The 288,358-nt window shown below is 43.8% G+C and overlaps 4 protein-coding genes and 2 long non-coding RNA genes across 9 annotated transcripts; 3 read left to right on the forward strand and 3 right to left on the reverse strand.

Moving 5' to 3' along the window:
- Window positions 1-1,785: 1,785 nt before the first annotated feature.
- Window positions 1,786-10,251, reverse strand: COMMD2 (COMM domain containing 2). Of its 2 annotated transcripts, none has more exons than XM_084847270.1 (5): window positions 10,094-10,251; window positions 6,585-6,662; window positions 4,302-4,384; window positions 3,516-3,689; window positions 1,786-2,313 (listed from the first exon to the last, which is right to left on the reverse strand). In XM_084847270.1, the coding sequence occupies exons 1-5, from the start codon at window positions 10,158-10,160 to the stop codon at window positions 2,116-2,118; spliced, it is 600 nt and encodes a 199-aa protein (XP_084703396.1). In that variant the 5' UTR covers window positions 10,161-10,251; the 3' UTR covers window positions 1,786-2,115. The 2 variants fall into 2 exon arrangements, with proteins under 2 accessions (XP_084703396.1, XP_084703395.1); XM_084847269.1 differs by having other exon boundaries at window positions 9,880-10,251.
- Window positions 10,252-18,659: 8,408 nt separating this feature from the next.
- Window positions 18,660-50,031, reverse strand: ANKUB1 (ankyrin repeat and ubiquitin domain containing 1). Of its 2 annotated transcripts, XM_084847271.1 has the most exons (7): window positions 49,830-50,031; window positions 41,704-41,872; window positions 37,003-37,146; window positions 36,220-36,436; window positions 31,008-31,122; window positions 27,469-28,398; window positions 18,664-19,639 (listed from the first exon to the last, which is right to left on the reverse strand). In XM_084847271.1, exons 2-7 carry the CDS (start codon window positions 41,791-41,793, stop codon window positions 19,555-19,557), a joined length of 1,581 nt encoding a protein of 526 aa, XP_084703397.1. In that variant the 5' UTR covers window positions 41,794-41,872; window positions 49,830-50,031; the 3' UTR covers window positions 18,664-19,554. The 2 variants fall into 2 exon arrangements, with proteins under 2 accessions (XP_084703398.1, XP_084703397.1); XM_084847272.1 differs by lacking the exon at window positions 41,704-41,872 and having other exon boundaries at window positions 18,660-19,639; window positions 49,830-50,012.
- Window positions 50,032-50,164: 133 nt separating this feature from the next.
- Window positions 50,165-127,920, forward strand: RNF13 (ring finger protein 13). Of its 2 annotated transcripts, XM_084847274.1 has the most exons (11): window positions 50,165-50,272; window positions 61,229-61,356; window positions 66,116-66,242; window positions 73,544-73,624; window positions 90,767-90,892; window positions 97,879-97,966; window positions 101,711-101,801; window positions 104,047-104,152; window positions 108,458-108,551; window positions 123,977-124,057; window positions 126,489-127,920. In XM_084847274.1, coding segments are annotated over exons 2-11 (1,167 nt in total). In that variant the 5' UTR covers window positions 50,165-50,272; window positions 61,229-61,354; the 3' UTR covers window positions 126,860-127,920. The 2 variants fall into 2 exon arrangements, with proteins under 2 accessions (XP_084703400.1, XP_084703401.1); XM_084847275.1 differs by lacking the exon at window positions 61,229-61,356.
- An 8,067-nt stretch (window positions 127,921-135,987) lies between these two features.
- On the reverse strand, window positions 135,988-142,956 carry PFN2 (profilin 2). Its single transcript, XM_084847276.1, has 3 exons — window positions 142,356-142,956; window positions 139,328-139,520; window positions 135,988-138,017 (listed from the first exon to the last, which is right to left on the reverse strand). Exons 1-3 carry the CDS (start codon window positions 142,485-142,487, stop codon window positions 137,920-137,922), a joined length of 423 nt encoding a protein of 140 aa, XP_084703402.1. The 5' UTR covers window positions 142,488-142,956; the 3' UTR covers window positions 135,988-137,919.
- Window positions 142,957-143,123: 167 nt separating this feature from the next.
- LOC146351423 (uncharacterized) lies at window positions 143,124-168,191 on the forward strand. The gene is made up of 2 exons (XR_014789603.1): window positions 143,124-143,254; window positions 168,032-168,191. It is a non-coding gene; the product is annotated as an uncharacterized LOC146351423 (long non-coding RNA).
- Window positions 168,192-220,849: 52,658 nt separating this feature from the next.
- LOC146351424 (uncharacterized) lies at window positions 220,850-236,923 on the forward strand. The gene is made up of 3 exons (XR_014789604.1): window positions 220,850-220,910; window positions 235,616-235,685; window positions 236,281-236,923. It is a non-coding gene; the product is annotated as an uncharacterized LOC146351424 (long non-coding RNA).
- The last annotated feature ends 51,435 nt before the right edge of the window (window positions 236,924-288,358 follow it).

Here is a 288,358-nt window from a genome sequence, read left to right on the forward strand (position 1 = left end):
GAAGACATTTCCTAAGGAATAAGCCCCATTGAACACAGTGGAACTTGCTTCCAAGTAAACATACATAGGATTGTGCTGTTGATCTACTTTAACCAATTTGGGTTGTATCCGATGGTGACATTCTGCTAGTTTCTACAGCTTGCGGAAATCCCATTTTCATCCTTGCACAAGGGTCAAATCCAATATTTTGATTCTGCCTACATGTCATTGCACAAGCCATTGCATAACTCATTATGACTTCATTAGACTAGGTGTTGCTTGTGCTAGTTGTTCTGCAAGCAGTTGTGCAACTACTAGCGGAACATCACCAACTCTTGCACTTTTTCCGGTACTGTAATGTTGGATACAACTCTTTATATTAAAATCAAACTCTTGAAAAGAGTTTCACATAAGGCCTAGAGTGGCCTCCCTAGGCTACAGTCCTCAACCTAACCAAAGAGAAAATTGAGGGAGGTGTTGAACATATTTGAATTCTAGAGGAACAAACCTTTGTTTCTTTAAAAGCAATGGAGGGAGGAGCTGGAGTAAGGTCATGACAATGTAGCAGGTTTTTTTTAACCCTTTCCTTGACTTAACTCCCACCCCAAAAGCTGCTATTAATGGAGGAAGAAATAGATATTATACAGGTTTCCCACATCATGTCCAGTTGTCCCCAAGTCAAATAATTAATTCCGTTTAACTCAGTACTGTCTCTACTGAATTGACTTGCACAGTTCTCAAGCAAAGTCCCTTTATCAGCTATGCTACTAGGTGGAGGTGTTCGAGATAGAACCTGAGAACTTCTGTGTGTAAAGCATGTGATTTAAACTTGCTAGTTAAGTCTAAACTAACTGCAGGATAAACTATTAAGAGCAGTCCTGTGATCCCTGGGTAAGTGTCCCAGGGACCATAAGATGGCTCTGATTCTCCCTTCCAAGGTCAGAGACAGCACTCTGGAGAGAACCGTGCCAGCTGCCTCCATGAGGTTGGAAAATCAACTTCAGCAAAGAGAAAAGGGGGTGTTCTCCCCTCCCTGCCCACCAGGAGACTGGAGAGGCCAGGATACGATTTATCCTGAGCCTTGTCCAGCATCCTCCCCTCCCCTCCCCTCCCCTCTGAAGCGCCCTTGCTAGACAGGCTGAAAAGCCTGTCTAGTAAAAAAAAAGCAAACATTGGAAGATGGGGAGACAAAGATTGCCTCCTCCACTCCTCCTGCCCTGACAGCTTCAGTGCAGCAGGGCATAGGAATCTTGGAAGCCTCCTATTCTGGCTAGGGCTGATGGGAGTTCAGCGACATTTGGAGAGCCACATGTTTCCCACCCCTAACACAGATACTAACAAACATGTACCATTCATGCAACCATCTGTTTTACACCAAAATATTATATAGAGATTAAACACAAATATGGTTTTCTGTAATTTTGTTTAACCTGCTTTGATTCATACATTTTCTTCTATTTGTAAGCAGTCTGAACTGCCTTGCCCATGCACTTGTTTGAATAATGTGGTGTTGGTATAAAACTAGCAGTTCCCACCATTGGAATACAATATTAAAATAGGAAACTTGTAAAAAGTATGTTATCCAAGGGCATTCATTCAAGACAGCTCATGTGTAGAAACATCTTGTGTGAATCAAAAATTGTTACTTATTTTAACACAACAATTTTTGCCATATGTTGCTGTTGTTCCTTTTACACAATAACATCAAAAAGTAGTTACGGCATGAATAAGGTCTTCTCTATATCACTGAGTAGCAGCTTCCCCAACAATAATAGAGTAATTGCAAGAAAACAGACAAATAAAATATTACTGTATGTGTTTCTTTATCCTTACAGATCAGAAAAAGATTAAGAAAAATGTTTGGTCACCACACAATAAACAGGGCTTTATGACAGGCAAAAGGCAGCTACGTATAAGACCAGAAAAGCTCACATAATCAACTAATTTATTTATGCTGGGTTAAAGTTTGACAATTATTCTACCTTGCATCTGGCAGTATTTTAGCACCAACCAAATTCAGTCTGTAAACTTTGTGTCATGATCCTGGCCCATGAAAGTGTTTTGACTGCTCCAAATGCACTGCTGTTCTGCGATGCTGTTTTCCATAATTCCGTAAGTTTACTGAGAGGACAAGAGCTATTTGATGTTGCGCACTATTCGTCTACAGTGATTAGTTTTCATTTCTCCCAAAGCTTGTTCCAGCTGCTGAATAAGGTGGAGCAATGTAGCAGGATCAGTTTGTAATACTTTGGTAGTTTGATTTCCATCCTGGTTAAGGTGTAGCTTCAGAGTCACAGCTGGCTTAATTTGTTGTCTCAGACTTCTGCTGGCAAGCTATTTAAAAGGTGAGGCGGGAAAAAGTTAATAACGTAGAGCTAAGAATACCAACGGAATCCTATTTCTAATTCACAGCATTCATAATATAACAGCATATACACAAAGATATGTACCTATTGCACAGGTACATATTTTAATTTCCTGGTACCTAGTGTTGCTCTTTGGGCCTGACTAATTCACCATAAATCCTCCTTGGCAGGCATCTTCTGGTATGGGAGAAGCAGGATGAATTTTCAAAAGCACCTAAAATATATCAGTGCTGTTCATTGGCAATTGCTGGCCTACAACTAAAGTCAGCTTAGGTAAGGCTGCAAGCTGGCCCACTGATTAAAAAAAAAAAAAAAAAGCTCTCCCCTCACCTGTCCTCACCAGTCATAGTAGCCGCAGCTTCATAATTGGCTGCATGTTGTTATGTGGCCTGTTACAGGAAGTAGACAGGAAGAAGAACTTGGGGCCAGGAGGAGGGGGAGACAATCTGAGGGAAATTACACCCTGTTTCTTGAAAAAAAAAAAAAACCTGTGTAGGCATGGAACTGCCTGGGGCTTTGAAGGCTGTGACTCTTGGGGAATTTTTTCCCATACCTGAGCATGCAGCTTTATGGTGTCTGTTGGTGTGCACATATGCACACATGTATGTGATGTATCCTGCCAAACAATTTAGTTGCTGATTTTTATTATGAGACTAGCCTGCATATTTCACCTTTTATTGATCTTGTTAAAGCCAGCCTTATTTCTTAGATACTGTGTTTACATTTTTAATTCAGCTATATTTTCAATAGCTTACTATTGAATTTTTTTAACAGATTTTTTTAACTCTTAGCAACGATTTGCTGTTTCAAAATAAATGTTGTAATTTGAATAAAATGTCAATACATTTGTCTGTAACAAAGTATTGTTGTACTGGCTGAGCTAGTACTGATACAGAGGTGGAAAATTTACAAGAGGATCCCTTTAATATGAAGCCACAGCTATGAAGTACATAGAAGCTTAAGTAGGCTGCACTGTACTGGCAAATAATTGCATAACTACACAGAGCACTTTCTTGTGCCCTATTTTGAATAATCGTATGCAAAGCAATGTCTGAATAATATTACTACTGCCTCTATCAATTAAAGCATTATAACTTGTTTGACAATTTGTGTGTGCTGTGACAAACTAAAACAAGTATGTGAGTATCTATTAAGGATCTGTGCCTTTACCTGCACATCTAGTCTCCATTCAAGACTGTGATAACTGGGAAGTTTTGGGGCTAGTTCACTCAGAATACTTCTGATCTCCTTCCTGTTGTCAAGATATAGCTGAAGTAATAAGGTATTCAGATCTTCAGAGAATCCTAATATAAGTACAGAGTCTTGGAAATCCATCTCAGATATCTAAAAAGTAACAGTAAGAATAATGTGTGAGTTAACTGCATCTATTGTTTTACTTGCTCTCAGTCTCTGTGTTAACAGCCGTAAAGATCACATTTCCTACAGTGAAATAAGCTTGATCTGTAGAAATCAGCAGGTGACATTTTTGACAGCATGGAGGTTAACATTCACACCTGACATTAAAGCCACGGGAGAAGGAGCTGGTAAAAAAAAGGCAACTCTTCATGGTAGATGCACCAAAACAGAGGATTTTCTGCTAATTTTTCTGGATGAAATACAGTGTCATGTGAGTTAAAATCTGCTCATGCAACAGGACTTTATCTTCTCTCTTCCCCACTACAGCCTCCCACGCCACCCGAAAATCTACTCCAGGCGGCCCCCTGATCCTCTGCAGCAGATTTTGAGGGTATGCAGGGGGGAGGGGGAATCAACCCTCCCTGTTCTACTGAAAGAAGCAGTTCCGTCAGCATGAGAGCTTAATGGGATTCCAAAGAGCTTTCATCTGAAACACCACATCTTTGTGGATTTTATCTGAAACACCATATCTTTTTAATTAAAAAAAAAAGTCTCAAAGATTTGCCTTTCACTACATAGAATGTTCTGAATTATGCTTACCAGGAGTTTTGAGCTCTCAGTGAGAAGATATGTTAATCCCTCTACTCCATGCTGAATTGTCTCACTACTAACATTAAGCTTTCCTGGAAAGAAAAACATCAAAAAGATACAGCACATGGATATGTTACCTGGGGACCGATCCATTATGATATACAAGCTAATAATCTCTAATGAAAAAAGCTCAGTTTGCAAACCTCAGTACACTTATTCAGGAGTAAATCCGGTTGAACTCTGCATATGCTTGCACTGTTTGTATATATTTAACAATATGTATATGGTTAACAGTAATGAAGCCTAGAAGCCTAGGCTAAACCCTTGCCAACTTTTCAGAATCTATCAGAAAATGGCCCCGTTCACACGTAATGCCAGCAAATGGTGGGTTAATTAACCACTAATTGTAGATTAACTTTGGGTTGTTTAATCCATGACTAACCCATAATGTCTGGGTTCACACATCATGAAACAATCTCTGATCAAGTGACTCAGAAGTTACATATTTAGAATGGCAGTGGCATGCAACCCATGGGTTAACACCTGATTTGCTGCCATTACGTGTGAACTGGGTCAAAAATGTAAATAAGCGGCTTTTTTTTTTTAATTAATTCAGGGTCATTCAGAAAAGTAAACGCAGATTGGGGATAGCATGATGAATTGAGAGAGACAGGAGCAGGTAAAGGAAACATCAAGGCCTGCTTGAGTTGGATCCCCCACCCCGCATCCTGATGGCTAACTGACATCAACTGCCCTGTGGGAAAGAAGAAGGAGCGAGGGAGACGAGCAGGCAAAGGGAACATCAGGGCCTGCTCTAGCTGGACTGCCCTGGCCCGCAGGAGATGAGAGACATTCTACTTAATTTGCCCATTTCCTTCCCATTTTTCCTTGTTTGTCTTGTCTTTTTAGATTGTAAGCCTGCAGGGAGGGACTGTCTTTTTGGCTACTGATTGTAAGCCATCCTTTTTTGGTTGTGGAAGAGGATAAAAATAATTTAAATGAATAAATAATGCTTCCCCATACCAAATGTTCCATGCCTGTGGAAAACTAGTAGGTCAGGCAGAAGGGCTCTAACTTATCCTAGTTTTCTTCATGCAGAGAGCTGTTTTACACAGGAAGCAATCAAATATACCACTGTTCCCCATCTAGATTCTCATGGGGTCAGTGCCAGGTCTGTGCCATGTGCTTTTTCTGAATACATAGATTGCCTACATAGAGCCAATCCTGAAACTGCTGAACAATGAAACCTTGATTCATTTCAACTGAGCTTATGCAAGTGAAGAAGCTTGACAACAGTACAAGAAGTTATTTCAACCATGTTGCTACTTTGTAATAATTAGAAGAGACTAAGATCTTGACAATACGTATACATGCTCACACCCCTTACTATTTATAAATATTTCAGGATCAGAACCCAAACCCAGTTTTGTTCTGCCTCTGCAAAGCTTCCTTTGCTCCTTCAGTTCTTGCCCACACAATAACTACATGAGTAAAAATAGAAGTTTTTTTTTAAGACTAGGAGATAAGCGAAGCAGGAATGCATTAAAACGATTAACTTTCCAAACTGCATCTGTCCTTTCAGCACATTACAAGATTGCACTTGCTCCAAAGGAATTTAAAGAATTTGTTTTGATGTTCCATAACACACAGAACATGTTAGGTTAACGTTGTATTTAAGCACTAGCCTGGCAGCCATAGATGACCAGGAACTGCATGCAGTCGTTAGAAGGCTGACAGAGGAGGGATGAAGTGTCCTGTCCCTCCTCTGCACCCTGCTGGAGGAAGGAAGCCCCCTCCGCACACACAGTGTAAAAATGCAGGTCTCTGTCCCTCCTCCGCCAACCCTTAGCAGGCTAGTAAAAAAACCTGCAGGCTGGTAACGTTTGGGGGCTTATTTATAAGGCTGAATTAGGCCTGGTTCAGTCTGATAAACCATGTTTTTTTCAGGCTGAGAATGAGCTTTGTTTCCATGCTCTCCCTCCACAGCTTCCCTTTCCTCTTTTCCACCCATGCTCAGTTTTGGCGCTGAAATTGTAGCTTTTAAAACTAGTTTTGGCGCTGATATTCTAGTTTTCCTGTGCCATCCAAACCAGGAAGCTGTGGTTTAAGCCTTGCTTACAAACTAAGATATGAAACTACCTTCAGCCTGGGCACAAATCTTATTCCTAGTTTATTGGACTACTATCATTACATCTGAACAAGGCCTATGCCTACAGCAAGGCATCAATTCAGCCAGTATTATCAAGCTCCTATAAAAGTTCTGCCCTTCAGCCACACTCCTCTTATTCTTACTTGCTGCTCCTTCATAGATTTTTGGGTTTGTGCCTTTTCTTAAGAACTCCATAGCGATACGACCAAATTCACTGACAACTGAAAAAAGAAAGAAGAATAATTTTCAGACCCAAGTGACTACATTATGGCTTGGTCATAGAAAGTTTTTCATAGAAAACAGACTCTCTTGGACGTAGCCCAATATAATAAAGCATATCTCAGTCCACTGTAGATTGTAAACCAATGGCAGGTTAGCATGTAACAACAACCCAGAGTATGGGTTGTCACTGAATTATAGGTTGTTGCTGAATCATGAGTTGTCATGTGTGAACACTGTACTATGGTTTAACTATGTGTTGTTAACCATGAACAACCCAGGAAGAGAACCCATGGTTTGTTGTTGGGTTGTGAACTCTGGGTTGCAATGCTAACCCATGGTTTGTTGCCCTACCAGAGTTTGTCTGGCAGAAGATTGAACAAACCATGGTTTGTTTTCTCAGTCCCTGGGTTGTTTGTTTCCCTTCTCCTTCGCCTGCTCCCCCTCTGTATCCCAACTGTCTTTGCAGCTCTGTAATACTGGCATGTAAAGAGGCTGTGTTTTTTTTACTGCTCTTGCCCACTGCATCTGTAGCCTGGCAAAACAACCCATGAACAACCGATTCTGCATTTGCATGTAATGACAACCCATGGTTTAAACACCCTACATTTTACAACCCAACAACAAACCATGGGTTCTCTTCATGGGTTGTTCATGGTTAACACCCCACAGTTCCGAGCTTGCACGTAACGACAACCCGTAATTCAACAAACCATGGTTAAACGATTTGTCATTACGTGCAAACCAGGTCATACTGGTGAAAGTGGGCAGGACCAGCAAAATAGTATGGAGTGCCAGAACAACATTTAATCTACATGTGCCATGGAGTTCAGTATCTCATAATAATTTCAAGAGTTTCAGCAACACATTAGATATGAACATCAGAAGAGCCATGCTGGATCAGACCAAGGGTCCATCTACTCCAGCATTCCATTCACACAGCAGCCAACCAGCTGTCGACCAGGAACCCACAAGCAGGACATGAGCGCAACAGCACCCTCCCACCCATGTTCCCCAGCAACTGGTGTACATAGGCTCACTGCCTCTGGTACTGGAGGTAGCACATAGCCATCAGGACTAGTAGCCATTGATAGCCTTTTCCTCCAGGAATGTGTCCAATCCCCTTCTAAAGCCATCCACATTGGTGGCCTGCTACATCTTGAGGTAGCAAATTCCACAGTTTAACTATGCACTGTGTGAAGAAATACTTCCTTTTATCTGTCCTGAATCTCCCACGAATCCACTTCATGGGATGTGACCCCATTGGGTTCTAGTATTTTGAGAGAGGGAGAGAGATGTCTCCCTATCCACATTCTCCACACCATGCATAATTTTGTAGACCTCTATCGTGTCTCCCTTTACCCTCCATTTATCCAAGCTAAACAATCCCATCTGTTGTAACCTTCTCTCATTGGGGAGATGCTCCAGCCCCTTGTTCATCTTAGTTGCACTTTTCTGCACTTTCTCCAGCTTTACAATATCTTTTTAAAAACACTGTTTTATACACTTTCATCGCTCGATTTATGGTCGGAGAATTCTGGCAACTGAATATCAGAAAGAAACAATACTGCTAAGATCCCTGAAATATTATGACAATCCCTGAAAATGCAGAGGCTTTAAAAAAACAGAAGAGGCAGCAAAATGTGTTGAAGAAAACTGTGTTAGTTATTTACAAATGCACTACACTTATTATTTGTTATTATTATGCCTCAGCAAACATGGTCTTCAGCACCTTTTTAAGGTTTGCCTCCTTGGTTTTTTGGAAGGGACTGTGTGTGTCTAAAATTGCTGCTGTTTTCCTTTTTTCCTGCTGGTTTTAAAAATAAAAAAAAATTACAAGAAAAATCAAAGCAGCAAGAAAATCCTTTTACCACCTTGATTGCAAGTACAGTTAATTATTGCCAGAGTGGTAAGCAGAAATTAATGCACGTTAAATCAGAGCATACATTCTAAGTTTCTGGTCTTGTAATCGTAAAGAAAGGTTTTCTTTGTTTTGTTACTACACCAATGAAACTACTGTAATGTAGTGGCTAAAGACCTAACAAGCTAGTACAGGGGACATGTGGCTGCTAATGACCCACATCTCTACATGTTTCCCCAATAGCCCGTTCACACTCAGCATTACCACACACACGCAGGTGGACACTAATGAACTGGATCTACATCACAGAAATACTGAGGGGGTGGGGGAAGAGCAGGAGCAATGGCACAGCAGTCTAGCTTTAGGTAGGCCCCAATCCTAAACACACTGAAAACTTCATTGAGAAACCAATAATGATTTCTATTAAATATATAATGTGGTACTGTGAGAAAATAATGCACAAATGTATCAATGTGGCATAAACACTTTTGCCTGCAGTAGTGACTAATGGAGCAATCCTGTGAACCATAGACAGTGTCTGGGGGGCCATAGGATTGATCAGTTTCCTGGCTCTGAGCTTGTACACAGGGCACGGAGCTGGGGGCCAGGAAACTGCACTCCCTGCCCTTTTGTAGCCAGTGTGGAGAGAACTGCGCCGGCTACCACTCCACTCACAAAATGGAGCACAGAGATGAGGAATCCCCAGCCATCCCCAGCCTCCTTCTGTGTGGGTCCCCAAAAGCCTCCGCTAAACGGGTCTTGCTAAAATGCAGAGCAGGAGGCACAAAGCACCTCCTGCTCTGCATTGGATACCCGTAGGATTGCACCCTAAACCTGCTGGCCATGAAGGGTTGACTCTTTTAAGTTACAATCCCAGGTAAGTTACATGCTTACCTGGGAGCAAGTCCCACTAAATTCAATGGGACTTGGAGATTTCATTATATTAAGCCATATATAAATATATTAATAAACACATGGGACTTAGTTCTGAATAGTCACTGACTCTCAGCCTAACCTAAACTCACAGGATTATTATGAGGATAAAATGGTGAGGAGGACCCTTGAAAGCTGCCTTGGGTTCCTTGCAAGAGTGAAAAGGGCGGGATATAAATGTAGTAGTAGTAGTAGTAGTAATAATAATAATATAGACATACGTAGGATTGCACTGCTAGACTGCAATCCTAAGCACACTGGGTTGGGTACAGACTTCGTCATGCTTTGAGTAGACCCACTGAACTCAATGGGCCAAGTTAGTCATGACTAACTCAGATCCCATTAGTTTCAGTGGGTCGACTCTGGCCAAGTCTGGATCCAACCCCGACCGGGGAGGAAGCCCCACTGAACGCGGCGAGACTTACTTCCGAGTAAGCACGCGTTCGGGCTGTGTTGTGGCAGGGGCCTGGCAAGAGCCCGAGGACAGAGAGGGCAGCATCGCCTGGCCTTCTGGGCACCCCCATGAACCCATCGCGGAGGAAGATACGCAGACGCGGGCATCTACGCGAAGGGGACGCTCCCCTGGGGCTTCCTCCGCAGGCCCGGGGCGGGCGAGGCAAGCGGCCCGCTCGCTCGTACCTGCGCTCTCCACCCGGGGAAGGAAGCCCAGGTGCTCCTTGTGCTCCTCCGACAGCACCAGCAGCATCTTCCTCGCTCAGCGGCCCCCGCCGACCGAAGCCGACGCCTCCCGGCTTCGCGGCGCGGCAGGCGGAAGCTCCCTTCCGCCACGCGGCGTCACGGCGACAGCTGCCCGCCGGAGGAGCCGCTCCCGCGCCCAACGTTCCCGCGCCGATTCTTTCCGCGTCGGAAGGCGAGGCGCTCAGCGTGGGGCTGCCGGGCCTGGTCCCCTCGCTCTTCCGCCGCAGGGTCGCGACGCCGCTGCCGTAGTAGCTTGCGGTGAAGCCGCAGGATGGGGTAGCGCGCTCTGACAACGGCAGAGACATTCTTGGGCCCCTAAGGCAGGCGTGGGCAGAAGGTGGGTCGGGATCTGCTGGCACATCTCTAGGTGGTTGGCAGTAGATCACCAAGGCGTTCTGATTCCCAGCTGCTTAGCACTAGCACTAACAGAATCACTCCTCTCCCACGCAAAAGCACGCTGCCGAAATAAGCGTAGGGTAACCAGGGGTGGATTTTCAGTTCCATTCGGTTCTCGAAACGAATTCCTGGGCTCAGAATTCCTTGATTTTAAGTGAGTGTCTTTTGCACCAGGCTTCGGTTGGCGAATCTCAGGGTTCTAGTAAGGCACAAAGGTGATCCGGCGGGCTTGAAGTCTGTCCACGCCTTCCCTAAGGTGACCCTTCCGTTGCACTCCTCAGCTAGTTTTTAGAATCGGGAGTGAGCGCAGCAAAAGATATCAACTTGTAATAATAAGGAACAGGCTGTCTCAGTGCATGTGCAGAGTGCAGGATCCTGAAGCAACATGTCTGAGCGTGCAATCCTATGCAGGTTTAGACAGAAAAAAGTCCTACAACTCCCAGCATGCTGGTTGGGGCATGCTGGGAACTGGAGGACTTTTTCTGTCTAAACCTGCATAGGATTGCACTCTCAGGAGTTTTCTCAGGTAAACATCTGTGCTGTCTAAGGCTTAATTTACGGTAAAATCCTAACTAGATAGGCGGCCGCCTCTGCCCTCGGGGGCGACCGCCTATCCAAAGCAAGGCAGGAGAGGCACAGGGGGATCGTTTCCTCTGTGCCTCTCCTGCCTTGCTCTTTTTTGCTAGACAGCCGTTTTTGGCTGTCCAGTGGAGTGGGGGGCCAACCGGGAGAGGAAGATGCCGTACAACACATAGGATGTGTTGTACGCACAGCCCCGGTCTCCTTGCCCTGGAACGCCCCCCAGCCCTGCCCCTTTTCAGTCTGCGCTTGTCTTCCGAGTGCGGAGGATGGGGCTTAGCAGGGCGGACAAGGATGGAGGTCAGATTTCCGGGAACCGACCTCGGAGCGCGGGCTCCGAGGTCGGTTCCCGGAATAGCGCGTACCCTATGGCCGTCTGTAACCATAGGATTGCTGTCGAAGGAGATGAGGGGAGAGGAGCATCCAGTGCTCTGCCTTGGACAGCAAAATGTCTTGGGCTGGCCCTGGCAATAACTACATCTTGTTAAGTTTCTTGTAAAAAATGAAATAAACATTAAAAATTAATGTTTAATCGCAGCAAGTGTTGGACCTGTAACTTCCCCCCTCAGTTTAGCCACTGATTCATTGGGGGAGTATCCACACTTGGGGCAGTTCTATCACAGCACTAATAGCGTGGGTGCGAACGGGTGCATTTATATTGCTTGGACTGGCTGAAAAGACAGAACAAAAAACCAAACAAAAACTTTAAAAAAACAGCTATTTATTATTTATTTGTTTGTTTAAAACATTTCTTGGCCTTCTTTCAAGGCAGAAGCCCTCCCAAGGCGGCTTACAGCAGTAAAACACATAAAAAACAGTTATTAAAAGTGGTAAAAACAACAATAAAAGCCAACAATAAAATCAGCAATAATGATAACGGCAGTACCAGCAACAACAGCAGTCTTATCAAGAGAAGGCCACAGTAAAATAATATGTTTTTAAGGCCTTCTTAAAAGCCTGCAATGAAGGAGTATGGCAGACCTCCAACGGCAACTTGTTCCAAAGGTGTGGGGCCACTGCAGAGAAGGCCCTCTCACTTGTGATCACCCACCTGACTGCCCTCATGGGTGGGCAAATGAGAAGGGCCTCTCGTTTTGATCTTAAAGTATGGGCAGGCTGATATACTACGCAGCAATCCTCAGTCTTGTTCTTTGCCATATCATAGAGTCATAGAATAGTAGGGTTGGAAGGGGCCTACAAGGCCATCGAGTCCAACCCCCTGCTCAATGCAGGAATCCAAGTCAGAGCATCCCTGACAGATGGCTGTCCAGCCTCGTCTTGAACGCCTCCAATGTGGGAGAGCCCACCACCTCCCTAGGGAATTGGTTCCATTGTCGTATTGTTCTAAGAGTCAGGAAGTTTTTCCTGATGTTCAGCCGGAATCTGGCTTCCTGTAACTTGAGCCCATTCTTCCGTGTCCTGCACTCTGGGACGATCGAGAAGAGATCCTGGCCTTCCTCTCTGTGACAACCTTCCAAGTACTTGAAGAGCGCTATCCTATCTCCCCTCAGTCTTCTCTTCTGAAGGCTAAACATGCCCAGTTCTTTCAGTCTCTCTTCATAGGGCTTTGTTTCCAGTCCCCTGATCATCTTTGTTGCCCTCCTCTGAACCCTCTCCATTTTGTCTGCATGCTTCTTAAAGTGTGGTGCCCAGGACTGGACACAGTACTCCAGTTGAGGCCTAACCAGATGTCAGGGTGGACACTGAGCCCATAGAATCCCAGAGTAGTTCTGATTCTGAGGAAGAGCAGTCGCTCCTGGGAGAGGAGCGCGCTCCTCTTTCCCAGGACCAACAGCTGACGGAGATTCCTCCCACCAGCTTTCCTAGTTTAGTTAGAAGTCCAGGGAGTGACCAAGCACAGATAGCAGACTTGGTGGAGGCGCGACGCAGACGCAGAGAGCGGCGCCAGATGGAGGGCGCGGAAAGGAAGCGTAGTGCCAGGTTGGTGCGCAAACAACGGCTGCGCCCAGAGGCTCCAAGGGAAAAGGGGTGGGACTCTCCCTAGTCCTTAAGTTCAGGGGTCTGCCAGTAATTCCCTTTCAAACGGGGACCAACTGTTCCAACTTAGGGCATAGGTACTGTGCTGCTCAGATCTAGTTGCAATCGGTATAGTTGTTAAGTTGTAAAAGAAGAATAAAGCTTTGAAAGGAATTCCTTTGTCTGTGTCTGGACCTGGCTACTGGTTTAGACAGAGAGAGACCTCCAAGGAGCCCTTGACACCAGTGCTGAGTAGAGGGGAACTAGTACTTCCCGGGATTTGGAAGCTATGCTTCTGTTAATGCAGCCCAAAAGAGCATTTGCCTTCTTTGCAGCCACATCACATTGTTGGCTCATATTCAGCTTGAGATCAACAACAATTCCCAGATCCTTCTCACTTGTCATGTTGTTGAGCCATGTATCCCCCATCTTATGCCTTAAGAATATAGAGGGCTAGCTATGTGTATCAAAAATAAATACAATGTGGAGCAATTCTGAAAAATGTCTGCTCCCCCACTCCCTTCAAAACAAAATAATGATGTTTATTTACTTACCTTTTATATTTTCCAACCATGTTTATAGGAGGCAACAGCCATCAAACCATCCAACAATTATTTTAAGCAGCCACTAAAATTACCTCTGCTTATTATACATGCTGTAATAAAAGACAAAAGACTGAGGGCCTAACAACCCTTTCAACATTTGAACAGGTGGTATATAGATGCCACATGAATGGGTACTTACATGGATGTTCAGTGTGTCTTTGTTGAAGTTTATGTATATTTCTTAAAAAGCTGTATTCATACGCACGCACGAACACACACATGCACTTCATGTGCATGGATTGAAATTGATATATCCAAATCTACGTAGCTATATTTTTTCCTTGTTATGGTTTTGTTTTGTTTAAATTTCACAATTAAAAAATTAATTAAAAAAAACCAGTAGTAGGCAACAACATGGAGAGGTGGCACACACTGCAGTGTGGTGTCATTGTGTGTGCTGTGGTGCAGGGAGGTGTCCTAGGAGCATGTCCTCCTCATCAAGAGTTCATTGGTTTCTGCTGTGTCTCTGTGGCATGTTGGTATCGCCATCAGCACAGCCTCTGATTCGTGGGCATCAGCTGCATTTCCATGGATGTGGGGGGTATGACTGCTCTTTTCTGATATTCTGAGTGGTATATTTTCTCTTCCACTCCAGCTCCGAGAGGTTATAGGATACAGCACCCATTGTGCCAATGTGGCACCAGGATATCTTCCCCCTCCCAAAGTCATTGCTTTATCAAATTGCTCTGACAAGAAGGTATTTGAAGTAATTGGAAAAAAAAAACCTTTATCCACACCTTCAGAGTTATTATAGCAGGTCCATAAATTAGCACAAAAGATAATGATAAGAACTTAAGAAGAGCCATGCTGGATCAGACCAAGGGTCCATCTAGTTCAGCATTCTGTTCACACAGTGGCCAACCAGCTTTCAACCAGGAACCCACAAGCAGGACATGAGCACAACAGCACCTTCCTACCCATGTTCCCCAGCAACTGGTGTACATAGGCTCGTTGCTACCTACAGTACCAGACACACATAGCCATCAAGACTAGTAGCCATTGATAGCCTTTTCCTCCAGGAATTTGTCCAACACCCTTTTAAAGCCATCCAAATTGGTGGCCATCACAACATCCTGTGGCAGCAAATTCCATAGGTTAAATATGTGCTGTGTGAAGAAATACTCCGCTTCATGGGATGTGACCCCATTGGGTTCTAGTATTTTGAGAGGAGAGAAATGTCTCCCTATCCACATTCTCCACACCATGCATAATTTTGTAGACCTCTATCATGTCTCACCTTACCCTCCTTCTTTTCACTGTTGTAACCTTCACTGATAAGGGAGTTGCTCCAACCCCTTGATCATTTTAGTTGCCCTTTTCTGCACTTTTTCCAGCTCTACAATATCTTTTAGGTGTGGTGACCAGAACCGTACACAGTATTCCAAGTGTGGTCGCACCATAGATTTGTATAAGGGCAGTATGATATTGGCAGTTTTATTCTCAATTTTTTCTAATTATGCCTAACATGGAATTTGCCTTTTTTTACAGTGGCCACACACAGTGGCTGTGTTTCCACCAGCGATTTATTCCAACTGGCTGCAATGTGAGGTCTGTTTCCATGACGTCATGGCCATTCAGCACCAGCTCCACATTTTATCGTGGAAAAACCGCTTCTGAAACTGGTTATAGTCCAAGTTTTCCAGCCTACTTCGGCTCCATTACTGACCTGTTTCCATAACCACATGGGGTTTGGTATCAAAGTCCTGCCCATGGGGTGTGTAGCCCGGCCTTTGTGGGTGTGTCGCTCGTGACCTCAGTGACCCTACCCTTTCCTTCCCTGTTTTCCAGAAGTTTCATCACCATTTTGGAGCAGGATGCCGAGGGACCAACTTTTAAAATATCATTGAAAATAAGCACTGGAACACTAGTGCGTATAAGCCTGCTATCGCAGGCAAGCAAGTACTCCGATTACAGCCTGAAAACAAGGTTTACCTCAGGTTGCTTCCCCAGAACTACACGTGGGGGGAATCCATGGCCAATATTCCTTTGTGTCATTTGGACCAGGGAAACGATGCCACAAGCATCATAGTCTAGTTTTCATATTACAGGCTAAGTCACTATCTCATTACCACACTTTTGTGCAGGACTTCAATCAATACGCATAACCTCCATGTCAGTATGTTGCTAGGACTCTATCACGAAATAGCACTAACATGCATTTTCCAGAACAAGCCTCCACAGGAGTCAGCAGGGCACCCCTGGAGTAATGAGCTATCACGCAATAGCACAAGTGCGTGTTACTGCTATTTCGTGATTGAGTGATAGAGTCCCAGCAGCATACTGACATGGAGGGTATGTGTATTGATGGAAGACTTGGGCAATAGTGTGATGAGACAGCAACTTAGCATGTGCCTGCTAATGCGATAGCCTTAAGGGTACCTCCTAATGTGGTAGCCTGCTATCTAGAGGAAAAGGGAAAAAATGGGCGGAATCAGGGAAGTCTACTCAGAAGTTACTCCCCTTTGTGGTCAATGAGGCGTGTTCCTAAGATTGCCATCAAGGGGAGTAGAGCCTCTCTGATTGGTTCAGCAGCCAGTCTGATGACATTCACTTCCAATCCCCCCACCCCACCTGGAAGCATTGATTGATGTTTCTGTCAATCAATGGGGAGAGGGGACTCAGCAAGAGCAGGAGGCAGAACACAGATGAGGTAATCAGACCCAACCCAGACTCCACCCAGCCATCAAGAAAATAATTTGGTTAGAGCTCAGTGGAAACAGCACAGAGCCCCAGGCTACAGCAGTGATAAGCACTGTGAAAACTGGAAAAGGAGTAGATGCAATTGGGGAAACATCCCAACAAAATTGCAAGCCAGGTGAAGCTGATAGCATGGAAACACACCCCTGGGTTGACATCTTCATCGACTGTCCACCACAACCCCAAGGTTTATTTATTAATTAAATTTATTAATCGCTCACCCAGCCACTCTGGGCGATGTACAACAATAAAAACAGTTTACACAATAAAATTCAACATTAAAAACATGTTTCTAAAATTACCCTAGCCCACCCCAAATGCCTGCCTGAACAACCATGTTTTTAATGCATGGCGGAAGCTCATTAAAGAGGGGGCATGGCGGAGTTCTCTAGGGAGGGAGTTCCACAGAGTGGGGGCCACCACAGAGAAGGCCCTCTCCCTCGTCCTCACCAGCCTAGCTGTCCTGGCTGATGGGACAGAGAGAAGGCCATCCGAGGCTGATCTTGTTAAGCGGCCTGTCTGGTGTTGCTGGAGGTGCTCCTTGAGATAGGCTGGGCTGAAGCCATATAGGGTTTTAAAGGTCAAAACCAACACCTTGAATTTGGCCCGGAAAACAACTGGTAGCCAGTGCAGCTCTTTCAGCACTGGAGTGATGTGATCTTGCTGGCGGCTGCCTTCAATCAGGCGAGCTGCTGCGTTCTGTACCAGCTGCAGCTTCTGAACGGTCTTCAAGGGTAACCCCATGTAGAGCGCATTACAGTAGTCTAAATGAGTCTATATGATGGGAGCAGATTGTCGGGAAGGTAGGGGCGCAGCCGCCATATCAGATGGAGTTGGTACAATGCTGTCCGGCTCACAGCTGACACCTGAGCTTCCATGGACAGCTGGGAGTCTAAGATGACCCCCAAGCTGCGGACCTGGTCTTTCAAGGGTAACCATATCCCATTCAACAGCAGGTCAGCATCCCCCAACCTCCTCTTGTCTCTCACCAAAAGTACCTTGGTCTTGTCAGGGTTCAGCTTCAGCTTATTCCTCCTCATCCAGCCACTCTCCGTCTCCAGACATTTGGACAGGGATTCTGTGGCCAACCTTGGTGAAGATTTGAACAAGAGGTAGAGCTGCGTATTGTCCACATACTGATGACACCGCACCCCAAACCTCCTGATGATAGCCCCCAGCGGCTTCACATAGATGTTAAATAGCATCGGGGAGAGTCTGGAACCCTGTGGAACCCCACAAGTGAGCGGCCATGGGTCCGAAACCTCCTCTCCCAGTGCTACCCTTTGGCACCTGCTGGAGAGGAAGGACCGGAACCACTGTAATACAGTGTCTCCAATGCCCAAGCCCTCCAGGTGGTCCAGGAGGATACCGTGGTCAACGATATCAAAAGCCGCTGAGAGGTCGAGAACAAGGAAGGAGTATTCATCCCTATCCAGAGCCCTCCTCATATCATCCACCAAGGCGACCAAGGCCATTTCTGTCCCATGCCCAAGCCTGAAGCCCAACTGAAATGGGTCTAGATAACCAGCTTCTTCCAAGTGTGCCTTCAACTGCATCGCCACCACCCGCTCAATTACCTTGCCCCAAAAAGGCAGATTCAAGACTGGGCGAAAGTTGTTCAGAAACTTGGGGATCCAAGGAGGGCTTTTTTAAAAGCGGTCTTATCACTGCCTCCTTGAGGACTGATGGCATCACTCCCTCCTCAAGGGAGGCCTTGATCCCCTCACCCAGCCTCTCTCTGCAGCTCATAATGAGCCAAGATGGGCAAGGATCAAGTAAGCATGAAAGTACCTTGTCCATCAGAAGGAAGAAGCTGGAACCGATCCCACAAAACTGGTGTGCCACAGACCGCCTCCTGCTCACTAACTGTATCCACAGCGCACGGAATAACACTCCTAATCCGATCAATTTTATCTGCAAAGTGCCTTGCCAAGGCCTCACAGGAGGCCTTAGAATCCTCCAGCGGTTCCGGAGCAACTGGACCAACCAGGCTCCGGACCACTTGGAACAGCCTCCTGGGACAGCACTCTGCAGACAGAGATAGAAGCAGCATAATATTCCTTTTTTGCTGCCTTCACTGCCACGTGATAGGCTGAAGATACAGCTCTCTTTCCTGGTTGGTCACCGCTAGCTCAGATCCCATCAGGTTATACTTGAATTTGGGATTTTTTTGCCCCAACATGGATCACTTTACACTTGCTGTAAATCCAAATAAGTTATCTTGATAAATATACAATGAAGAGGAAGGAAATAAATCCAGACAAAAGCAGAAGTGTTTATTATTATATTTATATCCAACATTTTTTCCTCTTGCAAGTAACACAGGCATCATTAAACACATTTTGAAAGTCTATAGATAACTATGTCTGAGCCTGAGTTAGAAACGACATTATAGTGGAATGCAGGCAGCTGCAATTTACAATCCAAACAGCTTCAAGGTTTCCCAGGGGTCTCCAGCTTTCATCTTGGGTTTCAGTGGGCTAAATCCAACATTACAGAAGCAGACTTCTGCTCATTTAATGGTAATTTCCTTACACCTCTGCCCCCCTGGAGCCCCTGCATCCCAAATCTACTCCAGACTGTCCCCCAATTCCCCAGAGCAGATTTGGGGGGGGGGGGTAACTGCAGGAGGAGTGGAATCTGATCCACCAGCGGTGTTCATTCTGCTGGTGGAAGGACAGCATTGGATACAATCAAATAGATGTATAGATAGTCTAGTTCTCCAAAGATGACACCTGTTGTACTTATTCACACACAAAATATCTCTCTCCACACTGGATAAGCTGGGAATATCCCTCAGTATCCAAAAAGCCTCAGGAAGAAGTTGAATTGCCAACTCTAACTATCACGTCCATTTGGAAACCCTTCCCTCTCTCAGCCCCCTCTTCTCAGACACAGCTTTATGTAAATGCTTGACTGCTTACTGGATCTGGCAGCTTACAGCGACATACTGCAGGAGCCCCAAAATATCCAGTCACAGATCATATATTACCATTTGAAACTGTCTGACATCAAGATAGCTTAATATACCTTTCTTAACCCACTCAGTGGCAAGGGCGAAAAAGAGCTGAGGATTGTAAGTGAATGTGTCTCTGTGTAGCACAAATACATCTTTTCTTTTCAAGATGGATTGTGTCCTGGGTCTGATCAGTACACAGGTCTGCATATGCTTTTTTTAGCCAGGGTTCTTGCAATGCCCAGTTGTTGGAGCCATGGTTTCTCTTTAAACGCACTGCAATAAAAGATTTAGATACGATGTTTGTTACTTTTGCTGTCATAGATCAAACAGAGATTAAGGGCGCAATCCTATGCATGTTTAGACAGAGAAAAGGCCTACAATTCCCAGCATGCCCCAGCCAGCATGGCATGCTGGGACGGGTAGGCCTTTTCTCTGTCTAAACATGCATAGGATTGCACCATAAGTATATTATATAGTTTTAAATATATAAAAATGCAAAAACAACAACAACAACCCCACACTCCCAAACCCTGCTATAATAAAGGAAACTTCAATGTGTAATATTTATTATTTTATTATTAAATTTATTAATCGCCCATCTGGCTGGTCACCCAGCCACTCTGGGCGATGTACAACATACAATAAAACAGTTTAAAACAATAAAATTCTACAATAAAAACATTTTCTAAAATACCCTAACCCACCCCAAATGCCTGCCTGAACAACCACGTTTTTAATGCACGACGGAAGCTCATTAAAGAGGGGGCATGACGGAGTTCCCTAGGGAGGGAGTTCCACAGAGTGGGGGCCACCACAGAAAAGGCCCTCTCCCTCATCCCCACCAGTCTAGCTGTCCTGGCTGATGGGACAGAGAGAAGGCCATATGAGGCTGATCTTGTTAAGCAGCCTGTCTGGTGCTGCTGGAGGCGCTCCTTAAGATAGGCTGGGCCGAAACCATATAGGGTTTTAAAGGTCAAAACCAACTCCTTGAATTTTGGCCTGGAAAACAACTGGTAACCAGTGCAACTCCTTCAGCACTGAAGTGATGTGATCTCGCCGGTGGCTGCCTTTAATCAGGCGAGCCGCCGCGTTCTGTACCAGCTGCAGTTTCCGAACTGTCTTCAAGGGTAACCCGACGTAGAGTGCATTACAGTAGTCTAAACGAGAGGAGACCAGGGCATGTACTACTGATGGGAGCAGATGGTTGGGAAGGAAGGGGCGCAGCCGCCGTATCAGATGGAGTTGATACAGCGCTGTCCGGCTCACAGCTGACACCTGAGCCTCCATGGACAGCTGGGAGTCCAAAATGACCCCCAGGCTACGGACCTGGTCTTTCAGGGGTAGCCGTACCCCATTCAACACTAGGTCAACATCCCCTAGCCTCCTCTTGTCTCCCACCAAAAGTACCTCGGTCTTGTCAGGGTTCAGCTTCAGCTTATTCCTCCCCATCCAGCCACTCACCGTCTCCAGACATTTGGACAGGGATTCTGTGGCCAACCTTGGTGAAGATTTGAATGAGAGGTAGAGCTGCATGTCACCCGCATATTGATGACACTGCACCCCAAACCTCCTGATGATAGCCCCCAGCAGCTTCACATAGATGTTAAATAGCATCGGGGAGAGGATGGAACCCTATGGCACCCCACAAGTAATAATACTGTAGCTGGATTATGTTTTCTGAGGACATTACAGAGGGTGGAATCAGTCGAAGATTTTCCACTGATGGGGCTGCTTCCATCAGCAGGACTGGATGGTGGGCAATTACCCTCTTCCCCTGCAGCCCCACACATGCCCTCAAAATTTGCTATGGACAGTTGGGGGAAATTTGCTATGGAGGGTTGGGTGCCCTTGTGCTGGAGCAAAGGAAAGAAGGGCATTGGATTCCATCCAGGTTATCAGTATTATTACTAGCATTTATATAGCACCATCAGTGTACGTAGAGCTTTACAGAGTAACACAAGGAAAAGACAGGTCTCTGCCTTGAGGAGCTTACAATCTGAATTTATACCAGGGGAAGAAAGAGACAGCAGAGAGAAAGGAGGAAGAAAGAGAAAGAGTAACAAGGGATGAATGTGAGCAAATGTAGTTACTAGTATTTAGGCTCCTTTTTAGCAGGAGATAAGCACTGAGAGGCTAAGAGTGCAATCCTATGCATGTTTCGACAGAAAGGCCTATAAAACATGCTGGGAGTTGTAGGCCTTTTTTCTTTCTAAATATGCATACGACTGCACCTTACCAGCCTTCCCCGATGAGAAGCCCTCCAGAGGTATTGGACTACAACTCCCATCATCTCCACCCAGCACTGTAGTCCAACACATCTGGAGGGAACCAAGATAGCGAAGGCTGGGTTAAACTAAAGGTTTAACTGTTGAGTTTTTTAAAAAAGCAACAACTGGGGCTTGTATGTTGCACAGCATAGATGTTCTGGGGGGAAGTTCCAGACAGAAGTGGCAGCGAAGGGAAATGATCAGAACCTTTTACGAGGACAAGAAATCTTGAAGCAGCACAGAATGGACAGAGTTAGGAATGAGAGTCATGGGCGGAAGTATGAGGGCAGAAAGACAAGGGAGGCAGAACTGTTGAAAGACATTTAAGAACCAGGGGGTCAGATCTGGAGCACCACAAGCAGTGTTCCACCCAGGTTCCCAGACCATAGAAACGGCAGTTCTCAGAGCGCATATATTAAAACTAGGGATGTACAGATTGTGTCAAAGCCATTCCGGTTGTGTTTTGTGGACTGTCAGATGCCTTTCATTCAGTTGTCTGTCCATCGATAGAATTGGATTTTTATTTGTTCCCGAATTTGCGAAAATGCGCACATTCCCCGAAATGCACATCTCCCCCCCCCCCCATGGGGGGAATGTACATTTTTGACTGGGTTTATAAAATTTTGCATATTTTTCTATCACAAAATTTGTGCAAAATTCAAGAAAGTTAGAAAAATGGTCCTCAAATTGGCGGAATTCCCCGACAGGGGAAGAGCAGGTTCACTGCAGAATCTGCAAGTCAGATTCATGAAAATCCAAACTCATTTGCTTCCATTGCAGATTTCTCCAACATCCCTAATTAAAATGCCTACTTGCTTTGCTTATGTTCTTATAGTGCAGATGCATTGGAAAGTCTTGCCCATTTCTCCTTCAGTTGTAGTCTTAGCGAGTTCCTCAGGGAATGCCGATTGGTACTTTATACGGCTGGGAACATTTTTAGTTCGGTTGCCAAAATATGCATTATTACTGACCTTCAAACCTCCAGTTGTAGTTAAGGTCATTAGCCATGTTTGCCATTTGACAGCTCATCAAAATTTATGGTAGCTGTCCAGTGACTCCTTCAAATGAGTAAAAGCTTTCAGAACGATTGCCATGCAACCATTGTTTTCAATATAGTGTGTATTATTATTACTACTTCATTATATGTATCATTCTATTATTGCTATGATGGAGGGCTCTAGCCATCAGGCTGCTTACATCCAAGTTCCACAATTTAAGCAGCTAGGCATAGAGGCCTCCAATACAATAAGGGCAAGTCACACGGTGAGTACCGAGAAAATACCAGTTCATCACATAGTAAAACTACTTCTTGACGGTACAATTTCAGACTGCAAGTACACAAGAACAAATGTTTGATCTTCCATATAATCATGTCCAGAACACAGAAAGTGTTTGGGTGCAGCCTTCTCCATGATATGCTGGTTTCCCATGTGTAGGATTCTCCCCATAGGAAAGTGTCCGAACATGCAATCCCTCACTTTCAAACTGAGATGGCACAGTCCAGGAACAGTTTTGCCATATGATGAGCTGTATGTCTAGACCAGGGGTGGATACTGTGTTGCCCTCTAGACGTTGTTGGCCTGTAAATCCCATCAGTCCTAGACAGCATAGACAATGGTGAGGGATAATGGAAGCTGCAGTCCAACAACATCCCTAAGGCCACAAATTGCCCACCCCTGGTCTAGACCAAGTGAAACATTATGGCCAGGTAGAGATTGATCATCATGGGGAAACTGTTTTTTAATATTTCAATGACAACCATGTCTGCTCCAGTTCTGTATGTCATTGAAATATTAAAAAACAGTCTCCCCATGATGATCAATCTCTACCTGGCCATAATGTTACAAAAATAAAATAACTACTCCAGGGCAGGGCATAATATTGACTTTTTGCTTCAAGGCCAAAAATGCCTGACATTACGCTGTAGAAATCTCTAACTATTTATGCTAAGACAAAACTATTTGAGAGCCTAGGAATACCACAAAGCATCTCCCTCTATCCCCTGACAATGGGGATCCCTGGGTTGGTGTGGAAAATCCAGCAGTGAAGAAAGTAGCTCTTAGAAGGACCAGCGTGGAGGTTTGGGTAAATTAGTTAACAAACCAGGATCTGAAATCAGTTTGATTCTGACTTGATTTAACTAACTTTGGTTGGAACAAACCACAGTTCCAAGAGTTCAGTCGCAAAAAGGAAATGTAGTTTGTTCTAAAGTGACAGCAGAAGCCGAGGCTTGTTGTGGCTTGTTCCCAATAACCATAAACTGCTTCACGTCTCCTCTCTATATGTTGCCTATGCATATTACTCAATTCTTTACTTATTTTATTTCATTATTCTACAGTGTAGCAGTTGTCGGCTTGCCCAGCAGTTTCCTGCTGTTTCCCACAGTCCCACAAGTTTCAAGGGATGATCATTTGTGTTAAGATACTTTTCTTCAGCTGCTTACCAAGTTTAAGCACTGAGGCTGATGTTGTGTTGTACTGAAATCCCTACCACCACATGGTGGCAGTGTCTACTCATCAGTGATGGTCTTTTCAATCAGGCTTTCCCAACCTGGCCCCTTCCAGGTGTTTCGGACTTCAACTCCCATCAGCCCCACCCATGACCAATGATGAGGAAAGCTGGGAATTGTAGTTCAAAACATCTGGAGGATACCAGTTTGTGGAAGGCTGTTTTACATATTTCCAGCATCTGTTATAGGAGTTGTAAGATCAATGAATCAAGGTAAGCTGGAGGTGGTCAAACATGAGATGGCAAGATTGAACATCGACATCTTGGGAATCAGCAAACTAAAATGGACAAGCATGGGCGAATTTAATTCAGGTGACCATCATATCTACTACTGAGGGCAAGAATCCCTTAGAAGAAATGGAGTAGCACTCATAGTCAACAAAAGGGTGGGAAAAGCAGTACTGGGGTACAATCTCAAAAACGAAAGAATGATCTCAGTACGAATCCAAGGCAAACCATTCAACATCACAGTAATTCAAGTCTATGCCCCAACCACTGAGGCCGAAGAAACTGAGGTTGATTGGTTCTATGAAGACCTACAACACCTTCTAGAACTAACACCAAAAAAAGATGTCCTCTTCATCATAGGGGATTGGAATGCTAAAGTAGGAAGTCAAGAAATCACCGGGATAACGGGCAAGCATGGCCTTGGTGTACAAAATGAAGCAGGACAAAGGCTAATAGAGTTTTGCCAAGAGAACACGCTGATCATAGCAAACACTCTTTTCCAACAGCACAAGAGGCGACTCTACACATGGACATCACCACATGGTCAATATCGAAATCTGATTGATTATGTCCTTTGCAGCCAAAGATGGAGAAGCTCTATACAGTCAGTAAAAACAAGACCTGGTGCTGACTGTGGCTCAGATCATGAGCTTCTTATTGCAACATTTCGGCTTAAATTGAAGAATGTAGGGAAAACCACTAAACCATTCAGGTATGACCTAAATCATATCCTTTATGAATATACAGTGGAGGTGAGGAATAGATTTAAGGGATTAGACCTGATAGACACAGTGTCTGAGGAACTATGGACGGAGGTCCGTAACATTGTTCAGGAGGCAGCAACTAAATCCATCCCAAAGAAAAAGAAATGCAAGAAAGCAAAGTGGCTGTCTGAAGAGGCTTTACAAGTAGCTGAGGAAAGAAGGGAAGCGAAAAGCAAGGGAGAAAGGGGAAGATATATCCAAAAGCCTCACAAGGCTTTTGTAAGGGTAAAGATTGCAGAGAATAGCAAGGAGAGACAAGAAGGCCTTCTTAAATGAACAATGCAAAGAAATCGAGGAAAACAACAGAATGGGAAAGACTAGAGATCTTTTCACGAAAATGGGAGATCTCAAGGGAACGTTTTGTGCAAAGACGGGCATGATAAAGGACAAAGAAGGCAGGGACCTAACAGAAGCAGATGAGATTAAGAAGAGGTGGAAAGAATACACAGAAGAACGATACAGGAAAGATCTGAATGTCCCTGATAGCCATGATAGTGCGGTCACTGAACTTGAGCCGGACATCCTAGAGAGTGAAGTCAAGTGGGCCTTAGGAAGCAATACTAACAACAAAGCTAGCAGAGATGACAGTATTCCAGCTGAGCTATTTAAGATCCTAAAAGATGATGCTGTTAAAGTGCTGCACTCAATATGCCAACAACTTTGGAACACTCAGCAGTGGCCACAAGACTGGAAAAGGTCAGTTTACATTCCAATTCCAAAGAAGGGCAACGCCAAAGAGTGTTCAAACTACCGTATAATTGCGCTCATTTCACATGCCAGCAAGGTGATGCTCAAAATCCTACAAGCTAGGCTTCAGCAGTATGTGAACCGAGAACTACCGGAAGTACAAGCTGGGTTTCGAAGAGGCAGAGGAACTAGAGATCTAATCGCCAACTTTCGCTGGATCATGTAGAAAGCAAGAGAATTCCAGAAAAACATCTATTTCTGCTTCATTGACTACGCTAAAGCCTTTGATTGTGTGGATCACAACAAACTGTGGCAAATTCTGAAAGAGATGGGAGTACCAGACCACCTTACCTGTCTCCTGAGAAACCTGTACGAGGGTCAAGAAGCAGCAGTAAGAACCAGACATGGAACAACCGATTGGTTCAAAATTGGGAAAGGAGTACAACAAGGCTGCATATTGTCGCCCTGCTTATTTAACTTATATGCAGAGTACATCATGAGAAACGCCGGGTTGGATGAATCACAGGTTGGAATTAAGTTTGCCGGGAGAATTATCAACAACCTCAGATACACAGATGATACCACCCTAATGGCAGAAAGCGAAGAGGATCTAAAGAGCCTCTTGTTGAGGGTGAAAGAGGAGTGAAAAAGTTGGTTTGAAACTCAACATTAAAAAAACGAAGTTCATGGCATCTGGCCCCATCACTTCCTGGCATATGGAAGGGGAAGAAATGGAAGCAGTGACAGATTTTATTTTCTTGGGCTCCAAGATCACCGCAGACGGTGACTGTAGCCATGAAATTAAAAGATGCTTGCTCCTTGGGAGGAAAGCTATGGCAAACCTAGACAGCATAGTCAGAAGCAGAGACATCACCTTGCCGACAAAGGTCCGTCTAATCAAAGCTATGGCTTTCCCAGTAGTAACGCATGGCTGTGAGAGCTGGACTATAAGGAAGGCTGAGCGCCGAAGAATTGATGCTTTTGAACTGTGGTGCTGGAGAAGACTCTTACGAGTCCCCTGGACTGCAAAGAGGTCAAATCAGTCCATCCTAAAGGAAATCAACCCTGAGTGCTCATTGGAAGGACAGATACTGAAGCTGAAGCTCCAATATTTTGGCCACCTAATGCGAAGAGAAAACTCTTTGGAAAAGACCCTGATGCTGGGAAAGACTGAAGGCAAAAGGAGAAGGGGACGGCAGAGGATGAGATGGCTAGATAGCGTCACCGATGCAATGAATATGGACTTGAGCACACTCCAGGAGAGAGCGCAGGACAGGAAGGCCTGGAGTGCTATGGTCCATGGGGTCACGAAGAGTCGGACACGACTGAACGACTGAACAACAACAACAAATTATAGGAGTTCCTCCAAATGAGAGTTACAGCTGGCAAACCCATATAACAAAGAGGATTCTGTGTTAATTCACAAACAATTAAAAGCAAAATTGTTAAGGAAGTACAGAGGTATTTTATTATGATTTTTTCCTCACAAAGTAGCAGCATCACTGAGAGGAGAGATGGCCCCACTTTTGAAGGCAACAGTTTAAAATGAAGGATACAGTTCCAATAAATAGTTAGTTGCTGCCTTCCGGCTTGGCATGTGTTGCTGAATGAGCTGACAACCTTTGTTAAAAAACAAAGAGAAACATACCTTGCTATGGCTAAGCAGTAGATTGCATTCTCCCTTGGAGTTCTACCACTGTGTTCAGAAAAAGACTCCAGAGAAGGATTTAGCAGAAACTTTGCATTGGGCATGGAATAATAAGCTGGCTTGAGGACAGAATTAGGTGGTAGAGGAACTCTCGCTAAACACATATTTTGGTCCATATATTCTTCATTGCTACGGTGTACTTTCTTCCTTCTCATGTTCTTTTTTTGTTGACATCTCTCTATGTTAGCTTTCTTGTTAGCATCTACCACAGGAGGTAATTTGACATTTGTCCCTTTGAGATACCTCTTCGAAACTGTCAAACGATATACACTCTGCCCGTGCTGGAACTGATTATTTAAGTTCGGCAGTTTGCAGCCTCTGTTGTCTGCATCTTGGACTGTGGTGGAATAAAAACTTTTGGAAGTCATTTTTGGTTTTGTGAAACCATCTACAAGGACAATATCCCCGACTCGTGTTCTGAAGACTGCTGTCTGGTTGCGTCGTTTCATCACGTGGATGTTATTTTGAGCCTTCAGAAGCCACAGCTTTAATTTAATGTAGATTTTCATGGAAAGGGAGAAATTAGGGTAGGAAACCACTGACCATATCTTGGTGACTAAATACAGCACACAGTCCTTATGTCTGTGTTGGATACACAACTGCAGTGGAGTTTGTCCTGTAGAGTTTGGGCACTGAAGGCATAAGACATTGTAATTAATTAAGGATTTCAGCATCATGAGCTGGCCTGCTTCCGCAGCTGCATGGATGGGACATTTCTTGACATCTGGATGGTCATTTTCATGACACCACTCGCGATAGGGATGTATGCCAACTGCTTCAGTAGGCTTTGCACCCTGCTTCAGAAGCCATGCCGAAAGCTGAAGGTGCCCCCAAAAGGCTGCCATATAAAGGGCTACCCTCTTTTGATATCTGAAAGAAAGCATGTACAAAATAAATTAGCTATGAAAAGAAAACAAAGTCATATGCAAAATCAAGGTTACGTATACAATAGAGCTCTGCTTATTCAGTTCGCACTGGAAACAGCCAAACCCTCTGGATAATCAGAAGCTCAGATAAACAAAAGCTGTATTTCAAAGGAATATGGTGGTGACATAGATACATGGGAGATGGAGAATGATCTGGATAACTGATTACGTCAGTGTTCTTCACTGCAAAGCTTGAGGGCAATTGGCGGCTCCCAATCACCTCTCCAAGATCACAAGGTGGTTAACAAGCCACAGCGGCTTGTTAAACATCCAAGCATGCCAGTTGCATACTGGCTGATTTATATAATTACCCACACCAGGTGTGGCTTCCTGTGTCATCTGAACCTGGCGAGGGAGGTTTGTTGGGGTGGTTAAGAAACCACCACAAAGCCATGGCCTGCTGTATGGTGGTTTGTTAACCACCCCAACAAGCCACCCTCACCCAGTTCAGACAACACGAGAAACTGTGACGGTGGCTTGAATCAGCAACCTGCCACCCGTGGGTACCACATGACTAATAAGCCATGGTGGACTGCAGTGATCATGCAAACCCAGGTTTCTATTTCTCTTTTTTTTTCAGTAGCTGCTCACTCTCAGCAGGGGCTGTCTAGCTCTGGTTTTAATTTTTGCGATTGGTTTTAATTTTCGTAAACTGCCCAGAGAGATTCTGCTATTAGGTGGTATAGGTATGTATGTAAGTAAGTAAGTAAGTAAATAAATAAATAAATTTGCCTTGTCGTCTGCTTTAGCAGTGGACCGGCTGCTGTGATCTGGGCTACTGTAAGAGGCTTTGGAGGTGGGGAGTCAGGAGACTTGCCACTCATCAGCTGTAAGGTGGCTGTGGTGCTGGCTGTGGTGGGGAGAATGCAGAAGCAATCAGCCAATGTGGTGGGGGAGGAGCCCAAGAGGTAAAGAGCAATGGGATCGGCTAGCTAAAGTGGTGCACCGTGCAGGCGCTGGAAGGGAAACTGAATGTGAATGCTGAGAGCGAGCAAAGTGGACCTGCATTGGGAGTTTTTGCAGCACTGAGCAGAGCAGAGCACCCTCAGTGACAAGAAAAAGATCCATCCCAATCCAAGGACCAAAAATAAGCATGTTGGAATTTGCCTGCCTGGTGACTATTTGATAAGGCCTAATTGGACAGTGTGGAGGGGGACGGGAGGCAAGGCCCCAAAAGGCCTCCAGCTGCCACCTGCCTGGGGGAGGGGGTACAGGAGAGGCCCGGAAACGCCCCCCAAGCAGCCTCAGGCAACAGTGCCTAGAGGCAAAGTGGATCCTGCTTGAAAATAGTGAGGATCCTTCAGTTTAGATAATGAATTAGATAACAGGACACCAGCGTGGTGTAGTGTTGGACTAGGACTGATGGGACCCAGGTTCACATCCCCACTTAGTCATGAAGCTCACTGGCGGAAGCCGTGGTGGCTTATTTTCCCTCCCCGCATGTGGTGGTCACGAGCTGCCTAATTAGCATAATTACCCTCACTGGGTGCAGGTTGTTGTGATGTCCAAACTTGGTGAGGGTGGGTGGCTGGGGTGGTTTACAAACCATCCTGAAACCCATAGCTTGTTCTAGGGTTGCTGGGTGGTTTGTAAACCACCCCAGTCACCCACCCTTGCGGAGTTTGGACGTCACAACAACCCGCACCCGGTGAGGGTAATTATGCTAATTAGACGACGCACAACCTGCAAGCACAGGGAGGAAAAATAAGCCACCCCAGCGATCCCGCCCACTCTCTTTCAGCCTCACTTGTCTCACAAGGCTTTTGTAAGGGTAAAGGTGTGGGGGTGGGTGGGGGTGAGGAGGAGAACTATGTATGCCACCTCAAGCTCTTTAGAGGAAAGGTGGAATATAAATGTAATAAATGGATGAAATGGCATGCTTAGAACATTCTGTGCTAGGCATCATCATGATCCAGGAGTTTTGTCTGCCAACTTGCTCTTCAGTCCCCAAAATAAAAGGAGCTACAGTTCATAGATTTTGCATATCTTGCATCTTGGGTTAATCTCGAGTTTGGCAACAGAACCGCAGTGGCTTGCTGCCACCAAAAATGTTGTTACACATGGAAGCAGGGTAGTGTAGTAAAACAAAACCTTTTACCAAAGCACTTTCTTTGTGGGGCATGGTAGAAGGAAAAATGGTCGAATCTCCGCACACATTTTTTCTAGGCAAATGCCAACAGGTAAAATGGCACTGAATTCTACATGGTGAAACGGTAGCAATGGAGTAGGAGTGTCACATTGACTCACTGTAAATATGACTTCTGAAAGCACCATCAAACATCTGCTTTAGCCAAACATAATAGAGGGATGCTATATAATTACTGTGCAGTGGACATATTTGGTTCTGTAAGAGAGCAAATGAGCAGATTGCTTCTGACTGTAAATGGAGCAGCACCACCTTTCATGAAGATGTCAAAGCCAGTTATACTTTAGGTATATTTTTTTAAAGATTTTTTTGGAGCAGATTTTTTTAAAGGGGGATTTTTGGAACAGACATTCTCAGCCTAAAAAAAGCCACCTAATTTTAAAAGTTAAGATTTTGAGTTACTGTACTTGAGTACTGGACCTTCCTTTGACAGATAGTGTTGGGCCTTGGGTTTGTTTCCTAAGAGACATCCAGTCAGGAATTCTTTCCATCCATCCCAAACATCCAAATGAAGAGTTGTGCCTGCCAACAGAGAATTCCGATAATTTGTCTCCATTCCTAGCACTGTTTCGTATTCCATTCATGCACTTCTAAACCACTCAATTTTCACATGCAGGCTAGCAAAGAAGCTAAAAAGTGTATCTATCACAGCAATTTACGGAAGGTAATTTTGAATGTGCAGCCTTAGGACTCTTCCAGACAGAGGTTTCCTGGCACCACCAATCATTGGACTTCTGATGTAAAGTACAAGCAGAATTTCCGTATACTGCCCGCATTGTTGGGGAAAATTGCCACTACAAGCCTTCTGTCCACACTAGCAAGCAGAGACATAGCCAGAGCTCTTTCCCCGCTTTGCTGCTCCCTCCCACCACGTTCGTTGTGCCAAGGTGGATTTTGTTTTATTTGTTTTTTCTCCAGAACTGCACAATTTTGGAAGCCTGAAGGTTCACTGCTGTGCTTTTAATCCCATGTAAGTGCATGTTGCCTTGATTTGGATCAGGACCACGGTGTTCTGGGTGTGCAGGGTTAAACCTTTCCCCCACACCACCAGTTTTTTCCCTGATATTCCCCCCTCTGAGGGATTTCTAAAAAATAAAAAAGTATCCATTCTAGTCATTTTCTTTTTTTTTAAACCCTCCCAGGTGGTGGTAATACAATTTCAAGGGAAAAACTGGTGGTGGGGGGAAAGGTTTAACCCTGCAATGCCATAGTCCCACTCCAAATCAGGGCCATGTGTGCTTGTTGTTGTTGTTGTTCAGTCGTTCAGTCGTGTCCGACTCTTCGTGACCCCATGGACCATAGCACGCCAGGCCTTCCTGTCCTGCGCACTCTCCCGGAGTGTGCTCAGGTTCATATTCATTGCATCGGTGATGCTATCTAGCCATCTCATCCTCTGCCGTCCCCTTCTCCTTTTGCCTTCAGTCTTTCCCAGCATCAGGGTCTTTTCCAGAGAGTTTTCTCTTCGCATTAGGTGGCCAAAATATTGGAGCTTCAGCTTCAGTATCTGTCCTTCCAATGAGCACTCAGGGTTGATTTCCTTTAGGATGGACTGATTTGACCTCCTTGCAGTCGAGGGGACTCGTAAGAGTCTTCTCCAGCACCACAGTTCGAAAGCATCAATTCTTCGGCGCTCAGCCTTCCTTATAGTCCAGCTCTCACAGCCATACATTACTACTGGGAAAACCATAGCTTTGATTAGACGGACCTTTGTCGGCAAGGTGATGTCTCTGCTTCTGACTATGCTGTCTAGGTTGGCCATAGCTTTCCTCCCAAGGAGCAAGCGTCTTTTAATTTCATGGCTACAGTCACTGTCTGCGGTGATCTTGGAGCCCAAGAAAGTAAAATCTGTCACTGCTTCCATTTCTTCCCCTTCTATATGCCAGGAAGTGATAGGGCCAGATGCCATGATCTTCGTTTTTTTAATGTTGAGTTTCAAACCAGCTTTTGCACTCTCCTCTTTCCCCCTCAACAAGAGGCTCTTTAGATCCTCTTCACTTTCTGCCATTAGGGTGGTATCGTCTGCATATCGGAGGTTGTTGATAATTCTCCCAGCAATCTTAATTCCGACCTGTGATTCATCCAACCCGGCATTTCTCAGGATGTACTCTGCGTATCAGTTAAATAAGCAGGGTGACAATATGCAGCCTTGCCGTACTCCTTTCCCAATTTTGAACCACTTGGTTGTTCCATGTCCGGTTCTTACTGTTGCTTCTTGACCCTCATACAGGTTTCTCAGGAGACAGGTAAGGTGGTCTGGTACTCCCATCACTTTCAGAATTTGCCACAGTTTGTTGTGATCCACACAATCAAAGGCTTTAGCGTAGTCAATGAAGCAGAAATAGATGTTTTTCTGCAATTCTCTTGCTTTCTCCATGATGCAGCGAATGTTGGCGATTTGATCTCTAGTTCCTCTGCCTCTTCGAAACCCAGCTTGTACTTTCGGTAGTTCTCGGTTCGCATACTGCTGAAGCCTAGCTTGTAGGATTTTGAGCATCACCTTGCTGGCATGTGAAATGAGCGCAATTGTGCGGTAGTTTGAACACTCTTTGGCGTTGCCCTTCTTTGGAATTGGAATGTAAACTGACCTTTTCCAGTCTTGCGGCCATTGCTGAGTGTTCCAAATTTGTTGGCATATTGAGTGCAGCACTTTAACAGCATCATCTTTTAGGATTTTAAATAGCTCAGCTGGAATACTGTCATCTCCGCTAGCTTTGTTGTTAGTAATGCTTCCTAAGGCCCACTTGACTTCACTCTCGAGGATGTCCGGCTCAAGTTCAGTGACCGCACTATCATGGCTATCAAGGACATTACTATCATGGCTATCAAGGACATTAAGATCTTTCCTGTATCGTTCTTCTGTGTATTCTTTCCACCTCTTCTTAATCTCATCTGCTTCTGTTAGGTCCCTGCCTTCTTTGTCCTTTATCATGCCCGTCTTTGCACAAAACGTTCCCTTGAGATCTCCAATTTTCTTGAAGAGATCTCTAGTCTTTCCCATTCTGTTGTTTTCCTCGATTTCCTTGCATTGTTCATTTAAGAAGGCCTTCTTGTCTCTCCTTGCTATTCTCTGGAACTCTGCATTCAGTTGGATATATCTTCCCCTTTCTCCCTTGCTTTTTGCTTCCCTTCTTTCCTCAGCTACTTGTAAAGCCTCATCAGACAGCCACTTTGCTTTCTTGCATTTCTTTTTCTTTGGGATGGATTTCGTTGCTGCCTCCTGAACAATGTTACGGACCTCCATCCATAGTTCCTCAGGCACTCTGTCTATCAGGTCTGATCCCTGAAATCTATTCCTCACCTCCACTGTGTATTCATAAGGGATATGATTTAGGTCATACCTGAATGGTTTAGTGGTTTTCCCTATGTTCTTCAATTTCAGCCGAAATTTTGCTAGAAGCAGCTCATGATCTGAGCCACAGTCAGCTCCAGGTCTTGTTTTTACTGACTGTATAGAGCTTCTCCATCTTTGGCTGCAAAGGACATAATCAATCTGATTTCGATATTGACCATGTGGTGATGTCCATGTGTAGAGTTGCCTCTTGTGCTGTTGGAAAAGAGTGTTTGCTATGATCAGCGTGTTCTCTTGGCAAAACTCTATTAGCTTTTGTCCTGCTTCATTTTGTACACCAAGGCCATGCCTGCCTGTTATCCCGGTGATTTCTTGACTTCCTACTTTAGCATTCCAGTCCCCTATGATGAAGAGGACATCTTTTTTTGGTGTTAGTTCTAGAAGGTGTTGGAGGTCTTCATAGAACCGATGAACCTCAGCTTCTTCGGCATCAGTGGTTGGGGCATAGACTTGAATTACTGTGATGTTGAATGGTTTGCCTTGGATTCATACTGAGATCATTCTATCATTTTTAAGATTGTACCCCAGTACTGCTTTTCCCACCCTTTTGTTGACTATGAGTGAGACTACATTTCTTCTAAGGGATTCTTGCCCACAATAGTAGATATGATGGTCACCTGAATTAAATTCGCCCATGCCTGTCCATTTTAGTTCGCTGATTCCCAAGATGTCGATGTTCAATCTTGCCATCCCATGTTTGACCACCTCCAGCTTACCTTGATTCATTGATCTGACATTCCAGGTTCCTAAACAATATTGTTCTTTACAGCATCGGATTTTCTTTTCACCACCAGACACATCCACAGCTGAGTGTCCTTTCGGCTTTGGCCCAGCTGCTTCACTCTTTCTGGCGCTCCTTGGAAATACCCTCTGCTCTTCCCCAGTAGTATATTGGACACCTTCCGACCTGAGGGGCTCATCTTCTGGCATCATATCTTTTAGCCTTGTCATACATTCCATGGGGTTTTCTTGGCAAGAATACTGGAGTGGGTTGCCATTTCCTTCTCCAGTGGACCACATTTTGTCAGAACTCTCTGCCATGACCTGTCCGTCTTGGGTGGCCCTGCACGGCATAGCTTATGGCTTCACTGAGTTACGCAAGCCCCTTCGCCACAACAAGGCAGTGATCCATGAAGGGGTCATGTGTGCTTACACAGGAGTAAAAGCACAGCCATGAACTTTTGGACTTTCAGAATTGCTCAGTTGTGCAATTATGGAGAAGCTGAAACAACAGCAACAACAACCCCACAACCAAGTACAAATATTACTAATTGCCTCACTCACACTCCACCCTTTATTTTGTTGCTAAAAACAGGGGCACGTGTGTTTGGGGAAGGGACAAAAGAAAGAGCAGCAGTAGGGAGGCTGTGATTGGCTTCCTGGGTGAAGGAGAAATGTGGATGTCTGGCCAGCCTGAAACCATGAAAATACGTCCCCAACAACATCACCTTACGTAATACAGCCACACCACAAGCTCCAGAAAACAGGCAGCCACACCAATGGGTTTTGGGAGATCATGCCACACTAGAAAACAATTAACAAATTTTCCCTGGTATGAGAAAATCCAGGAAAAGATGGGGGAAAACACAGCCTGTCACTGGACAACTGCAGGAGACTAACTGCATCATGGGGGCAGTCCAAAAAATCCTGCTAACAAGGCAAGCCAATAGCACATTAAAAACTCTGTCTAGAAGAGCCCTTAATCTGTGACTTGATTTATTCTGCATTTCTCCAACACAGGCATGACAACAGAAGTGTATGTCAAAGATGTTTACATTTAAATCCTTTTGTGGGCGGGAGGTGTCTCAGTAATTCCCCAAGCTATTCTTAGGTTGCCTTCTACACGTGGTGGGGTGCATTTTTCTTTGCAATGCAAATTGCATCAGCGGTATCTCTGAACAATAGCTGAATTATCTGACTAAATACATCTTTCAGAAAGTTAAACTTTACTCGCTTTTTATCAGCTGAATTTGTCTTAATGTTCTGAAATATTCAGAAGTTAGAACTGAACTGTGGTAAAGGTCTAATAATATAGCAAAATATGGTGCTGACTAACACAAAAGCCATTTCGTATTTTGGAGTGCTACCTTGAGTAAAAGTCATAACCATTTCCTATACACGTCTACTTAGAGGTAAGTTCCACTGCATTCATTGGGGCTTTTCCCATAGGTGGGTATAGGATTGGAGCCTTAAATGCAAATGGTTCTAGAAAGGATTGGAGGTCTATGTTATCACCTAAGAGTAGATAAAATATGCAAACAGTCTTATACCTATATCTAACTGATAATCGCTCAAGGTATTGCAGTCGTACATCTCCCTGCCCTCTGGAGTCCTGAGACAATAAATACTGTTTGGGAAGCCACACTTCAGGGTTACCAGGGTTTTTAGCTGGGAAACCTTTGATGCAAGAAGATAAATTCTTCCCATTATGGGCACTTTTTCATGAGTGACGGCATTGTATACATAGAAAATTGGTTTGTCTTCTTCCTGGAAAGAAAACGCAAAAATGACATTGATACTCCAGTGGTAATATCCGCATAAAATTGTACCTATATAATCTATGTGGAATTCTGGCCTTACATATTGGGGGGGGGGGGGCATCTGTAGAATAACAAGTTATATGGAATATTACAAAATAAAGAATATTGGAACTTATCCTTTAAAACAGATTCTTAAAATCATTAAAAGCTCCTTACAAATCAATGCAAGGCTAAGGATTTAATTCTCATTGTCTTAACACAGCCTTCCTAGACCTGGCCAGACAACAACCCCCCATCCTCCTCACCCAGCCTAGTCATGGCCTGCTGGGTCGGAGTGATAGGAGTTGTAGTCCAACACATCTGGAGAATGCCAGGTTGGAGAAAGCTGCCTTAATACCCTTTTGCTGTAATTATCTGAAGGTTACCTGACATCCCATTCGAAGGTAAGATGCTTTTGATGACTGTGAAGTGATACTAGGACAAGACCTATAATTAAGACAGGAAAACAGCACACACAGAGAATGTCTGTGCTAATTAGGCAGCCTTGCTTTTTAAAAATAAATTGTACTTTACCTTAACAACACATTTAATTGTGGAAGAAACCGATATGCCCACATCGGCAAGTATCCAGCTGTCCTTTAACACTGCTCCTGCATACATCAGCTCCAAATATCTCCTGCCTTGCTTGTCTTCAGAGAGAGGAACATGAAAATAATCCTTAAGGGGAAAAATTATTTTAGAAATAGCAGTGAAAACACTGAGTTGCCCTTCAATGTCTATTTTTTAAAAGCTATGGCTATTCTTCACCGGAATACTTGGCATCTCTAGCCCACTTGGAATATCCAAGGGGGACAGAAATCTCTTTCCTCAGACTTCAAGATCCACAAAATAGGAACCCTGTTAATGTATCAAGTCTGTCAGAGACAGCCAAAACCATCTCTCTGCTGCTCTATGCCTCCTCAGGAACCTGTATGTTTTGCCCAAGGCAAGGGGCAGACCAGCGCTACAGCTGACCTTTGTGTTTAACCCACAATGAGTCATGGTGCCTACAGGCACCATGTTGCATATCTTAATACCCATCGGGGTTGTCTGGTGAACCTGGCGAATGTAGGCTAAGTGAGGGTTAAACAACCCTCACATAACCCTAAAACAGACCATGGGTTGTTCAACCCTTGCATAACATATGTTCACCAGGTTCACATAACACGACAACCCCTGAGCAGGGTTTGCATATTCAAAATGGTGGCTGTATGCACTGCAGTCTCACTATGGGTTAAATAACCCGTGGTGTGCTGTCTTGTCACGTGAATAGCCCCAATGTGTGTGTGTTGCAACTCTGCAGGTTACACCTGCATTTTGAGTATTTTACTTCCAAGAATTTAGCGTAGATTAGTAAGCTTTTAATGTTTGTTCTTGGTATAGTACTGATTCGCTTTCCCTTTTTATCTCATATAGTCCTTTAATAGACATCTTTCATCTGGACTGGAGGTTTGAGTATGAATTTCTGACAATCCCAAGACAGGCTCCTCTTCCCACCTACATAGCCACGTGGATTCACCTACATATTTATACCTAAGGGGAGATAAGAGGAAAGCAGTGATGGGGTGAGGGGGTTCTACCTGGTCACTACTTCTACTAGGCTGATAATTTGGAGCTCCAGACTATCCTTCCTGACCAGAGTTCAAGAGAAAGAGGAGGTGGTGGCAGAACCCTATCAACCAGATAGATTGATACAAGTGCCCTGCCTCAAAAAGCAGTTGTGGTATGGTGATCATTGCAGCAGGAAGTACTAACATCCAGGATAAATATCCAGTTAGCATTCAGATCAATAACCACTATCGAGAGAACCACGGTGAAGGGACATAGCTTAGTGGAAGAGTATATGCCTTGCATGTAGAAGCTTCCAACTTCAATCCCTGAGATCTCCAGGTAGGTCTGGAGAAGACTCCTGTCTGAATCCCTAAAAAGCTGTTGCCAGTCAGTGATGTGGTTTGCACGTAACTGTCAGGGTGGACACTGAGCCCATAGAATCCCAGAGTAGTTCTGATTCTGAGGAAGAGCAGTCGCTCCTGGGAGAGGAACGCACTCCTCTTTCCCAGGACCAACAGCTGACGGAGATTCCTACCACCAGCATTCCTAGTTTACTTAGCAGTCCAGGGAGTGACCAAGCACAGATAGCAGACTTGGTGGACGCGCGACACAGACGCAGAGAACGGCGCCAGATGGAGGGCGCGGAAAGGAGGCGTAGTGCCAGGTTGGCGCGCAAACAACGGCTGCGCCCAGAGGATCCAAGGGAAAAGGGGAGGGACTCTCCCTAGTTCTTAAGTTCAGGGGTCTGCCAGTAATTCCCTTTCAAACGGGGACCAACTGTTCCAACTTAGGGCATAGGTACTGTGCTGCTCAGATCTAGTTGCAATCGGTATAGTTGTTAAGTTGTAAAGGAAGAATAAAGCTTTGAAAGGAATTCCTTTGTCTGTGTCTGGACTTGGCTACTGGATTAGACTGAGAGAGGCCTCCAAGGAGCCCTTGACAGTAACGGCAACAAATTGTGGGTTATTTAAGACATGTTTTGTCATGGTGCATGCCAGGCATGTTGCATATTTTGCATATGCAACCTCCAACCAGTTCAATCGGAGGTTGCTATATGATAGCTGAACTTGGACACTATAGGTTAATCATGGGTTAAACACCCCATAGTTAACCTACAGTTAGTTGAGTTGACTTCATTGTAGGTTGTATATGCAAAATGGTGGCGGAATGCAGCATGGCAAATCGTGGGTTAATTAATGGGGCCAGTGTAGGCAATATTGAGCTAGATGGACCAGTGGTCTGTCTGGTATAAATCAGCATCCTATGATCCTAACCATCATCGTCACAATCCAGCACAGAATTAGGCACAATTTAAGCTAAATATGCTGGATAGTGGCTTTGGCCTAGTAAGGTTAAGGCCCACCTTAACCTTACTGGTAAATGTTACAACAGAGGTCTCTAACATTTTTCAGGTCTGCCTAGTCAGAAAGGGCAAATAAGTTGAGTATGAGGCAGGGGTTGGGCCCCAAGTAACACCCCACATAACACATCAAACAACTCATTTTACACAATGGAAACTAAGAAGTCAAACTGATGAAGCACAAAGACAAGTCCTTTCTCCAAGAAACGAAGTACAAGGCAGAAGGTGGTTTAAGCCCCTGACACAACAAACCACATATTTGCCCCCACAAAGAACAACACAATGACACAATCCCAATTTCACAGAAGGAAAACTGGGGAAGCCGAGGGACCCCCCCCCCCCAAGATACACACAGAGAAACAAAACCACTCCACGCCCCACTCAAAACAAACGTACAGAGAGAAGCAAAACTGCTTCCCCAAAACACACGCAACCCCAGGCAAACACCCCCTGTTGCTGGTTCTCCCCCAGGATGCTTCCTGCTTCCCCCACCCCCGGCCAAGTTTATTATAGCAGCAGCAGAGTCCCAATTCTTTCTTTGTTTTTAAAACAGTTTTGCCTGCCTGGTCATGCCAAAAACCAGACCTCCAGGGGAAGGGAAGAGGGTGGGGTGGCTGCAACAAAGCTGGAGCTCGCCTTTCCAGCCAAGGTTAAAAAGAAAACAAAGATGTTTTAAGTGTTAAAAAATGTTGACAATTTCAAAGACAAAATTGGGAGGGGCAGGGGACTTGGTGGGTGCCCATGGGGTTTGCAGGGAGCACTATGTTGCTGTTCCAGAATTATACAAAGGTTTTAGACAGTCGGGTCTATATGGCTAGGAGTTGGCTAAACCTAATGGAACAGGTTATGGTTTACAAACCTTGCGAGAGACAGGACATGTAGATCCACACCCAAGTCCATTGCTCTACCTATTAGGTCACCAATTCCTCCCCCACACCCCTACCTTGTTTAGATGTGATGGTGCAAGCAGCATCCTGTGAGAGATAGCTGAGCATCCTGTGAGACATAAAATGGGCAGCTGAGCCCCATTTGCTTCCATATAGGAAAGCTGATTATAATTGAACTCAATGGCTTCTGTGGATCCTGAACTCTCCATCCCCCAAGTTCCATGGACAATGCTCCTGGGTCACTTAGACATTTGGCAACAACGCTGCTGCAGCAATACCAATGCCTTGCTGCTTTGGTGCAGGAGGCAGGGCCAGCTCCCACTACTACAGAAAGGGAGTGAGATGTCCCATTGCACTGGCACTGGAAGAACATGTAGGACCAGACCTTGGGCTCCATTGCCTCTGTACAGTGTAGCTCAGGACCAGGCTCTGTCATGGTGTTGTTAATGACTTGATTTCTTGTTTAAAATCTCACTTTATTTCCTTGGTGGGCAATAAGCCCCTTTGAATTCAGTGGAGCATACCGTGGAGTAAATATGCATAGGACTGAGCGGTTGGAAATTTAAATAACCGTAAATATATTGGATTTTTTGTACTTGGGTTTTTGCTGTTTCATATTGTTTTATAATGCCCTCCAGCATTTATTCTACACCCCCTCAATATTATTGGCTATAGGGGTGCTTCTAGAGAGGGAGCTCCTAGCGCTTACAATTAAAAGGCACTGTGCAGCTATTCCATCTTTCCTTCTTTAACAGATTTTCTGCAGTAAGAAAAGAGATAGAAGAAGCAGTGGGAAAACCCAGGAGGGTTACCAGGGCATGACAATGTCATCTGGACCCCTGGTAAAATTCCACAAATGCGTAATGAATGATTGCACATTAAAAGCCTTGTTTGGAAGCACCCTGAGTTTGGTGGTAGTGTATCAAAAATTGTAATGCAGTGTATGAAAAATAAACAAATCATTGTACTCAAATTTAAACTTTCTCTTTGGCATACTGTAAGTAAAAGAAGGCAGTTGAACCTCAAACACAACTGAGTTCTTAAGTTATTTAGGTTTTTTTCTCAACTTCTCTCACCCAAACAAAACAAACTCATTGTCTCTTGTTAAAGCAGATTTGAAATTGCTTATTGAGGCTGATTTTCCAGATAGGAAAAAGAAGCCTAATCAGATGAATTAAAAAGAAACCCAGGGCAACTGTAGTCTGATATAAGCTGATAATATAAAATTAAACAAGAAGCTTAAAATGAAATACAGTAACGGAGTTTCAATTAAAACTGAGCTCCTTATTTTATAAAAAGCCCCAGCATAGGTGAAAGATTCTCCTTCATGACTTCCCTTAATTTTGACAATGAATATTATCTTATTCAGATTTTCACATGGACTGAAAACCAAGATGATAGAGAATGAAGACATTTCACTAAGGGCCAAGATCATACCTTTATCATCAGCTTTATATCTTTCACTGTATTTTCCGATGAAATGTCAAATGATTCACAAAGTCCTTCAAAGGCGACAAAAATTCTCATTTTGAAAAATGCTGTTCAAAACTCCTCAAACGTCTTTTTGCTTTATCAGGCCACATGGTATGCAAATCTTATATCCACACTGGAGGTCAAAGAAAAGCAATTCTGAGGATACTGTAAATATCCAACCTCAGTGCAGACATTTTTCCTCCAAAGCAAGAGGCTGCCTGGAAAATCTTGGCTGAAGCAGGAAGCGCAGAGAGCCCAAGAAACAATGAGCAGATTTTGTTTCCCAGGCTGAGTTGAATAGGAAAAATGTCCCCTTCTCTAACTAACAAACTTAATTAAACCAGCAAACCACGTATCGATCGAGGCAAGTGTGAACAAGCTCTCAGCATGTGCATGCATGTTCCAAGGCAATCACACCAGTTGTGTTTGCTCAACAGGCACTTATCAAACCACAGAGAGCCATGACAGAAATGAATGATGTTTATTTTATTGCTTATGGCAGTCTTTAAACTTCCTGTAAATAAATCTAATCTCAGCACTCATGTTACCATAACAACTTTATAAGCCTGTTAACACGGTCAGCCTCGCCAGTTTAGATCAGAAGCCAAACTGTGCTTTTTGCAAAACTCAGACAGGCCAATAGCTTGAGAGCATCGATATCCAATAAGATAACTGGGTATAAAAGATACCGAATAAGCATTTAATATACACGGTTTCATATGGCTCCTTCACACTGAACTTTTATCCTGAGATTGAGATTGCTCCTTCATGGATGTTTGCGGGCTGTTTATATGACACCATGATCATTCAAGGTGTCTCCTGCACTAAATGCCCTTTGTTCCATTTTTCAATAGATCGCAGATAATGAGCTATCAAATTACCCCATTGTGTTCCATTTCAGTTTCCTCTGCGAAAAGAGTAAAAGCGAAAAGAGTAAAAGCGGCAAGAAGAGGTGAGAGATCAAAGAAAGATAATGGAAGACTCAGATACAGGGAGAAGGGGGGGGAAGGAAGCACATGAAGAAGGGAGTTGTTGTGATCCTGCATTTAAAACGGAAGCAGAAAGCCCCGTAGGATTTTAGGCTAGTGTAGAGATGTTCACAGACACTTTCGCCTTGGGAGAGGTATGGTTTTCCTGTGTCTTGAACCAGCAAGAATCTAGTGGCACCTCAAAGACCACTGTGGCATAAGCTTCTATGGACTAAAGACCACAATCAGATGTGTGAAGTGTTATAATCTTCTTTTTCTTTTAATATATTTTATTGAATTTTACATTTATAAGAAAAGGATGTAACATCCAGTGACATCAAACGTAACACAGTGATCAAACACGGGATATACCTGATACACACAATCAAGTAAGTGGGTGGGAGAGATTGAGAGAGAGAGAGAGAAAGAAAGAAAGACAAGGTAACTGGTGCGCCCAAATTATCATGAAATGCAAGAGGTTTAGGTACAGCCTATGCCAATTGTGTGAAAATCTTAAATGCAGACAATATAAGTACAATGACTGTTTACAATATTTGAAATTCTTAATATATCATTTATGCCACAATAATCTGATACCCTTAAAGGTGCCACTAGATACTGTTTTTGATGCAACAACCTAACACAGCAAAACTTCTTGCCTGTATCTTAAAATATTCTTGCTGCTAAAAATTACTGCAATAGTAAGCTAGCTAGAACCTCTAAAGTGAACGCCTGGACACTGTTGTCTTGTCAGCAATTTGCTTAATCCCAGGTTTGGAGTTGCGGTCATCATAATGAACATAGCGGTGTTGAGTCAGCTCTCATTCAGTATGACATAAAATAAAAAAGTAAAACAGAAAGACACAGGGAATGCACAAGAGAATGAAAGTGCAGTCAGAACAAATTGGAAGCAGATTGAGGCTGCAATTTTAAACACCTAGGATTAAACTGCACTGAACGCAAATGTGTACAGGATTGTGCTGTAAGGCTGCAATTGTAGATACACTCTCCTGGTACTGATTACACAAGATATCATCAGAAAGGTGAAAGGTGTATTGGAATCAATAATACTCATTAATTAAAGTAAAATAGCAATTTAATTGTTGATTAAAACAGCAACCCTAATTGTGAATGTATTTGTTGTAATTCTACAAATGTCTGCTGGAGTAAGGAGCAGTATTATCTTGGGAATACTACACTAGAAATATTAGTAAAACTGACTTTTTTAATTAAAAAAACCATGATTCAACATATACAAGAACTTGATGTGCAACCAAGTAAAGAAATTGATTGCTATTTTTACTGATGGGAAACTGAGGACAAGGGAATATTGCTTCCCCCTCAACAACTGCACTGTTTTGCTGTTTCTGGGATTGAATGGAGATCTTACATATTCAAGCATAATATTCTGTTTGTTGGGTCAAAATCGATTCTGTCCAATATAGATAACTTTTTCTTCCAGGAATTTGTCTAACCCCCTTTTAAAGCCATCCAAACTGGTGGCCATCACTACTTCCTGTGGTAGCCAATTCCATAGTTTAACTATGCGCTGTGTGAAGAAGTATGTCCTTTTATCTGTCCTGAATCTCCCACCAATCAGCTTCATAGGATGACCATGGGTTCTAGTATTTTGAGAGAGGGAGAGAAATGTCCCCCTATCCACATTCTCCACACCATGCATAATTTTGTAGACCTCTATCATGTCTTCCCTTACTTGCCTTTTTTCCAAGCTAAATGATCCCAGCTGTTGTAACCTTCTCTCATAGTGAAGATGCTCCAGCCCCTTGATCATTTTAGTTGCCCTTTTCTGCACCTTTCCAGCTCTACAATATCTTTTTTTAGGTGTGGTGACCCGAACTGTACACAGTATTCCAAGTGTGGTCACACCATACATTTGTATAGGGGCAGTATGATGTTGGCAGTTTTATTCTCAACAGTCAGCATCCCCCAGCCAGTCCAACACACCCGGAGGGCACCAGGTTGGGGAAGGCTGATCTAGGAATGGTAAAGTAAAATATGTAAGAGCCATGCCTTTGTCACCTGCTCCCAGCTTTAAAGTAAAAAGGTAAAGGTGTCCCCAACCAGTCGTGTCCGACTCTAGGGTGTGGTGCTCATCCCCGTTTCTAAGCCGAAGAGCCAGCGCTGTCCGAAGATGCTTCTGTGGTCATGTGGCCGGCATGACTGAACACCGAGGTGCACGGAGCGCTGTTACCTTTCCTGCCGAGGCGGTACCTATTTATCTACTTGCAATTTCTTGCTTTCGAACTGCTAGGTTGGCAGAAGCTGGGACTGAAGATGGGAGCTCACTCCGTCACGCAGTACTTGGGTCTCGAACTGCTGACCTGCCGACCTTCCAGTCTGCAGTTCAGCGTCTTAACCACTTAGCCACTGTAAACCTCGCTCCCAGCTTTAGAGCCATAATATCCTCCCAGTATTATGCTTGTGGTGGATGCCTTACTTCAGAACCTTGGAGTTCTGCAAAACAGAGCCAGAGGTCCATAATGTCCTTTATTTTTTCAATAATTTTACTAGCAACAAAAAGATTAGTTGGAATAGTGGATTCCATCAGGGAACCATCTTGTGATTCTTCCATTCCAAAACAGGAGTGTAACAACACTGGCAAGCGACTAGCCAGCTATTTACTCAGGATATGTTTGAATGACTCATATGGAGTTAATATATTTTTGAAGAAGTTATGACAGGGCCTGGTTGTTTTTGTGCTAGGAAATTCAAAAGCTTGCTCACTGTTTATGACATTTTAGTTGGTGTTAATAAAAATACTTTAGTTGGTGCTAATAAAAATTATTATTATTGCTTTTTACTAATATTTGTGATTTTTGTCATTTGAAGATACACACCAATCTGAGGGATTAGGCTGCGTGTGCTCAAAGTGTTTGGTTTTCCCTGCAAATAAACTTCTTAGCATTTTTATCAGTATTACATAAGTTATAAAAATCTGAATTGCATTTCAGTTGGGCAAATAGTTATCATGTTCTGTCATCTGATGATGTGTAAACCAACTCTATTAAAAGGAGTAAAAGCTAATAAAATATCTGGATTAATTCTAATCTTTGAACAATTCTGATTATTTAAAGAGAGACTAGTCACATTCGTTCTGCTTCCTTAGTAACGTCTATTAGACGGAATGTCTTTGGAAAGTCCTTGGCATGGCAACAAAGGTATTTCTATGATCTTACAATAATCTTTTGTAATAACTGATGTTATATTTAACACTACCATTGGATTAGCCATCTGCCTGGATCCTACTTCATATCTGCCTTTATTATATATGTATTTGTTGTAGAAGCAGAAGCTTCTGAAAAAGAGAACATATTATGTTGGATCCAGCCATTTGTCTAGCCGCAAATGCAGGGCAGGAGAAGCACAGAGGGAATGATCCCCTCCAAGCTTCTCCTGCCCTGCATTGGATAGGTGGCCGCCTATCCCCATAGGATTACGCCCTGAAGGTGCAATCCTATATACATTTAGAGGAAAAAAACAGTGCTGGGGAACGCTGGAAGTTGCAGGACTCTTTTCTTTCTAAACATGCATAGCATTGCGCCCTAAATGGCAGTGGCTCTCGAGGGTTTCAGTCAATGGACTTTCCCAGCCCTACCTGGAGATGCCAGGGATTGAGACTGGAAACTTGTGCATGGAAGGCACATGCGTTACCACTGAGCGATGGTTCTTTCCCACAGCACAGAAGAGGAGGTGATTCTTACCAATTCCTGCAGCTCCTACCAAACATAGAATCATAGAATAGTAGGGTTGGAAGGGGCCTATAAGACCATCGAGTCCAACCCCCTGCTCAATGCAGGAATCCAAGTCAGAGCATCCTGTCCCTTGCCAACAGTCCATCTTCCAGGAAGTATAGCCCGTGGTCCCAGAATCCAAATCTCTCTCGTCAGCACCACCTTCATAGCCAGTCATTCACCCAGAGTATTTTTCTTTCCCTTTCTATCCCTCTTCTGCCATGGAGGGTTGGGGGACCCTCCGGAAACAGTGGGGGAGGTGCTGCTGGGGGCTGCAAGGGACAGGGGGATCAGAGAAAATCACCTCCCCTACTTTCCTCCTGTGGTACCATTCTGAGTGGAATAAAACCTCTAGTTCCAATCCAAAAGAAGGAGCAAGGGAGCAGGCAAAGGGACCATCAAGGCCTGCTCCAGTTGGACTCCCCCCCCCCCGGTTGATATCCATGGTCCTGTGGGGAAGAAGAAAGAGCGAGGGAGCTGGGAAAGGGAACATCAGGGCCTGCTCCAATTGGACTGCCCCTCCCTTGGGAGATGAGAGGGGGGAACAGGGCCATCCCACCAGCCTTGCTGACAGTCTACCTAATTCTTTTTTCTCCCCTCCCCATTGCCTTTTCCTTGTGTGTTCTGTCTTTTCTAGATTGTAAGCCTGCGGGTGGGACTGTCTTCTTTGTTCGTTGATTGTAAGCTGCTCTGGGAGCCTTTTTTGGCTGAGGAGCGGGATAAAAATATAATAAATACATAAAAACATCAGTCTAACATTTCCTGTGTATAATACAGGAACTTTACAGCAGGGGTGTGGCACCTCAGGCTCTCCTGGGGTCCCAGCCCAGCCCTCTGGGGTTCCTCAGGTGGCCACGTCTCCCTCCCTACTTGATCAGATGGTCCCCACTTTCACCTTCTCTGATCGTTTGGTGATGTCCCAGCTTTTGTGTGTTTTCCCCCATTCAAAAAGGCTGAAATGTTTCTTTTAAGGCTTTGTTACTGGTAATAAGGACTTTAAGCTAAAATATGCTGGTACGTTTGATATTTTGGCCCACCCCCTTTTGCCTTTGTTCCCACCCACCACTGGAATGCGCCCCCTCCCCGAGATTCTCCAAAATTGAATTTGTTCCTCCGACTAAAAGAAGTCTTAGATCCCTGCATGAAACTATTAGGATATTATACATTCTCCAAAATTTCCCCACATCAGTTAATACAGTTAGTTTTCATTTATTGCCCCCCCCCCGTTTTCATTTATTCCCCCCCCCATTTTCATTTATTGTAATAGCCCATTGGGTATTACAGCCTTCAAATAATGAGATGATGGGATAAAATGGGAACCCAATGCTGCAGGGAAAGAGGTTGTGTGATGGTTCATGCCTGTGCATCGTTTTTTCCTGGAGAAGCAGGCTCCTGCCAGCTGGCCAAACTGTTGTTCGGTGGGCTGGTGGGAGCCCAGTGCTGAAAAATGGCAAGCCAGGAGTGTGCCCCTTTCCCTGGGATGGGAGCAAGGTTAAAGCCTCCTCCCCATCACAGCAATCTTCAACAGCAGCACTGCAATGAGGAGGAGGGTTTAACTGTGTCCCCATCCCAGCAAAACTACTCAATATTGATTGGATGGGGGAGGTTAAAGCCTCCCAGGTGCACCCCTGCAAACTGCAGTAGGATTTCGGGGGGAGGGGTAAACTGTGCGTGTGCAACTCCCAGCCACTTACCCATGCGACCCTCAACCTGAAGAAAGTTGCCCACCCCTGCTCCGAAGTACCTACTCCCTTGCTCTACCCCAAGCTTCCCCAACCTGGTGCCCTCCAGATGTGTTAGGCTACAATTCCCATCACCTGCTAACTGGAGGTTATGAGAACTGTAGTCCATCACATCTGAAAGGCACCCAATTGGGAAAGGCTGCTCAACAGTTTCAGTAGCATCTGTTTCCTCTCCTGTCCTCGTTTTTTGGATTCTAATCTTCAGCTTCATATCTTGCTGCTGCATCCACCAGCATTTCCATCCCCATTTCACCACTTCTTCCAGCATCTATTTCTCATGTCTCTCTCCCTTCCTTCTGCTCCCTCTTACCTCCATCTCTGCTCCTATATCAGTACTCTCCCCACCACTACCATTTGACCTTCTCAATCTTCTCAAACTGGGGAGAGGTAACGAGTGGGGTACCGCAGAGCTCAGTCCTGGGCCCAGTGCTCTTCAACATTTGTATTAATGACTTGGATGAGGAGGTGCATGGAATGCTGATCAAATTTGCAGATGACACAACATTGGGTGGGATAGCTAATACTTTGGAAGACACAAACAAAACTCAAAGTGATCTGGATAGACTGGAGCGCTGGACAGAAAACAACAGAATGACATTTAATTGGGATAAATGCCAAGTTCTGCACCTAGGGGGGGAAAAACCAAATGCACAGTTACAGGATGGGGGATACGTGGCTCAATAACACGACAAGCGAGAAGGATGTTGGAATTGTTGTAGATCACAAGCTGAATGTGAGCCAACAATGTGATGTGGCTGCAAAAAAGGCCAATGCTCTTTTGGGCTGCATTAATAGAAGCATAGCTTCCAAATCCTGGGAAGTACTCGTTCTCCTCTACTCAGCGCTGGTTAGGCCTCATCTGGAGTACTGTGTCCAGTTCTGGGCACCACATTTTAAGAAGGATGCAGACAGACTGGAGAGGGTTCAGAGGAGGGCAACAAAAATGATCAGGGGATTGGAAACAAAGCCCTATGAGGAGACACTGAAAGAACTGGGCATGTTTAGCCTTGAGAAGACTGAGGGGAAATATGATAGTGCTCTTTAAGTACTCAAAAGATTGTCACAGAGAGGAAGGCCAGGATCTCTTCTTGATCATCCCAGAGTGCAGGACACGGAAGAATGGGCTCAAGTTACAGGAAGCCAGATTCCGGCTGAACATCAGGAAAAACTTCCTGACTGTTAGAGCAATACGACAATGGAACCAATTCCCTAGGGAGGTGGTGGGCTCTCCCACACTGGAGGCCTTCAAGACGAGGCTGGGCAGCCATCTGTCAGGGATGCTCTGACTTGGATGCCTGCATTGAGCAGGGGGTTGGACTCGATGCCCTTGTAGGCCCCTTCCAACCCTACTATTCTATGATTCTATGACCGGGCTTAATTTCTAGAAGTTGCTTATGGCTAAAGCCACCGTTTCTCTCCTGGAGGTAGGGCTCACTAATCCCAGATACCATGAGACAGGCAGGATGGTGATTTCCTTAATACTCAGCACATGCTCAAAAAGCCATTGTTGTTGCTGCTATTATTATTATAGGTTTACACAAAAATAAAATATTGTATATAATAAATAACTATGTTGCATCGGGTAATATAATTCTTGGGATTGAATAATATAATTTTAAACTCTATACCACTGTGTTCCAGGATTACACGTCTAACATCGAAAAAGAGGCTTCGGGGTCAGCTTTCGTCCGCTCGCGCTCGGGCGGCTGCCCCCCGGGCGCCGCCTTCCCCCAGCGCTTGTCCCTCTCGGGCAGCCGCGCCTTCCCTCTAACTCCGCCCCTCTCCCTCTCGGGCAGCCGCGCCTTCCCTCTAACTCCGCCCCTCCCCAGCAGCCGTCACGTGCGGGCTGCCGTGCGCAAACAGCGTCCACCCTGCGAGTGGCAGCGGAGCAGGCCAATCCGCGCCGCCCGCTCCGACATCTCAGCCTATGCGAACTCGGCGGGCGGGATTTCCGCAGCTCCTGGGCTGGCTGGCTGACGGGCCGGGAGAGGTCTCGATTATGGGCTCCGCCTGAGCGGGTCTGTGGTCCTTCTCGCGTCTGGCTCTGGCTCTGGCTCTGGCTCTCTTTCGGGTAAGAAGCGGCGAGGCTTCCCGGCCTGGCGCTTTGTGGCTGTGGACAGGCGGCCGCGGCCGGCCTCAGGGGCTCCTCTCACGGGCTGGGCTCTGCACGGGGGTCCTTTGAGCCCGTCGTTGAGGCAGCCAACGGATCGGTTGCCTCTAACGGCGTGACCTTGTCGCCTCTTTCCCTCCCCCACCGGCGTCAGTCTCCTCCTCGCTCTCCTCGTTGAGTCATCTGAAAGGGCGGGGGGGAGTTTCACTGCAAAACTCGGGCTGTGCGCACGTCTGAATAGGGAGAGGGGATGGGTCAGCGTGGCCACCCCGGGAATCCAGAGGAGTTTGAGTTGGCCACTTTTGCTTCACCTTTTCTCTTGCCTTCGCCGCCTCCTTCGCCTCACTTCCCCCTCTTCTTGCGGCTTATGTCGAAACCCACGAGGAACAATCACGAGCCCGACCCGAGTTTCAAGGCGCTGCTCAACACAGCGGCGTTTCCAAAGAGCCTTTGATGCGCAACCTTTGAATCACTTCCTCGGGATTGCCGAGCTTTCGCGGAGTGTGGGTGGACTCTTCGTCGTCGTCTTTTGATGGCGTGAAGGTGCCCGCGCACCGTTGCTACTGTGGTGCCGGCCGGGTTTGTGATGTGCTGAATGCTTGCGATGACATGACTTTGTTTCCAGGCCCTCTATTGGGCTTACGAGGCGCAAGGTATTAGGTGTACACGCTCTTCATATGTCGTGCTGAACAGTAGCAAATGAGGTTTGCAGCTGCTTGCAAGATGCTTAGTTGTGCAGGCCTGTTGGCTGCCCAGTTCTGTGCTTGGGCTTTCGTCATGCCAAACCAAGAGCGAGTTAGGTTGGATTTTACCCTAAATTTCTAAGTCCTACTTCATCATGGCTAACTTAGATCCCATTAACGTCAATGAACCTACTGTAAGTAGGACTTAGGTAGGATTTTACCTTTAATATAGTTATGTGTGGCTCCTCCTGTCTGACCACCCTACGTGGCTATAAAGTACATTTCTTTTCAGCATCTTGGGCAGGTACCCAAGAAATTCACGCATATGGCCTGATCTCTGGTGCCTGTGGCCGCAATTGGCTGTGTGTGTATGTGCGTACGCATAGAGGATTAGGGTGTGGGAAGTGTGGCTCCAGAGGCGCAAGGTGGCTTATATGAGGCTGCAGTTGGTGCCTTTGGAAAATGTCAGCTTGTGTAAATGGTATCCTAATAGGCTGGCATCCTAATAGGAGGTGGAATTGTACTGTAGTGCAGCCTTCCCCAGTCTGGTCCTCTCCAGATGTATTGGACTGCAGCTGCCATAATTCCCAGCCAACATAACCAATGGCATAATGTTTGCACTGCCATCCTGTTGTATGTCAGATATGGATGAAACTACCTATACATTTCTAAATAGCTTGGGAGCAGCTGTTAGGGACTGCTCTCTTGCATGTGCTTTTTCAAGAGTAACTGAGAATGCCCTCTTAACAAGGACATTAAGGGCTTTGCTACTGCTTTTTCGCTTTGCTACTGCTTCTGCTTTCCCCCCTCATCTCCCTCCAACTATTGCTAATTGCCCTCCTACTGCTAAGTGCCTGGCCTAGCTTCAGACTGGTAGTAGGGGGAAGGAGGTATAGACCCAAGAGCCATAGGACTGCACTGTGCTGCTCTCAGTGATCTGGTTCAGATGATCAAATTTTGGCTTAAGTTGGGATATGTATATGCTTTGTACACCTGCATCAGCCCCTTTGCTGCCACGTCACGAGCAGGAAAACAAGCCAGCAAGCGACAGTTAACCATAGCTTCCTGTTATGTCTGGACTGGGAAACTATGTTTAATGTCTTCCAAACAAGCAAGGATATGAAGCCATGGTTTAAAGTTGGCTTGTTTGGAGATCATTGACCATAATTCCCTGGGTTCAGATGCAACAGGAAGTTGTTAACTGTAGCTTCCTGGCTTGTTTGCTAATTTGTGTGAAGGGAAGAATGAAGTTGGAGTGAAGCAGTATGGATACAAATCTAAATAAATCAGATTTTAAAATGTAAATTGGACACATATACCCTCTATCTTTCTATCTATGCAATCTCTTTTCCATTAAAAAAATAACATATTGGGATTAGCGATGCTCTGCTGTCCAGGAGCCCCATTTGCAGCAGCAAGCAGTCTGGCATTATTCTATACATATTTACTTAAAAGTAAATTCTACTGTATTGAATGGGACTTTCTCCCTATAAGTGTGCTTAGGATTGCAACTAAAGATGTTTTAAGCATACATTTGAAAAATATATTCTGCAAATGGCTGCATTATACAGATTGACCTGGCAGGTTATTGTGGGTTAATGAACCCAAGATTAGCCACAGCACGTGCAGAGTGTGTGTGGCCACCGCTTTGAATATGCAACCTCCAGTCAAGATCAGGGGTTGCAGCATGTCTTGTGAACCTGGCCATCTTTATTTAATTAGGGTTAAACAACCCACACTTAACCTAACTACTAACTAAGGGTTAAATATGAGTTGCTTAATCCTGGATTAACCCAGGATGGCCTGTCCACATGACACGGCACAATACCTAATCACCCTGATGGGTGGTTTCATATTAAAAATGGCAGCCGCATGCACTGGGGCTAAGTAATTAACCCACGATAAGCTGCTGTGTCATGTGAACCAGCCCATTCATTTGTTAAGGAGCCAGGCTGCTGTGGCTTCCAGTCATTGTACTTTTCAAAGGTGAACTTGGGTTTGCCATTGTGTAATATGTGGAAAAGCTCTTAAATCTGCTCAGGGAATGACAATAAGATGTGAGTGGTGGTCTTTACTTTCCCAGTGAGAGCTGAAGTGAATTCAACTGCACTGCATTAGAGATCTCTGCACATTGCCTTTTTACCAGGTGCTCAGCAAACTTGAGACCAAAGTCATTCAACTGGTTAAAGTAAGCTGCAGCCTGATCTTCCAGTTGCTTTGAGCATAACATAACCTAATTTGTAGTCTATATGCTTGCTCTGCTCTAGTTTCAGGAGAGTCCTGCCTGATGAGTGGGTATCATGGAGCTTCCTGGCCTCCTATGGGGTGTAGGTGCTATAGTTGTGTTCTTTGCTGTGCCTTAGGGAAAGGTGTGTTAAGACACAACAAGCTGTTACACCCCTATATTAGGAGGATGGCAGACACAATACCGGGAGTTTTACAAGCATTGCACAACTTCCTTCCTGTGGGACACTTAAGAACTTCCTTTCTATGGGAAGAATAGGGCTCAACCACTGGCCGATATCTCCTTTCAGATGGAATGTGTCTGTCTGGCCCAGAGGACAAAGATTTATTGGGATACCTGGATCCAAACAGTATCTCTGGTGTGAGCACACTAAGTCACATTCAGTCACTGGAGCAGGACTAGTGTGTTACAGGGAACTGCCCATGCAGATGGAGTGGGACTAGAACTATGTAGACAGGGGTTGGCTCTGTTTTTATTCCATGGCACAAAGTAAATGGGCTTCAGTCTGAGATGCAATTGAGAGGGAGGCAAATAATGCTTCTCAGACTCTACACCCAAGGTCCCCAAGACAGTGCGTGAGGGCACCTTTTTGGCGTCCACCACGCTCCCTACCCTTTCTGACTTAAACTTTACTTTAGATTTTTAATGAAAATAAAACAAAACTGGGAGGCTAGTATGCTGCAAAGTGAAGTGCCTGCTTACTGCACCATCTTTGGTGCACCATCAACTATTGCTATTGCTATTGAGAACTTCTCTGAAACGGTTGGTAAGTTTTATGTTTTATAGACTGCTGAGATGCTTCCATTTTTTTCTAATGTAATTCTTGCATTTGATTATTAACCACTTCAGAGTTTTAGAAAGGCAGGCATACATTTTTAAGATGAACAATAAAGCCAAATGAAGTTGTAGAGTCATTCCCACTGGGTCTGTAAGTTTTGATCAGTTCTCTTGGTAGGTTGATGTATGAAAGTTTTAATTACAAATTAATATTTGCACACACAACCCATCCACCAGATAATTTGTTTGGACTGCGAAAGAAGGGTACAAATATGCCAAATTACATATATGTGTGTATTATGTAAAAATGGCTTCCTCTTTTAGTTTGAGCCCAAAGCTACCAGACCTTTTTTTTTTTTTTTAAGCTGAAACTGCTGTAGCTTTGGTTCTTGCTTCTAGGTAGAAAGGCAACCAAACAGTGTTCAGTTGAAATATTACATATATTTTTAAGTCATATCTTCCACACTTAAATTGAGATTTGAACTCTTCCTTGGTGGTGTGTTAGTTCAAGGTTATATTTGAAAATATTCTGTATTTTAGGTTCTCACATTAATGGACAAATACTTTTAAACCACTTCCTTTCTAGAATGAGTGGCAGCTTTTTAAAAATTGAAAGTCGGTCTTCCCCAACCTGGTGCCATCTAGATGTGCTGGACTGAAAGTCCCATCATCCCCATGTCAGGTGGGAATTATAGGCATTTCAGTCCAACACATCTGGGGGGCACCAGGTTGGGGAAGGCTGCTAATGATTACCTCATTGCAAGGTAGTTGCCCTAGATAAAAAAAGGTGCAATACTGACACCTGTCTCATTCACGAAGGTGTTACTGTCTTGCATTTTCATTTTGGCAGCCATTCTTTTTCTTTACCAGAGAAGGAATGCTGTCCCCAGAACATAAGAGCTATGCTGGATCAGACCAAGGATTCATCTAGCCCAGGATTCTGTTCACACAGTGGCCAATCAGCTGCCCATGGGAAACCAACAAGCAGGACATGAGAGCAACAGCACCTTCCCACCCATGTTCCCAGGGCTGTTCCAAGACATTTTGCTGCCTGAGGCAAAAGAGGAGATGGTGCCCCCTTCCATTTCATGTACAAAAGCGGACTGGACTGGTGTTTGAATCTTGAGCACTGGCAATGGGACCGCATCCTTCACCACACCCTAAGGCAGCAAGCTTGCTTAGGAGCTACAGGGCAGGCCATGTGACCCACAGCTTTCTTCTCCAACACCTTGCTACCACCTTCCAGCATCTGCCACCTAAGGTGACTGCTTCATTCTGCCTAATGGTAGGGCCAGGCCTGCATCTTCCCCAGAAATTGGTGTACATAGGCATACTGCCTCTGATAGTGGAGGTAGCATATAGCCATCAGGACTAGTAGCTATTGATAGCCTTCTCCTCCATGAATTTGTCCAATCCCCTTTTAAAGCCATCGAAATTGGTGGCCATCACAACATCTTACGTAAGTGAATTCCATATTTTAACTGCGTGCTGTGTGAAGAGGTACTTCCTTTTATCTGGCCTCAATCTCCCACCAATCAGCTTCATTATTTATTTATTAATTAAATTTATTAATCGCTCATCTGGCTGGTCACCCAGCCACTCTGGGCAATGTACAACAACAACAACACAGTTAAAACAATAAAATTCAACATTAAAAACATCATAAAAATACCCCAACCCACCCCGAATGCCTGCCTGAACAACCACATTTTTAATGCACGGCGGAAGCCCTTTAAAGAGGGGGCATGGCGGAATTCCCTAGGGAGGGAGTTCCACAGAGTGGGGGCCACCACAGAGAAGGCCCTGTCCCTCGTCCTCACCAGCCTAGCTGTCCTGGCTGATGGGACAGAGAGAAGGCCATCCAAGGTTGATCTTGTTGAGCGGCCTATCTGGTGTTGCTGGAGGTGCTCCTTGAGATAGGTTGGGCTGGAACCATATAGGGTTTTAAAGGTCAAAACCAACACCTTGAATTTGGCCCGGAAAACATTTGGTAACCAGTGCAGCTCTTTCAGCACTGGAGTGATGTGATCTTGCTGGCGGCTGCCTTTAATCAGGCAAGGTGCCGTGTTCTGTACCAGCTGCAGCTTCCAAACTGTCTTCAAGGGTAACCCGACGTAGAGCGCATTACAGTAGTCTAAATGAGAGGAAACCAGGGCATGTACTACTGATAGGGGCGCAGCTGCCGTATCAGATGGAGTTGGTACAGCGCTGTCCAGCTCACAGCTGACACCTGAGCCTCCATGGACAGCTGGGAGGCTAAGATGACCCCCAGGCTACAAACCTGGTCTTTCAAGGGTAGCCGTACCCCATTCAACACTAGGTCAACATCCCCTGGCCTCCTCTTGTCTCCCACCAAAAGTGCCTTGGTCTTGTCATGGTTCAGCTTCAGCTTATTCCTCCCCATCCAGCCACTCACCATCTCCAGACATTTGGACAGGGATTCTACGGCCATCCTTGGTGAAGATTTGAATGAGAGGTAGAGCTGCGTGTCATCCACATATTGATGACACCGCACCCCAAACCTTCTGATGGTAGCCCTCAGCAGCTTCACATAGATGTTAAATAGCATCGGGGAGAGTCTGGAACCCTGTGGAACCCCACAAGTGAGTGGCCACGGGTCCGAAACCTCCCAGTGCTACCCTCCGGTACCTGCCGGAGAGGAAGGATCGGAACCACCACAATACGGTGTCTCCAATGCCCAACCCCTCCAGGCGGTCCAGGAGGATACCATGGTCAATGGTATCAAAAGCCGCTGAGAGGTTAAGGAGAACAAGGAAGGAGCATTCGCCCCTATCCAGAGCCCTCTTCATATCGTCCACCAAGGTGACCAAGGCTGTTTCTGTCCCATGCTCAGGCCCGAAGCCTGACTGAAATGGGTCTAGATAATCGGTTTCTTCCAAGTGTGCCTTCAACTGCATCGCCACCACCCGCTCAATTACCTTGCCCAAAAAAGGCAGATTCAAGACTGGGCGAAAGTTGTTCAGAAACTTGGGGATCCAAGGAGGGCTTTTTTAAAAGCGGTCTTATCACTGCCTCCTTGAGGACTGATGGCATCACTCCCTCCTCAAGGGAGGCCTTGATCCCCTCACCCAGCCTCTCTCTGCAGCTCATAATGAGCCAAGATGGGCAAGGATCAAGTAAGCAGGTGGTCGGCCTTACAGATGAAAGTACCTTGTCCATCAGAAGGAAGAAGCTGGAACCGATCCCACAAAACTGGTGTGCCACAGACCGCCTCCTGCTCATTAACTGTATCCACAGCGCACGGAATAACACTCCTAATCCGATCAATTTTATCTGCAAAGTGCCTTGCCAAGGCCTCACAGGAGGCCTTAGAATGCTCCAGCGGTTCCGGAGCAACTGGACCGACCAGGCTCCGGACCACTTGGAACAGCCTCCTGGGACAGCACTCTGCAGACGCAATAGAGGCAGCATAATATTCCTTTTTTGCTGCCTTCACTGCCACGTGATAGGCTGAAGATACAGCTCTGGCCTGTGTCTGATCATCTTTGGAGTGAGACTTCCGCCACCGGCCCCCTAGCCGCCTCACCTCCTGTTTCAGAGCTCATAACTGCGGATTGAACCATGGTGCAGTCCGAGCCCTCTTGGGGGAGAGGGCATTTCAGGGCCACCCGATCTAATGCCCTAGTGATTGCGGCATTCCACCCACCCACCAGGGTCTCGACTGAGTGGCCATTGGTGCGCTCCAGAGAATTCCCAAGTGTGTTCAGGAATCCATTCGGATCCATAAGACGCCTGGGGTGGACCATTTTAATGGGTCCTCCACGCCTGCGGAGGGGTTGTGGAACCGATAAGTCTAATGTCACCAGATAGTGATCTGACCATGACAAGAGGGTGGTGGGTATACCCCCGACTTCCAGTTCACTCCCCGCTTCTCCAGAAACAAACACAAGGTCTAGCGCATGATCGGCTACATGGGTGGGCCCAGTTAGAATAGGGTGCAGCTCCCAGGATGCCATGGTCTCCATGAAGTCCCGAGGTGCTCCTGTGAGGATGGCCTCTGAATGTACGTTGAAGTCCCCCAACACCAATAAGTTAGGGGACTGCACACACACACACATCAGAGACCACCTCAAGCACCTCGGCCGGGGAGTCAGTCGTGCAGCGGGGTGAACGGTACACAAGCAGAATCTCCAGACTGCCCCTCTGGCCCAATCTCCAGTACATGTACGCAGCAAACCTGGTCTCACAGAGAGGGGATCTGGTGAAGACCAAGGACTCTCGGTAGATAACAGCCACTCCCCCATCCCGATCCCTAGCCCTCGGCTGCTGTGCGTACAAAAATCCAGCTGGACACATGGCTGCAAGAGTTGGAGCAGCGGCCTCAGCCAGCCAGGTCTCCGTAATACATGCCAGGTCTGCACCTTCATCCAGGATCATGTCATGGATGAGGGAGGTTTTCTGGGTAACAGACCTGGCATTGCAGAGCAGCAAACGAAGGCCAGAAGATGGAGTCACACCTCCCCCAGCCATCCTTTGGCTCTGGACACGCTCGGAGCAGGGGACAGATACTACACATCTCCCCCTTGTTCCCCTTACTTGGCATGGCCTGCACTTCACGCCCTGCCAGGACCTGCCGCCCAGCCTCGGTATAGTCTGGCCCCCAGCACTCCCCCCACTGCCTCTGTCAGGTGGACACATGCCCCCTCACTCCCGCCTATCAGGCAGGCTACCCACCCCTAAAACACAACAGAACCCCCCCAAAATTGAAAAAAAAACCCAATTAAAAATTGCCCTTTAAAATACTGCCAGGCACGAGTCCACGGTAGTGATAGTGGCGGTGGCGGCGGCACAGCAGCAGCAGCAGGCACACCTCTCCCCAAGTGGTGGCAGCTTCTCCTGCAGACTCTGGCTCTCCCAGGCCACCTCAGCCAGCCAGTTTATGTAGCCCCTCCAGGAAGGGACAGGTGGAAGCAGCACAGCTGGCTCAGTACCTGGGGGCCTGGTCCTGCAGGGACTGGCGGTGTGCCAGGCAGAGGTCCGTAGGGAAGGCCTGGTGTTGGTGGTGGCGGCGGCCACACAGGCCCAGCAGCTGCAGGCCCAGCAGCAGCAAGCACGCCTCTCCCCTGGTGGTGGCAGCTTCTCCTGCAGGCCCTGGCTCTTCATGTCATGACCCCATTGGGTTCTAGTATTAGGAGAGAGGGAGAAAAATGTCTCCCTATCCACTTTCTCCACATCGTGCATAATTTTGTACACTTCTATCATGTCTTCCTTTACTTGCCTTTTTTCTAAGCTAAACAATCCCAGATGTTGTAACCTTTTCTCATAGGGGAGTTTCTCCAGCCCTGTGATAATTGTAGTTGCTCTTTTCTTCACTTTTTCTAACTCTACAGTAGTCTTTTTTAGGGGCAGTGACCTGAACTGTACATAGTATTCTATGTACTAAGTGTGGTTGCACCATAGATTTGTATAAGGGGCGTATGGTCTTGGCAGTTTTATTTTCAATTCCTTATTATGCCTGACATGGAATTTGCCTTTTTCACAGCAGCCGCACACTGGGTTGACATTTTCATTGAACTGTTCACCACAACCCCAACATCTCTTACTTGGTCAGTCACTACTAGCTCAGATTTCATCAGTGTATATGTGAAGTTGGGTTTTTTTTTGCCGCAACATGTATCATTTTACACTTGCTTACATTGAACCACATTTGCCGTTTTGATACCCATTCTCCCCGTTTGGTGATCCCTTTGGAGCTCTTCACAATCCCTTTTTGTTTTAACCACCCTAAATGATTTGGTGTCATGAACAAACTTGGCCACTTCACTGCAGATTCATAATTCCAAGTAATTTATGAATAAGTTGAAAAGCATTGTTCCTAATACAGATCCCTATGGGACCTCATGATTTGCATCCCACCATTAGGAGAATTTACCATTTATTCCTACTCTATGCTTTCTAACCAGTTACTGATCCATAAGAGGACCTGTCTTCTTATTCCATGGCTGATCAGTTTGCTCAGGAGTCTTTGAGGGACTTAGATTGCCCAGGTCCAAAGACTGCCCAGACCATCCTTCCCCTGCCTGTGCCCTTCAGATGTATTGGGTTACAACCACTATCCTCCCCAGCCAAAATGGCTTCTGAGTGGGGATGACAGGAGTTGTAGTTTAACACATCAGTAGGGTGCTAGGTTAGAGAAGCGTGGTCCAGACACTTGCGATAGATTCTGTATGTCAACTGTCTTTCATATAGAAACAAATTGTTCTGCAATTCAAGTTCATCTGACTTTGGTTTTCCCTTCTCACATACCTCCTCAAGTTTCTGAGGCTTAGCAGTTTAATGGGACTTCATATATAAAGTGGAGTGCTTCAATTAACAACTTTGCTTGTGTTTAGTGTTATATGGTGCTGCCTAGCAACAGCCTCCCTTACATTAGTGTCACTTCAGTAGGGAGACAACTCAGAGGTTCAGAAAACTAACCTATAGAAGTATGTGAAAAGAAGGGCAGGAAAAGGGTTGTGTTTTTGGACTCCTTTCAGAACATTTTTTAAGCTTGATCTGTTCCGGGGCAACTAGGGTTTAAAAGTAGGTTGCATTTGATAGTTGTCCCTCAAAGTGAAGAAGCTACTTCTACTTTTAACTGTGAAATTTGCTACAAGATAAGAATAAATAAGGTGATTGGATGACTGAGCATTTGTTTTGTGGGTAACTGATGGTTATCATGGGATGAGAAAATCCATTAAGGACACTATCCTATGCATGTTTAGACAGAAATCCTACCACACCTAGCAACCGCCAGCCAGCCACACTATCTGGGGGATGCTGGGAGTTGTAGGATTTATTTTTGTCTAAACATGCATAGGATTTTGCCCTAAGCTGCTGCTAGATAGTAAGCTTAAAGGGGATGAACTTTGGAAAAATAAGCTAAGTTTAGATGAACCAATCAGACTTAACCCCCATTCATTCATTCCAATCCAGGCAGGCTCCAGTGCTCATGATGACCACTGGGATTGGGGCCTCAATAGCCTTGGGCAATAATATCCTCAGGAGTGTGAATGAGGGAGTGAGGATGTCCACCCAACAATTGGATTAACTGTAGCTTAAATTGCTGTAGTTTACAAGCAACCCGTGCTTGTCTGTATAGCCGCTGTTCTGTCTGTTCTGGGGCTGTCTTTCCAGTGCTCTGCTCTGTCTGTGTGATTAAAAACCCTCCAAGGGCGAGTTCAGCCTTCTGAGATGGAGCTTTTTCTACAGGTAGGATAGCTGAACTGTTGGTGTGTGACCAGAGTAAGAAGCCTCAACAAATGGGAAAGACTGATTCTCTGCTTTCAAAATCCAGGGGGCAGGAGAGTGGAAAAGAATCAAATACTGAATGCTCAAATGTATGTATAATGGGTCCCTTGTCCACCCACAGGGCTATAGTGTCCAACACCACAGTAGATGTCTGGCCTGCAACTTGCTTTTGAAACCTCTTAAAAAAAGTTAATGAATGACAGCCAAAAAAAAAAGGAGTATGTATTGCTATTCTGTGAATGATTCAACAGTTTCAGAGTATGCCTGCTTTTGGTTAAACTGAATCTGCCTTTCAATATTCATAAGAAATTATAGCTATCAATTCTTCATTAAAATCCACTCAAACTCCCCAACTGGCATCTCTTATCTTGTGGGTAGCTGGGCAGTATTGCAGTGTTCCAGAATCCTCTTGAAAATCAAGAGAAGGACATGGTTTCACCATGTTTTTTTCTACATGATTAGATGGAAGTATATTTCAGTTCAGATGGGGCTCCTCCTAAAACACCAAATGCACACTTGTGGCTCTTCACCAGGAGAAGAGCAGTAGTGGTGTGCTAGCTTTTGTTTTGTGAAGCTGTCAAAAGGCAGAGGAGCCAATATCTCCCCTTTCTGAACTTGCTGGAGACTGGGGGAATGGGAGAGAGGAGGACACTCACCAGTGTTAGTTCAACATTTAAAAGCGAGACGATTCCATCACCAAGTGGGAGATATTGACACCTCCTCCCTTTTGATGTACTTACTCCATCCCCCCCCCCCAATTTTTTCGGTGCTTCTGAATTACGCTATTGGGTTCCTCCTTTCTCTTTTTTTTCTCTCTCCTGGTGTGTGCAAATTGTGTGCAACTGTGTGCAAATTAGTTTATATGCAGCCTGGTCTTGTACATTAGCCACTCCACTTCGGGCTTCTGTTGACAGCTGCAACATACAAGGACATCGACAAGGCAAGGCTATGCATACTGGACAGGCAAAAGTGTGCATGTGAAAGAATGGGGAAAAATAATAATTAAAAATTGAGAACACTTTTATGTACTTGAACCACCGAAAAAAGGTGGCAAACGATTGGAGCGGGGAGGGGGCCAGGACAAAGAGACAAGGCGGGTTCTACTGCAAAAGGGTCTGGGATATGTGCTGGAGCTGGCTGGTGGACTGAGGGGGAAGGAGGGGGAGAAGAAGCCACAGCAACCCCCATTATCTGTTGGGCATACCGTGGGTTGTCTAGTGAGCAACAACCCCACTGTGGCTTATTTGCAAGGTGGCTTAGCATGACATGTAAACTCACCCTCTGTGTCAGCCACACTCCAATTAAGCAAAAGTATTTGAATTTAGTCCCTGGGTGATGTGCTAAAAGTCAGGGTACTCTGTGGCCTGTGCATGGCGCCAGCAGCTGGAAATTAATGCAAGCCACAGTTGCCACACTATGTATAGGCATGAGAATTGGTATGGAGTTCACTCATTCTTTCTACCTCAAAATGTTTTGTATATTAACATTTAGGAGGAACCATCTACCCCTTTGCAGTTTGAATCACCATGCACAATTATATTGGCTCTCAGATGATTTCAGCTTTGAAGATTGCTGCAGGCCAACCAGCTTCAGTTCAGTGGTGGCTTGTGGTAACATGGAAAGGAAAGGAAAGGTTCCTCCTGTGCAAGCACCGAGTCGTTGCTGACTCCTAGAGGGACACCGCTTGCGCTGGTGTTTTCATGGCAGACTGTAGCGGGGTGGTTTGCCATTGCTTTCCCCCGTCGTGACTGCTTTTCCCCCAGCAAGCTGGGTACACATTTTACCGACTTCGGAAGGATGGAAGGCTGAGTTGACCTGAGTTGGCTACCTGAGACCTGGCTTCTGCTGGGATTGAACTCAGGTCGTGGGGAGAGTTTCGGTTGCAATACTGCTGCCTATGTGGTAACATGGACAGCGCACAAATCTTAGGTTGTGAAGCAGACTGTACCAGAGCACTGCAATTTCAAGATGTTTCAGTGATGCCCTCTAATTCTATTACCGCAAGTAGATTTCTTTTAATAAATCAGTGTTCAGAAGATTGAAGCCATTAGTCTAAATGAAAGCAGAACAGTGGAGTATATATCACTTGATTGTTAGAGTTTGTAAGTGTCTTGATGAATTTGGCTTACAAGCCAGCTTGCTTAGAGAGCGGTTGGCTCACCTACCTGCAAAAGCTGGTTTGATATAACTCTCTTAGGAATCCTAAGCAAAAAACCCTACAAGAGTTGAAATTCTAAATTAGTGATTCTTGCATCTTAATAAAAAGAAATGTTTATTTAAACATATTTGTTGGCTGACTCTGCTTATGGCCTTATTTTTACTGTCATGGATCTGCAACGTGCTCAAAATGATTACTGTAGAAAATATCCCCCCCCCCCCCACAAAAAACTAAAAGCTGTTTGGTCTTGGAGCTGCAAGCCCCAGGCAATTAAGCATGTTGCATAAAAGATAATTAGTAATCCAGACAATGAAATAAAAAGGTAACTGGTACCAGTAGGGAAGATACAAAGTGAGTTCACAATGAACTTTAGGTAATTTTTATCAAAATGTAATTGGCAAAGCAGTTTGGATGATATCCAAAGAGAGTGCTGAATTATAACTCATCACCAGAGACTAAAAGGATTCTGTGAAAAATGAAGAGACCTCAAACGATATTATTCAGGGTCAGAGTGAACTTAGATTTCGCATATCAATTAATGAGCAAAAAATATTTTGTGAGGTATAAATATTAAATCACATATATAGATGTCTAGAAAAATTTATGCACTTAGGTTTAATTAGGAAATTTTGAGTAAGAAGTCACTTTGCCAAAGACATATATCAAAATTAATTGTATAACTTGAAAAACATATGTTTAAGTTTTTGTGTGTGTGTTTTGATCATCAGAGATTATTTTAGAAGTCAAGAATGTGAACTTAGGTTTATGGAACAGCAGTTAGTACTGACAGTGAAGTAGTATTTTAGAAACTGTATAAATAAGGTTAGATGGCTTCTTTGATATGGAAGCTCCTTGCCTATGATACTGCCAGACAACTCTGTAGAGAAGTCTTGGTAAGCAAAATGGACTCTGCAATGCTCTCTTTGGTAACAGCAAGAAATGCTTAGGAAATAATAGCTTTAATTGCTTTTAAGTACTACACTACTTGTATTTTAACCGGGAACTTATATTTCTATCAATAAAAGAAAGAAATAGATTCAGTGATTCTTGTACTATAATTACTGTTTAGTAGTATATCTGGATTGCAACCCACTAAACAATTTTATGTGTCCACTTTGTTTAGAGGTGTTTTAATCTGCTATAGGGGGTAAACAGGCAGCTGAATGCTCCCAGAGTACTGAACTATAGACAGATAGCTCAAACAAAATCAAACTGTAACACTACGGGCCACTGGGCTGTCAGAACAGCACTCACTGTGAAGCGCAGTCTTATCACAACACTCAGCTTAGTATCTGTGTTGTCAGTCACCTTGGTATTTGCACTAATTGAGAAGGACAGGATGGTGCTACTCTGCCTCCAGTTTATTTAATTATTTGTTACATTTGTATACTTCCCAACTGGAAAATGCCTGTAAAACAAAACAACAATAACAAGTAACAAAAATAACAATACACTATTAAACATCAAAACATCGAGGAGCTAGCAGTAAAATTAATAAGCAGGCAACATATTTAAGTTTAAATGTCTGCTTAAAGAGGAAGGTCTTAACCTGTTTAAATGTACACAATGAAGACACAAGATGGATCTCCCTCGGAAGGGTGTTCCACGGACGGGGTGGTGGTGGTGGCACTACAGAGAAGGCTCTTTCCCTGTAACACCATTGTCTTTACACCCACCCCAATGTGATGTAGCAATACTGTGTGGAGCCACAGGTCAGATAGTGTGTGGAATGGGGGCGAGGAGGATGCGAAAGGTAGCAGGACTAAGTACAACTCACGCTCTCTGAGCATTTCATCAGCACAAATCTATGTCCTGACATAAATAAGGTGGTAAATAAGTCTTTTACAGCAGGACTTTAAATAATAATTAGCCAGCAGGATAATGTTTGCCCTATTTGCCTTTCATAGGATGCTGCTGCAATTTAATAAATCTGTGATGGAATGCTTGTATAAACTCATTGCTACCATGTGTGAAAAATTCCACCGAGCATTGATTCCGCTGAGCATTCGTTCCACTGCTGTGTTCAGCTGTGAAAGATTGGGGGTTCTTATGGCTCCATTAATAACACTGAAATAAATGCACCTGCTTTCCTTATCCCTGAATTTCTACTGCCACCATCCAATTGTTAAATATCACAATAGCTGGGTTTAGGCATTAGAAAGGTGCAGAACCCCTGCCCTGTGGGCCTAATGTGACCAATGTAGCACCCCAGTCTGGCCTGTGCTGCCTCTTGGGGTTCCTTCAGGGGGCACTGCTTTGGTTTGAAGCCCCACCCCCTGGAGGAAGCTCCTCAGAGGACATCCCGCTGTTATCTGTGATCAAAGATAGTAGAAGGGATGTCCTGTGGGAAGGGTTAGTGGTTGCCTGCTTGCGGGGAAGAGCAGCTGCTCTTCCCTGTGTGTGGGCAAGTCTCACCACCTCTCATCCCTGCTGTTATCTCCAGTCTTAGAGATAGCAGCGGGGATGATTGGTGACAGGGGTTGCGAGCCACTATAGACACAGGACACACAGATGAATAAAATAAATATATATATTTTTTAAGTTGATTGTAATAGATTGAATGTGCCTGATGCTATTGTAACTAGTGAAGCTCAAGCCACTTTATGCACTCTAGTGGCTACATATATCTATTAGATCAGGGTGTGAATACTTGTTGTGTATCCTAACTTCCTATTGTTTTTGTCTTGCAGGAATTTAATTAAAATGCTGCTGTCAATAGGAATGTTAATGCTGTCTGCCACTCAGATTTACACCATTCTCACAGTTCAGCTATTTGCTTTCTTAAACCTATTGCCTGTGGAGGCAGACATCTTGGCAGTAAGTGTTGCAGAAAGCTTATGTCTATGTATGAAGTATTCTTGAAGAAATGGAATTGTCAAAGGGAATTCAACAAAGAGTCCTCATTCGCACAATCACCACAGCCCACCATGGCTTATTTAAGCCACAGTGGGTTGTGGCGCCTGCCAGGTTGCTGATTTATGCTCCCATCACAAGGGTGGCTCTTTGCGGAGGTTAACAAACCACCTCACAATCCTATAACAGGCCATGGCTTCTTGGTGGTTTGTTAACTTCCCCCAAAAGCTGCACTTGCTGGGTTCAGAAGACACAAGAAGCTGCACCCGGCAAGGGTATTTAGAGAAATGAGCCAGCATGTGACTGGCACACGTTGGGATGTTTAAGAAGCCACCATGGCTTATTAACCATCCTTGTGTCATGCAAACCACGCCAGAATCTCGTGGCACCTTAAAGACTTAACAGATATATTAATTCTGGCATAAGCTTTCGTGGACACTGTCCATTTCATCAAATGCATTTTTAAGGGGCCACAAGACTCTTCATTTTTTGCTGCCTCAGACTAAAACAACTACCCTCTGGAAATTGTCAAAGGGAATTGGCACTAAACTTTTTAAGATTAACTGCATATGAATATAATTTCCTAAGGGTTTTTTGAAAAACCTCAGCTGACTTTTAGGCAGTAAACCAGGGTGGGAAGTAATTTTGGGTGTGGTCATAATTGATTTATGGTAGACAAGTAGTGAGTACCAAACCCCACAGATGGGTGTGTGTGTTTTCTTTTCTTTTCCTTCCTTCCTTCCTTTCTTTCTTTCTCTCTCTCTCTCTCTCTCTGTTCGTCCTAGGACCAATCATAATTCCACAAAAGCATGCAAGCTTTCGAGTTCTCCAGAACTCTTCATCAGGCAGGATGGTTAAAATGCAGGGGATGTGGGAAAAAACAGAAGTCCCAAAATTTGGCCAGGTGTTGTAGCCATGTGGTCTGCTGCTTAGACACAGTCTCAAAATAGAGTTTTGCAGTCTGACCGAATTAGTGGAAGGTATTGCAAGTATTTTGCATTCTACGATAGTAGAACCCTTGTTGAAGGACTTTAATCACAGGAGATCCAGCTACTTGACAGAAGCCCCACACAAAGAACTTGAAAACTAGCACTATTTAATTCAGCAGGTTGTAAAATGTCTACAATTGCAAAGGAGTTGGCTTAGAGATTCCTGTATGTTAGATAATAATCAAAAACAATATATCTGCTTAAATTTGGTAAGTTACTTTGTATTAGTGGTCTAGCAACCAAAGGTTTGGCTGATAAGATCACGTAAAGATGTAAAATTCAGTCAACCTCTTTGGGTTCTCTAACCCAGTCTCCAAAACTTTATTTGGAAGTCCATCCCGCCCCATTTATTCCAACACCACAGAATTCCTCTTGTCTTTAGCCTGTGTAGGATATTTATTTAAAGCATTTTTATCCTGCTCCTCCGCCAAAAAGGCTCCTGGAGTGACATACATGTAATCAGTCAGACAAGACAGCTCCTGCCTGCAGGCTTACAATCTAAAAAGACATGACAAAAGGAAAAAGAGATGAGATGTTAAGAGGATGTATTCCTTCACTTCTTCGTGGTCTCTGTGCATCACACATATGGGCTTTGCTCCTGTGTGGAGCCTTGATTCAGGAAACTTCTCTAGATGAGGAATTTTGGCAGGAACCCTCCCCCCACTGTCCCAATGCACATGTCGCTAGCAGGTTCCTGCTTATTCCTTCAGTTCTCTCTCGGCCACCATTGTGGTAGCCTCATCTGGGAACTTCTCCTGCGTTTGGTTCCTCTGAAAGCAATATTTTTCACAAAAAAGCTGATGTTTATTCTTTCTGTCTCTACTGTTATATTTCTGTCTTTATGTTTTGCATTCTTTTGTTTTGGTTTTTGCGATCTAGGCCCCGTTTAGAAAGCATGCCTGTTGCAGGAGCAAGTTACCACTGTCCAACGGACACTCTTTGTGCTTCTTCTATCTTGGTGAAGGCCACGTTGATGAGGCTTGTCCTCATTGCTGGGTGTTCTCTAAAAAAGCCAGGCGAGATCAGGCTGATTGGCTGAAAGCTGCGCCTTAGAAGAAAGTGCTTGAGGAAGTGGCAGACCCACCGATGGCTGAGGTCTCTAACTGCCCCCACCCCGGATGAGGATATTCCCCTCGCCACAGCCTGTACAAGTGTCAGAAGTTGTCTCCACCCAGTGCCCCACACAAACATGTCCAAGTGTGAGTAAGCCCCCTACTCTGGGGAGGGCGCTGACACTTTTGTTGGCTAAAAAGCTCACAAAAAAGGCCAGAACCTTAACAGCCAGTGCAGTCTTCTTCAGACATAAAAAAGAAGGAAAAGTCTGAAACCAGTAGGTTTGCCCCGAGATCAAACCAGACCCCATTCCCCACCTTGGGATTGGTGTAGGTCACTGATGCCTACAGCTGCTGTAGCTGCCCCCATGAGACCCAGAGATTGGGATGAGCGTTGGGAAGAGCCCTACAGCCGACTCCACTAGTATGGCCATGAAGGCCCTTCGGGTTGGGTGCTTCCTCAGTACTGAGGCCAGTGGCCAGCTGTGGTGTTGAGAGCTCCTGAACCACAGGCAGGTAACATTCCTCACTCCACCAGTTTCAAGGGACTTGCACAGCTTGCTTGTTCTTCAGATGCCACTGCCTTGTCCTCTGGCACCAATTCCACCCTTGGCCATGCTATCTCTGCACCCCCAGATGCCACAGCATTCACAACAGGCTACTGAGCAGGTCGCCCCTCCACTGGCTGTGGAAAGATATCTGATGTCGGGCCCAAAAGGCTACAAGTCTAACTTGACTTCAGTTTCATCTCATCACCCATCCCTGTCTCCACTGGATGCAGCGGCTGGGTCTCAGGATACAATTTCACCATCAGACGATCTTGGGCAATTCTCAGATTAGATATTGAGACAAGCCAAGCTGTCCCTGCTGTGCAGGACCCAGTTTTTTACTCTCTCAGCACAGACTCAGCATGACTGGTGGCGATCCCTCTTCTCCCTGCTTTGTGGGACACTATTAAACAGTCATGGAAGGCCCCCTCCACCATGCCTCCCATGTTTAAGAGGCTTGAGGGATGTATCAGCTGCAGGAGGTGGATGCCGAATTCCTGTTTAACCACCCTGCCCCGAATCCAATTGTGGTCGAGGCGGCTCAGGAAAAATCTCGCGAAGTCCATGCTTCACCGGTGGACGAGGAAGGCAGTAGCCTTGATTTCCTCAGAAGGAGGATGTATTCTTCAGCTGCTCTTGGCCTGAAGGTCTCCAACTACCAGGCAGCCATAGCAGGCTATCAGCTGTTCCTTTGGGACAAGGTGGGAAAATTGTAGGAACACCTCCTTGAGGACCAAAAAAACATAGCCCGCATCTTGCAAAATGAGGCAATGACACTTTCCAGACAACAGATAAACACCTCAAGACATCAGGTGGACTGTGATGCCAAACTTCTAGCTCCATTGCCCTTCACTGGCATGCGTGGCTCCACTCAGTGGGAGTTTCACAGGAGGCTCGGTCTCAAATACAGGACTTCCCCTTCGACAGCGAAGGCATATTCATTGCCAAGACGGATGAAGCACTTGAGTAAGTTCAGAAGGCCAGGATAGCAGCCCGTAATATGGGGTTTCAGCAACAGGCCCCAGCCCCACAACACTGATGCTGGTTTAGATCCACTGCAGGTCCGTACCAGACCTCAGCCTCTGGCATTCAGCAACAACAGCCTCGTCAACAACCTGCCCAGCAATGGAATCCCTATTCGGCTTCAAAATACCCCACATTCCACCAAAAAGGTGATGGAGGAAGTAGCCTGCGTCTCTATCTTCCACTTTCTCTTCATTCAGCTGCTCAGCCCCCCATCTTCGGCAATGTTCTGTTCCTTTTTCTCTCCACCTGGCTCAACATCACCTTGGGCTCCTGGGTTCTTTCTATCATATGGAGAGTTTACAGGATCAAATTCGATACCCTCCCCCCACTTGATACCATGAAAGTCACAGTTCCATATCCTGTTCTCCACCAAGAAGTCGCCACCCTCCTCAGAAAGGGAGCTATTGTACCCATGCCTTGCTCGCATCTCCATGATGGGTTTTACTCAAGGTAGTTCACAGTACTGAAGAAGGATGAAGGTCTCTGGTCAATCCTGGATCTCTGAGACCTAAATCTGTACATTTCACCCAGAATGTTCCGCATGGTTTCTCTGGCATCCACGTTCCCTCTCCTCTCCTGAGGAGATTGGTTTACTTCTATCGACCTCAAGGATAGTTACTTGCATATCGCCATAGGGGCAGCATACAGAGTTACCTCCACTTCGTCATCAGTACCAATGCCTACCCTTTGACCTAGCCACTGCCCCGAGAGTGTTCACCAAGTGCATGGTGGTGGTCTGTTCCCATTTTCAGATGCAAGGAATCGAGCCCATACATAGCATCGTGCCCATACATAGACGATTGGTTGCTGGTGGTGTTGACGAGGAATCATCTCCTTTGGTTGATAGAGGTGACCTACAATCTCCTGCATTGCGTGGGACTTTGCCTTATAACGTACCCAAAGTCTTCAGCTTATTGGGGTATTGCTGGATTGCAGGTCGGGTTGGGCCTTTCTCCTGCAAGACCAAATGAAGTGCTGACTTTGCTGGTGACAGAGATTGGTTTTCGCAGGTCCACCTTGGCTTTCAAGATCCAGCATCTATTGGGCCTGATGGCCACAACAACCTCTGTTTTTTATTATGCTCACTTATGTATGAGGCCTCTCTAGAACTGGCTCATACACAATTTTAATACTGAGCGCGACGCTTGCCAGACCAAGCTGCAGCTTCCACAGAACATCAGGGACTCCCTGCAGTGGTGGATGGTACCACCTAACATGTCGGAGGGCAGGTATGCCCTTTCTTCAGTCTTCTCCATCTGGAGTAGTAACTATACATGCGTTGCTGTTTCGATGGGGAGCTCATTGCTCGAGCCTCACAGTCCATGGACAACAGTTGGCTGCGGAGAGCTCAAGGCAGTGGACAAAGCCTTTTGGGCATTCAAGCAGGACCTAGAGGGCAGACTGGTCCATGTCATATTGGACAACACAACGGTGGTCGCGTACTTGAACAAACAAGGGGGTAAGAGATCACTTCTTGCCTTGACGCTCAAGATTTTTGGGTGGTGTTTGCCTCACCTGATCAGCTTGGTCGCTATCCATGTTGCCAGAGCGGACAGTGTTTTGGCTGACCAGCTCAGTTGGACCAAGCTTACCTCCCACGAATGGGAGGTGGGACAGATTGGTTCTGAGGACACTCTTTCAGTGCTGGGGCACGCCAAAGGTTGATTTTTTTTGCTACACAGCACAACACTGTTTGTCATGCTTTTTGCAGCCAGGCAGGCCACAGTGCAGGTTTGTTGGGAGATGCTTTCATTCTCACACGGACAGGAGTGTTGCATTACCTTTTCCCTCTGTTCCCACTAATTACAAAGGTACTTGCAAAGATTGGAACAGACAGTACTGAGTGCATATTCGTGACTCCGTGGTTGCCTCGTCAGGCATGGTTCGCTCTGCTGCTCAAGACAGCGCAGTGTTGATACTATCATCTCCCATCGCATCCATCCCTTCTCACCAGAGAGAACGGTCGAATCCAGCACCCAGACTTAACGACCTTCTGCTTGATCGGCTGACAGAGACTGAGCCAGTCCCGGCATCAATTCAGAGACTCCTTGATGCCGGTCATAAGGCTTCCACTCAGCGCTTTTATGCGAGGAAATGAACTGCTTTTTCTGCATTTGCTCACGCTCAGAGTTTTCACACACACTGGTTCTCCTTGCACCAAATACTCCAGTTTCTCCTCTCACTTTTTGAGAAAGGACTGAAGTTAGCATCACTAAGAATTTATCTGTCTACTGTTTCTGCTTTTCCCCCGCCTGTTGAGAAGTTTTAAGTTTTTTCGCATCTGACAGCAAAGAGATTTCTGAAGGGTATCGGGAATCTGGCACCACCTGTTCACTCCACAGTACCAAGCTGGAGCCTGTCAGTAATATTAAAGGCATTATGATCTAAGGCTCTTGAGCCACTGGCAACCACGGACTTGCGCCTCCTTTCCTGGAAGGTGGTGTTCTTGGTGGCCTTCTGCACACTGTGCCAGTGTACTCTGTTCGCTCAGAGTAGACCAGCCTCACCTAACCTTTCATCAGGATAATGTGGTCCTCAGACCTGACCCCTCTTTCTTGCCTAAAGTTGTGTTGGATTTTCATTTAAACCAGGAAATTATTCTGCCTGCGTTCTTTGCTTCCCTGTCTCGACCTCTGTTGTGTACTGTGCTTTGGCCTTCTACAAGTCGAGGACTGAGCAGTTCCAACTTTCGACTTGCCTCTTCCTTTGCTACAGGGGCAAGTGCAATGGCCATCCTCTCTCGACTCAGCGCTTTGCTTCTTCAGTCGTCAAGACTATGGAGCTATCATATGAGCTGGCTGGTCTTGAACTGTCTGTCCCAGTCTGAGCTCACTCTACTCGTGGGGTAGCGACATCGGTCACATTCGACAGAGGGGTTACCATGCCTGAACTGTGCCGTGCTGCAGCCTGGTTGACACCATCTACCTTTGTTAGACACTACAGTCTGGATGTTTGGGCTAGAGCTGACAGTGCCTTTGGTCATGCTGTCCTTTCTTCTGTACTGTAATAGGACACCGATCCACCACCATATAAGTTAGCTTGCTACTCGCCCATATGTATGATGCACAGAGACCACGAAGAAGAAAGACAGATTGCTACCTGTAACTGTAATTCTTTGAGTGGTCTCAAGTTCAATGTTGGGTATTGAAGGCATTTCTTCTCAGTTCTGAAGCTACAATGTTGGTCTCAAGGAACTGAGGGAATAAGCAGGAACCTGCTAGGGACATACCACTCTGGGACAGTGGGGAAAGGGTTCCTGCCAAAACTCCTCAGCTATAGAAGTTTTCCCAAACCAAGGCTCCGCACAGGCACAGAGCCTGTCTTTAATATTTGGCTGATCACAAGTATGGCTGAAGGGGGAGAATCTTGAGGGTTTAAATATAGCTGAACATTGTAAAGCTGAAATGGAAACCAATTGGTAGGTGCATAAAGGAACACCCAGAGCTGGGCCTCATGTTTGGTCCTTTGGGCACAAGGTGGGGCATAGCACCTTCTTGACCTCAGGAAGAAGAGTCTAAAGTGTAACTTTGAGGAATTGAATGTTGTTGAACTCAGGAGTGTGCTGTTATTTCTCAATTGTATGCTAATGTTTTATGATCACCTCATGAATTAGCACATAATATGTGGTTTCACATTTCTTTTCCATTTAGTTTAATTTTGAAAATGCGACACAGACATTTGATGACCTGCCAGCAAGGTTTGGCTACAGACTGCCAACGGAAGGCTTGAAGGTAAGAAGTAACAGCTTGGAACAGCGAGGAATAGAATAGGAATAAATACCATTTATCTTGGTGCTTCGTGAATACTTAATGTATATCTTTGTCTGTCATGCAGGTGTTAAATCCATAGAGATAGTTCAGACTAAGTCCACTGAAAGAAATTCAGTCATCACTGTGACTGGGACAGCTATAGATACAGAATTTCTGTCTGGCACAGAGCTCTTAAGGTATAAAGCCCCAATCGGGGCAGGGTAGTAGTGGATGTAGTATTTCTAGGTTATAGTTTACCTGTGTTTTGATTCCATACACTTCCTCTTAAAATAGATTTCACATGTTTAGAACTTTCTCATTGGATTAGGAAAGCAATCTAATGCCCCAGCTGGAAATCCGTTTCAGCTCTCCCCTTCACACGTTGTATCTCATATTTGTGCCTTGAATGAGAATCCATTTGCAAAAAGCACTTATGTAAGACTGGAGAAGTGTAGTAAGTCCTCTGACACCCCTCAGATCTGTAATCTACATGGGGGACTAAGGGCTGGTCCACTTGATCCAGACTTTTAGAAAACTCATATGCACTGTGGAGTGCAGACAAATGTGTATGCCACAATGTGCTCTTTGGGCAGTATGTGCAGATGTCAGTATATCCAGTAGCAACAATTATTCCATATCAAAAAATGGCATGGAATTTGGACAGTATTTGGGTACATGTCATGTAGACATTGCCATTTGTGCTTCATACGCATATGCTGTTCTAAATGACTACTGCATGAACCTGCTGATGAGCCTTTGCTTACTCCAAAAGTTCAGATTCAGTTTAATACATGTGGGACTCTTTGTATTTGCTTTCTATTTCCTGAGGCTGGGGACATGTTTACAGTAAGAATTTCAAGATTTGCTCTACAACTTTGAGGTCTAGAAACATGTTCTAATCTGAAGAAGTGTGAATCCTTGCAGACAACACAATGTTTCTCTAGGCTGCATGCAACTTGAAAACCATGTCTTTCTGCTTCATTCAGAAATTCTTACTTACTGCTGCAGAATTGTACTGAGTGTTTTTGTTTTTCCAGTTATTCATTTTTTTAATTGGACATGACTTTCTTAGGTTGAAGCCTGCTTTTCACTGTCTGGGATATGTATTAAAATGTTCTTTACAACAAGGGATTTGATGTGAGAAGCACAACTGTGTCCAGTAACAAGAAAGGAAACAAACCACAAGCAATGAACTATAATGCGAAGGCTTTTCTTCATAGTGTGGAAAGTTTCAAGAAGACTTTTTTATAATCCCTGATGATTAATTTAACAGATGATATGTTGGGAAATAAAGCTTCAGTTAAATCTGAAGAAAAGCACTCCTGACAATCATTGGACTATGTGTAGAGATGTTGTTGGGGAACAGTCAAGCCCATGATTGAACCTACAACATTTAAATTAAGCATGACTTTAGAATAAAAGCTTTCTGTAATCTGGCTATGTGAAATATGCAGAGCATGAAGGTTGCTTGTTGACCTTTTCTCTGTCCTTACTAGGAGGAAAACAAAAGTGTTTTTCCTGATAGTAATTTCAGGTACTGGAGATTGGAAATGGCTTTGTATTCCTTTGTTGGGTGGGTGTGCCAAAGGAATGTGGATGAGAGGATGCCTGGGGTAAAAAGAGCAAGATGGGAAGGAATGTTTCCCACCACTTGTCCAATATACTGAGAGCAGATCTATATGTTCAGAAAAGCAGATGGTACAGCCCTTGTTGAGAACGTCACACTTCAGACTGAAGTTGAGGAATCTTATTTTGAAGGTTTCTCCATGTAGAAAATCAGGAGGGAAGAAGCACATGAAGAAGGCTAGCGAGACTTGGCTCTGGAGATTATGGGGTGTGCACCTTCTTGCTGTTATGAGAACTCTAATTTGGGCTATTCCCAGGTTCGCATTTTTATCCATTAGTCCATAGTCACTGCATTACTTCACAGACGGTTTGGCTGTTAACCCAGATCCATTAATTCAGTCACTGCATTACCTCACAGATATTTAGCCTTCAGCTCACAAGTCAAGAGACTGTCTTATTGCTGAGGGTGCTGTGCTCTTGGGTGAGCCAACCACAAACCTACTTGTTATTCCTCAGGATGTTACAATGGCTATTTCGAGCTGTTATTCAGGATGCTGTAACTGTTGACACAGCAATTGCTGACCTCTGACTGTAAGGGCCTCTTAACCCACTTGTCAGAAGTGCTTATGGCATGATTTCTGAGACCACCAATACTCCCTATCTCATGGCCTTGCAGACCCACCATCATTGCACTATGGGAACCCATTCACCTAAAATCTAATACGAACTCTGGATACCTAAATGCTGGAACATACATAATAACACATAAAATCAAATGTAATGCACGAAATGCCATGCTTAGTCTCACATGAGGCAGTATGCTTGCTCATGATCATGACAATCCATGGATTAAACAATCCATACGTGGTTGTTATGTGCACACTGGGTCAGAGGGAAGAAAGGAAAAGGCAGAAAAAGATGAGACCCTTTTCAGTCCAAACTGTCCCCCCGCCAAGCTTTGCTAAAGAAGCTTTGCTTATGACTATATCATCTTCTTCAACCTCTTCCTTTCCTTCAGTATATTGTTAAAAAAAGTTTGTTTAATTCCCAGTTCCCTTCCTGTATACATCCATGTATTAGCTCTTTGACTTGTATATCCTATTCCTTAAGAACATCAAAATTAAAGCTCCCTCCAGTTGTGTGTTTCCCATTATCCAAGAAAGTGGTTCGTGGTTGATAAAGTAAGCATTTGTCATTCCCTTTATGTCCTTCTTGGTTTCTGTAGCTCATATACTTTGCAATAGTATCCCAGTCAAAGCCACACCATGGATGTGGTTGATCTTGCTAAGTTAGTATAGAACTATCCAACTTCTGGATAATGGACAATGGAACCAATTACCTAGGGAGGTGGTGGGCTCTCCCACACTGGAGACATTCAAGACGAGGCTGGATAGCCATCTGTCAGGGATGCCCTGACTTGGATTCCTGCATTGAGCAGGGGGTTGGACTCGATGGCCTTGTAGGCCCCTTCCAGCCCTACTATTCTATGATTCTATGCATCAGCTGTCTTCAAATTAGAATTATGTCAAGAATTTCCAGCTGCAAGAACATATTGGAAAGATTTGGGGTCATGTGAACAAAGATCACATCATGTATTTATATATTTTATTTGTATCCTGCCCTTCTACTAAGAAAAATGGCACTTAAGGTAACTGCATGGGATGTATCAATGACTCTAATGAAGGAAGCTTTAATAGCTGATATTGAGTCATATTTGACACCTATAAGGAGTTGCCATATTGCGTGGGACCATTGGTCTGTCTGTCCAGTACTATCTACTCTTACTGGCAAGAGCTCTTAAAACCCTCAGTTGGGGATTTCTTTCGGTTGTTGTTGTTTTGTTTTTTTAACTTGGGATGTTTGGAATTAAGGGCATCTCTACACCTCCAGTTTATTGCACATTCATGATTGGCCACTCACTGAATTATGCAGGTCCATTACATGACGTCGTCATTGTCCAGTCATTATCCCACCATTTTCACCCACCTATCCTGTGTTTTCTTCAAATGGAAAAAATGTGGTATTTTTCCAAATATGCGCAGATGGAACTCTATGCCACCCCCGTGTATTTCTCCCGTAGCGCGAATGAACTGTGTGTTGGCGGCTGTTTTGGGTTGTTGTGGATGTGGTCATGATGGTGAAGGCAGTGATGACAGCACCTGTGCCATTTTGAGTCCTCAGCATTTTCGGCCTGCAGTGTTCTGAATAAGGTGGCAGGTCGGCAGAATGGTGTGCCAGCTTTCCGACCTGCCGGGATGTCCCCTGCGGTGCATTCCCAGCAAGTAAATGGCTGAGTAAATGGCAGAGATTGTAAAAAAACACTGAACAGGTAGGTGGGAGGCCCAGGGAGATCAGTGGAGGGCCCTGCCTGTGTGTCAGTCCCCATCCACCAGTAATGTGCAAGCGGAGGGAAAAGGGCAGGAACCAGGGAGGAATTATTACATCCTGAGAGTGTGTAATGCTTCTTTGTAGAAAGGTGGCGATGCCTCTGAGTGGCATCACCATCCCTGAGAAGGAAAGAAATGAAAACTAATGCAATGGGGACAGCCATCTAAAGAGAACAACCCAGTCCTGTAGTGATACCGGATAGGGAAAGAACTGGCATTAATGTGGAATTCTCCACCTGTGTGATGGAGCCCTAAGCCTGGGATGAACCTTTGCTTGGCCACAGAGCTGTGGGACTTCCCCATCTATTTCTCTTCACCACCACCCTTTTTGTGCAACATATACATTTGAGGAGTTGTCCTAACACTATTGATTAATTATGGCAAACAGTAGGTCTCTGAGCAGGGACCTGAGCTTAGCACCACCTGAAATGAATGTGCTTCTTTCCATTGACTTCACAGGCTTTACTGCTTATGTTGCAATCCGATGCACATCAATTTGGGAGTAAGCTCCCCTGAACTTAGTGCAATTGAATCTTGAAGAAACCTGCATGGGATTGGCCTTTTAGTAAATGATTGCACTACTTCTGCTTCTTCTCATAATACATTTGATATGCAATTATTTCCCAATAACTGAAGTTAGGTTAAGTTATCATTTACTGCCGCAGCATGAACTTTAAAGCAACCATGTTTGAAGATTGTCTGAAAATAACCTCAGCAGAAATAACCAGGCTGTACCAGACCATATGTTAATGCATGCTTGCAGTTCTTAACTTTGTTTATAGTTCTGCAGTCATTTCACAAAAGTTGTAAACTTGAAATGGCCCATCATCCCTGATTCTTGGGGCTTGATGGCCTGAGGCGGAAACCCTGCAATGACTGCCATAACCTGGCAGTAACTTTAACTTTTTTTAGTTAACTCTCTTTAATTGAGCACTCTTGGGTAATGCTGCCTTGTCCAGCAAGGGGTGAGTGAGTCATCTCTTGAGTTTTTTGGTTGATCTTTAGCAGCAGTTGAAATAAGTTGAAGGATGATTCTCTTGCCTCAGTGCCTTCATCCTGCCACGTCCTGGATACTTATAAAACACTTTTGTAGAGGGCTTTGGACAGACAGACTCTCTAATATGCTATCAGTTTTTTGTTGGATTATCACAGCTTTTAAACCAATTATTTTACTCATGTTATGTTATATGTTAGCTTTTGGATATGGATAAACAATAATTCTGCATATCACCATTAAATTAAAAGTCCTTAGGCTTGGTTGCTGCTTTGAGTACAAGCTATTGTAAAGAAGTGGGAAGTATTAATAATAAATAGCAGTTATTTATTTTATTTGTGCCCTGCCTTTCCACAAAGAAAATGGTGCTCAAGGTGGCCAAAATGGCACTTGAGGAGGCTACTGCTTAAAATTGATCCCCAGTTTCCTCCAAACCCCAAATTGCTCTAACTTTGTTATAGACCTCATGCATTCATCAAATCTTCCATAGTGGGAGCTGTTGGAAATCTCTGTCACTATCCATTTGCACACATTTCCCAATTCTGCAGCAGGTTAGACTAGGTAGCTGTTGGGCTCCTTCACAGTGGGGGAAAAAGGGCTGTGCTGCTGCGCTCACAGCACAGAGAACATGTACTCATGGTTCTTAAGATCGGGGCAGAGAACAATGGGCAATGATGCAGGCTGTAGTACTGGACCTACTTTGTAAATTCCATGAAAGGCGGTATTCCTTGTTCTGAGAGTAAGTGGTTTGGGAGTATGCCAAGACTACCCACAACATTGATCCTCCTTGGACGTATGCAGCACCTACAGCTGAATTGCCACAAAATTCAATGCAAAAACTTCCAGAATTTGATTATGTGTATGCTGTCCGGTCCTTCACAGGTCCCAGTGTGCAGTAATTGAGGGCACAAGCAAGGTGCGGTATGTGGTACTTGTATTTGTAGTGTAACATATTTTGAGAAAGGCTTGGCTTCTCTGGATATTGGCTCCAATTACATGCCTTCTAATGTAATTGCGCGCAGTCTGGTTTACTTAGCAGCAGAGTACTGTGCGCCAGTGTGGCTTAATAGTCCATACACGAGAAAGATCGATACACAACTGCATGAGTCAATGCGCATCGTTAGTGGGACGATACAACCTACTCCCACATACTGGCTGCCTGTTTTGAGCCACATACCACCTCCGGATGTAAGATGAAAGAGTGCCCTTCTTCAAGAATATCGGAAGATTATTGAAACTCTCCAGCTACCAATATTAAATGACATAACCTGCTTGGAGCGAAACAGGCCAAGATCGAGACATCCAGCCATTTCTACCGCTAAAGCTCTTCTAGAAGATGATTTTAATATCCACAACATGTGGAAACAACATTGGCTAGGAAACTGTCCTCCACAATGCCAAAGCTTGCCTTGCATCTTGGAAAAACCACCTGGATTTGACCAGCCCCGTGCAATATGGACAACCTTGAACCGAATTCGCATGGGTCATGGTAGATGTGCAGATGCCCTTTATAAATGGGGCAAAACAACATCATCAAATTGTGATTGTGGGGCTGAAAAACAAACTGTCCAACACGTAGTGACAGAGTGTCAAAACCGAGCCTACAGTGGAGACTTTGCTGATTTCCTGGCTGTGACAACTGAAGCAAAAAACTATATCTGTAACCTAGACATACATTTGTGATCTTCCTGTCTATATTTTATATTTCATATTTATTATGCTCTATGTTTTTATTGTAACACGATGTGAATGTGCCATATGATAAATAAATAAAATAAATGTAATTGCAACAAGCTGAAGCAGTCAGTATCTCAAGGTTAAATATTTAATACGTGCTAGTTGCAAATACCAATTCATCCTGCTATTATTGCTGTGATGTGAATGATAACCATTAGTCTTGGCAATGTTTTTCAAGCCTCAGCTGCTGAGAATCTTGTACAGTTTTTTCTAATAGTGATTTTTTTAAAGGAACAGTTTCTAAATTTAGGGGCTATGCTGAAGAACTCTAAAATGCAATATATGATGTCTAACGGTCAGGAACGTGGTAGAAAGTAATGTGACTTTAAATAGCAAGTATGGTATGGTAAGGAAGTAATTGGGAGTAGTGTGGGGAGAAGGGAAGTGACACCTTGCTTCTGGGGGGGGGATGTGTGTGTGTAATCCGCTTTTATTTCAAAATGAGATCAACTGACAAACAAATACTATTGATTTAAAGTTCATTTTACATATCTATATAATATCCCACCCCTTCATGGATCACTGCCTTGTTGTGGCGAAGGGGCTTGCGTAACTCAGTGAAGCCATAAGCTATGCCGTGCAGGGCCACCCAAGACGGACAGGTCATGGCGGAGAGTTCTAACAAAATGTGGTCCACTGGAGAAGGAAATGGCAACCCACTCCAGTATTCTTGCCAAGAAAATCCCATGGAACGTATGACAAGGCTAAAAGATATGACGCCAGAAGATGAGCCCCTCAGGTTGGAAGGTGTCCAATATACTACTGGGGAAGAGCAGAGGGAATTTCCAAGTAGCGCCAGAAAGAGTGAAGCGGCTGGGCCAAAGCCGAAAGGACACTCAGCTGTGGATGTGTCTGGTGGTGAAAAGAAAGTCCGATGCTGTAAAGAACAATATTGTTTAGGAACCTGGAATGTCAGATCAATGAATCAAGGTAAGCTGGAGGTGGTCAAACATGAGATGGCAAGATTGAACATCAACATCTTGGGAATCAGCGAACTAATATGGACAGGCATGGGCGAATTTAATTCAGGTGACCATTATATCTACTACTGTGGGCAAGAATCCCTTAGAAGAAATGGAATAGCACTCATAGTCAACAAAAGGGTGGGAAAAGCAGTACTGGGGTACAATCTCAAAAACGATAGAATGATCTCAGTACGAATCCAAGGCAAACCATTCAACATCACAGTAATTCAAGTTTGTGCCCCAACCTCTGAGGCCGAAGAAGCTGAAGTTGATCGGTTCTATGAAGACCTCCAACACCTTCTAGAACTAACACCAAAAAAAGATGTCCTCTTCATCATAGGGGATTGGAACGCTAAAGTAGGAAGTCAAGAAATCACCGGGATAACAGGCAGGCATGGCCTTGGTGTACAAAATGAAGCAGGACAAAGGCTAATAGAGTTTTGCCAAGAGAACACGCTGATCATAGCAAACACTCTTTTCCAACAGCACAAGAAGTGACTCTAAACATGGACATCACCAGATGGTCAATATTGAAATCAGATTGATTATGTCCTTTGCAGCCAAAGATGGAGAAGCTCTATACAGTCAGTCAAAACAAGACCTGGAGCTGACTGTGGTTCAGATCATGAGCTTCTTATTGCAACATTTCGGCTTAAATTGAAGAACGTAGGGAAAACCACTAAACCATTCAGGTATGACCTCAATCATATCCCTTATGAATATACAGTGGAGGTGAGGAATAGATTTCAGAGATTAGACCTGATAGACAGAGTGCCTGAGGAACTATGGACGGAGGTCCGTAACATTGTTCAGGAGGCAGGAACTCAATTCTTCCTAAGGAAAAAGAAATGCAAGAAAGCAAAGCGGCTGTCTGATGAGGCTTTACAAGTAGCTGAGGAAAGAAGGGAAGCGAAAAGCAAGGGAGAAAGGGGAAGATATATCCAACTGAATGCAGAGTTCCAGAGAACAGCAAGGAGAGACAAGAAGGCCTTATTAAATGAACAATGCAAATAAATTGAGGAAAACAACAGAATGGGAAAGACTAGAGATCTTTTCAAGAAAATCGGAGATCTCAAGGGAAAGTTTTGTGCAAAGACGGGCATGATAAAGGACAAAGAAGGCAGGGACCTAACAGAAGCAGATGAGATTAAGAAGAGGTGGAAAGAATACACAGAAGAACTATACAGGAAAGATCTGAATGTCCCTGATAGCCATGATAGTGCGGTCACTGAACTTGAGCCGGACATCCTCGAGAGTGAAGTCAAGTGGGCCTTAGGAAGCATTAGTAACAACAAAGCTAGCGGAGATGACAGTCTTCCAGCTGAGCTATTTAAGATCCTAAAAGATGATGCTGTTTAAAGTGCTGCACTCAATATGCCAACAAATTTGGAACACTCAGCAGTGGCCACAATACTGGAAAAGGTCAGTTTACATTCCAATTCCAAAGAAGACCAATGCCAAAGAGTGTTCAAACTACCGCACAATTGCGCTCATTTCACATGCCAGCAAGGTTATGCTCAAAATCCTACAAGCTAGGCTCCAGCAGTATGAGAACCGAGAACTACAGGAAGTACAAGCGGGATTTCGAAGAGGCAGAGGAACTAGAGATCAAATCACCAACATTCGCTGGATCATGGAGAAAGCAAGAGAATTCCAGAAAAACGTCCATTTCTGCTTCATTGACTACGCTAAAGCCTTTGACTGTGTGGATCACAACAAACTGTGGCAAATTCTTAAAGAGATGGGAGTACCAGACCACCTTACCTGTCTCCTGAGAAACCTGTATGAGGGTCAAGAAGCAACAGTAAGAACTGGACATGGAACAACCGATTGGTTCAAAATTGGGAAAGGAGTACGACAAGGCTGTATATTGTCACCCTGCTTATTTAATTTATATGCAGAGTACATCATGAGAAACGCCGGGTTGGATGAATCACAGGTTGGAATTAAGATTGCTGGGAGAATTATCAACAACCTCAGATCCGCAGATGATACCACCCTAATGGCAGAAAGTGAAGAGGATCTCAAGAGCCTCTTGTTGAGGGTGAAAGTGGAGAGTGCCAAAGCTGGTTTGAAACTCAACATTAACAAAACTAAGATCATGGCATCTGGCCCCATCACTTCCTGGCATATGGAAGGGGAAGAAATGGAAGCAGTGACAGATTTTACTTTCTTGGGCTCCAAGATCACCGCAGACGGTGACTGTAGCCATGAAATTAAAGGACGCTTGCTCCTTGGGAGGAAAGCTATGGCACACCTAGACAGCATAGTAAGAAGCAGAGACATCACCTTGCCGACAAAGGTTTGTATAATCAAAGCTATGGTTTTCCCACTAGTAATGTATGGCTGTGAGAGCTGGACTATAAGGAAGGCTGAGTGCCGAAGAATCGATGCTTTCGAACTGTGGTGCTGAAGAAGACTCTTACGAGTCCCCTGGACTGCAAGGAGGTCAAATCAGTCAATTCAGTCCTGAGAAATCAATCCTGAGTGCTCATTGGAAGGACAGATACTGAAGCTGAAGCTCAAATATTTTGGCCACCCAGTGTAAGAGAATAGTCACTGGAAAAGTCACTGATGCTGGGAAAGATTGAAGGCAAAAGGAGAAGGGGACGGCAGAGGATGAGATGGCTAGATAGCATCACTTGGTTGCATTCCTTCAAAACTACTGGACAACGAAACCTAGGTGAAGAGGATTAGCAAACCATTTGTTCCTAAGACAACACATACTATTCCATATTTACTGATCTGCAGTATCAACCCTCTTTCAAATCACTAATATAGAGATTATTTACTCTGTACATAAACCTGCATGGAGTAGGGGGAAATACCCTTTTATTACTCCAGCTGTATGTACAGAAGGTTGGTTATTTTTATTCTGCTCTTCAGCCAAAAGCCACCCAAAGTGGCTGACATACAATCTAATAGACATAAGAGGAAAAAGTGTCATGGGGAGGGAAGAGAAAAAAGCAAACTCAGGCACCAGTACGTAAAGTTAAGTAGTTCTTAAAGAGACCAGCTGGAAACAGTTGGGAGAGAAAAGCAGTCTCATCTGTGTCAAGCAACCTTGAATATTTTATCTGATCCCTATCAATATTGTAGTTGAGCAAAGAACCCTTAGAGAGACAAAATACTAAGTAATTTGAGGAATTAATGCAGATTTTAAAGGCTAGCTTAGACAAGGTTGTGCACAAAATGCAAGATGACTGAAATGAATGTTACTCAGTACCTGCTATATTTAAAATTATGTTACCAGCAAAAGTACCTGAAATTTGTGATTAGTTGAATTCTGCTTTTAAAACACTGTAAAGGTGGCAGGCTTCACTCCAATAAAGCACTTTATGATACGTTTAACTTGAAGCTTTAATTTTCATTAGACTGTGTCTATGCTTAAAACTAAGTACACACTTAAGTGCTTTGCTGGATTAATGCCCAGGTGAAGTAGAGCTGGAAACATAACTCAGTTATGCTTGAGAAGTTGTCATTACAAGTTACATCGTACTTTGGTATTTGATGAATATTGTAGTCTGGGATGGGGAGTGGGGCTTATTTGAATTATGGTTTCTTCCTTTCCTCATGTCAGAGGCTGATATGATGACGCTATATATGCCACAATAACTTACTGCTTAGATGATCTCAGTAGATTATCCCTGCGTAGATAAAACTTCTGTCATGCTTTTAATCTTAGAGGTAGAACATCAATCTCAAAAGGCCGCTAAGAAGAGCAAAACAGTAAAATAAACAGATATAGTAAGTTTGCATAAGTAAAATTAGACTTGGCTTTTGCAATCCGAATTATACATCATCTGAAAATTATTTCATTATCAAGTGAACAAACAACAAATACTTTTCACCTGTGTGGAATAAATAGGGTAAAATTGGCCAGCTTCCCTGGCTTTCTGCAGCTTGTATATCCTAACTGATAAGCATTCAAGTAGCTGAAGTCTAAAAGTGTGAGGTTGCTTGATTCACAGTGGATGAACTAATCACAGTAGTTCTACAACTAATTGAGGGTGAGGGCATTTTTTGAGTTACCCCTTATGAAAATATCTTTCCAGCTTCCAAGCTGTGCATTAGAAATGTTGTGGCCTACATCCTAAAATCTTGCTTTACCCCATGAAAACAGATGGAATGCTCTTTCTCTTCCATTGTATAGCATGGGCTATTTCTAATTGAAAAGTGATAAGAATCTTGAGGAAGAATCATCCCAGCAACTGATACCAGAGATATTTTAGACTGAGTATCTTCATGAACAGTTCTACAACTGATTGGTGTTGCAAGGGCATTTTCCTGACTTATATGGGAACTTGGACTAGTTTCCTGTCAATGATGGCTCCATGAATACACCTGTCAGTTGAGAATGGGAGTACTAATATCTCTTTCCAGCATAAATGTTCTCCTTCCTTCCCCAGGATATCAAGAGAACCACCGTGAACTTGGCAGATGGCACCCTCCATAGTCATGGTGATATGGTTTCCTATTCCTGCTGCCCTGTTTCCTAGAAGGGTCAGGCAAGCAAGGGGTTACTTCCTCCTCCTAGATGAGCAGATTGAAAATCCGTGATGTACTGAGCCAAAGCCCTTCCTTTTTTCCACCCTGGTACTAAGTACCTAAGTATTGTCCACCAGAGGTCACTATAAGAACTCCTCTAAAAACGAGACCAGTATAGAAATTTTGAGTGAAGCAATGTGTTTGGGTAGCCTCTCTGTACACCCACAGCTTTCTTTAGCAAGGCTGAGAGTCTTAGATTCCAAACATAGCAGAATAACTGTTTAATGAGCTTTTTAGTCTCTCTTAAACTTGGGTTAGGGAGTTGCCATTTGGAGAATGTTTTAAAAATATATTTGTTGGAAAGAATAAATGTGGAATGCAGGTCTTGAAGTGCCCTTATGAGAATAAGCCATTAAATTCAGAGGCAATAGTGTAGTGGCGTATAGATGGCGATGTGCAAAGGAATACTGTAGAGCAAGGAATGCCAGGCAGGACCTGGAGGACTCCAGGCAGATTTCCTGCCTCTTTCACAGCCCCTTAGCTGGGAATGATAAAGCAGCAAGAGCTTCTTCTGATAATACAGCAGCTTAGCAAAAGATTAAAATAAAATTGTGCACTTTTTGTATATATCAAGTTTTGTGTTTTTAACACAGAGTATCCATGAAGCTCAAATTAAAATAGGTGTCTCAAAAATCCCCAAACTTGAAAATGGCAGCCGATCTTTGTGATAGGCTGGTCAACATATTGTGTGTGGGGGAAGCTTTGGAATGGGACTGTAGTAATCTGAAGGGGCTAAAACATTTGAAATGAATGTTCTTTCCTCTCTAGATGAGAACTACTTAGGTCTTTGTCTTGTCTAATGGAGAAGAATTCTGTGTAATTCAAAGGCTTGCATAGTCCTGCAATGCTGGAAGTTAATAAACTGATATTTTGTAGCTTGGGCTGCAGTCAAATTCATTCTGCAGAGGAAGGGAGTTCTATTACTTGGCTTCCTTTAAAAAAAAAATTGCTGTGCAGGAATGCAAATTTATGTTCAGATACTCCTGTCTCAGACTCTAAATCTACTTATCTGTACTTTTTATTGAATACATTTGAAAGTTTTATAAATTTCATAATAATTACTAACATAAATACACCACTAACCAAATAAAAGGGAAAGGTGGGGAGGGGAAAGGGTGCTGGGCAGGGGTGCAATTAAAGGAAATAATAAATACAAAGTTATACATAGGAGATAATTCTACTGTTAGGTGAAGCATTTAAGGCAAGTGAGTCTCCATGTAATATTAGCAAAAATCAGATATCTTGACCAAAGTTTTGGCAAAGTGCTTTACATGCAGAACCGGAATTTGTCCATACGTTGAAGCCTTTGGTAAGAGGCGTGCTTGAGCACAGAGACAGTGATCAGATCTTCCATCTATTGGTATATAGAGGGTGCGCATTGGTCTTTCCAGTGCTGTAATCTAAGTCTTTTAGCCACCAAGAGGTCACGAGGAAGCCACTTCTGGTGGCCATATGAGAAGCTTGACAGTGTGCAAATATAGTTGAATAACACATGTACATCATTAAACCTAAGTTATGTTTCTAAAACAAAATTAAGGCAAACACAAACCTAGGACCTACAAGGATGACTTATGGGAGCCACCCCACATCATATGTACCAGGAAGACCACCACCTTGCACTTCCAATAGAGTGGATTACTAGCGAGGCTTTTCCAGTATAGCCCAAGGAGTGTCCAATAGACCTTAAACACAATTTTTTCTGGGTTAAGTCTAAGCCTCAAATCTAAAGTTGCTGAATGGATATCCTCCCAAGAACAGGTCCACAGGTGTATTTGTTCTTGCTCTGACAGTCCAGCTCTATGTTCCAGTCTGTCCTGACCACCTATATGTCCAGCTTGGCATAGTCCGGGAACCTTTTATTCCAGGGATCCCCAACCTTTTTGTACCCATGGACACATTTGGAAATTTGAGAAACTGCTGTGGACATCACCACAAAATGGCTCCCACGGAGGATGTGGCTAGTCACATAATGGCTGCCATGGGGGCCTGGCTTGTTAAAAGTTAGCTAAAGAGGGGCGGGGGAGATAAATAATGAGGCTAAAAGGAGAGAGAGGGAAGCAGCAAGGTAAAGGGGTATTGAGGAGAGAGAGAAAGAGAGAGAGAGAGAGCGCAAGGCTAGTAGGGATGGCGGAGAATTCTGCTGCGGACTCAAATGAGGCTGGATTCTTTGGAATCCAGCCTCCGGAATCCACGGTGGAACGGCGCCACTCACCTTTGCCTCCTGAAGATTCCCTGCAGACCGGTGCTCTGGCTCCGGATCCTTTGCGATATGGTGATGGTGGCCGCCATTACTGTTTCGCTGGGAGAAATACAGCTGCATATGGCATAGTGGACACCACTTACGGCCATAAAGCACTGTTTTTTATCTAAGTAGCCATGAATGGCTGCATTTAGGTTAAACTCAGGGCTTTATGGCTGCAAGTGGATCCAATATGCCATTTGTGGTTGTGTTTCTCCAAGGAATATGGTAATGGCAGCTGCCATTACTGTATCACCAGCACTGCGGAGCCAAAGTGCGGGTCTGCGAAATCCTTTGGCTGCGGAGCCACTCCGGAGGATTCTGGGGGGGGAGGAACAGATTGCCCTTCCCCAAACGGAAGGCAGGGGTTTCGTACATCCCTAGAGGCTAGGAGGGGGAGAAAAAGTGAGCTAAAGAGGTTGAGTGGAAATAGCGAGGCTAGAAGCTGGGAGGGAGGGGGAGATAAAAGGCAAAGGAGTAGAAAGGAGTGAAGGATAGAGGCTAGAAAGGGAGAGAAAAAAAAGACTGCCCTAACATTTTCCAAGGTTTTTTTTAAAGCATTTTTTTAAGGAGACAGGGAGGGAAGAACTTTGTGGGTGCTGCATTGGGGACCCCTGCTTTATACAAAAAAATGGTAAGACTTGTAAAGCCTGGGTGCTTGTACAAGATCATGTAGCATTTCAGGCAGCTTGGATGCAAAACTCCTGGTCTAAAGTGGGTGCTCCATACATGTTTTAATGGCACACATTGTCATTTGGCTGATTTGAGTAGTTTGAATTTAGGTTGTAAATTGTTAAAGAAAAGAAAGCCATCTTGTCCAGTAAGTTGGTTCAAAGTAAATATGCCACAGTTTGTCCATGTTTGCTACAAAAATGGTCTGCCTGAAATTTGAAGGTGTGGGTTGTACCAAAGAGTAAGTCTTGCATGAGCGGAGGGGCCCAGCTTAATTCCGTTAGGCAGTGCCAGGATTCTCTGTCTGCCTGGACTGGACGGGGAGATTTCCCAGGCCCTCTTACATGTGTTGAACCAAGCGCTATCCAACCACTTAGTGGGGCAATGAAATGCAATTCCAGGTGAGCCCATGAATGAAGGAGGAGCATGGCTTTTGCCAACATTGAGTATGAGATAACAAATAGGCGTTATGGTACTGCTGGTCTGGAAAATTGAACCCTCCTCCCTTCTATGGGTAGCTGCACATTACTGTTTGAAAAACAGGATGGAGGGGTGCACCATAGGAAATACCTGAGCAGTTTGTTTATGTGGGTCCAGTAAGAAGCTGGGATGATTATATGCAAGCCATTCCAAAGGGCCCATGTTTCCCAGTCTGTTTTTTTCTGTAGTAACACAGGGTCCAAATTTTCTTTCACTATCGTTGAACTGTCTCTGGACATTTTGACTGGGTTCAGATGATTGCAGTGGGGGAAGCAACCATCATGGCTGCTCCCTCCGCACACCATGCGCATAACTGCCATATGCATTATTCCTTGCAGTGCCGCGCAGGTTGGCATGTCATCTGAACCTAGCAGGGAGTGTGTGTCGTACCCATCCTACAACCCATGATGTGCAGTAGAGGTTGTAGAGTGAGTACGAAGCCTCTCACGCTAAGCGCCAGGTTCCGATGACACACAACCTGTGCTGCAACGTGGGAAATAGTGGAAATGGAAGTTGGGCGTGCAGCCACGAAGGCTGGTTTCCCCCACTGTGATCGTCGGAATGCAGCCTTTAGGTCCTCGGTATGTTCTTATCATTGGGTGCTATCTAAACTGCCATCTTGAATAAAAGGCTTTTGAAGAATTGGTCCCTATAGGCATCAATTCTGATTTTGACCAATTTAAGTTTGACAAATTCTTTGATTAGAACTATCAAAACTGGTAGTGATTGGTCAGGGTTAGCCAAGAATAGGAGTGTATCATCTGCATACAGAACAACTTTATATTCCATATCTCCATGGGTGAATCCATTTATATCTTTAGTTTGCCTTATGGTGCATGCAGAGTGTGACTTTAAGAACAGCCATGTTAATTTCTTCACAACAGGAAGACAAAAATGCTGAGGCACCATGGAAATGAACCAGTTCTCCTGGCCTGAATGCACTAGAAAAAAAATGAGGGAGAATGGTGAACATGATTTTTCAATAATTGCCTAAAAAAGAGGTTCACTAAGGTGACTAAGGCCTAGGTTACACTTGCAGGAGAATTTGGTGGTAGAGTCCTGGAGTGATAAAATGGATTGTACGATCTGACACTTGAAAACAAATTTCCAAATATGGATCCTATGCTATATAAATCCCTCTTCATAAATCAAAGGATATACAAAGCAGCTTACAAAAGTTTCAGAAATATACAGTACAATTTTTAATGCTTCCTCATGTTAAAAATCCCTGCAAGTACAAAACTAGCACACAAAGGGAAGATATTTTAACCCATCCTGTTACCTGCTTGCTAGTTTTCTTTATAAAGGATTTTTCTTTAAGATAGAGAAGCATTCAAAATTGTGAATCCCTCACCAGCAACCTGACATAATTGCTACATATATATGTCTGGCCAAACCCCAATCTGATAAATATGCAAATTACTTTTACTGTCTACTTTTCATAACATGGTTTGGTATTTTAAACTAAGAAGCTTCTACTGATTCTGTCAGTTTGTGCCTAAGAACTGATGATATGCATTTCAATTCCCCCCCCAGGGTTTTCTAATAAATTCAAAACCTGAGAATGCATGTGAGCCCATCACCCCTCCACCTGTGAGGGACAACACCTCCCATGAATTCTTTGTATTAATCAGAAGACTTGGTTGCAACTTTGATATAAAGGTAGGTAATGTTTCATTATATAGTCTCTCAAAATATAGGCCCTGTTTGCATGAACACACAGTGGTTAAGAAGCCACAGTGGCTTGTTAATGACTGTGCGTGTGCCAGTTGCATGCCAGGGGGATTTATAATTGCCCTTAGCATAATTACCCTTAGCAGCAGGGTTTCTCGTGACATGTGAGGGTGGCTTGTTGCCATGGGCAACAAGCCACCCAAAATGCTACAACAGCCAATGGGTTCTGGATGACTTATTACCCATGGCAACGAGCCATCCTGGCTGGGTTCACACAACATGATAAGCTGTGCTGCCAAGGGTAATTATGCTCCCCAGCATGCGCAGCGGGGAAAATAAGCCATTGTGCTGTGATCGTGCGGACCATGTAATAGGGTTTTTGAGGTTTCAGTATCATGTTTAAACTTGTCCTTTTAAAGGAAAGGAACAGTTCCTCCTGTGCAAGCACCGAGTCATTACTGACCCCTAGAGGGATGCCGCTTGCACTGGCGTTTTCATGGCAGACTATAGCGGGGTGGTTTGCTATTGCCTTCCCCGTGACCACCTTTCCCCCAGCAAGCTGGGTACTCATTTTACCAACCTCAGAAGGATGGAAGGCTGAGTCGACCTGAGCTGGCTACCTGAGACCCGGCTTCTGCTGGGATCGAACTCAGGTCGTGGGGAGAGTTTCGGTTGCAATACTGCCGCCTACCACTCTGCACCGCACGAGGCTCTTTGTCCTTTTAAAAGGACCTTGCAAATCTGGTGTATGTATACAAATTTTTTATCCACCAGTTCCACTATTTGTATAGATTTGTTTAGTTGCCCAGATGGAGTATTGACTTTCCTCCTCTTTTAGGCTCTTTTGTAGATCATCTGTCCTCACATAATATGCCATTTAATGTTTGACTGCCTTCAAAGCAGGAACGTTTTTTCTTTTGAAAACTTTTTTCAAAAGACACTTTTTCTTTTGGAGGGCCATTGACCCATGGGAAAAGTCAATCTGGCTGCAGCCAGTGGTGAGTGGAGCCATAGGCAAAGTAGGCAGTGGGGTACATAGCACTCTCTCTGTGCCACCCCACATGAAATTTGGCCAAGGTCTGCAGGTTCTCCACCCCAGCTTTAAAGCATAGTGTAATTGGTTGTAACATTTCTTTGCCATATTTTTTCCTTTACGAAGATCTGCTCTCTTGGAACTTCTGTGTGATAAGGAATTCTCTCCATGGCTTCCAAAGATCATCTGCTAATACTTGCCTTCAGCAGAATTGATGTTATCAATATGACTGTTGTGGACCTCTGTAACTCCGTACAATCAAGGAGAAGTGACAAGAGTGTTGGAGGTGGGGGACTGACTTCCCCCTGTTCTTGGGAGAGAATAGATCATATCGCTGCTTTGGAAGCCCATTTATTAGGGGATGCTTCAGCTGTGGAGGCACAAATAGACGTTGCCATTGCAGCTGCTGAAGAGTTTTAGCATGGCAAATAGAGTAGAACCTACTGATTCTACCACACATGCTATCAGAATGCCTTGAGGTCCATGCATGCAACTTCCATCATTCCAAATCAAGAAAATTTTGCTTTAAAGTTAACACTTCACTATAATAATTCAATTTATCCCTTGCTTTAGTCCATTTGTTTTCATTTGCAAAAGTTAACTGCAGAACAAAAATCTCTTTATGTGAAGCCCAGCACTAAATCCTAAGCTTCTGGGGAGAGGGGAACTTCCATATTGAATAAAGGTTTATCCTTCTGTCATGAGAAAACATGAAAAGTTTTGGAGGTTATGCAAGAGTTTCCTAATTGTAGCATTTACTGCATGGATTTTTACGCTGTTTCACAGCGAGGGCTAGTAGAAATAGCAAAATTGGTGTTCCTGGGCGTACTGATAGGGCAGTGAAACATGGTTACCGGCAAGTAAGGTGGGGGTTTCTGTATACTTGGGGAAACCTCCAGCTATTTAGAAAAAAATATTAGCTTGTAAATTAAATGAGAGAGATCCCAAAAAAGCCTGAGAGAGACTGAGCATGTGAATTGCCTTCCAGGAGCCACAGAACTGTGTGGGTGGGTGTGGAGGGATAGGGGCTTTGAAGTGTGCATCCCTCACCCCTAATTAGCCCCTCTTTTTCTCCTCCCAAACTATCATTTGTGAGAACAACCCAGGACCAGAAGCCAGTTTGATCCTGTTTTTTCTGACCAGCTTCAGTTTAAACATATCACTGTTTCTCATGTTTGGAAGTCATGGCGAACTGTGGTTTGTTTACAATCTGGAGAGGTCCTTGCAGGCATGAAAAGAGAGGAATGGCAGGGAGTGTGAATCCAAGGCTCAGCACGGCTTGTTTATGTAGCAGGAACTCAAGCTTTCTCTTATTTTTTTAACTTCCCCCCTCCCCAGATTATGAACATAATGAACAAAAACCACTATTAATGAATATACCAATTACGAGTGATTATTTTTTCTGTTGTATAGGCAAGCAGTTGTCATATGGAGGGAACAATAATAGGAGCATACAGCATTATGAACGTCTCTTGCAAAAGAAACATTTAAAACTCCAGAAGTGCAGTATTCAGATATATCAGGTCAAACTCTGATCCGTTGGACAAGCTTTCTGTTTGCTTCTCTAGCAGTCCAGCCTAATGGGTTTCTATTGGCATACACTGATTAACATCATGCAGCTTCATGTGGTGTTGTCATTGCAAAGATGTGACAATAATGTGACAATGTAGTATTTAGAATGAAATTAAAATGGAATCCTCCAATTGATAACATTACATTAGTGCATTGTAAAAATATTTGTACATCACTGTTTTCTCTTAAACAAAATGAGAACTGGATGCAGAATAGTGTAATGGTGGTCATACAGTCATACTAGCAGTTGTCTCACGCTGCTATCTCCACCCCTCTAAATTTGGAGCTGAAGTGTAGTATGTATTCCATGGGATAGTTGTGTATCAGCTCGAGAGTCCCAGGAAAAGCATGCCTGCAGTTGGATGGTTCAGAATAGAACTCTAGTGATGATTATGAAAGGATCTAATTTTACTTGAGAAATTTCTAAACTTTCTGCATCTCTGTTCATTGCTAATGTCTTGAAATCAAGGCTGTTTTAGAACCAAGATTAATAGAGGACTATTTGATATGGCCAATTTTGAAACAGTGCTTTACACTTAAAATGACTGCTAGTTTAACTTGTTCATCAAACCATTGCTCCTGTAGCATTTTATAGAGCCTCTAGTCATATGGAGACATTTGCTTTTGGTCCGTTACAGTCGATGTTTTGAAAAAAGTGTTTGGCGCCATATAATTCCATGGCCATTTTATTCTGTTGGCTTTGTCTGCACCCCACAACAGTGAATATCCATTATGAACAGCAGTATTTGGCAGGTCATGGCATTTTCTTGGATATATCCATATAAACTGAGGGTGCAGAACCTCAAGCCCATGCACCTAATTTCATCCACAGAAGCTTTGCATCTGTCTTGCAGCAGCTTGTGTCATCTCTATGGGCTCTTTCCCCTTGGCATTGTAAGCCCTGCCCCCCCCCCCCCCATAAGCCCTGTCCCTACCAGGAGTTGCAGAGGAAACAGGGAGAGAAATCCAATTACAGAAGATCCACCCAGCACTTCAGCCATGGAGCAAATGACATCAGGTGTTCGTAGCGATGCCCCCTGCTGGCATTGTCTGTGGACACACCCATCTGACATCATAAGGTTGTGGAGGGGTGGGTGGGGGATCATCCCCCCCACACACTTTGGTCCTGCACCCCTGATGTAGACATTGTCTCCTCATCTGACCAGCCTTGCAATTACAGATGCAAAATTGAAACGTTGGAGTAATCTAGAAATTTTAGTAATTGAAATAAATGCACTTTATTAGTTGCTGAATGAGTGGTGCAGTTCTTAAGGTCAGAATTGAATCAGAAGAGGACTGGTCCCAATTTATGAAAATTTACTTCAATGAAAGACTGGAAATTTTTAAGCTTTGTGTAGCATTGTCCTCTCTGCCTTCTGGGACTGAATGCCATTAATGTCATGGCATGTTACTCATTACTTAATATGTTTCTACTTCCCATACTCTGTTTTTCAAATGTGAAACACTTTGAAGCTGGAACAGTGTTGGAAGAAATGTATGCTAGTAGCTAAGGAATAAATAGTATACATTTTTTATGGCAAGAGCTTTGCTTTGTTAGATGGAATGAATTATTTCAATAGAGCAGTTTTAAAATCTTCTTTTAGAGTGAGAGTAGAAAAGCAAAACATCATAGTCAAATCAGAGTCTGGAAGACAGGGTCTGGGCTACAGATTATGGGGCATGCCTGCACAATGGGTGACCCACCAAGCTGAACGAAGGCAAGCAGCCTTGTATGTTGGCCCACCACAATGATTTATCCCCCTTCTTAAAGATTGGGACCACAGTACTTTGTTCTCAGCCCCTGGAAAATCTACCAAAATAATTACCATATGTGAAAAGCTTTGCAAGTGTGGGTGCCCACCAATACATATTGTCCAGAAACATCTCTGGAGGGAGCATATCTTTCCCAGCTGTCTTCTGCCTGTGTAGGCTTAGGATAAGTCTCTTCACCTCAGTGATGGACACTGGTGGCCAGGTGTCTGTTTCCTTAATGTCATGTAGTTGAATTGGTGGTGAGGCTCTCATACACAGATCTGGGCCCAGCACTGAAACTGAACACTTGTTTAGAGTGTATTTCTCAAGTCTTGGGCATGATGTATGTACCAAAACTGTATTTAGTTTCCTTGACCATGCAGTTACCAAACTTTTGTTAAGTCAGAACTCACTGCAGCCCATTCTAAATCTAGCCACCTGGCATAGAAGAAGGCTTGGGTTTTGTTTCAGCAAATTTCTATATAGATGGTGCCTCTCGGTCCACACAACTATTGCGGGGTTGGTAGCCCTACCTCTGGCCTGCCTGCTCAAGGAGTAAGGATAATGTCCAGCCCCTCTGCATTCCAAATCAAACCAGTCCAAGAAACAATTACTTCACTTAAAGGGCAGGTTATTTGATCAAAAAGTGCCCAGGTGTTTCACAGTCGCATGGTAAATGACAATGGACCATGAGTCTCTGCCCCCAGAAGTCTAGCTCTAAGATTCATCATCTGTTCACTTAATAGTGCTTCCTCTACTTTAGACTGTATATTAAAGTCCCACCTCAGTCTGCATTTCCCTTGTTGTACTTATGGGAGGTCTTGGCCCATTCCCCTCAAAATAACCTGAAAGCCCACCAGCTTCATGAGCAAAGGCTGGTGGATCTCCAGCTGCAAAATTCTTTATGCAAGAGGCACACTCGTAGTTTATCAAAAAAATAATCTGACATTTCTGCCGTTTAAGGAGGAAAACATGAAATTTCCCTCAGAATTGCCATATCCAGTGCCATTACAAAAAATCAGTGTAAAATTATAAATTAACTTGAATAAGCAAATGCCAGCATGCTTTGTTGACTTATCCATAGATTTCCTGATTGGGAGATGTGTTGTGCCTTCCATTCACAAGCCAAGCATTTCCCTTGCTATTATATCTTCTCCCAGTCTTCTTAAAGTACCCCATTGTCATATTTATTTTTAAATGTTAAAAAACTTAGGGCACAATCCTATTGGGATAGGCGGCTGCCTCCGAACTCAGAGGTGACTGCCTATCCAATGCTGGGCAGGAGAAGCACGGAGGGGATCAGCCCCTCCACGCTTCAGCTGCCCTGCATTTACAGCTAGACAGCCGATTTTGGGGCACCCTGATAAGCCCCCAGGAACGCCCCATTTTTGCCGCTCCGCGCTCCTCTTCTGAGCACGGAGCATGGGGCCATTCCGTGCTGCCTACGAGGCAGTGCAGGAGGGGGTGGAGGTTGGTTCTCAGGGAACTGACCTTGGAGCGCGGGCTCCGAGGTTGGTTCCCAGGAACCGACCTATCCTGTGGCCGTCTAGCTGTTGACTAGCAGCCATAGGATTGCTCCCTTAACTGTTCAAAAATTCAACTACTACCTTTTCAAGGGGTGGATACAATGGTGCTTAATCACAGTGATGTTAAAGTCTTAAGACTTCATTTCTAAGAGGTTTTTATTTTTGAATAGCACTGCCCAGGCCATATCACGAAGTCTGTTAAAAAAAAATTAACATTGGAATCTTATACATACTTACTTGGGCTTTATTCCCATTAAAATCAGGGGTACTCAACTTCCAAGTCAACATGCTTAGGAATGGGCTGCAATTTTTTTTTAAAAGGAGATGAGGGAGTTTAAAAGGGCACACCTATTGGACTTGCAGAAGTAATTATGCTGGTCTTTGTATTATAGCCACATCAATGAGAGCCAGTGTGATTCTGCAGATGGCTGGCTTGACTTAAACCCAGGTCTTTATTCCTGCTTAGCTATGGACTTAATTGGTACGCTTGGGCAAGCCCCTTAGCTTCTCATTTACGAAATGGGAGCAAACTGCACATGTTTTATGTGAGTACACGCATAAAGGCTGTAAAGACTCTGGACTGGATCCAGACTAAGATGAACTTGATACTTATTGAAATCAATAGAACTTAAGTTAAAGCATGACTAACTTGTCCCATTGATTTTAATGGCACCTATATTTGATTAACCAAGTCTGAATCCAGCTGTTTGTATTAGAAGGCTTCTTAAAATCTTATATACAAAAGCCAACTCCCAAGATTTGGTCACACTTGAGTGTGATCAAGAAATGGACCCAGGGTGGGCTGTGTAGACAAAAGCAGGCTTGATTCTCAGGGTCCCATTAAATTCTAGGCTAGGGTATAAAGTAAAAGAGGTATGATGTTCATAATGGCTGACGGAGAGTCCGACTTGCCCTCTGCTCACATATACCTCATCAAAACTGTGGGTATTTTACATAATCAGAACACAAATGAAAGGGGACTTATTTGCCAGTGTTGATAATACATGCATAAAGTGTTCTGGGGGAGGGAAGTTTTATTTTCTCAATTCTGTGCGATTGTTTATTTAACAAGCATTTTGTTTGGCTTGCAGGTTTTGAATGCTCAAAGAGCTGGCTATAAGGCAGCCATAGTTCACAATGTTGATTCTGATGACCTCATTAGCATGGGATCTCAAGACAGTAAGTACAGGTATTACTTCTCTCCTGTTTGAGAACCATCCTATCTCTTTCTGGTTATGGAATAATAATTTCAGAATCTATTCAATTTAAATGAACGTTCTTCTACACGAAATAAGAATTCCAATTCCGGGAGAATCAAATACTAAACGTGTTAAATAGCCAGAATGATACAAATGCAGATATATTATGCCAGATTCATAATAAAGATGCTATGAAACCTTTCAGGCCTGGAAGACCAGCCCTGTTTTGTTTAGTAAATATAATGTAAGGCAGCCACATTAAGATATGTTATTGTAACTAGGATTCGTGTTGTCTTTATTTAAATAAGACATTCTGTCACATACTAGAACTATCCACACCATGCTGCTATAGAGGTTTAATGTTCTTCCACTGTGCATTGATAAAGAAAATGATGCTATACGCAGAATATAACATGAGAAGAGCCCTTTTGGATAGACTGATGGCCTATCCAGTCCAGCATTCTGTTCCACAGAAGCCAACCAGATACCTACGCGAAGCACACAGGCAGGGCACAAGTGAAGTAGCACCCTTCTGCTCATGTTCCTCAGCAACTGGTATGAAACAGGTTGAGTTATCAGATCCCTACTCAGAGCAGGTAATGTAGCTGGTGTAAGTCACAAAACAGTACCACTTGAAGGTATACAGGAATAACATAGCTTGTAATGGGTTTTTATACACTGCAGAATCCTAGGCCCAAATGAGCAGATTTGTGGGCATTACCACTAAGTATAAAAAAGCAATCCCTTGACCCCACATCGACACCAGCAGACTAGCTAACATTCAGATGGTGTCAAATGTCAGGCAGTCAATGCCAGCTTGGCACCATCTTGGAGTCCAGTTCTCTGACCTTCAGTGAGGAGATGTTGAAAGAGGATTGTCAAATCTTAGACCAAGGTGTGCCATCCACCTTGAGACCCATTTTTTTTTTTAACACTAGCTACTATAGGAGGGGTCTTTTAGAGCTCTGAATTTTGTAGTTTATACAGAAGGCATGACACATGGCTCAATACAACCATTTCAAAACTATTAAGATTCCATGTCACTTGACTACAGAGTGCTATAGAGTTTACTAGCTATTGGCCCTAAAGGTCTTGAAACCAGGGGAGAACTAGATGCTCTTACATAAGATAGTAACTCTGCTTTTAAAAGCAGTTTCTTTTGGTGCATCACATCATCAAATCTCATCCTCCTTGCAGTCTTCAAATGCATTTTTGAGAATGGGAACAAGGAAACCAATATAGCATTTGTGCCTTTTGCAAGGAGATGCGGAAATATGTGAGATGTGACAAACGAGATTAGGAAGTGGAAATATAAGAGACGCGTACTTTGGGTCCACCTTCCTGCCTGCATCGCTAACTAATTTGAAGTTAGTTTGACTCAAGTTCTGACATTACTGTTCCTACTTGTTGTTGTTCAGTCGTGTCCAATTCTTCGTGACCCCTTGGGCCATAGCACGTCAGGCCTTCCTGTCCTCCGCTCTTTCCTGGAGCGTGCTCAAGTTCATAGTCACTGCATTGGTGATGCTATCCAGCCATCTCATCCTCTGCTGTCCCCTTCTCCTTTTGCCTTCAGTCTTTCCCAGCATCAGTGACTTTTCCAGGGAGTTTTCCCTTCGCATTAGGTGGCCAAAATATTTGAGCTTCAGCTTCAGTATCTGTCCTTCCAATGAGCAGTCAGGGTTGATTTCCTTTAGGATGGACTGATTTGACCTCCTTGCAGTCCAGGGGACTTGTAAGAGTCTTCTCCAGCACCACAGTTTGAACGCATCAATTCTTTGGCGCTCAGCCTTCCTTATAGTCCAGCTCTCACAGCCATACGTTACTACTGGGAAAACCATAGCTTTGATTATACGAACCTTTGTCGGCAAGGTGATGTCTCTGCTTCTTACTATGGTGTCTAGGTGTGCCATAGCTTTCCTTCCAAGGAGCAAGCGTCTTAATTTCATGGCTATAGTCACCATCTGCAGTGATCTTGGAGCCCAAGAAAATAAAATCTGTCACTGCTTCCATTTCTTCCCCTTCTATATGCCAGGAAGTGATGGGGCCAGATGCCATGATCTTAGTTTTTTTAATGTTGAGTTTCAAACCAGCTTTTGCACTCTCCACTTTCACCCTCAACAAGAGGCACTTTAGATCCTCTTCGCTTTCACACCAGCAAAAAGGCCTTTCTTATGGTGGCTGCGGAAACAGTTGCACTTGAATGCTCATTACCCACTCGGTGCACAATTGTATGCAAGTGAGCTGCAGAACATCCCTGGCAAAAGCACAGTGTTGGCATTCATACTGTGCAAGTGATTGTGTGGGCTGAGGAACATTTCAATTTTACTGTTTCCATGTGAAACATCACTGCAGGGAAGGAGCAGTAATTTCTAAAGACTACTGGAATGCCCTCCCAAGGGATATTTGCCTGGCACCAGCAGTGTATTCTTTTAGATGTATTCTTGTAAAATAAATAAATAAATAAAGAGCCAGGTTAAAAAAAAATGATGTGCCTGGGCATTTTTAATTGATTTTTAAAGTTGTGGCATGTTATAGCTGGTTGACAAGTCATTTTTATCTCTCTCATGTTTGGATTGACATTTTATTGTATTGATATCTTTGTACACAGCTCTGAAACCCACTTTGGTGGGGGAAGGGTAGTATAGAAAATTTTAAAAGAAATCCACTCTCAAAAAAGTTTGGGTCATGGTGCAGATTCAGGAGGAATAGGAAGCACAAGTGTCCTGCACTTCTTGTTCTCCCCCTCCCTGACTTCTGCATTGCTTCCACAATCAAATGTCCAAATGCAAATCAGCCACTATCAAAAGAGGTACCTCAGCAAGCCCTTTGTCAAATGTGGAAATGAAGCAGTGGAGGTCTGAGCTAGGGAGTTAAAGAAAGATGGAGGGGGAATATTGTGGGGAAGAGAAGAGAGCAGTAAATGAACTTACAGAATAGAATTTGGAACTATCTTTAGTTTTTCTTAAAGATGCCCAGTGGGCATAGGCCAAGATGAAGGAACCTATTTTGTATGACAGATATCAAGCAATGTCTCATGTTCATTCTCTCTTTCTCTCTTGGTAGGGGGAATATTCTGAGCATCTGACTGCACATGGAGGCCTTCAGAAACTGTATTAACAGTATAAATATTTTTCAGATGGATAGTTTATCCACTAAAAACACACATCATACCTAGATATATGATGCCATTGAAGTGTACCCCACCTACTATTGGTCAGATCCAGACTTAGGCAGAGTAGACCCATTGAAATCAAGACTAACTTAAGTCCAATTGATAATTGATTCTGCCATGCTTCCTGCTCTGCATTTCAGCTGGACAGGCCTTTTCACCTCTCTAGCTGGGGTGTCTTGGAAGGGGAGGGAAGGAGGCTGGAGAGACCTTGGGATACTGCGTAAACCAGCCTCTCCAGTCCCCTCCCCTCCCACCAGAACACCCCCTTTATCTCCTCTCTGTGGTTGCTTTTGCGACTTCAGAGAAGCAGCCAGTGCAGTTCTCTCCCCACTGGCCACAAGGGGGAGGGGCAGGAAGCGCAGATGCCTGGGTCTCTGGCCTGGGATCCAGGAATCCAAAGTATCTTATCCCCCTCCCCGCAACACTGTCTAGGGGCCATCCTATGGTCATATAAATGGCTCTCCCTTTATATTCAGCAGTTGTAACTAGTAATATACCCATAAATTACTTCTATATATTATTACAAGTCATCTTTTCTCTCTCTTTAAATAGTTGCTATTTTAAAGAAGATTGACATTCCATCTGTCTTTATTGGTGAAACATCTGCTAAGTCCCTTAAAGAAGAATTCACCTATGAGAAGGGGTATGCAAAGGTTTACTTCAGTTTTAGTTATTTGTGTATGTCATTGCCAAGCATTACAGCCTTTGATAGATGGAAATTTTGTCAATAAATTGTCGATAAAATTTGGCACAACACTTTTGGGGAAGAGTGTGGATATAGGAAGTCCGTAAGTGAGTGTGTTTCGTATTCAGCTACTGTGACATGAACACTGGAAGCCTTTAAAATTAATTTGTCAACTCTAAACACCGAAATTCTTTTCTAATATGTATTATGCAGTCCTGGCTTAGTCAAGGTCAGTCAAAAGTATTTATGTTGATTTTTGAGAATTCTGTAGACCAGCACTAGGGATAGGGGAGAAATTCATTCAGTTTGCATTTGAATGCAGAGTTATCTAATTTCACACTTTTAAACCAATATGTGAACTGAAACTCAGTTGTCCATCAAAATTCACACTAATCTGAATTTTACAATGGAGTTGTCAAATCAAAAATGTGTACAGAGATGCATATATTAAAGAAATGTACACAAAAATGCATGGATTAGTGGAAATAATAGCAAACATGAATTATACTAGGAAAATTGCTTGCAAAAATGTGTGTATCTTCCCCCTGCAGGTGAGTCCCAATGCCCAGGCCTCTCATAAATGAGGGATAGCTAGAAACTATGTGGGCAATTATTTTACTAGATTTAGGGTGCAATCCTATGCAGGTTTAGACAGCCAGCTTTGCTGGCTGGGGAATGCTGGGAGTTGCAGGACTTTTTTCTGTCTAAACCTGCATAGGATTGCTGCTTCTCTGCCTGATCCTTTCTCTACGTATTTAGAAGCAAGTCCTACAGAATGCAGTGAGACTTGCTATAGCATACTATAGTAATTCAAAATGAAAATTATTTTTAATTATATAAGTGTATGCAGCATTCAACTATAAGGAAGTTGACTATTGGGGAATGGAAGGGGAACAGTAGGCAAAAAGAAAATAGACAAAGGAGCAGGAGAATCATAGTGCTGCAAATAACTTTTCCAGGGGCTGCTGGCAACACCCATCTCCACCTTCTGCTGCTGTTCCAACAGCCCCTCCAATGCACAGGCTTCGCCTCACTTTTCAGCTTCAGAGCCCAGCAGCACTGAGACTGCAGAGGTCATTGGAATCTGCTCTACTCATTGAGCTTGATGCAGCAGATGAATAATATAACTATTGATTTGTTTATTTAAAATTGTCTGTGAAAACTGCTTCACAGTTTATGGATGTCTTTTGGGGGAATATTCCCAAAGGGCAGCTATTGGATAAATTGCAAGCCATCAGGTAAACATTATGTGCTGAATGTGCATTCAGATCTCTATCTCCAGTGGGTGCATTGCTGTATGTATAGCCCTATTGTTCACTATTACAATTTTCCTTTATGCTACTAAGAGTATATTAATCATCAGAGTTTTTACTTTTTTGGCAGACAAAAACCTGGATTTGACAAATACGTTTCTCAGGAGAAATCTTTTTGTAACTGGTGATATGCGGTGGGGATCTGCTGTCACACATGCAGTCTTGAAATAATAGCATTGTCATGTGCTGTGTGCCAATGGTACCATAGAATGTTGAAATTTGTATGCATTTCTGCTCCAAGTCGCTACAAAACTGAAATGGGTATACATTACTCATTCTGTGGCATTAGTTCAGTAGCTAACATACAGTTATGAGATTACTCATGAACAAGTACATATAGAAAGTTTCTTGAGGTGGCACTTAGTGAGAATTCCTTTGGCCTTGTTGAACTATTATGCAAAGAACAATTCTTAGAATGATCCAAATGATAAACAAGGAAAAACTGGAAATATGTCAACTTGTACTTTTCCATGTATCGATTGATAATACACTAAAGATATTTTGACTGCCTTTTCCCCCTTGAAGTTGTAAAGCAGAAGGGTGGCATCCAACTAATAATAGTCTGGTAAAAGGCAACAGATACAAAAGTAACTCCTTCTCTATACAGCTACCTTTTTACAGGACCCTGTTGTGGATCCTGGACTATATTGTGGTGAGCATAGTATTAACCCTTTTGTCATTATCATACTGTCTGTGAATTAGTGAATTAAATTAATGTTTGAATATTTTAATAGTATAATCAGTTAATTACTGTTTCACTTCATATGGCCAAAGATTCTGACTTTAGGTTTGATGTTGCATCTCTGAAAATTATTTTGTCAAGGTTTAATCCATTTTAGTAGAGTTTAACATTTTAAAATAAATTGTCTTCCTTTTTATTTCTTTCACAGAGGCCATATTTTGTTAATTCCAGTGTTCAGCCTTCCATTGGAGTACTATCTAATCCCATTCCTAATTATTGTGGGAATCTGTCTTATCCTTATAGTTATTTTTATGGTAGGTATAACTTTTTCTCATGTTCTTCCCTCAACAAGGTTTTTTTATATATACACACACACATACAATGCTGTTGCATTGCTGAAATCAAGTTGGCCTAATGGTTTCGTCTTTAAATAATGAAATTTTAAAAATTGTGGCATGATGTTAACTGTAGTTTAAAACTCTTTAAGACATGTACTCAGAAACAAGAATTTTTTTTTTTTTTACTGGTACCCCACTCAAAATCCCTATGTATGCATCTGTTCAAGGAGAGCTTCTGTGTGGATGGGCAATCATATTCAGTTTTGACAGACTTGGAGATGGATGTAGCTGTGGCACTGTCTGGTGCTGCTATGGCTGATTTTCACCTTGTGCAGTCTGTGGATATTGATGAGCTGCTTGGAGGAATGAGGCCTACTACTGGCACTTTAGACATTGTCCCTCTTGGCTAATGAAGTCTGCCACGGCTGGGATTACAATGTAGATATCAGAAGTGGATAATGCTTCACTAATGGATGGCGTACTTCTGGCAGTTCTGCAGTAGTAAAACCACAGTTGAAGAAGCCAGGTCTAGATCCCTTGACTATGGACAATTATCACCAAGTTTCAAATTTACCACTTGTGAGCAAGGTTTTGGAGCAATTGTGTCAATGTCAGCTCCAGGCAGTTTTGGATGACACTGATTATTTAGATCCAGACCGGAGCAGATTCGGGACAGATACTGCTTTGGTTGCCCTGATGGATGACTTATGCTGGGGAATGAATAGGGGGAGTGCAACCTGATTGGTACTCTCAGGCCTGTTAGTGACTTTCACCACCATTGACCTTGGTATCCTTCTGAACCATCTCTATGTGATGGGACTAGGGGACATGGTGTTGTAATGGCTCCAGTCCAGAAAGTTGTGCTGGGGGACTTTTGTTTCACCGCTTGGCCATTGACATTTAGGGTGTCTCAAGGTTCATCATACTCAACATCTACATGAAACCACTGGTTTCGGATGAGGTGTCATCAGCTGAACTGAACCTTAGCAGCATCCCCTAACTGTTGCATAGTTTTTGCTTAACACAAGCCTGTGCTACAGAACAAAGAAAATCAAGATTTAAATCTTTCATCCCATATTTGTTACCACAAGGGGTTTTTTTTAATGTTGCATATCTGATACTGGTTGAGAATTTTCCCAAAATGAGAGTTTTAAGTGGCTAAAAAAAATTTTAGGCAGCTATTGCAGAGTTTCTTCTCCAAAATGTGTCATTCTGCCATTTTTGTGGGAGGCTTTGACGCCTCCCTGTTGGCATCATATTTATTGATTTGTAACATTTGTATCCCTCCTTCCTCTGACAAACCATCGTCAACCAGGAAAGACATGTTCTAGCTCTCCACATATGGTTGCAAGATCAAATCTTAATAGGAACTGTTGTGGAACAAAATTAATAAGATGGCCCCCCTGCATCAGCTACCGTAGTGTCAGGGTTGTTTCTGAGCGCAGGGAGTGGGAAAGCAGTTCAGATTCTGAAGGAGAACCGCCAGACATGAGGGAGGTGTTTTTCCAGGCTAGTCCAGACATGACTGGCCTGGCTTCTCAGGTTACAAACGCCCAGCTGGCCGAGGATGAGGGTTGCTCTTCACACACCCCTGTGAGAGACGGCGAACAGAAACGGGGGGCGGGGGGTTGTAGAATCTGATCTAATAGACACAAGGCGCAGATGCAGAGCAAAGAGAGAGAAGGCTGGGGCGGAACTTAGATGGTCTACCCGATTGGCCTTGTGTGAGAAGCAGCTCTCAGAAGCCTCATGGGAGAGAGGTTCCTCCCCCCCTTAAGTTAGGCTAGTGAGACTGCTTTCCTCTTCAAATGGCGGGCAACTTTCTTAACTACCTTTCGAATCCCCCTGAAGGCATTCCTTTGTAGACTGAGAGTCACTAAGAATTTGCATCTGTATGTCCCTGTGAAGTAATGGAATTAAAAGCTGTAGATTGAAGCCTCTTGTTTGTGTTTGTCTTCGGCGTTGAAATAAGGTGGGGGCTAAAGGCATCCTGACAAGTAGAAAGTTTCAAATATTTGTACGGTCCTATGCAGACATAACACTTGACCACGGTTAAGTATTCTGAATACCTAAACCATTGTTAAGAAGTAGGCCACCCTCTTGCAGCTCCAGTGCTCTTATTGGCTGCACACCCCAAAAGATAGTATCTGATTGGCTCAGCTCCTTGCCACTATCGCTCTGAGAGAAATCCTTCAAGTTAAAATAACACGTGCCTGTAACCTAGTGCTAGCTGGCATAGCACTTCACTGTGCAACGTGTGCTGGCAGGCAGCAGCCTTTTCAATCAACAAGAATGAGAAGAGCACCACTGCTCAAAGGCAAAAAAGAAGAAGCCACTAGTGCAATGATGGAGCAGGCAGGCAGGGATAGAAGAAAGGTGGGAGAAGGGTGGCAGAGGCAGGGAGCAAGTAGGCTGAGCAGCCCTTTTGCCCCCAAAAAGTTTTTTAAAAATCGAGGTGAGTGATCAGCCAAGGGAGTGGGAGCCCCTGGAAGGCACATTGCCTGGGGACCCTTCAAATCTGGCAGCACCTCTGAAGCTACAGGACTGTTCTTCCAAAAGACAAATTGTCAAACCTAGCAGAATTTAAAGTCCCATGCTGGTCTTTAGAGAGTATGATTTCTCTGTCACCATTGCATCCTTGCAGTGCTGTCCAGTTGAACTTTTCTGAATGGTTTTGGGCCTTCACCATCTTGACCTAGCAGGAGATGTGAAGGAACCATCAAAGGCTTGCTATGACATGTTTGCAAAGCACTTCAAGATAGGATTGCTCACATTAGCTGCAACCTGGGTGCCACTATGTAGAGACTTCATTTTGTTTATTACGCTTCTATACCACCTGGTAACCGAAGCGCTCTGAGCGGTTTACAAAGATTAAAAACCTTAAAAATATAATATACATAGCATAAAAACCATTTACATATAAATGGACAGCACACACACATATATATCTAAGCGAGCTAAGCAAAAGTTCAGTCTGTTGATGTATCCAGAGCTCTGTCGAGTCTAGACTTTTTAGACAGTCCTGAGTTCTAGGATGAGTGTGGCCTTTATGGTTGTAACAGCTATTCATTTCTTGCCGATAACCCCTTCCACGGCAAGGTGCTTGAGCTGATGGTTGCTGTGCAACTCCAGGACCTCTTGGATTAAATTGAAGTGGATCTTGATGATCAGTCTGGTTTGAGGCCTGGTTTTGGCCCAGAAACTGCATTGTTCATCTGATGGATGATCTGTGCCAGAAGAAGGACAGGGGAGTGTGACCCTCTTGGTACTCCTGGATCTCTCAGTGGTTTTTGATACTATCAGCCATGATTTCCTTCTGAATACACTGTATGGATTGGGGGCATTGAATTGTAGTGGTTCTTCTCTTAGCTGGATGGCCTGTTCCACTAGCAAGATCATGTCACTTAATAGGCCAAAGAATGGAGTTATAGCAGGGAAGGGATATAAGAAGGTGATGAGCAATAGGGATGTATACTTAGGAAAAATTCACTGGAGACTACAGGGAGAGACAAGAACCTTGTTAGCACTTAATGATGGCATTCAGCAGCAAATCGTAGGTTAATTAACCCACAAATTTGGGGAATGTGCACTGCAGGCAAGCCACTTCTGGTTTCCAGCAACAGCCTACAAATGCTGTTACTGTGATGTCTGAACCTGGGCACTTCGGGTTGTTCGTGGGTTAAACAACCCAAAGTTAACCCAAGAACAAACTATGGAATGCCACTGTTATGTGCAAACATCCCCATATATCCGTGTAAGACACTAAACTCCTTTAAGGTCCACCTCCCCAACACAGAGAACGTTTTGCAGACAGTACCTGTACATTTTCAAACATCTTTCTGATTATAGGTACTTTATATTTTTGACTTCTAGCTCCACAGCCAAGAATTCTGAGTAAAATGAAATTAGCTTGCTTTGCTGATAGCCTTCTAAATACACTAGGCAGATTTCCTGGGTTACATAGGGAAAGAATGGTAGACTGCATGGCTTGTCCAGTAGCTACACAAGAGCGGCTTCAATTTTGTTCCTAGTTGCTTTGAGTAGTGGCCACTACAACAACTTCAGAGAAGATGAAGTGGTATAACGTTTTGAGATATAGGTGTTTTGGATATGGATGTGTAAGTAGGTTTCTTAGTCCCACTATTAGTCATGTTTTCTGTGTGGTTTATTATGCCTTTCCTCTTTAGAATAGCTGTTCTCAGAATAAAAGGAAATTTAGTTGTTCTGTACCTTTTTTTAGTCTCAACTTCCCATATTCTATTTCTGTCCCTATCTTTCAAGATCACAAAATTTGTCCAGGACAGACACAGAGCAAGAAGGAATCGGCTTCAAAAAGATCAGCTTAAGAAGCTTCCAGTACATAAGTTCAAGAAAGGTAAGTGTGGCTTTTTAGAATTGAGTAAACAATCTATGCAAGCTGGTCTTAAATGCTATGTTAGAGCCACAGAGGACATAGAATAATGTTTCAAAAACACTGAAAAACTCTCTAGAGCTTTCAAACCTGGGCAGCTTTGATGCAGAGTGTATGGTTGGTATGCAAAAAAAAAACAAAAAACTGACCCTGGCTGAGATCCAGACTGCCTCTGTGCAGTACTCAACTCAGGGACATTCCTGCTGAATTAAGTGGGAGGGCAAAAAGCCAGTTTTCTCCTGCAGCTCCCTATGACCCCCACCCCCATCCAAAGTTGCTCTTGGAGAGTCAAGAGCACTCCAGAACAGTATGAGGGGTGACATAGCAGGGAATGGGGAAGCAATGAAACTCGCCTCCCCCCGTTCCCCCACTGCATCTCAGTCCCTCCCTTTCAGTTTGCAGAAGGGAAAGTCTGCTTCCAACTCAGCTCCTTGTATTCAGTCCCAGTCTCTCCATTGAAGGCACCCAAATAACAGGATGGGGGAAAACGCTTTGTGTACCTGATTTGGAGATCTGCTGATAGTCTGAGAGCCAGTTGATGACAATTAGTCAGATAGCCAGTTGATGCGTTATCCGAGTTGGCTCAAACTTTTCAATAAAACAGTGGTTTTAATGTTCTATATATTTTAAATTGTTTTATTGTGCGCTGTTTGGTTTTAATTTTTGTGAACCGCCCAGAGAGCTTCGGCTATTGGGTGGTATAGAAATTAACTAACTAACCAACCAGATCTGAGTCCCATCACAGAAGATAGGTAATTCACATGAACAGTGTAATGTTAGAAGAGACTTCCATGCGACTGACGAGTTTCTTCCATGATTCCATGAATCAGGGCAGCATAGCCATGTTCTTCTGTGAGTCGTGTACTCCCACATTACACTGTTTGCATGAGCAGTTTGCAGAAGCAGTTATTTGTGAGCCAGCCAGTTGCAGTAAAGTATGAACAGACTCACAGTATAAATAAACCAGCTCCTTTGCCTTTCATATGAAGAAAGAAACCTAATGAACTGGGCTGCTCAGGACACTGAAGTCTTGATTTTTGCTTTTAAAAAGAGAAAACATGTTTGCTTGCACACACTGTGCGTGCTCAAAATCAATTGTTAGACAAGAACTGAATAGAGCCTTTCCTTTGGCCTGCGCTTGAATTGGATAAACAGTTAGGCACAATCTGTAACCCTTACCCCAGCACCAGCATTTTTTGAAACAATTTGAAACATTCCAGTTTTCAGGAGGAAAAATGTGTCTTTGCCAAAGTTTTTGCTTCACAATTTTTGCATAATGCAACGGATGCTTTCAGCCTAACTCGTGACATACAAACAGTTAATATAACTGCAGCAGTGTCATTGACAGCATGAAGAATATGCAAGGCTTACAGATAGGCATGGATTTGGGGGCAGAGATGCACCCTATGTGTCATTTGCCCTTGATAACAAGTCTTGAATTATTGATATTGCTAGTAGAACTACCTGCAAGGCAGATGTTCAGCTGAAAAGTGCACACCATGTCATATGCAAAGTTAGTTTCTCATAAAAAAATTAATGAGGCTTTACCTCTGCAAGTCTGCGTGATCTTTGCTGAATATTTTTGTTTCTCTGGGGCTTCGAATTGACTATAAAGGAGTGATTTTGCATTAAGAAGGCCATGGTTAATTTCCCTCCCTGTTCAAGGATTTTTGATGAAAACTAATTAAGAGGAGAAATATATAAAGAGTATTATTTTGTTCCTGTGTTGAAATATATCTCTGAATGTTTCCTTAAGCATGTTATTTGTTGGGTTTTCAGGTATTCCTTGCTTAAAAGATTATGGGTGAGATGTTGTACAAATAATTATGGCATTCATGTACCTTTTTAGAATAATTGAATGTTTAATGGTTTTATAGAATGGTGGAGTTGGAAGGGATCAAGCGGATCATATTATCAAACCCAAGCCTGGCATTGGCAGGTGGCATCCTTGGGCAGCTGTCAAGGGCTCACTGCTGCCCCACATCCTCTTTTCAAGAGCTTCAGTGAGCGCCAGGCTGCCACCAGTGTAATAATTGTCCACAATGCCATGCAGCATTGCTATGTTGCTGTGGGACTTTGTAGACAATTATAATGCCAGCTATCTGGCACTGAGCAGAGGCATGTGCCACCATCATTATCCTCTGATGATAGGTCTGGCTCTCCCCCTCTCCCCAAACTGGGTCAGGGTGGAATAGGAGTGGGGCCTCCTGTTGACATTAGGTGGTGGTCCATGCTGACATGGGGGGGCAGTAAAAGGCTCCATGCCAAGGGCCCCTCAAAACTGTGCTTTAAGATGGGATATCTTATTCCAACGTTTTCTTGACCACCCTCAACAGAGGACATCCCACAACTTACACCAGTTTGCATGTGACAACTGCTATGTGGAAGAACATGTTGTTCTTTGTAGTAGCACTCCAGGTAGCAGTATTGTGCAGCTGCTCACTATCTGGTTGGGGCAGTTTTCTTCATATCAGCTGAAGTGGCAAAAAGAAAGACTTGCACCGATATGGAGAAAACCATCCCAACCTCACAAGGAGCCACTCTCAACAGTTTTCTATTTGACAACAGCCTCCACGTTATGCAGCCAACCTTCATAGAATCATAGAATCATAGAATAGTAGGGTTGGAAGGGGCCTACAAGGCCATCGAGTCCAACCCCCTGCTCAATGCAGGAATCCAAGTCAGAGTATCCCTGACAAATGGCTGTCCAGCCTCGTCTTGAAGGCCTCCAGTGTGGGAGAGCCCACCACCTCCCCAGGTAATTGGTTCCATTGCCGTATTGCTCTGACACTCAGGAAGTTTTTCCTGATGTTCAGTCGGAATCTGGCTTCCTGTAACTTGAGCCCATTATTCCGTGTCCTGCACTCTGGGATGATCAAGAAGAGATCCTGGCCTTCTTCTCTGTGACAACCTTTCAAGTACTTGAAGAGTGCTATCATATCTCCCCTCAGTCTTCTCTTCTCAAGGCTAAACATGCCCAGTTCTTTCAGTCTCTCTTCATAGGGCTTTGTTTCCAGTCCCCTGATCATCTTTGTTGCCCTCCTTTGAACCCTCTCCAGCTTGTCTGCATCCTTCTTAAAGTGTGGTGCCCAGAACTGGACACAGTACTCCAGATGAGGCCTAACCAGTGCTGAGTAGAGGGGAACTAGTACTTCCCGGGATTTGGAAGCGATGCTTCTATGAATGCAGCCCAAAATAGCATTTGCCTTTTTTGCAGCCACATCACATTGTTGGCTCATATTCAGCTTGTGATCGACAACAATTCCAAGATCCTTCTCGCTCGTAGTGTGGTTGAGCCACGTATCCCCCATCTTGTAACTGTGCATTTGGTTTCTTTTTCCTAGGTGCAGAACTTGGCATTTGTCCCTATTAAATGTCATTCTGTTGTTTTCTGCCCAGCACTCCAGTCTATCCAGATCACTTTGAATTTTGTTTCTGTCTTCCAAAGTATTAGCTATCCCTCCCAATTTTGTGTCATCTGCAAATTTGATCAGCATTCCCTGCACCTCCTCCTCCAAGTCATTAATAAAAATGTTGAAGAGCACTGGGCCCAGGACTGAGCCCTGCGGTACCCCACTCGTTACCTCTCCCCAGCTTGAGAAGGTCCCATTGATAAGCACTCTTTGAGTCCGATTCTGTAGCCAACTGTGGATCCACCGGATCGTTGTTTCATCTAGCCCACTTCGAGCAAGTTTGCTCATCAGGATATCATGGGGCACTTTGTCGAAAGCTTTGCTGAAGTCGAGGTATATGATGTCTACAGCATTCCCACGGTCTACAAGGGAGGTGACTTGATCAAAAAATGAGATCAGATTTGTCTGGCAGGACTTGTTTTTGACAAATCCATGTTGGCTTCGAGTAATCACGGCATTGTTGTCAAGGTGCTTCCAGATGGATTGCTTTATGATCTGCTCCAGAATTTTCCCAGGGATTGATGTCAGACTGACTGGTCTGTAGTTCCCAGGTTCCTCCTTTTTACCCTTTTTGAAGATAGGGACAACGTTAGCCCTCCTCCAGTCATCTGGCACTTCCCCCGTCCTCCATGATTTCTCAAAGAGAATAGACAGCGGTTCTGAGAGTTCTTCTGCCAGTTCCTTTATGACTCTAGGATGCAGTTCATCTGGCCCTGGAGATTTGAACTCATTCAAAGTAATGAGGTGTTCCTTGACCATATGCCTGTCGATCTCAAGCTGCAATCCTGCCCCTTCAGCCTGTACTTCGCCTTTGCCAGGGGGGTCATAGACCCTCTTTTGGGAGAAGACTGAGCCAAAGTAGGAATTGAGCACCTCTGCCTTTTCTTTGTCCTCTGTTATCATTTTGCCATCCTTATTTAATAGCTGAACAACCATTTCTTTCCTCTGCCTTTTACTATGCACGTAGCTGAAGAAAGCCTTTTTGTTGCGCTTAGCATCCCTCGCTAACCTCACCTCGTTCTCCGCTTTAGCCTTCCTGACGCCATCCCTGCAATTCTGTGCTACCTGCCTGTACTCTTCCTTTGTTACTTGGCCTTCTTTCCACTTCCTATATGTGTCCTTTTTTGTTTTCAGGTCATCCCTAAGCTTTTTGTGAAGCCACATTGGCTTCTTCTGTTGTCTTCCACCTTTTCTTCTTGTTGGAATTGTTTGTGATTGTGCCTTGAGAATTTCCTTTTTTAAAAGTTCCCACCCATCTTGGACTCCTTTTCTCACTAGCATTGCTTGCCATGGGACCTTACTGATCATTGTTCTGAGTTTATTAAAATCAGCTTTCCTAAAATCCAGGGTACGCGTTTGAGTACACTCGGCTTTTGCTTCCCTTAGAACCAAGAACTCAAGTACAACATGGTCGCTTTCCCCCAGAGTTCCTGTAACTGCTACTTTATCCACTAAGTCATCTCTGTTGGTTAGGATCAAGTCAAGGATAGCCGATCCTCTAGTTCCTTCCTCTACTTTCTGTAGGAGGAAGTTATCCGCCACACAATGGTAGCTGTAATGTAAAGTGTAAGCCCAGCCTAATTCCGATGCTGATGATAAGTTTTATTACAGTTAGGAAATGAAGGCTGTGATTATATGGACACTTCAGTAGGGAGTAAGTCCAGTTGAACTCAGTAGGATTTAATTCTAAGTAGACATGTGTGGGATTGCACTGCAAAGCTCCATTATGCATACTTACTTGGGAATAAGTCCCACTGAAATTGGTAGAACTTACGTATGAGTAAAGCCTACCTAGGAACGGGTTGCTTATCTGTCTTTCTGTAGTTTTAAATCTATTCTTGGGGTTTAATTAGGATTCTTGTCCTAATCTTACTAGCCTTTTTGCTCCTCTGAGGGGTTGCTTGAATGAACTTCAAGTCATCCTTGTGGAAGACTGAAAGGAAGGTGAAGATCATAACATATACAAGATCTGACTGGGAAAGGTCTTGGAAAGATTACTAAATTATTGGATGTTTTGTTGATACAGTTCCTTTTTTGGTCTGTTGTGAGAATTTTATTTTATTCTTACATTTCCGTCCTCCCCTTCTTCCCAGGAGTTCAGGATGGTACATGGCTCTCCCCAGTTGAATGTATCCTCACAGCAATCTTGTGAGGGAGGTTAGGCTGAGATAAGAGTAACTGGCCCAAGATCACCCAGTGAGCTTCATGGTTTTAGTGGGGATTTGAATTCTCCGTTTCCCTGGTCATAGTTCAACACCCTAACTACTTGTCTTTCGAGAATTGGTGTATAAATATGATGACATGCCTGCTTCTATAAAACTTGGGAGGCATGGAGTGGAACCATTCTTCTTTCTCAGAAGCATATCATATGTTTTGCACTTACAGAACGCTGCCATGAATGTGCAGAAGAACTGAGCTTTAGAGTATGCAGATTTTGACAGCTAGATAAATCCATGAAATCTTTAAACCTCGTGCTGAGTGCTTACAATTGGAAGTCAGATCTTTGCCTATTAACTGACTGAAGAAAGGAGTGAGGGAAGAAAGACAAAATGAAAGGCTACTCAGGCTCAGAAACATGTCTGATACTTTATTTTTTGGAGGCAGAAATGTGCACACTTGAGATGAGCAAGCATGGTGTCAAGAGTAACATATGCATCAATTTCTCCATTGGAGTTGATGGAAATGCACACTACATTTGGGGGAGATATTTTCATCAGGAAAAAAAGCTCAAGTTCTTCTTTCCATCACCTGATGTAAATTGAAGTAGCTTTCATTTTAACTCCGTTCCCTTGGACTACCCATGATGAAGCAGTAAAGTTGAGAAGCGGAAGTGTTTGCCATTCTCATCCTCTTGTCTCCCCTGCCTTGGAAGGGAACACAGGACAATTCAAGGATTCCTGTTCATTCTAAGGGCCTTAACTGGATATAATGTCAAGGGATCTGTGATTGGCTCTCCCACCATTTCTTTGAACAGCATAATATTGGCAGTGAGAGGAAGAGGAAATGAGACCAGTCCAATCAGGACTGGAGCACTGGGAGAGGGGAGTTTTGCCCTTCCCTCATGACATTTTCCTGATGAAAATATCTCCCTCAAAGTTATTTGACACACAATACCATATGGTACCTGCATATTTTTCACTGCAGGGCAAATATCAGCTTGGTGGTGATTTTAATCAGGAAAATGGTTTGGGGGAAGAGTTATCTTCCCCTCCCCCAGCACTGCTGGTACATGTGTGTTTTGCCCTGCAGGGCAAATAGTAGATTTGATGGTGTGGTTCTCATTGGAAAAGTGGCATGGAGGCAAGGGTTAACACACCCTCCCCCAAGTGCTGAAGTCTTAATCAGATTTGGCAGCCCTGCAGCTGCCTTTAAAGTTAAGAAAAAACCCCAAAGCAGTGGGAGATCCAATTACAGATTTCTCAATGTCACATCTAGTTTGGCCCTAAGCAGCCAGGGCTGCTGCAAGGAGCTGTGAAGGGTACAACTCTTCCCTGCCTAATCACTGATGAGAACAGTGCTCCTTTCACAGTGACAGGCTTGCTGCTACTTAATGGGCTGGACTCCAGGCCATTCTTGGCTATGTACTACTTTCAGGCACATATAAGCTGCTGTATTAGCTGTTCCCATGAACACAGCCACAGGCTTATAAAATAGTGTGCCAGCTGAAAGTCCCGGGGCACAGGCTCTTTTTATTATTTCTTCTTTATTTAAAAGGTTTGTATTCCATTTTTTGTTTCCAACCCAAACATCTTCCAGAATACTACAAAATCCTAATTCCAATAGATTAAGACAAGTAATAGAACAGGTTTAACTGTGCTTAGACATTCTGTAGTCTTTGGAGGGAAACAACAACCCAGAAATCCTTTCTAACTCCAATGAAAGTAGTCAAGCTTTTCCATTGCTTTCCATTCTTCATCTTTTCCTGGAGACTCGTAAACAACTAATTTTTGGTTTTTTATTGTAATGCTATTACTAATGACTAATAGTAATTAATTACACTGGAGCTCTCCAATGTGTGGCATTTAGACTCCAGTCCATTTGTGCTCAAAACTACTGCCAAACTATTGTGTAGATGTACAAACCGCTGGAAAAGTGATAAATATTTGATCAAGAGGCCTTTGTAGGTGTACAGAGTAGGTGCTGTGTTGAATCCATTATTGATGGAGACTATAGGACAGAGCTCTTCATCCTGGTATTGCATTATAGGCAGAATCAGAACTAGAACAAGCCCCATCCCATCAGACTTTCAAAGGTTTGGAGGAGAATTTGAGTCTTTAAGATAAATGCTCCCTAGTCTTTCCCATCACAGAAAAAAAACAGAGAAACAATGAAGATCCTTCCTACTTGATCAACATGCTAGGTGAAATGAGTAGTAAAACATGAACAAAATAGACCAGAGCTCCTCTTAGACTAGGGGCCAGGAACCTTTTTTCTGTCAAGGGCAACTTTGCCTTGGGAGTAATCTGCCGGGGTTGTATGCCAGTGGTGACTGGAGCCAGAGCCAAAAATGGGAAGGACCACCCCTTTCCTCTCTCTCTCTCTCCTGTGCCACCCCTTTTCCTTTTTCTTCTGCCCAGTAGGCTGCTGGGGAACAGACATACCACTCCTACGAGATCTCTGAACTTACTGCTTTGTAGAGGTGGTTTGCAATGGGACGGGGGGGGGGGCATGCAGCCCTAGAACTGCAGGTTGACACACCCCATCTGAGTCCCTGGTCTGATATAACTATTCCCTCTTAACATCATCTTATATCTGCTTCAACATTGCAGGACTCTTCTACCGTTATATGTTTTGTTTATTGGTACATTTGAATCCCACCCTTCCTCATCAGATCTTAGAGTAGCATTTTCTCCTGCCACCAACCCTGTGACACAACTTAGGCTGAGAGAGGATGAGTTGCCTAGGGCCCATCCACAAAGCTTTTGGATAAGTAATGTCAGAACTGGCCCTTAGTGTTCAGTAACAGGTTGAGTTTGGATCCATCATGCTATTGTACCAGTTTTATACTTGGTGGCTCTCAGACACAATTTCCCATCTGTAAAATGGAGATAATTTCACAGGACAAGGAAGTTGGGATTGTAAGACACTTGTTGTATCCCGTTGCTTTCAATGGGTCTTAGTCATGATCAACTTTTACTAGATTGTGCTTAATGTGTTTCCATGTGAGACTAGTCACAAGGATCACTTCTAAGTCTTACTATGTTGGAAATCATGTTTCATTAGCCGTAACTCACAGCACACAGGCCCTACCAGGGCTACCACTCGGCCATGGAAGCTCACTGGGTGACTTTGGGCCAGTCACAGACTCTCAGCCCAACCCACCTCACAGGGTTGTTGTTGTGAGGATGAAATGGAGAGGAGGAGGATAATGTAAGCCGCCTTGGGTTCCTTGCAAGAGGAAAAAAGGCGGGGTATAAATGCAATAAATAAATAAATAAATAAATAACGAACGAACGAAAGAAAGATGGTATGTGGAGTATGCAACCCAACATACCAAATGTTCTCAAAATTGTCAAAGGAAGATAGCAAGGGTCAGCTCTGCTTCATTCTGCTGCTGGAATGTTAGATAGACTGGCAAAATCCAAGTTCAAGTCCCCATGTAGTCATGGACCTTATTATAGGTAACCTTAGGTCAGTCACTATCTCTTGGTCTTCAGTCACAGGATTGTGGTGATGATAACATGGAGAAAGGGAACGTCTGTGCCACCCTGCCCTCTTTGTAGGAAGGGAAGGATAAAAATGAAATTATGAATTTTATTGTCATGTTATTGACTCACTGTAGCTAAGCAGCAGTGTTAACTAAAAAGCTGTCTGTTTTCAAAAATGATTTATAATATTTTTCAGATGTTTTCAGATCTCCTATAATCAGTCTGTAGTATTACAATGACATGGAGGCCATGGCTTAAGTAATGGTTGTATATTTTATATTTCTCCAATATGCCTGATTTGGAAGTGCAAAGCAGATGCTGTTATTGCTTTATATACCTAATATGGGGTTCAAGCAACTACTTAGGGGCAGTGGTCTCCAATTGTTTTGGACCCATAGGCACATTTGGCAATTTGAAAAACTGCTGTGGGCGCCACCACAAAATGGTTCCTATAGAGGATGTGGCTAGTGGGGGCCTGGCTAGTCAAAAGAGGTTAGTGGGGAGAAAGAGTGAGGCTAGAGGTTGGAGGGGGGAGAAAGGGCAAGGTTAGGAAGGAAGACAAGAGGCTAGGGACGGGAAAGGGAATGAAATAGCAGGGAGTGGAGAGATAAGAGAGGAAAGAGGTCTGTGTGGATGGAAGAAGATTGGGTTGGGCCAGAAAGCAACTCTTTCCTTCTCTTTCTGCCCACTGAACAGCTGATCACCAGCAGGTTCAAGAAAAGGAAGGAGAACCTGGCGCCCTAAAGTTTTCAAGTGGTTTTATTAAAAATTAAGTTTTGAAGGGGGCAGAGTGGAGAGCTTTACAGGCGCTATTGGAGGACCCTGCAGGCTTCATGGTGCCCATTGGGGACCCGAGTTAACAACTCAAATGTGCCATGGCATTTGTGGTTGTTTTCCTGCAACAGTGGAATCCATACCATATTATAAATGGCTTGTGAAACCTCAGATTCAGAAGCAGTTTGCCATCTGGTACAAGAGGCTGATGTTTTCAGGAACCACAAACCACAACTCTGAAAGCCCACTAGGGTAGTTGGCTGGAATTACCTGCTCATTTCATTGGATCTTAGGCAGTCACACTTGTGAAATAGAAATGTGCAAGTGTGGTTTGTGAAATTAACAACTTTTTTTCATTTAATTGGATGCAGTTTACACCTACTGTAAAAGCCTTTTAATGCTGCTGTGAGTAAAGGGACCTAGGAGAATCAGGGTGGTATTTTGCAATCTTAAATAGTGTGCTGTTGTTGCATCCTTACAAAACCAGTGTACATATGTTGAGATGCGTGAGCCATTTCCCCCAAGTTTTGGTAAGGAACTGGAAGTTTTTAGTATGTATTGCTGGACATATTTCTTACTGTTTCTTGGTATTTGCAGGATTGCATCTACTTATTCTGGAAAACAACCATCTTTAGCTTCTTCAACCTGCTTTAGTTAAAAGGCATCAAGGTAGAAATTAATATTCCACTGGTAGTCTAGCTGAGTTGCTAATGCTAAGATGTCAGCTAAGTTTCATGCAAAACAGTGTGTGTGATAACTTCCTAGAAAACCAAGAAAAAGAAACCCCTAAACCTAGTAGAAAAAATAGGGCACAGTAAGATTTCAGTCTAATTATTCTTCAAAGCTCCTTTAAACAAAGGGATTGCCCTGGGTGTGCTGGCGTCCAGACAGAGCAAGCCTGAGATATCCCTGGTGTTGCCTGCATGGGGGAACTTGTTCCATGGACAAATCTAGCTCAGAATTAGCTCTTTGTCAGATTTGGCAAGAGAGGAATCAAAATGGCTTGATTGATGGCCCTTGTTGGAAGATAAGATTTCCCAGGGCACTAATGCAAAATCCATTAGCACCCATAACAACAGCTTCAGTCCTGTTGATACTAATGGATTAACTGTTTAGGGCTTTCCTGTACTTGTTTGAATGGGAAACAGAGCAGTAGCTTCATAGGATTGTAATCTTGGTATTAGGCATTCCTCAATTTTCTTTCAACTGCAGCCCATTCTGATTGCCTACAAGCTTTGTGTCGTTCTTTCAATTCAGATGAAACTAATTAGTAAACACTTTTAAAAAGGAGAGAGATCTTGCCATCCCCTAACTAAATTTTGCTTTAAATCTGAGCCAACAGGTTCTTGGCTGTACATGGTAACATAGACAGCTAGCATTTGGCATAAGGGGTGGCAGTACTGGAAAAAAATGCCTGTTCACCTGTGCTGCAATAGTGAGAGAAGGGAATTGGACCTCAAGACTGGACTAATGTAATCTGCTGCATGTGGGGCTACCTTCGAAGAGTGCCTGGAATCTTCAGGTAGTGCAGGGTGCTACAACTCAAGCACTGACTGGGGCTCAACCTTTATATTGGGGTGGAGAATCTCAGGCCAGGGCTCCCAGTCCAGCCCTCTGGGAAGTCCTAAAAAGCCATGCCCCATTTTCTGGCTCTAACCCCTTTTCCTGAAGTGCTGATTGTTTGGTGGTTTCTTGGTGTCCGTGCAGTTTTCCCCCCATTCTAAAAGGTTGAAATGGTGACTGGCAGTAACAGCTTTAATCTAAGATACATTGAAGTTTTGGGGGGGTATTTTGGCCCTGCCCCTTTTGCCTTTAGCCCTGCCCACCACCCCAAGTGCTTCTCTGAAATGGAATTTGACCCTCGACCTGAAAGAGGTTCTGCACTCCTGCTTTTGGTCTTGTGACACCTTTGTGGCTCCAGCTGCATTGGCTACCAGTACACTTCCTGGTGCAATTCAGATTGATGATTATCCGCTTTAAAGCCTGAAACAACTTGGACCAAAATGCCTAAAGGACGGTTTCCCTCCATATGACCTTTCCTGGCTAAGCTTGCAGAATTTCATTTTTAGTATGTAGGATTTACACCTGTGTCCTTTTAATTTTGAATTACACGACTCTTTTATTATACTGTATTGTTGATTTGATGAATTCATTTCATTGTTTGCTTTTTTGTGAGCCACCTTGAGCACTGTATAGCTCAGGGGTAAGCAATGTGGTGGTGCCCACAGGCATCAATGCACCCATGGACACCTTTCTTATTGCCCACCAAGATGCCCTAACCCTTCAACTTAAAACACACACACACACACACACTTTCTTACCAGCAGCTGGGATTGCTTTGAAATAGGTTTCTGTTGATGCTGAAAACTGGTTTCAAATTAGTGTGGTGAGGCTCAGACTCCACAGCTGCCTTGTACTCAGTCTTTTAGGCAGGTTATTTGTCCTTTGCAGCCATTTTGTGGTGGCACCCAGAACAGTTTTTCAAATTGCCAAATGTGTTCACGGCCCCAAAAGTGTGCATGCACCTGGTATAGCAAAAAGGTGGTATACAAACACCACAAAATCACCACATTGGCTGATATTTGCTCCAATACAGAGATCCATGTGTGCAGAATGTTCTCCTTAACATGCCACCCTCCTTTCAACAGAGGGAGGTGTTCGGCACAAATAAAAGAACATGCACACAGTCTCCCATCATTGGAGAGATAGTAGAGAGGCCCTTCTGAGCTGGGTTCATGGTTTCAGTCCTACACCTGGGGTGGGGAGCATGTTTGAAACCGTTTTAAATCCTCTAAATTAGGGTGGCAAAGAATTGGTTAATTTTATGCTACATAATCCTTATATTATGAAATAGGGAAGGTTACTATTTGTACATATGCTAAAATACAGAATGCAGTGCAACCTGGTAATGGTAAATTAAACTAGAAAAAAGGTTGAATGCAATTTATTCTGTTCTATGGCAATCATATTAGGATGCCGACAAGGAAGAACAGTAGTTTGTGTACCATTTGCATTAAGTAATGTAAGTACAGTTCTGCTGTTTACTAGGTATTTATAAATTGATTTATTACTTCAATGGGATTGTCCCTGATCTAATTACTGTTCATTATTAGCCCATCTGTCTGGCTTCACAGTGGAGTATAACCCCTCATATGGTCTACCAAAGTCATAGTAATTTTACTTCAGCTGCTTCCATACTTGGTACCTTAAATACTTCAGTTGTACATACAGTTATTAAGAATATAGCAATTTCATTATAATATGACTGGGTCCGGATGACACACTGTGGCTCATTGTGGATTTTTTAGCCCATAGGCATTAGGTTGTATATTCAACCCCCACTTGGGCGTTGTCGTGTCATGCAAACCCAGTGAAAGTTGCATAACCCACGCTCACCAGGTTCTCATGACAACCCCCAAGCGGGGTCTGCATATTGAAAACGATTACCCCACATGCCGCAGCCTCACTGTGGGTAAAGTAGCCCACAGTGGGCTGTCGTGTCTTGCAAACAGCCCCTATGTGTTACCGTCAACCCATTTGCTAACCAAAAGATAATAGCACGATATCAAATTAGTTTCACTAAAACATTTTATTCACATTATTTTGAATTATCAATCCCCTTTACAGTTGAAGGCATTTGGTCTTGTGGTGTTAGATGTCAGCATCCAAATACAGAATGGGGGCAGCAGCAGATTAAATTATGGGATATTCCTGCCACTGGTGCAGTGAGCTGGAGCTCATGAGAGCAGGCTGTAAGAAGTGTTTCAGCACATAGTGAAAATTACAGCAAGATGGAACAGTAGAAACTGACTTAGCATTCCCATTTTTAAGTAAGGCAATTCAGTCTTTAGTTCTAGAGTTAACTTCTTTGAAAAAGGAATATTGTAGTCATAATCATCAGGACTTGTGACCCAGCCTTAAACCCATATATCGTAAGTTTATCTCATTGAGATAACTAGGCCTTAGCACTGTTTTACACATTTCATTTACACCTGAAAACACTCTGTACGTGCCAGTCTGCTTTTAATTACATATTAGAAGACCCCACACACCAAGGCAACAGCAGTGCAATTCAGTGTATGTTTACTCAGCATTGAGAGCAGAATCCTAACACAAACACCCTCAGTGTTGAATGGCTAGAAGATTGTGCGGTGTTGGCGCTCCACCAGCAGAGAGAAGCACCACTGAGGGGGTGAGGAGGACACTCCATGGGCACAGAATTGTAGTCCAACACATCCAGAGGGTGCCAGACTGGGGAAGGCTGAAATAGGGAAAGGAAAGCTATTGCATATAGATGTTATGAGCTTCCATGCTTATTAAAAAAATGTTGGCTTGGAGTACAAGTCTTTCGGTGTCCAAGGTTGCACAAGTCCTGGTCTCAATATCTAAAAAGTATTTGTAGTAGTAAACTTCAAGAATAATGCAAATGTAATAATTTACAAGGGGCTGAATCCAGACTTAGTCTTACTTTGGATAGATCCATTGAAATCAATGGGAGTCATGACTTAAGTCCCATTGATTTCATTGGGTATATTCGAAGTATGACTAACTGGATCCAATCGATGGAAAATTTGTCTAAGTAACATAATTTGACATCATAATGCATTTTCCCTTTCAAATCCTGTATTTTCTTGATGTGGTTGTTGATGTCTTGGCATTTAATATTATATTGACAATGGGTGCTTCCAGGCAGATGACTCCTAGTGCTACTAATCAAAAGACATGGTGCAGCTGTTCCATCTTTCAATGGATTTCTTGTGAAAGGAAAAAAAGACAGGACCGCTGGAGAAACACTGGAGTCACAAGTGGACGCCAATGTAATTTGGACCCCCTGTAAAATTCTGTTAATGAGGCAGAGTGATTGCATGATCTGGATCCACCCAGCCTCATCTGGATGCACCCAGTCATGTTACTATTATTTTATTAATATTTTAATGACCCGTGGCTCCGGCAGTTAATAAATTACTTACTATTTTGTTCTAAAACTAGTAAACAGAAACTCTAAGATGTATTTGATTGCTTTATCAACTTCTCCAAAACTATAGCTTCCCTCTACAGATACGAATGATACTCATTCTTTTTCTGACAAAAAATAGAAATAGCTTTGTTATTGCAGGTAGCTCTCAAGCTTCTAATGAAGTGAGAGCTCTAGCTTTCTTGCTGGCTAGCATTTATGACTGGATAAGTATGGCAAGTTTTTAAAAGGCCACAAAACTTTCTGGTTTTCTGACTGCTATTTACTACTATGCTTTGAGTCCCATTACCCATTTGTCTTATATCTTGCCATAACTGGGATAGGAAACTGCCTTATACCAAGTCAGACCATTGGTCCACCTAGCTCAGTATTGTCCAATCTAAAGCAGGGATGGGGGATCTCTGGCCCATTGGCCTTCCTATCTGGCCCTCAGTTTTTCCTCCAACTGCCCTGCCACTTACGTATAAGGTGGCCAAGTCCTTTTCTCTTGCCGCTACTGCCTGTAGAGCTTTTATTCCACATGTGTACTTTGACTTCCGCTTTTGTAATGCAACTTTTATTCATCATTTTCTACTGCAGGAGACGAGTATGATGTTTGTGCCATTTGTCTGGATGAATATGAGGATGGAGACAAGCTCAGAATCCTTCCTTGTTCTCATGGTAAAGAATTAATTGTATTTGTGCTTGGTGTTAAAATGCAAGGCTTCAAAAATGGTATTTTTGTTATTAAATGCAGCCTTTTTAACTGGTCTTAGTTAAGATAATAATATATATGTGCATTGTTGAGACTTCTAGCATCACAGAATACAATAAAACAAAACAAACCACAGCTTGCTATTTTTATGCAGGTGTCAAGAGTTTGACAACCTTAATTAGCATCATCTAGCTATTGGTTGGGTTCTTATATTTGGTCTTAAAAGAGGTGACCAGTTTAAGCATTAAACTGTAGTATTGGTTCTCCTGACTTCAGATTTCTACAGCAGTACAGATGGAATGACAGCTTTTTCAGGCAGCCTAATGGTAATCTACACTACAGATGTAAGGATTTTGTAAAATCCATCCATCTGTTTCACAGGTTGTCATACGCCTTTCATCAGAATTGGATTTTTTCCAATTTCCCAAATCTGTGCAGATCCCCCCCCCCCCCCCAATATGTGTATTTTCATGCTTTAATCTATGGGGAAAATGTGCATTTTCGGCCAGTGTTTTTTTATTTGCATAAAATTTATTTGCATAAAATTCCAGAAGTTAAAAAAAAAGCAGTCCACAAGTCTGCAGAATCCATCAGTTGGACACATAAAACAAACTCATTTGATTCTGTTGCGGATTTTTCTGACATCCCCAATCTACACTTTCCAAAGCAGCAGGTGGTATGTTTCCCCTGCTTGAATGCAGGAGCAAAGTCTTGCATGTGCTGTTTGAGTGCTCTCCCATGTCAGCATTCCTCTGTGGAAAAAATGGCATGTCAGGGGGGCATATAACTAATTCATGGACTTTGGGTATAACATTGGCTGTTGGCAATAGCCAAGTAGAACTCCCACTAATAGAAACAGTATACGTCTGGTTCCCAGATGCCAATTTACAAACAAGACTGCCATGGCCCTCAAGTGCTTGGTTGTGAACTTCAAAAAAACTGACACTGCTACCTGAAAAGGAAGGGCTGGACTATACACATTGGTCTGATGCAGCAAGACAGCGCTTATGTTATGCTTCCTCTATGCCAGGGATGCCGAAACTCAGGTCCAAGGGCTATACCCAGCCCTCCTTGGGTCCCAATTTGGACTGGCCCCACCCCTTTTCCCTAAACCACCAACAGTTGGGTGTTTTCCTGGCTTTATGTAGTCCCCCCCCCCCATTTTATAAGGTTGAAATGCTGCTCCTAAGGTTTACTTACTAGCAGTAACATCTTTAAGCTAAAATATACTGGTATTTGGCCTCACCAACCTCTGATAGCCCCCAAGGGCTTCCTCAGAATGGTAATCTGAGACCTATGCCCCGTGCTTTGTTTAAATGGACAGATCAGTTTAAAGCCATGTAGAATGTTGCATACATCAATACCTTGCTAGAAACTGCTGTTGCTTGTAGTTAAGTAAATTTCTCACTCTGTTTTGACTTTTGCTACCTGAGAGGCAGGCAGTGTATTGTCTGCTATCTGTAATCCACAACAGCTTTTCTCAACTATAGCCCTTTGCTGTATGTTCACTTACTATGTTTACTTCAGCTTGCCACTAGAATAGGCTGAGCTCCACATCTAAACTGAATGGAGCATATGTGTTAACCCTGCAGGCAGGGCCCCTGAACTTTTGTACAATACCTTGTTTTAGGGCGCAATCCTATGGCCACTAGTCAATGGCTAGACAGCCATAGGATAGGTTGCTTCCCAGGAACCGACCTTGGAGCCTGTGCTCCGAGGTCAGTTCCCAGAGAACAGACCTCCACCCCCTCGTGTGCTGCCTTATAGGCAGCACGGATCAGCCCTGTGCTCAGAAGAGCAGCGTGGAGTGGGGAAAACAGGGCATGGCCAGGGCAGTTGAAAGTGCTGTGTTGTCCGGCTGCCCCTTCCTACATTCCGAGGTCCTGCGGCTAGACATCTCGGCTGTCTAGCCCCAAATGCAGGGTGGCAGGAGAGGGGAGGAGATCCACTCCTCCTGCCCAGCCCTGAATATGTGGCCGCCCCAAGGCTCGGAGGCGACTGTCGATCCGCATATCGTTGCTCCCTCCAGCACTTTACTGTATTATGATATTCCTGATCTCCACTCTCAACTCAAAGTGTGGGAACAGTCCTGTCCCCCTGCGCTCACACACACAACACCTCTTAAATAAAGCATGAACAAGCATTCCATTGGTTCCCATTGAAGATAATGCATAAGCAGCAGGCTGTTGTTGGTTTTTAAAATCCTAACACTACAAGTAGCATCTAAGGTTTTGACTAGAAGTGGGCCCCACTGAACTAGTTGTTCCAGAACTAGTAGGGTTTTCTGGACAGTGTTTTTATATGTTATCATAAAACGCACATTAAAGTCAACTACCTATAGGTGCACCCTCCCCCGCTCTACTTAAATTTAAATGCCTCTTTTCCTTTTTTTAACAGCGTACCACTGCAAGTGTGTGGATCCCTGGCTGACTAAAACTAAGAAAACATGCCCAGTCTGTAAACAGAAAGTGGTTCCTTCCCAGGGAGATTCAGATTCTGAAACAGACAGTAGTCAGGAAGAGAATGAAGTCTCCGAGAACACCCCATTGCTTAGGCCACTTGCTTCGGTTAGCACGCAGTCCTTCGGGGCATTGTCAGAGTCTTATTCTCATCCAAATATGACTGAGTCTTCAGACTATGAGGACGAGGATGATGACAATGAAGATATTGACAGTAGCGATGCAGAGAATGGAATGACTGATGAGAGTGTAGTAGTCCAACTACAGCCCAATGAAGAACAGGATTACAGAGTGGCAAATACTGTTTGAAACAAATGGTGTTATATGAACTGCTATGTCCAGAGAGCTTGACTCTTATGTATCTGTACATAGGGGAAGCACATTGTGACCCTCCTGTTGCTTCGGTAGAAGCAGCTGTTCATATAGTGTTCTATATCGTTTAATCTCATTACAGGTTTCTTTTTTTGTTTTACCTTTTGAAGATAAACACTTTTAACTGGACTTCACAATCGTAACAAAGAAGCACTACCATCACTAGTGATAATGCACATGGGAATAGAGATGCTACTTCAGCATCTTGTTAAAATGGAGTCTAGCCAAGACAGTAAATACTTTTCCTGCTTACAAGAGGGTAGGTAAGCAGAGATCATATTGATAAAGTTGTTTATTTACATGTATGGTAAGTACTACCCTACAAACCCAGCCAAAAAGTATGCAGGTGTATGTAAGGGCTTTCCTAGAACAGCCAGCACCACTGAAAGAACAAGGTAGGCCTATTTCGCATTCATCTACCAGGAACTTCTCCAACAGATGAGGGGAACATGGACTTTGATCTCTATAGCAAAGCAATTTGGCTGCATTTTCTATTATCCTATTGTGCTTGCAAGAGCAGGTAAAGGTGGTAAAGGAAGTTTCAGCATCACTTTGGCTTAAACATCTGAAGAAAATCAGGATAATGTATTCAGCGGCACACGTTGCTAACCACAGTTCAGCTCATTTCTTAAGACAGGGATGGGGACCAATGCAGAAAGGCAAAATTAAACCACGCCACATATAGGAACACGGACCATTCTGCGTGCTATTCACAAATGAGATATACCTCTTAATACAGAGCATTTGAAGATGCATTCATCTGCTAAAACTATGCACATAGAGAAATCAAACTAAGTATTGGGATTTGAAAATGAATGCTTATAAATATCTAACAGAATTCCACTTACAGTATATCATGAAAAGGCTAAATTATATTCAATTGTAACTGCGTAGAAATTAGCCACACTTCTGTATAATTCCACTGCAGAGATTTTTTGTAATATGGCCTTGTACAGGGAAGTTTGAAAGGACGTTAATAAACATGTTTTCCACTTTAATGGCTGTTTTTTTAGTGTATGAAAGAATGACATAATTGAAATGTGACACACACACCCCATCCCCCCCATCTACAAAATGCATCCTTCCTTTTCAGTAGATTTCAGGGGGGATGGGCAAAAGGGGGAGGGAAGAGTGTTCATGCTGTGGGAGCACCCCTCCTCACCAAATTACCTGCTCTTCAAGCAGCAACTCTCCAGCAAGGGGGCTTTTGAAGTCCCATTTAGCTGCTACTTCATTGTCTTTTTACTTGAAAGTAAAGACTGCTATTGTCACTTATCCCCCACCGCCCCCAATGCTGACCTAATGGGGGCTGTGAGCCAGCTTGAAAAAGTTATGGAACTTTGTTCTAGGGAACTTTGGGGGGACCCTTGCCTACTCCAAAAAGTATTAGCCTTTGGCCATTTAGCTCCACACAATCAGAAACTTAAAACACACATTAAGCCTTCCATAAGTATTCACCTACATTGTAGCAAATCGAACTTTGGACACAATCCATCAAGAATTTCCTGTGTAAGCCCTATTGAAATTAATAGGAGCTACGTTCTCTTGCCTGAGCAAAGCTGCTTGCATATTTTGCCTTATGTGCAAAAAATATAGGACTAAGAAAGTGAGCAATGTAAATATGTTCATTTTAACTTGGAATCCACCTGATTCTGAATTACTTTAGCTTCCATGTTAGGTTTTGTACAATTAAAACTTTCTGCATAAGTGCATTTGCCTCATATTCAAGTATCTTGTCCTAAGGAAGACCCTGCTGATGGAAATGTCAGCTTTTTGCCTCCCAGTTTTAAGACTGGATTGCAATCCCTATTTCATTAGAGCCTAGGGTAAATCAGCTTGCAATATATCTTTCATTGCATGTTAGTCTAATAGGTAACATTTGTGTCATCACTGTGCATATGATCCGACGTAATTTTAAAATGGCAAATAAGTGACAGAATAGCTGCAATCCTGTGTACACCAAGGATGGGGAACTTCAAGCCTGCAGAGGTTCCCCATCTGCCTCCCTAGCTCTTTTGCCAGGCCTTGTCTCCTTCCTGTGCTCTTGAGCTGGGAAGGTTGGGGTTTCCTGCCACTCTGACTTAAAAGTATACAGTTACTAAATGCTGAAATAAGGTGATGTGGGTACCACAGAACACAACAGCCTGTATAGAACAATTCAGTCTAAGACTGTGGGAGAGCAAGATTGTAGGAGGGAACGTGGTGCAGTGTGATGGCTGATGAGGAACATTTGCAGTCTGACTTTATTGAAGACATCAGCAGGTACTGTGGGGGCGGGGGGAGAACTATGTTGCAAGTTGTGGGCTAAACAACTTTCAGATCACAAAGGGCCAAGAACAAGGTAGGTGACTGTTTTACTGTGAGAGGGAAGGGCAGAATGTGCCTTACAGCAACACTCATATAGGGCACCCTGCTGACTAGAGAACTCAGTAGTTGCAATGCTACTAAAATTTTGGTCAATGCAACATCCCATGAGATGGAAAACAACCACAAAGCAAAGACCTGCAAAACTAATATGGTAAAAGGAGTAGCACCTATTTTCAGTATAGATGCTGTTGTCTATTAGAAACAATGACAACAGCAAAAGGACAACAGTAAATTAAAGCTGAGAACAAAAGCTAGTAGAAGACTAAAAATTCTGTATGGTGACTGCTGTTTTACCCCTTAGGATATCTGGAACACAGTAGCAGGGATAGTTGCAAAAGCAAATGTTTATGCCCGATTAATCTACACAGATATTGTTGTTCAGTCGTTAAGTCGTGTCCGACTCTTCGTGACCCCATGCACCACAGCACGCCAGGCCCTCCTGTCCTCCGCTCTCTCCCGGACTGTGCTCAGGTTCATATTCATTGCATCGGTGATGCTATCTAGCCATCTCATCCTCTGCCGTCCCCTTCTCCTTTTGCCTTCAGTCTTTCCCAGCATCAGGGTCTTTTCCAGTGAGTTTTCGCATTAGGTGGCCAAAATATTTGAGCTTCAGCTTCAGTATCTGCCCTTCCAATGAGCAGTCAGGGTTGATTTCCTCTAGGATTGACTGATTTGACCTCCTTGCAGTCCAGGGGACTCGTAAGAGTCTTCTCCAGCACCACAGTTCGAAAGCATCGATTCTTCGGCGCTCAGCCTTCCTTATAGTCCAGCTCTCACAGCCATATGTTACTACTGGGAAAAACATAGCTTTGATTATATGGACCTTTGTCGGCAAGGTGATGTCTCTTCTTCTTACTATGCTGTCTAGGTTTGCCATAGCTTTCCCCCCAAGGAGCAAGCGTCTTTTAATTTCATGGCTACAGTCACCGTCTGCGTTGATCTTGGAGGCCAAGAAAGTAAAATCTGTCACTGCTTCCATTTCTTCCCCTTCTATATGCCAGGAAGTGATGGGGCCAGATGCCATGACCTTAGTTTTTTTTTAATGTTGAGTTTCAAACCAGCTTTTGCACTCTCCACTTTCACCCTCAACAAGAGGCTCTTTAGATCTTCTTCGCTTTCTGCCATTAGGGTGGTATCATCTGCATATCTGAGGTTGTTGATAATTCTCCCAGCAATCTTAATTCCAACCTGTGATTCATCCAACCCAGCGTTTCTCATTATGTACTCTGCATATAAGTTAAATAATCAGGGCGACAATATGCAGCCTTGTCGTACGCCTTTCCCAATTTTGAACCAATCGGTTGTTCCATGTCTTGTTCTTACTGCTGCTTCTTGGCCCTCATACAGGTTTCTCAGGAGAAAGGTAAGGTGGTCTGGTACCCCCATCTCTTTAAGAATTTGCCACAGTTTGTTGTGATCCACACAATCAAAGCTTTAGCGTAGTCAATGAAGCAGAAATAGATGTTTTTCTGGAATTCTCTTGCTTTCTCCATGATCCAGCAAAACTTGGTGATTTGATCTCTAGTTCCTCTGCCTCTTCGAAACCCAGCTTGTACTTCCGGTAGTTCTCGTTTCACATACTGCTGAAGCCTAGCTTGTAAGATTTTGAGCATAACCTTGTTAGCATGTGAAATGAGCGCAATTGTACGGTAGTTTGAACAGATGAATGGAGATCTAAATGGTTCCCTTCCCCATATCTTCTCTGTACAGTTTGCCTTCCCAACTTCCAGGCCTTTTACTGTTCACCAGTAAACCGTAAAAGGTCTGGAACAGTAAAAGGTTTGAGGGCACAACAAACATGTAGTCACACCTTATTACAGCCAAAAAGCACCAACGTAATCCTATACATATCTAAGCAGAAGTCAGTAGTTACTTTCAGGTAAAGGACTGCACCCTAGGTCTCACATGCACACTCAGACAAATTCACATTTCTTAAGTCGCATTTGGAACCATGTGGTTGCAGCCTCCTCACCAATATTTTAGACCTCTTCCCTGAACTTCCAGCTTTTTTTAATAAAGAAAAAAGTAGTTTCTAGTGTTTTCACTTACCAGAATACAAGGAAAAGCCAGCAGACAGCATTCTACCCAAATTGTTCAGTTAATAGTGAAAGTGCTCCTGACCAGAGAATACAGACAGAGATGATCAAGCATGCTACATTTGGGCCTTGTTTGACATATGAAGATACATAGGTTTTACTATTCTGCACTGTTTTCCAAGGCCACCCACCACACTGAGGCAGGGATTGTTGTTGTTACTTATAAGACCCTTAGAATCAAGAGTAGTTTTGTCTTATTGTGGCCTCTCCCCCTACCTAGGTCAGGCATGAACCAACTGGATCCACTGAAAAATAGAAGCTGCTGCAATTGCCATTTTTACTGTTTTCCTCTGACTGCCAGCCAGGTCATCCCTGCCATGGTTCACAATGATTGCAATGTCCTTTTCAATGTGGTAGCTAAAAGGTGCATATTGTCTGAAGTGGAGGCCTGATCATAAAGTTTATAACGTAAACTAATGGTCTCCATACACAAAAATGCCTGAGCCACAAACATTTGCTTTTGGGGGAAGAGAAGCAGTTCAGCAGTCTTTGGGACCATACACATGGCATGGACCTAGCTACTTAGTTTTGATACTTGTACTAGATTCCCCCCCAAAAGACTGGGGGGGGGAGCAGTAGGATGGTCCCTTTCAAGTGGAGACTCACTGAACTATTTCTACAACTAGTGATGTCGTTACTCATCTACACAGCTTATACCCAGCAGCCACAGATATTCAAACAAATATAAGAAAATGGCAGTTCTTAGAACAGAACATCTCCCCAATGCTACACAACAGCAGGTTGGAAGGGAACATAGTTTAGGATACAATGTTACACTATCATTTGCTCTACAGTGAAGGCAAAATTGTACCATAGCACTATATTGCAGCAGCTTACATAGTAAAGTAACTATGAGCACTAGCCAGAACTGTACAGTGTTTTGAAACAGCCACTACCATTCTCACCCCTGTTCTAAGTCTTCCAGCCCCTAGATCCCATACTTCCAGAGACTAGAGTAATTCACTTTTCAAGGACCCTATCTGAAGGTAAAAGATTGATGGAGGAACACTCAGCGAAGCCCAGGTGTTTGGGCGATGGGGGAAATGTTTAAGCATGCAAAAACATCCAGTATTTACATGAAACTATTCCTTGAGAGATGCCATAGACAGGACCTTTCAACAGCAGCCAATTCACATTGATCAAAACATGAGCTGGGGCTGACCAGGAAAGGTATCTTGGAGTTGTGGAAGATAGCACAATAAAATGTCAATCAAGTGTGTGGCTGCTATGACAAAGGCAATTTCCAAGTTGGGGATCATTGGGAAAGGAATAAAAAAACAAAAACGCCAATGTAACAATATGCCTTTATACAAATCTATGGTGTGACCACTCGCTTGGAGTACTACATACAGTTCTAGTCAAACACTGAAAAGGATATTATAGAGCTGGAAAGGTGCAGAAAAGTGCAAACACAATGATTAAGGGGCTAGAGCTACTCCCCTATGAGGAAAGGTTGCAACGCTTGGGCTTTTTATCTTAGGTAAAAGGCAAGTCAGGTGAGAGATATAGGTATGTAAAATTATGCATGGTGTGGAGAAATGGTTAAACGTTTTTCTCCCTTACAATACAAGAACGGCCGGGGAAGCTGAATGGTGGGAGATTCATGACGGATAAAAGCACTTCTTCATGCATAGTCCAAACTATGGAATTAGGACCACAAGATGTAGTGATGGCCACCAACCTTTAAAAGGGGATTAAACAAATTCCTGGAGGATAAGGCTATCAAAAGCTACTAGGCATGATGGCTATATTTATTACTTCCAGTATCAGAGGCAGTATGCCTCTCAATACCAGTTGCTAGGGAACATTAGTACGAGAGTGCTGTTACACTTATGTCCTGCTTGTGGGCTTCCCATGGGCATCTGGTTGGTCACTGTAGGATGGGAACAGAATGCTGGACTAGATAAGCCTTTGGGCTGATCCAGCATGGCGGTTCTTATGATATTACTATTTCGGGCTTGGGTATCACTGGGCACTTGAAAGTCCTCCCTGACATCAGCATGCAGTTGGGAGAAGAAAAAAGACTAGTTAAAAAATTCTTTTTTTGTATGTCAATATCATTTATTGTGATTTTATTATTTTTATGTTACTTGTAAACTGCCTTGGTAGGATCTGCATCTTAAAAGGCAGCATAAAAGTAACTGTAATAAATAAATATTAAGCTTAACATGACTACACACCAATAATGTGTATGAGGTTACCACTGACGGAACAAAGACTTATAAGTTAGATACAAGTGAGTGTATTAGAGATTTAACTTCTGTTCCTCACAAGACCAAGCCTTCATCCAGCTTGAACGAAATCTCATTTTTATCATTTAGAGACAGTCATGGACCAGACACCCCCACCTCCATGCCTTTTCTATTTGTAAGGTGTTGCAAAGATATAATAAACTAATTGACCACAGGTGCGAGTCAAATTTCACAATAGTATAGTACAAAACAGACTGTTAAACTACCTTGTAAAAACTCCCCTCTCTTGATGAGACAGGCAGATTTCAAACAAGGACTCATTCATATTCTTGAGAGGGACAGAGCTACTGTTTATGAATAATCAAGGTTGTCACACAGAATTATTATCCTCCTGACAGTTTCATAAATGCCCCCAGCATTTTTCTAAAATATTTAAAGTTTATCTCTCTTAAAAAAACCCAGCCACAATTTCAGAACTTGGGCTGCAACATTTAGGATACAATCCTTTGGGCATCTCAGAGGCCATAGGATACTGTGGACCTCCCCCATAGCAGGCAGTAAAGGAGATTCACTGTGGGGATCCCACTCTTGAGCATCAACAGAAACTTCTAATGCTGTAGCTGCCCCATGGGCAGTAAATACAAGAGGTGTTACAGGGGCAGATCACAAGCCTACTTGATCCCCAGATACAACCCCATAATGGGGAGGGAGAAGCTATGCCATCCCTGGAGCTGATGTAGTTATTTTAGGAACATAGGAAGCTGACTTATACTGAGTCAGACCACTGGTTTATCTAGCCCAGTACTGTTGACACTGACTTGCAGCAGTTCCCCAGGGTTTCAGGCAGAATTCTTTTCTAGCCCTACCTGGAAGTGCCGGGCATTGAACTGGGGCCCTTTCACATGCAAAGCATGTGCTCTACTGCCAAACTATGGTCCCTCCACTAGAAAAAATGGGAGGGAAAATTAAAAGGAAACATGGCAAAGCAGAAGTGGTAAAAGGTAAGCTGCTGCTGTCTTGGTTTGGTGCATGCCCCAGAGGGTTTAGTAAGTGGACAGTCCTTCACCACAGACTCCTTCCCCCCCAGCTCCACAGGGTCACTCTACTCATTAACTACTAACTAAAGAGGTTCCTGATTAAGTACATGCACAAAACAAATACATACAAAAGCTGCAAACATCCGCTACCATGAGAAATCCCACCCCCCCGGAGGGAATGCCACTTCCCAGTAATGCCTGGTACAAGATGTGTTCATGTAAAAACAAAAACGTGTGATTTTTTTTGCTTCAGAACTATTTCTATATGCAAATTTAATCAACTATTTGTAAGAGACAATTAGGATTCTTAATCAGTTAACAGTTCTATTAAAACAAGGCAAAACAATTCATAAGACCGCTTCAAGAATATTCAAGATGTGGCAATTTTCCCAGCAGTTCTATTTTCCATGCCACTACAAGACTGGGATCAGAACCTGTAATGGCAGACCATATAGGAGTTCAGTCCAAGCTGATAAGTCACCACGGATAAAACACATCAAAGAATAATTATACAGAAGGGTGGGGCTAGATAAGAGAGCTGAGAAAAAGGTTTGTAATCTAGCACTTGTCTACGGTAAGTAACCTCCAAATGCTACTCTGACTTGGGTTAAGGCCATATTTCTGTAGCGCTGCCCTGTATCAATACAGGATTGCACCACGATGACTGCATGTACAACTTCATTCTTCCTTCCAAAGTAAGAGCTACTGGCTCTAGGGCAACAAGGGAGAAAAACCTCCATATGCAGATTTCACAACTACTCTGGACTGGAGAGGCTAAATGGTATTTTAACTAGATCCCTGCCATAGGAGAAAAACATCTAGGATGGCCTTACAGCAGTTGGGGGAAGAGATAGAAGAAAGACGGAAACCCACAGAATTTTGCTTTCAAAGATCCTTTAAACAGGCATAGCCAGAGGGAATGCTAACCTATAGCTTTCTCCTTTACAGGAGAAAGAATTCAGCAGCGACAACACCTTCCTAGGTAACTCTCACTCAAGCAATAACCTTGGGGGAGGGGGATTTTACCGGAGGTATTCATTTTGCTTCACGGTACTCCCCCTGATATGTAGATCTTAAGTCTTAACTGGTATATGAATGTCTCAAGCTTTATTACTGAAAGCTAGTGGTTTCACAGCCCAAGCAGTAATCTTTATAGCCCTAAACCTATAAAGAGCTATACTCAAAAGTCATATGCCAAAATAGTTCCATTATAATCAATGAGCTGTTCTGAAGTATAATACAGGCCACAGCTCATGAAAGTGTGAGATAGCATTACATCCATCCCCACCACATTCAAGTCATCACAAGGTGCTGACAAATTGTCAGAAGGGGCTGGGGGGGGGGGTCAGAACCACATAACACACTAACTCATATTTTATTTGGTTGGAATAAATTTATTTCATCTGTCTGTAAACAAGGTGTTTAATAGTTATGGCATTTTTTGAAATGCATATTAAATCAGATGAGTTAGACTGTATCCCAGATGTAACAAAGTGCAGGGAAATAAATGGACAAATCAGCAACAAGAATTTGTTTTAAAGTCTGTACATTATCCACAAGGCCCGAACAACAGAAGCAAAATACTAGAGTGTCCCTAAAGTAGTGCCATTCAGAAGAAGCCATTCTTGTCAGTTAAAATCCATCTCACAATAGCAACAGTTCCATTTTTTAAAACATTAGTATGGCACAGAATACATATTAAAATTTTTTCACAAGACAGCCAACTCAGTTATTCCAACCAAGACCTTCTCTCGTTTTCTCTTTTGTATACAGAGTTCTGCAGTTCTCTTTTAAATGGACATACAAGTTAGTACCGTGCTCAAACTGACAATTTGGTTACACATTTTTCAGATGACTAGTGCACAAGGCAGTTTACTCCACAATTTCTGTAGCAAGGGCATGACAGGCCAAATGAAGATCAGATTTAAAATGGTATTTGTTTGGACTGCTTTATCTTACAACTACCAACCTTCAAAACATACACTGGTATCAGAGCAGCAAGTCTTATTTCCCAGTTAATGATCCGACAAACCGATGACAGTCTATGCTACCTGTATAGCTGAAAGTGGTAGTTTGTTGACAGTGACACTGCAAGTTTCATGTAAAACCCAAGTTGCAAATCAAAATTGGTCCTATGAAAAAATGAAACCGGACACACTCCAGATGGTTACACTGGGATATATAAAGTCCATGATGGCAGCCTTTTTACAGTTCAACTACAGAACAGGAGCTGGCAAAAAAAATATATACGTGCCTGAGCTATTGCGGTGATGGAATGTCCCTGGGGATTCATTCAAGATGGTGATGGTGGTAGTAAGGTCAGGTGAGAAGTGCATCGGCACCTTTTCATAGTTTTGCAGTTACCCTTTTAAAAGCAGGATGTGCTTCAGACACCATGAAGAGTTTTGCAAGTCTACACAGAAGAGCAACAACAAAACTAGAGCAACACTTGTAACAGCTTTCAAGCGGCAAATTGGTTAAACAAACCAGGCACTGTATTTTTAAAAAATGTATATATAGATAGAAAATGGAAGCAAAAAAAAAAAAAGAGTGGATGAAAGATGAGGACGGGGGTGGGGGGGAGTAGAGATATGCATGCACTTTTTCCCTCCCAACCATGCTCTACAAAGGAAGACTAATGAGCTGTGTAAATGCTCAAAGTGCTGAAGAGGCATTGATCAATCTGGATTGTACAATCGGCACCTTATTTTGTTTAATTTAAATTGGTTTAGTTCTCATATCACACTAATTGCTAAGACAAAGCAAAGCCTGGACTTGGCATGATTCTCCTCTTAAAGCTTCAACGTATCATGCATATCATCTTTGTGTTGCAATAGATGGTGCCAGATACAGAACATGGATATAACAGTGATTAACATACAAACAAAAAGGGTAATGGAGCCATGACATTAGGGAAAAGATGTGTAAATAAATCGCCTACAGGCTGGTAGTACTCTGAACACAAGAGAGTAGTGATGAAGACAGCTGCTATGTAGATGGGGAGAGGCTGCTTAGATGTCAGACCTCCTCAGGTATAAAGCCAGTTCATTAGCTTTCTTGTTGCGTGTCCCTCCATGGACACCTTCCCTTTCCCATGACCATAACCAATGCTGGAGTACACAAGGAAACAAGGATGAACAGAATTAAAGAAAGAATAACACCTTTCCCCACCAACAGAGGGATACAAAGGAGACACAGGTTCATACCCCATCACCCTGCATTGCTAATAAAGTTTCCACAATGTAGCGTGCTGCCAGGAAAGTTTAATAGCAATTTTCCCTAATACTTAACAGTCTGCCTAGCAACTAGAACCCAGAGTCTCTCAAGTATTTTGCCATTGAGTATGCCTTCTTATTCAATCCGCCTCCATGGACCCCTTCTTTGCCCATTACAAAGACCAAGACTGAAAGAGAAAAGAAAAGAAGTTTTACAAAGGAGTGTGTTAGACAAGGAACTATTCCAAGTTTTAATAAAGCAGTGTAATAAACATATTCAAATACTGCATATTTTAAGTTATCTACCTAGCATTACTGTCTTGTTCTGAACATTATCTTTTTAAAATAGAAGTTTTTATATGAAAAATGTTTGGCAGGCACAGATGGTAAACATGACCAAACCTTTCTTTTTTAAAATAAGAATCATGGAGCATATTTTCAGCCAGAAACCTCTGGCTACATCTTCTTGCAAGTTAGACAAAACAAAACAGATGACAGCACATGTTATGTTACAGAATGTAAAGCTGGAATAAATGGAATTAACTCATTGCATCATCTTCACTTGGTCCAATAGTTTGTCAGTCAAGACTTGTTCTCAGTACCAAAAATAACCCAAATGTATTTATGGCAGAATAGCAGAGTCTGGAAGACCTTTTAGCAATATAGTCATCTGCATGTACAGTTACTTGCCAGCAGGTGTCACTAAAATGTATACTAGTCCTAGGCTCAAGGCAATCTTATATTCTCAGAGTATATTAATATCCATTTATAGATCTACATCTGTATGAGCTGAACCCTTAAAATAGATTTGCCTTAAAGCAACTTGTAATTAAAGTTAACCTAGTCCAAAAGACAAACCTTTCATCTAAAGAAGAAATAAAAGACAGAGATAACGGTTAAAGAAAATACTTTTATGCATTAGCTCGGTATCCTAAGCACAGCTTGGAAACAATCAGCTGTTCCAAAAGAATATAGGATCAGGTTGTTAGAGAAGATTCCTTTAGGATACCAGCCAGCATGCATTTCTTATTTATGGAAGAAATGCAAAACATTAAGACAAGCTGTTTGAGTGCCATCTTGAAGTCCGAGACTGACAAGTAACATATATTCTTTTAGAAATTGATATATGATGCTATTCAAATAACCCTTGAACTCAGCAGAGCTTATCTATGAACTATTTAGCTAAGCGATCATATGCTTCACTGTACACATACCCCTAATTTGACATATGTTTGCTGTATAGTAGTTACACTCCAAAATTAAAAGATGTAGCGTGCATTTTATTCTACCTGGAGCAATTCATTTCAATTGCCAAATCATTTACATCCTGGATGCCTAGCTCCACTTTGTGGCCCTGCTTTCCAAAAAGTTAAGACTGGTTATTTTATAGACAGATTGTGTTGGGCAGATCAGCCAAGGAAATTTAAAGTCTGCATGTTTTCTACTATTTAAAAAAACAAAAACACCAGATCAAATACTAGAGGAAGTTCAAGCTTACCTCGACCAGCTCTGCCTACAGCAACATTATACGTTGGCTCACCACCTTGGCTCTTTGTCCTGATGTCCATTGTACAGTCACCATCCACATAGAGGCTATCTCTGATCACAGAGCACTTCTTTGCACCAAGAGTTAGACCGTTGGTGAAGAAACCCTCACGGTCTTTTCCTACAATCATATCTATTTCTGCAGGCTGTTAAGAAGAGAAGTCCAGAGAGTTTTAAATCAGCTGTCATACCTGGCTTTTGAAGACTCTATATACAAACTGAACTCAATGTAGTACCAACAATGGAACTGCAATCTAGCAGAAAGAACAAAAGTGGCTCCAAGGGTTCATCCTTGGAAGTCTGCTGCTGTATAAGGTTAATGAAATAATTTTGAGTGACAAGTTATAACAATAGCCAAATACAGGCACCACAAAGGTTTTTATTAAGTATACAATATACAAGCAGTCACCAACTTTAGACCGAGTGTACATTTATGTGAGCTACATTTGCGTGAGAGAAGATTAATAAAAGTTATAATAAGGCCTTATGCTGTCTACAGGACACTTCTTATTCGGTACCATGTAACTAGTGCTTTAAGGCAGAAGGCACAACAGGCCTATGTTTTAAATGCAGCATGGATACAAAATGCAGAATAAGCTCAATTACTTATATCTACAGGGCTGTATGGAGGCTTTGGGAACGCTATTACGCAGTGGTTCTAAAATACAGTGTACCCAAGATTACTGTTCCTACTGCTATGCGTTTTTGCGCTTTCCCAAGCAAATGATAAACCTCACATTTCAGCTACTCCAATGCTAATGAAGCCATTCAGATGAAAAATGTACAAGCTTTGCTGAACCCCAAGAACTGGGTATGGGATGGCAATGCTACACAGTCATGGGGGGAATGAAACAATTCAGCACATAGCAGCAGTTGGAGACAGAAGGACCAGTCTGGCTACATATCAGCCAGACTGCTGGTATTTATTCATACAGTACTGGGATTGGGAATGGGGAGAGGCAGCCTGACAGAAAACATGTTCCCCAGCACATTATGATGGAAGTAGTGTCTCCTTCCAGTAGAACTGCAGAGTCATGTCAGGCCCCAGCCATTCCCAAGCACAAGCCAGAAATCTACCCACCACCATCGCGCAGCACCAGTGAGACTAGCTCAGCAGCTACCAAGGGCACTGCTATTTAACCAATTCCTACACCTACTGCAGATAGGATGAGGCTAAGCCATGCTTTAACACTAGTGGTACCCAAACCTTCTGAATTATTCGAAGGAGTACCAACAAACAGGGAGAAGAATGCTTTTTAGTAGGATGGAGTTTGCCTTTCAATATGGTCTGCCTGCATAGACAAGCAGCCAGCCAGAATGGCATTTTGGAAGGGAAAGCGATAAAGCCAGCCGGTCACCACCCCCACTGAAATGCAAGATCAAATTGCACATCAAATGCACTGGCAAGGAAAGGGGGAAGTTCTGTAAGCACTTACACAAATCCAGTATACATTTCAGTTCTCCCTGCCTGCAGATTCTATATAGCTGGGTTAAGCAAGGGAACACACAATATGGAACCTTCTTACAGGGATTTTCCCCCTCCCTTTTTATATGCTCTACCTCGATTTACCAGAACAGTTTATGGCAAGCCTAAGCATGGGGGGTGGGGGGAGAAGAAAGGGAGGAAAAAAGAAGAGGAGAAAGACTGCAGTGCAGAAACAGGAGTGATTAATATCTTGGGAAAGAAGAGAGAAAAAGAGGGGTTAAAAAAAAACAGCGGCAGTGCGCCATCTTGGAAGTGAAAAAACATGGAGCCAGTGGAGAGGAATGGATTCACAAAAGCCTCCTACGCTGAATTCGCAAATCCCTCCCGAGCAGTGCGGACCAGAGCTGAGGGAATCCTACGCAAAGCCTCTCCAAAAATCATGCCCCCACCCCGCCTTTCTCCGTGCCCGGCCTTTTCCTTCCTCCTCCCCCCGCCGTATTGCCGGCTATTGCTCAACCCAACGCCAGCAATTAAGCAGCCCCACACAAAATGGTCCCCCGAGGAACCTCGCCTCGGCGTTGGGATATTCCCGTCACAGCCTGGCCCTACATACATCTGAAGCTGGGGAGGGAGCCCCAAAGTAGCCCTGCAGTAAGGGAACTAAAACGCGAGTCTTCCCTCCTGTCTCCCTCAGCCTCCAGATAAAGGACTTTTTATCCTCCTGCCTCTATCGCTACTCAGCAAAGGAGCCTTGGATAAAGAGTGGGAAATCACCCTACAGTGCAGCCCAGGCCTAATTAGCGCAGGCTGCCTTTTGCCCAGAGGACCCTTCCCGTTAAAGGCGCTTTTACGGCCATCATAAGCGGTGGCAGGGGACAGAAGCCACAGCGGTGAGAAGCACTCGTTGCCATTTACCCCTTCGCCCAGCCGGGCCTCCCCTGCCATTTCCTTTCCTCGCCCCCTTTTCGTGGGGCGTGGGAGTGTGTGGAGGCTAATCAGGGGAGCCAATGGCCGTGCCCAAAAGCGTGTCGTTGGGGAAGGAGAGCGCGAGCAACAGCGCTTGCACGACGGCGGCCCTCGACCGCCAGCCGGGAATTTCTTGCCTCGCCACCCGCCTTGAAAGCATTTATTTAAAAAAGGGGGCGGGGGTGGAGAGAGGGAAGACCGAGCAATGCAGGAGCAGGGCAGCAGCAGAGGCAGCTCTTCCCACCCCCTACCGCGGGAGAAAGAGCCCTCCACACGCCGCGTGTGCACGCGAGCGATATAAGGAGAGGAGGCGGCAGGAGAGAAAGGGCTGCGCTTGCAATCCCTCGTGGGATTAAGTGCCCCTGCAACTCTGGTCTCCCACAGCTCAGGCTCTATTAACCCCCCCATCTCAAGCCTAACCCCCTTCCTCCTCCTCTTCCCGGGGGATAATGCGCCCACCCAATTCTCCCCTTTAAATCAGCGGCTATTCTCCATCCCCCCGTTCCCCTCCCCTCCCCTCCGGAACCCACTGGCTTCTCTGCTCGCCCCCCTCCCCGCTTCTTCCCGGGCCCCGCTCGCCTTCCCTTACCGTAATGCTCTGAAAGATGCCCCCGGCCGTCGCTGCCCAGACGTACTTGGCGTCACAGTAGCCGACAATGGCGGCCTCCTGGCAGCAGCCATCGCACATCAGGTTATCCACGTAGCTTTGCCAGCCTGCCATCTTCGGCTTGCGCCTGGCGGGTTGGGGGGTAGGGGGAGGAAGCCGGGACTCGACAGGCAAGGCAAGGCAGCCGGGCGGGCGGGCAGGAAGGAGAGAGGAAGGAAGGGAAGGAGGAGGATGAGAGGGGAGGAGGAGGCAGGCAGCGGCGAGCAGCCCCGCGGCTGGCAGATTCTCTGCCTGACGGACGGAAAGGCGGCGAAGAAGGGAGCGAGCGAAAAGGCAGGCGGGGGAGGGGGCCGAGGGGGTGGGTCCACCTGAGGCGCTTGCGGCGGCGACTGCCGCGATGGCCGCCCGCCCGCTTTTTAAGGGCAGCTCCCCACAGGCAGGCAAAGCCGAGGCCACGAGGCAGCGCCCAACCGACCCCGCAGCAACGAACGGCGTGAGGCGAGCGCGAGCGGGGGGGGGGGAGGTGGGGGACCAGGGCAGCCAAAGAGTGCGGGCGGCCGCCGCTTGCGCACTCACTGCTTCTGCCGCGGAGGCTTCCCTTGCGAGAATCCCTCCGCCGCCGGCTGCTGCTGCTACCGCCGCCGCCGCTGCGAGCGTTGGGCGGAGGGATACGCTGCGCTCGCGTAGTGCTGGTACCAGGCGCGAGGGGAGAGCGCGCGCGCGCGCGTGAGAGGGGGAGGAGGGGGGGGAGGAGGAGGAGGAGGGGGGCGCGCCGCTGCTGTTATTAGTAGGGACTGCTGGACACCAGCTGGCGCCTTCTTCGCTGTGGCTGCGCTCGTGGGCTCCTGAGGGCGAGGATTCGCGGCAGCTGCTGAGCAAGGGTATGTGCGTGGGGTGGACGAGGGGGAGAAAAATATTGCATGGCCCCCTTTCCCTGTTTCTGTGGGACTCAACCTGGTTCCCACGTTTTCCTGGATAATTCTTTCCCGCCCACACACATACACTCCATTTTTTTTATTTTTGCCTGCTGTTTCTTAAAGTTGTGACTTCTTTGCTGCTGCTGTTCCCGTTCTTTCGCAAGGGGTTCTCTGCCCTTTGACAGCTGCGCGGCAAGGCAAAATTCAGCACCCCTTGCAGCTCCCCCCCGCCCCCGTAGAGTGATATGCAACGGATGGAGGACGCTTCACCTGTTGATTTTTCTGCCTGTCGTCAGCTGTTAAAGCAGATGAGCCTTGCTCGGCAGCTGGGGGAAACGGCGTGTTAATATTATTCCAGGTAATAATTACGATTAACATAGGACTAGTGCCAACGCTGCAATATTGTAGGCAGGAATAAGCCCTTTTGAACTTTGCGGCACTCACTGCAGATCACGCTGTGTATGAAGATGCTTGCTCCTAGCTTTGCTACACTTCTGTATGGGGAACAGATACTTGTTTGTGTTCGCGAGGTTGCTTGCTGTACAGGCTAATCTTGTTGACAATATATTAACCTGGAAGTAACTGATTTTAGTGGCAAGTTGAGCTTTAGGTCAGGATCTCTGCCATTTGTTGCAAGTTCTAAACATGTTTACTCAGTCAAATTCAGTTCAGTACAATTTGCCTTCCAAGTAAGAGCATGTAGGGATGCTGCCTAAGGCACTGATTCTGAAGAACTACCTGAGAACTTTCAAGGAGGTTGCTCCAAGAGTAAGTCGTTTGTAAATGGAAGCTTCTGTCATCTGGCTGGGATCACTAGATGGTTATTTGAGTGTACTATAACTTTGGAGTGGAAGAGGGAAAGGTAATATGCTCCAATGAGTTATGAGTCCTACTTGCTTGTGGCACTTTTCCTTCGTGTGTGGCACACTTCTTGGATGGAAAGGCAGTGTTGGCTTGGGACATGCAGTTTTCTCAGTTCTGCTCTGGATTAAACTTTTCAGCCTGCAGAAGAACCATCCCAGAATTTTCAGTGCTTGTGAATCTTGAAATTGTACATGAGTTTTGTTTTGTGCGCACATTTGGAGAAGGGCATCAGTTGAATTACTCCAGAGTAATGTCACTGTCCTCAGCTTCTCACTTTCAAAATGCCAAGAAAAGAAATTTATTTGTTGCACTTTTTGCCCCACCTTTCCTCAGAGCAGCCCCACAAACAATTGTTGACTCCACAGCAGCAAGGATTCCTGCGGGGGGGATTCGGGCTGGAGGTTCTGCATCCCTGTTGTAGAGTAATCCCAGAGAAGACCATAGCCTTTGGTGATACTTGGGTGGACTCTTTCAGACTAAGTGGGGTGTGGTTTTAATGCTTGGTACTTAGTTGACAGAAAATCCTATTGAAATTAACAGGATTTATTTCCAAGCCTCAACTCTTTATCAAGGTGATGCATACAGTGGGATTCATAAACCATTTGAACCAGCATACTGGCATATGATGTGATAGCATTGCACTTGATGTGATGTTGGTGGTTGTGTTGAAAACATCAGAGGGCTGCACCTTTTGAGAATTCCATAGAAGTGAGAATATCTCTAGTTAGAACTTTGCCCATCACTGTCCTGAAATGACAGCAGAAGCAACCCGATTTACAGTGCAATCCTGTATATATGACTGCTCAGAAGCAAGTCCCACTGAGTCCAGTGGGGCTTAGTGGGTATAGGATTTCAGCCTTAATTGTCCTTTCTGTGCAGCTCTTAAATGTTCAGGAATCTGCGAAGATTTTGAACCTGGCAACCCTATTTCATAGTGCTTGCAACATATGTAGCTGTCTGCTCTTTGCATTTCTTTTGTATTGGAAACATGCTCCTAAATATTGGTCTGTTCTGGGAAGTTATCTCTCCAAAGATATTAGTCCATTGCTTCTGATTCCTTCCTAGATTCTTCTCCAGGGCTTATTTCTGGAATCTATTTTAGTGCCAGTTCACATGGCCTTGAACATAGGAAGTAATAATAAGGGAGGTACCTTTTCAGTATGTGCACAAGGCCTTTCATTCACCACTGAGTAACTGCAGCCAATCCCCACCCCACAATGTCTGGATATAGCGAGCAAAGCCAACATCAGAGAGTGTAATTTCCAACTAGGCTTGAGTTGCTGTTGCCTCACATTTTGAAAAAAAAGTAACTACTGTCTTCCAGGGCTGATCCTGTTAGGCAGTGGGAGATGATTCACTCCAGATGGCAGATTCTGGGATACCATTAAAGGCTATCCTTTCATTTATTTTTACCACCATGCAGGACCCTATTGGGATTTTCTGCCTGAAGCAACACAACATCCTGAGTTGTTTATTCCTAGCCCCCTAAGTCTCTTTCAAGAATTGACCAATTATGTAGCTTGTAAATGAGCATCTTTGGTATGTTCTGTGCCGGGGTGGGCAACTTGGTGCCCTCCAGATGCGTTAGACTACAATTCTCATAATCTGCTCTCATTGGCTATGTTGGCTGTGGCTTATGGGAGCTGTAGTCCAAAAAATCTGGAGGGCACCAGGTTGTTTACCCCTGTTCTGTGCTATATTTCATCATAGAACAACTTTTAGCTCATCACCAGAAATTTAAAAAGCAAACCTTGCCTTTTGAAGTGGGACCAGTAGACAAGGAGGTGAGTGGGAGGATGTGCGAAGAAGACAGCAACCCCATGACATGCTCTGCCCCAAAATTATCATCAGGCTGCCCTATGTCATGGGAGCATAAGAAGAGCTCCGCTGAATCATACCAAAGCCTATGTAGTCCAGTATTCTTTTCCCACAGTGACCAACCAGATGCCTTTGACAAGTCCACAAGCAGGACATGAGCACAATAGCTCCCTCCCTCCCTCCCAACAACTGGTATTCAGAGGTCTGCCCATCTGCACAAAAGTTTTTAGTAGGCTGCATTCAAACACTTCTTCAGACTAGTACTGTTTGTGTCATGGTGCGCATATGCAGATGTGCGTAGATGACACTGATAAAGAAGGACATGTGAGTATTACAGATGCCTCAGATGGTCCCTGACCTATGATCAGCAACTATAGATGTATCCAAATTAGTATGTGTCCCAGCTGAAGTCACCAGGATTAAGCCAATTGATAAAGGTATGTTAGTCTCTGTAGTTTGTGGATTAAGGCTCAGATACAACAGTGCATGCACAAGAGAGAACCACTTGCACAGCTGGAGCTTTGCTTACTGTTTTTATCCCCTAGCAGTTAGCCCTACCACAAAGACAAGCTGTTCTTCGGTTTAAAAAAATGTCTTGGCTCTTCAGTAATGGGGTCTGCTACAGCAAAACAGGAAGTGGCTTAGGGAGTGGAGGGGGAGGAACATAGGAAGTTGTCATATAATGTTCGTATGATCACTGCAGCCCACCATGGGTTATTTAAGGCACAGTGGGTTACAGCATGTGCCGGTAGCCATTTTGAATATTCAAGCCGTGGTGGTTAGTTGCTGTGGCTTATTGTGTCATGTGAACCCAGCAAGGATGGCTGCACACGGATTAAACAACCCTCTCATAACCCATGGGCTGTTATAGATTTATGTTATAGATTTATGCAAGGGTTGTTTAAATATTATTATTATTTATTACATTTCTATACCGCCCAATAGCTGAATCTCTCTGGATGGTTTACAAAAGTAAAGAACAGTAAAACGCAATATACAAAATTTAAAAACCATTTATATAAAAACATATGGACAATATATAAATAAACCATGCTGGGCTGCAGCAATCATGTGAATCAGCCCACTGAGTCAGACCATTGGCCCATCTAGCCCAGTATTGCCAACGCTGTCTGGCAGGGGTTCTCCGGGGTTTCAGGCAGGAGTTCTTCCAGTCCTATCTGCTCTAATTCCCCAACTCCCAAGTGGCTTTCTTTAAAATAATAATTTTTAAAAAGTGTTAGGGCAGTTTTACATGCATTCGCATGTGATGTGTGGTTAGCCCCTTAAGCACTAGATCTCAACATTACTAAAGTAAATAATTACAGTCTTTTTGGTCATGTTAGAGTGATTAAAATACAGCTCTGACAGGTGTTTAGAGATGAAATTATCCCTAACCATGAAGCAACATCACAACTGGAGAAACTTATTTTGAGGATGTTGCTTTTGTTTGGCTATGGATGCATTGTGTCTACCACATTTCAGAAGGTTCTGAAGGCTGAATGCTAACCACTGAATATTTAAAAGAAGTTACCTGCTTTCAGTGCAAAATTGTTACAATCCTACTTCAAGGACTTTTCTTAGTGACTTTATAGTTAAGCGCCTGGAGGGGAGACCACTGGAGCCTTAGTCAAGAGAACCTTCTAAGAGAAGTGTGAAATTTAAGTAGGTGCAGGACAGGAAGGCCTGGCGTGCTATGGTCCATGGGGTCACGAAGAGTCGGACACGACTGAACAACAACAACAACAACAACAACAATAGGAAGCTGCCTTCTCGAGTCAGGTCACCGATCCATCTAGCTCAGTGTTGTCGACGCTGCTTGGCAGCGCACGTTTTCAGACAGGAGTCTTTTCTTGCCTTACCTGGAGATGCCAGGGATTGAACTTGGGAACTTCTGCATGCAAAGCATGGGCTTTGTCAACCTGGTTTGCACATAATGACTACCCGGAGTATGTGGTTTTTGAATCAAAATTTTTTTTTGTGAGTTTCAACAAAACAAAAACGGAAAAACAAAAAGAAAGGCCCCAGTTTAAAATATTACTACATTCTTAAAAAAAGGAAAAAGGAATAGATTCCACATAAACTTCAGTAAAAGCAGACCAAATCTCCAAATATAAGTCCGTTTGTGAGTGACACCTATATACCACTCTTTCAAATGTTGCTAGTGTTGTTACATCTTCAATCCGTAGTGCTATAGGCAGTGAGCTTTCATTTTTCCAGTATTGTAGTATCAGTCTTTTAGCAGTCAAGAGGGTATGAAAAATCCATTTATGCTGACCATGCATTACATTCAAAAAGCAGGTAAATAATTTAAGAGAACATGTACATCAGTAAATATTGAAGAGCTTTCCAATACAAAATTTATCCATACGATAACTTCCTCCCAAAAAGAGGCAACTATTGGCCATTTCCAAAACATATATGAGTAAAATAAGCATTAACTGTATTACACCTTCAACAATTAGCCAAGTTAGACAACACTTTATTAAGGAGTCGTCGTGGCGTCCAATAGACCTGAAACAAAAGTTTTTGCTGAATAAGATGTAATGAGAGGTCCATCGGTATATCAGATACAGACACCAAAATGGCGGTCCATTGATTAGGCAAAATAGGATATTCCAATTCCCTGTTGCATTCCTGCTGAAGACCCCATGATGAGCCAACAACGTGATGTGGCTGTAAAAAAGACAAATGCTGTTTGGGTCTGCATTAATAGAAGTATAGCTTCCAAATCCCGTTACGTACTAGTTCCCCTCTACTCAGCACTGGTTAGGCCTCATCTGGAGTACTGTGTCCAATTCTGGGCACCACACTTTAAGAAGGATGCAGACAAACTGGAGAGGGTCCAGAGGAGGGCAACGAAGATGATCAGGGGACTGGAAACAAAGCCCTATGAGGAGAGACTGAAAGAACTGGGCATGTTTAGCCTTCAGAAGAGAAGACTGAGGGGAGATTTGATAGAGCTTTTCAAGTACTTGAAAGGTTGTCACAGAGAGGAAGGCCGGGATCTCTTCTCAATTATCCTAGAATGCAGGACATGGAATAATGGGCTCAAGTTACAGGAAGCCAGATTCCGGCTGAACATCAGGAGAAACTTCCTGACTGTTAGAGCAATACGACAATGGAGCCAATTACCTAGGGAGGCAGTGGGCTCTCCCACATTGGAGGCATTCAGGATGAAGCTGGGCAGCCACTTGTCAGGGATGCTCTGACTTGGATTCCTGCATTGAGCAGGGGGTTGGACTTGATGGTCTTGTAGGCCCCTTCCAACCCTACTATTTTATGATTCTATATTTATTCTATGATAATGGCAAAAACTCATCAACACCCAATAATTGAACGAGAGTAAAAATCATATCAGTCCAGGTCTGCCGCAAAAACATTTTCTTTCCAGTTTTTAAATCTGGATTTCCCCAGAGTATGAGTTGAGTATGGGTTGTTGAATCCTGGATGTAGTAGGGAAGAATGCCCTAGCCAGCATGACTGGATGTGGAATGCTGGGAGTTGTATGCCTTTTCTCTGTCTAAACATGCATAGGATTGTGCCATTAAGAAGGTTGTTGTAGGTTACTAAGATAAAGGATGTAGACATTTTGAAACTGAAAATGCACTATATAAATGGTAGATGTATAAAAAGAATGTTCTGTATAAATGGTACATTGTCAATTTTCTGATGCCCTAGAGCAGGCTTCCCCAGCCTCCAGACTACAACTCCCAGCATTCCTAACCATTGGCCACACTGGCTGGGATTGATGGGAACTGGTCCAAAACACCTGGATGGCACCAAGTTGGGGAAGGCTACCCTAGAGAGTGATCTGATTAAGCATGTTTGTTTTATGTGTAATTAGTAAACAAAAAAGCTATAAAAAGTATTCCAGGTTAATGTTTTGTCCCAATACACCAAAAGCATTTGACCTGAAATATTTGAGGGGGAAAATTGCACCCTTAGGGCGCGATGCTATGGCCACTAGACAGCGTCTAGATAGCCATAGGATTTTTCAGATTCTGGGAATCGAGCTCGGAGCAAGGGCTCTGAGTTCAGTTTTCAGAAACCCAACACCTGCCACCTCACAGGCAGTGCAGTTGGTCCCAGCTCCGCACTCATAAGAGCAGCGCAGAGCAGCCAAAATGGGGGCGTTCCTGGGGATGAGGAGGGGAGGGAGCTGCGGAAGCGCGGTTACAATGCTAGCTTTGTGCCATCCGGGCTCCCCCACCCCTGGCTCTGATGCACTCTGGCTAGGCAGCTGAGATCATATATTTAGACCATATAGCCAGAAATGCAGGGCAGCTGGAGTGCGGAAGACAGGATCCCCTCCATGTTCCACCTGCCCTGCATTGGATAGTCCGCCGCCTCCAAGTTCAAAGGTGGCCAACTAGCCCCATAGGATTGCACCCTTAATGTAATATAGTTGTTTATAATATGTAGACATTTGAATTAGTATACTTGTAAAAATGTAAAGACAATGTCGTGTACTTCCCTTACATTGTTTAAATTTAAGAAAATTACGGTTACTAAAAACTATTAATACACAAAGTGCACAATCCTTTGCAAATTTAGACAGAAATAAGTTCTAGAACTCCCAGCATCCTGCGGCAAGCCATGCTGCCTGGGGAATGCTGGGAGTTGTAAGAGTTTCTTCTGCCTAAACATGCATAGTATTGGACCCAAATAGATTTTAGCAGACCAAAGAACTGTTCGTGATATGCTGACACCCATGCATCTACAACTTTGAACCTGTTGAGCTTGCTTGATACTGTATTTGCAATTGGCATCCATTCATTGTTACTAACAAACTTATAAAATGGAAAATGTTCCATGGAAAAAATGCAAATGCAAATTTACTTATGCAAATTTTTGTTGTTTATTCGTTCAGTCACTTCCGACTCTTTGTGACTTCATGGACCAGCCCACGCCAGAGCTTCCTGTTGGCCGTCGCCACCCCCAGCTCCCCCAAGGTCGAGTCCGTCACCTCCAGAATATCATCCATCCATCTTGCCCTTGGTCGGCCCCTCTTCCTTTTGCCCTAGCATCAGCATCTTCTCCAGGGTGTCCTGTCTTCTCATGATGTGGCCAAAGTACTTCAGTTTTGCCTTTCATATCATTCCCTCAAGTGAGCAGTCTGGCTTTATTTCCTGGAGTGTGGACTGGTTTGATCTTCTTGCAGTCCAAGGCACTCTCAGAATTTTCCTCCAACACCACAGTTCAAAAGCATCTATCTTCCTTCACTCAGCTGTCATGGTCCAGCTTTGTCAGCCATAGGTTACTACAGGGAATACCATTGCTTTAATTATGCGGACCTTTGTTGTCACTGTGATGTCTCTGCTCTTAACTATTTTATCAAGATTTGTCATTGCTGACCTCCCAAGAAGTAAACGTCTTCTGATTTCCTGGCTGCAGTCAGCGTCTGCAATAATCTTTGCGCCTAGAAAGACAAAAGTCTGTCCCTGCCTTCACGTTTTCTCCCTCTATTTGCCAGTTATCAATCACGCTGGTTGCCATAATCTTGGTTTTTTTGAGGTTTAACTGCAACTCAGCTTTTGCACTTTCTTCTTTCACCTTCGTCATGAGGTTCCTCAGCTCCTTCTCGCTTTCAGCCATCAAAGTGGTATCATCTGCATATCTGAGAATGTTAATGTTTCTTCCAGCGATTTTAACTCCAGCCTTGGCTTCATCAAGCCCAGCACGTCGCACGATGTGTTCTGCATACAGGTTGAATAGGTAGGGTGAGAGTATACAACCCTGCCGTACTCCTTTCCCAATCTTAAACCAGTCCGTTGTTCCGTGGTCTGTTCTTACCATTGTTACTTGGTCATTACACAGATTCCTCAGGAGGCAGACAAGATGACTTGGTATCCCCATCCCACCAAGAACTTGCCACAATTTGTTATGATCCACACAGTCAAAGGCTTTAGAACAGTCAATAAAACAAATCGATGTTTTTCTGAAACTCCCTGGCTTTCTCCATTATCCAATGGATATTGGCAATTTGTTCTCTAGTTCCTCTGCCTTTTCTAAACCCAGCTTGTACATCTAGCAATTCTCGTTCCATTAATTGCTGGAGTCTACCTTGCAAGATCTTGAGCATTACCTTACTGGCATGTGAAATAAGTGCCACTGTTCGATAGTTTGAACACTGTTTAGTGTTTCCTTTTTTTGGTATGGGGATATAAGTTGATTTTTTCCAATCTGGTGGCCATTCTTGTGTTTTCCAAATTTGCTGGCATATGGCATGCATCACCTGACAGCATCATCTTGCAAGATTTTAAACAGTTCAGCTGGGATGCCGTCATCTCCTGCTGCCTTGTTATTAGCAATGCTTCTTAAGGCCCATTCAGCCTCTTCAGGTTGTCGGGCTGTAACTCACTGACCACACCGTCAAATCTATCCCCGATATTATCCTTCCTATACACAACTTCTGTATATTCTTGCCACCTTTTCTTGATCTCTTCTGCTTCTGTTAGGTCCTTGCCATCTTTGTTTTTGATCATACCCATTGTTGCCTGGAATTTACCTCCAATGTTTCTAATTTTCTGGAAGAGGTCTCTTGTCCTTCCTAGTCTATTATCTTCTTCCACTTCTGTGCATTGCTTGTTTAAAAATAATTCCTTATCTCTTCTGGCTAACCTCTGGAATTTTGCATTTAATTGGGCATATCTCCCCCTTTCACTGTTGCCTTTTGCTTTCCTTCTTTCTTGGGCTACTTCCAGTGTCTCAGCAGACAGCCATTTTGCCTTCTTGGTTTTCTTTTTCTTTGGGATGTTTTTTGTTGCTGCTTCTTGAACAATGTTGCAGACTTCTGTCCATAGTTCTTCCGGGACCGTATCTACTAAATCTACTCCCTTAAATCTATTCTTCACCTCCACTGCATATTCATTAGGAATATTCGTGAGCTCATATCTAACTGATCTGTGGGTCTTCCCTATTCTCTTTAGTCTGATTCTAAATTGTGCTTATGCAAATTAATCTGATTTTGGGGGGAGGGGGAATTTGCCCCACATCATTGGAACACATATGGGCAGTGCAAATGAGCACAGTGGAAAATTAAAAGTCCTTCACTCCCTCTTATATCCCCATCCAGTCCTCCCCTCATGTGCCATGCAAGTCACTCCTGCTCCAGAGTACTGGTTCACACAGTTGCCACAGCCCACCATGGCTTATGGAGTGTGCAGGCACCCTTTTGAATATTTGAGCTGTGGCGGGTGGTCGTTGTGTCTTATGTCCAAACCCAATGAGTGTGGGTTGTTGGCATGGTTAACAAATCACCCCCAATCCACGGACTGTTTTAGTGTTGTGAGTGGGTAGTTAACCACACCAACAATTCACCCTATCACTGTGATCAAAGGATGCTATAAGCCATGGCGCCCACCCGCTGCAGCATAAATATTCAAAATGGCTGCTGGCATGCACCGCAACCCACCATAGCCTAAATAAGCCATGGTGGGCTGCAGTGATCATGCGTACCGGGTCTATGAGTAACTTGTATAGCACAGAATCAGAGGGCTAGATAACTCCAACTCCTTGCACAGACACCTGTACGCTTATATTGCTGTGGGGATGAGGATGGGGAAACAAGCCTTCTGGTCCTTGATTAAATCTCTGGATTCTCCAGTTAGAGCTCAGAAAGAGTCCTGTCTGAAACCCTGGAGGGGTGCCGCCAGTAAACAGTACTGAGCTAGATGTTTTGAGGGTATAAGGCAGCTTCCTGTGTTCCTATTGAGTCCTGTGGAACTCTTGTCTCTGTATATGCAGACAGTTGGATTGAACTCTATTTGTTTATATCTCACCTTTCTTTTTCAATATTACAATATCAGGTGTTTAATAAAATAAATATAAAATTCAAATGGGTCAAAACAGGCCAGTTGGAAGGGGTCTCCCTCACCTTCCATCTCCTGCAGAGTAACTCCCTAACACTTCTTTGTCTGTCTCTCCCTCCTTTTCTGAGAGATGGTGACAGACAGAGACAGGAGCTGCCCTGAAGTAGAACTGGCAGGAAATCTACATAGAAGCGGAACTGGAGCCTCAGAACTGTGGAGTCCAGGAGTTTATTTAAAATCCCGCCTAAGGAGTCACCTGAGTCTCAATGACAAGGACAGCAGGAAAGGGAAAAGAAGCAATGGAAGGGAGAGAGGTTTTGTTTTGGGGTGTTCCAAAAAAAAAAAAAAAAGCCAACAGGATGGGATCATCCACTAAAAACATAGTGCATGAGCTCATCCTCCAGAAAATTCAGGTGGGTGGCTGGATGGGGGCATACAGAAAATTGGTGGCAGTGCCTCAGAACTTATTTCTAATTTGGTATATTAACAGAGTTATTTCAACAATACCTTTGCAAACTCATGCGTAAAGAGTAGGCTTTTAAATCTGTTCTAATGCCATACCTCTGTGTTTGCCACAGTTACAGCTGCTGTCTGTTCTGTCTGTGACTCCTTTTGCATGTGTGTTGTGTTTGTTCCTGTTATATATTTTTAAAAGCCTTAAAGTATTCACAGTGCCTTTTAGAAAAGCATGCCTTTGCTTTCAGTGGTGCTGTTCAACTAACCTACTTCAAGGAGAAAGAAAGCATGGTCTGAAAGAGAGGGCACCAAAGTCGGTGGCTATAGAGTACTTCCCCTGAAAGCAGTTTTTGAGAGCAATGCCAAAAGTCACTGAAGGAGAAAAGAGATATAATTGCAAGCACACAATATAATGCAATGGGCGATGTATAAAATGTCACTGATGTTTAAAAGCAAACTTGAATCAAGGCAATGTACCTTTTTGCTAACTTGAGTATCACTTACATGGGCTTTCTGTAGATATGGGTCTGGGAGGGTATTATGGCTTATTTTTCAAGCTGACCTCATTTTTCATTTTCCTAAAGAAAGTCTAAGAGAACCACTGATTCTAACATTTTGATGGAGAGACGCTAGCACAAAGGAATTCAGGAAATTCCACACTTGTAGAGTTGTTTTGGTTGCTGCTTTTCATTTAACGGCATGATGCCTTTAAGCCAGGGCTAGGGAAACTATTTTAGACTAGGAGAGCTTGTGGCCAATTTTAAATTGGCCTATAAGGTTTACAACCTCCCACCCAGAAAAAAACCACGGATCTGTGCTCAATTTCACACATACATATTTTCTTCTTTGCACACATGTATACCTATGCAAGAATGCTGATATCTCAATGCTTTCCTACAGTCTGTCTGCATGCACACACACGCACACTCTGCACCATCCAAACACACACAAGGTAATGGTAAAACATTGCTATATTCCCCCTTCTTTGGTTAGTCAAATGCAGGGACCACTTTTAACCTTGCTGACTTCCAGCAGCAGTTTTCCTCTTTTGAGAGCTTTGCTGGAAAATGCCCTAGAGTCTTAAAGCCAGTTTGCACATTTCTTAGTTGTGGAGCTTGCAAAAGCATAAGTGACTTGCTCTTTTCATTCTCTTCTGATGCTATTGATCTGAAGTGGAATCTCACCCAGGCAAGAAATCCCTACTTTAGATTTTACATCTGAAGGAGGGAATCACAGTATGAGTGATGTCTGCTTCTACAAACCCTGGAAAGAACCAATGAACATGTGAATTGACCCTTGGGGTGCAATTCTGTGCATGTTTAGACAGAAAAAGAGTCCTACAACTCCAAGCATTCCCTAGCCAGTTGTAGGACTTTTTCTGTCTAGACATGGATAGGATCGCTCCCTTAGTCACTGAGGAATAATTAGAGTCTAGTGCAACTGGCCTTGTTTCCAGAATCAGTCTTGAAGTTTCAGGATTTCTCTGCAGTATTTGGCTCTCTTTCTGTAATCAGCCTGATAAATGTGGGGATCAAATAAAAAAGAATGGTCCAGAGAGACTTGGGTGCTTCAGTTGCATCTGAACGGAAACCAAACTTCCTAAACACAAAAATTGGTAACGTGCTCCAGTAATTCAGGCAGAATCTCTGGAGTAGCTTTTCTCAACATGGTGTATTCCAGATGTATTGAATTATGATTCCCATCATCTCCACCCAGCCTTAGCCACGCTGGCTGGGATGATGTGGGTTGTAGAAGGCTAAAGAAATCATAGACAAGCATCCAGGCAAGGAGGAACCCTCTGGTATCTCTGCATCTCTTATCTCTCCTGTAGTGGCTAGTTCTCCCTAAGGATTGAGAGAGGGAGGGGCACTGTAATAAGTAGATGTTTGTCAGTGATCCCCTCCAGCATTTTCTGCCGTCTCTCAAGAGAGGGAGAGGGAAGCTTCAGAATTCACAACCATCAGAGCTGGTGATACTATCTATATGAATAGCAAACACATACTCTCTCGGTGCTGATTCATAGATAGCCAAGACAGTACCACACACATATAAGAAGGGATGTTTCAGTAGGTTTATGGGGAGTCCCAAGTACAAGCAACCATTAGGGAAGGAAAGCCCTTGGGTGTGGGGAACCCCCCCCCCAAATACTTCAATGGGGATTGGGCATGCTCAGGGGCACAGAATGCTGATTAGCTTGTGTGGGAGCGGATTGACCAGGTGGGAGCAGGAATGAAATGGAGTAACCTGGAAAAGGGCATGGCTGGCTGGAACCCTGAACAGGAGCACTCCTCCCTGCAATATTTTGTTGTAGATCCCACTTGTGATTAATGTAACACGATGAATGAAAAGTGACCGATTTCCCCACATACCTTCAATCGAAATTTTTTTTTTTAAAAAAATTAAACCTGCCTTTCAGGGCACACTGTTCTCACAAGGCAGCTTGCAAGATTACATAACACTTATGTGATGTGTACCACCTCCCTATGAGGTTCTTAAATATTAGTTTTTGTTGTTTATTCGGTCAGTCGCTTCCGACTCTTCGTGACGTCATGGACCAGCCCACGCCAGAGCTTCCTGTCGGCTGTCGCCACCCCCAGCTCCCCCAAGGTCGAGTCCATCACCTCCAGAATATCATCCATCCACCTTGCCCTTGGTCGGCCCCTCTTCCTTTTGCCTTCCACTTTCCCTAGCATCAGCATCTTCTCCAGGGTGTCCTGTCTTCTCATGATGTGGCCAAAGTACTTCAGTTTTGCCTTTAATATTAGTTCTAAATATTAGTAGATAACTAATTATACCCAAAGTCTGCTCCAGTTGTATAATTGTCCTGACTCCCATGTTTACCATATTTTCCTGGCTGAGTCGGGAGCACCTTTGTACATATAAATCGGGATACACTAAGCAGGGTTGAGGATAAGGCACTGTGGGGGAGGCCTGTAAGGAGGGAAACTCTAAAATCATTTCACAGGATCCACTGAATATTCAAAATGGGTTTTTTCATCGGCATAAAGCAGCGTTTGCAGATGGAAAACAAGGATTGGCATGCAGAACATATGCTTAGGAACAACAGAAACAAACTTGCTGCAATCCTTAGCTACACTATAACCCTGAGGTCATTTAGAGGGTAATACAGCTGCATATGTGTGTGTGACAGAAACCCAGTTCTGCTCAGATGTTCGATATGTGTAAAAGTAAACATGTGAGGAGAAGGAGCTCTCTAGTCCTGTTGCCCTTAATGCATTTCTGTTGCCCTTATGTAGGGTAACAGTCTAGTGAGTCTCCTGTATCCATGGAGGCTCTCCACAGGAGCCAGAACACTGGAAAATCTGCATTCTGGCATACATGGCAAGCCTCCACAGATACAGGAGGTTCTCCTTTTCAGATCATTGCCCTACACAAGAAGAGGGCAACGGAAACACACTCCTCCTTGTGCATTTACTTTGTATACATGTAGAATGCCTGAATAGGGCTAAAGGCAAGCTTAGATTGAATTCACCAACTTTTCTCCCTCGGCGTAAGTGACTACTCCCCGAAAATATGTGTAGGGCTGAATGCGCCTGATCTCATCTGATCTTGGAAGCTAAGCAGGGTCAGCTCTGGTTAGTACTTGGATGGGAGACCGCCTGGGAATCAGGCTTCCTGCATTGACCAGGGGATTGGACTTGATGGTCCTGTAGGCCCCTTCTAACCCTATGATTCTATGTCCTATATCCTATTTATATAAAAGAAGATGTAATGCAGTATTCCCCAATTCTGGTGCCCTCCAGATGTGTTGGCTGTGCTGGCTGGGTATTATGGGAGTTGTGGTCCAACATACCTGATGTTGGGGAAGTCAGATGTAACATGTTCAAATCTAGTCACAGGGCATTATGGGTCAACATCTGGGCTAGGCTGGTGGAGGAGTGTCTTCTTGAGCAGGTTTAGTGATAAGCAACAAAAAGCATAATGTGTAATCAACATTAGTGTGCGTTAAGCAGGGGATGGTTCCTAATGAACTTCAGAATGCATCTGTGATTTTGGCCCGAGTATATTGTTTTCTGTCTTCCCTGTGAAGCAGAGGCTGAGATAGTATTGCTGAATGCATTAGAATTAGAACCTTCTGCTTTGTACATTTGAGGTGTGTCTGTATGTTGTGTTTAGGGATGGGGGTGAAATTAGTTTGGTTTGCATTTTATACGAACCAAGCTTGCACTTCCCAAACTAATATGCAAAACATAAAACAATTATCTTTTGTTTTTTGCACCTTTCTGAATTTTGCTATGCAGTTCTCCAGTTAAAAATGCATACAAAATGCATACTTTATGGGGAATTGCATAGAAAAAGCATTTAGTAGGGAAACTTTCTTCCCCAAAATGCATATATTGGGTCAAACTGCATACAAAAAATTGTCTATTAGGAGAAATGTGTACAAAACTTCATATGAATTTTCATATGGAATTTTAACCCCAACATTTGCAAGCTGATGTGGAAATGGGATGGAACAAACGTATTGCTTAGTTGTTGTTTTTTTTAAAAAAAACACCTGTCGAATATGAAGCAAACAGGTTCATCTATCTCTAGGTGTGTTACATGTCATGGTGTCACATGCACCCACTATCCCTTTTTCCCATGAATTTTCCTAGTAAATCACTGTGCCTGTTTTGCCTTTTAGGGAGATGCCTTCTTAAAATCTTGGTAGTGTGTGCACTAGAGTTTTTAAAATTCCAAGTTCTTTCCTTAGGTTCCTAGATATTAAATATTTCTAACAATATTTAATATTTAATCATTTTTATACTTGCTGTTCTCTGGTGCTGGGAGAGACCAATAAACAAAGACACCTAAAGTAAACTAAAATAGCGTTTTCTATTACTGAAATGGAAGTCAGTGTAAAAAGTATATTTGGAGACTGAAATTCATTCTGCCCTCTCTAGGGGCAAATACAATTAACAGCATCCTGTAAATTGTGGTATCAGTGCATCAACCAGCATGTTGGAAGGAAAACACCATTTTCTTTCATTAAATATTTATCATTGTATTCATTTTCTAGGAGTTGCATTGCAATTATAAGACACTGACACTATAATATGTTTGTAAACTATACCTGAACCAGTTCAAAATGCCTGAACAGGAGCAGAACAAAAGAATTTAAAAATACTGATCAAATCTGAGCCACAATTGAACCCATTTTTTTAATGGTTTGACGCCTTGCTTTTACCACTGAGGTTCTCCTTGACTCAGGCCCCTGAGTGACGTGCCCCATGGAGATAGGTTAGAATCCAACTAACAGCATGGTAAAATCAAAGTAATAGGAATACTTGAAGTAGTTGGATGGCATTTGTAAAACCGGATTTGGCCCGCGTGCATGAGGTTTCCCACCCCTGCCTTTAAGCCAGCATACTTTTGGTTTTGCTTCATTATTTCCTCTATTAGTTTGTGGTATTGCTTTTGATACTCCTTTCTAGACCACATTGTGTTTCCTGTTTCTTAAGCATTTTATACCACAAGTGGTTTTTTAAATGTGACGGTTGAAACAGATTTAAGCGACTGTACAAGTTTGTGCTTTCACCGTAGTAATTTTTCTTTATAGTGGTTGCAGTCTTTTTAATGCTATTGAAGATGATTTTGTGTGTCTAGTTACATAATTAAGGGCTGCTACGTTAGGGATGGAAGCAAAATTTGGGAGAGGAAACTATTTGACTTGAACTAAACTTTATAAAATGCAAAGAGAGTAAATTGCAATGTTCAGGAGGTTTCACTTCGGGTAAGTGAAACATTACAATGTTTCTTTAATCTTTTGTCCCTGAAAACTAGCTGGGAGCGGAGCTGGTATTCAGTCTTCAAACTGTGTTACAAATGTACAGACTAAATTTCACTATAATCTCTCACAGTTCAGGGGAGATTTTGCATTATAGTGGTTTCATTCAGACGTAACAGCAAACCATAGTTTGCTTTGCTTCAGTCTTGCACATATCTCCTTCCCTTTCCCTGCACATGAGTGGAGGAGATTAGAAGCTTCCATTCCTGGTTTATGGCAAACTATAGTTTTCTGTTTGTCTAAACAAGCAAACAATGGTTTGCCATAAAGCAGGAATGGAAGCTTTTAATATTCTGTTCTTGCGTACAGGGGGAGGGAAGGAGGGAGTGTTCATGCTCGTAATGACAAACTGGTTTGTTGTTACATCTGAATGCAGTGTATGTCAAATCTTTCCGGACCCCATTAAAAGTATGTACAAGGATGAAGCCAGAATTCAAGATGAAACATAGAACTGAGTCCAGAATGTGCATACTGCGTTTCATTTTGTTATCTTGTTCTTCAAGGAGATCACATTATAATTATTTGGGGGGTGGTTAAAATTTTATATTTACTGATTTTAAAAATTAAATTTGCCAGAGGGCAAAAAATCAACAAGAGCATAATAAACAGCCAGATTATACTAATTATTTCCTCTTCCTTATATCAACAACAAATGGATTGCCAGTCATTATAATTTGCTGACTTTTCCAAAACTGTTTAAACCACTTCCATTGTTGCTGAAACGTAGCACAAGACATCCCTCCCTGACTACTCTAATAATCTGACTTAATTTATTTAGAATTGCAAAATCCCACAACCTAAATGTTACCACTCTCTAATCCTTTGGATTTGTTTAGATTTCCAATGCTTTGCATATACCACTCTAGTGGGGACAATCATGTGATAAAGGAGTGTTTCCTTATCCTTATTTATCAACACTTCAGAGTTTAATTAAAACATCTTAGCATCAAGAAGTAAATTTTGTAACCATCCACTCCCCCGTGAAAATGAATGTGGATGGGAGTTGAGTTGATACTCAAACATGAAATATAGAATTGTGTCCTGAATACGTGTACCGAATTCCATTCAGATATCTCAACGTTCAAGGGAGATATATTACAAATAAGCATACATACACAAACAGAGAATGATGAAGAGTCAAATTAAACCAAAGGGCCTGTTTCTCTTTGGGAATGAAATGGTGGCTGGTGGATGCCTATGCTGAACGTGTACTTCATGTCCTCTCATCTTATTCAGAATACATATTCAGGCATATTCATAGACCTTTGTGCCTTATAAATGTACCACCTAACAAGAAAGGATGTCCCATTATCAGGGCCCATCATCTACATTACTAATTGGGAGTGGTGCAAGAATGTCATTTGCTGCTGGTTGCTTTCCCAGTCATGTCATAAGTAGGGTGGTGAAAATAAAAGTGCAAGAATACTTTTCTTATTAAAAGCAGTATCTAAACATCCATGTTAATTCCTGTTGTAAATAAAGTTAATGCCGACGTTAATCTGGTTACCAATAACATTTAATCAAATACTGTACTATGTTACAAGCCCTGTAAACTGAGATGATAACATTGCCAGACACCTGGCTTCTGCTGCCCATTGGTGAGAACCAGCCTACCCTTTGGTATAGACAGTTGCCCACATGTAGCAAGGGTGCAGAACCTCTTTGAGCCCGAAGGCCAAATTCCATTTTGGAGACCACATTCCAGTGGTGGGCAGGACCAAAGGCAAAAGGGCTGGCCAAACACTAAAACTACCAGCATATTGTAGCTTAATGCTCTTACTGCCAGTAAATAAGCCTTAAGAGAGGCATTTTGACCTTTTAGAAAGGGGAAAAAGTGCACAAAACCTAGGAAACCACCAAATGATTGGTGGTTGAGGGAAAGAGGTAGGGTCAGGAGAAGGGGGATGTGGCCTTCTGGAGGGCCAGGTTTGGCCCCTGGGCCTGATGTATAGTAGTCAAGACTTCAGAAAAATTCTTATTATGATTGCCTTGAGGTACTGAGCAGAGTGCATGCACTAGCTAATAGATTACCTATTGTTTGGCAAGATGTAAGCACCATAAAACATTTCATACAGAAAGCTCTGCTTCTTTAACTAACTAAAATGTCCATTTTAATTACAAAATATTTCATAGGCGGTGGTAGCACTAAATATCTTTGGTTGGGAAGGGGGAAAGCAGGTATATGAATTATCTTTTCAAATGTTTGATAGCTTGTTATTTCAAATGGGAGGCATTTGAACTGGATTGTGTGCATACCCAAGTGAAGTTGTTTTCTTAGGGTCACACTCCGTTGTTGTTTCTCTCCCAGCAACCTTGCTGAAGTCAACAGAGCTGCAAAACTATTGAAAATAAAGGAGAGACTCTGTCAACATTCATTTCACAATACTGTTGAGCAGTGACTGCTAGAGGAATTCTCCGTTTCCTTGTGCAATGTAGCTGAGCAATCCTTTTGTAGGAACTGTGATAATTCAGAACCCCTTATTACAGTGACGGGTTGTGTGGTCCTTCCCTCCTTTTGCCTCAGATTCTTCTTTTCTTTTCTTTTTTAAAAAACCATGTTTCTAGGCTTCATTATTAGTGAGTTACTGCAGAAAAATAAATATTGCCAGTAGGCCAGAAAGGTCATAAATAGCCTTCATGTTTATCTTTTAAAATCTCATTATTTTGAGAGGCTGATTACTAATAAAGGGAGCTAAACTAATAAAGCGCAGGACCCGTTCCAGAGAGTGACCAGCTTAGCCATGTGTTGCCCCAGCAGTGCTGGCATTCTCACATTAAATGGGGCACCCAAGAAAGTCAGGGGCAGCATGAGGGAATTCTCAGGATTTCCATGCAGAAGCTTAGCTTGCACCTCCAGGTTGGGGTGGGAAAGCCCCCTGTCTGAAACCCTGGAGAGGCTTCCAGTCAGTGTAGGTTAATACTGAGCTGGATGTATGAATGATCTGACTCAGTACAGCTCATAGTATTTGGGATGATGGAAGTTGTAGTCCAACACATCTGGAGGGTGTTGGGTTGGGGAAGGCTGGGGTAAGCTATACCAAGATTCAAGGGATGGGGAATCAGGTAGGGGGAGGGGGATATGGGGAAGTATCAAATGACATCAAAGGTTTTTCATGCTGCAGTGAGCAGGAGGTTCTTAGGGTAGTATCCAATGTTAATCATACTTAGAGATGACTAACTGAAGTCCCATTCATTTCAATGAGTCTACTTTAAGTAGAACTAACATTGGATACTACCCTTAGCACTAACATTAGCTCAGAGTTGCTTGAAGTGCATTACATTTGCTCACACTTTATTACTATATGGGCGAATAAATGGATGCAGGCATCTTACTTTTGTTTGAAAAGCTGGCTAAGTTTTGCCAACAAATTGGTATAACTACAAAATTAAAGCACTTCTGGGTACTCTTCCTGATACGCTAGCTTGGCTCATCGTCATACACCTAGCTGCATTTCTCTCCCTGTGTTTTCTCTGCTCACGAGAGACATTTACTGTATATTAGATGAATGAAAAGCGCTATGAGCGCTTTCTTGGATATGTAATTAAGTTTTATTGAACAAAGATAATGTCAGATTCTAATCAGAATTTCTGCTTGCAGTTCAGACTAAGGTTTTTTTTAAGGATCCTTAAAGATCATTAAGCTTATCTACTACAGCTAATGTAGTTCTGCTCAACCTTGCTGAAACCAACAATTCATCTCTAATCAGTCAGTCAACATTCCCAACTCACATTTAAAGAACAACAGCAGTAATAAGTTTTTATGGCTGCTCAGATGTTTAGTCCTGCTTTAGTGTCCCCTCTGACTGTCTTATGCAGCAGGCCTGGAAAAGGCTAGTAAAGTGAGCAGAGGTATATTGTTGCGTATAATTTCAAGTGATGAAACACTAGCCCAGCCGTAGCCATGGTTCAAATCACTGTGGGATTGAATGCGTTGCCTACTACAGTGCTCTGTTTCTTTCTTGTTGCTTTTCTATTTTATTAAATGGTTAAATCTTGCCTGTAAGTAAATCTGTACTTGGGAGAAACCACAAGGCATATTCTCCTGCGGTCAGAATAGAAGGCTTAATAATAAAGAGTACATCTTACATCTCCACTGTCTTTTCTGCAGTGAGCGCCTGAGTCAGCAATTGTGTTGAGTGCTTCAGTTCCTGCTGAATTAATTTTCTTCTCAACACTGATATTAAAACCAATCCTATGCATGTTTACTTGAAAGTAATTCTTCCAGGTAATTCTTCCATTCATGCTCAATGGGGCAAGATTCCCAAGATTGGCTGCAATCCTATGCATGCTTACTTGGGAATATGCCCATTGAATATAGCGGGGCTTGTTGTTGTTATTTTTGTTGTTCAGTCGTTAAGTCGTGTCCGACTCTTCATGACCCCATGGACCATAGCACGCCAGGCCTTCCTGTCCTCCGCTCTCTCCCGGAGTGTGCTCAAGTTCATTAGTGGGGCTTACTTCTGAGTAAATATGTTTAGGAATGCGCCCTGTGTCTGGTGAGGCCCTTTTAGGGCATCTCCACACCAGCCTAAAATCCTGCATTTAAAACAGGGCTTTCTGCAGGATCACGAAGACTCCCTTTTTCACGTGCTTCCTTTCCCCCCTCCCCTTTCCCCCTCCTTCTCCCCATATCTGAGTCTTCCATTATCTTTCATTGATCTTGCTCCTCTTCTTGCTGCTTTTCCTCTTTTCACAGAGGGAACTCAAGCAGACCACAACTGGGTAATTTGGTAGCTCATTATCTGCAATGTATTTAAAAATGGAACAAAGGGCATTTAGTGCAGGCGACGCCTCAGAGGATCACGGCATCATGTAAAGAGCCCTCAAACTTCCATGAAGGAGCAATCTCAATCGCAGGATAAAAGCTCCGTGTGAAGAAAGCCATTATTAAAGATAGCAACCGTCCAATCCTTTCAGACGTAATTCTGATTCAAGTATGCGAGCAAGGCAAAGAATCCAGGAAGCAAAAAGTGTTCACAAAGGGGAGTGCGCCATTTGTTGCCTGCCCCAATGAATCAAATTCAGAGGGAAGACAGCTGCATGGCACTGATTGGGAAGGTGACTAGAATATGAGCCTGCACCTCCACTCTTGGCCTAAAGAAGGCATCTGTGTAAATCAGACTTTGAGAACTCAGTCCCTTATCTACCATTTCATAGGAAGGTCTGCCTCCCACTTTGCAAACCAGTAGCCATTTTATTTCCACCTACCTGCTGTGTGGACTCTCGCAGATAGTTCTGGGTAGATCTGTTCTCACACACATGAACTCTGTGATAGTATCTTTGTCTAGAATGGCTTTTAAAAATGAACTGTTGCGTGGAATAAGAGATAAATTGGTAACTTGAAAGTGGCCTAGGGAATACTCTGCCACTGGCCATGTCTTTGGTAGACTTTGGTGTTGGTGGGGTGGTGGAAGGAGCCAATTAAAAAGCCAGTGTGGTGTAGTGGATGCAGTGTTGACCTAGAACTCAGGAGATCTGGTTTCTAGTCCCCACTCAACCATAAAGTTCACTGGGTGACATTGGGCCCATCAGCCTAACCTACCTCACAGGGTTGTTATAAGGATGAAATGGAGAGGAGGAGGACTATGTAAGCTGCCTTCGGATCCTTGCAAGAGGAAAAAAGGCAGGATATAAATGTAATAATAAATAATAAAAATATGTTAAAAAGTCTTATGCAGGTATTGTGTGTGTGTGTGTGTGTGTTTTGAAGGCGGCATAGGCTTTAGCTTCTCAGACAAGCCATTCTGCTGTAACAGGGTGGGCAACATGTAGCCCTCCAGATGTTTTGTCCTGCAGTTCCCATCATCCCTTACTACTGGCTATGCTGGCTAGGACTGATGGGAGTTTTAGGCCAAAATGTCTGGAGGGCGACAAGTTACCCACCCCTGTGCTATAAGCAGCCCCACTGGAAATGTCATCTTTTCTACTGATCTGTCTGTTCTTGTCTTGGAAGACCTGGGTTGCATTTATATCCTCATCAGCAAATATTCCTTCTTCAGGGGTTTGTCCTGAAGCATGCACCTTATTTTACCTGTTTTACTGATTGCATATCTAGGAAAACAGGAGGTCTTCAGCTTAGTGGTGGAACAGATGCTTTACATGCAGAAGGTCTCAGATTCAATCCTTGGCATCTCCAAGTTGGATTTGGAAAGAATCCTATCTGGAACCCTGGGCAGCAGCTGCCAGTCAGTGTTGACAAAACTGACCTAGGTAGACCAATGGTCTGACTTGGTATAAGGCAGCTTCCTATTTTCCTATAGGCATATTTTTCCACCCATCACATTTTTTGACAAAGTAGGGACACTTTTATTCTTGGCACCACGTCTTAAATCACAAGTAGCCATACTCTCTGGGGTACAGAGGCCCTTTGGGAAGGAAAATAGCAGGTTCTGTTTTTCTTTTTTTTATGTGAACATTACAGTGTGGGAGTTACAGACTTCATCTTCTTGATCGTGCACTCCTTTTTCTTCTCCAGATTTAATTCCTCTCACAAGTTGCACCCTAGTGCATTACAGTATTCCCGTACTGAACTCATACTATTAGAAATTACTGTGAATCCCATGGGTAGATCATCATGGTACTATATGTGCATCATTTGCTCTGTGTATGTACAGTATATTTGTACTGGGTAGCTGTGTTCCAGTCACTGTCCTTGGTTTGGCTCTAGAATAGAGGTAGGAGAGGGCCATAGCTCAGTGGTGGAGCATAGGTCTTGCTTGTAGAATGTCCCAGGCTCAGTCCCTGACATCTCAGCATTAAATAGCAGGTGATGGGAGTAAGCCCTGTCTGAGGCCTTGAAGAGCCACTGCTACACAAAGTAAACAATGGCAGGCTAGATGAACCAATCACCTGACTTGATATAAGACATCTTAATATGTTCACATTTGCACTGCCTTCCATGGAAGCACCCCATATTTTATTCTGTGTTGCAATACAGTGGTGAGCCATTTTGTGTTGAAAATCAATAAGCAGAATGGCAAGATGCTAAGCTTCAACCTGATTTAAGATTATCAAGGACTGTTAGGAAGAACAATGCTCCTTCCTGTTCTCCGCACTTCGCTGTAAATCTCTTTTCCCACTTCAACCCCAGACAGTGAGATGTGAATGCATCTCATGCAGGGACAGCTACGCATCTTGCTACACAAAGTGATGGGAGAGTTCCACTTTATAAATTACAGAGAAGCACAGAAAGTCAGAAGTAAAAGGACCTGCACTTCTTGTTCACTGTACAGCTCCAAATGTCCAAAGTTGCTCAGACATATCTGCATGTTGTGGTTAATAGTAAACATTATTTGATATTGTCAGTTCAATAAATCAGTTTAACACAGTGCAAAAACTATGGTCTAGATTATCCTTATTGCCTTATTTGATTGATAAGAAGTTCCATAGTCCTTGTTTCTTTCATGTCACATTGTGGATGAAGTTAGGCAAATTTTAAATGGGAAACACACTTTGGAAATATTTGGTATTCACTGTTGCAAGGACATCCTCCTTTACAAACTAGCAGATTTGTATATCTAATACCGCTAAGGTGTATGGTAGAAACTGATAAGTAGACCTGCCACTCAGTGACTTGATTTAATACTTCCAGACTCTGCATTGTGTACTGCTTGTATTGTTGGTTGGTTTGTCAATTGCATTGTTAGTTGATTGTTAGTTGACAATTCATTGATTGTCAATTGCATAAGTCTGTGACATTAACCATGACATATAGACACGTCTGTTTTGCAGATATGTTCATATTCCTTTATTTATGATACTTTGGTGACCTTATTTAGTTGTGTTTTCATAATTTAGGATACATTTCCTTGTATAATCCTGTATATGTCTACTTGGAAGGAAGGAAGTTTACTGTAGCATGTAAAGTCAGATCATCTAATTACTTGTTTACACCAAAAAAGTCCTCTGACTGTTGTGACAAACTTGCTGAAAATGTTAGGCATGTTCCATTAAATAATACAGTCACTTTACTTTGCTTCTCCTTTTTTTTTTCTTTTTTAGATTTCCCCCTTTTATTGAGAATGTGGTAAAGGAAGAAAAGGTCGTACAATTTCAAGAAGGATTTGGCAATGCAAGTGGCAAATCATCCCCATATTCATTTGATTTGTTGTTGTTGTGTGTCCAGATCATTCTGTTTAATTGTATAAACATTTATAGAATAGTTTTGTAAGAAATCTCCTTATTTATGAATAAGTCTTAATCCCATTCAGTTCAAAGCTGGCTTGATTTGCTCACCTGCTACACAAAATAAAATCATTTAAGTTCAAGGATAACTATAAGTATGACTCATTCTTGGGTTATGATTTGCACCACTGCATCTGCATATGACACCACTGTAACATCCCTGTAACTGCAGTATAGCACCTTGTTTTATGAGCATACCACATCTTATGCATGTGTGCTGGTTTAGCAAGTTATAGAATTGAGCAGTTAGGGAGAGAGCTGAACAACAAACAGCATTAACCTTGGAGTAGAACTAGATGTTTGAAGTGGGGCCTGCAACAAAACTGCACTGTGGGGTGTTGTTGTTCAGGATTGCAGCCACTCCAGTCCATTTCCCCTCAAAGAGTCATTCAACATTCCATGGGCACTGAACATGTTCAGTCCTCATTGGACTGTTTCTTGGGGGTGGGTGTTCTCTGTAAAGTTTTTTTAAAATATCATTTGAACTTCTTGAGGGTCCCCTAAGCCTACAGATACCTCCCTCTTGTGTATGGGTGGTGCCATTTTGGATACATAAGTATCAGCAATGCAGAGCCAGAACATCAAAAATAGAAGGAATGATGAAGAAAAACCAGTGTTTCACTCATAAGACTCACGTGGAGGGGGATACTTGCAGGGCAAAATAAACAGGAAGAAGATAGTACTTAACTTGTCTGCAGATTCTGCCCTGCAAATGTTGTCACTAACCCCATAGCTATTTTTAATTGTTGTTACTAGACCCATGTTACTAGATGTTGTCAGCAGCATATAATGCACAGTGGAACACAAATTTGGTTGAGAAATGGAAATGGGTAGTTGCAAACAAATGATACATACCATCATATAGGCTTGTATTTAGACTGCAAAGTCAAGTACTCAGAAATTAGGCTATGCCTACCTTATCATGGCCATGTAGCTTCAGCCCCATTGTGTGCACATAGTGAAGAAGGACAATGGTTGGTGTTTGGTTAGATTGCCAACTGTTTCACACAAGGGTAATTTATAGTAACATATGGTACATGGGGAGGGGCTCCTATGCAGAACAATGGACTAGAACGTCATACAGTTAGGGCCAGAAATATTGGAACAAGCATAACTGTTTTGGCAGTTGGCCTCTGCATACCACCACATTGAAGTTGAAAGGAAACACACCGAGATGGGAGCGAAGTCAGGACTTTCAGCTGTAATTCAAGGGGTTTGACAAAAGTGGGGCACTAACCATTCAGGAAGGACAGCCAGTGGCATACACACACACCCATCGTTGCTGGCTCATAAGTAATGGAACGAATGGCTGACAAGCAGCTGCATGGCTAGGTGTGGCCTGTTTCCTGGGTACCCCATGAGCAATCAAGCAGATAAAAGGCCTGGAGGTGGTTCTGAGTGTTACATTTGCATTTGGTAGCTGTTCACTGGAACTCCCAACATGAGGTCCCAAGAGGTGTCCATGTGAGTAAAGGAGGCCATCATTAGGCTGAGGAAACAAAATAAACCCATCAGAGGGATAGCAAAAACCGTGGGAGTGGCCAATACAACAGTTTGGAACACCGTGAAAAAGAAGGAATTAATGGCAAGCTCAGCAACTGCAAAAGGCCTGGAAGACCACAGAAGACAACTAAAGGGGATGACCGCAGAATTCTGCTCATGGTGAAGAGGAACCCTTTCACAACATCTAGCCAGGTCAAGAACGCTCTTGAGGAGGTAGGCATGTCATTGTCAACATCTACAGTCAAGAGACGGCTTTATGAATGTAAATACAGAGGCTTCAAAACAAGGTGGAAACCACTGGTAACACTCAAGAACCGAAAGGCCAGATTAGCCTTTGCCAGCAAACACCTAAAAAAGCCTGCCCAGTTCTGGAATAAGATTCTTTGGACTGATGAAACCAAGATTAACTTGTACCCGAATGATGGGAAGAGAAAAGTAGGGAGAAGGAAAGGAACCACTCATGATCCAAAGCATACCACATCATCTGTCAAACATGGTGGAGGCAGTGTTATGGCATGGGCATGTATGGCTGCCAGTGGAACCAGGTCCCTGGTGTTTATTGATGACCTGGCTGCTGAGAAAAGCAGCAGGATGAATTCTGAAGTGTATAGGGCTATACTTTCTGCTCAGATTCAGCTGAATGCTGCCAAACTGATAGGATGCCGCTTCATCTTGCAGATGGATAATGACCCAAAACATACAGCAAAAGCTACCCAAGAGTTTCTCAAGGCAAAGAAGTGGGATGTTCTTCAATGGCCAAGTCAGTCACCTAATCTCAACCCAGTACAGCATGCTTTTCACTTACTGAAGACAAGACTGAAGGCAGAAAGACCCACAAACAAACAGCAGCTGAAGGCAGCTGCAGTAAAGGCCTGGCAACACATCTCGAGGGAGGAAACTCAGCATTTGGTCATGTCCATCAGTTCCAGACTTCAGGCAGTCATTGACTGCAAAGGATTTTCATTCAGGTATTAAAGGCTATCCCTAAGTTTGAAATGATGTTGGTTTGTTCCATTACTTATGAGCCCCCATCGATGGGTGTGTGTGTGTGTATGCCACTGGCTGTCCTTCCTGAATGGTTAGTGCCCCACTTTTGTCAAACCCCTTGAATTACAGCTGAAAGTCCTGACTTCGCTCCCATCTGGGTGTGTTTCCTTTCAACTTCAATGTGGTGGTGTGCAGAGGCCAACTGCCAAAACAGTTATCCTTGTTCCAATATTTCTGGCCCTGACTGTATGTCCAGTATCCATAAATAAGTTACGTGCTCATCAGACTCGCATCTGGTCTCCCATACAGAGCTAGCATGGCTCTCAGTAGCATGGAGCTAGGTAGAAGGTCCCATGGTTCTCAGATTGGTCTTTGGTCTGCAGTAATAAAAGATATGAAAAAAATTGAGGGTAAGACACAACCCTCTCCCACCCCACTGCCAAACTCTGTGGGACAACAGGGTTGGTGAGAAATGTTCCTTACCTCTGACACATTTTTGGTTGCAGCTATATTTATTTTTTTTATGCTACTTCATGCCACTTTTCAGCCATGGTTCCAAAAGCAAGCATACAAATCAACTGAAAAAAATAAGTAAAAATCCATAAAATTTTAAAAACTATTAAAACTGTCAAATCCAGCAATAAAACACAGTAATAACTGCAGCCACCAAAAAAATCAACTATCAAACAACAGAAACATATATCCCAAAACATGACAGAATAAAAGCTTGTCTGAGGAATAACGCCAGTGAGGGAGCCCAACAATCTACAGGAGAATATTCCATGGCTACCACCAAAAAAACTTTGCTTCTTGTCAACACTGATCTGGCATCCGTGTACAATACTACTTGAAGAAGGGCCTCACTGGCTGATTGTAGATTTCAGAAATGCTTGTATCAGAGAAGTAAAGTTCCAAAACTGTCACCACTATGAATATCTTGTGGTTGCACCTACACCCACAGTTATAGACCAATTTGAGAGCTGCACTACAAATCCCATCTCCATCAGTCCATGATGGTGTGTGTTTGAGGAGGGGGAGTAGTTCTAGCTCACTGTTTCCTGGCATATTTCAGGTGAGAAGTATAAAAGTGTCGTATTTCTAGGCTTATACTAATTGTGGGGTCTTGGACTGTAGTGTATCCCGAGTTTCAGCTATCTCTTGCAGAAGTACCCTATCCATTTTGAGAACCCTGTGAGTTAGTTGGCCAATCAGGCAGGCCTTCGCTTGAGATTTCAGGACTCTACGCATTTTGCTGGTGTCAAATTCTCTCCAATCATGTCTAAATGCCATCTGGACGCTGCTCAGGCTTGCAAGAGATTTGCAGATAAAAATGCATCAGTAGCAATACAAAATGAAATGTTTTTGTAGAAGACACTGAGCCAGCACTTTTCCCTTTGCTTTTAGAACATTATACTCAGCTTCCCCCTTTGAGAGATGAGGAATCTAAGGCCTCAGCCCTCAAACCATGTAACTTGAAACACTTTCTTTACTTGAAGTCAATAAAGTTACTTTTGCAGTGAATGATTCAAAGTCTATGGCCTGAGGCACAGGTAATTTTTTAAAAATGCCTACTGCCATAAAATGAGTCACTGTGAAATGTTTAGGTCTAACTCTCAGTCTAGTATCCTATAAGTCATTCCAGTTCTGTCTCCAGAAATATGAATAATGATGGTGGACTTCTTTTTAAGCTTTAGACATATTGTTAAAACATTCCCTCTAGCAAACTCAGATAGTGAATGCGAACAGGATTGAAGACAAAGCAGGGCCCCCAAGAAACGAAAGGGAAGCATCAACATGGTTAGGGAAACCCCAAGGTTTGGAGAAGTACAAAAACACTTTTTTTAAAAGCCTAAGGGGGCACACACACCCCGCCCCACAAAAAACCCCAAACCCAATGAGAGCTGAGCATGCTCAGTAGCCATAGAATGTTGAATGTCAGTTGGAGGGGAAACCCAGAAAACTGAAAGTTAGGGGAGAGTGGAATATCCTGCTTGAGCCTCTAACAGCTTATAGTATCCTGGAAGAGGGCACAGCTGGCTGGAACCCTGAATAGGTGCACTCCTGCTAGCAGGTGAGGATACACTGCAACATTTTGTTACAGTTCTCATTTGTGGTACTAAATGATTATCTTTTACTACACTTTTCTTGTGCTGGTGTTTTATTGCTGATTGTAAGCTGCTCCTGAGGTGGTGTTTTTTAAAGAAAAGTACTGTATGAATTACTATTATTAATGTCAGATATCTGCATGATAAGCTGAGAGCCTTTTAACAATTGTACTTTTGCCAGGTCAATTTAGATCATCTGTTTTATACCCCGGTCAATTTAGACAGTTCATCTGTTTGATCAAGGTGCAAGTAGAAGCAAAAATACCCAGCCCACATGTACATCTGATCCACATTGTTAGCATCAAACTACGTCTTAAGTGTAGTTCCTTAATTCTGTCTCCCACACAGACACAGACACCTCCAGAGGACATTCTCTTACCAAGTAAACAGCTGTGGAGAGCTTCAGAATAGATTCACAAGATAAAAGACACGTGGGCACCTGTATATTTTATCTCTCTCTGAGAAGGAACTGGGGGCAGGGGCGGGGGTGGTGGGGGGAGAGATTTTGACTAGGCAAAGAGCTCCGAAGGAAAGGGTCAAAATGCTGCAGAAGAAGCTGCCTTATACCTGATCAGTCTATGTGTTCATTTAGATCAGTATTGTCTACGCAAGCCTTCCCCCACCTGGGCCTTTCAGATGTGTTGGGACTGCAACTCCCATAATTCCCAGGCAGCAATAATTCCCAGGTGGCTCCCAGCAATAATTCCCAGCCATGCTGGCTGGGAATTATGGGAGTTGCAGTCCCAACACATCTGGAGAGCCCCAGGTTGGGGAAGCCTAGTCTACTCTGATTGGCTCTGGTTCTGTAGTGGAGGTCATAATTCCCATCCCCTGTAACCTGATCCTTTTCATTGGAGTTGCCCGGGATTGAACCTGGGACCTTCTGTGTGCAAAGCAGGTGCTCTACCACTCCCACTACCTTCCTGTGCTCAATGTAAAGTTGCCTGTAGTTGCTTTACTTAATAAAGAAGAGTCGGGCGGGGGAGATCTGGAAATTGCAGGTTTGTGTATTTATTTAAGGCATTTATGCACTTAACCCAGACCAGCTTACGTATCAAGAAAAAAAATGAGACAGTTCCTACCCTCATGCTTACAATCTAAAAGACATGACACAAAAAGAAAAAGGGGTGGGAAGGGAAGAGAAAATAATGTATTTCCCACCTTTTAACACTTGCTGAATTAGGTCCATCCATCATTGCAGAAACTCTGTTGAAATGCACCTACTTCCTTCATATAAATGATACTTAGTGGCCCTTTTGGAGACAGGTATCCCTCTCCCCCGCCTCCCACTTTTAAACAATTGTAAATATTTATGCAATTCACCCCAAGATGTGGGCACTGGATGACCTGTTGGTTCTCTGTTAGTGGTCCACTTGACTTCATGAAGGACCAAGTGTTTACAACTGAGAGATCTGAAATAACTTCAGCAATTCCTGTGGACTAACTAGACCAGGGGTTCCCAACACGGCTCCTGCGGGCACCTCCAACAGCACCCACAAAGCTCTCCCCTTCGTGCCCCCTTAAAAAAAAATGGTTTTAAAAAACCCTTGGGAAATGTTAGGGCAGTCTTCTTTCCCTCCCTTTCTAGCTTCTAGCCTTGCTCTTTTTCTCCCCTCTACTCCTTTGCCTTGCTGTTTCCCCCTCCCTCCCAGCCTCTAGTTTTGCTATTCTCTCCCCATCTCTTTACCTACTGTTTCTCCTCCTTTTCAGCATCTAGCCTTGCTCTTTCTCTCCCCTCTACCCTTTGCCTTGCTATTTTCCCCTCCCTCGCTCCCTCCCTCCCCCCTCCCTCCCTCCCTCGCTATTTCTGTCCCTCACCACCACACACACACACACACACACACACACACAACCTCTTTACCTCACTTTTCACTACCCAGGCCCCTGCTGCAGCCATTGTATGACTAGCCATATCCTCTGTGAGCCATTTTGTGGTGATGCCCACAGCAGTTTCTCAAATTTCCAAATGTGCCCATGGGTCCTAAAAGGTTGGGGACCATTGAACCAAACCAATGCGGTATAGCGTTTAGTCCCAATGGGAAGAAGCACAAACTGTAAATATTACCTGATACAGCTTGTGAGAGGAAACCTCGAAGTGATTGTGCCTTACATGTGGCAGGATGCTCCTGATAGTTTTGTTGAACTCGAAGCTACTCCACTGCCCAAAGGTGGATGGCATTCAGACATACAGATATTTCTGCAAAGCTCAAGTGATGGCTGTTGGATTTATCACTGGAGAAATCTGAACAGTCTTTTATAGCCTGAAGCCAAGCATAATTACATCAAATCAAGTCCCACTGACTTCATTAGATCTTGCTTCCAAGCAAGTATGGTTATTAAAGAGATACTAACTATGATGTAAACAGTCTGGACAAACATTTAATGACATCCCTCTTTCTGGCCATAGTTTTTCCCCTCAATTCTCATTAGGAAAGTATTTTTTTTTAATAGTGAATAAGCCCTATTGCTGTTATTCCTTGCACGACCAGCTGTGGTTTGTTAAATTCCACTTCGTTGGGGTTTGTCTTTTTTCTTTTCTTTTTTAATGTTTTAACTTTTTTAACTTGTTGTTTTATTCTTTTATCGTGTTGGTCACTGCTCCAAAATCTTCTGATGTGGAGCGGTATATAAATATTGTAAATAAATAAATAAAAATTTAAAAAATTCACTCATTTATTTTAGCAGAAGCAAAACCCTTATTTCAAGGTTTCCCATACATGAACACAATGCTGCATCACATTTATTGGAGGGTTAGCTATGCTTGTGCAAACTCAGCATTTAGCACTGTCAACATTTGAACTGCCCGCCCCCAAGCATTCCTTTAACAGCAGTTTGATCTGCAGCAATGAGCAGACAATAAATGTTTCGCTCCATGCCCTGAAAAGCTTCTACTTGACAATGCTATCACTCAGTATCTTGACTTTTATTATGTAGAACAACATCTACAATTATCTTCTGCTTTGTTAATATAAAGACTACCCAATTTCTCTCTGGGATCCACCAGCAAAAGGAGCCCATGTGTTTCAACCAGGATGGAAAACACTTCTGAGAAAAGCTGGACTTTATACTCCCCCAAATGGAGGATCCAACCTCCCCTGCCCTCCTAGCTCATTTTCCCAGCTTAGGAGGGGCAGCAGAACCTTCCTGTTAACCATCGCATGACATGCTGAGCGGCAGACCTCTCCTCCCATCTTGGGACTAGTTGGACTTGCAGACAGTGACCTGGTTCTCATGTAAGGACAGCCCATAGTACTGGTGTGTGACTTCACCATCTAGTCACCTCCCTGCTCTCCTCGTTCCCCCCGCTCCCTTTTATAATATCTTTCCTGAAGAAGAGAACTGAGGATTTCAGAAGCATGCAGATTTGGGGGAGTGATCTTTTGGTTGGCCTAATAAAGGTATTACAGCAACATGAATAGTATAAGAAGGGAAATGTTTAAAAGCTGGGCCCACAATACCTAGACATGGAATGGATGGAGTATGTATGTAAAATGCAGCAAGATTATTTCTAGGACAATAAAATGGGGCAGGGATGCTTGTCTGGATGTGTGCTCAGGCTAGAAGTAATGATGGCAACACAGATCCAAAGAAAGAAACTTAGGACTAAAACCTTAGTTTGCCTCCCTTTTTTATGTGTGATCCTTTGGGTTTTCATTCCAGTTAAGCTATTATTAACTGGTAAAGGACGGGGTGGGACGTGAAAGGACATCGGATCTATATTTAAAGTATTACATTAGTGGTTTGTTTATTTTTTAAACCTATTTGGAACAAAGAGCCATCAAGGGAAGAACAAATGTGTAAGAGGAGAATAAACCTGGAGGTCATTCAGTCCTGTGTTGTGCAGCTTCAATGGCCAATCAGAGCTAGTCACACAGGATATAAACCATGCTGGCTAGGGCTGATGGGTGTTGAAGTCCAAAACATCTTGAGGACACCAGAATCATAGAACCTACTATTCTATGATTCTATGATTCTGGTGTCCTCAAGATGTTTAGGACTTCAACACCCATCAGCCCTAGCCAGCATGGTCAGGAATGCTGGAGACTGTAGTCCAAAACATCTGGAGAGCACCAGGTTGGAGAAGGCTGATATAAACCAATAATATATGCAGGGGTAGGAAATCCTTTAAGAAATCCTCTAAGACAAAACAGAATTTTGATCACCGAAAAAACCCAGGGTATCAGTGTCAAGCTGGCCAAAACAAACCAAAGCAGGTCAAGCTGGTTTTCCTAACTTGCCCGCCCGGTTTCCTGATATACTGCCTGAGGGGCACAGACAGGCCTTACTCTTTTAGAAAGGCATTAAGTAATACTAGACAACGTTTGTAAAGTTCGTTGAATGTTTACATTTTATCCAGTTGTTTGTTGTTTATTCGGTCAGTCGCTTCTGACTCTTCGTGACTTAATGGACCAGCCCATGCCAGAGCTTCCTGTCAGCCGTCGCCACCCCCAGCTCCCCCAAGGTCAAGTCTGTCACCTCCAGAATATCATCCATCCATCTTGCCCTTGGTCGGCCCCTCTTTCTTTTGCCTTCCACTTTCCCTAGCATCAGCATCTTCTCCAGGGTATCCTGTCTTCTCATTATGTGGCCAAAGTACTTCAGTTTTGCCTTTAATATTATTCCTTCAAGTGAGCAGTCTGGCTTTATTTCCTGGAGTATGGACTGGTTTGATCTTCTTGCAGTCCAAGGCACTCTCAGAATTTTCCTCCAACACCACAGTTCAAAAGCATCTATCTTCCTTCGCTAAGCCTTCCTTATGGTCCAGGTCTTGCAGCCATAGGTTACTATGGGGAATACCATTGCTTTAACTATGCGGTACTTGCACCTAAACCCTGCCAGTGTATTATTCAAACTGTTATTTTCTTTTCCTTTGAAAAATAAAAAAATAAAAAATATTGCTTGTATTCTGAAAGGGAAGATACAGTCAGGGCCAGAAATATTGGAACAAGCATAACTATTTTGGCAGTTGGCCTCAGTATACCACCACATTGAAGTTGAAAGGAAACACACCCAGATGGGAGCGAAGTCAGGACTTTCAGCTGTAATTCAAGGGGTTTGACAAAAGTGGGGCACTAACCATTCAGGAAGGACAGCCAGTGGCATACACACACACCCATCGTTGCTGGCTCATAAGTAATGGAATGAATGGCTGACAAGCAGGTGCATGGCCAGGTGTGGCCTGTTCCCTGGGTACCCCATGAGCAATCAAGCAGATAAAAGGCCTGGAGGTGGTTCTGAGTGTTACATTTGCATTTGGTAGCTGTTCACTGGAACTCCCAACATGAGGTCCCAAGAGGTGTCCATGCGAGTAAAGGAGGCCATCATTAGGCTGAGGAAACAAAATAAACCCATCAGAGGGATAGCAAAAACCGTGGGAGTGGCCAATGCAACACTTTGGAACACCGTGAAAAAGAAGGCATTAACTGGCAAGCTCAGCAACTGCAAAAGGCCTGGAAGACCACGGAAGACAACTAAAGGGGATGACCGCAGAATTCTGCTCATGGTGAAGAGGAACCCTTTCACAACATCTAGCCAGGTCAAGAACGCTCTTGAGGAGGTAGGCATGTCATTGTCAACATCTACAGTCAAGAGACGGCTTTATGAATGTAAATACAGAGGAGTCACAACAAGGTGCAAACCACTGGTAACACTCAAGAACCGAAAGGCCAGATTAGCCTTTGCCAGCAAACACCTAAAAAAGCCTGCCCAGTTCTGGAACAAGATTGTTTGGACTGATGAAACCAAGATTAACTTGTACCCGAATGATGGGAAGAGAAGAGTATGGAGAAGGAAAGGAACCGCTCATGATCCAAAGCATACCACATCATCTGTCAAACATGGTGGAGGCAGTGTTATGGCATGGGCATGTATGGCTGCCAATGGAACCAGGTCCCTGGTGTTTATTGATGACCTGGCTGCTGAGAAAAGCAGCAGGATGAATTCTGAAGTGTATAGGGCTATACTTTCTGCTCAGATTCAGCCGAATGCTGCCAAACTGATAGGACGCCGCTTCATCTTGCAGATGGATAATGACCCAAAACATACAGCAAAAGCTGCCCAAGAGTTTCTCAAGGCAAAGAAGTGGGATGTTCTTCAATGGCCAAGTCAGTCACCTGATCTCAACCCAGTACAGCATGATTTTCACTTACTGAAGACAAGACTGAAGGCAGAAAGACCCACAAACAAACAGCAGCTGAAGGCAGCTGCAGTAAAGGCCCGGCAAAGCATCTCGAGGGAGGAAACTCAGCATTTGGTCATGTCCATCAGTTCCAGACTTCAGGCAGTCATTGACTGCAAAGGATTTTCATCCGGGTATTAAAGGTGATCCTTAAGTTTGAAATGATGTTGGTTTGTTCCATTACTTGTGAGCCCCCATCGATGGGGGGGTGTGTGTATGCCACTGGCTGTCCTTCCTGAATGGTTAGTGCCCCACTTTTGTCAAACCCCTTGAATTACAGCTGAAAGTCCTGACTTCGCTCCCATCTGGGTGTGTTTCCTTTCAACTTCAGTGTGGTGGTGTACAGAGGCCAACTGCCAAAACAGTTATCCTTGTTCCAATATTTCTGGCCCTGACTGCATATTCCCGGTTTCCAGGGGCTAGCATAAGAACACAAGAAGAGCTATACTGGATCACACCAGAGGCCTGTCCAGTCCAGCATTCTGTTCCCAAAGTAACCAACAATATGCCTATGGGAAGCCCACAAGTAGGACATGAGAGCAATAGCACCCTCCTTCTCGTGTCCCCCAGCAACTGGAATTGAGAGATGTACTGCCTCTGATACTGGAGGTAATATATGGCCATCATGACCAGTAGACATTGATAGCCTTATTCTCCAGGAATTTTCTAATACCTTTGTAAAGCTGTCCAATTTGGTAGCGCATTATGGTAGCGAATTCTATTATGTGCTGTGTAAAGTAATCTGTCCTGAATCTCCCACCATTCAGCTTTGTGGGATGACCCTAGGTTCTAATATTATGAGAGAGGGAGAAAAACCTCTATCTACTTTTTCCACACCATGCATAATTTTATACACCTTGATCGTATCCCCCCTGTTACTTGCCTTTTTTCCAAGCTAAAAAGCCCCAAATGTTGTATCCTTCCTTCATAGAGGAGTTGTTACAGACCCTTAATAATTTTTGTTGCCCTTTTCTGCATCTTTTCCACCTCTACAATATCTTTTTTGAGGTGTGACCAGAACTGTACATGGTATTCCCAGTGAGTGGTTGTACCATCGATTTTTATAAAGGCATTAAGATATTGGCATTTATTTTTGATTCCTTTCTTAATGATCTCCCAAACAGAATTTGCCTTTTCACAGCAGCTGCACACACTGGGTCAACATTTTCATTGAGCTCACCACCACAAGCCCAAGGTCGCTTTCCAGAACAGTCACTACCAGCTCATGCTTTGGTGTTGCATGACTAAGGCATAACTAACTTAGGAAGATCCAAGCCAAAGAAAAACATGCCTTTTCCCCATTTAGAATTATTGGTTTTTCTCATATGCAAATATATGCCCACTTAATCAATAAATTAATTGATTAATTGACTTGTAGCAGAAACCCATACATGTCTGCTCAGAAGTATGCCCCATTAAGTTCAGTGGAGCTTACTCCCAGGTAAGTTGTGGACCTCGCTCTCTGCCAAAGAGAGAGAGAGAGAGAGAGAGAGATTTACAAAACCTATGGTCCCTGGGATGCTCTCTGGGACGATAGGATTGCTCCCTAGAAGTCATAGGATTATTCAACTTAGATCACAGAATCATAGAATAGTAGGGTTGGAAGGGGCCTATAAGACCACTGAGTCTAACCCCCTGCACAATGCAGGAATCCAAGTCAAAGCATCCCTGACAGATGGCTGTCCAGCTTCATCTTGAATGCCTCCAGTGTGGGCAAGCCCACCACCTCCTTAGGTAATTGGTTCCACTGTTGTATTGCTCTAAGAGTTTTTCCTGATGTTCAGCCAGAATCTGGGTTCCTGTAACTTGAGCCCATTATTCCATGTCCTGCACCCTGGGATGATTGAGAAGAGATCCTGGCCTTCCTCTCTGTGACAACCTTTCAAGTACTTGAAGAGTGCTATCGTATCCTCAGTCTTCTCAAGGCTAAACATGCCCAGTTCTTTCAGTCCCTCCTCATAGGGCTTTGTTTCCAGTCCCCTGATCATCTTCATTGCCCTTCTCTGGACCCTCTCCAGTTTGTCTGCATCCTTCTTCAAGTGTGGCACCCAGAACTGGACACAGTACTCCAGATATGGCCTAACCAGTGCTGAGTAGAGGGGAACTAGTACTTCACAGGATTTGGAAGCTATGCTTCTATTAATGCAGCCCAAAATAGCATTTGCCTTTTTTGCAGCCACATCACATTGTTGGCTCATGTTCAACTTCTGATCTACAGCAATTCCAAGATCCTTCTCGCTTGTAGTATTGTTGAGCCAAGTATCGCCCATCTTGTAACTGTGCATTTGGTTTCTTTTTCCTAGGTGCAGAACTTGGCATGCATAAGATGGGCGATACTTGGCCTAACAATACTACAAGTGAGAAGGATCTTGGAATTGTTGTAGATCACAAGTTGAACATGAGCCAACAATGTGATGTGATGTCAGGGTGGAAACTGAGCCAATAGAGTCCCAGAGCAGTTCTGATTCTGAGGAGGAACAGCAATCCGTGGGAGAGGAGCTCGCTCATCTCTCACAAGCACAGCAGCTGGCAGAGATTCCTCCTGCCAGCATTCCTGGGATAGATAGTGACCCTGGCAGTGAGAGAGCGCTGGAGGTGGGCTTGCTGGATGCTCAGCGCAGACGCAGGGAGCGACGACAGATGGAGGGCGCGGAAAGGAGGCGCGCTCGTTTGGCGTGCAAACAACGGTCGCGTCCCGAGGACCCAAGGGAAAGAGAGAGGATCTCTCCCTAGCCCATAAGTTCAGGGTCTTCCCGTGATTCTCCTTCAAACGGAGACCAACTGCCTTATCTGGAGCTTAGGCTACTCAGCTATCTTTCCCCAGTGCTGTTCCTTACTTTGGCGCTAGCAACTAGTATTCTGAAAGAGTCATAAAGGAATAAAGTCTTGGAAAGAATTCCTCATCGTCTGTGTCCTGAGTTGGCTATTGGTGGGGACTGCAAGAGGCAGCTAGGGCGCTCCTGACATGTGGCTGCAAAAAAGGCAAATGCTATTTTGGGCTGCATTAATAGAAGCATAGCTTCCAAATCCCTAAAATTTCATTCCGTTGTTTTCTGCCCAGTGCTCCAGCCTATCAAGATCACTTTGAATTCTGTTTGTGTCTTCCAAAGTATTAGCTATCCCGCCCAATTTTGTGTCATCTGCAAATCTGATCAGCATTCCCTGCACCTCCTCCTCCTCCAAGTCATTAATAAAAATGTTGAGGAGCGCTGGGCCCAGGACTGAGCCCTGCGGTACCCTGCTCGTTTCGTCTCCCCTGTTTGAGAAGATCCCATTGATATGCGCTCTTTGAGTCCTGTTTTGTAGCCAACTGTGGATCCACCTGATGGATTTCTTTAATCAAGTGACAGCCATATTCTGAATACCTCTTCCCTCCTCCTAACCCCCATGATCCTGAAGCAGGGAGCGAAGTCTCATTAAAGATTCAGAAGGATTCTCTGGTACAAGGTCATGGTCTTTCCTGCTCCTCCCAACCTAGTTTCAACATGTTCCCCCCTGCCTTGGAACAAATCATGCTTCTGGCCTTTTTCTCAGTAATGTAGGGTGAGCCCACTTGCCAAGGCTGGAAGGTCATGCAGGCGACTGTGAAACCGTTACGGATCTTGAAGCATGGGACCTTAAGGAAGGGAAATGCTGGCAAAACCTCCAGCAGCGATATAGGACAGGGATAGGCAACACGGTACCCTCCAAAAGTTTTGGAATACAACTCCTATAACTCTTTACCATTAGACATGCTGGATGGGACTGATGGGAACTGTAGTCCTGAGCATTTGGAGGGCACCAAGCCGCCTACCCCTGATATAGGCGATACCCTGATGGATATCCTGCATGCCATCAATGAAACAGGTGGGCATTTCATACATTAGCCGCTTTCTTCCATGTTGTTTTCCCCCTGGGCTCCTATGGCCTTAACTGCTTCACTATAAGGAGAAATTCAGCAGTTAAAGCAGTCCCTGCCATTGCTTCTCCATGTGAAGAAGGCTGCACTGGTTGAACGTGAACTGAAGTCCATTATAACAAACTTTGAAACACATACTCTCTACATCAGAGAGACCAAGGTGGGATATTTATTTCTTATTTGTAATCCGTCTTTCATTATGCTTTTTAGAGTTTCTTCTGGCTCCGCTACTGATCATTTTCTTCCCACTCAATGTTCTATGCAAAAGCCTCTTGTAAAGTTTAGTCTAAAATGGACTCTGTCCAAACCTTTTGTTCCTTAGTTTTAAAAAAAGCAAATTACAGAGAACTTCTGTAATTCTTCTGTAGATTCTGAGCTGTTTTGCTTAATAGGTAGAAGTTTCTCTTGATCCAAAGAACACTCAGTTAAATAACTCTAGGCCACTTGTTATTTAAAGTGGTTCATTGCTTGAAAAGAGACGTTGCTTCTATTTCAGGCGAATATTTTCTTTTTGGACCCTTTCTTCCTCTTGTTTCAGCCCTGTTTGAACACTACTTACTTGGTTCTCTGGCAAACCTCATGCTGTGGTTGATTTTTCCTCCCACTCCAGTGCAAGTCAAGGGCAACCCCAGTGAGGTTAATTAATCCAAACCGGTCTAAACCTGGAGTGAGAGAAATTGCTGGGAGCGTTGCTTTTGCTAGGAGCAACCTTTCACTGTTGCTTCTTAAAATTGTGATGTATAAATTATAGACTATGGGTTACAGGAGAAAACAGGAATCGAAGGCTTTTCAGTTTCTATTCCTGGCCTTGAAGAGGGTGTGTTCACTAGGCAGAGCCAAGGGTTCCAGTTACAAGAGGTCAGCTCATGTGTTGGTCTGGTATCTCTTAATCCTTGGAATCCAAAGCCATCTTCACTGTTTAACCTCCACATGTATAGTCTGTCTATGCATGGAGGGGACTGCACCTGTTGGCCAACCAACCTTGTACACTCAGCCTAAGTATTGACCAAATGTCGCAAATGGGCACCTATGCACGTAGAGCTGTATGCGCATAGGTGCCCCATTACTGGCAGTTGCAATCACATGGAGCACTTATGTGTGTACAGTTGCAGGCACCCTTTGGCAGATGTCCCTCTCAATGTGTAGACTGCGCTCATGGAAAGGTTAACCTGTGAAGAGGGCTTATGGGTAGTGACAAACCATTTGGGTTTGGAGGTTTTTCTTTCCAGAAAGGAGAAAGATGAGAGGCGTTCTTGCCAGTGGCTGTGCACATTCCTCCAACTATCATCCCTGTTTAGGGTTCTGTTTTAGAGAAAGTAGTCCTCTATTTCAAGGGCTGCCATAGGACTGTCCTCTATTTTGAAGGCATGCCCTGTTGGAAGGGCTGTTCAGCCCAAGTCCAGTATAATGATAAAGAACCAGAAGTAAGAGCTGGGCCTTAAAGTTGCCCATCAACTGCACCTGAACAGCAGACTGAGCAAGGCACACAGGGCGCCCGGTCACAGTCTTCCACACTATGGTGAGATGTACTGTATTTCTATTTCAATTATAATAGTGATTTCAAAATGTGCATGTATGCATGTAAATTAGCACATGCAAAATTTATGCAAATTGGTGTCCTCTTTTTTGGTGATGCATTTCCTCTCACTTTTTTTCTTTTCTTTTTTGGGGGGGGGTGATTCATTGGCCCCATTTGCAGATTTTGCAGGGTTTTCTTGCACTTCAAAACACTTAAAAGCCTCTTTGACAGTAGAACAAAATAAATGAGTATGTCCACCATGCAAATCGATTCCTCTATCATACCACTGTACATTGTTCTTTTGTTTGTTTGTATATTTAAAGCATTTACACTACAGCTTTCCATGATCATGCTTAAGGTGGGCAGTCCTCTTATGAATTGGTAACTGGTTAAAGAACAGAAAGCTGAGAATAGATATAAATGGACAGATTCCACAATGGAAGGATGTAAGAAGTGGGTTCCCCCGAGGAAACAGGACTTTTTAACTTGTTCATAAATGATCTGGAGTTAGGGGTGAGCAGTTAAGAGGCCAAGTTTGTTGACGACAGCAAATCATTCAAGGGGATAAAAACAAAAAGGGATTGCAATGAGTTATTTCTGGCTTTCTTCACATTGAAGACACTGATCCAGATAACTCTTCTAGGCATAGGAGCTACACAGTGTTCACACAGAGAACCACCAGTGCTTCTCCATTCTTTTGAGGAGCTCAAGAACACATACTCTTTTTGCACCTGAAGCTGGTCCCCGAATGACATTAATCAGTGCCAATAGCCCACAGGCGAAGGCCATACACAGGTGGGTCTGTTTTTGCACACAGGGTTCTGGATCAGAGAAAAGAAGCTCCCTTTGCACCAGGAAATTGGCAAGCCCCTGCTGGAGGCTGCTTACTGGGCTAAAAGAACTGTTGTTGTCAACTCAGAAAAGATCCTTGAAGTAGGGACTTGGAAGGCAAAGGGAAAACCTTTCTTTCTTTGTCCGGACAGAGGCAACTATAGTTCAGACTTTTCAAACACCTCTCTCAGCTCACACACACACAGACACATGCACACTGCTAAACAGGACTAAAAGGCTGAATCATCAGTGCAGCAGACACTGGAGCATTCAGGCATCAAGGATTCTGGGGTATCTTTATTAATTTTAAATTGGTTCTAATAAATGTTTGAAGTGCCAGGAGGAGATATACTTCTGTTTTGTTTGGTTTTAACCATTTCCTTGGGGATGTCAAATTGAGAGGATTAGCAGTGTACCTCACAGGTCCTGTTCTGCATGCTTATTTCACAGTAATTGCATTGGCCCGAAAGAACCTTAGCAGCCAGACCACAAATAGCAAATAAAACCTAATTAACTGGGCACTTCCATTTCTCCCAAGCTTCTATCACTTCAATACGTAACCTTTCTCTATATGATGCAGATGAGAAGCTCCTTTCCCCACCCCTGTTTATGCTGATGAAGAATTCTGTGTAGCTGACAAACTTGCATATTGCCACCTCAATGACAGCTATCACCTTAGTAGATAAATGTATGAGTTTTTTGGTCTTCCCCCATTTCAAACGGTGATATCTTTCTATCCTGTGATCATCGTTCATGTACTGTTAACTGTGCCATCCTATAATATCAAACCATTTAACCACATCCTGGAGTGTGTAATAATTTATCAAGATGCACCGAGTCAGAAAACATGTTGTAACTTTGCCTAAAACACCATCACCTCTTCTGTAGCCAGGGGAGAGAGCATGACTCACTCAGCTGTTCCAGGAATAAATTGGGCACCCGTCTTTGTATTTCAGGCTTACCCAGCCATGCTATCAATAGCGGGATTATTTAAATTCTCACCGCTGAGACAGAATAAATGAGCCTTTAGAGATAAACCTTTAAAAATTAGATTAAACAAATGAGGATCTTCTTTCTTGTCACTTGAGAAATGGAACCAATTATCTAGGGGGAGAGCCATGCTGGAAGTCTTCGATCAGAGGTTGGACTGCCTTCTGTTGGGGAAATAGCTCTGGATTTGGACTGGTTGGATTAGATGGCTTACACCAGGGGGTGGGCACTTGGCAGATTTCAGGCTTGTGGGATCTAATTTGTTTTCCTACTAGATCCCCAGGATCCACCAACTGGAACATGCATCGTGGCTCAGTGGGGCAGATGTACACTTTGAATTAAAGAAGGGTAAAGAGTGAGCATGTGCTCAGCCCAGGAATGTGCTTTCAATGACAGAACTGAGCTCTAAGCATTTTCATGCATAACCCGCCACCCACCCACCCACCCCACCCACAGGGCTAAATCTATATTCGTACTATTTATTGGTATTGAAGTGCACTGGTAACTATTGGGGCACATTACACATTCCATATTCCGCTTTTCTAGCATTATTGCCTACTTTTTATTCCGTATTATCCAAAATACCACAACAGATGTCATTGTGTGTGCTACGAGGTATAAATGCGCAGGAGGGATATAATGTTACCATGATGGGATTGATGTGATATGAGGTGTAGATCTGGGTCTCCCCATCACCACCACCACCAGTTTCCTGACTTTCAGCAACTGGAGATAAACAAATGGACAGATTTTTAGTTGTTGCTGTTGTCAAACAGTTGGAAGTTAGAGATCCTTGCTGATCTACTGCAAGTCACCCAGTAGATCCTGACTTACCTACCTACCTATCTACTTTATTTATTTATTTATTTGTACCCCTCTTTTCTGCCAAAAAATGGCACTCAAGGCAGCTACCTTTTGCCCATCCTTGGCATGCTCCCTCCCAACTCTGCTATTCTGTCATGTGCTCCTTATTTTATCACATCTAGCTTTAGGCTAAAGATACTGCTGCTTCATCAGTCATGACTCACATCCCTTCAGCTGTAATAGCTGCCTCCCTCTTTGGGTGTGTATTTTTAAAGAACAAAGCCAATTCATCCTTACTGTTGCACTCAGTGACATACTATGTGAACTACAGAACTAATGCCTCCTCTCTCTCTTTCTCCCCCACTCCCTTCCCTTGTTGGGGGAGGGGGGCTGTCTTCACAGGTAATTTGCTGTGGACTGGGACCATTAGGTCATTTATGGCACATGGCATTGTGGCCAATATGCAGCCACCCCAGAGTTTACCTGTGGGAGGCCACATTTTTGCAGAGTACTTTTACTCCATTGTTTTTCTTTAATTTGGCTCCCCTGCGGTTCAGCTGCTGTGTGCCCATCCCTCCGCTTTCAATTCAGTATGATTGTGGAGTTCCTAGGGGTGTGCCTTTCACCTGGCCATGACCTCAGTAACCAAGGTAACTAGAGTAACTAGCCTACCTTTCCAACTCATCAAAGCACTGAAACCTCTTCTGTGCCTTCAGAATCTCGTTGTACTTCCTTTTCGCCAGTGGGAGTAACTAGCCTCCATTTCCCCGTCCGTTCCCATTGAGAGCCATGATTATGCACTTCTCTGATGCTTGTTTTACTTCCCCGCTTCTCTGTTGCTTATGTAACTTTGCTTCTCTGATGCCTGTGTTACTTCGTTGCTTCTCTGCACGGAGGGAAAGGGCTGGCTGGAGTTGCCTCCCTCTGCTAGTGCTCCTGCTGGTGCTGCTGCCTCTGCTGGCCACCTCCTCTCCTCCCTCTCCTGCATTCCTTAGTTTTCACTGCATTGCTGTATCAATACAGTGAAATACCAAGTTTGCAGGCTCCCACTCCTCCAGCCACCTCCTCTCGCTACATAGCTAGTACTTGAAACAGCATGGCTCCAATTTTCTCAATGGGAAAAAAGCACTACAGATTTTCAATGGGGGGAAAGCAGGCAACCGAGGCTGCAGACTGAGAATGGGTGAAGCAGCTAAAGTGCTGTATTTACTCCCTGGAAGTGTGCAACTGAGGCTTTATGACTGGGCAACACAGGCTGCAGGCTGTCAATGGGTGAAGTGGCTAGATCCCTGTATTTATTCCCTGGAAAAGGAGAATAGGGGTGGGAGCTCTAACTCCCTGACTATTGGCTGAAATGGGATGAAATTGTGCTGGTGGGGTGCTCTCATGGAGAGCCTTCAGATGCTGCTAGGGATAATAAAATGGTAGCTGGGGGGAGCCTGGACAGGGGTGGGAAACAAGCCTCTCTCACTGGTTGATCAACACCTGCCAGTTTGCTGAGTTCACTTCGACTCCCCTCACCCAACCTGGAAGTATATTGCTTTCAAGTGCTGTGTGCACAACCAACTTTTCCAAGGGAATATTCAATTACATCTTCTTTTTCACCTTAAATGGATTTTGGCCCAAATTACTTGAAGGACTGTCTTCATCTGTGCTAGCCTGCCTGCTTTGAACTCACTATGTGAGCTCCCATGGCAAACTGCCACTGTATTTTTCCTGCAGTATAAAAAGTAAACCATGGAAAACGTTGATTTGGCAAAGGGCTTATGACATGTTTAAGGTTGGAAGAATGTAATGAAAGGTAGACTGTCTAACAGGGCATCAAAGAGCTTCTCCACACAGAGCTTTTACCCTGCTATTGAGAATGTTACTCACTGAAGTTTGCCGGTCCTTTAGATGACATCATCAGCCTCCAGGGTGTCTCCCACACTAAATGACCTTTATTCCATTTTTTAAAAGATCAAAGGTAATGAGCTATCAAATTACAGTGCTTGAGTTCCACTTGAGTTCCCTCCATGAAAAGAGGAAAACCGACAAGAGGCGCTAGACCACAGCGCCATCTAGTGGCTGTATAATGAAACATATCAAAGACTCAGATAAGGGGGAAAAGGAGGGGGGAAAGGAAGCATGTGTCCATCATGAGCCTGCATTTAAAATAAGAAGCAGAAAGCCCCATTTTAAATGCAGGGTTTTAGGCTGGTGTAGAGATGCTCAATGAGCTAAGAAATTACAGCGCTTGAGTTCCCTCTGAAAAGAGGAAAACCCACAATAAGAGGAGCTAGACCACAGTGCCATCTGGCAGCTGTATAATGAAACATATTGAGGACTCAGATAAGGGGGAAATGGGGGGAGGAAGCATGTGAAAAGGGAGTCCATCATGATCCTGTATTTAAAATGGAAGCTGAAACCCCCATTAAATGCGGGATTTTAGGCTGGTGTAGAGACGCTCTTATTTTTTTTTTAAATCAGAAGCAGTGCTCGGGCAGGATGGAAATGGATATTTATCCTTCCAGCTTTTCAAGTAGCACTGGTATAAATCTTTCTTCCACCTAGCTTCCAAGATCTTGGGTTGGTGCTTTCTAAACTTTAATTATAAAAGCTTTCTTATTTCTGAGCTGCCAAATCCTATCTTTGGCATGCTGTAGGCCAAGATGCAGGAAGAAATACTTAGAAAAATGAGATCACTGAATCATGAATGATATACAGTAGTATTAACAGTGTCAATATTTAATTTTTATTTATTTATTTATTTATTTCTATACCGCCCAATAGCCGAAGCTCTCTGGGCGGTTCACAAATTTAATTAATTTCATTAATTTAATGAAAGCTTCTGCCTGTAACAGGTTGTTCCCTACCTTTCAGGTTGCCAGTTTGCTGCAGATTCTAGCACTGGTGGCTTTGGGAAAACTAGATTTTATATTGTGGAATTTAAGGGGTTGGATTTAAGATCTGCTTTCTGTTGATGGCACATGGAAGGTGCCTCTGCCTAATTTTCAGGGATACCCACCCCCGCACCACAGCACATCCCATGCAACAGTCTCCTGACCCTCTGAACATAAGAACATAAGAAGAGCCATGCTGGATCAGACCACGGGTCCAACTAGTCCGGTATTCTGATCACACAGTGACCAACCAGCTGCCCATGGGAAACCCACAAGCAGGATATGAGTGCAACAGCACCCTTCCACCCATGTTCCCCAGCAACTGGTGTAGGTGGGCATCCTGCCTCTGATACTGGAGGCAGCACATAGCCATCAGGACTAGTAATCATTGATGGACTCCATGAATTTGTTCAACGTCCTTTTAAAGCCATCCAAAGTGGTTGCCATCACTACATCTTGTGGAAATGAATTCCATAGTTTGACTGTGCGCTGTATGAAGAAGCACTTCCTTTTATCTGTCCTGAATCTCCCACCATTCAGCTTCATGGGATGATCTTGGATTCTAGTATTATGAGAGAGGGAGGAAAATGTCTCCCTGTCCACTTTCTCCACACCATGCATAATTTGGTACACCTCTATCATGTCTTACCTTACTTGCCCTTTTTCCAAGCTAAACAATCCCAGCTGTTTTAACCTTCCTCATACAGGAGATGCTCCAGCCCTGTGATTATTTTAGTTGCCCTTTTCTGCACTTTTTCCAGCTCTACAACATCTTTTTTTAAGCTGTGGTGACTAGAACTATACACAGTATTCTAAGTGTGGTCGCACCATAGATTTATATAAGGGCAGTGTGATATTGGCAGTTTTATTCTCAATTCCTTTCCTAATTATGCCTAACATGGCATTTGCCTTTTTCACTGCAGCTGTTCTGGAGCAGCTGCTGTGGGGATGAGGGGGGAAGTCCACTTCTGCCATCTCAGTTGCACGTGCCTAAATCTGGATCCAGCCTAAACTCCATTAAGTAGGATGCTTCCCACATCCATTAGCAGTAAAAAATAATAATCCAGGAGTGGTGTAACCAGGGTTTTGGTTCCCTTTGGAGGAAAGAGCACTGGAGTCTTATGGTGGTTTTGTAATATTTGCTTTATTGACAAATATACAAACAGAACATAAGTGGAGGCAAGCAACAGGCACTCCCAGGCAGCAGATCTACCACCCAACATCAGATCTGCAGAGAGAGAGGCTCTAAACCAGCCTTCCTCAACCTGGCGCTCTCCAGATGGGTTGGACTGCAAGGGATAACCAAACAGCGCAACCATACTGGCTGGGAATGGAAGGCACCAGATTGGGAAAGTTTGCCCTGCACCAATGAGATGCTCTCAGTTTTCATCTCCCTCTCTCTCTCTCTCTCTCTCTCTCTCGCTCTGCTTCTGTAAATATTTATATCTGCGATTTTGTGCAAATCACAACTTGCAATTTTTTTAAAAAAAAATCCCGAGTTTCGGGAACTGACCCACAGCTCGGCTCACAAATGCAAGCCAAGTTGGGGGCATTGTAGGGATCTTTTGGGCCCCCAAAAGACCAGATTTCCCCATGATGGACATCCCTAACAAGATTCTCATTCTGGCATTTCTAAATAAAATCAGGCTTTCCACATTTGGAAAAAACTGTGATAATGGTTGCAAAGCATGGGAGAGGCCCTGGAGGATGATGCTGTCATGTAAAGGACCCACAAACTACCGTGAGTGAGCAATCACAAGCGCACAATAAAAGCTTCATGTAGAGAAGCTCTGTGTTTTTTCAGTGCCAGTTGAAGACCTTTTTATTTCCCCATGCTTTTTAGTCGTTCACTTTCATTTTTAAATGTGTCATGTTTTTAGATATTTACACTGCTGCTGGCCTTTACTCTGGGTTTTACTTTGGTTTTATTCATCTTTTAAAAGTTTGATATTTTATCATGTTTATTTGTGTGGGAGGGTAACATTTGTGAACTGCCCAGAAAGTTTTGGCTATTGGGCAGTATAGAAATGTAGTAAGTAAGTAAGAAAGAAAGAGACTTCCAAGCAGTGGAGGCTGGTGGCTCTGATATCAGTGGGGCTGTAAATCCGCTCTAAGTTCCAGTCAGAACCAGTCAGAACTCTAAAGGATCTATCCAATGTGCTGAAACCAGCCCAATAGGTTCAGCACTATGGATAGCTCCTTTAGAGCTTGGACAGGTTCTGACTGAAGCCCGGAGTGGATTCATAACGCTACTGACATCACAGCCATCAGCCTCCAGTGCTTCCAAGTAAGCAGATTTTGGATTACAAGGGACTTTGGGCTAGAATTAACTTTAATGCAGTGATTCCTGTGCGTTGGGTACATCAGGCATGGGGAACCTGTGGCCCTCCAGATGTTGGACTTTGTATGTGTATGGTGGTGGTGGTGGAAGGACTTCCAGTTTAATTACCCAATCCTACCACTCCTTGCTAGATGGAAAGGCACGTTAGGCAACTCCATAGGATACCTTTGAAACAGGCAGCATCCCTCCATATTTCTGTGGCAAACTGACATGGAAAGACGCTCTCAAGATAGCACCTTCCACATGTGTCAGGAACAAGGCGTGGGGTGCACCCCCTGTGAATTTATATTATAGTAATTGGCCCTGTTATGCTTCCCAATTGTCTCATGCTAGTGAAGCACTTAATTTTATGAAAATTGATCCTTAATGAATTAGATAGGCACAATCTCTTGTGCTAAATTAGCTTCTCCCCCTCAGTGCCTGTGCCCCGTACAACCCACATCGTTGGATGCAGCTTGTCTGAGCCATTCTCATTTACCTAAGCAATTAGAAGTGGCATACTCAGGCAGTAATGCTGATGAATGACACCCTTCAGATGTCTAGCAAGAGATACAGACAAGCGCATCGTTCCTAATCTGCCTTGGTTGTATCAGCTTCTGTTACTCCATGGCTTCTATGGAGGAGAAAGGATCCTAAATTTATTTATTCATTTATTACATTGATATCCTTTCTTTCTTCCACTGTGGAACTCAAGGTGGCTACATGTGGTTTCCAGGTGGTCTCCCCTCCAAGCACTGACCAGACCCAGAGCTGCTTAGCTTCAGCAAGGTGGCTGCCTCATGTGCCTTTAGACCATATCTTGGGACAGGAGTGGTGCGTACAGATGACAGTTTTCTGGAGGAGGCCAGTTAATGGCTCTTATTAAATCATACAACCTCATAGACTCTTGGTGAATGCTTCAGCCCATTGAAATGGATTGTTCTTTTTTCTCGTCAAGATTTAAAACTCATTCTATAATTGATTATATTTTGGTTTCAGAGGAAGTCTGGGGGAGAGTTACTGATGCTAATATAAGGGTGGTGACTGTGTCGGACCATGCCCCTGTCTCATTGGAAATGTTATATATATATATATATATATATATATATATATATATATCTGTCAGGGAAGGCATTCTCTTGGAAATTCAGTTCTAAGTTGCTTGCTTCTGTAGCACATAAGAAGAAAATGTAGCACTTAATAAGAAGAAAGTCGTAATCTGAACCCATTTGAGCTACATAAGAAATGTCTCTATGAAAATTAACTCCGCTGGGTTGCAGGCTGAAATGGTGCCTTGGACTCTCTATAGCTGTGATTGTCTAGGAAACTATAGGAACATCAGAAACTGCCTTCTGCTGCGTCAAGCTACCGGCCTATCTAGCTCAGTACTGTCGACAATGCCCAGCAGCAGCTGTCCAAGGCTTCAGGCAATGCTCCTTCCTAGACCTACCTGGAGATGCCAGGTATTGAGCCAGGGACCTTCTTCATGCAAAGCATATGCTCCACCACAGTGCTACAGCTCCTGAATAGGAGCCAGTGGAGGCTGGTGGCTCCAATTTCAGTGGGGCTGTGAATCCATTCTGGGTTTCAGTCAAAAGCAGCCAGAACTCTAAAGGAGCTATCCCAGGTGCTGAACCCTAACTCCCCAAAATAGATTCAGCACCTGGGATAGCTTCTTTAGAATTCTGGCTCGTTCTGACTGAAACACAGAAAAGATTCACAGCCCCACCGAAATCAGAGCCACCAGCCTCCGCTGTACGTGGTTGGTGGCTGTGTTGAGCTTGGTGTGCTACAAGCTGCACAGCCTTCATAAGAACATGGAAAGCTGCCTTATACCGAGTCAAATTGTTGGTCCATCTAGCCCAGTATTGTCGACACTGATTGGCAGCAGCTCTCCAGGGTTTCAGGCAGGATTCTTTCCTTGCCCTACCTGAAGATGCTGGGGATTGAACCTAGGACCTTCTGCATGCAGAGAAGATGCTCTACCACTGAGCTACAGCCTTTTCATTTCAATAACAGCAATAACATTTTATAATTTCGTATTTTCAGTTGAAAAAAGAAGCCGTCTATTTTTATTTTATTACATTTATATTCCACCTTTATTCTACAGTGGAACTCCTGATAGTATACAGAGGACACAGTTTTATGTTCTCCTACTAAGAGATGTCCTCATTGCCAGATTCTCCTTTTCCTGGCCATCTCTTGAGTCATTGTTCACAGATGGAACTTCTCTAACATCTCCCTCCTCCTGGGTAGGTCCTTCCTCCCTAGGAGACCCTGGCAATAAAGTCCCCTGGCAGGAAAACAAGACCTTCTATGTCAAGCCTGAGCTTCCCACTGGATCTGCTGCTGCCTCTGAACTTGAGGACGGGGTGGGGGAAGGGGGTGAATTGGGAACTGAGGCAGGGCTTGGGATGTGGTCAGCAGGGTATGGAGGGTGAGGTGAGCAGTCCATGAGATGAGACCTTTTGAGCTGCCTTAGATCTATAGTGGGTGTCAGGGTGGACACTGAGCCCATAGAATCCCAGAGTAGTTCTGATTCTGAGGAAGAGCAGTCGCTCCTGGGAGAGGAGCGCGCTCCTCTTTCCCAGGGCCCACAGCTGACGGAGATTCCTCCCACCAGCATTCCTAGCTTAGATAGCAGTCCAGGGAGTGACAGAGTGCGGATAGCAGACTTGGTGGACGCGCGACACCGACGCAGAGAGCGGCGCCAAATGGAGGGCGCAGAAAGGAGGCGCAGTGCCCGGTTGGTGCGCAAACAACAGCTGCGCCCCGAGGATCGAAGGGAAAAGGGGAGGGACTCTCCCTAGTCCTTAAGTTCAGGAGTCTGCCAGTAATTCCCTTTCAAACGGGGACCAACTGTTTCAACTTAGGGCATAGGTACTGTGCTGCTCAGATCTAGTTGCTACCTGTAGAGTTGTTAAGTTGTAAAAGAAGAATAAAGCTTTGAAACGAATCCCTTTGTCTGTGTCTGGACTTGGCTACTGGATTAGACTGAGAGAGGCCTCCAAGGAGCCCTTGACAGTGGGTTCTTTGAGGTCTTTAGTCTTACTGGGGGTTCTCCATGGGGTCCCTCACCTCTTCCTCAGAGATCTCCCCAGGGTCAGGATCCTGATACGTGGGGCCAAAACAGACATTATTCTAAATCTGTCTGTAGCAGCTACATCTTTTGTTCATTTTTGTTCTACAGTAGATGCAGGGGCTCTGCGCCAGATCTGAATGCTCCCTAACCCCAACGCTAAGGCCTTAATGGGTCCAGCACCTTGGATAGATTTTTTAGGGTTCTGACTGAAACCCAGAGCAGATTCACCAACCTACTGAAATAGGAGCCACCAGCCTCCACTGATGATCAACTATTTGTACTATTTGTTTCAGCTGTGGCATGGAGAGTTGAATAGATAGCCTGTGGCAGGTACCCCCAAGCCTAGGGCCTCAGGCACTCACCTGAGTTGCCACCCCAAACCCCAAATCAGGCGCTGTAGGGACAAGACACCTCTGATTCCAGCAACATGTGTACAATGAGATGTGAACATCTCTGCTTCTCTGTGTGCATATGTGAATGGCTCTTATTTTTACTTGAGAAGATTCATTCCCTCCTTTTGACTGAATGCTTCTCAATGTGGCTTACAATAGATTGTTATAATGCACACACATGCTCACTCTTGTGAGGGCTGTACCCTAAATTTATTGATTGATTGAGGTATTTTTAGGCCCCCTTTTAGGGCCTGAAATACCTAAATAAACACTGCCCAAACCCACACAGTGGTGCAGCTGGGCCTGGACATTGGGCCCAAAGTCCAGGGCCCAGGGAACCCACAAATGACCACCCAGAGAGCAGCAGGTGATGACAGCAGCAGAAGGAAACTCCATCTTTTGCCGGAAGGTGTGCTGGTGCTATTATTTAAATTAGTTTAAAATAGCACTGTGCTGAAAATTTCTCCTACATTTTTTTTCGACCATTCTAATTCAATTTGATAGAAAAGAAATTGCTTTCGAAAAGAAATTCAAAGGTGAAGAAATTTTGAAGAAATTCTCATGGGGTTCTTGTCCTTACTTTACTTATGGCATGGCCATGGAGTGTGCGTGATTATCCTGTCTGTCATTGTACAATAATCTCTGTGGCAGCCTGTAGCCTCCTCAGCTCCCCACACTTCAATTAAAGCAATCATGAGGTAATTCCTCCCATTGGACTTTTTCAGTTCAGGAATGACAGGTGGCTTGGGAGGCTGCAGAGCACTGTAAAGATGTGTAATAGAGAGAGAAAACATACGCAGCATCCTCGGCCACCTCGCAAAGCTCAAAAACCAAAAGAAATTCAAAATTTTGCCTCAGAAAAGTGGAAGCGTCAACATAGGAGCAGTGAAATAAACCAAAAACCCTTTGGAAAAAAGAAAGAACTGAGATTCAACTCCTGCCAATAGTGAACCCTATATGTGAGAAACTGTTGGAGAATTTCTCCTCCCCTAGGAGAAATTCGGTGAGATTGTCCCCTGCCCCCCGCCCAATTTCTCTGCCACAAATAGGCTGGAGAATTTTGAGAGGCCGTGTGTGTACAGCTCTAGTTTAAAATGCAAAACTGCACGATGCCCTGACTTTCTAAAATGGGTGTTGGCGAACATTTTTGCTGGCTGCTGTTCTAGCGTGTCAGGAAGAAGAAGAGAAATGTTAATTGTGTGCTTTACAATCGAAGTAGTACAGATGAATGGGTGAAGGGGTCCCATAAGGTCATTAAGTCTGGAGTCTAAATTTACCTAGCTGCACCACTGAACCCACACAGGCCGGTGGACTCCTTTCTGATGGATGGGGCCTGAGTGTGCGTTCTTTCAGGTCTGCAGTCCCAGGGCAACTGAGAGTTGGCGCCCTGTGTTCTTTCAAACAGGGGCGGGAAGGAGAAGCAGCATCCTTGCAGCTGTTCCTTCTCTGGCTGATGGATGGAGCCAAGCTCATCATCATCACCATGCCAGGATGTTCCTCTTGTGGGGGCTGAGGGTGATCTCATTCTAATTGATTTACCTGCCTCGTGCAGTTTCTATGTGCAGAAACACTCCTTCATGACACTTCTTATTGCCCAAGCAACTCTGGATTTGATCCAAGTTTCTAGTCCTTATTCTTAAAGACAGGGGGAGAGGGAGAAAGAAATTGAAATGGGCCAGAAGAGGCTTGGCTTGGCTTTCAGAGGTCAAGAGGTGAGCTCCTGATTTACCCTCTCTAACCTAGCTTCTGCCAGCTAGGAATGATGGGAGTGGGAGTCCAACATATTTGGAGGGCACTGGATTGGGGAAGGCTGCTCAAACCCCGGGCCCTGTCTCCCCAGCATTTTGCATCTAATGCTGCCCAGAGCTCTCCTTCCATAGTCTCTGACAACATAAAAAATGAACATTTCAAATAATTTCATTTCATTTATTACATTTCTATACTGCCCAGTGATTCTATGATATGATTCTATCCTGATGATATGATTCTATCCTTACTGTTAGAGCAATACGACAGTGGAACCGATTACCTAGGGGGGTAGTGGGCTCTCCCACACTGGAGGCATTGAAGATGAAGCTGGACAGCCATCTGTCAGGGATGCTTTGACTTAGATTCCTGCATTAAGCAGGGGGTTGGACTTGATGGTCTTATAGGCCCCTTCCAACCCTACTATTCTATGATTCTATGATTCAATAGCCAAAGCTTTCTGGGCGGTTTACAAAGATTAAAAACCTTAAAAATTACAATATTGTACATAATATAAAAATCGTTTATCTACAAACATAAAACAGGCAGCAGACACACATATCCAAACAATATCCCATGACCTGATTAAAAACCTATCACATGCTGTCAAATGCCTGGGAGTAGAGGAAGGCCTTAACCTGGAGCTGAAAAGATAACAATATTGGCATCAGGTGGGCCTTGATGGGGAGTTCATTCCAAAATTGGGGGACTGCCACCAAGAAAGCCCTCTCTCTTGTTGCCACCTTCTGAACCTCCCTTGGAGGAGGCACCTGGAGGAGGGCCTTAGATGACTGAGTGTAGTGTATGGGTAGATTCAACAAGAAATGCAACAAATTAGTACAACAAATTAATAAAAGATGTGCAATAACAGTGTGTCTCATCTGATGTGAATGATCTATTCCAGTTGTACAAGTGTATAAGTTGAAGTCCCTTTTTATATTTTATATAAATAGATCTAGGGTATCAGCTGGAGTTCACAGATAAAATCCAACTTAACAATAGCCAGCCAGTGCAGACTTTGGAGTACAGGTGTAGTCTTATTTATTTATTTAATGCATTTATTAGCCACCTTTCAAGATGGTAGTCTTCCCAATATGGCTTACAATACAAAACATACAATTCTATATTTATATACAAGGTTCATAAAATATAAATAATTTAAAACAAATTTAAAAATCAACCAGTTAAAACAAACCATACCCAAAACTGTAATCAACAAAAGCAGCATATATAATAAACAACTTTCAGCTAAAATATAAAGAAAATGAATACATTTTTTAAACCCTCTTAAAAGCAACAACAGATGGAGCCAGACATATATCTCTTGGGAGAGAATTCCGTAGCTCAGGGGCCACTACTGAGAAGGCCATCTCTCCAGTGCCCGCCAACCTTATTGATCTTAATGGCAGGCCAGCAAGTAGGGCCAACAAAGATCTAGGCCAGGTTCTGAAGGATGTAGTTGGTCCTTAAATAGCCTAGGCCAAACCCATTTAAGAATTTAAAGCTCAAAAGCAGAACTTTGAATTGGGCCCGGAAATGCACCAGTGACTTGGGCAGATGGGACAGAATTGGTGCAATACAATCCGGCCATCTAACCCCAAAAGAAACCATGGGCTTCCCCAGCTAAAGTTTCCAAGTCATCTTCAAAGGCATAATTCCTTGTTGATGAGCCTTCTGTTGGAGGGTGCTCTGCCAAGTTCATCTATATGCTCAATACGAACAAAGCCCCAGCATTGTATCCTGTTAGTACTAAAACCTTTGGGGGACTATTAAGCTAATGACAGTTGGCTTCTCTTCGAAGTCTAGCGACCTGCTTCATTCAAATTGGATCATGAATTGGGTTACTATCGCCCTCTGCTGGTTAGAACGCCAATATGGCTCAATAATAGTTGCAACGTAGGGTGGCCATATGTCCTCTTTTACAGAGGACAATATTCTGTTTGAAGGGCTGCCAGAGGACTGTTCTCTATTTTGAAGGCATCCTCTATTGAAGGCCTGTCCAAGTCCAGTAAACAGATAAAGAACCATCAGATGGAAGAACTGGGCCTTGAAGTTGCCCATCAACAGCATCTGGACAACAGACTGAGCAAGGCATACGGGTCACCTGGCCACAGTCTTCCACACTATTGTGAGATGTATTGTATTTCTATTTAAATTATTATTTCAAAATTTGCATTAATACGTATAAAAGCAAATGCAAATTTTATGCAAATTGCTGTCCTCCTTCATCCTCTTTTTTGGCGACACATGCCCTCTTTTTTTTGGCAATTCACAAGTGGCCACCCTAGTTCCAAGTATTGATGCCTTGCTAGAATCAAGGTATCACAGACACAAAGATAATTATTCAGTCCTTGAAACCAGTTTAAGGGTTTGGTCCATTGTCTATGTCTATGCAATAGATACATCTTTATACAGAGGTCCAAGCACTTATATATTATTATTTACTAATGAAGAATCACATGGTAGAAATAAATGTACAAATGTTGTCTAGGGAGCAATATGTCTTTGCCACGATAATCAGAGTTTGATCTTTTCTGTTATTTCACACAAACCCGGGAGAATGGGTTCTTGATTCATCAGGCCCAACAAGATCACTGAGGCTTGAATATTCAGGCAATTTTGCTAGGATGTTATTCTTTGTCATTTTTGTAAGTAAGGATCATTTGGGGAGATTTCTCACTACTGGAAGGGGCCACATAGACCAAATCTAAATGATTAACTTCATCTCCCTCAGAGTTTCCCAATGTTACCTCTCCAGGATTGACTGGCAAATATATATAGCGCATAAAAATCTAGAGGAGCCAAAGCCGGGGCAAACAAATCAACAAAAGCTAGAGGGTCCTAATGGGTGGAGTATTCAGTCTGGACTCACTTCAAGTTGCACTTCAACCCTTAACTCTCTTTTGGGAGAGAGTTTTTGGCTTTGGGGCACTCACACTCTCCCAGCCTCAAGTATTTATCTGTAAAATGGAAATAATAATGACCTGCCTCACAGCAAAGTTCTAAAAATGGACATGATACAGTCTGGAAATCACTCTGCATTTATATAAAAATGCTGCAAAGTAGGGTAATAATATTAGGCCCTAACTTCTTCTGACACCTTCTCTCTATCTGGCCTGGACAAGAAGCAGATGTGAAGGGTGTTAGCACAGCCTGTCCCTCATCCTGACAGTTCTACCTGGCAGCTGCTGTGTTGTGCTTTAATAGGTTAGGAGACAAAGGAGCAGGGAGTGGAGTAGAGAGCCTCATGGGCACCATGGGATGTTTCTGCAGGCACCTGTGGCCACCATATTGGTGAACTCTGTATTAGGGGTTCTAATGCCTGTGTTTTAATATGCTGGGAGACAAAGCAGGGAGTGTAATGGAATGAAGAACTTCATGAGCGCCATGGGAAGTTTCTGTAGGCACCATGGCATCTGTGAGCGTCACATTGGTGAACTCTGTATTTAGGAGGACTAGTTCAACATGCTTTACAAATCTTGTCTCGTTTATCATTAATATTCTTGGTAACTTATCTTAATGCTACAGCAGTGCAGTTGCTCTAGTAATTATCTCAGTACAACCTCTGTGCCGGACCCTACTCAACCGTACAGAAGTGCACTGGAGCCCTTTTGGATCCTGGAAACCTTTGATATTTATTATTGATCTCCTCTAAACCATGACTCCAGTCTGCATGTAAAACACTGAGTGTAAAACATTGCCCTGCTGTGTATTCAACTTGCGAAAACTGACTCAAATTTAGGCTACAATCTGAAAGAAGGACAACAATCGGGTAGCTCTGGTAGACATCTGCCACCCCAGACATGGAGTGCTTCCTGCACACACAAGATCTATCTGCCTTTCAAATGTCAAGCTAATCCAGTCCTCTTGGAAACCTAGGCAACAGCAACATCCAAGAAGAAAAAGAGAGTGTTCCCACTACATTTTGTCTTACCAGTTGATCAAACTCATTTCTCAGCCGATGAATGTTGATATACACTACATAATCTGTAGCTCTGATTCTAAGATTTGTGGATGAATAGCATGGTGTGGGTGAGCAGCAAATTCCTGACTATTGTTATCTGGTGTGTCTACAACACTGATTCACCTCTCTCGTTAGTGACACATAGTGTCCTAGATCTGTGCGCACTCACATCAGAGAGAAGTAGCGCATACGTCAGCCAGCCAGCATGTCTGCAAGCTACATCCCGTTCAGTTCCCTTGTGTCTGGGTCCAACCTAGAATTAAAAAACGAGAAACATGTCTACATTGGAAGAGAGAACTGACAAGATAAGACAGTATGACCCAGCTCTGTGCACAAAGGTGTTGATGCTCTTGTCTCATGACATTGCTATATATTATGCTGAGAGGCTTTAGAGGAAAGGAAGGCAACATCATTGGTAAAATTATACAATATCAGTGTGGGTATGTTAGATCTTAACACAGCTCCTGGGACAGCAATTTCATTAATGATGAGGATACCGCCTGATTCAACGCTTAGTTTTTTGAAGTAATGATAATAATAGCTTTCTTGGCAAATGGATTCACAAAGTATTAATAGTTTTGATGTGAAGGCAAAGGAGGGAAAGGATATTAATTTGTAGTGTCAGGTACTGACAAACCTCTGTCAGTTGGACATGCAGTGGAATTATTCAGCCCTGTGAAAATCATTATTTCACAAAACCTACTCTTCATCAACTCTTGTCACTTGAAATAGCAAGAAGAAATAGCTCAGTGGGAAAGCACATGTTCTGCATGCAAAAGATTCCAGGTTCAATCCCTGGTAGCAGTTAGTGGGAATGAATTTTTCTTGAGATCTAGGACTGCCAGTGCCAGGGGGTCAAAGTAGATAAAACGGGGCTTGATGGACAAATAGGGTGCTTCCAGATGAGGCTTTTGACATGCAATTGCCCTGCCTCAAACATGGGATTTTACAGGGAATCCAGCAACAATGTCTTCCACTGGTATCCCTCCCATGTTTTCCCACCGCTTCTTCCATCTTGGTTTTTTCCACACAAAAATCCCACACACCTTAAAGCAGAAAAGATGGAATAGCTGTACAATTGTCTTTTGATTGGTAGTACTAGTAGCCCTCCGTCTGGAAGCACCCATAGTTTGACCTGGTAAAAAGCCATTTCCTATGTTCCTAAATAATTATAAAATATGTCCCATATCTTCATGGGTGGATTGGTGAAGGTGCAAAAAGTGCCACATAATAGAAGGAAAACCCAAACAGCTGCATTTTCATCTGGGAAAAATGCTCAGATCTCTGTCAGCATTAAGATTTTCCAAGCTAGTGTCTGTAGTGTAGTTGGAACCATAATTTCTGTGCACCAATATCCCTCATCAATCTTTAACTTTAACTCTCTCTCTCTCTCCCCCTCTCCCTTCCCCCCCCTCTCTCTCTGACACAGACACAGACACACACACACACACACACACACACACCTCTTTCTTCTTTCAGTAACTTTTTACACTCAGACTTTATTGGAATTAATGGCTTCTTTTTATTTATTTATTTTTGACACTTGTATATCACTGAATATAATACAATCCCCCAGCGGTTTACAATAATTTCCCATTTTTGCATTAAGGAAGTGCAAAGGGGTTGGAGTTACTAGGGTGAGTTTGTGTGGTCTGTGGATTCTGCCATCTTTTAAGAGGGTTGCCCTTTTACTTCTTTTTTTTAATGATTGTCTTTGCATTCTTTATTGGTTCTAAAAGATAACACTTCTTCATCATCATTATTTACAAGAATGACTGATTTGTATTGTGGAGTATCAGTTATGTCTTTGTTTCCTGTACACCCATGAAAATTGCCCTCCCTCTCTCTGCATTTTATGAATGTAGTAATACAAGGTCAAGCAAATCAGGAGACATCCGTTTGGGGAATATTTATCTGTTGTCGAGGATTCCAGCATTTGTTGCCCGGGTATGAACAAGAAAGCCTGTTCTCTGCAGTGGAACACAAGCATATGTTCTTTCAGAATGAATTACATTTGTTGCGAAGGGAAGTTTTCTGAGCTTCCTTTTGACAGGGAATGAAATTGAGGTTTTTCTGCTGGCATCCTGCAAAGGGAATATGAACTGCATGACCTTTTGATACTTAAGGTCAGCCGCCTTTGTCTTTGTGGCAAGATTTGAAGTAGCATGCTTTATGGCAGAAATGAGGTCACTGTGTCTCTCCTCTTGTTTAAAAAGCTGCTCTCCAAGTCTGTTTTCAATCCCTTTGGGGTATATGTTGTCTTGGATCAGTGAATGTTGAAGGTAATTCAGCATGATGGTGCCCTCTGCGTCCCCCACTCATCTATCCGCCTCTTCTCTCCACTCCACCCTTCTCTCTTTAGAAAACTTTATAGAAAGATTCTTTTTTAACTCTCTTTTCTCCAGTGTCACTTTGTATTCACCCTTTCCTAGACACAAGAAGATGCTGAGAGGAAAAAGGGCTGGATGTGCCTGATCTCATCTGATCTCAGAAGCTAAGCAGGGTCAGCCCTGGTTAGTACATGGATGGGAGACCACCTGGGAATCAGGCGCATTGAGTAGGGGGTTGGACTCGATGGTCTTGTAGGCCCCTTCCAGCCCTATGATTCTATGATCAATGCATGACTCTGGGTGCTTTCAGACAGGGCCAATGTCAAGGGTAGGCATAGTTGGGCATTTGCTGAGAGCCCACACCCCAGCAGGGGCCCACTGACTAGAGTCCCCTGAAGTTTCTCCTCCTCTTCACTGTTGCAACCTGCTTGTTCGCTTGCCTCTCCATCTGGCCTAGACAATGGTGGTGGTGAGGAGCAGCAATAGGTTTCACTGCCTACTTGCTCACTGGCACTCTGCCTGTCACACAAGCAGGTGGTAGCAATGATGAGAAAGACGAGGAGAAGCAATAAGAGTTGGTGATGAGAAGGTCGAATCACTGAGGGAGGGGACCATTGAGGGTGTCTTGTGCAAAGCCCTAAAAAACTTGGAGCCAGCAGAACTTCCAGACAAGACTTTTATCCTGCAATCATCCTCCCTCATTCAGATAATTTTGGAGTGTGTGTATCCAGGGGCCAATCTACATCGCGCCTGCCATCGCAATGAATTCGGTGTCCCATCGGGTTAAATGGTCTCTCATTAAACGTGATTATTCACACTCACCCATTTTCCCCATTGCAGTGCTTCATCAAATGCATGAGCTCAGTTCACACTCAAGCGCTGTGCTGTTTTCCTGCTGTTTTCCTGCGCATGCTTGCCTGATCTCGGAAGCTAAGCGGGGTCGGCCTGGTCAGTAGTTGGATGGGTGACCGCCTGGGAATCAGGCTTCCTGCACTGAGCAGGGGATTGTTCTATCCCTTCAAATGAGACTAAGTTTTACCCCCTCCTATCCCCCGCTCTGGATGTTTGTTTTTAAATTAAGGCGTTATCCTCGCAGAATTGGGGCTTCTCTGCAATTTTTTTTTCTAATTCAGGCATGATCTTCGAAGCTTCGAAGTTGTGAAGCTTCATGGAGAAGCCCCAATTCTGCAAGGATAACGCCTTAATTTTTTAAAAAAAATCCAGAGCAGGGGATAGGAGGGGGTAAAACTTAGTCTCATTTGAAGGGATAGAACAACCCCTTGCTCAGTGCAGGAAGCTTGATTCCCAGGCAGTCGCCCATCCAACTACTGACCAGGCCGACCCCGCTTAGCTTCCAAGATCAGACAAGCATGTGCACATCCAGCCCTTTGCTTGTTGCTGAGGAAATGGGGGCTGCTGTGGAAACTATGCGATCAGTAACTGGAAGAAGACATGGGGCCGTCGAGAGCTGTGATTGGACAGGAGGGAAATACAAACTCTGCCGCATATGGACAGGCGGGGGGGGGAGGGGACTACAGCCGGATATGGTAGCAAAGGTGGAAAATCAGAGCACATTAAGGGGAAATACCGGGATATTAGGGTATTGAAAGCGGGAGCACGGAAGTGGGAAATTCCGGTTCCAATTCGAGGCGGGTACTGCGTAGTGTGAAAGACGAGCGGTGAAACCTCATTGGAAGCAAAAAAAGGCGGTAAGTGTAGATCCAGCCCAGATCACCTCATGCTCCACTTGTAACACTCCCATGTTTTCCCAACACTTCCTCCATATTTTCTCTTTCTGCAAAAAAAATCCATTAAGGACAAAAGAATGGAATAGCTGCACAATGTCTTTGGATCAGCAGTGCTAGGTGCCCTCATAATATATGGAGCCAGTTAGACTGTTGAGTGAAGGCCTGAGAGATCAGGGTTCAAATTCCTACTACTGCCTCAAAACCCATTGGGTGACCTTGGTCCAGTCACTCTCTCCATCAGACTAACCCACCTCACAGGGTTGTCGTGAAGTTAATAGAGGGGAGCCTGGAGAGCAGCAGGTTGGAGAAAGGTGGCTTAGAGGCTCCAATGGAATCAATGCCAGCCTGCCTGGGTTGGGCATAGTGAGGCAGGGGTGTTGAACTTCTTTCAGCCCAAGGGCCAAAATCCATTTCAGAGAAGCTCTTGGGGGCCGCATTACAGTGGTGGGTGGAGCTGAAGGCAAAAAGGGTGGAGCCAAAAATACCAGCATATTGTAGCTTAAAGCTCTCACTGCCAGTAACTAATTCTTAGGAGAAGCACTTTGACATTTTAGAATGGTGGAAGAAGTGTACAAAAGCCAGGAAACCACTGCATGATTGGTGGTTGGGGAAGAGGGGGTGGGGCCAGAGGAAGAGGGAGTGGCCATCTGGGGAACCTTAGAGGGCTGGATTTGGCCCCCGAACCTAAGGGTCTGCTTTAAAGCCTCTTCCCCTAGGTCTATCTCTCCACACCCTGCTATTCTTCCTCCCTCACTGCATCATCCTAGTGCTGAACGAGTTCTCCCATCTCACTTATCTCCCTGCAGACATTTTGCTGCTGGAGAGAGAGTAGCAAGTGCTCCCCCCCCCACCCCCAGTGAAAGTGTATAATTCCTAAGATGGGCTGAAACATCTTGGCTTTCAGGCAGAAAACCTCTCAAATGCCTCTCCCCCTTTCTGGCAGTAAAACAGTATAAAAATAAAGGAAATAACTAACAATTTGCTTCTTTTTTCATGACACCCAAAATTAGTTGCCTGAAGCGGTCGCCTCTTTCTGCCTAATGGTAGGGCCGGCCTTATCTGCCTGACACAACTGGAAAGACCCCTGGCTTTCCTTCTTACCACAGCTGGGACAAGTTGCTCTTTACCTACTACTTCAGCCACATGATCTCGATGGGGATGGTTGACATCTTGTTAACCTGCCACTTTACTGAGGCTTCTGCTTCCAGATGCTTTGTGAGATTAAGATCAGATCCTCTACACATGTTTTTTCCTGTTTTCCCCTCCTTCTCTGTCTTTCTGTATGTTCCATTACATAACCTCTAGGTGATGCTATGATATAGCAGAATCGTGGAACTGTATTAGGGTTTAATTCCACCATTCCTGGATATACCAGACCCCCACAAAAATCGTTGCAAAGAATGGGAGAAGCCCTGGAGGATGATGACGTCATGTAATGCACCTGCAAACTACCATGAATGAGGAATCATGAGTGCCCAGGAAATGCCAGCATATTGTACCTTCAAGCTCTTACAGACATAGAATAGTAGGGTTGGAAGGGACCTATAAGACCATCGAGTCCAGCCTCCTGCTCAATGCAGGAATCGAAGTCAAAGCATCCCTGACAGATGGTTGTCTAGCTTCATCTTGATTTCCTCCTGTTCTGCTTAAATGGGAGGGGCTGTAGCTCAATTACAGAGCACCTGCTTTGCATGCAGAAGACCCCAGGTTCAATCCCCTACATCTCCAGGTAGGGCTAGGAAAGAATCCTGTCTGAAGCCCTAGAGAGCTGCTGCCAGTCAGTGTCAACAATCCTGTCTGAAGCCCTAGAGAGCTGCTGCCAGTCAGTGTCAACAATATTGGGCTAGATGGACCAATAGTCTGACTCGGTATAAGGCAGCTTCCTATGTTCCTATGTAAACCTTGCTTGAGCAGCATAGGTCTTTCTGAGCTCTGGTGTGTTCTTGTCCTTTCTCATTGTCCTTCAGCCTTGACTTCTGGTCTGCTCCTCAATTCTGCCTCTTCATTTTTTGTTCAGTTCTGACTTGCTCTTTGGTCCTGACGTCTGGTGTATTTCACAGCTTTTGACAGAAGAGTAACCACCCTCCCCTTCACCATTCCATTAGCCCTGATGAATGGAGCACACCGTTATTTCCCCTTGGCAGCGATTCAAAGAGAATTAGCTTGCATGGTGTCCCCAGCAGGAAACAAGCCGGGTGTCATTCATGCCAGCGAATCATGAAAGCTGGTATATTTCTCTGGGGTTTCACGGAAGACACAGGCTATTCAGGGATGTAATGATGGTTTGGGCAATCGGTATGTGTCCTACCTTACAGATGGCACTCCTCTACTTGAATGGCTGGGATGTGGGAGAAATCTGCAACGGAATCAAATGAGTTTGGGTTTTCAGGAATCTGACCTGCGGATTCCACAGCCAGCCACCTTTCCCCCTTTCAGGTGGACTCTGCAAACTTGCATACTGGTTTTCTAACTTTCTCAAATTTCCTCCTAGAAAAATGCGCAAAATAACCCAGTCAAAAATGTGCATTTCCCCTATAGGATAAAGCGTGAAAATGTGCATTTTAGGGGAATTTGTGCATTTTCGCACATGTGAATTTGTGTCAATTTGGAAACAAAAACCCTTGATTCCATTGATGGGCAGATGACGGAATGAAAGGCATCCGACAATCCACGAAACACAGATAGAACAGATTTTACACAATCCGTACATCCCTAGTCATCCATTTGAAGAATCATAGAATCATAGAACAGTAGGGTTGAAAGGGGCCTATAAGACCATCGAGTCCACCCCCCCTGCTTAGTGCAGGAATCTTAAGTTAAAGCATCCCTGACAGATGGCTGTCCAGCTTCATCTTGAATGCCTCCGGTGTGGAAGAGCCCACTGCCTCCCTAGGTAGTTGGTTCCATTGTCATATTGTTCTAACAGTCAGGAAGTTTTTCCTGATTCAGCTGGAATCTGGCTTCCTGTAACTTGAGCCCATTATTCCATGTCCTGCACTCTGGGATGATCGAGAAGAGATCCTGGTCTTCCTCTCTGTGACAACCTTTCGCGTACTTGAAGAGCGCTATCATATCTCCCCTCAATCTTCTCTTCCCAAGGCTTAAACATGCCCAGTTCTTTCAGTCCCTCCTCATAGGGCTTTGTTTCCAGTCCCCTGATCATCTTCGTTGCCCTCCTCTGAACCTTCTCCAGTTTGTCTGCATCCTTCTTAAAGTGTGGCACACAGAACTGGACACAGTACTCCAGATGGGGCCTAACCAGTGCTGAGTAGAGGGGAACTAGTACTTCATGGGATTTGGAAGCTATACTTCTATTGATGCGGCCCATAATAGCATTTGCCTTTTTTGCAGCCACATCACATTGTTGGCTCATTTGAAGGTCTCTCCGGTCCATAGAATCATAGAATAGTAGGGTTGGAAGGGGCCTACAAGACCATCGAGTCCAACCCCCTGCTCAATGCAGGAATCCAAGTCAGAGCATCCCTGACAGATGGCTGTCCAGCCTCACCTTGAATGCCTCCAGTGTGGGAGAGCCCGCTACCTCCCTAGGTAATTGGTTCCATTGTCGTATTGCTCTAACAGTCAGGAAGTTTTCCCTGAAAAAGAACCACAAGAAGGGAGAGCCGGAGGTGCCTTGAAGTTGCCCATACACAGTTAGCATCTGGACAGCAGACTGAGCAGGCACACAGGTCGCCTGGTCCCAGGTTTCCCCACTATAGTGAAATGTATTGTATTTCTATGTAAATTACAGTAACGTTTTCCATCTATACGTGCATCTACACATGAATATTAGTGTATGTAAATTTTATGTAAATCTGTGCCCTCTCTTTCGGCCAGGCATAAGTGGACACCCTATCGGGGAACGCACGCTGTTTCTTGAAAATGGAAGCAAACTTTTCAAAGGGTGCTAAAGACTTGGAGTATGAGCTGTCTTTTTATAAACAGCTATGGCAACACGAAGCAACCTCCTATTGATTGTCTACCAGCACTCATCACTCTGGATTGCTACAGTTGTCTGCTCTGTGCTGCTTATACTATTTTAGGCTGTGACAGAGCAGGCCTGCTTTCCCTGCATGCAGTATTTAAGGACAGACATTTGCCCTTTCCCAGTGGAGGCTGGTGGCTCCGACGTCCATGGGATATTGAATCCGCTCTGGGTTTCAGTCAGAACCAGTCAGAACTCTAAAAGAGCTATCCAAGTGTGAAGCAGCCTCCACCGCCCTTTCTGCAATCATAATTTAAAATGGGATTTGAACCATTTAACTCCCATGGGCTTATGGCACATGCCAGGGACTTTAAAAAAGAAAAAGAAAAGCTAGGGTTATTGGTAATCTTTTGCTATGTACAAATATCCACTCTCTAGATGGCTTTTATTCCTTTAAAATTATTATTAACTCAGTTAAAACACAACTCTGTGTTGTACACCATTATTATGTAATTATAGATTTGGCATAACTTGAGTGTTAGATCACTGGAAATTGCTGTGGCCAGTGACTAATGCAAAGTCCAGCTATATCCTGCTGCAGGAAGACATGGCAGAAAAGATGGAACTTCCATCCATGGGAAGGATGATAAGAGGCAAATGAAATTAAAATGGAAACCTTGAGCTCAACATTTTGGGAAAGTGAAAATGGGACTAGTGAAGATGCCCAAAGAATGGCAAGGTAGGTAGAAGGCAGACATTAAAATGTAGAAAGAAGATGTGAAAAAAGAAGTGCAGTGGAGTAAATTCTGAAGAACATAAGAGCCCTGCTGGATCAGACCAAGGGTCCATCTAGTCCAGTATTCTGTTCACACAGTGGCCAACTAGCTGCACACAGGAAACCCACAAGCAGGACATGAGAGCAACAGCACCTTCCCTCCCAGGTTCCCCAGCAACTGGTGTACACAGGTATCCACCCTCTGATCCTGGAGGTAGCATATAGCCGTCCAGACTAGTAGACATTGATAGCCTTCTCCTCCAGGAATTTGTCTAAGCCCCTTTTAAAACCATCCAAATTGGTGCCCATCACTACATCTTATGGTAGCGAATTCCATAGTTTAACTCTGCACTGTGTGAAGAAGTCCTTCCTTTCATCTGTCCTGAATTTCCCACCAATCAGCTTCATGGGATGACCCCATTGGGTTCTAGTATTATGAGAAGGGGAGAAAAATGTCTTTTTAATACTGTATGGTGCACTCCCATCTTGAAGACACCTTTATTCCCATGTCCCACCATGGGAATAATTTGTACTTGACATGTTTTTCATTCCTGTAAGCAGCGATACAGTTGAAATGTTAGACTTTGGACTTAATGATCTTACAACCCCCCTCCACTCTTTAGATGGCAATGTATATTATTTCACCCTTCAAAATGTGGCAAGCCAACCCAGCTGCATTTGGAGGCCCTCCTGCTCATCCTGTGGAGTGAAGCCCTGGACCTCTGACCCAAAGTCCTGCCCTGATGGCACCACTGGATGCAAGCAAATTGTTTGAACAATAGAAAGTTTTTCTGGAATATCGCCTTTCACCAGTGGAGACTGGTGGCTCCGATATCAGTGGGGCTGTAAATCCAATCTGGGTTTTAGTCAGAACCAGCCAGAACTCTGAAGGAGCTATCCAAGGTGATGAGCCATTTTGGGGATTGGGTTCAGGACCTTGGATAGCTCCTTTAGAGTCCTGACTGGTTCTGACTGAAACCCAGAGAAGATCCACAGCCCCACTGACATTAGAGCCACCAGCCTTCACTGCCTGTTACTACTGAAGAGAATGCCTGAGTGTCTCTTTGTCTGAAACTTGTTTACTTATTTAATACACTGGCCAACGTAGTGAGACAGTTAGAACTTCTGTCTCTTGGTCATCATAGGGGAGAAGACTGACCAGGTGACCTGTGTGCTTGGCTTGCTCAGTCTGCTGCCCAGGTGCCTAGTGGTGATGGGTCACTTCAAGGCCCCTCCTGCTCTCCCCTTTATGGTTCTTGGACTTTAAACCAGACTTGGACTGGGGAGCCCATCAAATAGAGGACACCTTTGAATAGAGGACCATCCTCTGCCAGTGTCAGGGTTGGATCGGAGCCCAGAGAGCCCCAAAGCAGTTCTGATTCTGAGGAAGAGATAGAAACCATGGGAGAGGAACCTGCGCGCTGTTCAGAGGTGCAGCCGGGGGGAGAGCCCCTCCTGGTACAAATTCCTGAGAGTGATAGTGACCCTGGCAGGAGGAGGGAGGTGCAACAGCAGTTTCTGGACACTAGGCGCCGGCGCAGCGTCAAGCAGGAGATGGCGGGTGCTGAGAGGAGGCGCTCAGCCTGCTTGGTGTAATGGCAACAGCAGTGCCCCGATGCCCCACGGGAAAGGGGTGGACTCTCTCCTCCTAGCCCATAAGTTCAGAGGTTTCCCGCCTTCCCCTCCAAATGGAGATCAACTGATTCCTAAGGTTAGAACCCCTGGGTAGGCAGCTGTCTTAAGTCTCACTCGTAGGATCAATCTATTAGCATCTGTAAGTGTCATTAGGTTGAATGGAAATAAAGCCTTGGAAAAGAGCCCTATTGTCTGCGTGTTGATTCTGGCTACCTGAGGATTTCAGAAGGCAGCAGGGGTGACCTCCCGACAGCCAGCTCTCCAAAATAGAGGACTGTCCTCTGTAAAGTAGGGTGCCTGGCCACCCTAGTGAGCTGGCAAGGCTTCGGAAGTGGCAGTAGCCCTCGAATCTCACCACAAGATTTCTCTGTCCAATGTCTTTCTTGAATTTGCTCTTCCCTACTGTGCATGTATACTTTCGCCAGAACTGAATGTGTTGAGGACCTTTGGAATGGAACGTAAAATAGAGCTGTTCTATTTGATCCGGACAAATTCCAAAATACTTTCCCCCAAGAATAAAGGCTGATAGATTGGAGTGTCCTCACCAGATGTCTCCAGCATTCCTCAAATTCCCTGCAGTTATCAGGCAAGCTGCTCTTTTGCCATGCTAAAGTGCTAGAAGTACTCTGCAAGATGCTGTTAAATGGCTTAATAATGTGATCTTCGCATATGGCTTGCAAAAATGTCTGGGAACGCTCTGTGAGGGAAAAAGAAACGGTAAGATCAGGATGTGCCTTTCCACGTCATTAATGTTTTTGCACAATAAATGTGCCTTGGTTACTGTGCAACAACCTTCCCGCAGGGTTGCACCTTATTGTGAGGCCACTGCACTCTGGATGGGGCTGCCTTTGAAAGGCTTTTGGAAACTTCAGCTGGTTTAGAATATGGCATCCAGATTCTATGTTATATAATTTATTAGTACATTTACTAATTTATTTATTATTTACTTCCACTTTATTAGGCCAACCAAAAAAAAAAATCACAAAAAATGTGCAAGCTTTTGAGATATTCAGATCTCTTTATCAGGCAATAAATATTACAAAAAGCAGGATTTTGGGTGGTGGTGGTGGGGAATAGGGGAGAAAAACAAACAAACTTCTGACTTAATGATGAAGTCACAGTGACAGGGTTCACACAACACACTAACCCACCATTGGTTATTGTGTTGTCTGAATGCAGTACATTTTCCACAGGGTGGCTTGTTAACCATGCACCTTGAGAACCTATGGCTGGGTCATTCAGGGTGGTTAACAAGCCACACTGCATGATTAATGAGCATCCATGCAGAAAATGCGCTGCATTCAGACAACACAATAACCCACCTTGCGGAAATAGCACTGCGTTCAGACAACATAACCTGCCCTGCGGAAAATGCTCTGCGTTCAGACAACACGATAACCCACGGATCAGCAACAACCCACACTGGGTGGGTTAGCATGTTGTGTGAACCCAGCCACTGGTGTCTTGCATATTAAAAGTCCCAAGATAAAGTTGGGGAGGAGGGGTTTGCAAACATTCAAATTAGGCTCTGCAGGTCATGTGATGGTTACAGGTTGGACCTGGAGCTGTCCCTAGGCATGCTGGGAGCAAGAAAGGGAGAAATGTTGGATCTGCCATTTTGGAAAATATAAATCCAGCTGTTACTCACAAGTGTTTCCGTCCTGGGCGTTTGCTGGTGGTTAGCCAGGAAATATGTTCAGGGGGAATTGAGAGCTGGGAACCTGGAGCATGAGCAAGGAGAATAGCCATGGAGCAGGCAGAGTGCCAGAATACTAAGAAATAGCGAGATGCAGCCAGTGTACGTGTTGCTCAGGCAAAACTGCAAGACTGCCCTTGAACCCTGTATTAGGATCAGTCACAGGTCTCCTGCTGCAAAATCTCTGAAAATAATACCCTCTTGCATGTCATTCCTGTGGCTCATCAGGGAGTATCCCCTTAATAATTATACACACCTGAAGGCTGCTTCATACAAAGCATATTTCCAACACTGAGGTGTGTGTGAAGGAGACCTTAGGCCAAGAGCATCCTGCCTTAAAACAGGTAGTATACCTGTTTTAAGTATATGATTGGAACAAGGACTCCCTTGACACATCTCTATGTGTAGGAAAAATGCTTTATATGAAGCAGCCTTCAGGTGTGTGTAATTATTATTATGGGTTGTGGAGTTGCACTTCAAAAGCAGGGGGGTGTCATTTTTTAGGCTGCCTTGACAGCTTTGGGCTACTCCCTGTATCAATTTTCTGTGACAACACAGTGCATATCTCTCCTTGAAAGCACAAAGGCATGCATCCACGGAGAGACAGGCATAGCAGTACTTGCATCTGTCTTCCTCAAAGGTAAATAAATGTTAGAAGCCTCCCCAAAGTATCAATTACGAGCATTTTAGCAGGGATGGATTATGAAATCCACCCTGTCCAAATTTCTCTGTTTAGGGGCTCCAAATTACCCAGCCATTTTTCCAGAGCTGCGCTGATCATCTTTTTTCCCCTTCTAAATGCCAATTTCCAGAATTTACGTAGAGCAAATACGTTCTCTTTGCTTTTCTATAGCTTTACTTTCAGCTCTTTTCTGGGGAAGCAGTTGATGTGCAGGAGCGCTCCAGTATATTGGCAGGGAACTTGCAGCTAGAGTGCTGATGCACTTGTGCATATAACTTTCTTTTGCAACTTAAAATAGAATAGTAATAATAGCAGCATGCCAAGTGCCAGGGTGCATGTGCAAATTCCAGAATTGATATTGGAGAGCTTCACTTTGCTTAGTGGGGCACAGGTGGAGCAAAACCAGGGCCACAGCCAAATGACAGAATAATAATAGAAAGAAATCAGGGAAATTCACTCACCCCTGCATTTTAGATACAGGAAAGGTATGCTGGGTCCATCTGTATGTAGAATAGTACCACATCCTGACCAAATAGCTATTGCAAGCTCTCTGCATGCCCAAATACCTTCCCCAGCCTTTTGCTTACCACCAGTAGGGTGTTGAGTGTTTAAGGTGGCCAGGTGTCCTAATTTACAGAGGACAGTCCTCTATTTTGGAGAGCTGTTTAAGAACAGTCCTCTCTTTGAAGGCATCCTCTGTTTGATGGGCTGTCCAGTCCAAGTCTGATTTAAAATCAAAGAGCCATGAGAAGGGGAGAGCAGGAGGGACCTTGAAGTTGCCCATCCACAGCAGACCGAGCAGCCACACAGGTTACGTAGTCAGTCTTCTCCAGTATTATTTCTATTTAAATTATAATTATTATTTCTAAATTTGCACTTATACATATACGTTTGTATATGCAAGTATTCTGCAAATAGTATCTTTTTGTGTCCCCTTTTTTTGGTGATGCAAAAGTGACCACCATATGAGAGTTCTGAGGGGACATTTGCTGGCTATTGTAGCCTAAGACAGTGTAGTATGTACGTTTAAGGGAGCCGGTCATCTCCTTCTGTGCTGCGTCTCTTGTTTATCTCTCTCTAGCGTGGTCAGCTTATACTGGAAGATCGATAATAGTTTCAGCTTTTGTCCTGGCTTTCATGTAACACATATGTGATCAAGCAGTCTTGATATTCATGATAGAATTCCCTTCAGTGTTATTCTGGTACATTAGTGAACACCTGACTCTGTGGTCCGGTGACAAGCGGTCTTTATTTAGAAGATGTGTGTATCCCCAAAGGCTGTAAAACAATAACTGAGAAGCAGGAGAAGCAGGAAGCTCCTTCAGAAAGCACAGAATGCAAACACAGAGTTGGGCAACTGAAGCTGCCTTGGAAAACGCCAAGGGGACCTTCTTGAGTGGAAGACTGGCTGCATGATGGAGGCTGTGTTTACATACTTATGTATGGCCACTGAGGGCACCAGGTCACCCTCCAAAGCCTCCAACAACTGTTCCCACAGATGGGTCACATATTGATGCCTTATGAGGCATTTCATCTTTAGGAAACATGACTGCCCGGGCAATTTGACAAGTCTCTCACCAGCTGAGTATTTCCACCAGCTGGGATGACTCAGGATAGATTTCTGGATAGCTCCCCTGTCAGGGCTTTGGTGTGCGGTTTCATTATTTCTGATCTTCACCATCCAGATGTCTGGGGCATCACAACCTATGCTGGTTTCCAACCAGTCAATGCAGTGGATGAAGAGTGGCACCTGGAGAAATTTACCTGTCTTTGATGGGATTATTTGATATTGCTGCCTCCTATTAAAATGGCCGTTTGCAGAGAAAAACCAGTCCTACATGCACACAAAAGGCTAAAAAAGAGACCACACTCTTCCTTTAATGAAGGAAAGAAAAACAGTTTACTCGCAAGTACTCTTGCACATATAAATGCAGGTACAGCGTAAGGTTTCAAAAGCAGTTTGTTCAGTCCATGTCTTTGTTTTATAACACCAGCAGGAGAGAACGAGCAAGCCATGTGCTTCCAGCAATGGAGGAAGGTCAGAGAGAGAGAGAGAGAGAGAGAGAGAGTTGGAAGGGGCGGAGCAGGCAGGAGGAACCTCACTGTAGACTATAGAGATCCTAAGGCTAGCTATGCCACGCATTAACTAACAAAATGCAACACTGCCCCCTTTCTGTAACTAACGGACGAGGTTGCAATATTTCCAACAGTCTTTACCTGGGGAAACTTCAAGCAATGATTTGGAAGTGTAAGAGGTTCTACTCTAAAGCAGTGGTGCAGAATCTCTTTCAGCCCGAGGGCTGATTTACATTTTGGAAACACTCTTGGGGGCCGCATTCCAGTGGCGGGTGAAGGCAAAAGGGTCAAAAACCAAAAATGCCAGTGTATTGTAGCTTTAAGCTCTTACTGCCAGTAAGGAAGCCTTAGGAGAGGCATTTCAACCTTTTAGAATGGGGAAGATACTGCACAAAAGCCGGGAAACCACCAAATGATTGGTGGTTAAGGGAAAGGGGTGGGACCTTCTGGGGAGCCCCTGGAAGGCTGGGTTGGGACCCTCAGAGGACTAGATTTGATCCCGGGGCCTGAGGGTCTCTCCAGGATTTCATCTTTCCCTGCTTGGAAATGCTGAGGATGGAACCTGGGACTTTCTGCCTGCAAAGCATGTGCTCCACCTCTAAGCTGCGGCCTGTCCCCTTAAGGTACAGCCCTCTGCTCATGTGGGCTTGCCTGGGATTCAAACCCAGGCCCTCTTTCACATGAAGCAAGAAACACACCTCTAGACCAGCAGGCCTGACATGCCTGATAAATGGGACAGCACATATGGTAAATGCATTTAAACATTTGCACGCAGGCATGGAAAACCTATACAGATCAGAGATTTTCCCGCAACGCTCATCCTATATATATTGAACTGAAGAGTCCTTCAGCTTTGAAAATCTGAAGCATCTCCCAGTATGATCCTTGTGGCTGTAGCACGGGGAAAAAATAACCCCCAAACCATCACTTTGTGAGTTTCCTTTCTTATTCCCGTACAGTGGTTCTAGATCACATCTATTAAGTTTTCAAGTAGACAAATGGGTTTGCTATCTGCTAGGACTGCAAACTCATGCTGCGTTCAGCAAATCATGCTGAAATAGTTTAGTGTGAACAGAGTGAAGCTTCTGCAGACAGAATTTAGAAGATAGTTCTGTCACTGATATATAAGGCAGAACAGAAGCCAGGTCACTTTTCCATTACAGGACTTATACGCTATTGCTACTCATGACAAAAAGAAGGTCTTAACTATCCCTGCTGCTGGAGCTAAATCAATGTTGGACAGTAATGGCAGTTGTCATTGTCATCATCTCCACTAAAGACCAGCTCAAAAGGTGCAATAAAAGAACCAGGAACAGCCCTTCCTAGACTATTATCACATTTATCAAGCAATTCGCTGTCAACAGCTTTGTGGTGGTGCAATACATATGGGTTGAATCCCAGGGGCGTAGTGGAGTCCAGGCTTGCAGGGTCAAAGTGCTGGGACTTTTTGATTAGTAGGGATGATAACATTATCTGCCTCTCCCCCCACCCCGCCCCCCGCACTTCTCTGTTCCCTCTGAGATTAGCTACAATCCATACAGTAGCTGGGGGTGAGGTGTGAGTTTTCCCAGCAACAATATATTGTGGCAAGCCATTCCTGTTGTAATGTAAAGTATTTGTGGATGGTTTTAGTCTTGAATGGAAAATTGAGGTCTATTACCTTTACAGCTCAGTTAAAATATTATTAAAATACTCAATCTTGGCTTTTGAAAAGTGTCAGGGAGAAAGGAATTCCAGAGTTGTGGGTTAAGCGTGCCCCTCCCTATGCACAGGTGACCTTGTGTCTGAGAGTCTGCAACTGGACACAGTGAAAGAGACAACCCCTTAGGTGGTTCATTCCTTTTGTATGTGTCTGGCTGCTAGGTATGCTTGTTCTGACTGAGTAAGCTTTAGGTTGCATTCGCCCCAGCTTTTCTCCTGGGATATGGGATGGGAACGGCTGACACAGTCAGCACTAACAACCGTTCCACTTCTGGGCTTGGTTCGAAAATGAGTACCTCTTCAAAGGGGGATTCACTTTCATGTGATGTTCTATGTAATGAAGACAACAAACAGACACTGCAAGAAACAGCCAGATCTACACCTCATGTCATATTGATACGATCCCATCATGGTGACGCTATGTCCCTGTTGCGCAATTATACCTCGTAGCAAACACAGTGATACTGTATCTGTTGCAGTATTTTGGACAATACAGAATAAAAAGTGGGAAATAATGCTAGAAAAGCAGGATACGGAGTGCATAATGTGCCCCAACAGTTATTAGGGCACTTCAGTACCAATAAAAAACGCTAGCGTAGGTCCAGCCCTAGTCTGCTTCCAGTGAAAGGCTGTAGCTCAGTGGTAGAGCACATGTTTCACATGCAGAAGGTCTCGGGTTCAATCTCTGCATAGGGCTGGGCAAGACTCCTGCCTGAAACTCTGGAGAGCCACTGCCAGTCAGTGTAGGCAATACTGAGCTAGGTGGACCAGTGCTCCAACTCAGTATAAGGTAGCCACCTATGTTCCGAATGCCTACAGCAGGCCTGCTGGCCACCCTTGGCATTTCTTGCCAGCTGGCCTGCTTGTGCACCCACCACTGGCCAATGTGCTTACTCACAAGTAGTTCTTATGGTGCTCTTGGCAGGTCCAACAGGGCTCCACAGCATGTTAGAATAAAAACGTTTGGGAAGGAGAAGGGACATGGATGTTTTGCTCCCCAGTCTTTCTCCCTGAAAGGAACTGGGTGGTGCAAATACACTTTTAGAGCCAGATTTGAGACAAGCGAGCCAGGTGGACTCCTTGGGATGCCAGGCTTGGGAGTACCTACTCAACGATCCACTCAACAGCTAAAACAACAATTGTAGAAGCAGTTCATCTTCACTAGTAAAACTAGTAACAGTGACCAGCATTGTATTAATATTCATTGATGTTGTTTTATTTGCTGATAACATACAACATCAGTGCCCATTCAACAATATGAGTGATTCTGTATGACTGTGATTAGATCAAAATTGTACCTATTGCACTTATGTTCTACTTGTGGGTTTCCCACTGGGGCAGCTGATTGGCCACTGTGTGAACAGAATGCAGGACTAGATGGACCCTTGGTCTGATCCAGCATTACTCTTTTTATGTTATCATCCATGCCTGCACATTTATTATCTTAAATAATAGGGATAAATCATGCGTGCAGACTGTGCATCAGAGTTGTGACATGGATTACAAAGTCAATAAAAAACACAAAGTGTTCAAAAGTCGAACATTGGAGAGACGTGGCATGCTGAAAAAAACCCATATTCAGCTAGGGCTGGCCCTGTATACTGCAGAGTACTTATTTACACAGATAGTATTAGTATGAAAGAAACTATAGCAGTGTATATGGCTATCTCTGAGGCTGCCTCAAATCAGGACACTTCTTAGATGCACAGAAAGCTTACTGGCGCAAATATTTTGTCTTTTAAACTGGATGAGTGAACTCACTAACTCATAGCTTTGCACCCAGTGTTTACCAACAGCCACTTACTGATAGGAATCAAAGATATGGAACAATTCACATGTGCCCCATGTTACTAACTCATCACAACCTTCTCACAGATCCAGATTGTCAAATGATTGTAACCATTAGGTGAATCACAAGGTATGACCTCATCTCTCGGGCTTTCACAATCGGACAGTCTGATTAGGCTGGTTTGTGTTACACGTCAGGTTTGTGGGATCTAGTCTGTTTTTTATTAGAATCCATGAGGTCCACCAACTCCAGAGCTAGGTGCAAAATGGCAGCTCAGAGGGTGGAGCCAGATGCAACATGGTTTCTCAGGAGGTGGAGCCAATTACTTATGGAACCACATGGGCCATACACTAGGATGGTATGTATAAACAAATACACATCTACATCTGAGATACTAAAGAGGCTCGATCTACACGTACCACCTTTTTTCGCTTCCAATGAGGTTTCACCGCCTGCCTTTCACACTACGCAGTACCCGCCTCAAATTAGAACCAGAATTTCCCACTTCCGTGCTCCCACTTTCAATACCCTAATATCCCGGTATTTCCCCTTAATGTGCTCTGATTTTCCGCCTTCGCTACCGTATCCGGTCGTAGTCCCCTCCCCCGCCTGTCCATATATGGCAGTGTTTGTATTTCCCTCCTGTCCAATCACAGCTCTCAACGGCCCCATGTCTTCTTCCGGCTACTGATCGCATAGCTTCCTCAGCAACAAGCAAAGGGCTGGATGTGCATGCGCATGTTTGATCTTGGATGCTAAGCAGGGCTGGCCCCGGTCAGTAGTTGGATGGGCGACCGCCTGGGAATCAGGCTTCCTGCACTGAGCAGGGGGTTGTTCTATCCCTTCAAATGAGACTAAGTTTTACCCCCTCCTATCCCCCGCGCCAGATGTTTTTTTAAAAAATTATGGCATTATCCTCGCAGAATCGGTGCTTCTCCACGATGTTTTTTTTTCTAATTCAGGCATGATCTTTGAAGATTCGAAGTTGTGATTCCCAGGCGGTTGCCCATCCAACTACTGACCAAGGCCAACCCCGCTTAGCTTCCGAGATCAGACAAGCACACACAGGAAAACAGCACAGCGCTCAAGTGTGAACCGAGCTTGCGCATTTGATGAAGCACCGCAATGGGGAAAATGGGTGAGTGTGAATAATCACGTTTTAATGCAAGAGTGTTTAACCTGACGGGACACCAAATTCATTGCGATGGTGGGCGCAATGTAGATCAGCCCAGAGATGCCAGTACCGTCATTGGGTGGGGAGGGAGCCTTTTTGTTGTTGCTGTTGTTAAATAGCCGAAAGTCTGAAACCTTTGTCCATCTACTGCAAATCATCTGGTGATCTAGCAGTAGATCCTGATCCATCTTCTGCCCGTTCCTGGATTAGACTGATGAACTTATTATTAGAAACTCCCTGTTCAGTGACAGTGTACCTCCAAATAACAGGTGCTTGGGGCAAACAACCAGAGAGAGATGTTGCCTTTATGCCCTATTTATGGGCATCCCAGAGGTATCTGGCTGGCTACTTTGGAAACAGGAAGCTGGTCTAGATGGACCTTTGATTTGATCCAGCAAGGTTTCTTTTATGTTATCATCCTGCAAGTGGTGTCAGGATGAATAGGGAGCTGGTGGATGCTCCGAGTTACCAAATACCTATTGGATATTATGTGAATAGCACACTTATTGGGCTTACTGATTACCTATTGATTACCTATAGGCAGTTGTGTGAATCAGCTCCAAGCCACCCAGTTCCAGGATACTCTTCTTCTTCTTCTTTTGAATATATTTTTATTTATTTTATCTTTATAAATGAAATAAACAATACCAAAATTACCAACAACCTGATCAATACTACAATTTCCCAACAATACAATATTCTGATGAGGACACCACAATAACAAAAAGAGAAGGAAAAAGAAAAAAGGAAAAGGAAAAGGGAGGAGGAAAGGAAGCGAAGAAAAAAGAAGATTCTTTCCCCTTCCCTCCCCCTCTCTCTCTCCCTTCCCTTTAAAGAATTAAGTTTAAACTCCAGTCCCCCTGGCCTCCGATGCCATTGTATTTTAAAAACTATATCTATAACCTTAACAATCTTACAGTTTAATAAACAACCTTACATTTCAATATCATATCATCAATCTTATATCAAAGAAACAGGTCTACAGTTCATTCCCAGTAGCCTATATTAATAGTAGTAGTAGTAGTGGTAGTAGTAGTAATAATAAATATAGTTTTATATAATAATAAAACTTAAAATAAACCTTCAACAATCAGTAATATATTTTATATATAAATGCATGTGCACAGTTACCCTCAAACAATAAATTTAAATACAGCATACCATATCTATTTTGAAATAAAAAATATAAAGAAAAGCAAGAAAAAAAGAAAGATGAAAGAGAATAAACGAATATATATATATATATATATATATATAATCATTTATCTTCTGACCTAGCCTGGATCATGTAGACTAAACACAAGCAGTTAACAAAGCTTGTTTAAAGATTCCAGTTCATGGGGTTGTAACAGAATTCTCACGCATTTTTACGTTCAGCCATGCCTCCACCATTTCATGATTTAGAAACGTCTTCATCTGACCTTCAGACACAATACAAAGTGTTGCAGGATATTTTAAGTAATATTGTAAGTTCATTTGTTTTGCCATATTTTTTGCTTTGATAAATTGCCTTCTTTTATTTGCCACCTCTTTGATGTAGTCTGGAAATAACATAACTTTATCTTGTTTCCAGGAAAGGCTTCCACCCTCTCTTGCCAAACGCAGGATACAATTCTTTGTGGAGACTTTTGCAAATTAGACTATGATCATGTAATCAGTCCCTTTAGAATGTGGCACATGAAATGCCTGCTCAATATCAAGTAAATAATCAGATGGGATAGGGAGCATCTCATGCAAAAGTTTATCCACAAAAATAGGCAATTTTACATTAGACAGATTTTTAATCCCAATAATTCATACATTGGGTCTCCTTGTGAAAGCCTCCAGTTGAGAAATTCTATCAGAGGCATTTTTAAAACAAATTTGTGTCGTAGTTTCATTTCCTGCCACTCGGTCTTCAAGCTCATTAATTTTCGTCTCCATTTTTTGCCATGACGCATTAATTAAATCTACAGCTCCTTGCAAGGCGGTGATGGAATTTTGGATTAAATCCAGTCTTTTGGCTTGCTCCGTAAATTTCAAAGATAAAGTCTTTATCAGAGTAAATAATTCCCCTTTATCTTCTGTTCTCGAAACTTTTGACACAGGGGGTGCAGGGGGAGTTGATGCCAGCTCCTTTCTTCTCCTTGGTGCAGATGTTTCTCTCAAACAGATCTTGCAGGTCCTCAGATGTTCTCAAATATTGTTAACATTTCTTAAATCATCCCTCAGAAGTTGTTGATATTTCTTAAAGCATATATTATTATGGTACACGTCAGCCCTGTTTTCTCCTATGAAATAAGAGTCTCAGTACAGCTTTTTGCGTTGGTAAAGCTCTGGAGAGATAATCCTGGAATCCAGGCCCCCTCACTATCTCGAGGGGGGTACTTTTCTCCAAGATATTATCCAGATATTGCCTTGCCCCCCCTTTAATTCCAGGGGGGAATGAAAAAGCTGTTTGAGAAAGCTGCCAAGGAGCACCCATGGGATGCTACTAGAGCAACACTGGTTCCAACTGGAAGTCCTCCAGGATACTCTTCTTAACAAAGCATAAGGTACAGAACAGTGATCTAGACTTAATTTCCTTAGCAGGTTTTACACTAATTGCTTGGCTAAGTAATCTTCCTGCATTCATAACCAAATAGTGGAAATGAATGCAGACTGAAGTACAGGTCCTGTGCTTGGAGAATTCTTGGAGTACCAGACTTTATTGTTGGAGAAAGACTTTTTGATTGATTGGTCGATTATAGGAATTTTTAGTCCGCTCTTCAAACTAGTTTCCAGCACAGCTACAAGCATAAGAATATACAGTAAATTATTATGTATTAATTATTATTTTATTAAATTAATTAGACAACTTTCTTGTCTACAGTAAAAATACAGTAAAACAAACAACGCGCGCGACAAAGGCAGCAAAATCTAAAACTCAGCGAGAAACACTTCAGCAGAAATGAACAATTAAATTTAAAAGCCTGTAAATGACAACCAAGTAGGTTCCAGGAAAGCCTTCCTGGGGAGAAGATTCCATAACTGGGTTGCTACCACTGAAAAGGCCTTCTCCCCAGTAGCCCACCCACAACAGTTCAGATGGCAGGGTAACCCAAAGAAGGGCCTCAGTTGAAATTCTTCATGTACAGGCAATTACATGTAGAGACAGACACCCTGGTCCCAAGCTGTGAAGGCCTTCAAAGATCAAAAACAACATCTTCCAATCAGGGGCATTTGTGCCCTGGGTGGACCAGGGAAGTGTGTGTGTCTCCTAAACCCTTAAGCCCAAAAAGTACATACACAGAAATGTTGGGAAAGATCCTAGCTCAGTGGTAGAGCCCCAGAAGGTCCCAAGTTTAGTTCCTGGTATCTCTAAGAAGGCCTGGGAAAGACCACTGTCTGAAATCCTGGAGAGCAGCTGCAAGTCAGTGCAGATCAGAGGTGGGCAGAAAGTAGATATCTAGATGTTTTGGACTTCAACTCCCAACATTCCTAACCATTAGCCATGCTGGCAGGGGGGTTTGGGAGTTGGATATCCAAAACATCTCGAGGTCTACCTTCTGCCCACCCCTAATGTAGACAGTAATGAACTTGACGGGCCAATGGTCTGATACAGAAGCAGGCAGCTTTCTAGGTTGTGTGTGCTTATGGCTGAGACACACATGTGTGCTGCACCTCTGAATTCCTAGTGGGCTTTATTTCACTCGTTCTTTTTGCCACTTTATCTTCTGAATGAGCTCAGTGCATTACCCCTTGTCAGCTCCCTGTATTAGAGTGAAGAACTCTGCTTAGAATGAGAGCTGTGAATCATCCCTTATAGTTATCTGACGCATCTCACTTAACTGCATATGCCGAGTTTGACAGCCATAGATCTCATGTATATATGTAGGTTTTTTCCGCTTCATTCCTCCTTTGTGAGGTGTGTATGATCTCACTAACAGATACAATGAAAGCCAAAACAGACATGATGGGGAAACCCATGATAGGATTTCCTGACTTAATACATAAATAAAAGCAGCTGCAGCCCTCCCACCCTTTGCATTAGATTGGAGCAGCCGTGTTTCATTTCATTTCATTTATTATATTTCTATACTGCCCCATAGCTGAAGCTCTCTGGGCAGTTCACAAAAATTAGAAACCATTAAAATACATTATACAAAGTGTAAAAACTATAAAAACACATAGATAGCACATACACAGACAGCATGTATCTAAAAAAACATTTTAAATGATCAACCAAAGACAATCCTGGACCTGATTAAAAGTCATGATATGTTACCAAATGCCTGTGAGAAGAAGGCAGTTTTAACCTGGCGTCGAAAAGATGGCAATGTTGGCACCGGGTGGGCCTCATCGGAGAGATCATTCCATAATTGGGGTACCACCACTGAGAAGGCCCTCTCCTTCTGTTGGTAATTAACACTTTCCTCCCATTGCTGTTTTCATGGTTGAAATCACTCTCTTCCCCGCCCTAAAGCTGCTATTAGTTCCATGATGAAAAAATCATGCCTGTATTTCCCTTCATGGGCTAATGGGTTGCATCCAACTGTGGGGGTATACAGGAGGCTGCAGAATGGAGGATGGAAAGGGAAACTCCAGCTGCATGAGCCAAAGCCCCCTCATGTAATTTTCCATTTAGCCCAATAGCAGCTTCAGGGGCTGATTTAGACTGAGGGAATGGCATTGGGGAGGATTGGTTAAGCACCCCTTCCCCCAGGGCCACTGCTCTAATCGTGACTGCTTTAAAAGTTAAAAAAAAAAAAAAAAGTTGAGTGATCCAGTCACAGAACTCCCATATCATGTCAGTTTTGGTCCTTTGTCTCTCCCTGTTTCTGAGAGGAACATTGTGAGAGACATGGAATAGCGACTACACTGTGTCTTTCTCCTCCCTCAGCTTCCTCATAATGCTAGTTTAACACAAATGTGACATGGCAACACATTGCCCCGCCCTGCCACTGACTGCCAATAGCGTGAGGCGGGCGGGCTCAAGATGCAGCGTGATGATGTCGCATCATGTATTATGTTGAATTAGATCAGATCAGCCTTCCGCAATCTGTAATCCTCTAGATGTACTGGATTACAACTCACAGCATCCTCATTGGCCGTAGTGGCTGGGGATGGTGGGAGTTGTAGTCTGGCTGCCAAGTTGGGGAAGGCTGAGTTAGATGTTATGGGGGGGGGAGGAAAAGAGACCGGGGGCAGCTCTGTGTCTGTTGTAAAATCTAGTGTCACCCACCCTCTCCTTCCTTACAGTATAGGTGCTTCCACTGCTACCATCAATCAAAAGACATTGTGAATCTATTCTGCCTTTCCCTCCTGAGCAATTTGTGTGTGGGGTGTGTGTGTGGGGGGGGGGTATGAAAAAAGATGAAAGAAGTGCTGGGAAAACATGGGAAGGTTACAAACGGAAGACAGTGTCACCTGGAGCCTCTGTAAAATTCTGTGAACAAGGTAGGGCAGCTGCACAATAAAACTCTTGTTTGAAAGCACCCCAATTATCATCAGCTTAGATTCTGTCAAGGGTCACTTCCTCTTGCAGGTAATCTGTTGGGGACCACACAGGAGCAGTGAGCAGGGCTGAAGCCAACTGTAGATAGGGCCCAAACCCAAAGTGGGTGGATCACTCTTTCTGCCACCTCCTTTTCTCTCTCTTTCTGCCACGACTTTTTCTGTCCACTCCTCTTTCTTCCCGTGCTGTGAGCTGGAAGGGAAGTGACAGATTGCTTTTGCCAGAGGTTTTAACTGATCAAATGCAGAGGGCTTTTGAAATTAGGCCGAAGGCTGCATGTCTGCAGCTCCTTCACCCTTGCTATAAAGAAACTTCTGAAGCTTAAAGACGTGCAAGAGAAATCCCTTCCTCATAACTTCGGTGTGCACGCTTTTTTAGCTCCCCCCTTACGCTTTTCTGAGTGGTATCGATCACCTTGACATTGCCTCCACCTTGACAGCTGTAAATTGCCCCCATCTTTCTTATTAGTAGTATCTTCGGCCATCTGCTCTGCTTCGGCCCAGCAGGGATCCAAATTACAGTTCAAGGATTTCTCTCTGATTTTTGCAAAACATTTTTCAAGTTTCCCACTTGTACTCTGCGCAAGTGCGTATGAAAACTCTGGCCCGGTTCGCACGTAACAGGAAGCCACCATGGGCAGATTTCCCCTCAGCGTTTCTCATCATGGCAGTGGTCACCATTTTGAATATTCCAGCAGCAGCAGGAGCGCACCGTAGCTTGTCCTTATATGCAAACCTAGCAAGGGTGGGTTGTTGGGGTGGTTGACAAGCCACCTGAAACCCATGGACTATTTTAGGGTTGTGGGTGGGTTCTCAATCACCCCAACAACCCACCCTTGCCAGTTTGCATGTAATGACCAAACTGTGGCGCCCCCTGCTGCAGCTCGAATATTTGAAATGGCTGCAGCTGCAACAAGAAGCCCCACAGGAAAATTCACCCATGGTGGCGTCTCAGTACGTGCGAACCCGGTCTCTGAGGCCTTCCAGTTGCTTGCAACCTAAACACAGCAAGAACAAAGCAGCAAGGAACTTGTTGGCACAGTTTATTTCTGAAGTAATCCTCACGTCTTGGGAGGCATCCCCAGTCTATGCTCTGGAATAAATATGTAGCTCCCTAAGGCCTCTAATTATTTAATATTAAACTGGAAATGTGGGGTGTTCCCTGGCTTGTCAGCACAAGTAATTTCTTCCAGAATCTCTTGTATAACCATAAATCATTTGACTTTCAGGCCTGTATGCTGTCTGGTGATTTTTGATAAAACAAAATGAAAGAGAGATCTGATAAAAGATTGTGACATACCTTTATTTGTTTCTACAGCTCTGGGGTCAAATGCTTCTAGCTGAACAAGGTACTTAAATATGTGCCTGATATGCCAAACCTTCAAAGATTTCAATCTTTTCATTGTAGTAAGACTAACTACACCTTAAAGATGGAACACTGCCAACCTTTTATGTCCAAAGTGAGTGAAGTGGGCTTTTAAAAATACTGTCTTTGATCATGAGTTGTTTTTTTTTTTAAAGTTATAATTGAAAGATTTATTTTGCACAGTTTGGATTTGTTTTTAGTTTTGGTTTGGGGGCTCATGTGAGCATCATTTAGATGCCTTGCTGTCAGAGCATGTACCACTCCCCTGGTGCTGGAGGGAAGGGAGGGGCAAAGTGGAACCCAGTCCTGGAAGTCGCTGGTCCAAATGCTTTAAGGCTATACTATTTATCTTGCTCTCTGCTGACTTTCCAGCCCAGGAAGTCCTGTCCCTGTTTTTATTAATGTCAAGTAAAATGCCTATCATTAAGCCAGGTGGCATGTAAACGAAGGGCCATATATTACTAGGTGTGCATGTGTGTATGAATGGTATCTGTGCTCTCTATGCACACTTATTTATTCATCTGGAACATTTTTTTACCCCACTTTTCAGCCCTCAAAAGGCTCCCAGAGCAGCTCACAATCCAAATGTCACAACACAAAAGGAAAAAAAGACTATAAACTGCTTTTTGTTTTGTTTAAAACAGTTTATAGTTATGGGGCAACCAGCGAGGCACACACATGATTACAGATACCGATTTTATTATTTTTACTTTGAAATATATGATCCTTTTCTACACCAAAATGGTGCTTATTCCCAAATAAATGCGTTTAACATCAGGGCATCAGAAACAAACCTCATTTCATTCCTGTAGTCGTAATGGTGCTCTCATTTAAGTGAGTTTAAAATGTGCAATCATTTCCCCCGCACCATTCCCCCCTGCCCCCTGCAATTTCCACTCAAGACATGCCTTTTTCTACTGTGGTGCCTAGAGGGAGCAATCTCCTCCCCCAAGGAGAAGAATCTGTTGCCTTGCTGTTCACCAAGAAGCTAAAATATGTGCCTTTAAGAGAGAGTTTGGCTTGATTTAATTGCTATTGCCCCTGATCTTTTTGCTTTTGTTTTATGGCTGTTGCTAAAACACTGTTCTATTGTTTTTATTACTGTGAGCTGCCTTGAGAGTTTTTCTTCAAGCTGCAGTGAAATAACTGTTGTTTTGGGGTAGATTAAAAATAGCATAAATAAATAGATTTCATTTCATTTCTATATTGCCCAATAGCCAAAGCTCTCTGTGTAGTTTACAAAGGGTAAAAACCTTAAAAACACAATAATGCACGTAATATGAAAACTGTTTACATACAAACATATAGACAGCATGCACACGCACACACCCCCACCTAAACAATGTTAACAATCAAAAATAAGAAATCCAGAACCCAAATGAAAAACCTTATCATGTGCTGCCAAATGCCTGAGAGTAGAGGCAGGTCTTAACCTGGTGCTAAAAAGCTAACAATGTTGGTGCCAGGCAGGCCTTGCTGAAGAGATTGTTCCTTAATCGAGGGGCCAACATGAGAAGGCCCTCTCCTTTGTTGCCACCTTCTGAGCCTCTCTCAGAGGAGGTGCCTGGAGAAGACCTTAGATGTTGAGCATAGTACATGCATACATTTTCATTGGAAAGGTGGGATATGCATGTTCTAATAAATAAAATAAAAGGGACCATCTTAAGCTGCTACTTGCCCCACAATGGGAAATGTACAGGTACCAGAGAGTTATCCTCCATGAATCTGTACCATATAGGTACTTGTATGTTTTCTTCCTAGGGGCAAATAGCATCTTTGAGGGTGAGTGAAGGGGAGGCAATTTCAATCGGGGAAATTGCATGTGGGGAAACAGTTAATTCCCCCCTCCCATTACAGTCCCAATCCAAATCAGTCTCCCCCGCCCCCGCAACCTCCTGTGCTTTCTTTTTGCATTAAAAACAAAACAAAACAGGAGATCCTGTTGACTGAACTCGCACATCACATCTAATCTAACCTGAGCCCACTTCTGTCTACCTAGTCCAGGGTGGGGAACCTATTTCAGCCTGAGGGTCAAATTTAGTTTTGCTGAAGCTTTCAGGGTGGTTGCGGCCAAAAGCAAAGGGGTGGGGGTAGGGCCTAATATACAAAAATACCAGCATATTGTAGCTTAAAACTCTCACCTGGAGGAAGAGGTCCATGTACAACCCAAACACCCCAAAGGGCCAAATTCCATTTTGGAGAAACCTTTGGGGTACCTGGGAGAAGACAGTCAAACTATCGGAACAGGTCCTGAATATTTTGCGATAGTTTGACCGAACAATTGCGATAGTTTGGCTGACCTCTCCCAGGCACCTTGCAGCTGAGGCATAGGGTGGGAGCGGCTGCTGGGCAGGAGTGCCCACCAGGCATGCGCACGTGCAGGAGCAGCCAGCTGGGTTGGCTGGCTGGCCAGCTGGCCAGCCAAGCAGGTCAGGTGGGTGGGAGGTGTGCGTGCGCGCAGGATCACCCAGTTGGGTTAGCTAGATGGCCAGGTGGCTGGCTAAGCAGGTCCGGTAGGAGGTTAGATGGGAGACAGTGATGGCACAGCCGCCACCAGAAGAAGAAGTGGGGCGGCAGAGGTTTCTTAAGGTGGCAAAATGCCTTGGGCTGGGCCTGGGTAGAGGTACATAAGGTTATGCATGGTGTGGAGAAACTAGATAGGGAGAAGTTACGAACTATAGAATTAGCTACCACAAGATGTAGTAATGGTCCCCAACCTGGCCGGCCTTGAAAGGAGATTAGACAAATTCATGGAGGATAAGGCTATCAATGGCTACTAGTTAAGATGGCTATATATTATCTGCAGTATCAGAAGCAATATGCTTCTGAATACCAGTCATTGGGGAACATGAGAGTAAGGATGCTATTATGGTTGTTATGTCCTGCTTGTGGGAACAGAATGCTGCACTAGATAGGCCTTTGGTCTGATCCAGCGTTGCTCTTATGTTGTCCATGAATTTGTCTAATCCCTTTTTGAAGCAATCTCAGTTGGTGGCCCACCCCATAAGAACATAAGAACAATGATATTCTCACTGTGCCAAAAATTAAATGGAAAGCTAATGGGGCATATGGACATTCAGCCCTGCACCAAAGAATTCACATCATTAATTTATGACTTGCAGTGGGGCAGGGTGTGGTGTAGTGTGGGGAGAACTTGTTCTTTTCCTTCCTTCACTTAAGGTTTTGAAGAGAAAGGGCAAACACAGAAGCCTGTACGGCCCTCATTTTCCTTTTCTTTGGTTTGGCAAAAGATGGGTGGGACATGAAAAGTGCCCCCAAGCTGTTGTGGCAGGAAATTAACACAAGGATGTTTAGAGATTTATTTTTTTGTTAAAAGTATTTATAAATTGATCACTCTTCTGCCCACCAGGGTCCTCAAAGCGATTTGTACCAACAGAAAAACAATGCATGTTCTATTTTGTATGTGCCATTCCCAATTTTTGCAGTGTTTCCACTGTGGGGCTAGGAGGACTGCTGACATCATATGACAAAAGGTGATCACTCTTCTCCCACTTTAGGTGTTACATAAAATACAGCAGCTGAATCGCTAACTGGCACATGGTGTTCGGAACATATCTCATTAAATTGCTCCATGGGGCTTCCTGTGTGTTTCTGGGTGCAATGCAAAGTGCAGGGGTTATTTTAAGGAATGCCCTGAGTTCAGCTAGTGAGGCTTTTTTTTTTTTTTTACTACCCCAGTCTGCAAAGGATGGATGGTTGATGAGTGGCAAACAGGCCTTTGCAGTAGTGGAAGCCCACCTCAGGAGCAACCTCCATCGGTCCTACGCTTAGAACCCACTTTTCTGATGTTTAGGTGTCATGCAAAAATGATTTTATTTTATTCAGCTCTGACTGTGAGTAAATCCACTGGTAAGGCTTAACTAGTTCCCTGAGAACGTGGGCAGAGATGTGCATTGAAGTGCACATAGAATCATGGAATAGTAAGGTTGGAAGGGCCCTATAAGATCATCATCCAACCCCCTGCTCAATGCAGGAATCTAAGTCAAAGCATCCTGACAGATGGCTGTCCAGCTTCATCTTGAATGCCTCCCGTGTGGGAAAGTCCACCACCTCCCTAGGTAATTGGTTCCATTGTCGTATTGCTCTAACAGTCAGGAAGTTTTTCCTGATGTTCAGCCGGAATCTGGCTTCCTGTAACTTCAGACTATGTGCATCCTGTTCAAAGCAATACAAATTAGGTGTGACACAGTTATCAATTGCATGACTGGGATTTTTAAGGAAATAGCAAGTGTGGGGAACTCAGTCCAGATTAGGACCCTCGTGGGGGGGGGGTAGGAGGCTTTTATGTTTACCCCCCTCCCGAGGTAAGGTTCTGATCCAGATTGGGGGCTCTGCCCCACTATTTGCATTGGAGGGAAAGCTGGCATTTGTGCCTTATGGCGAGACCCACCTTCCTGGGCCAGTCAAGATTCCGTGTTGCAGTGGTATTTTGCTCCAGGTACCAGCTGAGAAAGTGGCTAAATTTCTGAACCTGGTTATCCTCACTCGACCACTTATGAATGTTTGATTATACTCCTCATGGAAACAAATTTACTGTTCATTCCTTTACAGATTATGCATCCCTCTATTTTACTGTTGTTGTTGTTTATTCGTTCAGTCGCTTCTGACTCTTCATGGCTTCATGGACTAGCTCACGCCAGGGCTTCCTATTGGCCGTCACCACCCCCAGCTCCCCCAGTATGTGTATATTCAATATGATGTATTAATGGTCTGTTGACTGTAAGTAAAGATTGCATTATTGTTGTGGTGGAAGAGCCCTGTAAGCCTCTGTATGCACATAGGACTGCTTTACAGGGCCACTGATCTTGTGGGTGGTGTAGTGGAGGCTGGTGGCTCCAATGGCAGTGGGGCGGTGAATCCACTCTGGGTTTCAGTCAGAACTCTAAAGGAGCTATCCAAGGTGCTGAACCCCAGATCTAAAATAGGTTGATTCTGACTGGTTCTGACTGAAACCCGGAGCAGATTCACCGCCCCACTGACACTGGAGCCACCAGCCTCCACTGCAGGGATGGAGACATGGCCGAAGTGCACGTTGTCAGAGGGCAGCTAGTGCAACCCTGACACCCCCTCCACACACATATGAGATGGTTCAATGAATTCCACATTGTCAACCTAGCAGCAATTTTCCAGGAGGAAGGTGTTTCCCCTGAGGCTGCCGTGGGTGATGGATTAGTGCTGTCGGCTTGCCACCAAAGCAGCAACACCAGAGAGAGTCTCCATTTCATGGTTGCTACTTCAACGGTCGAACAAGGGCGAAGGGTTATATTCTAATCCATATGGTCAGATCCCACAGGCGTACATAGTGTGCCCATGCATGAAGACAGTCTTCCCCAACCAGTCCCGTATTGGACTTCAATTCCCATTGTCCCCAGCCAGCATGGCCAATTGCTGGAGATGGTAGGGATAGGGATGGGTGAACAAGCAATGTTCAAGATTTCCCAACATGGTCTTCCCACTTATTTTGTGCCTGATCCCTGGTCACGTTTGCGATTGCTGCGTGAATGGAAAAACTGTACGAATTAAGCAGCGATCGCAGAGATTTCTGCACATTTCCCCAAATTTGTGCAAATTCCATCCATAGGCTAAAGTAGGGCTGATTCAGTCTACAGAAATTTGTGCAAATCAAACTGGGAGTTGGGAACAAGAGAACTGCAAGCATGTCTTCAACAATTTGCAAGCGTTTTCAGCAGACACACGCTTGTGCTCACGTTTGGAGTTTGATTAGGGATATGTGAATGTTGATGTGGATGTGAATGTGGATAGAGAGACATTTTTCTCCCTCTGTCATAATACTAGAACCCAATGGGGTCATCCCATGAAGCTGACTGGTGGGAGATTCAGGACAGGTAAAAGGAAAGACTTCTTCACACAGTGCATAGCTAAACTATGGAATTTGCTTCCGAAAGACATAGTGATGGCCACCAATTTGGAGGGCTTTAAAAGGGGATTAGATGAATTCTTGGAGGAAAAGGCTATCAATGGCTACTAGTTCTGCTGGCTATATGCTACCTCCAGTATCAGAGGCAGTATGCCTATGTACGCCAGTTGCTGGGGAGCATAGATGGGAGGGTATGTTTCACTCATGTCCTGCTGGCGGGCTTCCCATGGGCAGCTGGTTGGCCACTGTGTGAACAGAATTCTGGGCTAGATGAATCCTTGGTCTGATCCAGCACAGCTCTTCTTATGTTCTTTGTTGTTATGTTCGAATGGGGAATGTTTGCATGCTTTGCGAGCAAAAAGTAAATTTTCATGCATCCCTAGGTAGGAGTCATAGTCCAACACATCTCATGGGCACCTGGCTCAGGAAGGCTATTTTAAGGTATTGTTGAGAAAGGCCTTCAGTGGCCCACAAAGGAGATGGGAGTGATCTTGTGTGGATTGGTGGGTGTCCGATGCTGCCCCCATAGGTTTGGTTTGTGTCTCCTGGTTCTAGGACTTAGAAATGTGTTGGCAACTATGTCCTACCTTGTAAAGTATATTGCCCTTTAAATTGGTTAGTTTTGTTTTTAACTGCTCCTAAAGCATATACATTTGTCAGCAACTGTATCCTACCTCTTTAGAATTTGCTGCTTTGAATTTGGCATTGTTTTTTGTATATGGAGATGTGTTCTAATGAGTATAGGGCAGAGCCTTCCATTTAAAAAAACGGTTATGACCTAGTAATTATGAACTGATTTGTTAGGCAATTGATTTTATTGCTTTTCACTTAGTTACACTTTGATGAATTGTTTAATGGATTGTTATCATGTTATAGCTTGATATTTATGTATTATTTTATTTATTTCATTTCTATACTGCCCAATAGCCGAAGCTCTCTTATTGCCTTATTGTGAATTGTGCATTGCATTGCTCTATAATATATTGAGATATAGTGGATTAATTGCTTTTGTTGTTGGTTTTTTTTTGTATTATTGTTATATTTTATCAGTTTGATGTAAACTGCCTTGAGCATAATATTTATGGAAAGGTTGTATATAAATAAATTTGGCCTTCACTTTGGCAATATATCTGAAACCAGGAGCTTATTGCAGGGTCACTTATTGCCCAATATTATATTTTAAAAAACCTTTAGCAGTTAAAGAAATATATATATTCTGCAAGCAATCAGGAAGGAAAATCCAAAAGAGTTATCCTAAGATAATTGAATGAAGCATCCGATCAATCTTTCCTGCCTCCCACGCTACGGGAGTCCACAATTATATGGAGATACATTATTTTCAGAGCTGGCAAACTGGATGAACTTCAGTAGTTTGGTCCCTAACGCCATTACGTCATGTAATAGAACCTTCAGGAATACATCCAATCAGAGAACATGTGCAATATGCTCTGGATCAACATCTTTCCTTTGGAATTTGCAGTGAACATAGCCGCACCGAACATGTCAAGCTGTCAGCCCAGGGGAATGAATTCTTTAAGAGACAAGGGGAGCAGGAAGCAGCGGTAGCAGGTGTTGGCATCATAATTAAACCCGTACACTAATGGATGTGGGAAAGACGAAAACAGAGTGCCATCTAGCGTCCAGTGAGGGCAAAGCAAGACCATATAGATTTACCAATTGCCAAGTTGCTAGGTCCTATTTTAGACGGAAGCAAGCACAACTTCCCACGAAAAATGTGTGTTATATTTTATGTTATCTGGTATTTGTACACTGGCTTTATTTCACAGCAAGCCCAAAGGAGTGGGAATAGTGAGAGTGGGGGAGGGTGTATATTATAGATAAATTCATGGATAACAGCAGTGGTGTAATGGAGGGAGGAACGCTGGAGAGTGCAGTTCCAGGACTTTTTTTTTTTTTTTCCCAGAACAGAACCAATGATGTCATCTGCTGGTGTGCCAGGAAAATTGATGGACCTACATTGCTCTGGCCAGTGAATGAGGTGATAACAGTGTTTCAAGTTCTACTGTTTGTGATAGATTAGCATATAGGAAGCTAGAAAATGAATGAAATGATTAAACAAAGGATGAATACATTTTTCCTTTTCTTTGATGGGGTTCCTACTTCACTCTAGCAGTTTAAAAAGTAACACTTTTTTGAAAGATTGTTTGTATCCCACCCCCCATCTATCTATATCAGGGGAGGAGGGAGACCTGCATTTATATAAATATGCAACAATTATTATTATATTTACAGCAGCTAAATAGTCTGCACATGTTACAAATAATATGATATATGTAACCATTTTAATCCAATGCAACATAAAATATACAAGTTAGATGCATCCTCTGTTGCATGGTATACTTCCTCTGTGGCCCCCAAATAACTGGATGCATACAACAGCTTATATTTGAACAGGCCCTGGTATAGTAATTAGTTACATGTATAAATGTTTGTGGAATGCGCTTGCCCATTGGTGTAGCTTTTTATTACCCTAAACTACAAGTGCTCAGTGCTGGAATCCAAATCACTTTAGGAACCTTTGACATGCAGCATAATAACTGTTTCAAATCAGAGGTGTTATTTCCTTCCTCAAGCAGTTTCCTGGTAACAAGAACATCATGTGCTTCTCACCTGCGTGTAACATCAATTGCTGCTCTCAGATCTTCATCATGCCATGGAGCAATTCCCATTGGAGGCATTGGAAAAGACCTTCAAATACATTGACCTTCATGCAAATGAAGACACCAGCTATGGGATGAATAAAGAAGCATGTAGATTTTTTTTAAGCATCACTGCTCTTTTGCTGACATGTAAGGTTTGCTTCTTCACAGGGTCAATAAGATTTCTCATAGCAGAAATGCCCATGCAAAAGTAAGACTGCAGTGTCCAGGCGGGGTCCCTTAGCAACCGCCTCCAAGAAGATCCACGTGTCCTGTGAGAGGCAGTTCTTACTACGTGAACTGTATCTAATTGGGAGAGAAACTTCTGGGAGTATTTGCCTAGAAAGTGATAAGAAGACAGCAAGATTCATGTGAATCTTATCAGTTACTGAAGGCTGGTATTCTTCCTTGGCATCATAAAATACTTTAGAGCGTGTGCACACGCACGCACGCACACACACCCCCCAACAACAAAACCTGTTCAGTTCTAATGAGCAAGATGTTTATGTTTGTGGATTTGTAGCAATATGCAACAAAAGATATTTCTAACTCAGGATTAAAATTTGGGTGCAAACTGTGGCTTTCCAGACAGCTAAATATTTATCTAGCTTTATCCGTGCAGATCTGTTACTATCCCACTAACATTGGAGCCACCAGCCTCCCCTAGGATCAACTACACCAGTATGATTACTAGAATGCATAGTTTGGTCCCTAGACTCGCAGGTGTGGGATCTATATTGCTTTTTTTTTACTACAACCCCAAAGTCCACCAGCCATGAAGCCCCACGTCCCATGCTCCCAGCTCCCAGCGGTGGCCCCTCCCCCCCCAACTGCCACCAGGAGGGCAACTGAGGAAGCATCTTGCCCTGAGTGGGTGGGAGAAGAAAGAGATTAGGCGTGAACTCAGAAGAAACCGCAGAAGAAAGAAAAGAGGAATAAGCTAGCCCAGAAGGACACCAGATGTAGTGGAAAGCAGAGTTCAGATGATATATACTCACCCATATGGGCATCTGAAGCATCACTATCATTCTTCCCCCACTCCCTCCCAATCCTTTTTCTTGTGTCTTCTGTCTTTTCAAAGTGTGAGCCTGAGGGCAGGGACTGTCTGACTGTTGATTCTTGTAGCTGCTGTGGGAGTCCTTTGACTGAAGAGCAAGATGGAAATACTTTAAATGAATGAATGAATGAATGAATAAACACACACACTGGGGTGGCTTACATCTGAGATAGTACAGTTCAGTGGTGCTGATCACTTAATTGAGGGTGTGTGTGTGTGTGTGTGTGTGTGAAAAGCCTTTTTGTTGTTCCTATTGTTAAAGCTGAGGGGGTGCTTCCACACAGAGGACTCCTAGCAGTACCAGTGAGAAGGCACTGTGCAGCTATTCCATCTTTTTCTCCTTGAAGGATTTTCCTTGGTAAGAAACAAGACAGGAGAAGCAGTGGGAAAACATGGGAGGGTTATGAGTGTCAGATGATGTCATCTGAATCCCACCAAAATTCCGAGAATGAGGCAGGCCGATTGTGCAATAAAAGCCTTATCTGGAAGCACCTAAAGTGTTAGAAACTGTTGCTGATCCACTGCAAACAATCCAGCGATGTACCAGCCTAGTATTCCATCTCCTCTCCATTATTTTCCTCCTGGCTTATTACCTGTGCTGGTGATCAAGCAATAGTGAGCATAGGGCTCCAGCTGGAGAGGCGACTCATTGCTGCCTGTGGGTATGCATGTTCAGGGATTTCTCAGCAGACAGGCTCTGGCCAGTGGTGCAGCTGGGTAAATTTAGACTCTGGACTTAATGACGTTAGTGGGGAGGCCCGTCACATATTCATCTCTATTACTTCAGTTGAGAAGCACACAACTAACATTTATCTTCGTCCTGATATGTTAGAACAACAACAGCAAAACTATTTGCCAACCCCGATTTCAAAAAATCAGGGCATCATGCACTTTTGTATTTTAAACTCACATCATAGCGTCGTCTTGACTACAGGAATAAAATGAGTTTGTTTCTGCTGTCATCGTCTGCTGCTCTCTGGGCAGTCATTTGCCCCTACCCCCGGCTCTGGGGCCCTGGAACATGGTCCAAAGTTCCAGGCCTAGCTGCACCACTGAGCCTGGCTAAGGCCCAGTGTTGAGGCCTTTGTCTGGGTCTACATCTTCAGTGAGCTTTGCTGCCGGACCTTCTGATCTGCCTGGCCTTTCCTCATTTAGGTTGGAGTTAGAAATGCTGCCCAGGCATGGGTGTCCTCAGGAAGGGGCAAGGGGGGGGTAGTTGTACCCCCCTGGATGAGTCGTAATCCCCACATTCCCAGGTTTCATTAAAAAATAATAATAAAGAAAGTCTCTAGCCCTTGTAGAACGGGGGTGGGGGGGTGATGACAATGGAAATGGTAGAGCAGTATATAGTTAATGTAGAGATTCTTGGAGTGTACAGCTGGATGGGATGAGAGTGAACCGAGCATAAGATAAAAGATGCTTATTTGTTAAAATGGCACATTGCTGTACAAGTTCTTGCACTTGCACTCCAGCATGTGCTACATGTTACTAGGTAGATAAATCTCAGATTGTTTGGCAGGATTACCCAGACCGAAAAAGGAACAGGACAGGTGGGGGGTCACTACGAGGAGTGGACAGGAAGAAGCTGTTCCATCTTGTCAGTAATGGCAGCAAAATGTCACCTCCACTGAGTTATATCAACAAAGAACAGACACACTTGATTTACAGTTCTCCAGCTGACATGACAAGCTGACCATGAGAGAATTCAAGAAATTTAACTGTGAACTTGAGCAATTTGGCAAGGAGAAGAATCTAATGACTGGTACCGTCAGGGGCAACTCTGGGTTTGAGGCAAAGTGTCCTCTAATGAGGTCCTGATATGTGGTTATGCTTTGGTAAGGTTACCTGACAACCGTGGCAGCAGGCAACAGCAAAACATCAGGCAGTTGGGAGCCACCATTTAAATTTCCCAGAATGCACCTGATGTAGCATTACTTACTCTACTTGTGGGAAATTAAAATAGCAGGTCCTTGGCGGGGGGAATAAAGGGGGTGCCAAGGCAGGCATTAACAGTGAGCTCTGTCTGGAGCTGCAGCAACTATCCAGGGCGCTGAGTGCTGATGCTGAACTTGATGGTTATATCTAGTGCAGGGGTAAGCAACCTGTGGCCCTCCAGATGTTCTGGCCAGAACTCCCATCATCCCTCATCATTGGCTATGCCAGCTTGGACTAATATTTTAGAATGCAACTCCCAGCGTTCCTAACCATTCGCCATGCTGGCAGGGGCTTCTGGGAGTTGATGACATCTGGAAAGCTACTCTAAATGGTGGCCCTGCAGCCAACTGCAAGTTAGCACATCTCTTGATGGCTGCAACGTGTGTGAAAGCCATCATGGGTTAAGCATCGCTGAGAAAGGTTTCACCAGTGGAGGCTGGTGGATCTGATTTAGGTGTTTCAGTCAGAACCAGGCAGATTCTAAAGGAACTATCCAAGGTCCTGGACCTATGGTAGGGATAGGATTCAGCACCTTGGATAGCTCCTTTAGAGTTCTGGCTGGTTCTGACTGAAACCCAGAATGGATTATAGCCCCACCAAAATCGGAGCCACCTGCCTCTATTGGAAGTAACATTGACTGGGCACATCCACTAGATCAGGGGTGTGCAACTTGTGGCCCTCGAGATATTTTGGCCTACAGCTCCCAACAGCCCTTGCTAGTGTAGTGAATTGTGAGGGATGCTGGGAGTTGTAGTCCCAAACATCTAGTGGGCTGCAGGTTTCCTACCCCTGCACTAGATATAACCTCCAAGACCAGAATCAGCACTTAGTGTGCTTGGACAGTTGCTGGGGCCCAGGACCTCGGCAGAGCCCATGGCTGATGCCTGCCTTGCCTCCGCCCCCCAATTTTATTTCCCCCACCAAGGATCTTTTAATGTTCCTGCTTACTAGTTATGTATGCCAAAGGCTGGTGTATATTCTGGTTATCCCATTTAAAGCCATACATGATTTAGTACTAGGATACCTTAAGGGCTGCCTCCTCTCATGTGGTCAGTTGGAGAGGCGCTCTTGCGAGTCCCACTGAAGTATATTTGGTGGTAACAAGGGAAAGCGGGGGGCCGGGGTGTCTCTGTAACAGCACCCAGAATATAGAACTCCCTGCCCTGGAAATCTGTCTTGCCCCTTCATTGGTAATTTTGCAACATTACTTAAAATACTTTTCTGATTAGGCAAGCATTTGGTGTGCCTTCTGTTTCATTTTTTAATGTCTCCTGTGCCACGTTTTATTGCAGCTCTGTAGTTGTTAGTTTTTAATTGTTATGATTTTATTGTTGTTTTGGTTTTGAATTCAAATATTGCTTGCTGCCTTGAGCATTCCTTGTGATTTGGAAACACAAGCTAAAAGTCCTGTACTAAGTCATAAAGCAAGCAAGCAAACCAACAAACATATCCTTTGTCTTTAAAAAGGGTTGCTGTTGATAACATTGTTATAGTTAGTATAAGGCAGAAAAGCACAATATGTGTTGTTTATTCATACTGTGGAGGTTCTTTTTGTTGGTATTTTTTGCAATTTAGTCTTGAAGATATCCATGTGAACCTTTAAATTGGCCAAAAATCTCCCTTCCTCCAACCCACTGAAATCTCAAATGGTGCCCCCATGTGACTGCATTTCAGTGTTTCCATTCCTCACAGTCCAAATCTATTGTGTACAGTGTGAGATGTGAGTGCATCAGCTCACATCTCACACTGATCCCTGCCGATCCACATGGCTGAAAAGAACAAAATCAGGCTGTGCAGTTCATATCAATGGTTTCCCAAAATGAACACTGAAATTCCATTAGGGAGCCTCCTCTTTAATAGGGGGAGCTGTATCAAAGATCTCAATAGGCTTGAGCAGCATAATGTTTTAAACATGATTCTAGGTAGGCAAACACAACTTACCCATGTCTTATTTAAGCTGGGTCCTCAGCTGCTACATGTTCAATGTTAGCACACAAGCACAGCAATCACTTGGGCTATGAATTCCTAGTGTATCGATACTGCACATGCCACACTACTCAGTTAAATTCTTGCTCAGCCAACATCATGTTTAAATCAAACCTTTGTACTATTTCAGGTCGTAGATTCTCCTAATGCTCTGTGCTGTAGCCTGGGTTGCAGGGTTCTGCTATGGGTTAGGTCTTTAGCAGTGGTCAGGTCAGGTTTCTCAGGGAAGCAAGATGGGAAGCACCACAGAAATCTCCAAGTGGGGTTGGGGCTGGAGGTCATAGAGGGTTGTCTGTATGTTGCTCCAACAAGGAGTAGATCAAGACTGAGTCATAAGGAGAAGTTTGGCTGCTTTTAGGCTGGTTGGCTCTGCCTCTACACTGACTGAGGCTTTGTCTCTTAAAGGGGCCTGGCCTGTTTTAGCAGCTTCAGACTGCAATAACTTGGGAGTGGCATGCAAGTGTCATGGTTGGAGTCCTCAGAGTCTGAAGATGGCAAAGCAACCTACTGTGAATCCAGGGGAGCCAACCACCAGATCTTTCTTGGGAACTAGGTCCTGGGGAGGTGGAAGTCTCATAATGCCTTTCTATGACTGTATTCTCTTCCTGAACTGTTAACTCTGGAGTCTCCTTTGAGAACATGGGGTTGGGATGCATGACAACCCTAGGCAACAAGGAATTGAATATACCCTACACTGCAGCATGAGGTCAGTGAACTGAAGAACTGCAGCCCCATACCCATTGTCTGTAACAGATATGGCCAGGTAAGTCCTATGAAGCCATTTTTTCCTGATCCTTCAAAGACACAACAAATTTTAATTAAGGTATGATAAAATTGTTTCCGATGGTTTCACTTGTTAAAAAGGAACTTTGTTTTTAAAAATGGTGAAAAATTGAGATAATAATTCACACTTCCATGTTGCATATCTGCTGTGGGTTTTGTATGTAAAGCTATGTTGGAGATTTTATTAAAGAGCTATTGGAAAGGGGGTTGGGTGCTAAAATATATTTCCAGCTCCTGAACGACCGTCTGGGATAATAGGCACATATAGACACACACTCCAATGCAAAAGTTGGCCAAACATGGTCTATATAGCATGCTGGATAAGTTGGTGTTGCCTCTGTGCTCTCTCTAACCCTTGGCTTAGGAACACCTCAGTGGGAACTATCCACCTTGGGTTGGATAACAACTGAACAACAACAACAACTGCACTGAAGGAAGTAGATTCCCTGTCCCCCCCGCCCATCCCCTGAAAATGCTACACAGAGAGTCAGGATACCTTGCAGAATGGGGTGAGCTGTGATGTGGGCTGGGACAGGAGGTTTACTGAAAATTGGATGGATGGACCTTGCAGAAGCAGAGCCCTTCCTCTTGTGGAAGGTCCCTTCCTCTTGTGAAGGCAGTTCTTGGATCCAACCCACTATCTTCAGGCTACTATGTTATAAAAGCAAGAGCTGTAAGAAGAGCCATGCTGGATGAATCCAATGGTTCATCTAGTCCAGCATCCTACTTCCCACAGTGGCCAACCAGATGCCTCTGGGAAGCCCACAAGCAGGACATGAGCACAAGAACAGCCTCCCACTCATGTTCCCCAGCAACTAGCCTACTGAGGCATATCGCTTCTATGAATCAAAGCCATTGATAAGTCTTCTCCTCCATGAATTTATCTAGAGACTATAGAGACTCTTCTTGTCCCTGTTGAACAGTGAAATGATTACACCAGAAAGCAGAGTGGGTGAATGCAAATAAGAACATGCTGTGCGGAACTGACACCGTGGTCCAGATTTTGACCTCCCGTTATCTCAAATAATGTATAATACTGTCCAGCCATCATCAGAAGAATCAGACATAGAATCAACCCCTTATAAAGAAGGCAGAACCATCAGGCATTAAGGCTCATTTGTGACACAGGGAAGATGAACTGTGCATAGATTAGCCTCATTCCTTCCAAATGAGTCATAGCCATGTAGCCAGCCACACAGATTCCAGGCCCCAGGAAGCTGCAGCAGCTTGAGGCCCAGACAGGCAGGCAAGATCAGATTGCTGATCAGGCTGGAAAAAAGGAGATTTTTTTCAAAGATTCTTTTAAAATAGTCTACATTAGGCTATCCAGTCCAATCTAAATTGTGTTCACACTGCTTAAAAAATATTTTTCAGGAAGATAAGAGCAGCCTTATTAGATAATATTTGATAACTGGAGTTTTTCCTTTTCTTTTGAAGTTATTTTTGGGGATATTTGGGGGTATTTTTAGTAGAAAAGAGAGGTATAAATATTTTAAATAAATGAATAATACCCAGTTACAGACAGGCTTGTCCAGTTACAGACAAATGTATCTCTCTGTGGCTGGGTTCACACGACACGCTAAACCACGGTGGGTAAGGTCCTCGAGTGACCCATGAGGGGTTAACATGTCATATGTGTGGGAGTTAATTACCCATCCTCATAACCCATGCTCTGCAATAGGGCTAAAGGGCTCTGGGGTGGCTTACCGTATCTTATGAAGAGCAAACAGGGGTTACAGGAACCGAGCACAGAGCCTAGAGTGGCCGGAAATGCCATCACCGCTCTGCTCCATTTGTCAGATCTCTATGGCTGAGATTGCCTAGCAATAGCTGGTGTGGCCATTAGTATCGCTTTTCCGCTCCAGTGGCCATTGGGACGTGCAGCTGCCATGCTGGGAGGACTCCGGAGGGGGCGTGCCTCAGGGAGGGTAGGCTGCCTAGCATGGTTGTGCGGTCGTGGGGAGGGAGCCCATTGTTTCCCTAACCCTCTCTGCAGCCATTGCCCCCGCAATCATCCAAACACCCCCCCTCTCTCTCACACATAGGTGACTGTCATTGGATCATCCACAATTTGTAATCATATAACACCCATAGGTACACCCACACAGACACTGACCGGGTTCGCACATAACGCTAACCCATGGTTAATCCATAGTTTGTTGCTCTACCTCAGGTTTGTCTGGCAGACAGTCGAACAAACCATGGTTTCTTTTCTCAATCCCTGGGTTGTTTGTTTCCCTCTTATTTTGCCATTCCCTCTCAGTATCCCAATTGCCAAATGTACTACTGGCATATAGAGTGGCTGGGGTTTTTTTCAACCCTCAGGCCTGCTGCCTCTGTAGCTTAGCAAAACAACCTGGTTCTGGTTTCACACATAACAACAACCCATTGTATAAATTAACCCATTGTTAAGCCACCCATTTCCCCCAGCCACCACCATCTCTGATACCGGGCAACATGGCCTCCACTGACAGAGATCTCACATGTGGAGCAGGGTGCCTCTTGGGGATTACACCCCTTGTGGGTTCCTACAATATATGTGATCTCTCTCCACCCTCTTGCTTATCACAATGATGACCATTTCACTAGTAAATCTAAAAAACAAGAACATGTTCTAGCCAAAGTTAAGCATTTTTTAGTTCGATTGTTCTTTGGTGGTAGCGATTTAAACACATGCATACTTCTCCCACTGAAAAACGTGCTTAAATCTGGCTAGCACATGGCCAGAGAGGTATTTCTGATTCAGCTATATGGTAAATATTAATGTCAACTCCCATCTGTTTCTTTGCTTCCCTATGCTGGTCTTGTTAGCAAGTGATGTTTTCACTTCTTTGACTTTTTAAAGATTCTCTCATTTTCTTTGATTCAGAAAAGCCTCCTTTTCATCTAGTCCCTATGGATGTACTATGGTGAACTGACTGCACAATTGTGCCACATAAACCAATCTGTGCTGCCCTTTAGTCTCCAGCAGCTGCAAGGACCACATGAGAAAGTGGTGACAAAGAGAAACAGGAAACTTGCCTCTATCCAGGCAACACCTGCTTTACAGGAAGGAAATAAACTTGACAATAGTTTTGGGCTAAGTCTATATTTAGTAGAATCATATCGTTCGGTAATCGCTGGGATAGTCGATGGCATGTCAGTTCATATCCAATGTTTTCTTCAGTGTAAACAGATTAAACTATTTTGAAGAAGATTGTCATACTAGATTTTTCAAAGCCTTTCCAAGAGAGACCTGTGTGTAATTTTAGCTTCGGGTATACATTTCAACTCCCAAGTTCATAAGCCCCTGCAGGAGAAAAGCAGCTGATGGCTCATCAAACACTTTGATGGACATTCTCCTTTGTTCTGATCCAAGGTCATTATAGTGCTGCTCAGGTTACTTTCAGTTACTTGGGGTATTTTTTTAAGTTTAGATAACTGCTGCTTAAATTGTCTTTTTTTTTTTTTTTACCTACTCGGGGGGGGGGGGCGGGGATTAAAACTCACATATTTCTTAATCGTATTCAGTTTAATGATTACTCTTCCTTTAAACATTTCTTAATTTTACTCAGCCAGCCCTGTCTTCCGTGTGACCCTGGGCAACACTATATTTTAATAACAACAAAAATCTATTAATGTTGTTGTTGTTTTTATAAACTCTTCAACAGCATTCAGTAAACAATAACTAAAGGTACAATCCTATGCAAGTTTGGATGAAAAAAGGCCTACAACTCTCAGCATGCTGGGAACTATAGGCCTTTTTTTCTGTCTAAACTTGCATAGGACTGCCCCTTAAACGTCAGATACATTCTAGCGCAGTCTTCCCCCATCTGGTGCACTCTAGATGTGTTGGACTGCAACTCCCATCAACCTCTGGCAGCATAGCCAGTGGCACTGCTGGCTTGGAGTGGTGGGAATTGTAGTCTGACACCAGTTTGGGGAAGGCTGTTCTCGTGCTTGTTTTCCAACTACAGTGGCCATGTATGCACTGCCAAAAGAGAAAAGAAATGCATCACCAGAAAAAAAAGAGGACAAAAGAAGTCACCAATTTGCATAACATTTGCATGTGCAAATTTATACATATTGGTACAAAGTTATAAATAATAACTATAAATAAGAAATACATGACATTTCACCATAGTGGAGACAACTGACCTGTGTGCCTGCTCAGTCTGCTGTCAAGGTGCTAACTGTTGATGGGCAACTTCAAGGCCCCTCCTGCTCTCCCCTTCTTATGGTTCTTGGACTTTAAACCAGACTTGGACTGGACAGCCCTTCAAAAAGAGGACACCTTTGAACACAGGACTGTCCTCAGCCAGCTCTCCAAATAGATAACTGTCTTCTGTAAAGTAAGATACTTGGCCACCCTATTTCTGACATTTTAATCTAACCCTCCCTTCCATTCCTCCAATATCATAATGATGATCCAAAGTCCCAGTGAGCTTCCAACAATAGCAGGGCCGGCCCCAGACATTTTGCTGCCTGAGGAGAGACACCTCTCCCCGAGTCAAGGTGAATAGGCTGGCAAAGATATGATGGCACTAGAGGCAGAAAATCCCACAAGTACTTCTCTTTGGAAGTCAAAATTAGAGCCGTGCGCAAATGGCTTCTTGAAATTCTCCAGCCTATTTGTGGGCAGAGAAACTGGGAGGACAAGTTCACCAAATTTCTCCTAAGGTAAAGGTGAAGGTGTCCCCAACCAGTCATGTCCAACTCTAGGGTGCAGTGCTCATCCCCGTTTCTAAGCCGAAGAGCCAGCGCTGTCCGAAGGCTCTTCCGTGGTCATGTGGCCGGCATGACTGAACACTGAGGTGCTCGGAACGCTGTTACCTTTCCCGCCGAGGCGGTACCTATTTATCTACTTGCAATTTCTTGCTTTCGAACTGCTAGGTTGGCAGAAGCTGGGACTGAAGACGGGAGCTCACTCGGTCACGCAGCACTCGGGTCTCGAACTGCTGACCTGCCGACCTTCCAGTCTGCAGTTCAGCGTCTTAACCACTAAGCCACCATGGCCCCTATTTCTCCTAGGGGAGGGGAAATTCTCCAACGTTTCTCACAGATTGGACTCACTATTGGCAGGGGTTGTACCACAGGTTCTTTCTCTTTTTTCCAAAGGATATTTGGTTTATTGCACTGCTGCTGCAAGTGGCAACAGCATCAACTATCTTGAGGTTTCCACTTTTCTGAGGCAGAATTTTGAATTTCTTTTGTTTTTTGAGGTTTGCGAGGTGATTGAGGGTGCTGCATGTGTTTTCTCTCTCTGTTACACATCTTTCCATTGCTCTGCAGCCTCCCAAGCCACCTGCCATTACTGAACTGAAAAAGTCCCATGGGAGGAATTACCTCATGATGTCTTCCTCATGATAGCTTTAATTGAAGTGTGGGAAGCTGAGGAGGCTACAGGCTGCCACAGAGATTATTGTACAATGAAAGACAGGACAATCATGCACACTTCATGGCCACCTCATAAGTAAAGTGAAGACAAATACCCCAAACCCAACCCATGAGAATTTCTCTGAAATTTCATCTCCTTTGAATTTCTTTTTGAAAGCAATTTCTTTTCTATCAGATTGAATGAGAATGGTCGAAAAAAATGTAGGAGAAATTTTCAGCACAGCACTAGTAAAAATACAATAATTTCAATTAAATAATTTACTGCTCTTTCATGACACCCAAAATCAGCTGCCTGAGGCAGCTGCCTCACACTACCTAATGGTAGGGGCAGCCCTGAACAACAACACAGAGGGAACACAGGTTACAAAAACACATAGGGCAGAATCCAACAGAGAGCTTATGCCCCTGCCAATTCTCCTCTGCCTCGCCAGTTGCATTGTGCAAGTGGTCCCCACCAGGGGCAACCTGAAATGAGTGGAAGCACATTTCTGCTCATTTCAGGGCTTCCTCTAGGAAGTGCTAAATCTCCCTTGCATAAGCATTGGGTCCAGTTGCGCAACAGAATTGGCGGAACCCACCGCTTGTTGAAGGGAATTGGTGGGGCAGGGCGGAAAGGAATTGGCAGGGGCATAAGTGCCCCCTTGGATTCTGCCCATACACACATTTTCCTGGGTTTATCCTGATGAAGCTTCTCAGCAGATTTCATTGAAATGTGAAGGCATCTCTCCCATTAACAGCTTTTAAATAGCATCCCAACAGTTTATCCATTAGAATGCTGATACCTCATTACTATTATGGTACTTTAAATTTAGTGTGCACAGTAAAACTGGTATCAGGCAAATGATATGCGGAGTTAACAGTGTCAGCATTGAGAGAAAGAAAAGAGGGACCAAAGGAAAAACAAGAGTGTAGCTGAGTAGCAATGGAGTAGAGCAAGAGAGAAGCCAAGCCCTATCCTTAACATTTTAGCAGCTGTTCTTCCCAGCAGCTTCCTTCTGTGGCCATACTATTAGGCACAGGGAGGCAGGTGCCTCAGGCAGCAGATTTGGGGTGTCATGAAAGTGCAAAATAATTTTGGTTATTTAATTGATTATTATTGTATTTTTACTACCAGGGATAGGGAGAGATGCTTGTGGGATTTTATGCCTCATGCGCCAAAATAACTTGGCCAGCTCTGGGTACTATTTATGCACCTTGATGTGATGTGTGTTTTGGGGGGTGGGAAAGGTTGTATTTGCTGCATTGTCACAGGCAGCAAAATGTCTTGGATGGAAAATAATACCATAAACTCTTCCTTCCATGCTTGTTATCTTGCTGCTTCTCCTTACTCTGCACTCTTCATCCTCAAAAGGGATCTGACAAAGTGTATTTGCTTATTTATTACTTTTTAATCCCATCCTTTATCTGAGGAGATCAGGGCTGGGCACATAGTCCACCCCTCCCCCACTGTATCCGCACAAAGACCTTGTGAGGTAGACTAGATTGAGAGAGAGAGAGAGAGAGAGAGAGAGAGAGAAAGAGAGAGATTATTCTCCTGTCAGACCTTTGTAAAGTGAAGGCACTTGACAACAGCTAGTACACACACACACACACACACACACACACACAGAGTATTTGCTGCTTTTATGGCTCTATTGTTCTGATTCGTATTTTTGAAAAGTTGTGGTGTACAATGCCCTGAAGCTATATGTTATGTAGTGGTAGTGGTAGTAGTAGTAAGAAGATGAAAACAAAGAAGTCGATGAAGAAGAAGACAGTCACGAAGAAGAAGATGATGGTGAAAACAAAGATGACAAAGACAAAGGAGAAGATGACGGGATAAATCTTACGAATAAATAGTTGCTCAGACTATTGAGCAAGCCTGGCTTAGAAGTGCTTAGAAGTGCCAAGAAATACGTGACAAGCTGAATCCCCTCCTGACATCCCTCACTAGGCAACCAGTTCAAGTCTCGGGCCTAGTTCCCACAGAAGCCTTAAACCAGTGACTGGGTTATTTCGCTTCAGGGTGGTACATATTCAAAGGCTACCTCCTAGAAAAAGATGCCTACACAGAGGAAGCTACCATGTCAGGGGGAAAGGCTGCACTAGAATATTCCTGCTATGCGGAACATTTTTTTTTTTTTAATTGAGCACCATTTAATCCAGGGGTGCAGACCTTCAGGCCAGGGGGTTAAATCCAACCCTTGTAGTGTCCCAATCCAGTCTTCAGGAGTTCCCCAGATGGTTGTGCCCTCTTCCTCAGGCCCTACCCCTTGCTCGGTGGTTTGTCAGCTTTTGCACAGTTTCTTCCCCATTCTAAGGGGTTGAAATGCCTCTCCTAAGGCTAAGTTATTGGTAGTAAGAGTTTTAAGCTAGAACATGCTGGTATTTTTGGTGTTTTGGCCCTGCTCCATTTTGCTTTCAGCCCCCCAGATGTTTCTCCAAAATGGAATTTGGGCGGGCCTCAGACAGAAAGAGGTTCTGCACCCTGCCCTAATTCTTTGAACCCACACCTGCAATCCAGTGGAAGCTGGTGGCTCCGATTTATTTATTTATTTGCTTGTTTATTTATTTATTTCATTTTTATACCTCCCAATAGCTGAAGCTCTCTGGGCAGTTCACAAAAATTAAAACCAAACGGCACACAATAAAACAATTTAAAATATATAGAACATTAAAACCACAATATAATGATACAACCACAATAAAACCTAGCAGCGGTACAGGAATTTAAAATACAGATTTAAAACAGCAAAGCTAAAAGTCTAGAAAGCTAAAATGCTAAAATGCCTGGGAAAATAAAAAGGTCTTCACCTCGCGCCAAAAGGAATACAATATAGGTGCCAGGCGAACCTCACTAGGGATCTCATTCCACAGCCGGGGTGCCACAGCAGAAAAAGATGGCGTGCCACAGCAGAAAAAGGTGGGGGAGCACCTTGGATAGCTCCTTTAGTTCTGACTGGTTCTGACTGAAACCCAAAGCAAATTCACTACCCCACTGACATCAGAGCCACCAGCCTCCACTGTTGCAATCTGAAGTAGTGCAGTTCAAACACAGCTTTGTTGCCTCATTGCGTGCAATAAGTAGTGCAATGCTGAGCTTGCATCCTGACACTTCCCATCCCCAGTGATCACACCCAATTCCCATTCCCTTCTGTAACAAGCCTTGTCCAGGTTAGATGCTGTCTAGTTAATCCTGTAAACACCTCTTCTATTTACTACATTTTCTTTACTCTAGATCTCTACAGGAAAGCTCCATATCCCCTTGCTTAGCATAAGCTCCCTCTAGTAGGGCAGATGTTCTCAGTAAGTCCTAAGTCAAGAAAAAAAAAAGGTGCATGTGCCTCCCTCAGTGTACAATATATACAATAAAACAAAGGAAGGTGGCATTAATAGCAGCACTTGCTGTCATGGTGAGAGTTGAGGATAAACAGGACATAAGAGAGGTATGGATTGGAAGTGACTCACATGCCCAGAATAGATTCAGTGATCCATCAGAGGTGTTAAAAGCACCTAGGGTGGCCACTTACGTGTCAGCAAAAAAGAGGACAAAAGAGGGTACCAATGTTCATAAAATGCGCATATGCAAATGTATATGTATAGGTGCAAATTTAGAAATAATAACTATTGCTGAAAAAGAAATACATGACATTTCACCATAGTGGAGAAGACTGAGTTAGGTGACCTGTGTGCCTGCTGTCCATTGCTAACTTTGGATAGACAATTTCAAGGCCCCTGCTCTTTTTTAGACCAGACTTGGACTGGACAGCTCATCAAATCGAGCACACTTTCAATTAGAGGACTCTCTTCTGCCAGCCCTCCAAAATAGAGTACTGTCCTCTGTAAAAGTAGGACACCTGACCATCCTAGCAGCCAATGGATAAGTGAGCACACAACATGTAGATCCATAGGCTCAAACTGTACTTATTTCTCATCACACGAATAGGCTGCTGGTGCTTTACCGAATGTGTAGTTTCTCCATCAATGGGCTGTTCTTCTTGGGGAATTGAGAGCTTTTCTGCAGTAAAATGTACTTGCTGCTTCCAAGCTAAGTATTGTTCAGCAATGGAAATGCTCAGAAGGACCATCTGTTTTACACAGGCTTCATAGACCTTGAGACCTTGCATTGATGGACAAATCAAAGGAGCAACTTCTGGTGCCAGAGAAATGAAAAAAACAAATGGATGTTTTTAGAAACATAGCTCCCATTTGCAGATGATCCTAAAGATAACTATACCAAAACAAGCTCTTTGATTAAGTTATACTTTGTTTCATAGCTGTATAAGTTCATGTGTCCTCTTTGATGAGGGTAGGGAGGGACAGATGTAAATATGGTACAAACTATGTATAATTCAGGGATATGGAACCTCTGCCCTATGGAAGTTTTGCATCTGGCCTATGATGTCTCCTTAGGTTCCTCCAGGGGGCAGGGTGTGGCCTCCAAGCCCTGCCACCTGGAGAATCCCCCCCCCCCGATGAATCCCTGCTGTTATCTCTGATCTGAGATTGGAGAAAACAGCAGGGATGCAGGCAGCAGGTGACTTGGCTGGCACTGGGAAGAGTGACTTCTCTTCCCACCACTGGCCAAATCCCTTTCTCCATGCTGAGAGAGGCACAGAGTCTCTCTCAGCATGAAGAAAGACAAAACTGGGTGGGATGATGATGTCAATGGTCTTGGTCATGCTCACTGACATCATACAGCATACAGAAGGCCTGGTGGAGGGCAGTTTGGCCTCCCAGCACAAAATTGTTCTGCACTCCTTTCACAACAGCTCATAAATCAAACTAATATTTGTTCCTTTTCTACATACTGTCTGTTATTTGTATTTCTTTATGATAAATATATTGGGTTGCATCCAATGGTGGCTTTGCCTTAGTGGAATGCATGTCTGCTCAGGTAAGTCATGGCACCTGATTTTCACTGATGCCCCCCTACCTACTGTAGCCCTCCATGCCATAAATTCCTCCAATCGGGCACTAGCTGAAGCTCCCAAACTGAGCACAAAGGAAGCCTGATACAGAGTGCATTACAGCGGGCTATTTGTGAGGTTACCCATGCAGAGATCACAGTGGCTTGGCTATCCCAATCCAGGAAAGGCAAAGTTGGCACACTGACCGAAATTAGTAATAGCTGTTCCAGTCCTGCTTGGAATCTCAATTCCTTTCCCAGTATGAATGTCTACCAATAGATCAGTCCAAAGTTCAAGCCTCCAAGTCAGAATACAGTATTTTAAAAACACTTTCAGCTCCAGCTGAGGTATAGGATAGCAGCCAGATTATTATAGAGGCTCAGATTAATTTGGATCAACATTTGTACTACCAACAGTACAATTCTAGGTTCTGTAGTTCCTGCCAATGACTTTGCGCTCTTGCTGCTCAGACTTGAGCAGTCACTATTTGAAACTTTCCAGTACCACAAGTTGATTTTCTGAGCCTTCCCTGGTACCAAAGTCTCTTGGCCCCAGGTGGAATGGGGCAAAGCAGATGTGAAGGCCCAGGATGGCCTGGACTGGCAGGTCATAGAGGGAGTGCCAGCCCCCTGATAATTTGACTAATACTTTTCTAAACTGTCAAACTGCACAAATACTTCAAATTCTTTTTGAAGGCTGGGAGACAGAAAACCCATAGTCCAATCTTTCTTGAATGTTCAGCTACATGGGAAACATCTGTCTAGAGTTTTCATTCTTTTCCCGTTTGGGCTTGGATGTATGTGCAGCTGTAGTAGGTTAATTCATCGCTAGTCGAACAAGACAAATCCAAATTCATTTCCAGTAGGCCCCAGAAGAGATTATATCTTCAATGCTTTTGTTCAACTTTTTAGACCCCCAACAGATGACAGATTAAGCCTTCTGCTATTTACCACACTGGGAACTAAATGCTTGAATGGAAAGGAACTATAGAGCTAATATCTAAAGAACACCAATATCTAAAGACAGTCTTTTCACTGTTCCCACCCAATTTCATACACTTCAGACACAGGCAGCTGATCTACATTTTTCAGTGTTAGTGGCGGAAAAGTAACTCCCAAGGCTGATATCATATGAACCAACTTTCAGCCAAGAAGGAATTTGCAACAGTGAGCTATACATTCCAACAAACAGGAGTCTGTGATGGGAATGATATACCAAAATTGTCACGGCAACCCTGCCCGTCGCCCCAGTCCAGCAAAACACTATATTATCTCTATAGTTTTCTCTATTAATTTTCTAGAATAACAAGAACTGTAGTCCTAATCACACTTACCTGGGAGTAAGTCCCATTGAAATCTATGGGACTTCTCAATAAACATGCATAGGATTTAACTTTAGGGGTGCCATCCCTAAACCACATAGAAAATGTTTTTGTACTTCAGTCAGTCTTACGTTAAAACAATTCATTTTAGATAACTATTTTAAAAGCAACTAGGAAATAACAGATTGGGTTGGGTCCATACTTAGTTAGCAGTGACTAACACGTCCCACTGATTTCAATGGCTCTATTCTAAATATGATTAAGTATGGAGCCAACCCACTTTTTCTACTTATTACACACCATGAAGCCAGTTCTGCAACATATGTAATAGAAGGAATGTTGGCTTATTATGTATATAGATTAAGCTTGTTCTGTAATGTAATATTTATCTATCAAACCAGAGCAAGACAAGCCTTTTGTTCACAGAACCTGTTCCTAGTGGGAAAAGCCGCGTGAGCCCAACACGTCTCCCAAGAACTTTCACACCCATCAACACAGATAGCCTTGTAGTTGAGGTGTCTGTTCAAAAGCGGTATTGCTAGTTGAACTGGGACAGGAGATATTCATATCAAATTAGCTATTTCTGGGAGTGCTGTAAATGCATTTAATCCCATTTGATTGACGCACACCTGGCAGATTGGAATGGGCTTTTCTCCAAAATCACCAAACTCATGAGATCACAAGGGCAGCCTTCCCCAACCTGTTTCCTTTGAGATGTTTTGGACTATATCTCCCACCATTCCTTACTATTCGGGCTAATGGGAGTTGAATTCCAAAACAACTGGAGGGCACCAGGCTGGGGAAAGTTGCACTGGATCCATTTCAATCTGGCTTCAGGTCTGGTTATGGGACAGAGACTGCTTGGGTCGCCTTGGTGGATGATCTACACCAGGAACTGGACAGGGGGAGTGTGTCCCTGTTCATTCTGCTGGACCTTTCAGTGGCTTTCGATACCAACAACCATGGTATCCTTCTGGGGCATCTGTCTGGGAGGCACTGTTATATGGTGGCTCTAGTCTTTCTTGGAAGGGCGATCTCAGTAGGGATGGCGGAGAATTCTGCCACGGATTCCAGTGAGGTCGGATTCTGTAGAATCCGCCCCCCCCGGAATCCGTGGCGGAATGGCCTCCTGCGGAATCCCCCAGGATGGCACTTACCTGGGGCGGATGCAGCAGCGGCGGCGGCTCCGGCGGCACGGTGGCGGATTTGGCGGCGGTGGCAGCAGCAGGTGCAGCGGGTGCAGTGGGGGGGTGGCGGTGGCAGGTGCGGCAGCAGGGCGGCGGTGGGGCAGCAGCGGGTTCGGTGGGAGGTGCGGCGGGGCGGCGGGTGCAGCGGGGTGGTGGCGGCAGCAGGTGCGGCAGCGGTGGCGGCAGGGTGGCGGGTGCGGCGGCGGCAGGGGCGGTGGCAGCGGGTGTGGCAGGGCGGCGGCGAGTGTGGCGGCGGCAGGTGCGGCGGCGGCAGGTGCAGCGGCAGCGGTGGCTGGTCTCTTGGCCAGCCACGGCCGGGCGCAGCGTACGCAAATGACGGCGGCTACGGCGGCCGCCATTTGCATTCACTATTTTTTGCCGTTCTAGCCTATGTAAATACGTAGGCTAGAACGGCGAAAAATAGCGAACGCAAATGGAGACCGCCATAGCCGCCGCCATTTGCGTACGCGTCTTTTTTTTTTACTTTGCCATGATAGGCTAAGTAAATATTTATGTAGCCTGTCACGGTTAAGTACAGGGATGCAAATGGCGGCGGCTACGGCCGCAGCCATTTGCGTCCCTGCTGCCCAGCGGCCAGATGCCCGGCTGTGGGCGGAGCCGGCCGGCGGCTCCACGGAATCCCTGCAGAGTGGAGCCAACCGGGCAGGATTCTAGGGGGAGGGATGGAGCGCCTCACCCCCCCCCCGAAACAGATCCGTGAAGCGGTAAGTGACTTTCTTACATCCCTAGATCTCAGAAGATGGCACTGAGGGATTCCTGTTTGATGCCCATGGCTGTTGGTCTGTGGTGTCTCTCAGGGTTCCATCTTATCCCCCCGGCTATTTAACACACACACGCACGCACGCGCACACACACTTACACACGCACATGCACACATGAAACCTCTGGGAGAGATGGTCTGGAGTTTGGGGGTTCAGTGCCACCGGTATGGTGATGACACCCAACTTTATCTCTCCAACTAAATCCAAAGAAGCTGTTTTGATTCTAAATTGATGCCTGATGTCAGTAATGGATTGAATGAGGGTGAACAAACTGAAGCTTAATCCAGACAAGACAGAGGAGCTCCTGGTCAGTCTAAAGGGAGATCAGGGAACAGGGATTCAACCAATGCTGGATGGGGTTACGCTCCCCCCGAAGACTCAGGCTTGCAGTTTGGATGTACTCCTGGATTCTACCTTAAATCTGGATGCCAGGACTTGGGAGTGTATTTGTTCAACTGAGGCTAGTGTGCCAACTGCTCCTGTTCCTAGAGATGTCTGACCTGGCCATGGTCACGCATGCCTTAGTTACATCCTGTTTGGACTACTGTAACATGCCCTGTGTGACGCTGCCTTTGAAAACTGTTTGGCAACTTCAGCTGATCCAGAATGCTGTGGCCAGACTGTTGACCAGGGCCAAGTACAGTGAGCACATGTCTCCCTTGTTACAGCTGCTTCACTGGCTACTGGTCTGTTTCTGGGCAGAATTTAAAGTGCTGGTTACGACCTATAAAGCCCTATATGGCTTGGGACCAACCTACCTGAAAGACTGCTTTCTCTCATACAAGCCTGCCTGGTCATTAAGGTCTTCTGGAGAGGCCCTTCTTTTGAGACCACCACCATCAAAGGCACAACTGTAGGTGATGCAAGAGAGGGCCTTTTTAGTGGCCACTCCCAGGCTGTGGAATTTCCTCCCAAGAGAAGCTAGATTTCCTCCCTCTCTGCTTTCCTTCCGCCAGCAGGCAAAGACCGCTTTATTCAAGAAGTTACTTCTTTGGGGGCAGCTCAATCTATGACAGATATCTATGACCACTGAAGGAGGGTCTTGGCTGGGGCTGGTTGTGCACGTAGTAAGCTTGTCATTCTCCACTTGTTTCCATTCCACTGAAGTGGGGGAAGCAAAGGCTTAGATCTCATCCTGTGATGTCCACAGAAAAGACAAGAGTCAGGGCTTTTCTATGTGAGGCATTTATCGTGCACTCGTCATTTCCAACTCAGGGCTGTTTACAGGTTCTTTAGATAATGTTGTGACAGTCCAGTTTCACTTCTGTGTCTAACCAGCACTTTTGGCAAGTTTTTTTTAGTTCAGAGAAAATGTGGCATTTAATTGTGAAAGTGAAAGAAAGCGCAATTTCCTCTTGTGTGTTTGTGCTATTCCTCTATACCACAGTGCCACCTAGAGGTTATATAGCAGAAAAGCAGGAAAGGAAATGCTCCTCATGTATTGCTTGGATCTCAGTTCTGCAATGAAACCAAAAGTAGATACAGTGGGTTAACAGCCAATTAACACCCTCCTGTAGAAAAGCTCTTAATCTCCATATCCCTCTCCTTTAACAGGGAAGAGTTGAGGCAACTCTTTCCAGCAACATGAAACCTAAGCATCCACTTCAGTCTATCACTTCCCACAGGTGAGGCAAATGGAGGTTCACCACAGGGAAATTTGGGTCAAACTCGATGTAAACTGGGAGATGTATAGGATCTCCTGTATTTTTAAGTGTTAATTTTAGCTGTGGGCAGTGGGAAGGGGATTTAGATCAGAACCATAGTGCTGTGGGAGGCGGGTTAACCCTTTCTCCCCATGCCATTTTCTAGATTAAAATTATCCCTACCAAGCTGCTGTTTACTCCATGGGGAAAAATTACATGACTGTGGATTTTCCCCTGCACGGCAAACAGCAACTTGGGTATGTGTGTAATTTTAATCAGAAAGGGAGGCACAGTGGTGGAGAGAGTATTAGGCCCCTTTCCTCCGGCATTGCAGTTCCAATAGGACACAGGGGTCCCAGTTGTTGCTATGATGGTGATGATGCTGTAGGAGATGCTGATCACATATTTATTTAATTATGTGTAGTTTTGGTCTTAAACCTCAGTTACTTTCTGCTCTTCCCCAGGGGCAATTTTGTCACTGTGGTGACCTACTGGCAGAAGTGGGGTGTGATGGGGAGGGTCAGGAAAGGAAGCCTAGAATGAGTTCAGGATTTGTTATCAGAAAGACTCGAGAGGATGGGATTAGTATCCGCCTCAGCTGGTTGCTATTGTGATGATGCCATCTTGCATTTTGTCAAGGCTTGTTAAAAGTTCAACCAGAAGACAATTATTGGGTTTGGACAACACACTGTGGTTCGCTGTGGATTACTTAACCCACGATAAGCCATGGTGCCCCATTGGCACCGGGTTGCATATGCAACCTCTGAGCAGGATTGTTATGTCGTGGGAACCCAGTTAGTGTGGGTTATGCAAGGGTTAAATAACCCTCTCATAATCCTAAAACAGATCATGGGGCTGTTCGTATGACACAACAGCCCACAGTGAGGCTGTAGTGTGTGTGGGGTGCATGTGGCCATCAGGTTGAATTTGCAGTCCCCACCCAGGGGTTGTCGTGTTGCGTGAACCCGGCGAGTGTGGGTTATGTGAGGCTTAAACAACCCTGGCAAAACCCTAAAACAAAACATGAGTTATGCGAGCACTGCTTAGCCTTCACATAACCCACATTCACTGAGCAGCAGTTGCATATTCAACCTGGTGATCGCATGCATCCCATACACATCGCAGCCTCACTGTTGGTTAAATAACCCATGGTGGGCTGTCATGTTGTGCAATCAGCCCAATATTAAAAATTAAAAGGTATGAAGCTATTTTCATTCACTCTTATGGTTGTAGGGAAAAGGGAACAAAGCTTTGTCACAGCATGTTCTTAACTTTAGATACATTCTCAATTGACATACTATAAAGTCTCATAATGTCCCATCTTGATTTCACTGGGGTGCCACCATCTGGGATGTGCTTTGGAAGCAAATAAGGTTGGAGCCATTTAAGCTTAGATACGGGGCTTATGCTGAAAAGGCAGTATGCCTATGCATCCCAGTTGCTGGGGAACATGGGCGGGAGGGTGCTGTTGTGCTCATGTCCTGCTTGTGGTTTCCCTTTGACAGCTGGTTGGCCGCTGTGTGAACAGAATGCTGGACTAGATGGACCCTTGATCTGATCCAGCATGGTTCTCCTTTTGTTCTTATGTTCTTAAAAGATGAGGAGGAAACATTGATTAGGCAATAATAAACAGTTGCCAGTTTGTAGGATTACATCATCTCATTGCACAATTAATTTTAGTTTGCAGTTGTGAAAGCCATTTCCTTTCTGTGGAGCAGAATAACTGGAGATTTGAATTTGGTCTGTAGACAGTACCTCACAGTTCCATATTTCATGTAGCAAACATGTTTGCTGCATGCATGTACACCTGAGTTTCCTGCAGCAACTACACCACAGCTATGCATGTACATATACATACATGACACACATCTTTAAACACCTGTGTACACACACATCTGCATATCCTAGCCCAACCAGAGTTCGCAAATGGGCATTTAAAGAAGCATGTGCATATGTGTGTACACTGCCTACATACATGTTGTTGTTTTTTCGCTCAGTTGCTTCCAACTCTTCGTAACTTCATGGTCCAGCCCACGCCAGAGCTTCCTGTTGGCCATCGCCACCCCCAGCTCTCCCAAGGTCGAGTCCATCACCTCCAGAATATCATCCATCCATCTTGCCCTTGGTCAGCCCCTCTTCCTTTTGCTTTCCACTTTCCCTAGCATCAGCATCTTCTCCAGGGTATCCTGTCTTCTCATGATGTGGCCAAAGTACTTCAGTTTTGCCTTTCATATCATTCCCTCAAGTGAGCAGTCTGGCTTTATTTCCTGGACTATGGACTGGTTTGATCTTCTTGCAGTCCAAGGCACTCTCAGAATTTTCCTCCAACACCACAGTGCATCCATCTTCCTTCGCTCAGCCTTCCTTATGGTCCAGCTCTCGCAGCCATACGTTACTACGGGGAATACCACTGCTTTAACTATGCAGACCTTTGTTGTCAGTGTGATGTCTCTGCTCTTCACTATTTTATCAAGATTTGTCATTGCTCTCCTCCCAAGAAGTAAACGTCTTCTGATGTCCTGGCTGCAGTCAGTGTCTGCAGTAATCTTTGCGCCTAGAAAGACAAAGTCTGTCACTGCCTCCACGTTTTCTCCCTCTATTTGCCAGTTATCAATCAAGCTGGTTGCCATAATCTTGGGTTTTTTTAGGTTTAACTGCAGCCCAGCTTTTGCACTTTCTTCTTTCACTGTCGTCATGAGGTTCCTCAGCTCCTCCTCGCTTTCAGCCATCAAAGTGGTATCATCTGCATATCTGAGACTGTTAATGTTTCTTCCAGCAATTTTAACTCCAGCCTTTGATTCATCAAGCCCAGCATGTCACACGATGTGTTCTGCGTACAGGTTGAATAGGTAGGGTGAGAGTATACAACCCTGCCATACTCCTTTCCCAATCTTAAACCAGTCCGTTGTTCTGTGGTCTGTTCTTACCGTTGCTACTTGGTCGTTATACAGATTCCTCAGGAGGCAGACAAGATGATTTGGTATCTCCATGCCACCAAGAACTTGCCACAATTTGTTATGATCCACACAGTCAAAGACTTTAGAATAGTCAATAAAACAGAAATTGATGTTTTTCTGAAACTCCCTGGCTTTCTCCATTATCCAGCGGATATTGGCAATTTGTTCTCTAGTTCCTCTGCCTTTTCTAAACCCAGCTTGTGCATCTGGCAATTCTCGTTCCATGAATTGCTGGAGTCTACCTTGCAAGATCTTAAGCATTACCTTACTGGCATGTGAAATAAGTGCCACTGTTCAATAGTTTGAACATTGTTTAGTGTTTCCCTTTTTTGGTATGAGGATATAAGTTGATTTTTTCCAATCTGGTGGCCATTCTTGTGTTTTCCAAATTTGCTGGCATATGGCATGCATCACCTGACAGCATCATCTTGCAAAATTTTAAACAGTTCAGCTGGGATACTGTCGTCTCCTGCTGCCTTGTTATTAGCAATGCTTCTTAAGGTCCATTCAACCTCACTCTTCAGGATGTCCGGCTCTAACTCACTGACCACACCGTCAAATCTATCCCCAGTATTATTATCCTATACAGATCTTCTGTATATTCTTGCCACCTTTGCTTGATCTCTTCTGCTTCTGTTAGGTCCTTGCCATCTTTGTTTTTGATCATACCTATTGTTGCCTGGAATTTATCTCCAATGTTTCTAATTTTCTGGAAGAGGTCTCTTGTCCTTCCTAGTCTATTATCTTCTTCCACTTCTGTGCATTGCTTGTTTAAAAATAATTCCTTATCTCTTCTGGCTAAGCTCTGGAATTTTGCATTTAAGTGGGCATATCTCCCCCTTTCACTGTTGCCTTTTGCTTTCCTTCTTTCTTGGGCTACTTCCAGTGTCTCAGCAGACAGCCATCTTGCCTTCTTGGTTTTCTTTTTCTTTGGGACGCTTTTTGTTGCCGCCTCCTGAACAATGTTGCGAACTTCTGTCCATAGTTCTTCCAGGACCCTATCTACTAAATCTAGTCCCTTAAATCTATTCTTCACTTCCACTGCATATTCATTAGGAATATTCGTGAGCTCATATCTAACTGATCTGTGAGTCTTCCCTATTCTCTTTAGTCTGATTCTAAATTGTGAAATAAGAAGTTCGTGATCTAAACTACAGTCAGCTCCTGGTCTTGTTTTTACTGACTGTATAGATGTCCGCAACCTTTGGCTACAAAGGATGTAGTCAATCTGATTTCGGTGTCAGCCGTCTGGTGAAGTCCATGTATAAAGTTGTCTCTTAAGTTGTTGGAAGAGAGTGTTTGTTATGCACAGTGAGTTGTCTTGGCAAAATTCTATCAGCCTATGTCCTGCTTCATTTTGTTCTTCCAGACCATGCTTGCCTGTAATTGTCGTTTGACTACCCACCTTAGCATTCCATTCTCCTGTAATGAAAATAACATCTCTTTTTGGCGTATTATCCAGTAGGTGCTGCAGATCTTCATAGAACTGATCTACTTCTGCTTCTTCAGCATCTGTGGTTGGGGTGTATATTTGGATCACTGTGATGTTAAATGGCTTACCCTGAATTCGAATTGAGATCATTCTATCATTTTTTGGATTGTATCCAAGCACTGCTTTAGCCACTTTATTATTAATTATGAAGGCTACTCCATGTCTTCTGTGGTCCTCTTGTCCACAGTAGTAGATCTGGTGGTCATTTGATGTGAAGTGGCCCATTCCAGTCCATTTCAGTTCACTGACACCCCAAATGTCTATATTTAATCTTGACATCTCCCCAGTAACCACATCCAGTTTGCCCTGGCTCATAGATCTTACATTCCAGGTTCCTATGGTGTGTTGATCTTTAGAACATTGGGTTCACCACCAGCACCATCGGCTACTAGCCATCCTTTCGGCTTTGAGCTAGCTGCATCAACACATCTGGGGCTAGTTGAACTTATTATCTGTTCCTCCTCAGTAGCATTTTGACTATCTTTTGACCTGGGAGTCCCATCTTCCGATGGTATACCGACATATCTCTGGTTGTACCAATCCATTTAGTTTTCATGGCAAGAATACTGGGGTGGGTTGCCGTTACCTTCCCCAGGGATCGTATTTAGTCTAACCTCTCTGCCATGACCTTCCCGTCTTGGGTGTCCCTTCACGGTTTAGCTCATGGTGTCATTGAGGTGCTCAAGTTCCAGCACCTGACAAGGTAACGATCACCTACATACATGCAGCAAACATATTCAGAGCATCAAGTGCAGAACTGCCCTATGTCCTACAAACTAGCATCTGTGCTTTTTTAAAAGAGCACAGGAATTTGTCTGGTTGCTTCATTTCTTTTTGTTGGTTAGAATCTGCTTGTGTTTGACCTCCAGATTTCCACCAGAGGGAGCATTGATAATTCTCAAATTGAAGAGTTGAAGATTTTATAAAGGATCCTTTGACTCCAGCAGCAGGAGCAGACATCCTGACAGATTTGCTGCCTCAAAGATAAAATTCCTGTCTCAAGTAAGACGGAATTTTGTCTTAAGGGTAGAAATGGTCAAGAAAAATATCACATCTTACGTATATAAATAAGATCATAAGGGTGGCAAATATCAGTACAGGCTGAGGGGCTTTGAAAACAATAAAAAACAATCAAGAGGTAGCAAACCACACTAGAACAGTGGCTGAAATTAAGACAGAATATCATGGGTTGGATCCAGATTTAGTTATAATTAGTGTAGACCCACTGAAATCAAAGGGAAGTTACTCATAACTAAATTAAGTCCCACTGATTTTAATGGGTCTACTCAAAGTATGTCTAAATCTGGATCTGACCCATGGAGAGTTTGGAAATGTATGCATAAGTATACATTGTCATAGCTCAGTGGCAGAGCACATGCTTGGCATGCAGAAGGTCCCGAGTTCAATCCCCACCATCTCCAGGTAGGGCTAGGAAGGGATCCTGCCTGAAAACCGGAAGAGCCGCTGCCAGTCAGTGTCGACAGTACTGGGCTAGATGGACCAAGGGCCTGACTCAGTACAAGGCAGCTTCCTATGTTCCTATGTACAACTATGAGCTTTTCTACATTAGGCTGTTAATCCGCTGTATCTACTTTTGATTTCATAGCAGAATTGAGATCTGAGCACTACTCGCAGGGCGTTTCCTTTCCTGCTTTTCTGCTACATAACCTCTAGGTAGTACTATGGTATGGTGGAGTAGCACAAATACACAAGCAAAAGAAGTGTTGTTGTTGTTTTGCTTTCACAATTAAGTGCTGCATTTTCCCTTCTCTAAAAAATGTCCGCAAAAGGGCTGGTTAGACCCAGAAATGAAACTGAAGGGTTATGATGTCCTGTAAACAACCATGAGAAGGGAATATGAGTGCACAATAAATGCCTTGTGTAGAAAAGCCCTAGGAATAAAGATGACAGGTAATATCCTAGAAAACACAAGATTCACAGAGATTCAGACTTAGGATTGTCATTACTACTCTTTACATACACACCCCTTCCTAAAATTTGGCTGGCTGGATGCTCCAGTTAGAAGGGAAGGAAAGCATCCAGCTTCCAAGCAAACAATCCAAAAGAAGAAGATAATTATCAAATACAATACATTTAACAAAAGTTTTCCAAAATGATGGGTTAGTTCTAAGGAATGTGATGTTTGTGGTGATAATGGTGATGCTTCTGGAAAAGTTGGGCTGAGCTGCCATAATGGGCTTCCTCACAGGAACCTTTTATCCTGCTATTGAGATTTGCTGGCTAGAAGCCCAAGGGGCAGTAAATGTGTGCACTGTCTGGGGAAGCAGTGCATTTATCCAGGTACAAAATGTTGCACTTTGCATGCTCCTAAGATACAATATCCCCACAAGTGAAGTACAACCTTGAAGGAAGGTATGAGACTGTGGGTGCTTCCAGATGAAGGTTTAATGGTGCCATAGCTCTGCGTCATTCATGGAATTTTCTGGGAAGGGGGGAGGTCTAGATAGCCACATCTCCTCCTCCTATGTTTTCCCACTGCTTCTTCCATCTTTTAAGAACAAAAAAAAAAAAAAAGAGCCATGCTGGATCAGAACAAGGGATCATCTAGTCTAGTCCAGCACTCTGTTTACAGAGTGGCCAACCAGCTGTTGACAAGAAACCCACAAGAAGGATATGAGTGGAACAGCACTCTCCCCCCAAGTTCCCCAGCAACTGGTGTACATAGGCATATTCCCTCTGACCCTGGAGGTAGCATATAGCCATCAGAACTAGTAGCCATTGGTAGCCTTTTCCTCTATGAATTTGTCCAATCCCTTCTAAAGCCATCCAAAGTGTGGCTATCACTGCAACTTGTGGAAGAGAGTTCCATAGTTTAACTATGCACTGTTTTCTCTTATCACAAAAAATCAGTTAAGGAGAAAAAGTCAGAATAGCTGCACAATGCCTTCTAATAAATAGTGCTAGGAGCTGTCCATCTGGAAGCACCCTGTGTTCAACAACAAATGAAAGGGGGGGGGGCTGGGGTGGAGAAATATCTACCAAGCAGAAAGGTTCTTAATCAATTACTGTAGTGCTGGGAATAGGCAAGATTGCTCCAAACTAGAATGATCAATCCAACCTCCAGCAGAGATTGAATTTAAAATGCCTGAAAAAGAAAATGCCCTGTGATTTCACTTTGAAAATGGAAAGCAGAGTGGAAAAATCCTGCAGTCTTTCTCAAGGAAAGTCTTAAAAGATATGTCTTGTTCATAAGCTAAAATGCTGGACTTGGAGATATGGCTTCAGTGTGTGAGTTAGTAACAAACACATCAGAGAAACAAACAACCATGGTGGAACCTTTTTGATGATTTTATCATTATTCCTGTGTAGCATTTTTAATTTTTAGGGCAAGTGTCACAGAAGACAGCATGATAAGGAAGCTAAAATCTCAACTGTTAAGAGGGAATAAAAGTAGGTTATAGATACATTTTCCCAGAACTTTTCACAAAGCCTTCTCCCCATCTCACAACTGCAGCAAGCACATATAAGTGCATTGACCTGCATTGGGTAACATAATATTGTAAAAAAAAAAAAATTAAAATATAAAAGAAGATTTTAAAGAAGACTTTCTGGGAATAAGTAAGTTCTGACTGCCTTTTGAGGATCTCAGTATCATCTCTCATGTATTGGTTTAATTGGAATGAATGTATTTCACAATAATATCATTGCACCAAGCAAGAATGCAAATATTGTGTATTTTCTATTGGCTGAAATAGTGGATTACTGTTTGTCTTCTTGGTCTGAGCAACTTCTACATTCTTTCTTCTACATTTACTTTTGTAATGTTGGCTGACTTGTGATTTTTATTTCTAATACAAAAGAGTTGTATCAGAAACTGTAGCTAAATATTTCCTGAGAGCAATGAGGATATGGTCTAAAATATTATCTAACTAGAAAAAAAATTCTGCTTGTGTTTTTGTTTTGTTTTGTAGTGACATTCGAGCTATATTTTGGGATTTTACTTCTGTAAGAAGGCAATCCTATGGTCCCTGGGCAAATGTCCCAGGGACCATAGGACAATTGGAAAACCCCTCCAAGGTTGGAGACAGTGCTTCAACCTCAGAAGGGGGAGTTGGAGATCTTGACCCTACACCCCTCCCCCCTCAGCCGGTGCAGAGAGAACCGCACCAGCTGCCTCTCCAAGATCAGAAAAGAAATCTTGGAGGAGGATGAAAGGGGGCATTCCAGTGGGTGGGGAGCAGAGGAGACCAGAGAGGCCACGATATGAGTTATTTTGAGCCTTCTCCAGCCTCCTTCCCCACCCCACCCTTTGAAGCACCTTCACTAGACAGGCTGAAAAGCTCATCTAGCAAAAATCAAGAAAGATGGAGGATAGGGAGGTGAAGATCATCTCCACTGCTCCTCCTCCCTGCTGGCTTCTGCCCAGCAGCACATAGGAAACTCAGAAGCCTCCGAGTTTGGGGCCTTCTGAGTGGTGGGGTGCAATCAATAGGACTGCACCCTAAGTCAAGCAATGGCATTATATTTTATTCTCCCATGTCTATTGTTGTATAGGTCTTCTTGTGAGGTCTGCTGATTGGATCAATAAACTGATGGTTGATAATTTTTACATTGTTTTTGCTACTGTCTATGGCAGAGAGTTCTGACAAAATGTGGTCCACTGGAGAAGGAAATGGCAACACACTCCAGTATTCTTGCCAAGAAGACCCCATGGAACGTATCACAAGGCTAAAAGAGATGACGCCGGAAGATGAGCCCCTCAGGTCGGAAGGTGTCCAATATACTACTGGAGAAGAGCAGAGGGTATTTCCAAGTAGTGCCAGAAAGAGTGAAGCGGCTGGGCCAAAGCGGAAAGGACACTCAGCTGTAGATGTGTCTGGTGGTGAAAAGAAAATCCAATGCTGTAAATAACAATATTGTTTATTCTTAAAGAGATGGGAGTACCAGACCACCTTACCTGTCTCCTGAGAAACCTGTACGAGGGTCAAGAAGCAACAGTAAGAACCAGACATGGAACAACCGATTGGTTCCAAATTGGGAAAGGAGTACGACAAGGCTGCATATTGTCTCCCTGCTTATTTAACTTATATGCAGAGTACATTATGAGAAAGGCTGGGTTGGATGAATCACAGGTCAGAATTAAGATTGCCGGGAGAATTATCAATAATCTCAGATATGCAGATGATACCACCCTAATGGCAGAAAGCAAAGAGGATCTAAAGAGCCTTTTGTTGAGGGTGAAAGAGGAGAGCGCAAAAGCTGGTTTGAAACTCAACATTAAAAAAACGAAGATCATGGCATCTGGCCCCATCACTTCCTGGCATATAGAAGGGGAAGAAGTGGAAGCAGTGACAGATTTTATTTTCTTGGGCTCCAAGATCACCGCAGACGGTGACTGTAGCCATGAAATTAAAAGACACTTGCTCCTTGGGAGGGAAGCTATGGCAAACCTAGACAGCATAGTAAGAAGCAAAGACATCACCTTGCTGACAAAGGTCCGTATAATCAAAGCTATGGTTTTCCCAGTAGTAATGTATGGCTGTGAGAGCTGTACTATAAGGAAGGCTGAGTGCCGAAGAATTGATGCCTTCGAACTGTGGTGCTGGAGAAGACTCTTACGAGTCCCCTGGACTGCAAGGAGGTCAGTCAATCCTAAAGGAAATCAACCCTGAGTGCTCATTGGAAGGACAGATACTGACGCTGAAGCTCAAATATTTTGGCCACCTAATGCAAAGAGAAAACTCTCTGGAAAAGACCCTTATGCTGGGAAAGACTGAAGGAAAAAGGAGAAGGGGATGGCAGAGGATGAGATGGCTAGATAGCATCACGGATGCAATGAATATGAACTTGATCACGCTCCGGGAGAGAGCGGAGGACAGGAAGGCCTGGCGTGCTATGGTCCATGGGGTCATGAAGAGTCGGACACGTCTAAACGACTGAACAACAACAATGGCCTATGGTTTTCAAACTTTCTTCATAAAAGGAGCATTTCTAAACATGACTTAAACTACTAAGGAGCTCAGAAGTTTAAGCACATGGCACAGAATTCTGTGGCATGTTCTTGGACACTCATGAAGGGTTAGGGTGGCTGGGGATGGTGGGAGTTGTAGTCCAACACATTCAAGGGCACCAAGTTGTGAAAGGCTGGTATAACAGATGATGATGATGTTAGTTTTGGGAAATATTGTATAGAACTCTGTACATCCAAAAATCCTATGTGAATCAGAATGTATAGATATGCAGCATTTTACCTGGGCTAGGCAAACTAGCCAACAAAGTGTCGATTTTTTTTCTTGCTGGTTGTTAGCTTTCATTGATACAGAACTGAATCCTCTCAGTGCAAAACTAAGCCCAATCAGGAAATTCTTAACAAAAGTATTGCACAACAGAAAATAACTTTTCTAGCAAGACAATGTTTTGACGGGGAATAAGACCATTCCCCCACCGCAGAATTTTTTCACTGGGATGAAATTTTGACTGACAAAACTCCATTGTATCAAAACTAGAAATCTGGAAATATTCACACCTTTCTGGATAGGATCTGCAATAAAAAAATTTCTTTTTGGGTTCTGCATGCTTGCCTGCAATGAATCCATCATGGAAAAATTCCCCCTTTAGAGCACTGTAGGCATGTCAAGTTTTCTTCCTGATTCAGAACAAAAAATGTAATTCAGGTCAGGAGTTTGGAATTTCCTGTGGGATGGGAAACCTGACTCCTGACCAGTTCTAAAAGGTTGCAGTAAAGAGGACAAAGATCATTTGTTAGCCTTGACCACTCTGGTTAGAACAAGAAGCAATGGATTTTAATTGCAGGAAGGATAACTTGTTTATGGGATACATTAGAGCAAAGAAGCTGAAAGACAGATTAGGTGAAAACCTGGTTTGTGAAATGAATTTTTCAAGAATCCCTGTTATCCAACGTTTAAAGACATGCCACAAATTCAAATGGTGTGTGTACTGCAAGTCAGTATGCAAAGGTGTCATTCTTGGTACAGCACAGCCCCTCTCCCCACCCCCCACAACTTAAGCCAATTTGGGATTGTTGAAGAGGCTTGAGAAGCAATGGTGCTACTGTGTTACAGAAAGCTATATATACAATCCCTTATGCACATACAAATGAGCAGTCTGGATCACAGCCATAGGTAGGTAGGTAGGTAGAGCCCTGAAGGTGTGGGGCTTGGGGGAGGGGCTCTGGCTGAGGCCCTGTGGGCCCAATGGGCTGACCTGATGGGCCAAATTTGGCCCATAGGCTGGAGGTTCCCATCCCTGGCATGGATGATTGGTGGAAGTGACTCACTTTTATTACATCCCACTTGCCAGGGAGAGGGGGTGAGCCAGGACTGTGTGTAGCAAGAAACAAAGGATAAGACTGCCATTTGGGTCAGACAGAGATGAGGACAGAGTCAGAGACCTGTGCTGGAACTCTGGAGCATTGCAGATCTGATGTGAAAGAAGTGATATCAGAGCAGTGGACTTTGGAGTGTTTGCTGAGTGTTAAGCTGTGAGCCTCCACTTATGTGGAACTGGTATATTTGTAAATAAATGCAACTATTAGAAAACACCAGCAACCTCCTTCCAAAGGAAACCAAATCTGAGGGAAGCACTGCTCCCCTGGAAATTCTCACCACTTGCAGAATGTACAGAACTATTATTTTTTCTGAAAATTGTTGTCTAATCCTGAAAGTCAGAGAGGGCCTTCTGATATTGGAATCTGGGTCTGTAGTTCACAGGAGGTGAGGACACTGACCAAATTCAATGCAAATAGAGAGTCTGTTTAGACCTAGCTGCTATAGCCTTATAATGGGTCAGTCTGGCTCCAAAACTAAAATATGAGACTTTATCATTTCAGTGTACATAAGCAGAAGATGAATCAGTAAAGGAACACTTAGTCCCAGACTTTAATTCCTGCAGGAGGAGAAACATGCCTGTAAGGCAGTGTTCACCTGACAGAATTTACCTCCTATGTTTGCTGAACTGCCTTGACCTCAACTAATCTTGGAAGTATTTCAGTTATGAAAAGTTTAAACTACAGGACAGAAGCTGAGTAAATGCTGTAGAGAGGCTGCATAATGCACACATTTAACCCACCCTACAAATGTGTACATGTCTCAGGGGGAAAACATATCCATTCATCGGCGTCATCATGTGTGATGATTGCACAAGGGCATCTTTTACTGCGTGCACATGGCACTGGGAATGGCTCGCTGGCTAAAACTTCCCATTGCAAGAACAGATGGTAAATAGACATGTAATGATTTTCCCACAACAGTGTATGCATCTCCCCACCTATACCTGTATAAGTAAAATGTCATATATAAAGTGACCCTGACAGACCATTCATTCCAAACGGCAACCACTGGCACATTCCTAGCATTGCTGGTTTAGACAGCTGTAAAGTGGGATTAGGCAAATCCATAGAGGAATCATAGAGGAAGCTGCATCTGTGGCTATTAAGTGTGATAGCTTTGTGGAACTTCCATGTTTCAAGGTTGCAAATACCTCTGAGTAGCTATTGCTAGGGGACCACACCAGGCAACGGCTATGGCAGGCAACCTGCTGCCCTCCAGATATTTTAGACTACAACTCCCATCAACCTAGGCAGCATGGTCAATGGTCAGGGATTATGGGAGTTGTAGTCAAAAACATCTGGAGGATACCTGATTGAGTATTCCTGGTCTGTTGCCTTCATACTCTGATTGTGGACTTCTGGGAATCATCTGCTTCACAACTGTGTGATGAAGGAAGCTGAGCATACGGATCTGCAGTCAGATCCAATTAAACAGGGCTCTTCTTAGTTCTTATTGCTAGGAACCAGTGGAGGTTAGTGGCTCTGATGTCAGTGAGGCTGTGAATTCACTCTGGGTTTCAGTCGGAACTCTAAAGAAGCTATCCAAGGTGCTCAAGCCATTTTGGGGATTGGGTTCAGCATCTTGGATACTTCCTTTAGAGTTCCAACTGAAACCCAGAATGGATTCACAGCCCCAGTGACATCAGAGGTGCCACCCTCCACTGCTAGAAACTCCCTTTATCGAAATAATTAAAAAATCGTCTTGGATCAGCCAGATTGTGGGCTGCAATCCACACTAATGGCCCTCAATGGACGCTTTTAAGGGAATATTTGAAATTAGTGTGAGGAGAGTTTGAATTTTAAATGTCCCCCCCGCCCTGCAACAAGTGTAACTGCATAAATCAAAGCACTATTCACCATATAGGCACAAGCAGGCAGATCTAGCATAGCACATTACGTTTGATTTGTGGTTGGGGCAAAACCAAATCATTTCTCTAATGCCTCAAAATTTGCAGCATGTACTTTTGAATCTCTTGGTTTAAAATGTGCAAAGATGTGTAATAGTTTTGCTTATGTTGCTTTTCATGAATTCTTAATTTGGATTCTCATGTTTGTAGATTAAATCGTATGGAAATTGCTAACAGAGACTAACAGAGACTTTCATCCTCGTGTTTCAGAACAATTGCAAACATAGGCCTTTGATTTTCATTTGAAAGTCTGCTATAAATATGTTTGGAAGCTGCAGCAATGGAGGGATATTCATTTATTCTGAGATCACATTTTCCATGTTAATATTTTCTGCCCTTGTCAACAAGGACCTTTCTGCTTCTAAACTTAAAGAGAATTATGGTCACTGGTAAATCTGATGACAGGTCCGTTTTGGATAATATTTAAAAAGACATTTTTACAATTGCATAAAGAGGCACCTTCATTTTCATCATGAAGCTGAATTATCAGAGTTGCAAGAATGTGTTATGTTACAGTTGTGATGGCACTTAAAATTGCAATGAGGAGTTTAAAAAACACATGCTTTAAACTTGCACATTTTGAAAGTATATGTTCCTGGCACCATTCTAACTTCTAGGCATTAGGTTTGTGTGATGATTATACACATACACACACACACACACACATACACACACACACATGCGTGCACACACATACACACACATGAAGACAGGTTTTTTTTGCTGAACATAATAATTTGCTGATCCTTCCAAAACCTTTATGGATAAATTTTGGGTTTCAATGGGAGTTCATGCAATAAGGGCTTTGCAATATAAGGTATAGGGTAGCATGTAATTTGATGCACTTGACATGCACTCAAACTGTTTCCATCTGTTAAGGAATTGGTATGCTATGGATTGCTGGGCTTTTTCTGCTAAATATAGTGCACATTCAATGTGACTCAATGGGGTTGCCATGCCAGGTTCTGACCCTGTCCACAGTAGTATCACTGCTATGTCAGCAGGATCCAAACGAAAATGGTTCATTTTTTGAAAACAGCAAACAATGCCTTGGCTATTGTGCACTAAGCATATGATTTTTCTTTTACGGGAAAGACATGAAGGGCTGCCAGATAGCCTTTTTGTTGCCAAAGCCCTTCCTGTAGCAAGTGGTGTTCTCCTCTCCAGTTGCTACTGTTAGGAATGATTGGTAGAAGGAGTGACCGTATTGGCTGGACCACCCTACATTCTCTCCATTTGGTTGTACAGAGGTCTGAAAAGGTTTGCATCAATGTCACTTTATTTACACATTCCTTAGATGCATGCTCCAGCTCTTGTAAATTCTAATGTAATGCTACTGTCCAAGAGCTGCATCTGTATAAACATCAGGAAGCCAGGTGTCAGATTTCCACCTGCTTTTAAAACAGCAGCTTGAAGAATCCAGCAGCAAGTAATGGCATTTATATTTATAATAGTGGTGGGGAGAAGGTAGATCAGGATCCACTGGTAGACCTCTGGCTGATAGTAGATCAGCAAGAATTTCTCACCCCCAACAGTTAACAATAGCAAGTAAAACAGCAAGTTAAAAACAGTTTCCCAGCATGGCTGGCCCTGTGCTAATTGATTATCTCTGAGCTTCATTCCTCACTTGAAAAACAGGAGTATAAATTGGTTGGGTTTGGCTGGTTCTTTGTGTAGCTCCGCTAGCCGGTTTTGTGTTGGAATTCCTGTCTGTAGCAATTCAGAAGTAGTTGTATATGCCAGTTATTCTATTGTGTGGCTCATGGGATGCAGAAGGTAATTGGCTCCATCCCTTGAACCACCATTTCACACCTTGCCCTGCCCCCATCACTATTTTGCACCTGGCATTAGGTGGGGGACCCAGTGGCGGCTGGTGGCTCCGATGTCAGTGCGGCAGTGAATCCATTCCGGGTTTCAGTCAGAACCAGTCAGAAATCTAAAGGAGCTATTCAAGATGTAGATCAGATCTTGGATAGCTCCTTTAGAGCTCTGACTGGTTCTGCCTGAAACCCAAAGCCAATTTACTGCCCCACTGAATGCCCCACTGAAGCATTCTAGTAAAAGACAAAAAGTAGATCCTGCCAGCCCGACTCTGCCCACCTCTGATTTACAAGATGGTGTTATCTTGTATGGGTAGAGAAAGAGCATTTATATGACAAACATTATTACATACTTTTTAAAAAGCACTTCTTGCCTGCAATGGTTTATAACAGCTTTCGCCAACCTGGAGTCAATCTACAGGTATGATTTATTGCAGAGGGAAAGCACTTCAGGGTCATTCAGGACACATGACATTGTGGCCACCTGCAGCCATCCTGCTGCTTCCCCCTCTAAAACGCATTTTCTAAAAGTTCATCTTGTGCATATTTTACCTTAGACGTGGCTTCTGCACGCTTCAGCTGCAGTGTGGCCCATTCGCCTGAATTAAATGCTACATGCTAGGTGTGCCCAGGGGTGTGTCTGTGCCTGGCTGGGAGAGAGGGGTTGAGAGAATAGCCTGCTAGGTCTACTCAGACGTACGGAGCAGAGGCGAGAAAGCGAGCCAAAGGGGTGGTGAAAGAGCGCTGTAAGGAGCTGCCGTTCTGCCGAGGCTTGACTCATTCAGAGAATGCAGCCTGTTTTCTGCATTCATAAAAGCGCAGCTTTAATCTTCAATCTTTCACAATAATGCAATGGTGGATGAGAGGGGAGAGGTGTGGGGTTAAACTATGAGGGCTTAGTTCAGTGGTTCCCATCTTCCCTGAGCAGGGGAGCATGGTTAGGGGCTGGGAACAAGCCTCTCATTTGTTCAGCAGCATCTAAGTGTTTGATGATGTTCAGTGCAAGTGGAAGGACTGTACCCACATGACCCCAAAATAAGGAGGATTGACATGCAGTATGACCTGTGAAAGCATGTTTTAAGGTACTATATACTCCACTTTTCTGGCTATATGTGTCCCTGAAGGACTAAGCCGATTTTATGAAAATCCACATTAAACATGAAAGCACTTCATATTCCACTGCCACGTAGATCTGGCCCTGGTGCCATCCAGATGTGTCAGATTACAGCTCCATGCCATGCTAGCTGGGGATGGTGGGAACTGTAGTCCAACACATCTGGAAGGCACCAGGTTGGGAAAGGCCGTGTATAATATGAGTTAAGGTGGTCCAACCTGGGAAAACTTGATTCAAATCCAAGCTGAGCCACAAAACTATTGGCTCCTTTGGGGCAAGTGCCCCCCCCCACCTCTCTGCTTTAGTTTCCACAGGTGCAGCCTGTGAATAACATGACCTTCCAATGTAGTGCAGATGAATGAAATCTGCCCTTTGCACATTACACGTGCTATAGAAACGAGTGATTCATACTGGAGTATACCACATGTGTCTTTGTAGTACGAAGGTCAAGAGATGGAGAACATGAAAAGCATTTGTGAGCTCCTGGACAAGTTCATGAGAGCCAAGTCCTGCCTGCGTGTAGGTGGGGCTGGGAGCAAACATATGAGATTGGGCTCAAAATCCTGCTGCTTTCCCTCTGTCTGCCAGAGGTAGATGGAAGAAGTGGAGGGAGACTCCAGTTCTTCTGGAAGAAGGCACAGTCTCCCCTCTAGAATCTGCTTCCTTTTACACATGAAGAGGGGGCAGGGCTGGACAGTTTGTACTCTTGATCGATTAAGAATTTTCTGCCTCTTGGAGGCATCATCGTAATGCTTTCAATTTATGCAGGATCAAAGAACTGGGAGTACTAAGCTGACTCATATGTCAGGTCCTCACATCTCTCTGATTCATCCTACTGTCTTCCCCTCTCTATTCAGTTCACGGGGTGTGAGCAAATCCATAGCTACTTTTCCAGCTTCTCTTCAATCCATGCTGACTCAGCCTAGGTTAAATGGACATGATGGCACTGTGCTACAGTGGAATATCGCAATTACACAAGGAGGAGAATACCTTCTTTCACTTTCAGAAATAATATTGCATTTTCCCTGCTCTAAAAACCACCAGGAAAGCGCTCTTAAAAAAACAGAAGCAAAACTGAAGGATCATGACATTGTCTAAAGAACCCATAAACAACCATGAGGGAGGAATCATGAGCACACAATAAATGCCTCATGCAGAAAAGCTCGAGGTGACACACAATGTTTAATGAATATGATGTTCTTCTGGCAAAACTTCATCTTGGCAGATTTGGTGTCTTCAGCTATTCCTCCAGCTCTGCTAAGTCTGGGAATGGGCACCATGCAGAGATCTCAGACGCCAAGATAATATGAGCCTGAGTTTTCCTGTGGCATATTTTGCAAAAGCGTGGAGAGATTTCTCTGACAGTTCTGCAGCAAGATTTCTCACTTTTCTGGACTTTTCATATGCAGCTCAGCGTGTGTGCTAAATGAAAACGAGAGAAAGAGCAGTAATTAAAAAATGTGTCTGAGATTCCAAGAGAAATAATTGGAGCAAAGACCATGGAGAGGAAGACGAAAGCCTGGAGCACATACATGCAATCAGCCCCTGAGTTCTACTCAATGATATTCTGTAGGGGCTGGGGGGTGAAGGGAGGCTTTTTCTCCTTTTGTGTAAATTCCTAGTTTAGCTTGCCCGTTGTTTGAAGAGATGAGTCAGCAGTTTCATTCTGTTGCAGGAATGTATTCAGAAACAGGAATCCCACTGACTCAGGGTTTTTGATAGCCATCCATTTCTTTAAAACCACAATTCAAAGGCACAATCTCATGAATTAGTCAGGTTCAGCACTACTAAACTAAAAAAGGGGTGGGGGAGCATATTAAAGTAAGCTGCAACAGAGCTGGCCCTGGCATTTCATAATGGAACAGTGTATCTTTTTTGCAGCCAAGATGATGATATTGCATTTTTTTTTCCAGAAAGTTCTTTGATTCAGTTAAGGGTGGGGATCAAATTGAAGTGTGAAGGTCATGCATATACCCTGACGTTACTCAGGTTTCATAAAACAAAAGGATGACTATATAACCCATTTTGGTCACCATGTGAAGTCAGTTACATTTAATGGGGAATAGTTTCCAGTTGTTCAAAAGATCTGTGACTATATGATTTGCTATTGTAGCCCAGCATGCACACCCTCAAAATTCATGGCATGAACAAGGGATATATTTCAGCCACAAACATGTTGGGCTTCATCACACAGAGCTTTTATCCTGCGATTGGGATTGCTCCTTCACGGACGTTTGCAGGCTCTTTACATGATGCTGTGACCCCAGGTTCCGTTTTTAAATACATCCCAGATTATGAGCTATCAAATTACCCCATTGTGTTCCACTTCAGTTTCCTCCATGAAAAGACTTAAAGCAGCAAGAAGAAGAGCAAGATCAATGAAAGGTAATGGAAGATTCAGAGAAGGGGGAGGAGGAAGCGCATGTAAAAGGAGTCAGTGATAATTCTGCATTTAAAACGGAAGCAGAAAGCCCTGTTTTAAATGCAGGATTTTAGGTTGGTGTAGAAATGCCAGTCCGACTGCCGTAGCTTCTCCCAAAGACTCTTGGGTAGTTTGGTGACGCTGCTAAGAATTCTTTTAGAGATCCCTAGCCCACTTCCCTGCAGAATTTCCTGGGGAGAAGGAATATCTATTAATGGGGCAAGTCAGCACTTGACGTCCATGGCACAGGCCACCACTGTTGCCTGCTCTGGGGTCCTTTTTAATTCTTTTTTCTAGCTCAGCATCCCAGGCAGCATCAGGTGGCTGGTTCTAGCCACCATTTTAATTTCCTACAATGCCCTTGATGTTGCATTACTCCAGGGCATTATGGAAAATTAAAATGGCAGCTAGGCATATATGGGGGGACTCCTCTTAGTAGGGTGGTGCCTTACACATCGCCAAAACACCTGGCCATCACCTCCTAGACTGATGCCCTCCTCCAGGTAAGGCCACAAAAGCTCCCTGGAAGAGGTGAGTGCCCACCCATTTTGCCCAAGTTCCTGTAACACTGGGAACTGGCTCTGACTATAAACCAGTTTAGATCTGTGTTCTGGATACCCAAACCCAAGCGCCTGATTTTCTGAAATGACTTCATATCTGTTACAGCTCGAATGGTCAGGAGAAGACTATGTCCTTGGAAACATTCCTATCCTCGGGCTTAACTTATTTATGATTACCACCTTTTGACCTGATCCATATAGCCATGAGGTACATTAAGCTAAGACAGCGGTGGGGAACCGGGGCCCCTCCAGATGTTGTTGGATTTCAACTCCCATCAACCCCAGCCATCTAAGAGGTGGTGACTGGCTCAAGGTCACTAGTGACCGCCATTACAAAGGATATGAACCAGTCTCTCCTCAGCCCTACTCCAAAACCACTGCACCACTTTCTCCTCATGCACACTCTCTTTTTCTCCTTCACTTCTACCTCCCTCTATAGAGCTGACAACTGTTTTCTTTTTTAAACTGGCCATGGATCTGTACCTTTAACAGAAGCCTGACCTACAGAAATCTGGTAGGTGAAACCTTTCTTGGCATGGAGATAATAAAGCAGAGGAGAAACGATCACCTGATTTACTTCTGCTGCGCTTAAAAGCACAGGAGTAGAGGCAGCCAGACGCTTACAACCATAACTGTAGGTCAGCTGGTTCTACAGGAAGCATTATGGTAATAGGATGGGAGGTTGTGTGCAAACAGCACTTATGTGAGCTGAGACAGGCCTAATGTTTTTAAAAGGTATAAAGAACTGCTTTATATATGCCTTACAACTTTGGACTGAGGAAATAAGGTACACTTGGTTTACATAAAGCGAACAAGAGCTTCTTAGTAAATTAGCACTGAGCAAGACTGATGGAGCCCTTTCCATGAGGGACATTTTAATTCCCTTATTTTCTGGTATGTGTGTGAATGTGTGTTTAAATTGTGCAAACCTGTAGGCAGGGCCTATTTCTTGTTAACTCATGTAAGTGCTTTGTTATATGAATCATCTGAATCATCATCTCATTATCAGGACCAGTGTTGTATCCAGTTTCTTACAAAACTGGCCACATACTGCTCTACAAACGATACATCTGACTTTTCTCTTAATATGCCCATTTGAAGTAACATAACTGCACATACCACCTGCTTTTCACAGTCAGGGTATTTTGCATTATTGCAAAAATGTAAATTAAGCCCTTTCCAGGTATGCTTGTTTCCATTAGGCCAGTTTTTCATGTGCAAATCCGCCTGAAGTAAGGGAAATGCAAAATATATCATAGTGATGTTTCTGGAAAAATAAGGCATCCATTAGTTTTTATTTATAGAAATGAACCAAAGAGGCCCTTTGTATCAAAGTAACATTAGCCTAGGGTTGGGGTTTTTTTGGTAGAAGACAGATAAGTCCCCCTTTTTAGGTGTTTCACTGATATCCTCTTGAGATATGACTAATATGATCCGGCAGTAATCATATCCCTTATAACATGCTCTTTGTCTTTCAGTCCCTTTACTGAGAACAGAATGTGCAGGGAGGCATATTGGTATGAAGAATGATGAAGAGATATAGTCAAGAGTTCAGCACAAACTAAGGCTCTTGGATCATGATAATATAACACAGGCATTTGGGACTATCTAGTGAGCTGTGCAGATATGGAGCCTTTTGAAAAGATGAACTGACATCCCATAAAGGACCTCCCACTTTTCCATCCCGGAGTACCCACTGTTGTATATTTCAAGGTATCCCAAAAGTTTAGAATCAATAGAATGGGGGCCAAACTGCACATTACATTAATTGAGTAGTGTGTAGTTGAGCTTGACAGTTTTGTTTACTTTAGTGTAATTACACATGGTCCAATTGAATTAGGACCAGTGTGGACCTGGAGGGGAGGATTAAACTTCCCCCCACCCTTTTTCCTTTGAAATTCCATGCCACCTCATGGGGGGGGGGTGACCGATTGACTCCAATGGAGACTACTTTTCTTTCTTTAATCTCCCCGCCCCTAATGGAATTTCAGAGAAAGATTAGAAAGATTAGAAAGATCCTACACTGTAGCTCACCCCATTCAGCAGGGTCTTCTGACTCAGTGTAGTATTTTTAGGAGGCTGGAAGGGCTGCCGTGGGAAGGAGGGGGGCACAGAACTCAACTTCTGCCAGCACAGTTGATCCAGCATAAATCTGGATCCAATCCTTTATAAAGAAATGATAATAATAAGTTTGTAGGAGCAGATGAACTGTCAAAGGCCTTCTGTTTTCACATTGTTGATGACTGGCTCAAAAATAGCGAGATAACGAATGCTGAAGATGAATACTAGTCTAAGGAAGTGTTTGACTCTACTGCCTGGTGGAGAACACCATCAGGCTTTACTGTCAAATGCCTTCATTTCTCTGGGTTTCTTCTACCACTTGCTGCAGGAATAGCCATGTGATGCTGCTGTCCTGTACAGAGCTTCATTTATACGTTCTGTTTTACTATGTATGTTGTTTTATGTTTTTAGTGGTTTTGTTTTTTATATTGTTGTTTGCGTCCTGATGGGGTTCCAAGGACTGGGATGACTGGGACTGGCCCTGCTACCCTAGGTCCATTTAACTTGTGCTGTCAGGGATTGAGCTTTGGCCCTTCTACATTCAAAGCACTTGCTCTCCCACTGAGCTGTGCCTAGGCTGGCCACTTGTCCTGCGCTAGGCATCCTGTGCTTATTTACAGGGCTGTCCCATCCAAGTTCAGTGTAAAGATAATGACACATAAGAAGGGCCTTGAAGTTGACCATCAACAGCTAGCATTTGGACTGCAGTGCAGACTCACTTGGTCACTTGGCCAGTCTTCCTCACTAGGGTGAGATGCACTGTAGTTCTGTTTAAATTATACTAATGATTTCTAAATTTGCATCTATACATATAAATTGGTGTAAACTCATTTTATGCTCACCTGTGTCCTCTTTTGTCCTCTTTTTTGGTAATATATTTCCTCTTTTGGAAGGATATGTGAATTTCTACCCTAGGTGGGACGCCCTCCCCAGATTGCATAAAGGTTTACTTGGTTGCACTCCCCCTCCTTCCTTAGGCCTGGACAATTTAAACTAACAGGCAATTAAAAGAAGAACAAGAGTAGGAAAGGATCACAACATACTGTTTTGCCTTTAAAATATCAATGTCAATATGAAGAAACACAGTCTTCATAGCAAAACATTAGGCATGCCTCCTTAATGAATTCAAATATTAAATGCTTTAACTTGTAGGTCTCACTATGTTACTTTCAAAACAGGTCAGGGCCTGAGGGTTACTAGAATTTTAATTTCCATTAATAAATATTCATACTCCATTTACTTGCTGTAGAGTGTCCTATGCACAATTGAACTTTATTTGTAACTTGAATTCATTCATATCCTGTATATTGACTATTGAGGTTCAAGAAACAAACCTAATATAAAACACTTTATCCAAGCTTTATCTGGTAGCACTATCTAATAACAGGTCACTGTGAAACTAGCATACCTCAGCTCAATTGCTAATTAAATGCTGATTATAAGGTCTTCGGTTAGTGTTTGTTTTTATTATGTATCTCATCCTGAGATCTTCAGCTGTAGGGTGATTCATAAATTGAATATATAAATTATAAACAAATAAAATGTCATACAACCCAATCCTTCTAGCCTACAAATAAAATATCTCAAAATCACTTCAAATGACTACAGCCCAGCTACAAAAAGTATGATACCCCCAAAATGCAAACCCTCCCCTCCCTCATAAGGAAGTGGTTGCAGCTTACTTTTCAACCATGACATCATATAATATAATCAGACCTAGTTTCAAGAAAGACCATAATTCACCAGGGGTATATCCAGAAAATGTACCAGGGCGGCGGGGGCGGGGGAATTCTGCTGGGGGAGGCTGCTTTTTGGACAAAATATGTACTCCTGGAACTCAATGTGGGTAGAGTCTTAGAATCTAAGGGATCAAGAAAGAGCCTAATGCCCACAAAACCTTCCAAGGTTAATGTACAGTACCAACCCATCCCTCTTGCTACACAGCAGAGCTTGTTTAAAGGAAAATGTTGAATTGCACAGTGGTAAGCGATTGCATAGGGCTTGCGGTGGCTTAGTGGTTAAGACGCTGAACTGCAGACCGGAAGGTCGGCAGGACAACAGTTCGAGACCTGAGTGCCGCGTGACGGAGTGAGCTCCCATCTTCAGTCCCAGCTCCTGCCAACCTAGCAGTTTGAAAGCAAGAAATTGCAAGTAGATAAATAGGTACTGCTTCGGCGGGAAAGGTAACAGCGTTCCGCGCACCTCGGTGTTCAGTCATGCCGGCCACATGACCACGGAAGCGTCTTCGGACAGCGCTGGCTCTTCGGCTTAGAAACGGGGATGAGCACTGCACCCTAGAGTCGGACACGACTGGTTGGGGACACCTTTTAAGTGATTGCACTGTGCACACATAGCGCACACCACTGCAATACACCTGTGCGTTTTCCTTGTGTGCATGAACGCATGTTTTGTTACCTAAAGTCACTTTCCATAACAGTTAGAAGCCTACACAGCATGGTGGAAAATCCTCAGAACCAGGTGTTCGACGGCACTAATGTAGAAGAGTGATATATATTCAGTCTTCACACAAGAAACATTATGAGCTGCAACAAAACTGTATTTGGAATGAGGGAAACAAAACAAAAACAAAGAAGAAGGGAACAAAATAGGTGCACAAACACAGTACAGCAAGTCCCTTATTAAAGGCACAATCCTATGCACGGTTAGACAGAAAAAAGGCCTACAACTCCCAGCATGCTCTAGGCCTTTCTTTTTGTCTAAACATGCATAGAATTGGGCTTTAAGGGTTCCTTCTTTTCTTTTTTTAAGGTCCTGGCTCACAGATCAGTTCAGGCAGCCATTACTGCTCCGTGACACAGCAGCCAGCCCCCTAGGCAGGTGAGGGGAGATGAGGCCATAAGTGCTTGTAACCTGCTGTGATCCAGGAACATCCAGCCTGAGCACCTGGGTGCACCAACCCCGTTTCGTGGCTCCACCTCCTCTTCCCAACCCATGAATGGATACAGCTGTGGGTAGTGAAACAGCTGGGCTGGCAGGCAGAACCCAGCCAGTGTTTTCTTTGTTGGGCAGCCACGGCAGGGAGGGGAAGGGGTGATTGCTGGCTCACCTGAGCAAGGTAGCAGCTGCTCTCACAGAATGGGGCACAGAGGCAGGGGGCCCCAGGCATGCCAGGCTCAGGGCAACAGACCTTTGTCCTGGGGTCTGTGCCGAGCAGTGCCACTGCTCGCCACTTTGTGAGCAGGCAAGTGGGCAGGTGGTGGGGCCAGAGACTTCCTGGCTGGGGACAGGTCAAATCTGACCGCAACCATTATACAGCCTGTAATTCACTAACTACCCTTTTCACCAGCATTCATGCCATTATTTCCATGGCTTTCCTTTTAATACCCCATTTAGCATGTTTTTAGGTCCTTCTAGAGCAAGAAATGTATATGATGAGAATCAAGTGACAAAGGCTTGACAAGAGAATTTACAGCTCAGTTCATGACTCATTAATCCAGAGCATTTGGTTTTAAACAGATTTAAATCGTCATGGGATCAGCGGGACCAAGGATGTACCCCTAATCACATCTATTTGGAAGTACGTTCCTTTGAAACCAATGGGTCTTAACTTCAAGGCATGTTGGGGCTTGGGGGTAACAGCTGGCCTAAATCCAAATATTGTGGTTTTGCTGGTTTCTGAACCGGTCAGATTACCGGTGACTGCTGTTGTTTTTATAAGATAGTTTGAAGGTTGTTCCTGGCAAGAGGTTCCCTGATGACTATTTCGGTTGATGAAAGAAGCCAAGATGAGGTCGTGTTCTTGGCAGGTCCACAGAGCCTTGCCTTGTGCCATCAATATGGAGACCTGCTTGATATTGCTTGCAGCAAACTAGTTGCCCTTGGAGTAGAGTTTTCTTCAAGCCACTGTGGTGTCCTTCACTTGTTGCCCTTCATTTAGCTTTGTTCCTGTCAGGATGTCCTCAAGAAGATGTGTGTATACATGCAGAAGGACTCAGACATTGAAATAAATACACCATCCTTATGCTGCTAGTATAATCTCTTCTGAAGATACAAGAGACAATTCAGATCTTCTTCTAGGCAAAGAATTTACTTAAAACAAAGATGGAATTGTGCTTCAAAGGCTCACAACTGGAAAGCCCAAACTTAAAAGGGTGACAGCTTGCCGTAGGGTGACCATGTGTCTTCTTTTACAGAGGACAGTCCTCTATTTGAAGGGCTGCCAAAATACAGTCCTCTGTTTTGAAAGCATCCTCACTGGAGGGCTGTCCAAACCAAGTCCAATTTAAACATTAAAAACAAATCAGAAGGAAGAGTTGGACCTTGAAGCTGCCCATTAGCAGAACCTGGACATCAGACTGAGCAAAGCACACAGGTCACCGGGTCACAGTCTTCTATTTAAATTATAATAATTATTTCTAAATTTGCATCTATACACATAAATTAGCATAAGCAATTTTTAAGGCAAATGTGTATCCTCTTTTGTCTTCTTTTTGGGTGATGCATGACCTCTTTTTTGCTGATTCAGAAGTGGCCATCCTACCATAGATTAGTATAAAGGCCTTATGATATTGGCCATTTTATTTTCAATCCCTTCTATAATGATCTCTTGCATGGAATTTGCCTGTTTCACAGCTGCTGCACACTCGGCCAATGTTTCCATTAAGCTATCCACCACATCCCCGAGATCCCGTCTGTGATCAGTTACCACACGGTCAGACCCCATCAGTGTATGCTTGACTTCTTTATGCTTTATGTTTGGCTTCCTGCTGTGCTAAGGAAGGCTGGAGTAGGGTGTGGTGATGGTTCTACATTCACTCTCAGATGATGCTACAGTGGTTGCAACTGAGAAATTTCTTAGGGTGCACAGTGCAATTATGTTGTCAGAACTTTCCCTGCAACCGCAACATTTCTCTCTCTCTTTCTTTCTTTCTTTCTTTCTTTCTAATTTAATGAAAGCTGAAGCAGTCACACTTATTCAAAATGTCTGGTTCTTGGATAAATCTGTCACATGATGAATAGGTGAACCAGTACATCTGTGCTAAAAATATAAAAAGGCAAGAATCAGTTTGAAGAACACTTGGGATGCAATCCTATGCATGTTTAGACAGAGAAAAGGCCTACAACTCCCAGCGTTCCCCAGCCACCCTTACTGTGGTCTAGAATGCCATTCAGTCTCTTTCTCTTCCTCCTAGCCCTCTAGTTAGAACTCTAAAACAAAATACTCTGAAATATATTCTGCACTGGCTTAAATCACTGAATTCCAGCAGGGTTGAGGGTTCTGTTTTTTAGATTTAAAGCTTTCCTTCACACAAGAATACCAGGAAGGAGTTACTTTAGACATTTCCCAATAAAGCACGGGGGAATGCTATCAACATCTATCGAAAAGAAGTGTCAGATTGTTCAACCAGTCAAAGTACTCCAGTTTGCAAAAGACACAGTTAATTTCATAAACAGAATTGAAAAATGCCAGGGTTTTTTTTAACCCAAAGACTACAAGATTGAGTTCCAGTTTCCTCTAGGATCAGAGCAACTCAGCTAATGGCAACCAGAAACCCTTCTTAACTCAGCCTTCCCCAATCAGCCGCCCTCCAGATGTGTTGGACTACAACTCCCATGATGCCCAACCACATACTTCACAGTCTCATTGACTTAATTTCAGAGCACAAGAACATAATAAATGCCTTGCGAGATCAGATCAAATAAAGGTCCATGTAGTTCAGCCTCTAACAGGAGCAATGAGATACCCCTGTGGAGCTCCACAGGTAAGGCCCTAAGTGAAGAATCCTTTCCTGTTGAAAATGGAGTAAAGAAAGGAGAATAATGTTCAGAGGAACATGTTTTGTTTCTCTTGCAGCATGGATCAATGCACTCTCTTAAAAGGCAGAAAAAACACCTGCCTGCAGTCCTCCTCTTTCTGTTCCCCATATTCTTTCCTTTCCTTCTCCCAACAAAAAAAAGCAGAAAAAGGATCCATGGTAAATAAACAGAAGTCTTTTAGTGGGGAGCTCCTTGTCATCTGCCCACACAGTCAACAGCAGAGACTTGTTCATGTTTACACTGTCATGCTTTGCCAGACTGAAAGAGATAGAAGAGGTAGACAGATTTGTTGCCTTTATTAGATTAGCAGCTGAGCTATCTGAAGGAAACCCGAAGGAAAGAGCTGGAATGTCCCAGACCAAATCAAATCTCTGTTCTGTTATCACATCGCTGCTTTATAGCAACCTAATTTCTGTAATATCTGTTGCTGCAGGTGTAATACCCTTTTTCCTTGCTTAAAAAAGGAAAAAGATGTTTTTAAAAAGAGCTGGTCCTCATTGTGCACATTACAAGGGGATCTCAAAAGAGGTGCCTTTTTGCAGGCAAACCTTCATCCACAATTGCATTGACTGCAAACTTTAATCAGGGCTGGATGCACTTTGCATCTAAATTCTGTGCAAAGAAAAAGCAAATCTGCTACTCAGAATAAATTATTCAAATTGTGGAATTAGCATAGATTTGTGTCAGGCATAATTCATTCTGAATGTGATATGAGGCGAGAGGGGGTGTTGTGGAATTTAGAATCTTTTGACAAAGACAGGTGTGAAAAATGGGAAGGAAGGAATACAGATGCAGTCAGGTGAGGCACTGGAAGTGTAGGTTACTAAAGAATCCCATGGTGTGGAAGGTGGATGAAGGACGCTGATGTTTCAGATCACAAAAGCGGGACCAGCGCATAATGATAAGGTATATGCTTTGCATGCAAAAGTGCCAGGTTCAGTTCCTGGCCTCTCCAGTTGAAAGGGTCAGGTAGCAAGTGATGGGAAGGATTTCTGTCTGAAAACCTGGAGAGATGCTGCCTGTCAGAGTAGACAATACTTGCCCAGATGGACAAATAATCTGACCTGGTTTAAAGCAATTTCCCTTTCTTTCTTTCTTTCTTTCTTTCTTTTTTTCCTTCCTTCCTTCCTTCCTTCCTTAAAAATATAAGTCACTCTTCTGGACCAAGTCCTCCCAAGGTGGCAAACAAAATACAAGCATAAAATTAAAAATAATATATTATAATAAAACTTAAAAATACACAAAACTATGAATACATTGAAATATATTTTAGCCTGTATTTTTTAAGAAAACCTTTCCAGAGCCACAGCAATAACATATTTTAAACTCCCACATCATGACCAAAAAAACCCCATATAAATTAAAAGCAGTTAAGAATAGGTGGGTTTTCAAAGTCTTTTGAAAAACTGCAACTGAGGGGGTGTGGTGGTCAGAAGGGGGGGACACACAATCATCAGGGCATTAAAAGAGAGTGGGAGAACAGCAGTATTTTGACCCTGTTCCTATAGCAACACCCTGCTGTTCTAAGTTTTTGCTTTTTAATCCTTTCCCTCTACACACACACACCCCTTTAGGATGTAGCTCTATGGAAGCTGTGCACCTTTCCCCAGTGCTGCTGTGCACACAGTCATCAGACAGGGCTAGGCTAACGCCTCACACACATGCATGCACTTTGCTGCCTGAAGGTGAGGGCAAGATGGTGCCCTCCCCTTCCACTTACAGAAGTTGATTGGATTGGTTGTTGAATCTGAGTTCAACATTGACAATGGGGCAACATCAACCACTGCACCTGAAGGCGGCAGGCTAGCTTAGGCGGTTCAGGGCAGGCCTCGTGGCACAGAGCTCCAACAACTCCCCACTACTCCCCGTCTCAGTATTCTCAGTAGCTGTACCTGAAGCCACAAATGGAACCAGATTTTGATACACCGGACAGGTGTACATTTCTGATACTACACTTGCACTAGGTACACATAGCTGCCAATGAAAACAGTGCATGCAAGTCCAGTCCTCTACACTCACACACACACACACGTATACACTCAAGTAAAACCTAGTTATGTACAATGCACAACATCAGGATGTCAGGACACAGGTAAGTTGACTGGATGATATGAAAGAGAAGAGAAGGAACCAGATTCATCAGCTGCTGCTTTCAGTGACAGCTTCATGTATATCACAACATCTAGTTTTGGTGTAAGTGGACAACAGGGAGATGCATCAAAGGAGGCAGCCAACCAAGGCAAAAATGCTTGTAGGCTTAGTTCACATGAGTCTTCAGACTTTCCCACTGTGGTGGGTGGAGAACTAATTCGTTTGCAGGCACATGCCAGGCCTTCCCTGACACATTTAGCTAGATTTTAGTCCTGCTGCTGTGCAACGTAGGAACCTAGGAAGTAGGTAAGTGTACTAGGGCGGCCAGTAGGGTGACATATTCCCCAAAAAGAGGACAAAGAGGACACAGTGATTAGCATAAAATTTACATATGCTATTTATATGTATAGGTACAAATGTAGAACTAATTACTATAATTTAAATAGGAATACAATGTATCTCACCATGGTGGGGAAGACTGTGACCAGGTGAACTATGGCCATGTCTCCTACTTTACAGTCATCACCTCTCTATTTGAAGGCACCATCTATTGACGGGCTGTCTAGTAGTCAAAGCCCTGATTAAAGATAAAGGACCATAGGAAGAGAGAGCAGGGGCCTTAAAGTTGCCCATCCACAAGTAGCACCTGGACAGGAAACTGAGCAGCCTCTGTTTCTGTGAGCTGGCAGAGGTCAGACCTCTATTTGGAGGTGTCTTCATTTGATGGGCTGTCCAGTCCAAATCTGGTTTAAAGTCAAAGAACCATAAGAAAGAGAGAGCAAGAGAGGCCTTGAAGTTACCCATCCACAGTTAGCACCTGGACAGCAGACAGAGAAGCAGGCCCACAAGTCACCTGGTCACTAAGGTAAGATATATTGCATTTCTGTTTAAATAATAGTTGCTATTTCTAAATCTGTACCTACATATATAAATTTGCACATGCAAACTGGTGCCCTCTTTTGTCCTCTTTTGGTGATACATTTCCTCTCTTGAGGGTGAAGCATAAATGGCCACCCTATGGCCCTGACTACTTTAGATTTAACCCCACCCACATTTTGCACAGGGTCCTTTGGCATGTGGTGCCCCAGAAGTTTCCTCCCAAATTAATATAGTCCTCAGGCTGAAAAAGGCTCCCTACCTCTGATCTAAAACAAAGAAGTGATGTTTAGGACAGCTACAAACTAAAATACAAAAAGTGTAGGCAACCATGTTGGGGGATAGGAGAGGAAATGGTGAAACTTTTATTAGGACCAGCCAAAACGTCACAAAGTCACGAGCAAGCTTTTGAGTTCTTCAGGACTCTTCATCAGGCTGGATATTAAGCAAAACAGGGTGGTGGGGGCATGATGTTTCTATTCCAACAGTCTGCTGTTTCTAAGTCTTCTCCTGGAATAGGGCCGATCTACATTGCGCCCGCCATCACAATGAATTCGGTGTCCCATTGGGTTAAACGCTCTCACATTAAAACGTGATTATTCACACTCACCCATTTTCCCAGTTGCAGTGCTTCATCAAATGCGTGAGCTCGGTTCACACTCGAGC

The sequence above is a fragment of the Heloderma suspectum genome, chromosome 3, assembly GCF_057233095.1.
Source record: "Heloderma suspectum isolate Gila_16-S chromosome 3, 16-S_ref, whole genome shotgun sequence".
Lineage (NCBI taxonomy): Eukaryota > Metazoa > Chordata > Lepidosauria > Squamata > Helodermatidae > Heloderma > Heloderma suspectum.

Bases quoted from the DNA above. Each gene is read 5' to 3' on its own strand.
- COMMD2 (XM_084847269.1), bottom strand. From the start codon at position 10,015: ATGCCCGCGTCTGCGTATCTTCCTCCGCGATGGGTTCATGGGGGTGCC. The intron at 4,385-6,584 runs GTAAGAATAAGA...TTTTCTTTCCAG, and splicing joins AATCTATGAAGGAGCAGCAA to GAAAGCTTAATGTTAGTAGT. The intron at 2,314-3,515 runs GTAAAGGCACAG...CCTTTTAAATAG, and splicing joins AATGGAGACTAGATGTGCAG to CTTGCCAGCAGAAGTCTGAG.
- PFN2 (XM_084847276.1), bottom strand. From the start codon at position 142,487: ATGGCAGGCTGGCAAAGCTACGTGGATAACCTGATGTGCGATGGCTGC. The intron at 139,521-142,355 runs GTAAGGGAAGGC...TCTTCTTAACAG, and splicing joins GCATCTTTCAGAGCATTACG to CCTGCAGAAATAGATATGAT. The intron at 138,018-139,327 runs GTAAGCTTGAAC...TTTCTCTTTCAG, and splicing joins TGTAGGCAGAGCTGGTCGAG to TCTTGGTCTTTGTAATGGGC.
- RNF13 (XM_084847274.1), top strand. The intron at 97,967-101,710 runs GTAAGTACAGGT...CTCTTTAAATAG, and splicing joins TAGCATGGGATCTCAAGACA to TTGCTATTTTAAAGAAGATT. The intron at 108,552-123,976 runs GTAAGTGTGGCT...TTTCTACTGCAG, and splicing joins AGTACATAAGTTCAAGAAAG to GAGACGAGTATGATGTTTGT.
- ANKUB1 (XM_084847271.1), bottom strand. From the start codon at position 41,793: ATGAGAATTTTTGTCGCCTTTGAAGGACTTTGTGAATCATTTGACATT. The intron at 37,147-41,703 runs GTATGATCTTGG...TTTCCCCTTAAG, and splicing joins ATATAAAGCTGATGATAAAG to GATTATTTTCATGTTCCTCT. The intron at 19,640-27,468 runs GTATGTTTCTCT...CTTTTATTGCAG, and splicing joins TACTGCTTAGCCATAGCAAG to TGCGTTTAAAGAGAAACCAT.